The 260,108-nt window shown below is 49.5% G+C and overlaps 13 protein-coding genes and 1 long non-coding RNA gene across 27 annotated transcripts; 7 read left to right on the top strand and 7 right to left on the bottom strand.

Annotated features, from left to right (window-relative positions):
• The first annotated feature begins 532 nt into the window (after positions 1–532).
• On the top strand, positions 533–19,241 carry Srrm2 (serine/arginine repetitive matrix 2). Of its 9 annotated transcripts, none has more exons than XM_020183041.2 (15): positions 533–751; positions 3,827–4,098; positions 4,953–5,060; positions 5,260–5,424; positions 5,601–5,678; positions 6,051–6,110; positions 6,202–6,234; positions 6,630–6,680; positions 6,852–6,944; positions 7,587–7,770; positions 9,469–16,136; positions 16,858–17,145; positions 18,240–18,353; positions 18,474–18,581; positions 18,699–19,241. In XM_020183041.2, the coding sequence occupies exons 2-15, from the start codon at positions 3,857–3,859 to the stop codon at positions 18,706–18,708; spliced, it is 8,202 nt and encodes a 2,733-aa protein (XP_020038630.2). In that variant the 5' UTR covers positions 533–751; positions 3,827–3,856; the 3' UTR covers positions 18,709–19,241. The 9 variants fall into 9 exon arrangements, 4 of the variants coding, with proteins under 4 accessions (XP_020038630.2, XP_020038629.2, XP_073915551.1 ...); XM_020183040.2 differs by having other exon boundaries at positions 6,048–6,110; XR_012443174.1 differs by lacking the exon at positions 18,699–19,241 and having other exon boundaries at positions 6,048–6,110; positions 17,607–18,353; positions 18,474–18,509.
• A 397-nt stretch (positions 19,242–19,638) lies between these two features.
• On the bottom strand, positions 19,639–23,987 carry Elob (elongin B). The gene is made up of 4 exons (XM_020183046.2): positions 23,909–23,987; positions 23,670–23,804; positions 22,123–22,228; positions 19,639–19,816 (listed from the first exon to the last, which is right to left on the bottom strand). The coding sequence occupies exons 1-4, from the start codon at positions 23,909–23,911 to the stop codon at positions 19,704–19,706; spliced, it is 357 nt and encodes a 118-aa protein (XP_020038635.1). The 5' UTR covers positions 23,912–23,987; the 3' UTR covers positions 19,639–19,703.
• A 5,803-nt stretch (positions 23,988–29,790) lies between these two features.
• On the bottom strand, positions 29,791–31,418 carry LOC109698684 (serine protease 33). The gene is made up of 5 exons (XM_020183035.2): positions 31,403–31,418; positions 31,135–31,297; positions 30,679–30,950; positions 30,289–30,458; positions 29,791–30,081 (listed from the first exon to the last, which is right to left on the bottom strand). The coding sequence occupies exons 1-5, from the start codon at positions 31,416–31,418 to the stop codon at positions 29,923–29,925; spliced, it is 780 nt and encodes a 259-aa protein (XP_020038624.1). The 3' UTR covers positions 29,791–29,922.
• A 3,870-nt stretch (positions 31,419–35,288) lies between these two features.
• On the bottom strand, positions 35,289–47,268 carry LOC109698683 (serine protease 41-like). The gene is made up of 8 exons (XM_074059399.1): positions 47,169–47,268; positions 43,184–43,341; positions 43,060–43,086; positions 42,948–42,974; positions 42,576–42,744; positions 41,734–42,014; positions 35,990–36,147; positions 35,289–35,630 (listed from the first exon to the last, which is right to left on the bottom strand). The coding sequence occupies exons 2-8, from the start codon at positions 43,275–43,277 to the stop codon at positions 35,394–35,396; spliced, it is 993 nt and encodes a 330-aa protein (XP_073915500.1). The 5' UTR covers positions 43,278–43,341; positions 47,169–47,268; the 3' UTR covers positions 35,289–35,393.
• Positions 47,269–47,748: 480 nt separating this feature from the next.
• On the top strand, positions 47,749–52,415 carry LOC109698682 (serine protease 33-like). The gene is made up of 5 exons (XM_020183033.2): positions 47,749–47,936; positions 48,203–48,365; positions 48,921–49,201; positions 50,223–50,386; positions 51,714–52,415. Exons 1-5 carry the CDS (start codon positions 47,810–47,812, stop codon positions 51,972–51,974), a joined length of 996 nt encoding a protein of 331 aa, XP_020038622.2. The 5' UTR covers positions 47,749–47,809; the 3' UTR covers positions 51,975–52,415.
• A 4,115-nt stretch (positions 52,416–56,530) lies between these two features.
• On the top strand, positions 56,531–61,328 carry LOC109698681 (testisin-like). The gene is made up of 7 exons (XM_074060247.1): positions 56,531–56,715; positions 56,845–57,002; positions 57,103–57,117; positions 57,361–57,526; positions 58,180–58,463; positions 60,613–60,767; positions 61,071–61,328. The coding sequence occupies exons 1-7, from the start codon at positions 56,531–56,533 to the stop codon at positions 61,326–61,328; spliced, it is 1,221 nt and encodes a 406-aa protein (XP_073916348.1).
• A 510-nt stretch (positions 61,329–61,838) lies between these two features.
• On the top strand, positions 61,839–77,326 carry LOC109698680 (serine protease 41-like). Its single transcript, XM_074060246.1, has 4 exons — positions 61,839–61,917; positions 62,451–62,596; positions 68,592–69,030; positions 73,284–77,326. Exons 1-4 carry the CDS (start codon positions 61,839–61,841, stop codon positions 73,490–73,492), a joined length of 873 nt encoding a protein of 290 aa, XP_073916347.1. The 3' UTR covers positions 73,493–77,326.
• Positions 69,868–82,677, top strand: Zg16b (zymogen granule protein 16B). 4 transcript variants are annotated; one of them, XM_074059173.1, is made up of 6 exons: positions 69,868–70,366; positions 70,809–70,888; positions 79,687–80,725; positions 80,812–80,891; positions 81,118–81,223; positions 82,197–82,677. In XM_074059173.1, exons 4-6 carry the CDS (start codon positions 80,837–80,839, stop codon positions 82,528–82,530), a joined length of 495 nt encoding a protein of 164 aa, XP_073915274.1. In that variant the 5' UTR covers positions 69,868–70,366; positions 70,809–70,888; positions 79,687–80,725; positions 80,812–80,836; the 3' UTR covers positions 82,531–82,677. The 4 variants fall into 4 exon arrangements, with proteins under 4 accessions (XP_073915274.1, XP_073915273.1, XP_073915272.1 ...); XM_074059172.1 differs by having other exon boundaries at positions 69,868–70,370; positions 70,813–70,888; XM_074059171.1 differs by lacking the exon at positions 69,868–70,366 and having other exon boundaries at positions 70,515–70,888.
• A 1,561-nt stretch (positions 82,678–84,238) lies between these two features.
• LOC109698679 (prostatic spermine-binding protein-like) lies at positions 84,239–86,197 on the bottom strand. The gene is made up of 3 exons (XM_020183030.2): positions 86,143–86,197; positions 85,887–85,992; positions 84,239–84,833 (listed from the first exon to the last, which is right to left on the bottom strand). Exons 1-3 carry the CDS (start codon positions 86,195–86,197, stop codon positions 84,239–84,241), a joined length of 756 nt encoding a protein of 251 aa, XP_020038619.2.
• Positions 86,198–114,960: 28,763 nt separating this feature from the next.
• Positions 114,961–121,749, bottom strand: LOC109698678 (serine protease 22). Of its 2 annotated transcripts, none has more exons than XM_074058985.1 (6): positions 121,015–121,749; positions 118,531–118,557; positions 117,965–118,127; positions 117,458–117,735; positions 116,026–116,183; positions 114,961–115,411 (listed from the first exon to the last, which is right to left on the bottom strand). In XM_074058985.1, the coding sequence occupies exons 1-6, from the start codon at positions 121,088–121,090 to the stop codon at positions 115,163–115,165; spliced, it is 951 nt and encodes a 316-aa protein (XP_073915086.1). In that variant the 5' UTR covers positions 121,091–121,749; the 3' UTR covers positions 114,961–115,162. The 2 variants fall into 2 exon arrangements, with proteins under 2 accessions (XP_073915086.1, XP_073915085.1); XM_074058984.1 differs by lacking the exon at positions 121,015–121,749 and adding an exon at positions 119,168–119,307.
• On the top strand, positions 115,174–121,851 carry LOC141418455 (uncharacterized). Its single transcript, XR_012443073.1, has 3 exons — positions 115,174–115,280; positions 118,856–120,082; positions 121,727–121,851. It is a non-coding gene; the product is annotated as an uncharacterized lncRNA (long non-coding RNA).
• Positions 121,852–143,200: 21,349 nt separating this feature from the next.
• On the top strand, positions 143,201–149,938 carry Prss27 (serine protease 27). The gene is made up of 6 exons (XM_020183038.2): positions 143,201–143,357; positions 146,188–146,214; positions 146,777–146,939; positions 147,841–148,112; positions 149,028–149,197; positions 149,511–149,938. The coding sequence occupies exons 1-6, from the start codon at positions 143,303–143,305 to the stop codon at positions 149,799–149,801; spliced, it is 978 nt and encodes a 325-aa protein (XP_020038627.2). The 5' UTR covers positions 143,201–143,302; the 3' UTR covers positions 149,802–149,938.
• Positions 149,939–153,218: 3,280 nt separating this feature from the next.
• On the bottom strand, positions 153,219–177,879 carry Kctd5 (potassium channel tetramerization domain containing 5). The gene is made up of 6 exons (XM_074059170.1): positions 177,559–177,879; positions 166,110–166,218; positions 164,556–164,647; positions 162,780–162,875; positions 160,765–160,890; positions 153,219–154,974 (listed from the first exon to the last, which is right to left on the bottom strand). Exons 1-6 carry the CDS (start codon positions 177,811–177,813, stop codon positions 154,945–154,947), a joined length of 708 nt encoding a protein of 235 aa, XP_073915271.1. The 5' UTR covers positions 177,814–177,879; the 3' UTR covers positions 153,219–154,944.
• Positions 177,880–178,062: 183 nt separating this feature from the next.
• Pdpk1 (3-phosphoinositide dependent protein kinase 1) lies at positions 178,063–259,889 on the bottom strand. Of its 2 annotated transcripts, none has more exons than XM_074059168.1 (14): positions 259,751–259,889; positions 226,271–226,537; positions 221,235–221,277; positions 220,844–220,981; positions 215,353–215,497; positions 214,600–214,697; positions 210,384–210,459; positions 206,024–206,092; positions 205,678–205,774; positions 204,341–204,514; positions 200,481–200,698; positions 184,899–184,956; positions 183,975–184,127; positions 178,063–183,632 (listed from the first exon to the last, which is right to left on the bottom strand). In XM_074059168.1, exons 1-14 carry the CDS (start codon positions 259,772–259,774, stop codon positions 183,513–183,515), a joined length of 1,680 nt encoding a protein of 559 aa, XP_073915269.1. In that variant the 5' UTR covers positions 259,775–259,889; the 3' UTR covers positions 178,063–183,512. The 2 variants fall into 2 exon arrangements, with proteins under 2 accessions (XP_073915269.1, XP_073915270.1); XM_074059169.1 differs by lacking the exon at positions 259,751–259,889 and adding an exon at positions 234,040–234,988.
• Between the last annotated feature and the right edge of the window lie 219 nt (positions 259,890–260,108).

The raw sequence follows: 260,108 nt of genomic DNA, 5'->3' as shown, positions 1-260,108 counted from the left end.
TCAGTGGCTCCAACCGAGCCCAAAGGCTGGGCTCTGAGATGACGCCTCCGGAGTACCAAAGACCCGGGGCCGTGCACCTGCGGACTAGCGGCGGAAGCCCACAGCCACAGGGAAGCAGCCGAGTCCCCGGGATGGCGCCATCGCCGCCCAACATGGGGATACAAAATGGCTGCCGCGCCCGGGCCTAGGGCTACTACAGGTTCCGCGACAGAAATGAAATACAACTCCCAGAATGCTCTGGGCCTAAAGCTGGCGTCTGAGCTGGGTGGGGGGAGGGGCATCTCTCGATGTGGCGCTCGGCTCTGTGCCTAGCCGAAGGTTTTCTGCAGACGTTGCAGCCTCGGTTCACTCCCCCGCCCCTCCGCGCACTGGCCAATGGGACTAGAAGTTTTTCGGCGACGGTATCGAACCTCCCAGGCGCCTCAAAAAACTGTGCTTCCCGGTGTGGCTTCAGCGCCTGCGCAGGAGGTCACGGGGCGTACTACGGCTCCCAGCGTTCCCTGCGGCGAACGGGTGCGTGCTGACGCACTTAGTCGTGCTGACGTGCAGCGTGGCCCAGGCGGGGTGCGAGTGGCGCAGTCGGAGTCCGCTGCGGCCCCTGAGGAAGCGAGGAGGTGTCCGCGTCGGCTGAGGCGGGCAGACCGGCGAGGCGAGGCGGCGGCTCTAGACCCCGAGGGACTGGGGAACTCGAGCAGCGGTTTCGGCAGCACCTCTACCCCTCGGAAGCGACGGGCGGAGGCGGCGGCGGCGGGTGAGAGGAAGAAGGGAGCTCGAGAGCCGGGTGGGGGAGGGGCGGCGGCCGCGGCCCGAGGCCAAAGCGCGCGTAGAACAGCCCCGGCCGCTGCGAGCGCGCGCGCGCGCGTTCGCCGCCTCAGCTTGCGCGGACGCTCAGGCTTGCCTGCCTCCCCTCCCCCTTCCTGCCGTTCCCGTCGCGCGCGGACTTCGGCTCTCCCGCCCCTCCCCCCACGGCAACGGCGCGCGCCGCCGTCTGCGCTCGGGTTCGCGCGCCCTCGGCGCCAGCGGAGCGCGCGAGCCTCGGCTTCTCGCCTCCCCCGTATGTGCGGCGGAGGCGGCCCTCGCTCCTGCTGCTGTCCTTGGCGGCCTCTTAAGTGGCGGGGAGGGGGTGATGGCGGGCAGTCTGCCCCCGGATCCGTTCGCCGGCTCCCCCCCCACCCCCAAATCCCTTTTCCTCGTGACTCTCGAGCGTTGAGCCTCCCCGCCCCTCCCGGGGCCGCTGGAGTGGCCGGAGCCTCCCAGACCGCGGGGCGCCAGCCGCGCAGCCCCCTCCCCCATCCCTCAAGGCCGAAAATAGGCCTCGCCGCGCAGCCGCCCGCGAGGGCCTGGAACGGGGTGGCCCGGATTTAGGCGGTTCTCACTCGCTAGGGGCGGCCGTGCAGTTGTTAGGGGGAGAAACTGCAAATCTTGAAAGGAAAAAGAGCGAGGGTATTTAGTCTGCGTAGGTAAGGTAGACCATGTGCTCCTTACATACTTCTTCCCCAACCCTGTTAAAAGCTGGCGACTTCTGGAGCTTCTCGTTGGGAGGATTCTGCACTCTCTTAGGCGTTGTGGCGTCTTGTTTCAGGCATTTGGCACGAAACTCTTCTGGATCGTGTTTCCATTTACGGTTCTCTAAAGATGTCTCAGAATCAAACCTCAAAGAATCTGTTGCTCTCCCTCCTGAATCGTGGGCTTCGCTCTCTGGAGTTACTATTTCAGCTTTGTGGGCTACATAGTGCCTACTCAGCTACTGCAGTGTCCGGTGCTGAGCTCGCCGTGCTCATCCAGATCCATTTCCTGGCCCTCCCTTCCCCTCTTTTTGCTGCCGTTTCTTTTGTTGCGTGTATTAATAATAGTAAATACCCTTCTCTCTCCTTATTGGCGATTTTCCGGCAAATTCTCTGTGCTTTCCTTTGCAGCTTTTTCTTGTCTGCTCTGTTACCTTGGGTGACTTTTGCATACCCAGCCTGTGGATTCCTATTGTCCCGAATACTGCCTTGGCTGCTGTGGTGTCAACTTTTTTTTTATTTTTGGTTTCACCTTTAACGGTTTTCAAAACACTGTGACTTAATACCCTTTGCTTAGCAGCTGCTGGTTTTCCCTCTTTAGAAAGTGGGAGGATTTTTGCGTGAGGTGGTGTGGAAGTATGGGTGAATGGTTAGGCTGAAGAATTAATTGCAGACAAGAAGTCTTTTGCAAGGGAAGCAAAAATTAGGTGTGGTGTGGGAGGCAATAAAAGACAGGTTCAGAGTAGGGAAGGATTGGTTTGAGAAATGAGGGTTGAAAGGTAGAGAAAACGTTTTATTGAACTCTTAAGAGGATTTTCTATTTCTGAATTTCTGTTTGAGCCTTTCTTAAATTTTAACCTCATCTCTCATTCCTTTATTCTGTTATAATTATTCTTTGCTCTTAATTTTCTAAGACTTGGAAGTTGGGTAGGGATAAACTACAACTGTGCAGATCCATTCAACATCTCCTGGTATCTTCTATTCCCCCCCCCCTTTTCACTTTAGTCTTTTTCTCTAAGCATTTGTATGATGCTGCTTTATTCTGGAATTTTCTAAAGGCACCCTTCCCTAAATCCAATTCCATCTTTTTATCATCTGCTTTGACTGACTTCTTCACTTTGTCTCTTTCTTGAGGTTTTCATGGGGTGATTTTCACTCACACATTTGTGCTCTGTGAAGCTATCTTTGAGAAGGATGTATTGGAGAAGGAAATAGAGCATACATAACAGGAGAAAGGGAGAGAATGTAAGCAGCCAGTGAATTTAGCCAGAAAAAATGGGGACTCAGTCATGCTGGGGTTGGGATAAGTTGAGAGAATAGATCCTAGCAGGAAGCACAGAGTTAACATAAGGAATAAAGCAGGCTTGGGAGAGAGACGCTAATGCTTTATAGTATTAATGAAAGTGAGGGGTAGAGATTGAAGTTTTCCACAGAAGTTTAGGGCAAGGTTGTAGACAACAGTAAGAACAGTTGAAGTAGGTAGGGAAGGTTAGTTTGATGTGTTTGAATAAAGAATGGAGTTGAAAACAGGTAATAAAGCAAGAGCTAGCCAGATTTTGAGGAGCTGTAACTCACAGGTGTAAATCCAATTGGAAATGAAACTGAAGGTGTAAAATATCAGGGTGGTTGATAGGCGCTGTAAATATTTAGAGTTAGTGAAATGGCTTTTTTGGGAGGCGAAGTATAAGATTATGTATCCTTGATTCATGTGTGTTTCTCATGTGCTTGCTGGCCTGTAGTTTGGGTGTGAGTCTGTATAGGATATTATATTTATATTAACCAGCCAGTCTACCAGTTCAGATATGTGGGGACTATTTAGATCATTTTGTGTTCATACAGGATAGTCAGATATTTGTAGGCACGTTTTTGGAAGAGTGTTTGGTTGTGGGCCACAGATCTGTGTCTGGTGTTTGTGGTGTCATTTGGAGGATGCCCTCAGTTACCAGAGTTTAGGTATTAAGAGTATTTCACACAAGTGGTGAAGATACCACTTGTGTGTATTGGGGCCAAAGAAGAATAAAGAGGTAGTGTGGAGAGATTTGAGAGGAACAGGATTTTTGTCTGCCTAGGGTAGGAGAAAATAAGGAAATCTAGATGCAAGAAGGAATGATTTGGAGTTCTGTGGAAGTGCCTTGGGAGAACAGGCTGTAAGGAGGAGGGGTTTGTTCGGAGACCAGGGGATTGAGGAAGCATCATGCAGTTATTGGAGATTCAGTGTAAGTGTTGAACTCTAAGGATTAAAGGAGAGCAGGGATGTGGGAGGTGGTGAGTGGTTAGTTTGGGGCCAGGGGCCTGACCCGTGTCTCCCCGCTCCCCCCCAGGAGCGGTGGTGCCCCCCTGGGCACAGGGCCATGTACAACGGGATCGGGCTGCCGACGCCCCGGGGCAGCGGCACCAACGGCTACGTCCAGCGCAACCTGTCCCTGGTGCGGGGCCGCCGGGGTGAGCGGCCTGACTACAAGGGAGAGGAGGAACTGCGGCGCCTGGAGGCTGCCCTGGTGAAGCGGCCTAATCCTGACATCCTGGACCACGAGCGCAAGCGGCGCGTGGAGCTGCGATGCCTCGAGCTGGAGGAGATGATGGAAGAGCAGGGGTGAGGGAAGGGGTAGGGGAGAGCCAAGCACTGAGTGAGTGCACAGCTGGGTTGTTAGGGGTATATGGAGCTTAAGGCTGGTTGAAAGAGTCCTGAAGAAGAGTTGTAGGGATAAATGAGCTAGAGAATTGAACAGTTAAGGGATAGTGCAAAGTGGGAGGTGAGAAAACTGTGTTTGGAGCATAAATAGGTGCCTGAGAGGGTCTGGATTATTTAGGTGATGGACATGGGAAAGGGGGAGCATCAAGGAACAAAAATACACTTGAGGGAGAGACAGGAAAGCAGCAGTGAGGCAGGAGAAGTAGGTAACTTAATAATAGGTGTTGTCATTGGTAGGAAAAAGAAAGGTAAATGGATTTGAGGCCTTGGAAAGTATTAAAGGCAGAAAAACAGGAATTGGAAGACTACTTGAATAGAGGATATTATGAGCTGGGTTAGGGAAGTGAAGTTTTGGAAAAGGAGCATATTCATGTAGCAAACCTTTTAGAGCAGTGGTTTTCAAACTAGAGCAACGGCACCCTTTTTATGAAACACACCTTTCTTGGGAATCCCAGGAAATAAAAGATTGGTTCTTGTTGAAGTTGAAAAGGAGCACTGGGAACTCTGCCAGTTTAACTTTCATCTCTTGGCCTCTGTATTGTAGCATGTTTAAAATCCACTGTTCTAGAGGGTATAGTGAATAGGAAGATGATGGGGAAAGAGCAGAAGGACAAGAGCATTTGGGTGACAGTGAGTGAAAAATTGTATGCGTGCATGGAGAGGGAAGGGACCCTGCTGGGAATGAGGGACATGCTATTTTGGAAGTGGGGAAAGTATTCTGTCAAGCTCTAATCTTGAAGGGATTTGTCCTTCAGGTACGAGGAACAGCAAATTCAGGAGAAAGTGGCGACCTTTCGACTCATGTTGTTGGAGAAAGATGTGAACCCTGGGGGCAAGGAGGAGACCCCAGGGCAGAGGCCAGTGTGAGTGTTGTGATTTCCCTTGGTTTCCCTGGACTGTATACTGTTGGTGCTGCTGCCCTTTTCTCCTTAACTGTGACTTGCCCCTTGCTTTGTCTTCCTTACCTCTGGCTATTTGGCTACTGTGTATAATTAGGTTCTTAATGTAGCTCTGCCCTTTGCTCTCTATATCTTTTAGATATTTGCTTTTTTTTTTCTCCAGGGTAACTGAGACTCATCAGCTGGCAGAATTGAATGAGAAGAAGAATGAGCGACTCCGTGCTGCCTTTGGCATCAGTGATTCCTACGTGGATGGCAGTTCTTTTGATCCTCAGCGTCGTGCTCGAGAAGCTAAACAACCAGCTCCAGAGCCTCCCAAACCTTACAGGTACCCAAGACCTGTTTTTAACCAGTATCAGTTTCTCTGCTTTGTGGTTCTAAGCATCCTGCTTGTACATTTTTGTGTACTATTTTCCCCAAACTCTTGAGACTTTGTTTTTCTGAGGTTAAAACGTTTTAAGAAAACTTGTCATAACACCTCTCTCTTCATTTATCTTTATCCAGCCTTGTTCGGGAGACTAGCAGTTCTCGCTCACCAACCCCAAAGCAGAAGAAGAAGAAAAAGAAGAAAGATAGAGGACGGTAAGTTAGATCAAAAGTTACTTTAGTAGCCAGAGGACCAATCTTGTGTTCTTTTTTCTCTAGAAGTTGAGGATTTTAAAAGAGCAGGAGACAATTATCAGTAAAATCAGGGAGAAGGGAGTTAATCATTCAATTCAAAATTGGCCAGTAAATCATTGTGGATTTCTAGAAATTTTGTTAATTTTTAGGTTTGTTGATTTAAGGAGGTTGTACACCTAGAAGTAAAGAAGTCCAGGGCTTAGGGTTGGGCCATTGATACTGTTGGGATTGTTTGGGTATTTTAGAAACTGTTTTTGAGAATGGATTGCATAGGGGAGGGGCAGAGACAAAGTCAAATAAGTTGATTTTGCTTCTGAACCCATTTTTTAGCAGGTCAGAGAGCAGCTCTCCTCGACGGGAGAGAAAGAAGAGTTCAAAGAAGAAGAAACACAGGTATGAGGTGGAACTACTTAGAGTGATTGGAGAAGGCTTATTAGAATTCAGGCATAGATGTGGATTTATGGTTTTCCTCCTCCCCCAACAGGTCAGAATCTGAGTCCAAGAAACGGAAGCACAGGTAAGAACAATTTTGGCTGATAAAAAGACTGATAACACTTAAGAGTGGTGCACTTGATGGCCTTGCTTTGGTCTGAAGGAGGTTCTTTTTCTTGGAATAAAGCTTAATCATTGATTTTTCATGGTTTTTTTGGTTTTGGGGTTTTTGAAGGTAGGTTTTTTTTTTGTTTTTGTTTTTGTTTTTTTTGGTGGTACTAGGGGTTTGCTAGGCAGGTGCTCCAGCCCCTTTGCATTTCACTTTTGATTTTGTTACCTTTTTGGTGGTACTGGGGTTTGAACTCAAGGCCTCATGCTTGCTAGGCAGGTGCTTTACCATTTGAGCCACTTTGCCAGCCCTTTGATTTTAGTACATTTAAAAAAAGATTTGCTTTTTGACAAGCTTGCTTTATTTCCCAGGTCTCCCACTCCAAAGAGCAAACGTAAATCTAAGGACAAGAAGCGAAAGCGGTGAGTAAATTTGAGGGGAATTTACTTAGTGTTAAGTAGGTGAAGGCCTCCTTAAGGGAAAGGGAAGGACAAAATAGTTATGTTCAGAACTAGTAAAGCGTTGAAGAACGGGTGAAGAGGATCTAGTATAGATATGTCAGCCTCCTGAGGTGTGTTGTGGTCTTCCTTTAGGTCTCGAAGTACAACACCAGCCCCTAAGAGCCGCCGGGCCCACCGTTCAACCTCTGCTGACTCAGCTTCTTCCTCTGATACTTCTCGCAGTAGGTAAGGGGTGGTCCAGAAGGAAGGGAGGGAGAGGGAATGATGGGTTAATCAATTTAATATTTATTGAGCGCCCACGGTGTGCTAGGCGCTGCACAGACCATTCGGAAGACACGGTCCCTGCCCTCTAGGAGCTGACAGGCTAAAGCAACAGGATGGACAGACATATACATTTCCCCTTGTCTTTTTGTTTTTGTTTTTGTTTTTGTTATTTTTTTTTTTGTTTCGTTACAATGTATATGGACTGCCAGAATAGGGGGGGAGGGCTTGCTGGTGGTGTCTGGGGGAGGAAGGAATCCTTACCCTGGCTTCCTTAATCGGGGAAGGCTTCCTGAAGGAGGTGGGCTCAGAGGTGAGTTGTGAATAAAGTGGGTAGGGAAAGGGCTGGGTGGAGGGTTTGGGGATATTTGGGGGAGGTAAATAAAAGGGTAGAGGGGAGAATATTCTTTGGGATTGTGTTGGGAAGAAATAGAACAAAGTGGACTGAATGTGCATTTCTGGGAGTGATAGGAATCATACTGACTTAAGACTTTGTAAGAGGGTTGTACAGTTAGCAAAGATGGTTGGGACTGGGGGGAGGGGGTTTCCTATTGTCCTTTGAGCTCATTTTCTTGCTCTTCCCCATCCTCCCATTGACTCTCACAGGTCTCGAAGTGCTGCAGCTAAAACTCATACAACTTCCTTGACTGGGCAAAGTCCTTCCTCTGCTTCGGGGCGCAGAGGGGAGGGAGATGCACCTTCTAGTGAACCAGGTACCACCAACATACAACGGCCTAGTAGCCCAGAACCCTCTACAAAGCAGCCTACCAGCCCTTACGAAGACAATGAGGTATGTCCTGAGTTAGTGGATTGCTTATTGGGTTGTCAGCGTATGGGCTTTAGGACAGATGTGAAGTGAAGGGGGTGAAGATGATAGTTACATCAATTTATTCTTTTTTTGTGTGTATGCATTACTTTCAGTTACCAAGTTCTTACCCACATCTGCAAATACTTTAGAATTGTACTCATTAAATTGTGAAGCTTTTAGAATCAAACTTTTACTGAGTATCATACTACTTTTATATGCTATTAAGGTTTTGGTTACTGCTTTTTTTTTTTTTAGGTACTGGGGATTAAACCCAGGGCATAGGGTTTGCTTGATAGGCAAGTAGTCTACCACTTGACCCAGAACAAAAGGTTGCTTTTTGCTTGTTTGGTGGTACTGTGGTTCAAACTCAAGACCTCACACTTGCTAGGCAGGCACTCTGACCATTTGAGCCACTCCATCAGCCCTAGCCCTCTCTTGTATTGGGTTTTTTAGAGGTAGGGTCTGGAGAACAATTTGCCTGAATAGCTAGGATTGCCACTGGTGCCCAGCTACGGTTGTTTTTTTTTTTAAACCACATTTAGCTTAACTTATGGTGTCTATGTTTTTTTCTCTTTTGTTGTATAATGGTCATAACCAAATGAAATATTTCAACCTATTGGGTAGCACTAGGGAATGGGCTTCTAAGTTTCTGTTGGTTTATACTCTTTATTCTGAGACCCGATTATTTCTCATTTCAACTATTAATTTTTACATAACCTGTTTTCTGTGCTACCATCCTGAGGTAACTTTCCTAATTTCCAGTTGCATCTCAGAAATTTTAACCATTTTCTATTGATTTTGAGTTATATTTAAGGCTTTTATAGTTTGGTCTCCCTTTCTCAATACCCTGTACTTCAGCAATCTTGGTCAAACAGTAGAACCAACACACACACACATAACCCTCTACCTGTGTTGAGGATGGAACTAGGGGTTTCACATGTTAGGGCAGGACTCTACCACTGAGCTACATCCCCTAGCTCCTGGTGAACCAGTTGTCACAAAAGTCATGTTCTTAGAACTTTGCCTTACTCCTCAATGATAAGGTCATTTGCCACCCAGTTTAGTAAACTGTTTTCTCCTCATGTCTGTAAATCTGAGATACTTGGGAAGCAGAGATCAGGAGGATCATGGTTCGAGGCTAGCCCAAGGAAAAAGAAAAAAAAAAACCACTATCTCAAAAATACCCAACAGAAAAAGGGCTTGTGGAGTGGCTCGAGTGGTAGGCTCTCTGCCTACCAGGCATGAAGCCCTGCGTTAAAATCCTAGTACCACCACCACCAAAAAACCCCACCTTTTTGGCAGGGTGGGGTGTTAGCATATGTGAGTTTCTGTATTCTTCCCCTAACACCAACAAAACAAAAAAACCCCATAAAGCCTATTTTTTTTTCCTTTGTTCGCGTAGCCTTTTTCTAGTGGCCTTTGTTTCTAATTGTAATGTGTTATTGCATCTCAGGATTATGACTTTTGAAGTGACAAGTCATAAATTTACTTTTCTCTCATTGTATTTTATATGATGTCTTGTTGAGTGAATGTGATTACCTATGATGAGGAAAAGGACCAGTTGGTGTAATGGAGTGTATAGAAGAAAACTCTCATTGGAGAAGGTGTTGGGTTCTTACGGGAGACAAAGAAGCTTTGGTTCTTATGTATGTCTATCCCTGCTTTTTCTTCTACTCTTAGAAATCTGCAATTCGACCTAGCTCCTCTCCGGAAAGGAGCAACACAGGCCCAGAACCACCTCCCATTCCGCTCCTTGCTGAGCAACATGGCAGCTCCCCACAACCTCTTGAAACAACCCCATTATGTCAGGAGCCAGTGAATCCTTCATCTGAGGCCTCCCCAACCCGTGATCATTCACCACCTAAGTCTCCTGCAAAACCACCCCAATCATCTTCCTCAGAGAGCTGCCCACCATCCCCTCAGCCTACCAAAGTTTCTCGGCATGCCAGCTCCTCCCCTGAGAGTCCTAAGCCTGCACTGGCTCCTGGGACTCGGCGAGAGATCTCTTCTTCTCCCACATCTAAGAATCGTTCACATGGCCGAGCAAAGCGGGATAAGTCACATTCTCATACCCCTTCCCGTAGGATAGGGAGGTCTCGTAGCCCAGCCACTACTAAGAGGGGGCGATCTCGGTCTCGAACCCCTACCAAAAGAGGTCACTCTCGGTCACGGTCCCCTCAGTGGCGTAGGTCACGGTCTGCACAGAGGTGGGGAAGATCTAGAAGCCCCCAGCGACGTGGTCGCTCTCGATCTCCACAGCGACCAGGCTGGTCCAGGAGCAGAAATACCCAGAGAAGAGGCAGGTCTAGGTCAGCAAGGCGAGGCAGGTCACACTCTAGATCCCCAGCCACTAGGGGCAGATCTCGTTCTAGAACACCAGCCCGGCGGGGTAGGTCCCGTTCTAGAACACCTGCCAGGCGGAGATCACGATCCAGAACGCCTACCCGACGTAGGTCTCGGTCAAGAACCCCAGCTCGGAGGGGCAGATCTCGGTCAAGAACACCTACTAGGCGTAGATCTAGAACCCGTTCACCAGTACGACGGAGATCTCGTAGTAGATCTCTAGCCAGGAGAAGTGGCAGGTCACGATCTAGAACACCAGCAAGACGTGGTGGGCGTTCACGCTCTAGGACGCCAGCCAGGCGTAGTGGCCGCTCACGGTCCAGAACACCAGCTAGACGTGGTGGGCGTTCACGCTCTAGAACGCCAGCCCGGAGAGGGAGGTCTCGGTCTAGAACACCAGCGAGACGAGGAAGGTCTCGCAGTAGAAGTCTAGCTAGACGTGGAAGATCTCACTCTAGAACCCCACAAAGAAGAGGCAGGTCTGGTTCGTCCTCAGAGCGGAAGAACAAATCCAGAACATCTCAGAGAAGGAGCAGGTCCAACTCTAGTCCAGAAATTAAAAAATCTCATGTTTCCTCAAGGCGGAGCAGATCTCTTTCTTCACCACGATCCAAAGCAAAATCTCGCTTGTCTTTGAGGCGAAGCCTTTCAGGATCCTCTCCGTATCCTAAGCAAAAGTCACAGACGCCACCAAGGCGCAGTCGCTCTGGATCATCCCAGCCTAAAGCTAAGTCTAGAACGCCACCAAGGCGAAGACGTTCTAGTTCTTCACCACCTGACCAGAAATCTAAAACTCCATCAAGACAAAGTTGTTCCAGTTTATCTCCTCACCCTAAAGTGAAGTCAGGAACACCACCAAGGCAAGGGTCTGTAACAAATTCCCAGCCTAATGAGCAATGTGCAACACCACAAAGAAGGAGCCGTTCTGAATCGTCCCCTGACCCTGAGATGAAATCTAGGACCCCGTTAAGACATAGCTGCTCTGGGTCCTCTCCTCGAGTGAAATCTATCACACCTCCAAGCCAGAGCCCATTTAGGTCATCATCTCCACAGCCCAAAATGAAGACAATGTCACCAACACAAAGCCACTCTGGCTCCTCTTCTCCAAGTCCTGGTAGGATGTCATCTAAAACGCCTCCAAGGCAAAGCAGATCAGTGTCTCCCTGTTCCAAGGTGGAATCTAGATTGTTGCCAAGTCAGAGCCGTTCTAGATCCTCCTCACCGGATACCAAAGTGAAACCTGGAACACCACCACAACAAAGTCTCTCAGGGTCTACATCTCCATACCCCAAAATAAAGCCCCAAACTGCAGAGCAAAGTCTTTCTGGATCAAAGTCACCATGTTCTCAAGAGAAGTCTAAGGATTCACCAGTACAAAGTTGCTCCGGATCCTTCTCCCTCTCTCTAGGAGTAACATCTAGTACACCACCAGGAGAAAGCTGCTTTGGCTCCTCATCTCTGAAACAAAAGGGACAATCTCAACCTTCACCTGACCGCAGATCTGATACTTCAAGTCCTGAAGTAAGACAGAGTCACTTGGAATCTCCATCTTTGCAGAGCAAACCTCAAACATCTCCTAAGGGTGGCCGGTCCAGGTCCTCATCTCCAATCACTGAGCTGGCACCCAGATCTCCAGCTAAGCAAGATAGAAGTGAATTTTCAACAGGTCTAAAGTTGAAATCAGTAATGTCTCCTGAGCAGAGCAGATCTCAGTTTGACTCTTCCCCATATACTGCAGTGGACTCTAAATCTCTCTTGGGACCGAACAGATTGGAATCTTCTCCTGAATCAAAAGAGAAAACAGACGTACCCTTTCAGGAGAACGTTACTATGTTATCTCCCAGACCAAGAGATAAACTTAGTCCTGTGCAAGATAGAGCCGAGTCATCACCTGTACTGAAAGACACACCCAGACCCCTATCAAGGGAAAGAAGTGCTGGGTCACCTCCAGATACAAAAAATCAAAATAGTACATTACCCAACTCAAGCCAAGATGAGGAATTAATGGAGGTAGTAGAGAAATCTGAACAAACTTCAAACCAAGTCTTGCCCAGTATGTCTCCAGAAGTTAGAGAAATGGCTGGAGGTAACTTTGAATCCTCTCCTGAAGTAGAAGAAAAGCCTGCTGTGTCATTGGCTCTTGACCAAAGCCAGTCACAGGCTTCTTTGGAAGCAGTAGAAGTTCCTGCAGTGACTTCATGTTGGAGTGGGCCACATATTTCTCCAGAACATAAAGAGCTCTCTCATTCCCCACTGAGGGAGAATAGCTTTGAGTCAACTTTAGGATTTAGAAATTCGGGCCCTGTTACAGAAATGAATACTGAATTTTCTCCTGAGGTAAAAGAAGATTTAAATGGACCTTTCCTTAATCAGCTGGACACAGACCCATCTCTAGACATAAAAGAACAGTCCACCAGAACCTCCAGACGCAGCAGTTCTGAGTCATCCCCAGATGCAGTGGAAAAGGCAGGAATGTCTTCAAATCAGAGTGTGTCCTCACCTGTTCTTGATGCAGTACCCAGAACACCCTCAAGAGAGAGAAGTAGTTCTGTATCATCTCCAGAACTGAAAGATGGCTTACCCAGAACTCCATCAAGGAGAAGCCGGTCTGGGTCTTCACCAGGACTTAGAGATGGGTCTGGGACTCCCTCTAGGCACAGCCTGTCTGGATCCTCTCCTGGGATGAAAGACATACCCAGAACTCCATCAAGGGGGCAAAGTGAATGTGATTCTTCTCCTGAACCAAAAGCATTGCCTCAGACTCCTAGGCCAAGAAGTCATTCTCCATCATCCCCAGAGCTTAACAACAAGGGTCTCACTCCCCAGAGAGAAAGAAGTGGGTCAGAATCATCAGTTGAGCAGAAAACTGTGTCTAGGACCCCCCTTGGGCAGAGAAGTCGGTCTGGGTCTTCTCAAGAAATTGAAGGCAAGCCCAGTACATCCCCTCAGGAAAGAAGTGAGTCAGACTCCTCTCCAGATTCTAAAGACAAGATAAGAACTCCACTGAGGCAGAGGAGTCGCTCTGGATCATCTACAGAGGTTGATAACAAATCTCGACCTTCTCCTCGGTGCAGTAGGTCTGGCCCATCACCTGAAGTGAAAGATAAGCAGAGAGTGGCACCCAGGGCTCAGAGTGGTTCTGATTCCTCTCCTGAACCCAAAGTACCTGCCCCTCGGATTCTTCCCAGACGAAGCAGGTCAGTTTCATCCAGCAAAGACCGAGGCCCTTCTCCTGAAGGAAGCACCAGTTCTGAGTCCTCTCCAGAACACCCACCCAAATCCAGAACTGCTCGAAGAGGCTCAAGGTCCTCACCAGAGCCAAACACCAAGTCTCGCACGCCACCTCGACGACGCAGCTCTCGATCATCTCCTGAGCTTACTAGGAAGGCCAGAGTCTCCCGTAGAAGCTGTTCTGCCTCATCGTCACCAGAAACCCGATCCAGAACTCCCCCAAGACGCCGAAGAAGTCCTTCAGTGTCTTCCCCAGAGCCAGCAGAAAAGTCAAGATCTCGGCGGCGGCGCTCAGCTTCATCTCCGCGCACTAAGACAACTTCAAGGAGAGGCCGGTCTCCTTCACCAAAACCTCGTGGACTCCAGAGGTCCCGTTCCCGTTCACGCAGGGAGAAAACCAGAACAACTCGACGCCGAGATAGGTCTGGATCTTCTCAGTCAACCTCGAGGAGACGACAGAGAAGCCGGTCTAGGTCCCGGGTTACTCGTAGGCGGAGGGGAGGGTCCGGTTATCATTCAAGGTCACCTACCCGGCAGGAGAGTTCCCGAACCTCCTCTCGGCGCAGAAGAGGCCGTTCTCGGACACCCCCGACAAGTCGGAAGCGCTCACGGTCACGCACATCACCGGCCCCCTGGAAACGTTCTAGATCTCGAGCCTCGCCAGCCACTCACCGTCGTTCCAGGTCCAGAACACCCCTGATCAGCAGACGAAGGTCCAGGTCTCGAACCTCACCTGTGAGTCGGAGACGGTCAAGGTCCAGGACATCAGTGAATCGACGAAGATCTCGATCAAGAGCATCCCCAGTGAGTCGAAGGCGATCCAGGTCCAGAACACCACCAGTAACACGCCGTCGTTCAAGGTCCAGAACACCAACACGCCGTCGCTCTCGTTCTAGAACTCCACCAGTGACTCGCAGAAGGTCCAGATCTAGGACTCCACCAGTAACCAGGAGGCGATCTCGAAGCAGAACTTCGCCTATCACTCGCAGAAGATCAAGATCCAGAACATCCCCGGTGACTCGAAGAAGGTCCCGCTCTCGAACCTCTCCAGTGACCCGAAGGAGGTCCCGCTCTCGAACGTCTCCAGTGACTCGCCGCCGTTCTAGGTCCCGAACACCTCCAGCTATTCGGCGACGCTCAAGGTCTCGAACACCACTGTTGCCACGCAAACGTTCTCGAAGTCGCTCGCCACTTGCTATCCGCCGCCGTTCTAGGTCCCGTACTCCAAGAGCAACTCGGGGGAAACGGTCCCTAACAAGGTCTCCTCCAGCCATCCGCAGGCGTTCTGCATCTGGAAGTAGTTCTGATCGTTCACGTTCTGCTACTCCTCCAGCAACACGGAATCATTCTGGTTCTCGGACTCCTCCAGTAGCACTCAATAGCTCCAGAATGAGCTGCTTCAGTCGTCCTAGCATGTCACCAACTCCTCTTGACCGATGTAGATCACCTGGAATGCTTGAGCCCCTTGGAAGTGCTAGAACACCCATGTCTGTCTTGCAACAAGCTGGTGGCTCAATGATGGATGGTCCAGGTCCCCGGATTCCTGATCATCCGAGAACATCAGTGCCAGAAAATCATGCTCAATCTAGAATTGCACTTGCTCTGACGGCCATCAGTCTTGGCACTGCCCGGCCACCTCCGTCCATGTCTGCAGCTGGCCTTGCTGCAAGAATGTCCCAGGTCCCAGCTCCGGTGCCACTCATGAGCCTCAGAACGGCCCCAGCTGCTAACCTTGCTAGCAGAATACCTGCAGCATCTGCTGCAGCCATGAACCTGGCTGGTGCCAGGACACCTGCCATGCCAACAGCAGTGAACCTCGGTGATTCACGAGCACCAGCTGCAGCAGCAGCCATGAACTTGGCCAGCCCCAGAACAGCGGTGGCACCTTCAGCTGTGAACCTTGCTGACCCTCGAACCTCTACAGCAGCTGTGAACCTGGCAGGAGGCAGAACTCCAGCTGCCTTGGCAGCTTTGAGTCTCACAGGCTCTGGCACACCCCCAACTGCTGCGAATTATCCCTCTAGCTCTAGAACACCCCAGGCTTCAACCCCAGCAAACCTGGTGGGCCCTCGATCTGCACATGGCACAGCTTCTGTGAATATTGCCAGTTCCAGAACCCCTGCAGCATTGGCCCCTGCAAGTCTTGCAAGTGCTAGGATGGCTCCAGCATTGTCTGGTGCAAACCTCACCAGTCCCAGGGTGCCCCTCTCTGCTTATGAGCGTGTCAGTGGCAGAGCTTCACCCCCCTTGCTTGACCGAGCCAGATCCAGAACACCACCATCTGCCCCAAACCAGTCTAGAATGACCTGTGAGCGGGCTCCCTCCCCTGCCTCAAGAATTCAGGCTCCTTCACAGTCTCTCCTCCCTCCAGCACAGGATCGTCCTAGGTCCCCTGTGCCATCTGGTTTTTCAGATCAATCCCGTTCTTCAATTGCCCAGACTACCCCTATAGCAGGGTCTCAGTCCCTTTCCTCTGGGACTGTGGCAAAGACCACATCCTCTGCTAATGACCACAATGATACACTCTCTGGCCCTGCCCCTGGGGTGTCCCACCCTGAGGGTGGGGAGCCACCTGCCACTACTGGGGCCCAGCAGTCTTCTGCATTGGCCGGCCTGCAACCAGGAAAGGAACGGCGGAGCTCCTCCTCCTCCTCATCATCATCATCGTCGTCGTCATCATCATCGTCCTCATCATCCTCTTCCTCATCTGGCTCCAGTTCTAGTGACTCAGAGAGCTCTAGCCTTCCTGCTCAACCTGAGGTGGCACTAAAAAGGTGAGGGCATTTTAAGGATTTCTCTGGGGGAAGTGATTGGGATGGGTTGGGGGTAGGGAGGGACAAATCATATCACAGGCACTTGGCTCTTTGAAGAGGTACGGGGGGACCTTGACCCTCAAGTTGTGGGTAGAATGCTGGGACGGGGGGATATTGGGGGAGGGAAGGGACAGATAAAAGTCTCCAAAGGTTAATTCTCTAGAGGATAATGACAAGTTTTCCGTCTCTACAGAGGACAGAACTAGAGGAAATGGACTTAATTTTACAGCAGGAGGGATGGCAGTTAGACCTCAAGAGGAACTCCCTGGGCTGGAAGGATCTTCAGAGGTCATCCCATCCCTCTCCCTGCCTCCAGGCAGGACAGCCCCTCCCCAGCCAACCAGCACTCACAGGGGCCTTCCCAAGCTGCGGCTCTCCAAGGAGGGAGACCACCCAGCTTCAACTTCCACATCTGAGCCCAGGGACCTTATTCTTCCATCAGGGACATTCTTGAGGTTTAACCTTGATCCCTTGTGCTGCGGGCCCCAGCCTGTTGCTTGTGTTAGCAGAGGTTGGGTCAGCACTAGCCACTGTTCCAGAGGAAGCGCTCACTGGCCTGCCTTCATGTGCTCCCAGGGCCTTTCTCAGGCACCCCTCCCCCACTGCCATTCCTGCAGGCCAAGGAAGGTAGGGCTGGGGCTGGGGCAGGTTGTCTCCTTGTGACACTATTCTTCTCCCACAGGGTCCCTAGCCCAACCCCAGCCCCAAAAGAGGCTGTTCGAGAGGGACGTCCTCAGGAGCCAGCCCCAGCCAAACGAAAGAGGCGTTCTAGCAGCTCCAGTTCCAGCTCCTCCTCCTCTTCCTCCTCTTCCTCCTCCTCCTCTTCGTCTTCCTCCTCCTCCTCCTCCTCTTCCTCTTCCTCTTCTTCTTCCTCTTCTTCCTCTTCCTCCTCCCCTTCTCCTGCTAAGCCTGGCCCTCAGGCCTTGCCCAAACCTGCAAGCCCCAAGAAGCCACCCCCTGGCGAGCGGAGGTGAGTGCTGCCTTGCCTAGGTTGAAGGGGGGGTGATTTCTCCAGAGAAAGGACCCTGGGGTCCCTGCTGGGGTGCCTCGTGTGAACATCGGTATCTGGTTGTATGGGAGGACTCGGGCACTCTCCTGCCCACTGCTCCTGTGCTACCCTGTTCTGGTAAAGGGCTGCACCATCAAGTGGGTCCCACACCAGAATTGGGAGGTCCTAGGTTTCTTCCCCCCTTCCCTCCCCTGACATGCAGCCTGGTCCCAGGGATTCTAGCTCTAAGTCTCCCCATTGCTGCTGCAGGGCTCTGGTCTGGCCACCGTCATCTTCTCCCGACTCTGTCCACAGCCTCCTCCCTGTCTCCCTGCCTCCACGCCATTCTCTTCCACACGTAGCCAGAGGGATCTTTCTAAAACGCACATCTGGTTACTTCCCTCCACTCCACAAATCCTTCCGGGACGCCCTGTGGCCTGCAGGATAAAGCCCCACCTCTGCGGGAATGGCGTGTGAGGCTCTTCACCAGCTGCCCTTGCCTGCCCTGTGCTCCTCCTGCCCACCCCCACACATGCCCTGTGCTCCAGCCACACCCAGCGCCTTGCAGTCTAAGGAGAGCCCCATGCCTTTGGACATGCTGTTCCTTCTGCCTGGAATTTCCTTGTCCGCCTGGTGAACTCCTCGTTCTGCAAGACTCCACTCAAACAGCACCTTCGAGAAGACTGCCCTGCCCTTTCCCAGCCCTACCCAGGTCCCCTTGCCCCTGGAATCCCCAAACCCACCCATGCACGCACATCCATCTTTTCGGGACTGCTTCCCACATAACGGGGCCTGGGCCTGTGTGCCTCCCTTGTTGGCCTCCATTACCAGACTGAGCTCCTCCAAGGGCAGGGACTGTCTCTATCTTTGCATCCCCCGCTGCACCTTGTGCCCTGCCAACTGGGGGCACTCGGTGGATGGTGTGCGGGCGGATGGGTGAGTGCGGACAAAGGTGGGTCTGAGGCTGGCCCTGCGTGGTGTGAGGTTTGGTGGTCAGGACCTGGGTGGGTGGTCCTGAGTGCTAGCTGGTGGGTTTGGAAGGGTGTGGCGCTATAGGAGTCTATTCTGCTTCCTAGGTCTCGCAGTCCCCGGAAGCCAATAGACTCCCTTCGGGATTCTCGGTCCCTCAGTTACTCACCCGTGGAGCGTCGCCGTCCATCGCCCCAACCCTCGCCACGGGACCAGCAGAGGTAAAACCCACAACACAGTGCATTGCCTCATGTGGCTGCTATTGACTTGTGCAGAAAAGTTTGGAGGCTTTTTGGTGCCATCTTTGGATCTGATGTCTGTCCTGTGTTGTCTTGTTTTAGCACTGAGCGGGTTCCCCGGAAAGGCCAGCGTGGGGATAGCCGCTCTCCAGGCCACAAGCGCAGGAAGGAGACGCCTAGTCCCCGGCCCACACGACACCGCTCCTCCAGGTGTGTTCCCCTCTGGAAGGCTGATTTCCTTCTGGTTCTGTCTGGTGGGAAGTGATGGGGAAAGTATTATTTCTTCCAAAACCTTGACTTCATGTTGATCCATCTTCTCTGTTGCAGGTCTCCATAAATATCAGGGGATTCTACCACACACCCCCTGCTCTGGAGCTACAGGGAGTGTTCCCCCACAGAGCTGTGGGCAGGGGGATCCTTGCCTGATCCCCTACCCTGAAATGAACCCTGGCAGCATCTTCAGGGGAGGGTTCCTTTCCCCTCCCTTTTTTTTCTTTTTGGTTCCTGTGAAATGTTAAATCTGTGAGTTTTTTCTGGTTCCTGTGTTCTGGAGGCTTTGGGGTGGGAGGGAATGCAGATAGGAGTTGGGCGGGAAGGACAGACACCCTAGCCTGGTCTCAGAAAGGCACTGCAAGCTGTAGTCCCAGGTTTTGGGGAGTGTTGGTTTAGGTCTTGGAAAGTTAAGTGAGGTGTTCTTGAAAGGGGCAGAAGCTTGATGTTAGCAGCCCCCTGTTGCCTTCCCCCCATGAGGTTGTGGTCCCTACCCCCTAACTTTTCTTCATGTTTCTTAAAGGCATTTTGGTTTTTTAAAATCTGTACAGCAAGAGCAACTTTTTCTGTCAAATAAAAATGAGAAATGCAGGAATCTGATCTAGAGATTATTTTATTTCTCTTGGGTGTGGCAAGAGTTACTTGTACCTTTACTGTCGGGCACCCTCACAGAACACTCATCTGAGACAATAGCTCCAGGATGTAGACTTTGCCAAAAAACCCCAACCCACAAAGTCTCACACTTGTTTGTTAGGCAGATACTCTGCCACTTGAGTCACTTTGCTAGCCCCTCTGTGTGGGCTGGGGTGCTTTTGTTCCCTGCTTTTTCAGGGTGGCTGATGGTAGTAGCTTAGGCCTCAGGGCAGACCCGGCCCACATGAGGAAACTGGACCAAATTCTCTTGTCAGTCAGTAGAGCAGGCAACCTGGTAAACAAGAACCCAAACACAAGTGGAGCAATACCCATCCCAGGGTGGAGAAAGAGGCAAGCAACCAGGTAGACACCCAAATCTTTTATTGAGGGGAATGGGCATCTGGAGGTGGGCCCAGGGGGCCCTCACCCTCACTGTACAGCTTGTTCATTGGCACTGCCTCCAGAGTCCTGAGGCTTCATCACATCTGGAAGTTCTGGTGGGCTGGAGAAAGGTTCAATGCGCAGGGCCTCAAAGGCATCATCTGTGGGGAGGAGCAGAGCTGGAGAGAGTGCTCCCACCTCCTGACTGCTAATTGTACCTTTGGGGGAAACTCATCTCCCTCACAGCCCTGACCTTCCCACCCCTGGCTGCCTCATTGGTAGCACTGAAGTAGCTCACTGCCAAAGGCCCAATCTGCCCACCCTCCACCCCCACCCATCTCCGAGGTCCTTATCCTCATCTTGCACATCAATCACCAAGTCCCTCTATGCCCATACCTACCGTCTCCACACCCTTCACCCAGACCTCTACTTCCTTCACACCTCTACTGAGCAGCCATGTGACTAAAAAAAAGACTTTCCCCTGCTTAACTTTCCAAAGGCTTCCCATCACTGAACAGAACTTAACTCCTTGCCCTCCGTGCCCTATGCAAAGCTCTTTATCTGCCTCAGGGCCTTTGCACTTGTCATACTCAGGTTAGCTGCTGCAGGGCATTTAACTCAAATGTTACTTCCTCAGAGAACCCTTCTCAGCCCACCAATAGTCACTGTACCCTAACACCCTGGGCATTACCTTGGGAGCACTTAGCAATGCCCTATTTTTTTCCTTTTGACAGGCTGTTTTGTCCCACTCCCACCCTTGCTCCAGCAGAGGAAATGAAACCCATTTCACACCTTTCTTCTACCTTGGAGACTTACTACCCGCTCCTGGCTCAGTTCTCAAATGATTAGCACACAACCCCCACCCCAGGGAAAGTTGCCATGTCTGGAGACTAGATTGTCCTAAGGGAAGGGGGTGGGGTTTGCAACTTACACCCAGTAAGAAAGGATGCTGGCTACAAATGCTAACAGTGCTGAGGTTAAGAAGCCTGAGCCACCTTCCGGCTCATCTTTAAGCTACAAATGTGCAGTGACAATGCTTGCCTTCACGTTCTCTCATTCTTGTGACTACACTGTTACCTCCCTAACCGAGCAGTTTGGGAGGGGAAGATCTGCCTCATTCTTCAGCCTGACACTGAGGGGCGGAGGGTGTGGCTCACAGTCAAGGTCTAAGAACCTAAGGCTGATCGATCACCTGCACTTGCCTCTTTGTAAGGAAAGTGGTCTGAAAATGCAAAAAGGAACTAGCCCAACACTGCCCATCACAACAGCCACCACCCTGGGCTCCACGGCCACTGACGGTTGAAAGCCATGCTAGGGGATCATGAGAAGAACAAGTCAGCTCCTTTAGCCTTCATTTTCAAACATGTTAAATGGGGCTATCAACAACGCCCAAGCTACAGTCAGTGCCAGGGTGCCTTTGTTCAGATTAGAAAATGGGCTACTTCTGGGACAACGCAGCCCTGCCTCAATTTAGGAAGATCAGATGTGCTTTCAGACCTCCCTTGCTCCCTCAGAAGGGTACCCTATACCAGCCCCACACCTGCCTTGGCACCTCCTCCCAGCAGCCCAGGCCGTGTCTGCTCCCCATGTGAGACTGGTCCTAACATTCTGCTGTGCAGATGGTGGTAGAGGTGGCTGGACAGGGACACAGCTGAAAGCCGAGGTCCAGTCAGTCATCCTCACGAGAACCAAAATGTGTTGATTGGGGGCGGTGTGCTTTCCCTCCTCGGCCGTTGCTACCTTTATTCCATGGCAGAAAAATGATTGTTTATATCCTTAGCTACGTCTCCTTAGCCATGCACACAGCTCTGGCCCCACAGCTGTATTTTTCTAACTTTACAACCTGTTTAAGTTTCCAAAGGCAGTGAATAAAACCCCCAAATCACCCCTCCCCTTTTCTTAGGTGGAAGGAAATAAGCCACTCCACTCTCTATTCCTCAGATGTCTAAAGCTTAGGCAGGGCTGTAGGATAGGGAGAGCACAAGCTCTGTCTGGATCTGATCCTGGAGCTGGTGTTCTAGCAAGTGACTTGCCCAACCGAGGCTCAATTTACTCATTTCTTAAAATGGGCAGTCGAGGCCCAACAACAAAGATGCTGGAGGATGAAGTGAGGCACCGCGCAGAGCCTAGTGGCATCTGGCTCCGGCAACTGCCTTGCAGCCCCTCACGCATTGGACTGCCTTGGTGATTTGTTCAAAAACAAGAATGATGGCAGTTCTGCCTCCCGGAGATGCTGAGAAGACTAGATGAAGCACCAGAAGTAGCAAGCAGAGTGCAGGGCTAAGCACACAGTAAGTTTCCTATAAATCTGAGCCAAGATTGGGACTCTAACAAGTCATTTGTCACAGATAGTACCTGCCCTTTGTGCACCAGGAAGATATTCCCAGAAGTCTTAGAAGACCAAGAACAGCTCCTTGAAGACCCTCTTCTTTGGCTGCTAACCAGACTTAGCAGCTCAACTCCTTACCTGCACGGAAGGCCAGGCCCACTGTGGCTGGGGCCTGTGGCCGAGCTGTTTGACTGGTGAAGCCGCACTCGCCCAGTGTTTTTCCGTCATCTAGAAGCTGGTCGTCCTGAAGAGAGAAACGGGGTCTGTGGAGATGTCCTAGAGGGCAATGTCCCACAGACCTCTGGCCAGAGGAAAGAAAGATCCCCACGTATAACCCACGACAACCACGCAACGGATCAAATACCGACTCCACGACTGTGTACAAGAACTTCCACACCAAACTCAGGATTCTGTTTTCTCAAAACTCGCCAGGCAAATCTCTTAGGAGCTACTAACAAGCTAGCCTGGAGAGAGGCAGACCTGGGTCTGATTTCCTGGTCTGCCTCCTTAAACGAGGTGGCTGGGTTTTGTCTTGTCTTGGAAAAGGGTCTCACTGTGTAGCCCAGGCTGGCCTTGAGCTTGATGCGCTCTCCCTTGGCCTTCCAAGCATGCGCCCTTATACCTGATAAAGCTGAACTTTTTTTTGGTGGGTTTGGGGTTTGAACTCAAGGTTTTGAGCTTGTAAAGCAGACACTCTACAGCCCACCTCAGTCCATTTTGGTCTGATTATTTTGGAGATAAGATCTTACAACCATTTGCCAGGATTGGCCTTGATCTGTGACCCTCCTGATCTCAGCCCCCCAAGTGGCTACGATTATAGGCATGAGTCATTGGTGCCCAGCCAAAGATGAACTTTTTGATGTCAGGTCTTCTTGATCTTAAAATGAGAATTCCTTGGACTGACGGAGTGGCTCAAGTGATAGATTACCTGTCTACCCAAGTGGGAGGGCCCTAAATTCAAACCCAAGTACCAACAAAAAAGAAGAGGAATTCCCACCTCATAGGGCACCAGGTTTCGACTTGTAGGGAGGCATGGAACACTAAGTATAGTCATGGGGCACTTAAGGGTCACAAGGGAAGCCCTCGCAGGCATCAGGAAGGAAAGCCCTTCAGAGACTAGGGAAGCTGAGGCTCTGACCTGAAGCAAAGGGTCGGCTCTCCAAGTTTCCAGGCAAAATCAGATCAATGCAATGAGGCGACCGACCTCATGCTTCTGGGAACCTTGAATCAGGGACTGATACATCTGATTCCCCAAGGAGGGCCCCAACTTCCAAGCTATCCTTACTGAAAACTAGGCTTGAAAGGGAAGGGGCTTCTGTAACATCCGCTGGCAGGTAACAAACGTCTTCTGAAGCTCTGCGTGGATCTGACCTAACGAGGGACCCGCTTATCTCTGCTTTAACCGGGTCGGGTCGCACCCCATCCAGCCCCGGGCAGCGGGATCGGCGGGCCCTCGGGCAGGCGCAGCGGGCTTCCAATGCCGGCCTTGCCATGACCTCTGACGGGCTGAGACCACCGCGCTGAGCCTCAGTTTCCCCGACGGCAGAGACTCAGGAGCCAGCAGGGCGCGGCAGTCCGGCGGGGACTCGATGCCGCGGGAGCCCCCCCCCCGACGCTATGTGACACCCCCGCCGGACCTCCCATCTCGTGCCCACGCGCACAACCGACGCGCCCGCCTGCCGCACCTTGTACAGCCGCTGCTCGTCCGGTGGCCGCTTGAGGATGCCCTCAACGATGCGCTTCAGCTCGAACACGGTGCTCGACTCCTTGGCATCCGTGAAGATGGTGGTCTTGTGGCGCCGGATCATGAGGAACACGTCCTGGGGACCGCGGACCCGCGTCAGCGTCCGGCCGCTACCCCCCCCTCCGCGCGGCCCGCCGCCCCCGGCCCGGCCTGGCCACCCCTCCCCCCGCGCCCGCTCACCATCCCGGCAGCTGCTTCTCGCTCGACGCGCCGGCGCGGCCACGCTCCGCCCCTTCCCGACAGCCCGCGCGCGGCCCAATAGGCCCTGCGCGCGCAGCCCCGCCCCGCCCACTACGCCTTGCGCAGTCACGCCCACTCGGGCGGCCGCCATTTTAAGTGATACGGAAGTGGCTTGTTCTGCGGGGAGTGTGGCAGCCATCTTGTTGCCTGGGTGACTGCGGGGGTGGCGCTTTGTCGGTAGTGGCAAAGGCCGAGGTTTCCACGTTCATGTGCCTCAGCCACATTACCCCCGCCCCGGGGGTGGGGGGACCGCTCACTCCTAGGTAGAGAACCCCATCCTCGGGAGAGTAAACTGCGTGCATCAGTCACCTGGGTGTGGAAGAGACACCCATTTTAAGGAAACATGGCAAACAAAGGAATACCAAAGAACTGATGGGATGAAGGCGGGTGAATCCAGCCCCAAGGGAGTCCAGAGAAATTCAAACTATGATCCCCGGAAGAACAAACCAATCAGTAAGGGCCACAAAAATGGAGACAGCCAATCAAAAGTGGCCTGGCCTGAAATACAGAACTTACTCTAAACCCTACCCTCCTTTGTGTACCCACTATTGTCTCGCCTTTTAATGGCATTCTAATCCATGTTGGTAAATTCTTTCACCAAACTGGCTCCCAAACAACTGCCCTTCCCTTAAATCCTTCTTCTGATTCCTCAGGGCTATCTGCCCCTCCTCCTTACGGGAATAACTGAGCTTCTATCCCCTTCACATAGGTCAGGCCAAACCAAAAGAAGGAACTTCACCCTCTCTGAGAGGTTTTGAGTGGGGAACCAGGGGCAATGCATGTGAATATTCCTTTCTTATGATTGGCCTGGGTAAGATCTCACCTTTATTAAGGACTTCAAAGATCCGACGGTCTCCTTTCATCTTTCCTGGCATGACATCTGGCTTATTCTAAGCATTTGTTGCACCCATGAGGAAAGATTCCAAATTTAGGCCCGTTTTGAAACCTTCACAATCCCTCTGGGACAGGCTCTCCCAAAAGATGACCCTAGATGGAACTATCAGGAAGCATCAAGGGGCAGAGATCAAAGAGACCATATGATTACTTGTCTCTTGGAGGGTATGATTAAACCTATCAACTTTAATAATTAAGGGAAATTATTCATGGCCCCCCTGAAAAATCCAGCCCTCTTTCACTCCAGGCTAGGAGAGGCCATGATCAAATACGCTGCCCTAAAACCTGAGACATAGGAGACTATAACATTTTTTTTTTTTTTCGGTACTGGGGTTTAAACTCAGGGCCTCGTGCTTGCAAGGCAGGCCCTCTACCACTTGAGCAACTCCACCAGCCCAACAATTTTTTTTTTTTTTTGGCATCACACCTGGAAAAGGCCTAACAACTTTTGCCATACATTTTTTTTTTTAATCAGCGAATCTTCAGCAGCTATTAGACAAAATTAGCTTTTCTATTACCCACTATTCCTGTAACTTCAGGAAAAATCCAGATGTTGTTCCCTATGTGTGAACATTCATGATCTCTTAAAAAAAGCCAGTGCTTTTTTTTTTAATAGAGCAACTGTGTGCTTCTTTTTTTTTTCTTTTATTCATATGTGCATACAATGTTTGGAGCCTGTACTTTTTTTATACATCAATCCTCATTGATATATAAAAACAAATCAACTCCTCAGTGCCAGTACTTTTATAGAGCAACAGGGCTTTAGATACGCTTGTTGCTGCTCAAAGGTAAACCTGTACTATGCTAGGGGAAGACTTTTGGGTTAATGGACCAGGACAAGTTCAAACTAACATTCATATATTAACCCACCAATCCTCTCAACTTAGAGAATGGGCCACCCAAGGATGGCGCTCAAGGGAAAATACTTAGTCATGGTCATCGTGGCTTCTCCCCTTCTATCCTCTGCCATTGGTGCTTGCCTTATTAATGTTCTAACCAGATTTGTTTCTTCTTTCCTCCAGGCTATTACATTACAAAATAGCCTGGAGCCTACATGGTGGGCTACACGGGTACCAGCCTTCTGTACAATTTTATTCTGGTATTTAATTAGACCCCGCCATATTCCCACAGACTGTTCCAGAATCCTCTGCCAGAGCAACAAATACATAGGCAGGGACGTCTTTACCACTCTACCCAGCTTGAATCAATTGCAAGATGAGACCTCTGCCCCACTAAACTATTAGGATTGGTTTTGTTCTGTCGCAGCGAATGTGGAGGAGGCCCCCATTTTAAGGAAACATGGCAGACAAAGGGATACCAAGGACCATATAGAATGGGGGAGGTGTGGATCCAACCCCATGGGAGGCCCAGGTGGAACTGAGATGGTTCTGTTCAGAGAAATTCAAACCGTGATCCCAGAAAGAGACAGCTAATCAGAAGTTCCACAAAAATGGAGATAGCCAATTGAAAATGTCTTAACCTGATGTATAAAACTTACTCAAATTCTGCCTCGGCCCACCATTCTGTCCCCTTTCAATGGCATCCTAATACATCTTTGCTTTCTCTACTCTGTCTTGGTAAATTCTTTTACCAACCCATGGCATCCAAGTCTATGACACTGGTCTGCCACATTGAAGGACCCGGCTCACCCTTTCGAGGCTTCCCAGGCGCCCATTCGGGGAGGGCATACGATTCGAACCTTCTGGCCACTGTAGTGGAAGAATGGTTCCTTCTTCAAAGTTGCTGAATCCCGTTCAAGAAGGCTTTGTGGCCTGTAAGGACCTACGAAGCCTGTTGGGCTTAGGGAGTGGTCTGGGAGCGGTTCATGAGATAGAAGAGGCCGGGCAGAGGTTGGGGTGGTGCCTCCTCCACCCAGGACTCAACCGTGTCTGCCTAGGTGCAGGTGTGCCTTGGAAAGGCCTGCTGACTTGATTTCCTAGGCTGGCTGTTTCTTCCAAACAGCCCCTTGGACACTGATTTGCATCCTCCCAAATTTCAGTTACACCACAGGCATTGGGCTGGACTTGAACTTCAATCCTCCCAATCTCAGCCTCCCAAGTAGCTAGGATTACAGGCGTGAGCCACAGTCTCCCAGCTTGAGGCTGCAGTTTGACAGTAGTTAAGAGTGGCCAGAGTCTTAACTACTTGCTTAGTGGCAGAAATTCAGTTAAGCACCTGTGCTTGCAGGGAAGTAGGAAGAATAAGATGCTACATCCCTTCGAGTTGGATTTTGTTTTGTTTTGTTTTTAGATTAGGCCCTCCAGAGGGGGGAACACATGGTACCAGATTAATCTAGTAAAAATCTGGTTTAATCCAGTGAAAACTACCCAGGGATTCTGTAGTGCACTTTGCTCATTGTAATCTATCTCACTGTAATAAATTCTCTGTCCTGAGGCATTCCCATCTGACATTTCCACTTATTTTTTGGCAGTACTGGGGTTTGAACTCAGGGCCTTGCACTTGCTAGACGGGCGCTTTACCACTTGAGCCACACCCCCAACCACATAGGAATTCTTTTAAATGCAGTGTATGAAGTATGAACTCAGACTGCTCGTGCAGGAATGCACCCACCTCTACACGTGATGACAAGTCTGCAGTGGGAACGTGGATAAGTCTCCCCAGTAAAACTCCCTTTCTTCCTTTGTTCAGAGAGACACTGAGGGTAAGGGTCCCAGATGCTGTTCCTATTGCTGGAAGCAGTACACCTTCCTTCAATCTTTTACTCCTGGTTGGGTTTATTGGTTTTGCATTCACCAAAGGGGTGAACCCGTTGTGTTCTCTTAAAAAGGTGCTGCTGTCCTGGCACTGTATCAACTTGGTGACCAAACAGGCTCTGGACTCAGATTTTTTTTTTTTTAAACTGTGGTTTGAACTCAGGGCCTCATGCTTGTTAGGCAGGGGCTCTTGAGCCTCTCCACCAGGTCCCCACCAACCCCACACCCTTTCCCTCCCCATCCATGTGTGCTGGGTGTTTTTGAGATAGGTTCTCAATTTGATAAATTCTCAATTTTTTCCTGGGCTGGCCTCGAATCTCGACCTTCCTGATCTCAGCCTCCTGCCTGGCTGGTCCTGGAGTTTGAACTCAGGACTTTGCTCTGGCTAAGCAGGGGCTGTACCAATAGAACCATGCCTCCAGCCCTGGGCTCAGATTCTTGCTCTGTAACTAACCCTGCAGCTTTGGGCAGTTAACCTGGGTCAGATCTGGTTTCCTCCTCTCTAACAGTGACAGTCTATAAAGCATATAGAGCCTCACCATGCATTAGCACTCATTACCTCTTTCCTAAGTTCACGTTTCTCTAGCATCCTCTGGTTCCTTAGGAGCCCCTGAAGTCCCTTCCCTTCATGTGACTTCCCTCACTGGGCCTCAGTGCAAACCCCCCACCACAACCTCCACCACTACAGTCTCCCAGATTCTCACCTGGTAAGTCAGGTTCACAGGGAAGGGGTTAAGGCTGTGACCAGGTCAGAGGGCAGAATGTGGCTAAGGTAGTCCATGGGCACCTCCAGCTTCAGCAGGGCAGGTGACCCCTTTAAGCTGGGCCTTACTGGCAGATGGGAGAGCAGCACAGAGCTGAGAAGAGCTGACACTTTACCAGCACCATACGCTGTGGCCCCAGGAAGGGGCTGAGCGGACAGGGCCACTGCAGAGTATGAGTTTCGGTCTACTATCATGCGAGTTGTGTGTAGCCTCAGCTGTGACGTTGGACCTCATTTTTCTCAGCTGACAAATAGGGAGCCTGCCTCACAGATCCTGGGTAAGTAAAGCCCCTTCTGTCTCCCCTCCCCCAAGGTGTCCACTAAAGGTGTGACAGGAAGAGTGATTTTTTTCTCATTAACTGGGCTTCCCCCTCCCTGCCCAGCTGTGCTTCCCCTCTAGCTTCTGGGGAGCCCTCCTTGGCTGCCTGGCTACACCTCAGAAATATTGGGCCCTCTGGATGGGGACCCATTACTCCAATCACAGCAGACCCCTGACTTGCTCCTGTCTTGATGTCGTCTCATGTGCTGCCCTTTGGGGAGGCTTCCTGAAGGAAGGTCAGTTGGCTAGCCCCAGGCTGGGAGAGAGATGAAGGGTGTGGGATGAACTCACAAAATGAAGCAGTGAGCAACTGGCATCACCCAGCAGGGCCACCAGGGTCCTGCCACAGGTGTGCCAACAGCCTTCTGCAGACTAACCTACCACGGCCGTGCCCTATCAGGACACCTTACTCCCTGATGACCCCGCAAAGAGTGGACTGCTCTCAGCCCCAGGACAGGGGAAGCAGCTTTGAGTTCCACCCCTGCACAACCTGACCTGACCCAGCAGTGACCATCTGGTGCAGTCCACTGGCTTCACAGGGGAGGGAAGAAAGAAAAGGGAGTGAAAGAAGCTCCCTGGTGCTGGGATTACAGGTGTGCACTACCACCATCAGTTCTATATTAGTTTTGCAGCTGTCTGTGTAACAATAGCAGCTTAAAACAACACAACTTTATTAACTGTTGGGCCAAAAATCTTAGTGGGGGGCAGTCTCAGCTGGCTAAAGTCAAGGGATTGACCAGGCAAAGCTCTTCTCTGGAGGCTAAGGGAGAATTTGATTCCGAGTCTCCAGGGTGCTGGCAGAGCTGGGTTCCTGGTGGCTATAGGTCTGAGGCTCCTGGTCTTTGCTGGTTGTCAGCCAGCTATCAGCTGCTCATGGCTGCACACAGTGCCAGCAATGGAGACTCTCCCTGGTCTTGAATCCCTCTCATCCTGGTATGTGACTGGTTTCCTCCAGGAAGTGAGAGGCACACACATTAGATGGGCCATCCATCAGCTGATGACCCATCTTGGGGTGCCCCGTGCCCATTCCAGGCCAGAACTAAGGAGGCTAAATACAAGCCAGGAAGGGAGGGAGGAAATGCCAGCACTGGAACACACAAAAGATCCCTCAATGACAGTTGGTGGAGTCAGAGTCAACGAGCCCCATGGAGGAGAGGAGGCAAGGAGATGGACAGATGAGTAGCATCCAGCATCGGGTCAGAAGGGCAGGTTCCTAGGTAGGCCAGAAGGCTGAGGGGCCAAAGTGTCAGGGTCTAGGACAGCATTAGAAGCTGAGGCGAGCCTGGATCCAGGGGCTGTACTTGGCTACGTTGGTATAGACACCTGGACGGTTGGGCAGGGCACAGCCCTTACCCCAGCTCACCACGCCCACCAGGACCCAGCGCCCAGATCGCACGCAGGTCAGGGGTCCCCCAGAGTCACCCTGCAGGAGAAAGGTGATCTTAGGTCCCAGTCTGTTCAAAACTTCTGAGCAGCTCTCTCAGGTCCGGTTCCCTGGGGTTGTGCCACTGGGTGGAGGGCTGGGACCACAGCCTGGAGGTTTAATCCGCTGGGTCCTGGGTTCTAGGGAGGTAAGGAATTCCAAGTGTGAATTCCAGAGGACAGCAGTGGCGGGGGACAACAGACACACCTGGCAGGCATCCTTGTGGCCTTCGAGGTAGCCAGCACACAGGTTCCCTGGCTGCACTATGTGCTCAGCCTGGGGCACATCAGTGCCCACGTGGTAGAGGCGGTCACAGTCTCGTGAGTCCAGCAGTGGCACCCTTACTCCTTGCAAGGGTCGCCACTTTGGGAGTGGCACTGGAAGAAGAGGAGAGACTTCTGAGAGCAAGGCATGAAGCAAGGTGCAGTGGGAGTGGCCAGGGCATCCTCAGTGAGCCTGAGTCCAAATTGCCAGGCTGGGACTCCCTGAGTCTGACTGGGCCCTTAAAAGTGGCCCTGGGTCTTGGATTGAGGCTGTAAGGGTTGGGGTTCCCACACAGATACACAAGGGGGCTCCCGCAGTGCCTCCATGCCTTACCTCCTGGGCGAAGGCTGCCCCAGCCAGTGACCCAGCACTGTGAGCCGGGTGATGCGTAGAAGCCAGGTGCAGGCAGGCAGACAGGTTGGACGCGGGCACTCAGTGGCACAGGACGGCGAAGCTGCAGCAATGCCAGGTCACCCTGGGCCTTATCCTCAGCGTAGTCCAGGGGCAGCATCACCCGCCACACAGGTGCCAAGAGTGCATGGGGTGACATGAGGCCCAAGCGCAGTGCCCCCAGGCGCACGTGGTACTCGGATGGCAGTGACCATCTGCACAACAGGTGTGGGGGCTACTGACATCACCTGGACCTCGACCTTGGGGAGGGTGGGGGGCCCAGTCGCCCAGCCCACTGGGAGCTGGCCCCGCCTCTGCCTTCCCTCCAGGCAGCACCCCTGCACCTCTCCGGCCTTGCTTTCTCTGCGGCCCAAGTGAGCTCCTGGTGGGGAAGCTGACCTGGGGAAGCAGTGCGCTGCTGTGAGCACCCACTGGGGCGCAACAAGTGACCCTCCGCACACGTGGGCCCCACGGTGCTGGATGCTTGCCTGCCATGGCCACTCTCCATCCCTGGCATCGTGGCCCCCCACGATCCGGCTGGACACACGGGGCTGCCCGCAGGCTGTGAGAGGACAAGCGTTGGCCCAGAATCAGGAGCCTGGGAGGCAGGTGGAGGTGGGGAGACAGGGCCAGGGCCCATGAGGGGCTGGCTTTGAGACTTCCTTACCTGCCGAGGACTTCATCCTAGCAGCTGCTGCAGGAGGAAGGGGAGAAGGAACTGGATTAGGGACTTGGTGTCAGATAACGGGGCAGGGTGGGGGCGTGTGTCAGATATTAAGAAGGAGGTGGAACATATTTGTTCCACTGACCTCACTGCAGGATTCTGTGCCATTGGTCAACCTGATTTAACCCTTCCTAGAGCCCTGTGGATGGCAGGTGAGACTTAGGCTCTATACACAGCACACTGGGGCTTGGAGAGTTCAAAGTCAATGGCAAAGAGGACTCAGTTCCTTGGAATTAAGATTGAATTATTCCAGGGTGCTCTAGGGCCACAAAACCTGGAGAAGGGTGAGGTGGGCAACCTGGAGCCGGGGTCCCTAAGGCCAGCGTCCCTAACCCTTGCCCTAACTCACCTAGTACAAGCAGGAGCAGGACCCAGAGACGGAAAGTCCCCCTCATTCTAGCTCGCGGGATGAGCTGGGTAAAGGAAGCACTGCCCAGGGCTTGGACTCTGATCTGGAGCCAGTGGGGAGTAGAGAATCGTATCTTAGCTCTGGGCCATGCCCCATCCTCTCCCCAGCTCCATGGTCCTTCTCCCTGCCCTCAGTTCCTGTCCCTGCCACCCAGGCGATACATCCTTTCCTCTGCACGGGCCCTGGAATGCAGCCCTCCTTCCTCTGCCTGAGATTTGGGCCTTCTAGGCCTCAAAGGCAGCCCTAGAGTCTCATCCTTTTGCCTCCATTCTCCATTTCCTTTACCCAACAGCTGCCTCTGTCCAGCTCTGGCAGCCCCTGGACTGTGATCTCACCCTCACGGTCTGGTGCCCTCTCTACTGAGGGCCAGGGGAGGACCTGGGGGCTTAAAGGGCAGAGGAGCCTAGCCAGGCGATTTTAACAGGGCCAAGGCGGGGCTGTGGCTTCACCTGACCAACCTCAAACAAAGATGCTTTGAGCAGTACTTTAGAGGTGGCAGGAAAAGGACACCAGGTGCTGAGAAGCGGGGGCAGGGAGAGGGGGCTGTGGTCAGGCTGGGGAAGCTCAGGAGATCTCTGGCAGCTCATCTCTGAACCTGATCCTGCTTCCGGTGCTCAGTCACTGAGCTTCTGAGCGGTATTGTTCGGTCCGGTAATCCCAGCTTACCTGGACCAGCTGGCCCCAACACAGAGCCCAGACCCCAGACCTGGGCCTCAGACCCCAGCCTGCCTAGTCCCTCCTGGATCCCAGGTCAGCATGAGCTAAGAGTGGGGATGATTGGTTTAAAGTCAGCAGCACCCTCGACTTGAGCAGCAGCGGGAACGGCCATGACCCTAAGAAACAATACTTTATTTGGGGTGGCCAGAACAGAGAAAGGCTCCTGGTATGGGGTGAGGCCAGGAGATGTTGGGGACAGGGGGAGGTGACTGCTCTTTCCTTAAGGCCAGTGGAGGGCTGGGACCAGGAGCTGCCCAGGGCCTGTGAGTTCTCTTAGGTTTGCACACAGTGCTTGCTGTCTGGCAGGCTCTGCAGCCCTTCTCTGCCTGGTCAGCTCCTCCCTTTCCCTCGGCCCTTGCTGCATTGCTTCCTGCTTGGGGTGCCCACTTGCCCACACCATGTCCAGGTTCTGATTCATTCACTGGAGAGGGATTGATTTGCATCCGTTTGTCTCCTCTCTGCCCCATGAGGCAGGGTCTGTGTCTCTTGCTCCTGTATTGCTCAGTTTGGGCTGCCATGGACAAAATGCCTCAGGCTGGGCAGCTTAAACAGAAATTTACTTCTCAAGGTTCTGAGGGCTGGGAAGTTTAAGATCAAGGTGCCAGAAAGGTCGGTTTCACTCTGAGGCCTGATATGTGACCTCTACCTGACTGTACCGACCTCTGCGTGCAGAAGGAGAGGGAGAGAGAGGGACTGAGGTCTTGTCTCCTCTTTTAAGAACACTGATCCTGTGGGATCTTAGCCACACTCTTATGACTGATTTTATTTACCCTGAACGAGACAGTCACTGAATATGGTTGTCCTCCTGCCCCAAACTCATGAGAGTTTAATTGCCAGGTACCAGTGACTCATGCCTGTAATCCTAGCTACTTGAGAGGATTGTGGTTCAAAGCCAGCCCAGCCAAAAATTCACAAGACCCTATCTCAAAAATACCCAACACAAAACAGGGCTGGTGTTGTGGTCCAAGCAGTAGAGCACCTGCCTAGCAAGAGTGAGGCCCTGAGTTCAAATTCCAGTACTGAAAAAAAAAAAAAGAGTTTAATCCCTAAAGTCTGTATTAATGGTATTAAGACAGTGGAAACTTAACCCCACTGTGGTTTTAGAGGGGGGGCTTTTGGGAAGTGATGATTAGATAGGCCATTAGGGCAGAGCTCATGATTGGATCTTGGCTTTAAAAGGAGAGGGAGGGAGCCACATATATGATGCCATGTTCCGCCTCAGGACTCTGTCAGCAAGAAGGCAGAAGTGCACTGATGCCAGTGCAGGGCCTGCAAAACTGTGAGCCGAATGAACTTTTCTTTGTAAAATTAGCCCTCCTCTGGTATTTTTTGTTATAGCAATGAAAAGCTTACTAATACAGGGCTTCAGGAGGAATTTTGGAAGGAACACCTACATTCAGTTCATGATGGACTCTTACGGGCAGAAGAGTTCCCAATGCAGGGCTGGCACTGAGGACTGAGGACTGAGGGAACTCCCTGAGCAGGGCAGATTGGGGTGAGCCTGAGAGGCGTAACTGAGAGCCAGCATTTGGCTGAGGGTGGAGGGAGGGAGTTTCCGGCTTGACCTCTGTTGTCCCTAGTCCAGGACCACGCTGAAGACATGTACGTGGGCTGGGGGTGTAACTCAGTGGCAGATTGGCCTGGTGGGGGTGGGGAGACACAGGGGAGAGAAGAGAGCTGCTCTCTGGAGTTTTGTCATGTGGCTCCCTTGGCAGTTATTCGACGCCATGTCCTGACTTTTCTCAGCTGGATGTCCAGTGCCGTAGGTGGTTCTGAAGATTATTTGGGTGAACCTTGAGAGCTTGGAACATGGCTTGTGTTCTCCCTTGTCACCCAGATCTTTTGCTACCCCACAGTTGCCCTTGGAAGGCTTTGTGGAGGTAGGGCCAGTGGTGTGGGGTTGAGGGCAGCTGCAAGGCTGGAAGGACTAGTGGGAATGAGGCCGTTAAGCGACTCTCAGAACACACAGTCACCCATCCAAACCTTGGGAGGGGAGCAGGCAGGAAGGTTGAAAGGATAGGCACCCATTTGGCAGAAGAGCCCAGAGCTGCAGTTGGAGATTCAGGGGCAGGGCTGCAGGACATGGGGAAACATGAGCACGTGGACCAAGAAAACGGGTTCTTGCTAAGAAATTGGCTTGTTTTAGGGGAAACATCTGCATAAGTGTGTGAAAGTTTGAATAATGGAGATTTGAACTTCAGGAGAAGCAGAAGAGAGCTGCCAACCTACTCTCTGGCTTAGTCCCTATATTGAGGCATACACTGTGGCAAAAGTCACCTCCCCTTCAGCCTCATTCTTTAATAGTTGTGGTAAAAGAACCACCACTTCCTCACCTGTGCCTCAGCTCACCTCCCAAATGAATTACCTGTGGCCATGTCCTGGTCTTGGGTCAGCTTGTGAGATAAATGGTAAGACCAAGAGCAGGTGGCACTTGCGTGACAAGGCACACTGGGATGGGGGTTGTTGATCAGAAGGTGCTGCACCCCCAGACACCCTGGAGCTACAACTATCCTTCCATAAATTCTTTTTCAGATTGAATTAACCAGAGGATTCTGCTGTCCAAAAGCAAAACCTAGACAACGTATAGGAGTTAGGGTGGGGTCCAGGGTTGGGGGAACAGAAGGAGGTATCCAGGAAGCCACCAGGGTCCCCATAAAGTTCTGCAAAGCATCAATTTGGACACTAACGTTTTATTAGCGCAAGTGACAAAAGTGGACAGAGTCTAGGTGACAATCCTGAATGTGTCCATGGATGGGGGAGTGCAACAGCATTCTGATCTAGGCTATACCTTCATGGGCTCAGGTGGGCTCAGACTGGCCTCAGGAGCCAGAGAGCCAAGGGCAGAGTGAGCAACAGCAGCCGTGGGGAGGGGTCAGGCCTTGGAGTGCCACTGGGGATCGTCATTTGGATCCAGTTGAAGTGCTGACTGACGTTGGTGTAGATGCCAGGCCGGTTGGGTCGACCACAGCCCTCTCCCCAGCTTGTGACTCCAATCTGATACCATAGTCCATTCAGGTCACAGACCAAGGGTCCACCTGAGTCACCCTAGGAAGCAGCTGAGTGAGCTAGGCCCGGGATGGGACAGGTGGGGCTAGTAGAGAGGCAGGGGGACAGGAGCTGGCAGACTGGGTGTGAATTCTACACCTCCCCCACTCCGGGTAGCAATCTGACCCTCAGCTTCCGTATCTGCAAAGTGGGGCCACTGTCTCCACCTCCTGGGGCTGCAGGGATGGTCGAGGAGGCACCATTAATGGAAAATGAGAAGTCTGTTTTATGGACTGGATAATTAAGGACTGCAACTGACTTCTCATGAATGAGCCCTAAGGTGGGTTGCGGGGGGACATAGAGACTGCTCACAGGCCCTGAGTTGGAGGGGGGCTTCCTGGTGGGATGGGAACACTCACACTGCAGGTGTCTACGCTGCCATCCTCAGAACCAGCGCAAATCGTGTCGTTATTGATTACACTGAGTGGAGAGGGTATCCTGAACAGGTCCCTGCACCTGGTGGTGTTTAGGATGGCGACCTGCACTTCCCGGAGGAGGTAAGGTGGTGGCAAAGGTTCTGAGGGTAGGACAGAGACAGAACACATATTAGTTTTTCCTCTACCCTCTGGGCAGGAGAAGGAGGGGAGACACACCTGGCAGTGGTGGCGATGTCCCTGGTGATCATTGTGGATGAGGTGTGATATCACAGAAGGACCAAACAGTACACAGGTGTTGCAGTGCCCGAGACTTGGTTTCCCTACATGTACGATGAGGTGGAGGTCCGAGTGCACCCGTGGAGAGATGCCTTAGCCAAAGCACACTAGGGGAGACACTAAGAGGTGGTTTGGGGTTGCGGGGTCCAGGACAAAAATTCCAAACTTTGATGAAAGACAAACTAGAGATTCAGGAAGTTGAAAAAATTCCAAGGAGGACAAACACACAACACTGAGCACGTTGTAATCAACCATGGAAGGCAAAGTTAGAAAATGGCAAGCAGCAAGAGAGAGAAGCGAGTCATGAGTTCAAGGGACCTCCAGCAAGATCAACAGCCAGCTTCTCTTCAGAAACCAGGGAGGCCAGAAAGCAGGGAAACATTTGTGTAAAGCCAATGGGAAAACAAGTCACACAAGAATTCTATATCATAGCAAAGTGTCCTTCACAAATGAATGAGAAATGAGGAGCTGGGAGGGTCATCACTAGTAGATGAGTCCTGCAGAAAATGGAAAAGGGGGTCCTTCGGGCTGAGACGTAAGATGCCAGACAGTAACTCAGTCATACAAAGAAACAAGGAGCTCTGGTAAAGGTCACTGCACAGGTAAATGTAAAAGCCAGTTGTATTGGAGTTTTGGACTTTCTCTCTCTCTCTGAACAAGGTCTGGTTGTGCAGCTCAAACTGGCCTCTGGTTCTCCATACTGCTCACTGCTGGGATTACAGGCATCCATGCTTGGCTATTATAGTGTCTGTAGAGTTTTTTGGATTATTTATTCTTTTTTGGGGGGTGGGACTGGGGTTTGAACTCAGGGCTTCTCGCTTGCAAAGCAACACTCTACCACTTGAGCCACACCTCTGCTCCATTTTGCTCTGGTTATTTTTTCCTAATCAGTAATAACTTCTAAAGCAAATGGATCGAATGCTCCAAATAAATCAAGTACACCTCACAGACAAATTCAGAACCGTCCACTTAAACGATAGCCAAATATACATTCTCCTGAACGGTCTTCAGAATACGATGTATGTCAGGTCACAAAACAAGTCAGAGTAAATGAGGGACATTGATATCATATAAATGTCTTCATTGACCACAATGGAGGATGACTAGAAATCACAAAGAGAAAGAAGACTAGAAAAAAGCCTCACAAATATTTGTAAATTACGCAACAGATTCTTTTTTGTTTTTTGCAATACTGGGGTTTGAACTCAGGGCCTACCCCTTGAGCCTCCCGCCCCCAGACCTTTTTTGTGATGGGTTTTAGGGTCTCAAGAACCATTTGCCTGGGCTGGCTTCGAACCTCAATCTTCCTGCTCTCTGCCTTCTGAGTAGCTGGGATTTCAGGTGTGAGCCACCAGTGCCTGGCTGATGGATTCTTAAATGAGAAGAAATCACAAAGACAAGTAGAAAATACTTGGAGATGACTAAAAATGAACATCCCACAGACCCAAACTTAGGGGAGGCAGTGAAAGCAGTTTGAGGAAGAAACTGGTAACTGTCAATTCCTACATTAATAAAGGTGGAAATCTTCAATCAATGTCCTCATTTTACATCTTAGGAAACTAGAAAAAGAAGAACAAACTCAGCCCCAAGCCAGCAGAGAAGGAAATAATAAGAAAAAGAACAGGGAAAAGTACTCTAAAGAGAATAAGCCTAGAGAAAGCCAATAAAATTAAAAGTTGGTTTTTTGAAAGATCAGCCCGTGTGAGGATGAAAGTGGGGACGTGACTACTGACCTTTAGAGACAGAGAGGACCGGGGTGTGACTCAAGTGTAGAGAGCCTGCCTGGCAAGCTACGCCCTCAGTTCAAACCCAATACCACCAACCAAAAAACAAATGAATTAAAAAAACCAAAACAACCCAAGAAACAAAAAGGAAGACAATGAAACACTAGCACAATTGTATACCAAAAAGCAGATAACCTAGATGATATGGAAAAGTTCCAAGAGACTCACACACCACCAAATGGACTCAGAAGAAATAGAAAATTTGAAAAGACCTACACTAAATTAAGAAGACTGGAGGTGTGGTTCAAATGGTAGAGCACCCGCTTTGTGAACCGTGAAGCCCTGAGTTCAAACCCCAGTCTCAAAAACATTAAAAAAAAAAAAAAGAGATTGAATCAGTAATCAAAGATCTCGAATCAGTAATCAAAGATCTCCCAACAAAGGAAACTCAGAATCAGAGCACTTCCCTGGTGAATTCTGAGATTTGACAAAAAACTAATACCAATTCTTCTTGAGTTCTTCCTAAAAAGAGAACAGAAGAAAACATCTCGGACTCATTCTGAGGGCAGAGTGACCCTGAGTCAAAAGTCAAACAAAGACACAGCAACCAAAAAGAAAACTGGAAGCCAATGCCCCTCCCGAGGACACATGCAAAAACCTTCAGCAAAATGCCAGCAAACTGTGTCCATCCGCATATTAAAGGGACTACATTCTGCAACCAGGCATAGCTCATCCCAGGCGGGCAGGATGGTTCCACATTTGACAATCAGTGTGGCACACGCATGAACAGAATGAAGAAAATAAACACAGATCATCTCAGTTGATGCAGAAAAAGCACTGCACAGAATTCAACACACTTTGCCATCAGAAAAACAAAACTCAATACCTTTTCACGATAAAAGAAAAACGGGCCAGCAGACCAGGAACGGATAATAAAGGCCACACATGAACAGCCCAGAGCTACACTCTTGCTCAATGGTGACACGCTAAAAGCTTTCCCTTAAGATCAGGAACAAGGCAAGGCCGCCTGTGTTCACCTCTGCTGTTCAACACGGTACTGGAAGTTCCTACAGAGCAATTAGGCAAGAAAGAGAAATGATGGGTACCCAAATTGGAAAGAAAGAAATACAAATTACCTACATCCCCAGATGATATGATCATATGTGGAGAGGTAGCTAAAAAGTGCACGCTCCCGCGCGCGCACACACACACACACACACACACACACACACACACACGCCTGCTGGAATAAGCAAGGCAGCAGCTGCAGCAAGCTAAATCAACACCCAAAATTCATCTGTGGGCCAGATACAGTGACTCACGCCTGTAACCCTAACTACTCCAGAGGAATTCATCAGAACGACACTGTTCAAGACAAGACCAGGCAAAGAAGTTCTCAAGACTGAATCTTTAATAAAAGCTGGCGGTGGTGCAAACCTGTCATCCCAGCTACATAGGGGTGTAAATAGGAGGACTGCAGTCCAAGGTAAATGGGGCATGAAGTGAGACCCTATCTCAAAAATAGCCAGAGCAAAAAGTGCTCAGGGTGTGACTCAAGCAGTGGAGGGTCTGCCTGGCGCCCATGAGGGTGAATTCAACCCTTAGTTCCACCAAAAAAAAAAAAAAAAAATGGACACACACTCCCTGAAACGACCTACAGATTCTGTGGAATATCCAGGGACCCTAAGGAACTAAAATAATATTGAAAAAGTAGAACAAATCACTTCCTGGTTTTAAAACACACTGCAATCAAACCAGGTGGCCCTGGCATAAGGACAGACATGCAGATAATGGGATGGACACAGACATCTATGGACAATTGGTTTTTCACAAGGTTCCAAGACAATTTTATGGTGCAGAAACCTTCTTCAACAAAGGGTGCTTAGATAACTGGATATCCAAAGAATAAAGCTGCAATATATACAAAACTCAGCTCAAAATGGATCAGAAATATGTGTAAGAGATAAAACTCAAAAACTTTTCAGGAAAACATAGGGACAAATCTTAGGGACTCCAGAGCTGGCAAGTTTTCTTAGACATGACACCAAAAGTACAAGCAACAAGGGAAGAAATAAATAATTTGGATTTCATTAATAGCAAAAAGTTTTGCAGTTGAGACACACTATCAAGAAAGTGAAAAGAGAGCGAGCAGAGTGGTTCAAATGGTACAATGCCTGCCTAGCAAGCGTGAGGCCCTGAGTTCAAACTAAAAGAAAGTGAAAAGAGAGATGGTGTGGTGGCCTATAGCTGTAATTCCAGCACTCCAGAGGCTTAAGTAAAAGAATCATGAATTTGAGATCAGCATGGGCTACAGAGCAACCTCTTGGCTCAAAAAAAAAATGGGAAATAAAACTTACTGCTGCAATCGTGCAGGTGCGTTAGAACACTGTTGGTGTCTCACGGAAGATCAACACAGACACTCCAGATGATCCAGCAGCTGCACTCTTAAATATATACCTAAACACCTGACAAGAGGTGTCCAGAAAAACCCTCATGTACTATTATTGTTCATAGCCTCTCTATTCACAATAGCCAACAGATCGATCCACCCAGGTGTTCATCAGTGCATGAGTGGATCAGCAAACTGAGCTCCAAGTAGGAGAGTCGTCTATAAAAAGGAATGACATTGCAACATGCCCTAATGTAGATGAATCTTGAAAACACGATGTTACATGAAAGAAGCCACGTGGAGAGCCGTGTACTGTGTGATTTCATTTCTAGGAAACAGAAATGGTAAATCCAGACTGAGAAAGTGGGGCCCACAGTTCGTCGGGGTTTGAGGGAGAGTCTGTGAGGAGTGAAGTCTTGGTGGGAGTGTGGGCCTGTGGAGGCCATGCATGGCCAATGTTGTGATAGAGTAAGTAAGGATGCAGTCTTGACGTGTGTCACAATATGGATGATCCTTGAAGACAGTATATTAAGTGAAAGCAGCTAGACACAAAAGGCCACCCACTCTGTGACTCCCTCATATGGAATGTCCGGAGTAGCAAATCCACAAGACAGGAAGCAGGTCACGGTTGCCAGAGGCTGTGTCCTGGGGTGATGGGTGGATGGAGAGGGATGGTTAAAGAGTATGTGTTTCTTTTTCAGAGATGATGAGAACTTTCTGCAGTTAGACAGTGGCGATGGCCACAACTTTCTGCAAGGAAACACAGGCCTGGTCTAGCTGTCCTCTCTGACATCTCCAGTTTCTGGCCACACCTTGTGTAAAATGAAAGGCAACTGAATGTTTGACTCCTGCCCTGGCAGGTGCCAGCAAAAGAGAACAGCAAGCTGGGTGCAGTGGCTCACTATTGTAGCTAGTCCTAGCTACTCAGGAGATGTATTTCTGGAGGATGGAGATTCAAGGCCAGCCCAGACAAAAAGTTGGCGAGACCCATCTCAATTAATCAATGACTCTCGATCAATGAAACTCGGTCAATGAAAAGCTGGGCACTGTGGCGCAGGCCTGTCATCCCAGTTATGCAGGAAGCATAAATAGGATGATTGTGACCCAGGCTGGCCTGGGGAATAAAAAGTGAGATCCTATTTGGAAAATAAAGAAAAAAAAAAGAGGAGAGAAGCAGATGAGAGAATGGTGAGGAGGCCAGCAAAGGGCTCAACAGTGCCTCAGCGACCAGGGAGGAGCTGCTGGGCCAAGTGTAGCTGGGCCAGGTGTGGCCGGAACAGGGGATAAGGGTAGTGGCTGGCCCAACCTCATGCCACCCCATCGGTCCCCAGCCTCACTCTTATTCTCACTGAGCGCCCCCCAGCCGGTCACCCAGCAGTCAGGCCGGTGCTGGAACATGAAGGTGGAAGACAGGACACAGACAGGCTGGATGTTCCTGCTGTAGGTGACAGAGGAGGCCAGCTTCAGCAGGGCGATGTCACTCAGCACCCCTCTGGCTAGGGGGTTCGAGATGATGTCCTCCACCCTGTACCGGTTGTGGTAGGCCTGCAGGTTCCAGCGAGTTGGCTTGGAAGTCAGCTCCCCAAGCTGGACAGTCCACTTACGTGGATCACGGGACCTGGCAGGTGAGGAGAGAGTGGTCAGGGCCCTGGGGGGAGGGCTGGCCTCCTGAGCACACCTGTGCTCCTCCCTGAGGTGACACAGTGGGACTGTCGCTAATACTTGCTCATCCTGGACGCCATTACCACCAGACAGGCCACAACCAAAGTCCGCAACCTGGGAGGAGCAGGAGAGTGGTTGACCCAGGTGGACTTGTCAACTCCCAGAACTGTCTAAGGACACAGAAATCCAGGCCAGTCCTCTGGGACACTCCTGTGTAGGCCAAACTGGACTGAGCAGATGAGGTGTCCTGTGTGGGGTCCTGGACAGGGTGGACTGAAACAGAAGCTCTGGAGAGAGCTGTCCAGGCCGGGTGAAACAAGAATACACCAAAAACAATGACATATTCTGGAAAAGGGCCCTGGAAGAATCTGAAAAGTTTTCCCTCCAGGAGCAGCCAGGGAAAGTCTGACCAGCAGCAGAGCAGCTGGACGCTCAAAAGAACATCAATGTGCACGGTGCAACCAGTGCAGGGTGTGGAGATCAAGGTCACTGCCGGTCCCCTCTCACCCCAGCTCACTTTCGGAAGCAGTGTGCGGCTGTGAGCACCCACTGGCGGTTGAGCAGGCTCCCTCCACAGTGATGGACCTTCATCAAGAGCAGGCTGGCCTGCCAAGGCCAGCGCCCGGGCACCGACTCCGCTCCACCCACTATCAGCGGCTGAATAAGACCTCGGTAGCCACATTGTCCTAGGATGGACAGACAGACAGACAGACGGGCAAGTGACTGAGCTACTGAAGAAGCCCACGGCGACCCCAGGACCCATGGGAGGAGCTGTGGGGAGGGGACCCTTCGTGCATGGTAAGGTATTGTCCCAGAGGGCGCAGATGATGCTGGGACCCTCTCCACGTGGTCCCCAGACCCCCGGCCCTCCCCAGGGCCCGTCAGTTACTTGACAGCACCGTGGTGTTCCTGGGACCTGCAGCGGACAAGAAGAAAACATGAGGCGCCCTCCGCACCCTTACGCAGGTGCCCCGCGGATACGCGCGTCCGCGGTGCCTTACCCGATGCCAGGTTCTCTTCCTGGGGTCCTGGGGGAGAGGAGAGGAGAAGGTGAGCTCCCCCAAACCTCCATGCTCCCCATCCTCCCAGCACCCCCGCTTGGCCAGCAGCTCCCCTTGAGCTCACGCGGGTTCTCGGGTCTCACGCACGACACCAGCACCGCCACCAGCAGCAGCAGCAGCAGCAGCAGCAGCAGAAGGGTCCCGCCGCGCGCCCCCATGGCCGCCTCTCCTGCACCTGGCGCCCCCTCTGCTTCCTGCTGCTCCAGGACTCGCCGGCGCCCCCTGGAGGACAGGCAGCATGGTGACAGCCCTGGCCCACCACTTCCCCCAGCCTGGCCTCCCTGGGCCCAAGGGTGGCTGGGGATCAGTGCCCTGGCTTTCTGTCCTGCACGAACCCCCCTCGTAGACCAGTGGTCAGTGAACCCCCACACCTCTTGTCTGGAGCCTCCCTTGTTGCCCACTTTCCTCCATCCACGACCTCCTTCAGGACCAAAGTCCTGGCCCTTGGCTAGCGGCCCCCAGGAAAGGCCAGTAGCAGGTCAGCAGGCTTGGAGCCTAGCAGTGTTTCACCTGCTGCTAGGAGTGATGGGCCATTGCTGGATGCACAGATGACAGCAGGACCTGTTCTGACAATGGACAGGCTTGGGGCCTCCTACGCCGCCTGCAGTATGCCCCACATTTACTGCATGGGCACCATCCACTCCTTCCTGTGGAGATGGGGATGTAACCCTGGCTCTTCAATCCCAGCTCTCAGTGGACAGCCAGGCAGGCATCTGCACAATGCCCTTGGGTCAGTGACTCATTAGGAGGTCTCAGAACCCAGAGGAATTCAGGTGATCAAGGTCAAGGTTTGCACAGTGAAGGACACATGCCACCATCAGGCATGAGCTGCCAGATGTGCTCCCCCAGTAGAGGCAAATGGACAGTGCTGACCTCTCCTTGGGTTCATCTGTGACTACTCACGGGAAGCAGTGACATCAGGAAAGGCCACACAGCCATGGTGTCAGGGGTTTACTGGGGTTTGGTCAGGGATGCATGAGGTTTCCCCATGGCTGACCTTAGCTACCCAGACTGCAGTTCCCCGACTGTCCACTATTACGTGTGTCCCAAGAGCCCACCACAATTACACTGTGAGTGCAACCTGGAGTGGTAGGATCGTCCAGGGTACCAGAGATGATTTCATGAGGACACCTCCAGGGTTCCTGTTATTTCCCTGGAGCTGGGCAAGGACCCATGCTTTCTTGGACTGTGCTGGATGTGCATATCCTGATCCTGCTCAGTTAACCTGGTGCAGCACAACCAGAGATGAAGAGAACCCCTAGGAGAAGCCACCGTGCACCAGAAGGCGCTATTAGAATGACCCACTCTGACCCCAGAAACTGAGATGATTCACGGAGCAGCAGACAACTGGGAACTTCTATCTCAGATTTATCAGAAAGACTTGAGAGGGGTGTGCAAGCATCAAACAAGGATTATGTGGGGAAAATGCTGGGTGTGGTGGCTGACACCTGTAATCCCAGCTACTAGGGAGGCAGAGACAGGGAGGATCGTGGTTTGAGGCCAGCCCAGCCAGAAAGTTAGTGAGACTCCATTCAACCAACAAGCTGTGTGGGGGCGTACGCTTGTAATACAAGCTATGCGGAATCCACAGGTAGGAGGATCATGGAGGACACCGTCCCTGGGCAAAAATAAATAACTAAAGGGAAAAATGGCTACGGAATGACTCAAGTGGTAGAGCACCTGCCTAGCAAGTAGAAAGTCCTGAGTTCAAATCCCAGTACCACCAAGAGAATTTAAAAAAGAGAATCATGTGGGAAAAGACAACATTTAGAAATGAGAACTATTACTGCAGAAATGAAATGTTTTTAGCAGAAGGGCTGAATACTAAAATGCACATAGCTACAGAATGAATTGCTAAGCTTGAGGAGAAAGTGAGGTGAAAGCTCAGAATTTGGAGCTCAACTTTGGAAAGGTGAGTGCACCAGAGAGGATGGAGAACGCCAGCATTTGTCTACATCGACCATTGCTCAAGCCGGAGACAGGGCTGGTGCTCTTTGACTCGGCTACGCTCATCTAACCCCAGCCCCAACCCTAACCCTATTTTTCCACCATAAACAACGTTAAAATGAAGTCAAATAAGGAGTGTGAAGAGCCAAAGAGCAAGGCAGGCTCTCGGGTCCCATGAGCAGCAGTGAGGAAGTGGGGTGAGTTGTGTTGTCCCCATGGGCTCCAGGTGTCTGCCTGCAGCCTGGGAACTGTGGTGGACTGTGAGGTCTGAGGTTGAAGGAGCATTTTCTGCGCTTTGACTGTCCCTAACACAGACCGGGCGTGACTTGAGTGGTAGAGGACTTGTCCGGCAACGGAGGCCCTGACTTCAGTCCCCTGGGCTGCCATGTCTATCTGAACACTCTAAGGTGACATTGGCTGGAGTAAGCGCTGTGATGAGCGTGCCGGGAAGGAGGACTCGAGGGCCCTCGACTTTCCCAGTGAACTCCTTGCCAGGGTGGGATAGTTACCGTCCCAACAGCACACTCAGCGGGTGGCCAGCTGCCTGTGAGCACGGGAAGGGTGACTGATGGTGAGTCCTGTGGGGCAGCTCACTGGGGGGATGGTGGTGGGATGGTAAGGACTGTGGTCTTCAAAAGAGATGGACTGGGCCGGCCGGGTGCTGGCTCTGATCGTCTATGCGTGCTGCACCATGGCAGCTGGGTACAAACGAGGAAGAGTCTCTGTGGGTCAAATGTGCCTCGTGAACCTTCAGGTTCTTTTGCAACCCGTAAACTAGATAGAGAGTTAACGGGAATAGTTTACTCTCCTTCAGATGTCAGCAATATTCTAGTCTACATAGCCAGTGAGTGTAAGCCTCAGTGGGGGAAGAGGTAGTTTTGTCATTTCTTTCTAAACGTTTTCTTTTTTTAATTTATCATCGTTTTATGCGGGGGTGGGTGGCACTGGGGTGTGAGCTCAGGGCTTCACACTTGCTAAGCAGGAGCTCTTACTGCTTGAGCCACTCCACCAGGCCTTTTTTATGGTGGTGTTTTTGAGATAAGGTCTCTTGAACTATTTGCCCGTGGCTGGTTAAGAATTGCGATCCTCCTGATCTCTGCCTCCTGAATAGCTAGGATTACAGATGTTAGCAACCAATGTCCGGCTTTCCTTTTATTTTAAATTGAACATATATTGATGAAAATTTTCACAGAGGATGAACAATGTAGGCATTTTAACATCAGATAAGCCAGGATCCAGGGCTAGCGGCCTTAGGTTTGAAACACAGGGGTATTTTACGTGGTTTAAAGTTAATGATCCGTGGGCTGGTGGAGTGGCTCGAGTGGTAAAGCGCCTGCTAGCAAATCCGAAGCCACAAGTTCAAACCCCAGAAGGCCAAAAAATAAACATAATAAAATAAGGTGAAGTTATGCTCCACCAAAAGACACACCTTTTATGCCCCCTACACCAGAGTGTGGAGATACACTGAGTGCTCGACATCCTCATCAATCCACATTTCCCGCGTCAACAGGGAGGTTAAGAGGGTGAGCACAAGTCAGGGAAAAGGCAGCAAAATCAGAGTAGTCAGTGGGCGTGATTTTGGCTTCAGTGGAGCATTTTGGGGCTCAGAAGGTCAGCGTGCCCCAAGAGGCAAGCCCCGTGGGAGGGGGTTGCCTGGAGGCTGGGGGAAGGCAGCAAATAGGATGGGTACTTACGCAGACGTGGAAAGAACACAGGAATCAGGAGGGCTCCTGCATGCCTCCTGCCCCAGTGCCCAGGCTGTCTGGATGCTCCCTGAGCCTGCACAATCTCTGTGAGGCCCCTCATCCCCTCAGCCAGGCCCACAGCTGGCCCTTTGTGGGGCAGTGACTGGACATCAGGGTGCTTGGTCTGTGGTTAGACACACAACAGGGTCTTTCTTTTCCTGGTGAGATCCAGTCTCCTCCAGCTGCTTCACACCTTGTACAGTGTGTTTACCTCACCTGCCCAGGTGTTCTGGCCCACCTCATACCCCCAGAGCCCCAGGTTGGAACATGAATGGCCAGTGGACCTGTGCTTGGCCAGGATTCCTGCCAGCATGCCCTGGGGTTTGCAACCCAGCCCCATCCTTCCCCTTCCACTACCTGGGGTGCTGGTGCTTCAGCACAGGGGAGGTGGAATGTCCTGTCTTTGTCCCTGTGGGGCTCAGACAGGTCCTCCACCCCAGAGTCTCGGCTCCTCTTCTGTGAGCACGGTGAGGGTTGTGGCCCTGGTTGGTATAATGCCAGGCACACAGTACACTGGGCCAGCACCAATAAAAGGTGGGCGCTGTGGGTGGTGTGATTCCAGGGAGAAGGTGAAATTTTCTGGCTGTGCCCCAGAGTCCATCCCAGAGTCCACCCCAGAGTCTCAGCTCCTCTGCTGTGAGCTGGGATCCTAGTGGCCCCTGGGAGCCAGGTGAGGACTGTGTCCCCGCATTTGAGCAATGCCAGGCACACAGTATACTGGGCCAGCACCAATAAATGGTGAGTGTTGTGATTCCAAGGAAGCAAAATAAGGATCTGGTCAAGGACCCTGACCATGTGTGACCTGAGGAGGCCAGGACTCCTGTGTCCAGGAGTAGTATAGGGGCCTTAGGCCCTGCCCATGCCTAGAAGACAGGTGTGGAGGCTCAGCTCCACCCCAGGGCGAGCCTTAGAGCCCGCCACAACTGCAGTCACCTTCCTCTTCCTTGAGTATTTGAAACTCTGACCTAAGGCCAGCAATACTGAGGGCGTGGTGCATCATGGATTTGGCTCTCCCTGCCATCCTGCTCACTGTCCTTCCTGGAGCCCTTCTAGGGAGCGACAGTCCCCCAACTCTCCCTCCCAGCTCGGTCCCTCACAGTGACAGCAGCAAAAACCTGGATTCAGGTAGGATATCCAAGGAGGGGGAGACAGGAGCTGGAGGAGGACCCATGGACCCTGGGTTTGACGACTGATCTAGAGCACTGTCTGATCCCAGCTCCTTGTAGCCTTGTACTCGGACAGAAGCTGTGAGGACCCAGTGCTGGAGCCTCATCTACCCCCCACTGCCCTCAGGTGGACACAGCTAACAGCTGTGTAAATGAGGGCAGGTCCAAGGGGGTTAGGGGAGGGCAGAGGGCCGTGTTTAACCCCATTCTGCCTATTTTCTGCAGTGTGTGGACGTCCACGGGCATCAGCCCGCATTGTGTCAGGGCAGGATGCCCAGCTCGGCCAGTGGCCTTGGCAGGTCAGCCTGAGGGAGTATGGACAGCACGTGTGCGGGGGCTCCCTGATTGCCAAGGACTGGGTGCTGACTGCCGCCCACTGTTTCAGTCAGTGAGTGTCCCCCCGACGTTTCATGTCGCACTGGAGCCAGCAGGACCTCCCTCTGCCCCTTCTAAACACCGCTATTTCTTCATTTGAACACCCTTGCTTCAACCCACCTTGGCAGGAGATGAGGCCCTCCTGATGTCTCACTTGTCCATAGTGGCCCCTGTTCCTGTGCTGGCAGGGGGACGGAGGAGGATGGGGAAGGGGTCAGTCTAGCCCTACTCTTTTCTCCAGGAACTTTTGATTTCTTCCATATCAGAACATCCCTTGTGAATCCAAAATCTTGACTGTACTACTCACCGAACAGGAGGCCTTTGGACAGACTTTAGGACTTCCTTGGTTGTATTCCACACCTGTGGAATGAGGAAATGATTCGAGACTTTCAGGGCTGTACTGATCTTTAATAGTGACCATAAAGGGGGTGCTTGGCATTGTTGCCATCTGCTCTGTTCTCTAAAAGTCCTGGTGGTAATCTTAGGGCCCCTGCATAAACACTGCCTTTCCTCCTGCATATGGGACTGTAACACAGCTTACAGGACACCCTGTCCTCTTGTCTCCCAGGAACCAGCCCCTGTCTGCCTACATGGTGTTGCTGGGTTCCATTTCCTCCTACCCGGAAGCCAGTGATGCTGGGGAGTTTCGAGCCGTGGCCCAGTACATCAAGCACAGCAGCTACTCAGAGGGGGAGCACAGTGGTGGTGACATTGCACTAGTGCAGTTGGCCTCATCTGTCTCCTTCAGTGACCTCATCCTTCCAGTCTGCCTCCCCAAACCTGGAGACCCCTTAGTTCCTGGCACCTTGTGCTGGGTCACCGGCTGGGGGTACATCAACTCAAATACAGGTAAGGTCACTCAGAAGTAAGAGCAAGGCAGAGGAAGTGGGGCAGGGGGGAGCCTCAGCACAGAACAGTATTGTATGTTTGTTGTTGTTGTTGTTGTTTGGTGGAACTCCAGTTTGAACTCAGGGCTTCACGCTTGCAAAGCAGGCCCTCTACTGCTTAAGCCACACCTCCAGCCCATTTTGCTCTGGTTATTTTGGAGATGGAGTCTTGCAAACTATTTGCCTGGCTGACTTTGAGCCTCTGTCCTTCTGATCTCAGCCTCCCAAGTATCTAGGATTACAGGTGTGAGCCACTGGTGCCTGGCTTAGGGACAGTCTTGATATCCCTCCCTAGGGCCAGCTGCCCCAGCCCCCACCCTCATACAGGACCAATGTGGAACCCACACATGGAGGATGGCCACCACAGGGGGTTCACCTTGAAATATTGCCACATCAGCTCACCATTAGCCATGGTTGGCCCCGCACCCATCCTTCCAGAATCCACTAACCATAAGAACAGTGCCGGGCCCAACCGAGGGCTCAGGGATGCCAACCTAACCTGGGCCACATCCATTCTGCCACCCTGGCTTTCACAGTCCATGCCTGCTAGGGCTTTGTCTTGGCTTGGTGGCCTCTAAGAGCTCACTGGGTCCTAGTTTCTTCCTCTGGCAGGTGAGATTGCCCACCTGCTGGGGGTATATGGTGGGTGTGACTTGACCACAGTCCAGAGTCCTAAAACTAGAGGTAGGCTGGTGCCCACTGTGAGTCCCTCTCACTCAGCTGCCTGTACACTGGGAGGGAGGCTGAGATCCCTGGAGCCACCACACATCTGTGAGCACTCCCCTGGGAGAGGAAGGGAACATGCCTCTGTAGCTTACGAATGTTAAGATAAATCAGTGGCCTCACCCTGGGCCGACCTTGGCAGAGTTGGGGTTTCCCAGCTCCAGGAAGCAGAAAAAACAGCTCTCGTCTCTGGGTACAAGTTGGGCCTGTGGGGCTACCAGCCCGTGCTCCCTCTCAGCTCTGCTTTTCCCCCACCCCAGCTCTCCCTCCGCCCTTCACCCTGAAGGAGGTGGAGCAACCAATCCTTGATACCCAGACCTGTGAAACCTACTACCAGGAGAATTCCGTCTCCAGCCAGGACACCATCATTTTGGAGGACATGCTGTGTGCCGGCTTCGAGAACGGCCAGAAGGACTCCTGCTACGTAAGGAAGCCATGCCCAGCTCCTGCAGTGTGCAGATGTCCCCGTTCCTGTCACCCCTAGCACCCTTCCAAGAGGGAAGATATCTATTAGTTAATTAACTAGTTTTTGGTGGAACTGGGGTTTGAACTCAGGGCTTCGTGCTTGCAAAGCAGGTGTTCTATTGCTTGAGCCACACCTCTAGTCCATTTTTCTTTCATTTTTTTTTTTTTTGTGGTATTGGGGTTTGAACTCAGGGCCTCACACTTACTAGGCAGGTGCTCTATCACTTGAGCCACTCTGCCAGGCAGGGTATTTTTGTTTTGAGAGAGTGTTTTCTGAGTTATTTACCTGGGCTGGCCTTGAACCGTGATCCTCCTGATCTCAGCCTCCCAAGTAGCTAGAATTACAGATGTAAGCCACCAGCATCTGGCTTATTTGTTTGTTTATATTTTACATCTATATACAAGGGTCTATTCAAAAAGAAAACAATGTTTTCCCAGATCCTGTCTCCCTATTTTTTTGGGGGGTTACTAGGTATGGAACCGAGGGTCTCACCCTTGCTGGACGAGTGCTCTACCACTTAAGCGATGCCCTCAGCCCTTTTGTTTTTATTTTGTTTTTGAGACAGGGTCTCACCATTTCTCCAGGATAGCCTCAAACTCATGATCCCCCTGCCCCTGCCTCCTGAGTAGCTGAGGTCGTAAGCGTTCACTTCCGCCCCGCTCCCCAGAGCACAGGGGTAGACAGCTTGCCAAGGCATTAGGAAAACCGAGAGTTCCTCCATCCCCAGCATCATCAAAGGAAAAAAATCAGAATATGCAATTCTGCAACTGTGGTCTTATCTCTACCCTGAGAGCTTTTTCCTTGGGGTTAGAATTTTTTTTTTTCTTCCCCTTAAAACTAACACTCAGAGAGAGTCTTGACCGTATTTTCATGAGCAGTTCCTGTCTGAGCTTGGTTGGTTCTGTCTTTCCTCATCTGCTCTTATAAACACCCCAACTGCTGAGCACCTGCTATTGCTTTACCTCAAAGAAGAGATATTCTAGAATTAAAAAAAAATACAAACAGCAGTATTGGCCACACGGACAAGCACCTCCCTGAAATGCACAGCTGTAGCAGACGTTTACTTCTTATGTAGCCCCATCTGCCAGCGATTCCCTTCACCCATTACCAGACCACCCACCCCTGCCAACTTCCAGAAGCTTCAAGGCCTTGATCATCTACCTACTAGCTAGCTGTGGGCAGGAGAATGCTGAAGAGAGGTTGGTGGGACTGGGGTAGGGGCAGTGTAAACTGGACAGTGGGCCTGGGCAGCCACCTCACTTCTGGATCTCTTCTTTCTCCCCAGGGTGATTCCGGAGGCCCCCTGGTCTGTGATATTGGTGACGTCTGGGTCCAGGCCGGGGTGGTGAGTTGGGGGTCTGAGTGTGCCCTGCCCAGGAGACCGGGTGTTTACACCAATGTCAGCTGCTATACTTCGTGGATTGCCACCACAATAGAGAACACAGACATAGAAGAAAACAACTTCTCTCCCAGCCTTGCTGGGACCTGGCTCTCTGGCCTGTTGGTGTTCCTGGGTGGTGCCCTCTTCTCCCTGGGGATCGCCTAACTTAGTATGTGCCCTGTCTCAGCCCCTGTGTTCTGAACTCTTGACTTCTCTCTGCTCTCTGCCAGGAGCAGGGGCTCCTGGTGAGTCCCATCCCCTCTTGGGCAGACACTTTCTGCCACTCACCCCATACCCTGTCCTCCAAGCCCCACATTGCTCCCTCTTTACACTGTTGGGGCCCTCAGCCAAGCCCTGGCCTCCCACTTGCTCTCCATGGGCTCTTAGCTGCCTGTCGTCCTCGCTGCTGGCCTGTGGACTGCTGAGGGCAGAGCAGAGCCCACTGTTAGAGCCTGGTACCTCCACTCCCTTTCTCACCATCAACCCCAGGACTGAGCCACAGGGCCTGCCACCTGTCAGGGAGTCCTTTGGTGGTTTCTGGGACTCTTGGGACTGGAATGATCTATTTATCTGTGAAGCAATAAAGATGACGGTCTTCCCACTGTGCATTTCTTCCTGTGCCATGAGTCACAGTCTCCACAAGGGCCAGAAGGACGCCCCAAAACATCCAGTGTATACAGAACGTCACCAGGTGTTCACAGCAGCCCTGGGAGATGCACATTGCTCTCAACCCTTTTCAGAAAGGGAAACTGAGGACTGGGAACTCCAGGCTCCCCCAAATCCATTTCCCTTAGCAGTCCTATTTCTAGCTCAATGGACATCTGAACAGGTCATCTCAGAGTCCTGGGTCACTGGTAGGACTGGGAGCTAATGCCAGGGTCGAGTAAGGCATGGAGTAAACCCCAGGGTCTTGGGACCTGGGAGTCTTGGGTCATAAGTAGGGCTGGTGGTGAAAACCAGCATCATGGGCAGGTCTGGGGTTCCAGCTCAGAGTTGTGGGCAGAGCGAGGGTCAGTCCCAGGGTCACAGACAGATCTGAAGCCCAATCCCAGGGCAACAGGCAGGGCTGTGCCTGCCTGGACTGTTAAGGAGAAATGCCAGCTCACAGCCACAAATGCCAGTGCCTCCATGGTGACAGGCTGTGCTGCTCTTAATCTCTCTCTTTTTCCTCTCTCCTTCCCCAATCCATATCTCCTGGGAAGCCTGGGGACTGGGTGGCTATGTAAGATGACTGCTGGAGGTAGGAGCACAGGCTGGGACCCAGGTAGCAGTGGAGGTGTGAGTGGGAATCCCTGAGTCACTTCCTGGGGGCAGAAGGAGGCAGGAGGTAGGGACAGGCAGAACCCCTTTGAATGGGAACCTCAGCCTCTGTCCCAAGACACCCTTCTGGCCAAGTGGTCACACTGTCCTAGAGCTCCCATGGCCCCTGGATTCACAAATCCCCTCTACCCCAGGCCCACATGCTAAGGGACCCCAGCCCCTGAGCACTTGGCACTTGACTCAGGGCTTCCTTCACCACGTCCTGTCTCTGCTACCTTACTCACCTGGACTCAGGCTTCCCCCTAGAGCTTCCTCTGGACATGAGAGGCATATGTGTCCCTGTCACAGCTACTTGCCTGTTGTGACAGGGATGTCTGCCTCTAGGGCTGTCCCTTGCTGGTTGGTCAGCCTGGAAGGCACGTGCCAGTCCCCTGGGCAAGCTAGGGGTGGGAGTAGGGAGCAAAATGGTGGTAGGATGGGGCTGGTGAGGAGGCTGGCCAATAACCAGGGGATACAGTGCACTCCTGCACACACAGCCAGCTCTGCAGGAAGGAAACAGATCACACCTGGTCTCCAGATCAACCACCCAAGGATACAGCATGGTCCCCACGTCCCCGAGTCTCCTCTATCAGACATTTCTGATGTGTACCCCCAGGACACCATGCTTACCGGCTGGGGTATGCCAGGGAGGAGCGTGGGTCCTCATGCAGAAGACACCTTCAAGCATGGTCCCGCATGGATGTGACCTGCAGCTGCTCCTGTCCACCTCCTCCAGGCTCCTCCCTTACAGGACCCCTGTGGGGTGGCAGCCTGGCATGATGGAGCAGGGCAGGGAGGAAAGGGAAAAAGTGCCGCTCCTCACCAACCTGGAAGGACCTGGTGACCTCCAAGGGACTTTCTGAGCCTCAAAGATCCTGTCTCTGAATTCCAAAGAGCTGAGATTATCCAAGGACATCCTAGGGAGCAACTTAGTGAGGCCCACAGGCAGGGCCACTTATGGGCAGGTGGCCCCACAGACCTACTGCCTCCCTCCCCAGTCAGAGCCCTTTGACCTTAGGGACACTGCCTGCAGGAGTGCCTCATTTTCCTCCTTCCTTTCTTCCCTGCTCCACCTTTCCCTGGTGTGTGAGTGTGGGAGGAGGGTGTAGCACAGAGAGCCTTGCTAAGGAGGTGACAAATGAGGACCTGGGGCTGAGGGCATGGCTTAAGTGGTAAAGTACTGGCCTGACAAGTGTGAGGTCATAAATTCAATCCCCAGTATCATAAAAACAAAACGAATCAAACAATAAAACAACAACAACAAACACAGGAATCTGAATGCCAGGAAGAAGTCGGTCTGCACTGTGTGGGAGAGGCGTCTGTGGGGAGGGGCTACCTAGTGGCTGGAGTGAGCGCTTGGCTCACCGGGAAAGGAGGATGGTGGGTAGAGGCCATAAGCAGAGGGGGCTGGGCTGGATGGGGCTGCCGAGCAAGGGCACAGACAACCTAAGTGTCTTGGTCAGAACTTGCAGCCTGAGTGACCCCTTGTGCTACAGCTGAGAGTCTCCCTGGGCAACCCCTGCCACCCACACACACTGGGAGGAGGTGTCTGGCACGGCTCTTGGGTGGTGACTCATGCTTGGTTCTGGCAGCAGGGAATGTGCACAAGACTGGCCCGGTGCTGCCCAAGTACTGGGGTGGTAAGGGACACAAAGAGGGATAGTTTTAGGAAAACTCTTGCCCCTTACCATACGCAGGGATCTGGTTCCTTCACCTCCCAACCCTGGCCTGCCACCGGGTCCCATTGTGCCCCTGAGAGCCTTGGCCCGAGTCTGTGCCCACTGTGCCTCTGTGTGTGTGTGACTTGGGCACCAGCGTGTGGAGCGAAGGTGACATGGTCCTGGGCTGGAGTCACCGCACCAGCATCCCCCTCAATGGGCCCTGGATGATGGACACTGTCTGGAAATGCCTTCTAAGGCACCCCCAGCCAGAGTCCCTGGCTCTGTCTGCGCCTGCTCACCACCTGGCTCAAGACCCGGGAATCCCAGGGAGTGGTCACTCGTGGGACACTCCTGTGTATCCCAAGTGGCTGTCCTGCCTGGGGGGAGCCCCTGAAGGCACAGCTGGGGAACTCACTATTACACCAACCCCACTATGTCTCCAAGGGTACATAAAAGGTCAGCAAGCAGGTACAGCCCTCCACAGACCCCTTCCAAAAGCCACAGGGACACTGGTGTCTTTGTCAAGGGCAGTTTCAACCTTCATCAAGATTTAATCCAGTACTCTAGGCATGGTAGTGCGTGCCTGTAATCCCAGCATCTGGGAGGTTGAAGCAGGAGGTTTGAGAGTTCAAGGCCAGCGTAGGTTACATAGTGAGAACCTGTCTCAAACAAACCAACAAGCAAAAAAGACTTAATTCACAACATCAGCCCTTACATGCTCTTTGCAGCACTACTCCCAAGAGCCAAGATATGGAATCAATGGAAGTGTCCACGGATGGAGGAATGGATGAAGAAAATGTAGTTGGTCTAGATACAAAATGGAATAGTACTCAGCCATAAAAAGAATGAGATCCTCTCATCTGCAGCAACACGCATGAGCCTGGAGGACATTGTGGAACGTGACATAAGCCAGGCACAGAAAAACAAATACCATTTGGGATTTGTATGTTGATCTCAAAGCAGAGAATGGAATGGGGAGGGCCGGGGAGGGAGGAGGAGAGAGGACGGTGAATGGGGAGAGAGAGCAGGAAGACGGGGGAATAACTTCTAAAGTGAGGGAACTGTGCTGACAGGATTTATTGAATATTTCAGCTCAGCTAGTGGAGAGCATGTTGACTGTTTCCATACGAAGACACAGCAAATGTTTGAGATGATGGAGATGCCAGTTCCCTCAAATCTGGTCATTTCACATTAATTGCACGGAACCCCATACTGTGCAAATTATGCATCAGTTAAAATGTGATTTTTTTTCTCTTAAAAAAATGTTGAGTGTGTTTCAAACCCAAAACCATTCCGAGGCAGGACACTGGTGGCTCACGCCTGTAATCCCAGCTTTTCAGGAGGCAGAGATCTGGAGGATCGTGGTTTGAAGCCAGCCCTGGGCAAATAGCTGGTGAGACCCTATCTCAAAAAACCCTTCACAAAAAAGGGCTGGTGGAGTGGCTCAAGTGGTAGAGCACCTGCCTTACCAGTGTGAGCCCTTCCCCATCTATTTTTTTTGGCGGGTACTGGGGTTTGAACTCAGGGCCTTACACTTGCTAGGCAGGTGTTCTACCACTTGAATCATTCTACCAGTCCTCTCAAAAATTTATTTTACAAAGGCAATCCACTGACAGTCTAAATTCTTGATATTAAAAAAAAAAAGATTCAACCCCTGCGGCCAGGGGTAGATTGGGAAGGTGAGGGGCCCAAGCCTGCTGCCAGCTCTAGGACGGATAAAGCCCACGACCCTCACTTTCAAAGAAAGTCCTGTGAAGGAACATGTTCCAGGTCCAGCCCAACAGGGCTAGGCCTCCGATCAGCAAGCAACCAGCACCTGCTAACGGCCTTTCCTGGGGGCTGCTGGCCAAGAGGCAGGGCCGTGGTCCTGGAGGAAGTGGTGGGGGCCATAAACGAGCAACACAATGGGCAGCCAGCACCCCTGGGCTCCAGACTAGAAAGGAGTCGTTAGGGTTCAAGGGGAGTGGTCTGACTTGTCCTTGTAGGACCCTGATCCCCAGCCACCCTTGGGCCCAGGGAGGCCAGGCTGGGAGAAGTGGTGGGCCAGGGCTGTCACCATGCTGCCTGTCCTCCAGGGGGCGCCGGCGAGTCCTGGAGCAGCAGGAAGCAGAGGGGGCGCCAGGTGCAGGAGAGGCGGCCATGGGGGCGCGCGGCGGGACCCTTCTGCTGCTGCTGCTGCTGCTGCTGGTGGTGGTGGCGGTGCTGGTGTCGTGCGTGAGACCCGAGAACCCGCGTGAGCTCAGGGGGAGCTGCTGGCCAAGCGGGGGTGCTGGGAGGATGGGGAGCATGGAGGTTTGGGGGAGCTCACCTTCTCCTCTCCTCTCCCCCAGAAGCGGACGTGCTCTCAGGTAAGGCGCCGACGTGCAAAGTGCGCTCCATCTGTTCCTCTCGCGCCAGGATCCAGAACTCAAAGTAACGGGGGCCCTCGGGCAGGGCCTGGCACCTGGGGACCACGTGGGGAGGCCCCAGAGACACCTCCTCCTTCCACCCGCAGGGACACGCGCGGGTCCCCGGGGAGCCCTGCCCTCCCTTCCCAGGGCCACATGGGCGGGCGTGGGCCTCCCTTACGCAGCTCGGTCCCGCCATCGCAGGGCCATGTGGCCACCGCACCGTGCCGTCGCGCGTGATTGGTGGAGAGGACTCCGAGCTCGGCCGCTGGCCATGGCAGGGGAGCCTGCGCCTATGGGGCACCCATTCCTGCGGAGCGAGCCTGCTGAACCGCCGCTGGGTGCTGACGGCTGCTCACTGCTTCGAATGGTGAGTCTGGGGCGCACGCCGGGGTGCGGTGGGCCCTGACCTTGGCCTGGGGGCCTCACCTGGACGCACATTTCAGGCGGATGCCATGTGGTGGTGTACGGCGTCTTAGGCTTGGCGGCAGCTGGCTAAACCCACGTGCATTTCCGTTCACCCTGTTCTGTTCTCTCCAGAATGTTCTTTCAGGACATTCTCGTGCACTTTTGGGTGTACTTTTTGGCCTCCTTCTATCTACTTGGGGATGTGTATCACAGGAGCGGGAGGCCTAGGCTGCCCTCTCCATAGCAGCTGTTTCACTCCACCTGCCCAGTGCCCCACACTAGCCCCCACCATTTGCTTAGTCTTTTAGGGGCTGCCCAGGGATCCCCTAGAAGACTGGGCTTAATTTCTGTTATTACTTGGGACAGCTCTGGAAGGGGACACGACCATTGAGAGCAGTCACCCTTCTGCTCCTTCCTTCACAGCGCCCTGGTTGGGGGACTTTGGTTGTGGCCTGTCAGGGCTCAGGTTTCTACAGGGGGCCATTTGGCCCAAAAGAAGGACTTGGTAATGGTGTCCAGGCTGAGCAAGTAGTAGCAGTCCCACTGTGTCACCTCAGGGAGGTGTGCTTAGGTGGCCTATTTGCAGGATCCCTCCGCTCTCTCCTCCCCTGCTAGGTCTGAGGATCCCGATGAGTGGACCGTCCAGTTTGGGGAACTGAGTGCCGTGCCATCTTTGTGGAACCTGCATGCCTACTACAATCGTTACCAAGTGGAGAATATCTTTGTGAGCCCCAAGTACCCAGGGACATATCCGTACGACATTGCACTGCTGAGGCTGTCTTCCTCTGTCACCTTCACTAAGGATATCCAGCCCATCTGCCTTCTGCCCTCCACATTCAAGTTTGAGAACCGGACTGACTGCTGGGTGACTGGCTGGGGAGACATCCAAGAGGAGACGAGTGAGACTGGGGACAGGTGGGCCTGGGGGGAGGAACACTATCCTTGTCCCCTGTTTCAGCCATACTAGGTCCAGCAGCCCCTTTCTGGTCTCTGGGGCACTGCTGAGCCCCTCTGCCTACCTGCTCTCCATTCTCTCCTCGTCTGCTTCTCTCCTTGTGCTGGCACCTACCCGGGCAGGAGCCAAATGTTCAGGTCCCTTCCCTTCCGGATGCCAGATGCTGGGGAGGCCATCTTGGCCAGTCATGCAGGGGGCCCGTAGAAGGGCTTTGACATTGCTTTATTTGTGTGTCATCCCACTGCAGCCACCCCATCAGGGAGTCTCCACTCAGGCTCCTCAGTGCCTTCTGCATGCACCACTGTTCTGGCTGCCTCTCCTGGAGAGCAGAGCCCTCTCTCCCCATAATTCCCAAGCCGTCCTCCTCCAACCTCCGCTCACTGCTGCAATTCCTCTGTTGGTCCTCAGGCAGCGTGACTTAGCACCTTCCTGTGTCTCTACGAGAATCCCCCAGAAGCACTGGACATAGCCTCCCTGGCAGCATCTCGATGCCTCCGGCTTCCCAGACCGGGCATGTTCTTTGTGCCTGGAATGGCGCTCCCCGCTGCTCCCTGGCCTGGCCATTGCTGCTCCATCCACTAATAGTAGGAGTGACAGATTTGGCTCCTCGCATGCATACTGTGTGCTTGGCCCTGTTCCAGGCTTGGGGCCCTGGTGTGATCAAGGCAAGAGCTCTGTTCCTCCTGCACTTACCTTCCAATGAGCCTGGGAGCACTTTCATACCCATTTTACAGTTGGAGGACATTGAATTATGGAAGTTGCCCAAGGCCCTAGAACTAGCAAATGGAGGAGAGGAGAGGGCCGGCATTCATTGGCTCGGTGGAGTAAGGGATGTCCCTAAGGTCACACAACAGGAGGGACAGAGAACTCAAATGTTCCATGTACCTCTAAGGTACAGGTTACTTCCCTTCTTTTAGAAGGGTCCCTGCTGCAAAGGACGAGTGGGTGTCAGCCAAGGGACAGCCAGGCTCACTTTGCTGCCTTTCCCTTCCTAGCCCAGGGCTGATAAGAGGGCTCTTCAAGCCCCCTGCTTCACCCTCGTTCTCACTGCATGGAAGGCAGGTAGGAGGCACTTCTGGAGCTCCCTCCCAACCCCCCACATTGGAGAAACTTTTGTCCTGCTGGGAGTTTTGTCTAACTGTGCCTCAGTTTCCTCATCTGTACAATAGGGTAATAAAAGTTCAGCCCTCCTAGGGTAGCTGTGAGGTTTAACAGAGTTAGTACCTAAGGTCTTAGAAGAGCTCTCAGTGTATCGGAAGCCCTGTCTATTCTACAAGTTAGCTCTGTGGTTGTCTGCAGCAGGGTCAAGTGATTATTGAGACCGAACATGCATGTGTTTACATCAGACTCTGACTTCTCTGGTGCCTTTTGGGAGGGAGGTTCTTTCCCCAGACCTGTTCCTTATCTGGGAGTGGACCCTGGTACCACCATATTCCAGGGGTGATAGAAGAGTCTTAAGAATGCATCGTACAACCCAGGTGCTGGTATCACACACGCTACTCAGGAGGCAGAGATCAGCAGGATCACAGTTCAAAGCCCGCCCCGGGCAAATAGTTCATGAGACCCTATCTTGAAAATTCCCAACATGAAAAAGGGCTGGCAGAGTGGCTTAAGTGGTAGAGAGCCTGTCTAGCAAGCGTGAGGCTCTCTCTGAGTTCAAACTCCAATACCATCACCAAAAAAAAAGCTCTTGCCTCCGGCTGGAAGCACCAAGATGTTACTGAGGACAGCAGCCAGTGGCTTTCCCGATAGTCTGGCACAGGGATACTGCAGCAGGATTTGCGAATGATAAAACCATCTCAGCCACCATAGCCCCTGCCCTGTGCGTGTTTTGGCTGAGGAATCTCTACTAGCTCAGGCAGGGGCTTCATGTGCATTCTACAGGTAGGGAAACTGAGTCTTAGGGGAGTACACTACATCCTATCCACCCACTGGGTCCTTATGTGATACTGTTGGTCACCCATGATGTGTTAAGTATGGGGCTGGAGCTGTGAGCTATTAAGAGAGATGGCTCAGACACTGCGAGTGCCCCAGCCTATTCATCCCTCCCCAGAGAGGAGGGTCAAGTTTCTCTGTCCTCCGTTCCACCACAGATCTGCCCTACCCCTACACTCTCCAGGAAGTACAGGTGGCAATCATCAACAACTCCATGTGTAACCACCTGTTCGAAAAGTCAGACTTCCGCATGAACATCTGGGGAGACATGGTCTGTGCTGGCAACCCTGAAGGCGGCAAGGATGCCTGCTTTGTAAGTGTCACAACCCCACTCCCACCCCTCTCCATGGTCTTGTGGGCCCAGCATCCCACCACTCCTAGCCCCAAGCCCAACAACAACCTGTCACATGGTCCCTCATTTGACCGCAGGCCAACCCCGAGATTTAGACTATGGCCCCACTTTGCAGGTACAGAAACTGAGGCTCAGGTTACTGTTGAGTGGAAGAGTAGGATTCCTACCCAGTCTGCTAGCTGCACAGTACTCCCTGCTTCCCCTCCCTCTCCATTGGCCTCACCTTTTCCACATCAGGCCAGGCTCACCCATGCCACTCTCTAGGGCGACTCAGGAGGACCCTTGGTCTGTGACCAGGACGGACTATGGTATCAGGTTGGAGTTGTAAGCTGGGGAGTGGGCTGTGGTCGGCCCAATCGGCCTGGAGTCTACACCAACGTCAGTCAGCACTTCAGCTGGATCCGAAGGACGATGATCAACAATGGCACCCCCAGGCCTGGCCCCTCCCCACTGCTGCTAGTCCTTATTGTGTCCTGGGCTCGCTGGCTCCTGGGGCCAGCCGAGCCCACCTGGCCTGTGTAGGTCAGAGCCCTCTGCTGAGTCCGGCTCCGGTCCACTGTGCCCTGTATGCTAATAAACATGTTTGAGCTAATCTTTCCACAGCATTCCTTGAACCCAAGGTGTTTCGTGGACACCTCTGCCTCACCCATGTCCAGTCCAGCTCAACCCAAGCCTGTCTCTGACCCGTAGCATTTTGCCTGTCTACATCAGCCACGTTTTGGTTGCTAATAACAGATCTCTCTCCCGTTAGTTCAACCAGAAAGAGGATTTATGGAAGGGTGGTCAGAGCTCCCGGGTGTCTTGGGGTGGGAAGACAAGCACCAGGTGCTCCTGTCTTACCATGGTCTCCCAAAGGCCACACTAGGAACAGACTTGGCTATTGGTGATTTATGGGGAGGTGAACTCCAGAAGCACAGGTGAGGAAGTGGGAAAGTGTTTGCAGAGCATGGATGATATGATCGTGGGCACCCGAAGCACAATCCTGCTGGGGTTCAGCACTGGTCCAATGACAACAAAGACACTGTCCCCAACATGGGTACAGGTGGTCCTCCGGTCACAGGTTGCTCCAGAGTTGAGCTGACCCCAGATGAGGCTGTCAGCACCTCGAGAGGTACTGCCGGGTGGGCAGCAGGACACATGCACCCTATCTGCTTCTCATCAGGACCCCTAACCCTAGTGTGGTCTCAGTGTGGCCAAGGGGCCCAACCAGCCAGTCAGCCCTGAGGGCACTGTGAACTGTTAAAGCAGACATGTGTCTTGCAAGATTCCCCAAATGCTGTGAGCGCAGAAGGCCAGAGATAGTTGGGCCAAATTGCTCCCCTTGTGCCACCCACATTCCTGCACCCCCTGAAAGCACACACCCCCTCTTCCTTGTGAGCCTGGGAAGAAGGTGGCAGAGGGGTTCTGATTTCCCAAACCTGTGATGGAGGTAGTCACAAAGGATGCAGTCCCTACTCTGTACTGAAGCCCCCTTTCCTTCCCACACATCCCTTGCTCAGAGATTGAAAGTCCCCTGGGGATAAGTTCATGGTAATACCCACTACCATGTTCTAGAACTATGAAGCCACCCCTCTTCTTCTCCTCACTGCCTGCAGCGCAGAGTGAGGGGTATTGGGTGGTCCTGCCTGTCTCTGGCCTTTACAGAAACTGTTCCATCTGTCTGGAACGCACCCCCACTTCAGATGTGGCCTCCTGCCCAGTTTGCTGCTCTGCTGGACCCCACCCTCCTGCACCTCACACGCTTTTCCCCCTTCATCCCACACATCAGTTTGTCTTCCCGTGTGGCTTGGGTGAGGTTTTCCCACTGGACGGCCCTCAGCCTTTAGTAGTCATGGGCTCGGAGGTGGCTTTGGTACAGTCTGGCTGGGCCTGCACCTGGCTTAGTCTCGTGGGTTTTGCATCTGGCTCTAGCAGGGGTCCCTCTGCTGTCTACTCAACACGGGGGCGCTGGCGATGACTCCACACTCCATGCAATGGGCTAAGGGGATCTCACTCCTGGCCGTTGTGTCAGGTCAGCTGCTGGGAATGAATGAAGGAGAGAGGGTAGAGAGAAAGCAAACCCAAGGGAGTACCTTCGACTACATAACTCCCCTCCTCCCCTGGAACCCAGGCAGCACCAGTCAGGGACAGGGGCTGTCCTTGCTCTCTCTGTTGAAGTGTTGACAACCAGAACAAGCGAGCAGAGTCTGCCCCAGGGGGGTCTGGAAGGGAAATCCAGGGACCTACGTCTCCCTGGGGCACTGGGACAGGAGTTCAGCACTGATAGAGCCCTATTAAATAAATACTATTAAGGCATTCTTCATGTCAATGGTAAGCCTTTATTGGAAGCACCCTTTTTATTACTATTTTTGATGATACTGGGTTTGAAGTTGGGGCCTTGCACTTGCTAGGTAGGCACACTACCCCTTGAGCCACTCCACCAGCCCTTTTGTGTGATGGTTTTTTTGAGACAGGATCTTATGAACTATTTGCATCGAGCTGGCTTCAAACTGCAATCCTCCTGATCTCTGCCTCCTGAGTAGCTAAGGTTACAGACGTGAGCCACTGGCACCTAGTTATAAGCACCCCTTTTCATGCTTGTTTTTTCTATAAATAAGTTAAAATGTTGGGGTGATTTGACTCCTTAATTGACAGCTGTTAGAGCCTTCCCGGGTGCTCTGGCTGCTTTGACAGAAGGACTGTTAGCCAAGCAGCCAGGCGGACTGCTGCTTTGAGCAAAATCACTCCACAGACGCCTTGAAGCCTCGGTCAGCCATGGTTGCTTGCAGCCAAAGCACAACTCTGGCTTCTCTTCCCAGCCACCACTTGTTTCAAACAACTTGTGCCAGTCTCTGCCATCACAAGCCTTGGTCACTTCTAGATGACCCTGCAGACATTTCCACCCAAGCGAGAGACAGAGCACTTCTCCCACGGCCCAGCAAGGCCTGAAATTGGTGCAACACAGTTCCCATTTGCGTGAAGGTCTGCTGTGATTGGTGCAGACAACATTGCCCCACCCCTTTCTGGTATAGAAGCCGCCGGTCAGCGTCACCCAGGAGAAAGTATCCTGGACTGCCCCCTGGTGGTGTAGCCTTAGGCCCAAGAAGAGGCTGCTCTTGCTTTTGCTTCTTGCTTTTGCTTTTTATCATTAGCAGAGTGAGTTGAACTGGTAAAATGGAGAGAAGACAGTGGAAGCAGCAGCAGCCCTAGCAGTGAGCAAGCCTGTAATCCTAGCTACTCAGGAGACAGAGATCAGGAGCACTGCAGTTCAAAGCCAGCCCCGGCAAATAGTTCAAGAGACCCTATCTCAAAAAAACCCCTTCATGAGGACAGGTAAGACACCTAAAAAACTAGCTAGCATTTGTTGCCCTTAACGCAGAGAAACTAAAGCAGATACCTTAAAAGCAACTGAGGCCAATAGGAAAAGGGGAACAGGTACTAGAGAAAAGGTTAGATCAAAAAGAATTAACCTAGAAGGTAACACCCACGCACAGGAAATCAATGTGAGTCAACTCCCTGTATAGCTATCCTTATCTCAACCAGCAAAACCCCTTGTTCCTTCCAATTATTGCTTATACTCTCTCTTCAACAAAATTAGAGATATGGGCAAAATAGTTTCTGCTGGGTATTGAGGTGGGGGAGAGGGAGGGGGCGGAGTGGGTGGTAAGGGAGGGGGTGGGGGCAGGGGGGAGAAATGACCCAAGCCTTGTATGCACATATGAATAATAAAAGAAAAATGAAAAAAAAAAAAAACCCTTCACAAGACAGGGCTGGTAGAGTGGCTCAAGTGGTAGACCACCTGCCTAGTCGGTGTGAGGTCCTGAGTTCAAGCCCAGTACTGCAAGGAAAAAAAAAAAAAAAGGCAGTAGCAATGGGAAGACAGCTTAGGCGTTCCAGAGGGTGGCTGGGGCAGGAACACTGGGGACCATAGGCAACAGAGGCTGTACGGAATGTTTCCAGAGAGTTTTCCAAGCCTTAAGGGCCAAGGGTCTCAGATACCCAGGCCTACGGGCCCTAATACTAGCTGCTGTCAGAGGCTGATAGGCCCGAGAGCTGGTAGGTGGCACTTGTCGCTGAGGGGTGGAGGGTTCCAGGACCTGAGGTCTGTACCAGAGGACTGTATGGCACTGCCTCTTGCTGTTTACTGCTGGAAGCTGAGGATTACAAGAGCTGCCAAGGATAGGGGCATTGGTGGTTAAGGCCCAGGGCAATGAACCTCTACGCTGAGTGCTTTTTTTTTGTGGTACTGGGGTTTGAACTCAGAGCCTCGCACTTGCTATGCAAGACTTTACCACCTGAGCCACTCCAGCCGCCTCTTGCCCTGCATGCTCAGAGCCATACGTCTCTGGCTTTGAAAGCCTGGAGCAAAAGGCACCGAGCTCTCAGGTTTTGGAGTTGTGAGTCTTGGGGTCCACCAGTCCAGTCTCAAGGCCTTGGGCGCTCAAGGCACAGATTGCCAGCACTGGCAGAGCTTCTCGCCTACCCACAAATCATCTCCAGGTAGAGCAAAATAGCCACAGCCACACATTGGTAACAGTCCAGACGTTACCAATACTCTGCCAGAAAAGGGGTCCTGGCCAGCTCACCTCCTTGCCCAGCAACCCCCTCCCTTCCAGCGTCAGGGACCGTCTCCTCGCTGAGACTCTCTTCCTCTTCCCACCTGATGTGCCTCTTCCCATCTGGGGCAGGTGCCCAGATAGCCAAAGGCAGAAGGAGGCAGGTTCTGGTCTTCTTCAGAGACCAACACACGTGTACAGGGCTCCCTCACAGCCCAGTGAGAGCTCTTCCCCACTCCCATGCTTTCTGCTATTCTCACCAGCCCCAGCACAACCTCCTAGGCTGGCAAAATGAGGTGGGAGTGTGGCTCCAGGCCCTAAGCACAGCCTCCACCCAAAAGTGCTAAACTTTAGCTAAGCCTCAGGTGACAGAGAACCATGGAGGCTGTAATACACGTGAAGCACACTGCTGTCTCCTAACACACGTCCTCATTTGTCATAGCTGGGAGCTGTGTGCCAGCTTAGGCCAGTGGGGCATGGGTAAGTCCCCAGTACCTGTGTTCCTGCCAGCATCTGTCCAAGGACAAGGTGACAAGGAGTTCGAATCAAACAGCACTCTGGATTGGCTGCCAAACCTAGGCTCAATAGTCCTCCTCCAGCTCCTGTCTCTCCCATTCCCTATATCCTACCTGAATCCTGTCTTATGTCATTGTCACTCGTGGGGGACAGGCTGGGAGGGAGAGTTGGGGGGTTGTTGCTCTCTAGAAGGGCTCCAGGAAGGAGGGTGAGTAGGATGGCAGGGAGACCAGTTCCATGTAGCAGGTGATGGGGTCAGAATTCCAGATACTCCAGGAAGGAGGAAGGTGACTGCAGTTGTGGCAGTCTCCTTGCCTCGCCCTGGTTGGGGCTGAACGCCTGTCCTCCAGCCTTGGGTGGGGTCTAAGCTTCCTACACTACTCAACTACAGGGGCCCTGGCCTCTCCATGATATGAATGGTCTGGAATCCTTACCAGACCCTGGGACCACTGGCCCTAGAATCACAGAACCCACCTTTTATTGGTGCTGGCCCAGTGTACTGTGTGCTTGGCGTTGTTCAAACGAGGGGACACAGTCCTCACCTTGCTCACTGGGGTGGAGGACCTGCCTGAGCCCCACAGGGACAAAGACAGGACATTCCACCTCCCCTGTCCTGAAGCAGCAGCACCCCAGGCGGTGTATGTAAAATACCCCTGTGCTTCAAACCTGAGGCCACTAGCCTTGGATCCTAGCCCTCTGATATTAAAATGTCTGTATCTTTCATAATGAGTGCAATTTTTCACTGATGTATTTTTAATTAATTTCTTTTGGTGGTACTGGGGTTTGAACTCAGGGCTTCACACTTGTGAGGCAGGCGTTTTACCTCTTGAGACACCCTCCAGACTGATGTATTTTTAATTTAAAAAAAAAAGAAAAATTTAGAAAGAAATGGAAAAAAAATTGGCCTGGCGGGATAGCACGTGCTTGTCTTTGAAGCTAGAAGGGTAGAGATAGGAGGTCGTAGTCTGAGGTTGGTCTGAACAAAGCATGAGACCCTACCGAAGAAAAGCAAACTAGAAACAAAAAGGACTGGGCTGTGGTTTCAGTGGCAGAGCGCTTAATTTAGCTAGCCTGAGGCCCTGAGTTCAATCCCCTAGTCCTACCCCCAAAAAAATCCCCTCTTCTGGCATGTAAACTTGCACTCACTAGATATACGTGCTGCGTATTTGCAGAAGTCTGAAGGAGGATCGCAATTCTAAACCAGCCACAGGCAAGATAAGATAAGATAAGGTCTCTGGATAAGTGTTCAGATAGACATGGCAGCCCAGGGGACTGAAGTCAGGGCCTCCGTTGCCGGACAAGTCCTCTACCACTCAAGTCACGCCCGGTCTGTGTTAGGGACAGTCAAAGCGCAGAAAATGCTCCTTCAACCTCAGACCTCACAGTCCACCACAGTTCCCAGGCTGCAGGCAGACACCTGGAGCCCATGGGGACAACACAACTCACCCCACTTCCTCACTGCTGCTCATGGGACCCGAGAGCCTGCCTTGCTCTTTGGCTCTTCACACTCCTTATTTGACTTCATTTTAACGTTGTTTATGGTGGAAAAATAGGGTTAGGGTTGGGGTTGGGGTTAGACGAGCGTAGCCGAGTCAAAGAGCACCAGCCCTGTCTCCGGCTTGAGCAATGGTCGATGTAGACAAATGCTGGCGTTCTCCATCCTCTCTGGTGCACTCACCTTTCCAAAGTTGAGCTCCAAATTCTGAGCTTTCACCTCACTTTCTCCTCAAGCTTAGCAATTCATTCTGTAGCTATGTGCATTTTAGTATTCAGCCCTTCTGCTAAAAACATTTCATTTCTGCAGTAATAGTTCTCATTTCTAAATGTTGTCTTTTCCCACATGATTCTCTTTTTTAAATTCTCTTGGTGGTACTGGGATTTGAACTCAGGACTTTCTACTTGCTAGGCAGGTGCTCTACCACTTGAGTCATTCCGTAGCCATTTTTCCCTTTAGTTATTTATTTTTGCCCAGGGACGGTGTCCTCCATGATCCTCCTACCTGTGGATTCCGCATAGCTTGTATTACAAGCGTACGCCCCCACACAGCTTGTTGGTTGAATGGAGTCTCACTAACTTTCTGGCTGGGCTGGCCTCAAACCACGATCCTCCCTGTCTCTGCCTCCCTAGTAGCTGAGATTACAGGTGTCAGCCACCACACCCAGCATTTTCCCCACATAATCCTTGTTTGATGCTTGCACACCCCTCTCAAGTCTTTCCGATAAATCTGAGATAGAAGTTCCCAGTTGTCTGCTGTTCCGTGAATCATCTCAGTTTCTGGGGTCAGAGTGGGTCATTCTAATAGCGCCTTCTGGTGCACGGTGGCTTCTCCTAGGGGTTCTCTTCATCTCGGTTGTGCTGCACCAGGTTAACTGAGCAGGATCAGGATATGCACATCCAGCACAGTCCAAGAAAGCACGGGTCCTTGCCGGGCACCTTTTGGTATGTTATCCCCTTCCCCAGATGTCACCACCATATCACAGCCCTTGTTCCACCTTCCCATGGCTCCATGCCACAAGTGACAGAGGTCAGGGCTGCTCACCTGGCCTGGACAGCTCTCTCCAGAGCTTCTGTTTCAGTCACCCTGTCCAGGACCCCACACAGGACACCTCATCTGCTCAGTCCAGTTTGGCCTACACAGGAGTGTCCCAGAGGACTGGCCTGGATTTCTGTGTCCTTAGACAGTTCTGGGAGTTGACAAGTCCACCTGGGTCAACCACTCTCCTGCTCCTCCCAGGTTGCGGACTTTGGTTGTGGCCTGTCTGGTGGTAATGGCGTCCAGGATGAGCAAGTATTAGCGACAGTCCCACTGTGTCACCTCAGGGAGGAGCACAGGTGTGCTCAGGAGGCCAGCCCTCCCCCCAGGGCCCTGACCACTCTCTCCTCACCTGCCAGGTCCCGTGATCCACGTAAGTGGACTGTCCAGCTTGGGGAGCTGACTTCCAAGCCAACTCGCTGGAACCTGCAGGCCTACCACAACCGGTACAGGGTGGAGGACATCATCTCGAACCCCCTAGCCAGAGGGGTGCTGAGTGACATCGCCCTGCTGAAGCTGGCCTCCTCTGTCACCTACAGCAGGAACATCCAGCCTGTCTGTGTCCTGTCTTCCACCTTCATGTTCCAGCACCGGCCGGACTGCTGGGTGACCGGCTGGGGGGCGCTCAGTGAGAATAAGAGTGAGGCTGGGGACCGATGGGGTGGCATGAGGTTGGGCCAGCCACTACCCTTATCCCCTGTTCCGGCCACACCTGGCCCAGCTACACTTGGCCCAGCAGCTCCTCCCTGGTCGCTGAGGCACTGTTGAGCCCTTTGCCGGCCTCCTCACCATTCTGTCATCTGCTCTTGCTGATTCCTGCCAGCACGGGTGTCAACTGCTCAGTTCCCTTCCCTTTCAGACAGGGTGTGGCCAGAAGCCAAAAATGGTAGGGAGGCCCGGTGGCCTTGGCCTGGTTTCTTGGGGGTGGGGGAGGCAGGGTGCAGGGCCGCTGCCCAGGAGGGCCTCAAACACTGATATCCTTACAGTGAGATGTAATTCATAACCATAAGATTTCAAAGCAGTGTAAAATTTACCTTTCAGCGATTCCTAGCATTGTTGTGGCCCTCCCCGTATCTATTTACAGAACTCTTTTGCACACCTCTTTTCAGTTATTTTAGGTATATATTTAGGAGGGCAATTTCTGGGTATTTCTGTGTTGAACCTCCTTTGAGACACCAAACAGTGTTGCCAAGCAGCTGTTTGATTTTTTACATTTGCATCAACAATGACAGTTATGATTTTTCCCCATCATGTTTTAGTTTCCAGATTTTTTTTTTTTTTTTGAGACAGGTCTTAGCCCAGGCCCAGACTAGCCAGAACTCCCAGTACCGTGTTGACCAGCAGAGGTGAACACAGGCGGCCTTGCCTTGTTCCTGATCTTAAGGGAAAGCTTTTAGCGTGTCACCATTGAGCAAGAGTGTAGCTCTGGGCTGTTCATGTGTGGCCTTTATTATCCGTTCCTGGTCTGCTGGCCCGTTTTTCTTTTATGGTGAAAAGGTATTGAGTTTTGTTTTTCTGATGGCAAAGTGTGTTGAATTCTGTGCAGTGCTTTTTCTGCATCAACTGAGATGATCTGTGTTTATTTTCTTCATTCTGTTCATGCGTGTGCCACACTGACTGTCAAATGTGGAACCATCCTGCCCGCCTGGGATGAGCTATGCCTGGTTGCAGAATGTAGTCCCTTTAATATGCGGATGGACACAGTTTGCTGGCATTTTGCTGAAGGTTTTTGCATGTGTCCTCGGGAGGGGCATTGGCTTCCAGTTTTCTTTTTTGGTTGCTGTGTCTTTGTTTGACTTTTGTCTCAGGGTCACTCTGCCCTCAGAATGAGTCCGAGATGTTTTCTTCTGTTCTCTTTTTAGGAAGAACTCAAGAAGAATTGGTATTAGTTTTTTGTCAAATCTCAGAAATCACCAGGAAGCGCTCTGATTCTGAGTTTCCTTTGTTGGGAGATCTTTGATTACTGGCTCTTTATTGTAGGTCTTTTTGAATTTTCTTTTTCTTGTGCGTCTTTTTGGTCGTGTGTGAGTCTTGCCGGATTTCCGTAGCATTGTGGGTAGCTAATTTGCTGGCATACATCTAGGTGCTACTTCCTTGTTTTCCTTTTCACCACTTTCATCACCATTTGCCCTGACCTTTCAAAGAACCAACTTTGGTTTCATTAATTTTCTCTGTTGTTTTTTCTTTCTAGGTTGTTTTTTTTTTTTTTTCCACCAGTGTGCTTCTTATTTCCTTTTGTCTTCTAGCCTCGGGTTAAGTTTGTTCTTTTTCTAGTTCATTAGAATGTAAACTGAAGCTATTGATTTGAGATTTCCCCCTTTCTTAATGTAGACATCAGCAGCTATCAGTTTCCTCCTGGGAGCTGCTTTGGCTGCATCCCATATGTTTGGATGTGCAATGTGTTCCTTTTTGTTTCAGACAGACTCTCGCTGTGTAGTCCAGGCTGGCCTTGAACTCATGATCCCCTTGCATCAGCCTCACAAGTGCTGGAATTACAGGTATGCACCTCCATGACCGCTTAATTTTCATTCATCTCAAAGTATATTCTAATTTTCCATGTGATTTTCTTTGGCCCATTGGTCATTTAAGAGTGTGTTCCTCAGTTTTTACATATTCGTGGACTTTCCAGTCTTCCTCTGATCTCTAGTCTCATTTCCTTGTGGTCAGTAAAGGCATTTGGTATGATGTCTATGTTTTATAATGTTTTGTGACTCATTTTGAGACCTGAAATATGTTGTATTCTAGTGACTATCGTACATGTGCTTCAAAAGATCGCATATTTTGTTACTGTCCCAGTGGTCTGTTCTTTATGTGTCTTGACATATATTTCACTTACAGTGCTCTCCACAGCTTCAAATTTTTATCGATCTTCTATTTGCTTTTTCTTGTTATTAAAATGTGGAATTGAAGTCTGACATTTTATAGAACTTTCTATTATTCCCACCAATTCTGTCAATTTTGCTTTACATATTTGGAGCTATTTATTTAGCTATTTATTTATTTGGAGGTATGGGATTTGAACTCAGGGCCTCACACTTGCTAGGCAGGGGCTCTACCACTTGAGCCATGCTGCCAGCCCTGTTTTGTGTTGGGCTTTTTCACAATTTGTGAAAGGATCTCAAAATTTGCCTGGGGTTGGCTTTGAACTGTGATCCTCCTGGTCTTTGCCTCCTGAGTAGCTAGGATTACAGGTGTGAGCCACTGGTGCAACTGTGTTATATTTTTCTGAGGATTGGACTGTATTTTCCATGTAAATTGTTCTTCTTTGACTTTGCAACAAGCGCTGATTTAAAGGTTATTTGTAGGATGTTAGTTTAATAACCTTAGCTCGCTTTCGGTTACTATTTGCATGGCCAGCCTTTCCTGTCAGCCTGTGGGTGTCTTTGGACCTTAAGTGAATCTTTTATGGATGCCATGTTTGAATCCTGTGTTTTTAAGTCACTTTGCCAAGCTCTGTTTTTTATTTGGAGCATTCAATCCACTTACTTTATAAGATACTATTGATCGGACAAGAATTGCTTGTACTATTTTGTTATTTATTTTCTATATCATGTGCTATATCTTTTTAGTATCTATAGCTACCTCATAATGTTTCATGTCTCATTTGCTCATTTTGTATTTGACTGGTGTTTTTTAGGGAACCATATTGATTCCCTTCTCATTACCTTTACTGGATATTTATTTATTTTCTTGGTTTCCTTCACTTCTTTTTGGCTGTACTAGGGATTTAAGTCAGGGTCTCACTCTTAATAGCACTTTAGCTTGCCCCCTCATCCCTTATTGCTTTACTTTAATTTCAGGTAGGGTCTCTCACTTTTGCCCAGGGTAGTTTCGGACTCCAACCCTCCCACCTGGGCCTCTAGCATGGCTTAGATTGCAGGCATGTACCACCATTCCCAGTTCCACTTTCTGGTTTTTTTTTATCGACATTTACAGTGTTATTCATTTTGTAAACCTTAACACAGATTTATAATTATGGTTTTATGCATTTGGGGGGGCAATGCTCTGGATTGAACCCAGGGCCTTGTGATGCCAGGCAAACGCTCTCTGCTGAGTTACACCTCAGCCCCATGCATTTGTCTTTTACAATGGGTCAGAAATAAAGAGGAGTTAAAAGCCAAAACTCCAATACAACTGGCTTTTACATTTACCTGTGCAGTGACCTTTACCAGAGCTCCTTGTTTCTTTGTATGACTGAGTTACTGTCTGGCATCTTACGTCTCAGCCCGAAGGACCCCCTTTTCCATTTTCTGCAGGACTCATCTACTAGTGATGACCCTCCCAGCTCCTCATTTCTCATTCATTTGTCAAGGACACTTTGCTATGATATAGAATTCTTGTGTGACTTGTTTCCCCGTTGGCTTTACACAAATGTTTCCCTGCTTTCTGGCCTCCCTGGTTTCTGAAGAGAAGCTGGCTGTTGATCTTGCTGGAGGTCCCTTGAACTCATGACTCGCTTCTCTCTCTTGCTGCTTGCCATTTTCTGACTTTGCCTTCCATGGTTGATTACAACGTGCTCAGTGTGGATCTGTGTGTTTGTCCTCCTTGGAATTTTTTCAACTTCCTGAATCTCTAGTTTGTCTTTCATCAAAGTTTGGAATTTTTGTCCTGGACCCCGCAACCCCAAACCACCTCTTAGTGTCTCCCTAGTGTGCTTTGGCTAAGGCATCTCTCCACGGGTGCACTCGGACCTCCACCTCATCGTACATGTAGGGAAACCAAGTCTCGGGCACTGCAACACCTGTGTACTGTTTGGTCCTTCTGTGATATCGCACCTCATCCACAATGATCACCAGGGACATCGCCACCACCGCCAGGTGTGTCTCCCCTCCTTCTCCTGCCCAGAGGGTAGAGGAAAAACTAATATGTGTTCTGTCTCTGTCCTACCCTCAGAACCTTTGCCACCACCTTACCTCCTCCGGGAAGTGCAGGTCGCCATCCTAAACACCACCAGGTGCAGGGACCTGTTCAGGATACCCTCTCCACTCAGTGTAATCAATAACGACACGATTTGCGCTGGTTCTGAGGATGGCAGCGTAGACACCTGCAGTGTGAGTGTTCCCATCCCACCAGGAAGCCCCCCTCCAACTCAGGGCCTGTGAGCAGTCTCTATGTCCCCCCGCAACCCACCTTAGGGCTCATTCATGAGAAGTCAGTTGCAGTCCTTAATTATCCAGTCCATAAAACAGACTTCTCATTTTCCATTAATGGTGCCTCCTCGACCATCCCTGCAGCCCCAGGAGGTGGAGACAGTGGCCCCACTTTGCAGATACGGAAGCTGAGCTGGGTACCTCAAGGATTCACACCTGGTTCTCCAGTTCCACACCTCCCCCTTCTGCTGTGGACTCCCCTGTCTCCTCCTGCCCCACCCCAAGCTGAACTCATCCATACCACTCCCCAAGGTGACTCAGGAGGACCTTTGATCTATGACAGGATAGACTATACTATCAGGCTGGACTCATGAGCTGGGGAGACGGGTGGTCAGCCCAACTGTCCTGAGTTTACACTGATGTCAGTTTTTTCTTCCCCTGGATCCAGTTGCTCATGTTGCACAGTGCACTCAGGTCAGACTCTTCACTGCCTTTTCTGTTCTTCACTCTGTCCTGTGCTTTGCTACTCCTGGGACTGATCTGTGTCCCCAGAGCCTGTGTGGATGCTGGCGTACTGTCATATGTGCCTGAGATTTGGGCATCAGGGTCAGGTGGGGCCAGCCTGCTGTACCAGGCTCCTGTCCTCCTCTCTGTCCCATTTGTTAAAAAATGTTGTACATATTCAAATCGTTCCCTTGTAGAGCCTGATGGGAATACAGTGGTTTTCTGAACACCTCCCTCTGTTCATCCATGACCTGAAAAACTCCATTCGTTCAACCAGAAAGATAATTTATGGAAGGGCAGAGTTCCTGGGTGTCTGGGGGCTGGGAAGACTGGGGATGCAGGTACCAAGGAGCATCCCAGTGTGTCCCATCACACAGTGCCAGATGCTGGGACCAGGACTTGGCTGTAGGTGGTTTATTTGGGAGGTGAACCCCGGAAGCACAGGTGAGGAAGTAGAGAGAGAGGCAAGGAAGCAAACAGTTTAGCGTGGATGTTATAATTGTGGGCAGCTGTGGCACAATCCTTCTGGGGCCTCAGCACTGGCCCAGTGAGGACAAGGACATCATGGATGGGCATTGTCTCCTGGACCTCTACTCCCACCTCAACATCGATGCATGGTGGTCCTGTGGTCACGGGGTACTCCAGAGCTGAGTTGAACCCAGATGAGGCTATTAGCGCCTGGAGAGCTGCAGCAGCACCTAAAGGTGGTCACCTGGGGCAGCAGGACATATTCACTCTGCCTTCCCCTCATCGGGGCCCCTGACCTCAGCCTCAGTGTGGCCAAAGGGGCTCATCCAGCCAGGCGGCCTTGGGGTTCTGTGAACTATAAAGCAGACATGTGTCTTGCAAAATTCCCCAAATGCTGTGAGCACAGGAGGCTGGAGATGGTCTGATCGGATGTCTCCTTTGTGCCACCCACATCCTGCTTCATGGAAATTATACTCCCCAAGCTGTGAACCTGGGAGAAAGAGGTGGGCAGATTCCATCTCTCTAAAACTGGGCATGGGCTGCCACCTGTGCTGTCTTCCAGCCCTGTAGGTCATGTCAGTTGTTGAGTAGGCAATGAAGGGCAGGTGGGGTTGCAAGTCTCCCTACTTGCAGCAGAGAGGGCCTTGACCCAGTGGGTGCGTTGTCCCTCGATCTCTGGGGGTGCTGTACATGGGGACAGAGAAGGCCCTGTTTTGTGAGGAGGTCTTGCTGATCACTCAGAGGAGGACAGAGACAGAAGCCAATGGGGAGCTCTGAGCTGGGGATTGTGACTACAGTCCATGTGGCCGTTTCCAGGAAAAGGAGGTGAGCTGTAACCCTTCTTAAGTTTGTGTCTGGGGACTGCCTGATGGCAATGGGTGGATGGTGGCTAAAGAGAATGTATCAGAGACAATAGGCAGTTCACAGCCCAAGTGACCCTTGTGGGTGTGAGGAGAGACCAGTGCCGCATGGTTCAGGGACATCTGGAGGTGTGGGGACCAAGAAGAGGCCTTTCTGACTGGAGGAGCTAATGCGGCGCTTTCAGGGTGGGGGTGAGAGTGTGGGCCCCAGTATAGAGAAGCTGTGGTCTGTGATTGTGCAGGGGTCTGGAGGAGCCGTGGTAGCTATGGTCGGTGCTAAGATGGAGGTAGGAATACTTCTAGACGTTTGAGTGTCATTTCTCTTTCTCTGGGCAGTAGCGAAGGAGCTGAGTTCAGGACCTTTTTCTCAGTCTGAGGCCTGGGGCCATCGCAATGGAGTTGTACGGTGGAGTAGAGGCACAGGGTAGCCAGATCATGTCAGAGACCAAAGGCAAGTTCACAGTCCAGTGTCCCCCTCCCTCCCCACTGCAGGGCTTCCCGCCTCACAGCCACCTCACCTCCTATGACTAGTTTACCTTTTGTTGTTGTTGTTGGTATTGGGGTTTGAACTCAGCGCCTCATGCCTGCTAGGCAGGTGCTCTACCACTTGAGCCACTCCATCAGCCCTCCTATGACTAGCTTAGCTGCTGTACCCCAACTCCAAAGCACCAGGGAGGTCCCCATACACCCACAGCCAAAGGTGGAGGTACGCTAGGCCTGCATGGGGCCAGCACCCTGTCCTCCTGCTGAGATCAGCTCTGATGTGAAGGTTTGTGTCCTGCCAGACTCGTACGTTGAAGTTTTGACCCCCAATGTGACAGTATTGGGGATAGAGCCTTTGGAGATAAGTAGGTTTAGATGAAATCATGAGAGCGGGGACCCAGGGTGGAGTTCAGCCCTTACAAGAGTAAGAAGAGATGGGTGCACATTTCACTCTCCCTTCCATGTGGGGACACAGAGAGAGGCAACCATCTGACTTTAAGCCAGGAAACAACCACCACTAGGACCTGCATCTGTCTTCTTCAAAGCCCTGAGTCTTGGGCCTCTATCCTCCTAAATAAGCAGCTCTTGTTGAGCCAGGCAGCCTGCGGTGTTTTTATCAGAGCAGCCTGAACTCACTAAGCCACGAAGTAACAAATGGCTGAGCCCTGGCAGCCTGGGAGTTCAGAACCCCGGAACCCTGAGGCCCTCTATTTGAAACCTGGATATAGTTTATTTTCAACAATTGCAGTAATGGAATATTAATTACATTAATATTGATAAATGATTAGGCAAAAATGGGTGGTGTGTTTCAGTTTTCCAGTAAAGGTGTTGAGTTTTTCAAGGGAAGAGTATAGATAAAGTGGTTTGTCCAGAGCACGGCACCCAACAGAAATGGAGTAGAACTGTTTCAGGAATGCAAAGATGAATTGCCTTCCCCCTCCGCAGTTGCCCTTGGGTGCCTTTTCCTGGGTTGGGGGGGGCAGGGGAGCTCATTCCCTAGCGGCAACCACTCAGGGACAAATCCATGCATAAGGGCTAGCCCCAAGCCAGGGGCAATGGCTCATACCTGTAATCCCAGCTACACGGGAAGTATAAATAGGAAGAAAGAAGCCCAGGCCTGTCCAGGCATAAATTTGAGACCCTATCCCAAAAATAACTAAAGCAAAAAGTCCTGGGGTATGGTTCAAGTGGTGGAGCACCTATTGTCAAACACAAGGCCCTGAAATCAGTCCCCAGCATCTCTCTCACACACACACACACACACACACACACACACACACACACAGATACACACCCACGCACAGGTATGTCCCTTTGCTTCTGATCAGTTCCCTCCCCATACCAACAGTCTCTCCCCTGTGGTGAGGCTACCTTCCAGCTTCACTGGATTCAGTCTAGCCAGTATGGCCTAAGACCAGAGCCAGGAATTCAGACTCTAGCCTCCAACTGAGGCTGGAGACTTCTCATAGAGTGCAGGCTGGTTATCCAGCTGCAGCTGTGAGTGGGCTACAGATGAAGAACTGAGGGTCTTCTCAAGCCTCACACTCAGAGGGCGGGAAGAAAGAACTGAGGGTCTTCTCAAGCCTCACACTCAGAGGGCGGGAAGACCAGGGCTTTGTCTCCTGAACCAGCTCCTGACAAGGGCTGACAGCCCAAGACCTATTCTGCTGTAGGAGAAGGCCTCATTGTTCTGTTTCCTGGCAGAGTGCAGGCTGAGCTGTGGCCAAGGCAGGGAATAAGTGTTCAGTAAATCCTCCCTCTTGAGGACCTCTGATCCCAATGACAAAGGGCCTGTGTTGAGTGCTCCTGTGTGTGGGCTCAGGGCCAGCAGTTGAGTCTAGGTGGCTGGAGGGTACAGGGTGAAGCTTCTCCAAGACCAGGGCCTCCCACCCCCACACATGGCAAATGGATGTCGTTGTGCCTGCTCCTATGTATAGGGGCTTCTGGGGAAGTGTGTGTGTTTGGGGACACTTGCACGAGCACACGTGGGCATTTTGACATGACATGACTGTGTGTCTGTTGTTACCAATGAGCACCCTATGAAAATGTGCTTTGCAGGGGGAATAGCGGTGCACTCAGAAGGCTGAGAAAGGAAGATCATAAGTTTGAGACCAGCCTGGGCTACATAGCAAGACCCTGTCTCAAAAAAACCAAAATAGCCAAGTGAGGTGGTTCATGACTAGAGCTACCTGGGAGATGTGGAATAGAGAGATGGATGGTGGTTTGAGACCAGCTGGGGGCTGGTGGAGTGCTTAGCAAGCATGAGGCCCTGAGTTCAAGCCCCTAAGCCCCAGTGAGGGAGAGAGAGAGAGAGAGAGAGAGAGAGAGAAGGAAGGAAGGAAGAGAAAGAAAGAGAGAGAGAAAGAAAGAGCTTCTAACACTCAATTGGGCAAGTGCCATCATCCTCTCTGGCCAGGCTGGCAATTGTCTCTTGCTTCAATCCCATCTCCTCTCCAGGAGGTGCTTCCTAGAGTCCGGGCTCAGACAGACCCTGCTTCTGGCACCTGGACTGGCAACAAACCCGCACAAGTGCCCTCAGGCTGGGCTGGGAGAGAACACAAGCCCCCTTTGTGTGGCCTCCCTGGCCCCTGCCTCCAGGAGCAGAGACTGCCAAGAGCTTAGGCTCTTCCGCCTCCATCTCCCCAAAGGTTCCTCCTGGGCCCCGGGAGGAGTTCTCCTGCCGTGTCCCCAGCCCATCCTCCATTGCCTCTGCAGTGCAGCTGGAGCTGTGAGGGGGGTTGGGAGGATGGGTGCTGACCTCGGCAGCATTGGTCAGTTGGGGCCTGAACCCCAGTGAGCCTCCCCGAGAGAGAGCGCAAGGCCCACAACCAAGGGCATTGTGGGGGCAGAAGCGTCTCCGCCTGGCCCCAACTGAAGGCTGCTTACTGAGCAGAGCTCCTTTCCCTCGACGCTGTCCAGCCAACACCGTGGCACGAAGTCGTTTGTTCTAGGACAGGGATGGGCGTCTTCAGGACAGGCTTTGTGTGAGGAGAGTATAATTGTTGGCTCTGTGAGCAGAAAGGCCTCTGCCATGAGCTGTCTACACGGCTTGTGTGGTGTGAAAGCAGCCATGGAGGCACGTGAGCACTTTCATACATTTGACTGGGGGACAGTGGCATCTGAGTTTTATAAAATTTTCATGTGCCACGAAATCTTGTTCTCCTTTTGAATTTTTCTACTGATTTTAACGTGTGAAACGCATTCTTGGCTCACCCTCGGCACAGGACACACCTTGCTCGGGTCATGGGCGTCCCAGCTGGTCCTGCTGCCACTTCTCTACTGCCAGCACCCCTTCCAGAACCTGTCTGTACACATGCAGAGTCATTCTCTGTGACCCTTTTTCTTGGGAGCACTAGACACACTGATCTGCACCTAGCTGGGTGTGGGTCTTCACTCCTTCCCACACCTCCGCAGTGTCCCAGTGTGGTGGTCACCACTGTGTGTGTCCTCAGCCATCTCTAGATAGATGTGCCTGTTAGTTCAGGTCCTTTGTACTTTCCTGAGAAAGGCCCTTGTACAGCTGCCCACACACAGCATCGGCTTAGGCATCCTGGTCCTTATGGAGAATCTGGGTGGATTGTCACGCCACCCTATTATTACCTACATACAACAATGAAATGGTTGACCACAGAGGGACCAAAGGCCCCCTAAATGAGGTCCCCCCTAGAGAGTAGGAAGTTCTCAAGTAGAAAGCTCTCTGACTCAAGTCAGACTCTCACTTAATGGTCACAACCCTGTGGTGATTTGCAAAGGTCAGAACTCCTGGGGACAGCCTTGCCTTCAGCCTGTCACAGTGACCAGTTGTCCAAATGACACGCATGGGGCTTCCCTGGACTTGCTCTCATTCCTCCTCCCCTCCATCATTACCCTACACCCTCGCTTCTTCTCCAGACCCCGGGTCCTTTCCAATGAAGTGGTTTTGGATCCTTCCAAATCTTTGAGGTAAGCGCCTCCCTTCTCAGGTTAGTGTCTGAGCAGAACAGTGTGACCCAAACAGGAGTCTGTGTGGAATCTGTGCGCATCTTTTGTGAGGGGCCGAGTGAGACAAATGTGATGAGATAGAAAGGGCATGGGGACTGTGACACCAGCGGGCTGCCCAGGACCCAAGCTCCAGAGAAGCGTCCGTCATGGTCCGCATAAAGGTAGGTCTCTTGGCTTGACTCCCAGTTCTCATGACCCCGGGGTGGCCAGGACACTTCCTGTCCCCAGTCCTCTGCCTCCATCATGGTACCAGCCATACCTCGTGTGTCCTTCTGGCCCATGGCTCCTGAGCACCTTCACACTGTTCATCCCCAACTATGTCCAAATCCAGCACAGAGGAAAGACCACAGACACCTGAATGACAGGCCTAGGGACCAGTGTTGAGGTGCCTCTTGCCCCTGGTACAGGGCACAAAGAGCTAGACCATCTGCCTGGGCTCTCTGGGGTCAGCAGGGACCCGTGGGCTCCAGAAGTCCCCAGACCCCAGGTGCTTTCAGGTTGGATGAGGCCCTGAACCAGACTCTGTGCAAGGCAGGGCCCAGGCTGCACAGAGCTTCTGAGGACACATGCCCTGTCTCCACCACGTGGGTCAAAACCTACCTGGCGAAGGGCTCTGGGCAAATCTCTAACACCTCTGAAGTCAAGATCAGTCTAGATGCCCATTATAAAGAACTTAGAGATGACAGTGAAATAAATACCTGTCACTGTCCCCAGCCATGTTTGTGTAGGCTGCAGGGCCAAGTCAGCAAACATAGCATGTCCGGGAGCCTCCCCATGAAAGCTCTGGGGACTCCCCCAGGAAGATCGCCCACTGCCCAGCTCCTTCCTGTCCCCCTGGTGGCCCCTGGCTCCTTCCTTCTGGACAGGGGCCCAAGCCTTAGGAGCATATAAGGGGCAGATGAAGGACACCCGGCACAAGTCTCCAGGACAGACTCTCCTAGTCAGTCAGGTAAGGTGCTTGGCTCCCATGGATGGCCCAGGGAGGTTGGGCTTGGTCCCCTTCTGGGAATCAGTTCCCTCCTCTTCTCCCCCCAGAGCCTTGGACTCGAGACCAGAAGTCATGCTGCTACTGCTGACTCTTGCTCTCCTGGGGAGCACTAGCAGCCTGCCAAGGAGTGAGTCTGGTTGGGTCTGCCCCTCTCCAGTCCATCTTCCCGGTGGCCACCCTTGCCTCCCTCTATCCAGGAGACCCAGGGACTTTCCCCAGCCCTTGTCACAGACTAAGTCTAGTCCCAGGGCCACCCTATCTGCCTTTGGGATGGGGCCCACTGTTTCGGGACGAGACTGACGGTGTCCATGTGACTGTGTGGGTTTTCTCCTCCTTGCTTCTCATCCACACAGAGTTCTATGGATCTACGTGCGGCACCTACTTCTGTACCACCTCATCCAGTGGCGATGACCTGAAGGGGCTTCGGATATCCAGAAATGCTGTGGGCCGGCTTTTAAAGTGAGTGGGCATCATGGTCCCACGTGGCCTGAGTCTTCCTATGGTCTTGGTCCATTTATGGCCTCTTCTCCCAACATCCCCACCCGGCTCCTAACAGCATTTTGAGGCCACTTGATCTCTGGGGTCACAGAGCCACCAGCTGCTCCTTTTCGACTCGTCCCTCTCCCCAGCCAATTCCTCTCCTGCTCACAGTCCCACTTCTTCTTGACTCCACCTGTAAGGTCTTGCCTTTGCCTCCGGTTAATCAAAGAGGGTTGACGATGTTTCTCTTTTCAACCCAAACTCAACCAAAAATGGCTCTCAGTTCCAATGCCTGATGGGAGAATCAGGGGAAGGTCTGTCAGTTAGGGAAAAAGAGGAAAGGAGGTGAGAGTCTGAGTGGATTACTGATTGAATATTAGTGACCAGAAGTATAAGAGGCAGAGAGTCCAAGGACAGTCGCCTAGTATCGGCGTATCCCTGCTCGAGGCTTGGGGTGGATCGTTGTCCTGCCCTTAGTGAGCGCTGGGGACGTGAGAAAGAGACAGTAGCACAGGAGACACAGTGTGGGCAGCACGAGCTGGGGACCTTGGGAGGCTCTGGGACAGCATCAAGGTGAGCAGGATGGGGGTGCAGGTAAGACCAGCTGTGCAGGACACGTGGGTGTGTAGAAGGCACCTGCTCCCCAGCAGCCTTGCTCACTTAGAGGGGCTCAGGCTGAGGAAGTCCACCTTTGGCAAGGGACAGCTCCCATAACCGAGACACATGCCAGCAAGCCACCCCTCCTGAGGGGTCGCAATCACCTAACCCTGCTTGAAGACTGAGTCCCAGAGAGACAAGGCCATGAGCACAAGGTCACAGAACCTGAAGGTGGCTGAGCAAGGGACTGAGACCACTGTGTCCCAAGAAGCCACAGTGGAGCAGGGGAGGGACACTGAGGAAGCTGGGTCACCCCGGATCCGGGCGGATGTTCATAGCTTCCCTTCACTCCCAGCATCCAGGCAAAATATGGGAACTGCTGGGGTCCCATGTACGGTGTTCGAGGTGGGAACAGCCTACAGTTCGAGCTGTGGTCTGATGAATTCATCACCTCCATCCAAGGCTCAAGCCTAGTGAATGTGCGGAATGTGATTGTGACGACCGACGAGGGACGTAATTACTGGTTTGGGAAGACCGTCGGAGAGGAGTTTTCTGACTTCCCCTACAAAAGAGGCCAGGTGCTCAAGGGCATCTGTGGCTTTTATGACCTCGCCGGCATAAAGAACCTTGGCTTTGAGTGGGGTGATCCCCAAGTGAACTCAACCAATACACAATGTTACAACCAATAACCAAACTGAAGACGCTCCTCCCGGGCCCTGTGCAGATCACCTGGCCACCCAGCTGAGGCTGTCAGGTAGAGGTGTTGCCGGGACTGGGGTAACTGGGTTGGCTCTTTGCGTCTGATTCCTCCAATAAATAAACCTTCTGCAAGAACAGCATCTCCAGGCATGATCCTTGGGTCTGAGGGACCACAACCCCTGGGTGGAGCCAAGAACTAAATGAGGGGTGGGCAGAGATGGACTCTGCTGAGGAGTTGGGGCCAGTCTGCAAAGACCTGAGCCAATCCCACGATCTCTGAGGACTCAAGCCTCCAAGGCTATTCCTCCCCCATGACCCTTCCTGGTCAGGATCAGCTCCAGGCTTCTCTGAGTGTGCCGGGGACCTCGAGGAAGTCACTCACTCAGTCATTCACTCAGCAAACATTTGCCAAGGCCTTGTTCACATCATTGCTTCCCCAGGCACTGGGGGATAAAGAAGGGCCAAGTGTCCAGGTGAGGATCTGGACTCCCTGGTGGGGGACAAATACATAAGCAGATGGTGACAATTTGCTGTGGTGTCTGCATTGACAGGGACATATGCTGGTCAATGTGTGAGTGTACTTCAGGGAAGGCTTCCTGGAGGAGGTGGTATCTGAGTTAAGTCTTAAAAGGATGAGGGAGAATCAGCAAATCAGCTGAGTGGAGACCCAGGCAGAGGCAAGGGTCACAGAGCTCAGGACAGAGCTCTGCCTGCGCTCCTGCTCATGTCCATCTAAGGATGGGATTTCCATGGTCCCCATCTGCAAAGTAAGGAAACCAAGGCACAGAGGGCAAAGTAACTTGTCCTGGGTTACTTAACACTAAGTGGCAGAGTTGGGGTCCAGCAGTGAAGTCTGGGCCCCAAACCCCAGGCCAAGGTAAAGATTTCCTGAACAATCCTCATCCATCTGAACAAGATACACACTGACATTTTTTCTCTATGCTTTTATATTTATTTAATTTATAATGCTGATCGAGAGTCCCAGTAACCTGAGTTCTGGGAGACAAAATTCAGGGAATCCACAACCTCGGGTGGGGACATTTTTCTCCTCTTTATTAGTATTGCCATCTGCTGGAAATTTCGGGTTTCCTTTGGCATGACCTCAAGCATGTCACAAATGACACCTGCAGACTTGGCCACACAGTTGCCAGACTTGCTTTTGAAGGAGTTAATAATCAAAGCCCAGGATCTACAGGACCCGCTTAAGAAAATATTTTGGTAAGTGTATTGCCATTCTTTCTGGGGGAGAAAGCTTTCTTTTTTTTCCTGTGAGGGGGAAGGAAAGCCGGTGGGGTTGGCTGGGGACCTCCCATCTGACCTTGGCAGCTGCTCCACCATCCTGGGCAGTTGCTTCATTTATGTGCTGCGCCTGGCTTGCTAAAAGGGAAGATGGGAGACTCGACCTTTCTTGGGCTGACAGCTGCGGGGGGACGAGGCACCCTGTCTTCCTGTGCCTCCTGGTGTGGCACCAAGGATGGTCAGGAACGGGACAGCCCTGCTCCCTCAAGGCAGCCCATGCCTGTGAGCAAGGATGGAGAGGAGGAGGGAAGAGGCCCAGACCCAAAACCGGGTGTGTGAGTGGGTGGGAGAGAGAGCAAGGGAGAGCCCCGAATCCATCCTCCTCGGTGACAAGGACCACGCGGGCTCACATGGGTGCAGAGACTTTATTCGGCACGGGGACTCAGGGCGGCTCTTGGCCTACCAGCCCTGCAAGGCGAGCGCACTTTGCAGCCAGGAGGGCGCGCTGGGCGAGGACGCTGGACCCGCTCCGGAGCTCGCAGCCGGCGCTGCACCAACCCAGCCCTGGACAGGCCGTGGGCGGGTCGTCGGCACTACAGGGGGCGCCGGGGCGGACGGCGGGATGGACGGCGGGATGGGCTCCTGGATGGACGGCGGGATGGGCGCCGGGGTGGACGCCGGGGTGGGCGCCGGGATGGGCGCCGGGGTGGACGCCGGGGTGGGCGCCGGGATGGGCGCCGGGGTGGACTTCCTCGCTGGGGCGGACCCCCATTTGAAGCCGATCGCCGAGAGGCAGAAGAGCTGGTGCTGGCCGTTGACCGTCAGGAGCTGCTGGTCGCGGGTCGGAGCGTGGCCGCTGAACGCCAGGCCCGCCGGGTGCCCGAAGGCGGCCTCGCGCCCCCTGCTGGTGATCCAGCGCAGGTGCCACACGCAGGCGCGCGCGCTGCCGTGCACCGCGGTCACGCGCTCGCCCTCCTGCAGCAGGAACTCCTCCGCGCGGCCGCCGGGCGCGCCGTAGCGCGGGCTCCAGTGCGAGCCGAACCGCAGCTGGATGCTGGGGAGAGGCCGAGTCAGCTGCGGGCTCGTGCCCGTGTCCATTGCGTGTCCGTGTGGCTCTCCCACGGCCGTCCCTTCCGGAAGCCGAGTCCTTTGCAAGGTCTTCCCCAGCTCACGGTTTCCCCTCTATGGCGCCCCCTCCCCCATCCACCCACAAAGAGCCTGCGCGACAGCCACAGTGAGACCCCCTGCGGTCCAGGTGGACCTTGGCCCAGGTCACTCTCAGGGCCAGCAACCAGCAAAGTCAAGCTCTGCTTTGCCCAGTGTCGTCACGTGGAATGGCCATGTTCCACCAAGCAGGGTCCTACAGTGAAGAGAGGTGACCCCCAGGTTTTCCTGTTCCCAACCCTAGCTTGTTCCTGCTCCCGCGTGCTAAGACACATTCCAAGTAGGGCTGCTGCCAGGTGAAACGCAGGGCATCTCCGTCGATTTGATTTCAGATAAACAATGAACTTTTTTTAGGGTAAGTATATCCCGAACATTGCATTTTAAAATGTAACTATGTCACAAATACTGATTTTTTTCTTAAAAGATAAGCGTATTCCAAATACTGCACAGTACACACTTAAAGTAAAAGATTAGTCATTGTTCATCTGAAATTCAGATGAACTGGGTGACTTGTATTTTATTTGCTAGAGTTTGCAACCCTAACCCAACACACTCAGGGCACTTTTCAAGAAAGACAGATCCCAAGAGGCAGACAGTGGAGGAATGAGTCAAGATCTCCCCCAGTTCGAAAGACAGTGTGGGGGAGGACTGGGGTTTGAACTCAGGGCCTTGTGCTTGCTCTGCCGCTTGAGCCATTTTAAATCTCATGAAGACAAGGAGTTATTTTCAGCTCATTGAACGGTTTCTGTCACTGACTTCCAGAGCCTCAGAACCACCCTGGAAAAGGGACCCTTCGGAGTCTCAGTGACCCTTTCCACAGGCACACTCAGGACATTTCAGCCTGGCATGGACCAGGGAAGCTGAGATTGAGGGAGTGTTGGACAGTCAGGGATGTGAGGACAGTGGGTGTTGGGAGAAGCCCAGGAGCCAGAGCCCTACTCACCCTTTGATGAGGCCCAGGACCCCCACGAAGACCCGGATGCCCTGGATCTCCCCCTGCTCTTCACCTTTGATGTAGAAGTAGGAGCCACCGCCTGGCCCATTCACCTCTGGGGAAAGGGGAACAGAAAGGTGAGGCAGTGGGCAGCACTTGGCCTGCAGTGTCCTCAGACACTGGTGCAACTTCCTATTTAGCAGTCACGCATAGGACCCAACCACAGGAGGCCAGGACTGCACACTGGAGCGGGGCTGGAGCTCACCCTGGGCTCTGCAGGGGGTACTGGTGAGGACGACCACGGCTAGAAACAGCAGCATGGTGGGAGCAGCACCAAAGTGTGGGCCTTGTGGTCAGGAGCCTCTGGTGGTGGCAAGACTTCAAGGAGGCCCTGGGAAGAAGATATCAGATGTGAGGGGTTTAGAGGAGGGGTAAGGGTGAATTCTGGAAACTTCCTTTCCCACACACTTTAAGGGCTTAAGGAGAAGAGCCCAAGGCTGGTTTCTTGGGTGTACATGCGTGCATGTGACCTGCACAACGGCTTCAGGAGGACCCCGGGCGTTCTACAGAACTCCAGTGTCACCATCCTGAAGTTCTTCCTAGGTTTGATCAAGGGCCCTACATTGTCCTTCTACACTGGGTCCCCAGTGCTCCTGAAAGAGACCTGTGTGAAGACCCTCCTCATCTCCACTCCCTGATTCAGCTCCAGGTGGGTCACCCATGCCCCCTCTTGCCCTCAGCCTCTCCCCCAGTACCGTGGTGAGTCTGCCCTCCCTTACCTGCACTGTGTGGTCTGAGCCCCACAGCCTGCCCGTTTATACCCAGCTGCCACTCAGCAACATCCACCACCTGTGGGACCTCGAGGGCTTTGCCCTTGGCAGGGGTTCTTGCAGAACCCCGGAACTCTCTGTCCAGGGTGTCCTGGGATACTATTTGCGTTCCTGTCCACAGCCCCTGGACAAATGAGCCCCACAGCCCAGGCCATGCTCTGCAAGCCTGGGGGCCGCCCGTGAGCTCTCCCTGGGAACTCTTGCCAGGACACAGGAAGGTCTCAGAGCTGGAAGAGGAGGAATGTGGTCACACTTCATGATGTCAACCAATCCGGGCAAAGCACGGGTCCAGAGCCAAGGGACCAGCGTTTGTTGTGAGCACCTGAGTTGTGCAGAGGTCTGGGCATATGGGAGGGAAAAAGTGGACAGGAACTGCCTGGAGCAGGTGGCCAGCCTGGGGAACTTGCAGCACAAGCCGCCCACTCTGCCTTGCTTGGGTGGAGTTGCCTAAGGTCTTTGTAGATTGTCCACTTCAAAGGGCTGCTCCCCTCTGCCCCGCTTCAAGGACTACTTACAGTAGCGCCCACGGATGGAGCACTTCCTTGGCCAGGGCTCTTGATGCATTGCCTCGACACTGAAAGCTGCCTTGAGCCTGACATCGCTACAGGGGCCATTTTACAGCCAAAGACAATGAGGTGTGACGAGGTTTATCACTGCCTGAGTCACAGGGGGTGCCAGTGGCCCAGGCCAGACCCCAGCTCAGTGTGTCTAACCTTGAGCCTCACCCATTGCTTCTGCACCATGGAGATGCCAAACAAGGGGTGCCCACTTCCCTGCTTGGCATCCCTGCTCTCCAGCCAGCATCTCACCCCCTTTCCTCTCTCTGGCTCATGAACAGTACAGCACAGCTTAAGGTCACCTGTCAGTGCCATGGAGCGAGCCTGCCCAGGGGCCCTAAGAGGGGTGTCCAGTGGTGGGTAGCTTCATGGATGCTGCGACACTGGGGGAGGGGAGGGAGAAAGGGAGCCATGTAGCAGAACTGCCAGCCTGCTAAGTCCTCAGCAAACAGGGAAAACCATCAGGAAAGAACACCGGGACTAGGAGACAAAGGAGTGGTGACTGTCTTATCAAGTCTGAGTCAGGAAATGTTGTTTGCAAGTTTCACGACCATTCAGGGCCCTTCCTTTGCTTGGCAGAGGTGGCTTCCTGGGAGGAGAGTGGGAGAAGGTCAGGGAGCAGGTGTGGCTGTGGAACTGGAGGGTGGGGTGGGCAGGAGGCATGGTTCCGTTTTCACTGCCATGTGTAGGCAATATGGGCTCCATTTAACTAATGATCAAACTGAGTCCTTCAGAGGGGAGGCGGTGGCCCTGGTCCTCCACAAACACGTGGAGGCAAGGACAGATGAAGGAATGACTTCTCCATCCATCCTAGGCCTTCAGTCACAAATGGGGGAGCCAGAACCCCACAGCTACCTGGTCTCTACTAGCTGGAGAGGCCGGCGTCCTCAGCCTCTCCAAGAGGGATGGGGGCTGCCCAGTGTTTCCAGATCCTGCTCCATCAACGGCTGAAGAAACTTGCCCTGGGGAGCTAGCCAGTCAAAGAGATTTTTCCGAGGTCAGCAGGTGACTGGCTAAGAAAGCCCTCTCTCTTCCCATTATGGATGGGCCAGCTCCTCCATGCTGGGCAAGAAGAGGCTGTTTGGGACCCTGACCCTGGGAGACTCCATAGGAAGTAGGGGGATCTACTTTGTTTTATTGAGGGAATCACAGATTTCCCAAAGGGTGAGACCAACCCTATTAGCTTAGAGCAGCCATTCTCACCAGGGTGCATCAACTCCCATGGGGATATTTGGCCATGTCTGGAGACATTTTTGGTTGTCACACTGGATTGATGTTATTGACCTCTAGTAGGTAGAGGTCAAGAATGTGCTAAATGTCCTGTGGTTCATGGGACAGAGAGTTACCTGGCCCCACACTGGAGCAGGCTAAGGGTGAGAACCCCTGACCTAGGGGATGCGGTTGGGCTAGCAGGCAAGTGCAGAGCCAAAAAGGACAGGCCTTAGCAGAAGACCATGGTCTAGAGTAGCCTGGGCAAGGTGATTTTGCCTGCCTGGCCCCCCTTCTCTTTGCTCACGCCAGGGAGTCTGGTGGGATTGAGGCAGGATGGATTAGGGACAGCGAGGCGTGGGAATCAGAAGCCAGGAATGCAGAAATAAACCCTGTATTAAAACCCTCTATTAATACTCAACTTGATTAAGAACTCACAGGCATTCTTTTCCTTTTTTTCTTTGGTCTTACACTCCTCCCAAATCCCCCACTAACCTGTAAGCAGAAAAGCAACACCACTCACCTTCCCAATGATTATTATGCCCTGGGAACTGAGCCATCATCGTTCAGAAACACTTATTTTATTTATTATTTTTTGGAGATACTGGGGTTTGAACTCATGGCTTCTTGCCAGCGAGGCAAGCATTCCACCACTTGAGCCATGCCACACCCCCAGCCCTTCGGAAGCATTTATCTTGAGAGAAACAGTTGGAAAAATGACTTCTTTGATTGCAGAAATGCTTGCAAATGAAAAATGAGACGTCTGAGTCACAGCAACCCAGATTTAATGAAACCAACCCAAGCTGACAATGTCAAAACTCTGTTGAGAGAATGATTGAGTGCAACCAGTGCTCAGAGCAAGGGAGCAATTATCTAAAGGAATGCTTAAGCTAAACTCCTTACCGTTCTTTTCTCTGGTGTGTAAATCCTGATAATCAGAGGCTAATTGTGCTCCTCTTAAGGCCTGCTCCTCACCTGTGCAGTGCATCTTTGCTTTCTGTACTGCTTGTGGAATAAAACTCTCTTAACTTGCCATGCCTCTTGATCTGAAATGCTTTTCTGTGCTAAAGACAAGAATCTGTGGGGCCCAAGTTTTGGAGTCCCCCATTCAGGGTCCTCCTCAGACAGACCTCCACCAACACGGGGTAACGGGGTGTCAGAGCAGGGTCTGTTTCCTAGGGCTTCAAACATCAGGGGCAATGAGTCTGTGCTCCCCAAGGCTTGAGGCATTGATCATCTTACCTGGGCTTCCTCCCGCTCTGATCCTGACTCCCAACCACGCCAGGGTTCTCCATGTCAATATATACATTCTGAAAGATTAGCAAATATGTTTTATTGTGGCAAAATACAAATGCACCATTTAAACCATTTTTAAGTATACAGTTCAGTGATTGAATACACAGTGTCATGCAGCCATCACCTCCAACTGCTTCTAGAACTTTTTCATCACCCCACATGAAGACCTATACCTGGCCTAGCTCAGATTTTCTTTAACCTTATGCACTAAGGAAAAGGAAGTTTTCAATTTTGTTGCTCATAGCAGACTATATTCTCCTGACAGTGTGGCTAACTCTCTAGGGTTTGATATTCAGCGGTGTTCTCTCCTAGTTTTCCTGTTTAGGGTTCTAATCAGTTTTATCGAGGTGTGGTTTCTGTACAGTAAAGTCGGTCTGTGTGGAGTGTACAGTTGGACGAGCGCACCAGTGTGCACACCCCCGTATTTACTGCCACCATTAAGCTATAGAAGCTTCCCATCACCCCATGAAGTTTCCCCTGACATTCAGTGCCCCCCACCTGCCAATTTGTTTTCGTCACTGCTGACTAGTTTTGCCTTCTTTCACTCCACATTTTGTTTTTGAGATTCATCTGTGTTATTTCTCGTTTGATGGTTTGCTCTCATGCATAATTCATTTTATTTATTCATCAGCAGGTGAGAAACCCTTGGGCTGTTTGTTTGGGGCTGTTACAATTAAAGCGTCTATGAGCATCTGCATGAGTTTTTAGGCTGACGTAGGTTTTCACTCCTCTTGGACAAATGTCCCGTAAGGGAGCTGATGACTCACTCGCTAAATGTGCACTTGAGTTCATAGAAGCCAGCCGGCTTTCCAAAGTGGCTGTACACCAGCAGTGCGACACGCTCACTGTACTCACGACCTCGGCAGCACTTGTACATTAATCTCTTCATTTGCACTTTATTCGTTACCTTTGTGTAGCTGTGAGCAAAATATCTAAGGGAACAACTTAAAGGGTGAAAGATTTATTTTGGCTCATGGTTCAGAGGGTTTGGTCTTGAACAGCGTGATGGAGGGAGCTACTTAACTCATGGAGGCCAGGAAGCAGAATGAGGAGGAAGGGGCCAGGGAAAGAGAGACAGAGAGAGAGGGGAAGGAAGGAAAGAGAGAGAGGGAGGGAGGGAAGGAAGAAGAAAGAAAAAGAAAGAACCCCCACGCCCCCCTGAAATGTCATTTTTATTTATTTTTATTTTTTGGCAGTACTGCAGGTGTTCTACCACTTGAACCCTCGACATAGGGTCTTGCATTTTCCCAGAGGCTGGTCTTGCCTCTTCGTACTTATGCCTCCTGAGTAGCTGGTAGCACAGGCATGTAATCCCAGCACACCTGGCCTTAAACACAATTTTTAAACATTCGCTCTCTCTCTCCATTTTTTTTTTTTTTTGGTATTGGAGTTTGAACTCAGGGCCTCATACTTGCTAGACAGGCACTCTTGAGCTGCTCCACCAGCCCTTTTCTGTGATGGGTTTTTCTTTTCTTTTTTTTTTTTACTCATATGTGCATACAATATTTGGGTCATTTCTCCCCCCCTCCCCCCTGCCCCCTTTTCCTCTGCCTCCTCCCTCTCCCCCCCAATCCCCTTGCTACCAGGCAGAAACTATTTTGCCTTATCTCTAATTTTGTTGAAGAGAGAGTATAGGCAATAATAGGAAGGAACAAGTGTTCCTGGTTGAGATAAGGATAGCTATACAGGGCATTGACTCACATTGATTTCCTGTGCGTGTGTGTTACCTTCTAGGTTAATTCTTTTTGATCTAACCTTTTCTCTAGTTCCTGTTCCCCTTCTCCTATTGGCCTCAGTTGCTTTTAAGGTATCTGCTTTAGTTTCTCTGCGTTAAGGGCAACAAATGCTAGCTAGTTTTTTAGGTGTCTTACCTATCCTCACCCCTCCCTTGTGTGCTCTCACTTTTATCATGTGCTCAAAGTCCAATCCCCTTGTTGTGTTTGCCCTTGATCTAATGTCCACATATGAGGTAGAACATATGATTTTTGGTCTTTTGGGCCAGGCTAACCTCACTCAGAATGATGTTCTCCAGTTCCATCCATTTTTTTCGAGATAGGGTCTCACAAACTATTTACCCCAGCTGGCTTTGAACCACAATCCTCCTGATCTCTGCCTCCTGAGTAGTGAGGATTACAGGTGTGAGCCTCTGGCACTTAGCTAAACATTTTTTTTCATATTACAAAAGTCATGAACACACACCACAGAAACTTTGGAAAAGACGACTAAGTTTCAAAAGAAGTTCCCTTCTTGAAAGATACTCACTGGTGACATTCTGGCTTGCCTGCCTCCAGATGCTTGCTAGACCTGTGAAAGGGCTTCAAGTTGACAAATGGACATCCAGACACGGACGGTGTCTTCAAACAGAAGCCATCTCTCTGAAGACAAGAGGAGGCCACAAAGAAAACATGTCCAGAGCAATTTGAAAGATGCAAGAAAAGGTGAGGAACTCAGACCCATATCTCCAGAGGACCGTGTGAAGTCAGAACCCTGATAGGGCTGGGGATGAGACGGAATCAGAAAGGCCAACCATCTTTTCTGTTGTTAATGAGAAGGGCTTTTTGGTTTTTTTTTTTTTTTTTTTTTTGCAAGATATGCCTCCTAAAATAGCCCTATTTACACCAGCTGCTTCCTTCGATGCCTGCAGAAGGACTTTCCTGCAGCCTCCATGCGCAAAGCCTGTGCCTCTGACACAGGCTCCTTCCTGGAGCGCCTCCGTGAGCAGAGCGCAACAGGCCCAGTGTGCACGAGCAGACCTCTGTGCTTTGCACTGTCCTGGTGCCAAGAGCAAAAGAAAACGCGTTCGGAAGTCTTGGGCCATGCACGCAGGACACCTGCGTGAGCCACCCAGCTCACGAAAAGGCTTTCCTGCTTGTGTCCTCACGGGCCCGGGACCTATCCTGAATGCCGTCTCCCTGGTGCTGAGTCCCAACACAGCCTCATTTGAATGGTATTGCTTGCCTCTGTGTGATTTCTATCTCAAATTGAGCAAAAAGCCCTGAGGCTGAGCTGGCAATACTAAGAGCTGGTGACAGGGAAGGAGGGAGGGTTTGGGCAAGAGTGAGAAATTCTGTGATCAAAGCAATTGCTTCCCAAGCGCTGCTCCAGGACACTGGTTTCTGCTTCAGTATTCTGGGCATTTGTGTGAGGAAGTCTTTGTCCTGGAATGAGGGGATGGATGGATGGGTGGGTGGGTGAGTGGGTGAGTAGATGGGTGGATGGATGGGTGGGTGGGTGGATGGATGGGTGGATGGATGGGTGGGTGAGTAGATGATGGATGGGTGGATGGATGGATGGATAGGTAGGTGAGTAGATGGATGGATGGATGGACAAATGGATGAATAGCAGGAAGGGTGAATGGAAGAACACACTAGCATTCATCCTGCACCAATGTTGTCTCTATCCTTGCACAATCATTACTAATTCAATCATAATAAACACCCTTGCGTGGGTGTTCGTTTTTACAGGTGAGGGAGCCCTGGCCGAGAGAGTTGAGGTCATTTTCTTGGTGAGTCATGGGATTTACACCAAATCCTACCGACTTTCTGCCCCCCCCAACTCCAGGTGACAGCCGAGCCCCACCATCGTAGGAGGAATGGCCTTTGCTGAGTCTTCCTGAACCCCACGTGTTCAACCACTTCACCATCCACACGGCTGGGGTTTCCTTGCTCTGGGAACCCAGACCCGGGCACAGATGTGCCATTGGCAGAGCCGCGTGTCCTCGTGACCCTTCTCGCCACTCACGGCAAGTTCAGAGACAAGGTCTGGCAGCCTGAGCCCCATGCTGCTGGTGGGAAGGGAATTGTTATTCTGCCCTTGGGCTCTGGCTTCTGCTCCTCATCTTGGGTAGATGTCCAGTAATCCAGACGACGCCAGCCTTTGGACAGAAACCAGCCTGTCGGTTTTCCGGAGCAACCAAGTCAACTGTAACCACTTCCTTCTCCGCGCTCTGGCTTGACCCTGGAGGGATCGTCTGCATGTGACCATGAACCCTCGCCTCCTGCACAGCACCCAACCGGCCAGCCCTGCCTCTATATGTACTGGAGCAAACCTGTCACTAGTCCCAGGTCCATGGAGGCCACTAGGATGCCCAGTGTAGCCACCGGGGCGGGAGTAGAGGGAGCCTTGAGAGAGGCCCCTGTACAGACAGGATGGCCCGGCAGATGGGCACCAGAACTACTGGATTCGGTACTTCACCTGCTTCACCCACTCCCACCCCAGCGCCTGGAGACCCCCCCTGTGTGCGGCAGTAAGCTGGCGAAAGGGCGTTATAAGAACAGCTGGTAATCTTCTAAACCCTCTGCCAACACCCCCCCTGGAGAGAAGCCAGCAAAAGAGGAGACAAAGGGGACTCCTGTTAGAGGAAGTTAAGGTCAGGCGGGGACAACCTTGTGGATTTTGCTGTGGCCTCAGGCTCCTTCCTGTAGCCTCCTGTTAGCAGAAGAGGACAGAAGGGAGGGCTGGAGGGGTCAGCCCCTGGAGGGTGGACTTGAGTGTTTGTGCTGCCTTCTTCAGGGAAATGGAGGTCAGGCCTGAGATGCACACAGGAGAACCCCACAGCAAGAGTTACACACGCACGCAGCCTGGGAGGGAGTGGATGCTGGGACAGGGCTAAGTGGGGAAGAAGCCTGGTCAGTTGGTCATTTGAAGAGACTGGGGTCTAAGGAGGTCGGCTCATGGTCAAGGGACCTCCTGCGTGACCTGGGCTCTTACAAGGGAGGTTTGCCAGCTATAACATGGCTAGCAGAAATACAGAAGAACTGGGGAAATTTGCTTTTGTTCTAATCCACCATGTTCTCCCCACTGACTTCTGGAAGGAGGTTATCATAAGAAGTACAGAATTCATTAGCATATAGCTTCCCAGCCTTGGGGGAGAGCAAGTGAAGAATTCATAAGCAAAACAACCCTTACTTGAAAGTTATTAGCAAGCTGAGCATGGTGCCTCACATCTATAATCCCAGCTACTCAGAGGCAGAGATTAGGAAGGTCATGGTTGGAGACCAGCAAAAAAAGTTCATGAGACCCCCATCTCAACCAATAAAAGCTGGGCATTGGGCTGGTAGAGTGGCTCAGTAATTGAGCACCTGCCTAGCAAGCTCAAGGTCCTGAGTTCAACTCCAAATACACCAAAATAAGAAAATTATTTGCAAGAGAAAGTAGCTAGATAAGACAGGGAGTCTGAAAGGCCAGAAACCTCTATTGGAACTCTGAGTTCCAGAAGGTTGGCTGAGGCCCCTTGGGTGCTAGGGAGGGCAGGGAAAGGGGCAGGGTGAGGGGAGGAGAGGGTGAGGGGTGCAGAGGGGGTTCTGTAAAGGACGGTGCACAGGAAAGGCAGGAGATTCCACAGCGGCCCTTCTTCTCAGGCAGCAGCTTGGAGTTTCCTCCCAGGTATGACTACAGGGTGTCTGCCCCATGGAAGAGCAGAGGTTCCAGGGATGAAGGTCCAATGCCCACCCACGGCCCCTGGGTGGACAACCCCACACTCAGCTTTGATCCTAACCCAGCCTCCCAGTCCTCACTGTGTGGCATTCTAGACAGCCATCCCAATGTGGGCAGTTATGGAGACAGCCCAGGGGCTCAGATGGTCCCCTCCCCAAAGGCTTGTGGAATGGCTCAAGTGATAGAGTGCCTGCCTAGCCAGTGTGAGACACTGAGTTCAAACCCCACTGCCACCAAAAAAAAAAAAAAAAAAATGTGCACTTACAAATGCATGTAGCCAGAGCTAGTGGCTCATGCCTGTAATCCTAGCTCCTGAGAGGCAGAGATCAGGAGGAGCACGGGATCCTGAGGACAGCAGCAGATGCAGGTCAGACGCGGAGCTGGACGAGTGTGACTCGGCCAGGGTTCTCTGTAGGTTGCTGCTCACGTGTAGACGAGCTCCCTACCACCTAGTGTCAAAGGCGCAGGTGCACTGTATGATCTCATGTTGGCTTTTGTGCTCAGAATGGAAGAATCCAAGCAGAGCACGTGGATGGGGTGAGGTAGGATAGCTTTATTGCGGGGAGGGAGTCGTCTGTTCTGCCAGGTGAGGAAAGGGAAGAAGAGGATGGGAAAGAAGGGCCGGGGCCTCCTGGTAGGTCGTTTTTATACCACCTTGAACTGGCAGGTGGGGAGGCCTTCCATCTTCACCTGGCTCCTCTCATCTGTGGGCTGGGGGAGCAGCCCCAGACTGTCCCTCACCTAGCCTGCCTCACCAGCACAACCAAATCTCCAGCTCACAACTCTGACTTAGATCCAGGAATTGTTGATGTCACAACTGGGCAACTCAAACTTTATAGGGGAAAGGCTATTTTATTTTTCAATCTACTGTGGTCCAATTTTTTTCCCAAAATACAATGAAAATGAATTACTAGAAAAATAGGAGTTATCCACATGTAAAATACACACCTGTAATGATCAGTTTCTGACAAATACCAAATTTCTCTGCCAAAAGATTTATCTCCCCCAGGGGAGAGGGAGGCAGGGCCCATGGGCCTGCACTGAGGACTCCTGGGAGCAGCCTCTGCCAAGGCGCTCAGAGGAACCAGAGGGGAGCAGGACATGGGGATAGAGTCTAGAACAAGGTAAGCCTGCAGAGTCTCTGAGTCTGGAGGGAGTGCTGCAGCTGCTGTTACCTGGCAGGAATCTTTCTTGCCCTCAAAAAAGCTGGTGCATGCTGGAAAACTGGATATCTATGTGTAGAAGACTGAAACTAGTTCCCCGTATAAATATATATTCCAGTGGATCAAAGACCACTGGAATACACTGGAACTTCCTAAATAGAACAGCTCAGCAATTAAGAGACAGGATTGACAAGTGGGACTACATGAAGCTAAAAATTTCTGTACAACAAAGGAAACAACCACTCAACTGAAAAGGCAACCTACAGAGTGGGAGAAAATCTTTGCCAGCTATTCATCTGACAAGGGATTAATAACCAGAATATACAGGAAGATCAAAACACTAAACTCTCCAAAAGTCAATGACCCAATGAAGAAATGGACAAATGAGCTTTTTCAAAGAAAGAAGTCCAAATGACCAAAAAAAAAACCAAACCAAACCAAACCAAACAAAAAACACGAAGAAATGCTCACCATCCCTGGCCATAAAGAAAATGCAAATCAAAACCATGTTAAGATTCCACCTCAATCCTGTTAGAATGGTTTCCATCAAGAACACCACCACCAACAAATGTTGGTAAGGATGTGGAGAAAAAGGAACCCTCATACACTGCTGGTGGGAATGCAAGCTGGTGCAACCACTCTGGAAAACAGTACAGAGGCTCCTCAAAAAAAAAACTAAAAATAGAATTGTCATATGATCCACAACCCACTCCTAGGGATGTAAGTCAGGCTAAATAAAGCACCTACCTGCCCAGCCATGTTTACTGCAGCATCGTTCACAATTCCAAGCCATGGAAATGGCCCAGAGGCCCCACGACTGACGAGTGGATTAAGAATGTAGTAGGTAGACACAATGGAATATTATTCAGTATAAAGAAGAATGAAATTTTGTCGTGTGCAGGAACTGGAGAACATCATCTTAAGTGAGGTAACCCAGGTTAAGAAAAACAAAGGTCTCTCATAAGTGGAAGAGAGAGATCCAAATGCAAATACGAGCATTATCATGTATACATATAAACAGAACTGCTTGGCGGGTAGAGGAGATTAGGGGAAGAGGGAAAGAAGAGAAAGAGGAGTGAATAATACTGACACACATCGCATCTGTGTAGGAACAAGACACAGTGAATGCACTGAAAACTGTTGGATAATACAGGGTAGACAGAAAGGATAAGAAAGAGTCATGGTTATGAATACAAATTCCTGCTGCCTTAAATAGGTCCTGAGATGATATGAGACCCCACAGCTTCAGTTTTCTTGCCTTTGCAGAAAATTCAAATCTGACTAAATGCAATTATCACACCTTACTTGGATCATAATTAAAATAAACCTGCATTTTTTTCTACAAAAAAAAAAAAGAGTCATGGGGGAGTGTTGACTGACTAAAGTACAGCGTATTTACAGGTAAAATGCCAAGATAAAACCCCCACTGAACAAAACAGACACTTAAACAATGAAGGATGGGAACATGGAACAGGTCATGGAGGGCACTAGTGGGAGAAGGGAGGGTAAATGAAGAGGGTAAAAGAAAGAAAATGGCAGAAGTTTTTTCTATACACGTATGAATATGGAACATTGAAACCTGTCGATGTCATGTTAAGAAGAGGGAGGAGTCTTTGCTCCCATTTCCTGCGTAGGGTACAGGAAATATTTCTCTCTCTTTTCCTCTCAACCCCCCTGTCTATGCTTTATCCTGTTACACTAAAATAAAATCTTTTAAAAAAAAAGAAGTGGGGGAGGAAGAAGGAGAACAATAGAGGGGATAAACCAAACTGGGGTACATCATATTCATATATGGAAATGTCACAAAAAATCCCCTGTACAACTATTATAAACTAACAAAAATGTTTTTTTTTAAAAGCCAGTGCAGATCATGTCATTCTGGAGGAGGTGCTGCCCTGCCAGGCTGGGCTCCCCCTGATGAGCACCCCTTTGCATGTCTCTGAATCTAGGGGCACAGCTACCTGAAGACACTCACCAGACTAGACCAGATGGAGGCCTGGCCAGAGTCCACCTTGAGCCTCGTCCTCACCCAGTGAGCTCCTCCCTGTCACCTATGAGGAAGACAGGCTGAGCCTCCCGACCCTTCTCTGCCCCCAGTCCCTCCCATGCTCCAAAGCCAGGAGGCAGGGGTTTAGGGAGCAGGGTTCAAGCCCAGTCCTCCACTATCCAGAATCTCTTGATCTCTTAGCTTTGGCTTACTCGTCCCAACAATGGCCTCCTGGACATTGGTCAAGGTCCCCTAAATCCAACATGGTAGTCATCCTGACCAAGGGAGCCCTACAATTTAAAGAGCACATACCCTTTGGCAGGTTCTCCTTGGACAGGGGTGGGGTTGAGTGAGTACACACCCCCATTTCCTCCCTCCTGGGTGGACTCCCAGCTCGTTACCCAGCAGAGGGTCCCTGCTGAGGGAGCTGGGTGCTGACGGCAGACAGGGGTGAATCAGGAGGGCTCTGTGTGTGCCCGTTGGCACCAGGCAATACCTCCACAGGACTTGTCCTCCCCAACAGGGAACCTCCTCCCAGCCACAAAGGCTGAGCAAGTGTCCAGAAGGGACAGTGTTAGCCCTCTGACCTTCGTATGGGATTACTCTCCTAAGAGGGGAGAGACCCAGCCTGCTGAGGCAGCTGCTGCAGGAGGGGAGAAGGCCAGCTCACCTGAGGAAGCACAGGCGGCTGTGAGCATGCAAAGTGGGTGGACAAGGGAGTCCCCACATATGTGGCCCTCTGAGGTCATCCACAGGCTGATGTGTCAAGCCCACTGTCTCTCCTGGGCATCTTGGCTGCCAGCATCCCTGGAGTGGTCACACACTGCTGGGGACCCTCTTGAAATCTTGAAAACCACTTCCTCCCAGGTCCCTCCTCTCAGTCTCCACACTTCTGTGCATCCCCTGCGCTGGACCCCTTACCTGAAAGGACCACATCCCATGGACCCCTAGAAATCAAGAGAATGGGGTCTGGGGTTACCATTCTATCCAGTAAGACCTGACGGGGACATCCCTTAGACCAGATGGGCCTCCCAGCCGCCTCCTTGACTTTCCTCCTTCCTCTCTCCTGTTCAGCAGACACAGGGCTGGGCCTCTCCTAGCCATCCAGGAAGATCTACTGAGGATAAGACAGACACAGGACTGAAAAGGGGGAGTGTAGGGCCTGCAGTAGAGGAAGATCGCGGGAACAGAGGACTGTTCCTGACCAGGCAGCAGCAGCAGCAGGGCAGGTGGACCCTGTCCAGGGCCCATGGCTCCTCTTCCTTCAGACACTGCTATGAGGTCAGAGAACTTGGATGGCACCAATAGAGGGTTGGCAAGTCGTTACGCAAACGCCGGAGCCCATTTGCCCTGCAGACCGGCCCTGCTCCTCAGACACAGCTCACTCAGGCTCCTGTCCTGCGGTCCCAGGCAGAGGGTTTGGAGGCCAGGGGATGTCACAGCCCACGTCAGGCAGGTCCTTCTAGGGAGCGGGAGATCAGAGGAGCTGGTCGTCTGCCCGTGAAACTAAGGTAAGGAAGTCTCTCCCATCCTGCAGGAAGGTGGAAGACTCCATTGCTTCCCACACTTTGTCTGGGAGACCAGGGGGCTCTCCACTCACTGCTAGTCGGGAACCCAAACCCTCTTCTTCTTTCCCACACTGTAACAGGTACTTAGAAACTGTTTTTGCTTACTTGGCCCATAAGAGTTAAAAATCTGGCATTCCTACCTCCATGTTGTATGTATCCTTTGCTCTGAGTCTCTCTCTACCTACCCTGGGCTCCAGGAAAGACAGGACGGGTGGCTAACATCTTTATGAGAGGGACACACCACCCCCCATATGAGGACGGCTACCTACAATGATGAGATGACACCTTGGAGCAGAAGTCATCGTCTTGTGGAGCCAGATTGCTCCCCTCGAGTGATGACAGCAATGACAACTCCTCCAGAATCCCTCACAGACCCAGAATTGAGATCACGGTCAACCAGGCCACACGTTGCCTGGCCCTGCTTAACCATGCATACTCCCTGCCCTGTTTCACCTGGTCTGGTATGAGCTCCCCTGATGTTAGGGCACGTGGTATGTCCCCCATGTCTGGGTGCACACTGTCCTTCCCATCAGCCCCATGCCATGTCTGTGAGGCACATCCGGCCTGCTTTACTTGCCAAATAAATCTCTGTTCCTCACCTTGTGCCTCTACCTGAAATTCTTTTTTCTTTCTTTTTTGGCGGCACTGGGGTTTGAACTCGTGGCTTCATGCTTGCTAGGCAGGAGCTCTTACCACTTGAGCCACTCTGACAGCACCCCCCCCTTTTTTTTGTGATGGATTTTTTTTTCAAGACAGCATCTTGTGAGCTACTTGCCTGGATCTGGCTTCTTATTGAGATCCTCCTGATTTTTGCCTCCTGAGTAGCTAGGATTATAGGCGTGAGCACCGGCACCCAGCTCCCTGCTTCCCACCTCCCTTACCAGAAAGCACTGCAGCTCATTGCTCTCCCTTGGCCAACCTTAGTTAAGGAGCAAGAGCCTGTGGAAGTCTTGTTGGTTACTATGGAAACAAATGCAGCCAGGGCTCAGCCTCCAGACCAGGTAGTATCAATTCAGAAATACCCAGTATTACATGAGTGCTGGTGGCTTAGGCCTGTAATCCCAGCTACTCAGGAAGCAGAGATCAGGAGGATCGAGGTTTGAAGCCAGCCCTGGGCAAATAGTTCACCAGATGCTATCTTGGTTAAAAAAAAAAAAAAAATCACAAAAAAAAAAAAAGGGCTGGTGAAGTGGCTTGAGGTGTAGGCTGAGTTCAAACCCCAGTACTGCAAAGTCAAAAAAACAAAAAACAGTATTTTCCAGGCATTTTTCCTTGAGGCCCGGGGTATCTGTGCTTTGGACCAATCCCCAATGCTGGGTCATGCAATAAGTGCTTTGCAGGAACTGAACTGTACTCCAAGGTCGGGCTGCTCCAATGAACCACTGTCCATCTGCATTGGTGGACAGATGTCCGCTTGGCCACCTGCAGACCTGGAGTGGGTGCCGCCGCTGGGCTCTGCCAGCAGGGGGCGCACGGGAAGAAGGGAATTGCTCCTCCCTGTCGGTTTCCAGCAGTTTGCAAGTTTCCTGTGCTGTTTCTCATGGGTTTCCACTGAACTCCTAGTGGGCTTCCCGCGGGGTTCCCGCCAGCATCCTCCCAGCCATGCATCTTCGCTCTGACAGCCACATTTCCCTCCCCTAGTACAGGATGAATCCAGTTTGCAGTTTTTCCAACACTGGCAGAACAAACTCGGTCCTGCCTCATCTCAGACACCAGGACACGCGGCCAGGGTCCAAGCCCATGTACCCCCTCCGTCTGGAGCGCCGTCTCCGACCTCGGAATTTCTGCTCCTCAGGGTCCTTTGGCATTTCTAAAAGTTCACTCCCTTTCTGTCCCTTAGCTTAGGAGGTGACAACTTCCCCATGAAGTCGCTAATGCCCTAATAATTTTAAACATTTTTTTTATCGTTTTGTGTACCTGGTTAACTGTAGATGCAGCTGACAATTCGTACAAAATTCTTTGTTCAAATAACGTGACTTCTGTGACCTGACTGGACCCTGCAGGACACAGCTAGTTTTGGAGCCCAACACTATCCTGCTAACTGATCTGTTTGGGGGGATTTTTTGATGGTGGTACTGGGGTTTGAACTCAGGGGCTCCATTTGCTAGGCAGGAGTTCTACCAGTCACACTACAGTCCAGCTGATCCATTTTGTTACCACCTCATAACCCTGGCCCCCGTCCCCCCCCAAAAACCAATAGTTTCTACCAATCCCAGCAGTTGAGAGGCTAAAGCCGGAGGTCTTGAGCTTGAAGCTAACCTAGGATACATGGCAAGACCTTGACCTCCACCCCTCAAAAAAAAAAAAAGTGATGATGAGGAACAGAAGATTTTTCTGGAAAAAACAAAACTGAATTTGCGTAAGACTCTAGATCTTACTACCAACTTATCAGAAACAGAGATGGAGCAACATTTTAGAGACAGTACAAAGATATAATCAGTAAATCCAGATGATAAGAATAAAGCATAGCAGGTTGCTTGCATCTGTAATCCCAGCAAGCAGGGAGAGAGAACAGGAGGATCGGGATGGAAGCCAGCCTCAGGCAAATAGTTCATGAGACCTTATCTAGAAAAAAACCCATCACAAAAATCTGCTGGCAGGTGGATCACGCGGTAGAGCACCTGCCTAGCAAGCATGAGACCCTGAGTTCGAACCCCAGTGCCCTGGGGGCGGGGGAGAATAAAGTACAAATGAGCAGATTATTTGAACAAAAAGGATTCATGAGAGAAACCTATAAATAAGAGAAACTTGAGATGTTGTTACTCAAGTTTTAGGGTTAAAGCCCCAGCTCTGAGAGCTCAGCCACCATCCCAACGTGATAAAGAGACAAGTCGTGGTGAAGGGCAGTGAAAAGAGATTTCGCCAACATGGCCACATCAGGAAGAAGACATGAGTGAGATTCATTGGTCCCAAGTCCATCTTTGGGGTCCTGCATAAACTTCCAGATTATATAGGGAAGGAGCAAGAAGCATGCATACTTAATGCCTTTGTCAAACTGCCTTATGGTTGATCGTTACCTCAGGAATGATCTGGAGGGGCCTTGTTGCAATAACAAAATCATTGCTAGGAGGAACTTGAAATTCTAGCTACTTGGGAGGCAGAGATCAGGAGGAACAAATTTCTAGGCCAACCTGGGCAGAAAGTTCGAGAGACTCTACCTCCAAAATAACCAGAGTGAAGATGGACTGGAGGCGTGCCTCAAGCAATAGAGCACCGGCTTTGCAGGCATGAGGCTCTGAGTTCAAACCCCAGTCCCACCAAAAAAAAAAAAAAAAAAAGATTATGAGGTGTCTTCAGTGAGGTTATTTAGCACACCTACTGTCAGGGTTTTCTGGTTCTACTTGGGCAGGGGGGCCTTTGTCTTTAATTTTTTTTAATATCTGTAAATTATAGATAACCAACAGGAATACAAATTATTCTCATTCACAGAGGTACAAATGAATTTCTCCTTTAGAGGTTCAGTGGGTTTTCCTCTCTCACAGGGGAAGAAGCTAGGTAATTTTACTATTGCTGATGACCTCTGTATGTAACTACTCTAAATTCTCCTTAGAACCAGCTGTAATTCCTTACTGGGTCCCTCATTAACTGAGTTCAGTAAAAACATTAACAAATTTATTTTATAGTGTATGTATATTTTATCTTTTTTGGTGGGCCTGGGGTTTGCACTCAGGGCCTTGTGTTTCTAGGCACATAGTCTACCACTTGAGCTATGCCCCCAGTCCTTTTTTACTTTAGTTATTTTTTTGAATAAGGCAAGTATTTGCTTGGAGTCTCCTCCCTATGCCTCCTGAGCAGCTGGGTCACCACCATCCCCAGCTTTTATTGGTTGAAATGGGGGCCTCTCTAGATTTTTTGCCAGGCTGACCTCGAACTGCAATCCTCCTAGTATCTGCCTCCCATAATTTTAATCTTTTAAAAATTTGTCTTCTAACAATTACATTTTGATTCACATACACACACACACAGAGAGAGAGAGAGAGAGAGAGAGAGAAAAGCATTACAAAATGATTTTGGATTGGGGAGTGTGAACACTAATTATATTCAATTTTGTTAATGAATCGTTAGTTTTGTTTAGTGTTATAACGGCATCAAGACTTTTAAATGGCACACTCTTAGAGATAAATACAGAACAGCTAACATGAAAAATGTGATTAATTGGTCTCAAAAATCCAGAGTGGAAATAACCATTGTCTGAGTCCCCCAGTCACAGTGAGGTAAAAATTCATGTACAAGCAGCTGCCAGGCGTCCAGTCTGTAGCTGGACGGGAGGAGCAAGGATGACAGTGGCTTCCACCAGGTTTGAAGTGAAGACATTTGTCATTGGCACTGACAGAATCATGCTCAGCCCCTTAACTGGGTTTCCATGATAGACTAATGAGCACTGCTGACCTGGGGAACATGGTAAGGGACCTTTTCTTTTCTTTCTTTTTTTTTTTTTTTTTAATTCCTTGCTATTATTCTTAGTTTTATTTTGTAATTTTTTTAACATATCCTTTGTTTGTGTGTGTGTGTGTGTGTGTATGGTACTGGGGTTTGAACTCAGGCCTCATGCACGTGGGGTGGGTGTTCTACCACTTGAGCCACACCTCCAGCCATGGGGACCTTTTCTTTATGAACTTTTAAACCCAAAGATGACATTATGACCCCTTGATATGCAAATCTGAGTGATGGCTTGAGTAAATTTGCATCTAGTCAAGGAGCAAGGAATGTGTCAAGCTGGACACTGGTGACTCACGCCTATAATCCCAGCTACTTGGGAGGCTGAGATCAGGAAGATCAGGGTCAAGGCCAGCCCAGACAAATAGTTTTTGAGACCCCCATCTCCAAAAATAACCAGAGAAAAATGGGCTGGAAGTGTGGTTCAAGCAGTAGATCACCTGCTTTGCAAGCACAAAACCCTGAGTTCAAATCCCAGTCTCACAAAAAATAAATAAATAAAGGGAATGTGTCATCGAGTCCTTACCTGATCCCCAGTGAAACGGCCACAATTTCCTGGTCTGTGGGTTTTGTCTGGTATATCTTGGCCATGACACACAGGCTCCAGAGAAACAATGGCAGCACAAGGAAACAGCAATAGCATTTTCTAGAACCCAAATCATCAGGAAATTGGAATGATGAAACTCACATATAGGAAATGTAAAGCAACTAAAAAGATTGAGTGCAAAATCCACCAATAAGGAAAAAAAAAAAGAGAAAGAAATGGGACTAAAACCACGTAGAAAATTAAGCATTAAATAGCCGAATTACACATGGTTAGGAGACCCGTCATGGCAGTAGGGTTTAGTGAGGTTTGAAATGACTTCACTTGCTGGGATGAATCGGATCGTCCCAGCTGATCCATGACGGCCACTCCGCCTCGAGTGACCCAGGCTCAGCGTGAGCATCTAAAAACTCCAGGACAACACGTGGCTGCACAGGCGCTGTGCTGTGGGAAATGATCACTGGACCTGTGACTATGACCTTGAAGACCTGCAGTCCATGAAAACAGAAGGAAAATTCCAATGACGGCAACGTTGAAAGAGCGTCTGAAAATGGGGTGTGAGGCCCTTGCGGAAGCAGGACGTAGGCACAATTCTAGCTGCTGCCTGGGACGTGAGCTCTGGGCCCCTCCGCCCTTTGGCTGCAGGCATCTGGACTGACCTAAGCAACAGCCAGTGACGCTGCTCAGGTCACTGGGAGGGTACTTGGGAAGAGACCTCCCCCAGTTGATGGGGGGCTCTCAACACAATGTTTCAAGCCCACTGAGACCCAGGAGCTTGAATCAAGGAAGAAATGAAGTTTGAAGCAATCCAAGAAACCCGCACACGAGGTCACAGGCCCGCAGAGGCGTGCTAGCGTGGAAAGACAAAGCAGGGAGGAAGGAAAGGAAGAATGTGCTAGCTTCTTCTGACAAGCCCAGAGAGCAGTCCTTGACCCACAGGTACCTATGTCCCTTAACTGGGTTGGGGTTTCCAGTTCAGCTGGTCACCTGGATGTATGGTCACCTAGCAACTTCCCAGTTGCACTATTGTGATACCATCATCCAAGCATGGAAACACCGTTGTCTCCATGAGCTGGCCTAACATGCAAAGCATCTTGGGAAATGGGTGTCTTTTCTTTGTGGTCTTTTTAAGGTATATTTCCTGATCACAGATTTACAAAAGCCAGGCACTTTCTATTCTGAGACTCGATTATTCCTCTAAGGGCACCATATCTCCTTAATGTCTGAGAGGAGGGAGGGGATGGAAGGAATGCACGGCTTGTTGGTTCTTGAGGAGGTGATTAAATCCCTTGCTGTTCTGGTGAGCTTTCAGCCTTAGTTCCTGGTTCCGTCTCAGCTTCTACACCCAGCTTCTTCTTATTATTTTGATATCTTTTCTAATTTCTGTCGCCTTGCCCTAGCCACCCTGCCTCACTGAGAGGCTCAAGACACACATCAAGAGGTTATCAGATTCCTATCCAGGTGCCAGTGGCTCACACCTGTAATCCTAGCTACTTAGGAGGAAAAGATCAGGAGGATTGAGGTTCAAAGCCAGCCTGGGAAAATAATTTGAGAGACCCTCTCTTGAAAATATCCAACACAAGACAGGGCTGACGGAGTTGCTCAAGCAGTGGAGCACTGAGTTCAAGCCCCAGCACAACCAAAGGTGGGGGAGCATCATTCCTGCTTTATAGACACTCCATTCTGTTCACACAGTCCTTCCTTCATCTTCTATGGGCATATTCACATATATATTCTGTTCTCAAAAATCCATAGTGAAAATAACCATTCTCTGAGTCCCCCAGTCTCAGTGAGGTACAAATTCATGTACAAGCAGCTGCCAGGCATTGTTTTGTAACTGGACGGGAGGAGCGAGGTCCACTTTATGATGGAGCCAGCTTCCGCCAGGTGTTTTTGTTTTTTTGAGGGGGGTGTTGTTTGTTTTTTGGTGGGACTGGGATTTGAACTCAGGGCTTTGCTTGCAAAGCAGGTACTCAACCACTTGAACCACACGTCCAGTCCATTTTGCTCTGGTTATTTTGGAGATGGAGTTTCTAGAACCATTTGCCCAGGCTGGCCTCAAACCACGAGTCTCCCAATCTCAGTCTCCCAAGTAGCCACCACCACATACAGCTTCTGCTAGCTTTGGGGTATAAACATTTGTCACTGGGGAGGGATGACCCCTGTTTCTTTCTACATATCCAGCAGCCTATATGAGATCCCACTTTCCCAGAATTTCAGAGAACGCTGATCTGAGCTATCTGAATCCGTGTCTCCAGAATTGCAATTTCTAAAACTCCAAATAAAGTCCTTTTTCTCTTGCAGTTTCCGAGTTTGGACCAATCGACTAGTAATCGAGCCCACATGAAAGGCACCGAGGCAAGGAGGGCCATAAGCAAGGCATCGCCAGGTCACTGGGCAGTCTGTCACACTGTTACTGGAGACTGGCGTGGAAACAAGAAGTGAGACTGAGCCAATGTTTGACATACAGAAAAGGGACTCCTGCTGGAGCTGGCTGACTTCAGCTAGAGCTGAAGGGAATCAGCCCAGACTCTGAGAGAGAAAAAGATAGAGAGAGAGAGAGAGAGAGAGAGAGAGAGAGAGAGAGTGTCCAGGCTGCTCTGCTGTCTGAAGAGAGAGGCAGGTTTTATTGATTTACTGGGGCGGGCTAAAGCCTTGTAATTTTCCTCTGGCCATTGGCACAGTTTCAAAAACCGTTTTCCTTCTTGTGCGAGACACAGGCCTATGCACAGGTTTACTCTTGCTGCCTGCACACATGTCCTCGCCTTGTGGCTCAGTGTGGGCTTTATGACAGGCTAAAGGACTTGAGCTGCTTCAGCCGCTGAGAAAGCACAAGGATGGGTTTGCAGAGACTCGTGTCTGCCCCGATGGCAGCAGGCCGATTTAACCCTGCATTATCACCTTGGACCAAGTATTTCTCAAATGACCGACATGTCTACACGCCCAACTTAGTACAGTCTGACCCGAAGCTCAAGGCATCACACACACAGGCACAATAGGAAGCCAGCAAGACAAGCTTTTCCATCCTGTTCCAGTCAGACATGTGCAGGCCAAAGTGAAGAGTCAGTTTTCAGCTAAAGTGGCCTTCTGGTTCCTGAAACGTAACCTGGGCAGCTGTTGCCATAACCCACACGTCAGCAAAGCCAGTGGGAAAGTAACAATGTGTTTCCCAGCTTTGGGACCTCCAAAATTAGTGATTTTTAAGTCAACTGAGAGCAAATGAAGCCACAGGGTTTATTGGTTATTGTTCCCTTGGAGGCTGACACCTGAGTTGCTTCTGGGAGCTTCCCAAGGCATTTTCCTTAGTCCCCTATGGGGCCAGGGCTCATGCAACCTCCTCTTGATGTTCCTCCTGCCCAGGCAGGGGAACTGAATGGAAGGGATGTCGGGATTTCCCAGTTCTCATAAGGCTCGTGTCTTTGGGCCGAGTAAACTCCTAGAACAGCTCGTGAATGGGGCGGGGAAGTCTCGCTGATGAGCGGATGTGAGCTCGAGTGACTAGAAGAACAAGCGATGTGTCCGTACTGTGCACCGGGCTGACAACGCGGCACTGTCCAATATCCACTACTGTGCTAAGTGTAAGATAAAGTTTTAATCCCCAAGAAACTCCGACTATTTCTTGGAAAGATAGTTAAGTAAACAGAGAGTGACAACAGCATATGACAAATGCAGGGACACCGTGCGTGCTTGGGAGAGGGCAAGGAACAAAGGAACAAGTAGCGTACAGAGTGTGCCAGGCAGTAATAAAAGTCCTGAGAAAAGAGAAAGCAAGGAAGAAGTGGGGGAAGGGATCTGGAGAACCACACTGTTGTAAACATGTGGGTGACATGGTGACATCTGAGCAGTATCTGCAGGAAGAGAGGGCGTGAGCCATGCAGTCACTCAGGGAAGAGGAAACTGCAAGTGCAAAGCCCCTGAGGCAGCCATGTGCCCTACGTGTTCCAGAAAAGAGCTGGGAAGCCAGCATGGCTGGACTACAGTAAGCCGGGAAGAGAGATGAGCAGGGAGGTGACAAGTAACATCGTTTCCTGTGAGCAAAATGAGCTATCGGAAGGTTTGGGGTAGAACAGTGACATGGCTTGTCTGAGTTTTAAGGGAGCCACTCTGGCTTCTGTGCTAGGTTAGACGATAGAAGGTCCCTGGCTTAACAATGGGTGACATCCCTGCTGCCTCTGCCCATCCCAGCCCCAGGTCGCCACTGCTCTGCACCGGGTCCCTGTAGCTGTGCCTTTTCCAGAATGCCATGTACCTGGAGTCCCCCTGCACAATCACGCACCGGGGATTCATCGCGGCGTCGCACGAAGCTTGGAATTCCGGGGGCTGTACCGCAGCAGTGGGGCGCACTTGGGTTGTTCCCACGTTCTGCTGGTTATAAATAAAGCTGCCAAAGGCCTTTGTACATGGGGCTTTGTCCCAGCCCGTTTTCTTTTCTCAGGGGTAAATAAATGCTAGGCGTGGGTTGCTGAGCGTGAGGTAGGCTTTGCGTGAAATGCAGGCGTTTCACCCCACCAGCAGCTGTGCAGGAGTTTCAGTCACTCATCAGTTGCCCCAGCTTTTTCTGGCACTTGCCTCCTGCTGAGAAGGGAGGTGGTGCCCGGTGTGGGGGCAGGCTTTGGGGGCAGTGTTTAGGGTCACGCTGGGTCGTGTAAGGCTGAAATTCTTGACCATCTACGGGGAGAGACTGGGTGGTCAGTGGACACCCAGGGAGAGGAGAGAGGGCTTCCGCTCGAGTCCCCTGCCCACGGATGGTACATGAAGCCGTAAAACCGGAGGGTCCCACCCGGGGAGTGAGTGTAAGTCAGTGGAGCAGAAGAGCCCAAGGGTGACCTGGGGCATCCATCAGCAGAGGCTGGAAGAGGAAGAAGAAACAAATATAATTTTGCTCTGAGTCACTGAGACCAGCTTGGTTTCCACTCACGATGCTCTGTGGTTGCTCACAAGACATCAGCCCTGAGGTCACCTGGAGGGACATCTCCATGAAGACTTTACAGTGCCTTGCACACAGGTGACAAAGAGTGACTTGGAGCTGGGAAAAGCCACTCTCTTCACCACCATGTGGAACCAGCAGCAGTTCAGGGACCTGGGGACACAGCGCCCTGAGCAAGGACGCTGTTGGACTTTGAAGGGGCAGCAGTGGGACTCCTTCTGGAGCTGGACGTCGCAGCCACGTTGCCGGGCCGCGCCTGCAGCAGAAAATGGAGAGAAAGCGAAGACTTGTTCTGGAATGAGCATGAGCTCAAAACTGGGGACACCTGGAACTAACTGGGGGACACTTAGAGGGCCCAATATTCTTGTGAGCCAATGTTTTCTTCATTGAGTGACTTCTATCTGATTTGATCATGCTGACGAAACCTGACTTACGGAGTCCATGATAACAAGAAAGCGTTTTGTTAAAGAAAAGAAAAGAAAAAAAAGCTATCTGCACACTGAAACTATTACAAAATATCGAGTTCTCAGTTAGGAGTGCATTTGGCTACAAGTGAAGGAAACTCCAAAGCAAACAAAAACCTACTGCCTAGTTCAGGTGCAGCACCCAACCATATCATCACAGCGGTGGCTTCGACTCGTCACTTCTGGTAGCCTCGTGGGCCTAAGATGGCTACTGAAGTTTAGGCATTGCATCTGCAGCCAATACTGAAAGCCTTCTTTCAGGTAAGGTAAGAAAGGATGATACCAGGAAAAAAGAAAACCTCCGGAAGAAGCCATCCATCTCAATGGCCAGTACTTAGTTCCATCGCACATGTGACATTGTGACCACGGGAGAGACTGGGGAAATGAACATTTAGCTCTTGGTGTCTGAGGTGGAGGAAGCAGAAGAGAGGGACTAGAAGAGGTGTTGGCTTACCGACACCAAGGGAAGTCTCGAGGTTATACAGGTGCTTTGTTTGCAGAAGTGGCTTTGAACTCAGGCCACTTGAGCCACGCCTCCAGTCTTTCTGTTTTAGCTATTTTCTCACATGTGTCTGCGCTGGACCTCAATTTCCTATTTATGATTTCACTGCGCCTAGTTTGCATTTTGTTGCGGTGGCTTTTGTTTGTTTTGTTTTTGTTTTGAGACCAAATTCACAATCCTCCTGCCTCAGCCTCCCGAGTGCTGGGATTACAGATGTGCAGTACCACACCCTGCTAAACAAGCATCTTCAAACCCTTATCCTGGTTCAGAGAGGAGCATGGCTGGGAGGTCCTGGGCAGAGGGAAGGTCCCCTCAAGGGTTAATGATTGAAGGAAGGATTGAGGAAGGAGTGGGTGAGGGAGGAGCAGCTCAGCCTCACAGCCTACAGCCATCAGTTCATCTGTAAGACATTTGTCACCAAGGCCAGATGGTTCCCACCCGCCCCTAGGGAGGTGAGCTGAGCTCCACAAGGGCTGCAGTAGTTCGAAGGTGAGTCAGTTGAAGATGCTCAGGAGTCCTGGATGGGCAGGTTGAGCCCAGGGGCCCAATTCCCATGGGTTACCTCTTGAGACAGCCCAGCAGAGTCAGGGTCTTGATCTGCAGCTCTCATAAGGGAAGGGACAGTCCCTCTTGGGGGTCAGGCACCAGCTCTCAGTTTCATATCTCAGGCCGTGGGCTTCCAAGAGCCCCTCAGGCTCAGGGGCCACCCGGAGGCTGATATCCCAACCAAGAGCTAGTCCCTCCTTCCCCAAGTGTCCTGCCATGATGAATAATTTCTCTGCCTGGCACAGTTCTGGGCATTGATTTCTCAGGGGCTTCTGTAAAGACCTCCGCCCCCATTAGAGGGAGTGACAGGGGTGAGGAGACAGACAGACCTGAGGACACTGAGGCTTAGATGGAGGTGAGAAGGAAGAGAAACAGGACAGAAGGAGGGAAACAAAAGAGAAGAAAATGAGCGTGCGATTTGGGGCAGACTGGAGGCAAGGCTGGGGTGATTTTCTGGCAGAAGCTCCTGGGCAGAGGAGGGGGATGGAGAGGAGTAGGGGAATAAGAGGAGGGGTTCTGGGAATAGAAAGAGCAGGGCAGGAAGGGGTAAAGGGGACCAGCAAGCTAGGGCTGAGGGGTGAAGGCAAGACAGGAGGGTAAGAGGACAGTCACAGATAAGGAGGGCACTAGATCACAAGGTGAGGAGCCATGAGGATACGGCCAGGGCTGTGCCAGGACCTGCTGTGTGGCCTGGACACCTGAGTCACTCATCACTCCCAGCTGCTTCCCTAATGAGCAGGAGGCCAGGTTTTGTTGTTTGTTTTTAAACGAAAATAACCCCTGAAGCGTTTATTGTTTTCTGATAGTAATATAAAGATAATCAAAACAGTGGGGATGGAGCCAGGGCTATGACTCAGGGGCAGATTGCTTGGCCAGCATGCAAGGACCTGGGTTTCATCCCCAGTGCAGAAAAAACAAACAGGCCGGGTGTGATGGCTCATGTCTGTAATTCCAGTTACTCAGGAGGCAGCGATCAGGAGGATTTCAGTTGGAAGCCAGCCTGGGCAAATACTTAGCAAGTCCCCATTTCCACAAAACTTAGCAAGACCCCATGTCCTAGCCTGGACATGTCCGGGGTGTATAACCTCAGTTGTGCAGGAGCCACAGATAAGAAGGTGTCACCCTACGAGGCCGGGCTGGAGATAAACATAAGGCCCTACCTGAAAAATAACTAAAGGAAAAAAGGGCTGGGGCGTAGGCTTATGTGGTAAAGTACCTGCCTAGCAAGCCAGAGGCCTTGAGTTCAAACCCCAGGATTGCCAAAACCAAACAAAACAATGCAAATATTTTTGAACTGTCCTCCTAACAAAGGACACCTCATGAACACACACAATCTGCATTATTTTTATCATTCCTAGTTGGGGACATTGAGTAGCAGAGTAAGAACATCTCTCTTTTCTTTTTTTTCTTTTTCGGGAATTTTTTTTTTTCATGTAGCTCTTTTTTTTTTTTCATTTTTCTTTTATTATTCATATGTGCATACAAGGCTTGGGTCATTTCTCCCCCCTGCCCCCACCCCCTCCCTTACCACCCACTCCACCCCCTCCCGCTCCCCCCCTCAATACCCAGCAGAAACTATTTTGCCCTTATTTCTAATTTTGTTGTAGAGAGAGTATAAGCAATAATAGGAAGGAACAAGGGTTTTTGCTGGTTGAGATAAGGATAGCTATACAGGGCATTGACTCACATTGATTTCCTGTGCGTGGGTGTTACCTTCTAGGTTAATTCTTCTTGATCTAACCTTTTCTCTAGTTCCTGGTCCCCTTCTCCTATTGGCCTCAGTTGCTTTTAAGGTATCTGCTTTAGTTTCTCTGCGTTAAGGGCAACAAATGCTAGCTAGTTTTTTAGGTGTCTTACCTATCCTCACCCCTCCCTTGTGTGCTCTCGCTTTTATCATGTGCTCAAAGTCCAAGGCCATTGTTGTGTTTGCCCTTGATCTAATGTCCACATATGAGGGAGAACATACGATTTTTGGTCTTTTGGGCCAGGCTAACCTCACTCAGAATGATGTTCTCCAATTCCATCCATTTACCAGCAAATGATAATATTTTGTTCTTCTTCATGGCTGCATAAAATTCCATTGTGTATAGATACCACATTTTCTTAATCCATTCGTCAGTGCTGGGGCATCTTGGCTGTTTCCATAACTTGGCTATTGTGAATAGTGCCGCAATAAACATGGATGTGCAGGTGCCTCTGGAGTAACAGTCTTTTGGGTATATCCCCAAGAGTGGTATTGCTGGATCAAATGGTAGATCGATGTCCAGCTTTTTAAGTAGCCTCCAAATTTTTTTCCAGAGTGGTTGTACTAGTCTACATTCCCACCAACAGTGTAAGAGGGTTCCTTTTTCCCCGCATCCTCGCCAACACCTGTTGCTGATGATGGCTATTCTAACAGGGGTGAGGTGGAATCTTAGTGTGGTTTTAATTTACATTTCCTTTATTGCTAGAGATGGTGAGCATTTTTTCATGTGTTTTCTGGCCATTTGAATTTCTTCTTTTGAGAAAGTTCTGTTTAGTTCACGTGCCCATTTCTTTATTGGTTCATTAGTTTTGGGAGAATTTAGTTTTTTAAGTTCCCTGTATATTCTGGTTATCAGTCCTTTGTCTGATGTGTAGCTGGCAAATATTTTCTCCCACTCTGTGGGTGTTCTCTTCAGTTTAGAGACCATTTCTTTTGATGAACAGAAGCTTTTTAGTTTTATGAGGAACATCTCTCTTTTCAATGTGTTGGACCTGGTTGTTTTCTGAACTTTGTTTTGAGTGAATCCCTGTTGTATCAACTCCAAGCTTTACACACCCACCCAAACCACCACACAGCCCCAGGCAACAGCTGGCAGGCAGTCACCATCCCCATCCCCGGTCCTGCACAGGGACAGGGACTCAGCTGGGTTCCAGAGGTAGTGGCCTGACTGCAGAGCTTGAGAGGAGCTGGAGCACTAGCCTGGGTCCCTGAGCAGGCAGGAAGCCAGAGATCCCCTCAAAGCTGGGAACGTGATGTCACCCCGCATCTCCTTGGGAGCAGGTGAGGTGACTGAGTGGTGGTGCTGCAGAGCCTAGAGCCATGCTCACTGCCTCATTGCTTTGCTCCTTCCTCGAGAGGGAGGGATTCATAGAATCAGCGGTGAGTCACTGCGTGAGTCAGCTCCTGGCAGGGAGCAGCTGTGGTTGCAGATCCAAGCATGGAGGCTTTGATGGGACACCACCTGGTTGACCTCCCAAGTCCCATCCCAGGTTGGCAGAGGGGTGACGGAGCCTGGAGGAGAGGTAACGCCCCCTTCTCGTAGGGGTGAGCTTCTCTTGCCCAGCCCTGCTTTGAAAATCCCCAGGCTGGCGGGGGTCCCAGCCCTGCATGTCTGTGCTTGGAACCTGGACCTCCAGGCCACAACCTCCTGCCTCCTCTCCACCAGACCATCGCCTAAGAGAGGATTTGGGGAGGGAGGGCGAGCCCGAGCGTGCAAAGGCCAGAGGGTCAGGATGTCGAACCCTAGGCGGAAAGCATGCATCGGCTTGAACCTCAGGCCAAGAGGCAACCTGACACCTGCCTCTCCCCATTTTAGGCCCAGCTGGCCCTTTGTTTCAATGTCCCAATACAATGGAGAAAATGGGAACTGGAGAATAAATAATTTATTGAAATTGGAAGAATAAATATATGGGCAGGATTACAAATTACTGTAAAAACCATTAACACACATGTACATGAAGGTGCCCTGGCCCAGGGGGCGGAGCCTGCTGTCGTGGGCGTGGAGTGGGCGTGGAGTGGGCGTGGCATCTCATCCCACACTGGCCGCCGACGCCCCCTAGAGGCGGAAGACGTATTTACAACCGAGGAAGCCACGAGCGGTCGCTGCTCTCTGCACCCCTTCCGCGCACTGCGACCCCACTGCCCCGCGAGCGTCCACGGAGCTGCACCTCTTGCACGATCCTCTGAACCCAGGTGCGGTGGGAGAGGAGGCTGGTGTAGACACCCGGCCGGTTGCGCTGCGCGCAGCCCTCGCCCCAGCTGATGATGCCCGCTAGGACCCAGGAGCTTTCGACCTTGCACATCAGGGGGCCCCCGGAGTCGCCCTTTAGAAAAGAGAGAACATTAGGGATCCACAGAGGCAGGCGGTGGGCAGAGCCCAGGACCACAAATCATGGTGGGAAGGGGGCACCCCGGGCTCGGATGTCTTTGCCCGAGGCAGCAGCACCCCTGGAAGGACCCACCTTCTGGGCACTGTAGGCAGAAGTAGTTTGCACATCCTAACACAGCCCCGTGGAGCAGGGGATGTGGTCATTTGTTTTACACAAATGAAAAAAAAAAAAAGTGATGTTCAGAAGAAAGAAATGACTTTTCCCAGCTGGCATCTTCTGCAGCAGGTAAGCACTGCAGCCAGGCCTTATGCTGGCCAAACCTGGGGGCTTGGCATTACATGCAATCACCGGTGAGACTGGAGTTGGCCCTGGCGACAGGGTTCCTGGACCATGGGGATCCCCCTCAGAATGCCAGCTCCCAGAGTGAGGTGCTTGGTGCACAGCTGATGTGTGAACAAGGAAATGAATAGCTGAGCCAGGCCCAGGGGAGCTGTTTAGGGACTGGGAGAATGGATGGTGGTCACCAGCAATTCTGGGGAGGAGGCTTAAGAAGAGATGATGGATATTTCAGGCCTAACAGTCAAGGTGGGTAGAGGGTGGATGCTCACCAGACAGGCGTCTCGCTCCCCTTCCAGGTAGCCAGCACACAGCATGTCCTCTGTGATGGCTTGCTGACCCACTGCCCGCCAGTACAGGTGGCTGCAGGTTTCTGAGTCGATGATGGGTACCTTCAACTTCTGCAAGGTCTGAGGGTGGTGCAGGGGCACTGGGAAAGGATAAGAGAGGAGAGGGTCAGATCCAGGCTCTTCTACTCACCTCCTCAAGGGGCAGGTTTTCTCCGTTCCCATAGCAGCGTTTCTCAAAGCCCAATGAATCAGCTCTACTGAGTTCTTGCAAAATGCTTTTGGAAAACCCGAATTCTATGTTTTCACCTCTGGAGCCACTGAATTGGGACGTGGATGTGCAACCTGAGATCCTGTGTCTCCCATAAGCTGCCTGGCCTGGGTGTAGTGGTCCATACTTGTAACCACAGCACTTGAGAGGCACAGGCAAGAGGACTGCAAGTTTAATGCCAGGCTTGGCTACATGAGGAGACCCTAATTAATTAATTTAAAAATAAGCAACCTGATGGTTTATTAGCCCCCTTACAGAGGGCTAAACAAACAGTCTGGCGTTTCCTGTCTCTGCCACTACTTTGTGCAGCATGAGGACTGCAGAGTGCATTCAGTAAATGTCCTCTCAGTGCTAACATCAGGGCCTGAGGGAACCCCTCGCCCTGTCTAGGGTTGGTCTGCAGATCCCAGGGGGAGGCTGTCACCTCAGAGTCTGGGTGTGCCCCCCATGCCTGAGCAATTCTTCTAGACTCTGGTTAGGGTTCCGTTTTCCTTCCCGTTTGTCCGTATTTAGTCTCTGTCTCTCCCTCAGACTCTGCCTTCCAGGTCTTCCTTTTGTCCCTTTCATAGATTATTTCTGCCTGTGTTTCTTTTGTTTGGCTCAGTCTCTATTTGTCCATCCACCTGCCATTTGTCTTTCTCTTATTTCTCCTCTGTCTCTTACTTTATTTCATCCAGTTTGTGTTTCTAGATGGTGTTTTCTGAACCTCCAAACTTGGTTTGATAATTGTGTTTTTCAGGGAGAAGATAGCTTTCCTCCTCAGAATTTTGCCTGCAATTGTGGCATGCCGCCACTAGGGGGTGCCTGTTCTCATCTGGGAATTTCAGGGCTGATTTCACTTCATCCTGTCTGCATCCAGCTTGGCCTCACACATGCCTCCTCCCAGCCATTCATACGTCAATGAGTAGCTTTGCTGATCTAAACCTCGTCCAAAAACCCTCCTCCCTTTCAACTAGAAACTACCTAAAATTGCCTACCTAGGCTTCTGTGCCTTCACATCTCAGGACATGTCTGTCTGTCCTTGTCTCTGTCATGCTGCTTCTGGCTTTCTACCCTCTGTGGTTTGTGGTGTCTGTATCTCTCAGTGGCTACTACCATCTGTCCCCAGCCATCCCTAACCCGGCAGGGGATGGGAGGTTGCCTCACCTCCATCATGGATGCTTCCCCATCCTGCAATCCAGCATTCGGTGTTTGGAGGGAGGCGGACAGAAGAATCAGGAAGGCAGATGGGCAGGATCCTCTCAGAGAACAGGATGGGGGTTTTGAGGCGCACCAGGGCGATGTCTGCACTGGCCGCCTCCTTCCAGGAGTATGTGGGATGGGGTAGCACCCAGGCAACACCCACCTGCTTGGCCCCAGGGCCAGGGTTCTCCAGCTGCCAGGCCCCCAGCAGCACAGAGAACAGGGATAGCTTGTTCAGGTTGCTGGAAGGGAAGGGAAGAGAAGTGAGGGGGTCAACGAGGATGTGTCAGGGAGATGACACCTAGGGCCACAGAAAGGGTTCAAAGCCCCCCAAAAGACAAGACAGGCTTCCAGGCAGAATGAGGGTCTCTCCTGAGGGGCACCACAGTCAGACAGAGGCTGAGGTCATGGGGAGCCCAGAATCTGAGGGAGGAAGCCTGGAGAGCCAAGGACAGGCCTGGCCACACGTACCCCTTGAAGCAGTGCGCGGCAGTGACCACCCAGTGGCTGGTGAGCAGGGAGCCTGCGCAGTGGTGGGTGCCGTTCTTGCGAATGCTCACGACCCAAGGCCACTCGCCATCTGTGCTGTCCTGGCCGCCCACGACCCGGTTCAGCTGCTGGGGCACCCCACACTCTGGGGAGGAGGGTCAAGTTTTCCGTCATCTCCGCAGGCACAATTGTCTGCATACGTACCTACCACTGCCTCCAGGTCCTCAGCCTTCTCCTCGTGGCTGAGCCCTTGCTCTGCACCTGCCCCCTTTAGCTGTTTCTTCTGCTGGCCTGCCCTCTGCCCTGTCTTTAACCATGATCCCCCCACCCTTGGTTCCATTCTGGCTCCTCTCCCCTTCTGGCCCTTTCTTCTCCAGGTCCCGCTATCTTTTCTGCCCTCTGGCAAATGTCCCTTCCTCTCCACCTCCATCTCTCTCTGACCCCAGGCCCTGTTCTGACCTGCCCCACACAGACAGACACATAGACAGAGAAAACTCCTGCCCTTGGGGCTTCCCACCCTCCTCCTTCAGGGACTGGCTCACACTCACCAGGGGTCTTGGCAGCATTGAGGGTAACTGAGGGAAAGAGAGGCAGAAAGTCAGGACAGTGGCCAGGAGAGCCCTGTGCCTAGTGGCAAAGGGGAGCCCCCCACTCTTTCAACCAGGCTTGTTCCCGGGGCTCCCTCCAGGCCCCAGGCAGACATTTCCTGAAGCCCCAGTGGGTCAGACAAAACCTCCAGCCCTCATTATACAAAGGTGGCCTCAACCTCCCACCTGCTCTCCATCCTGTCCTTCAGACTCCCTCAGCTCCTCTCAAACACACCTCCTTTAGAGTCCTGGTTGACACTGCCCTGCCCTGTGACATCCTGCCCAGGAACAAGGAGCTGATCAAGATGCAAGCCATGGCAAGACGGGAGGAAAGATACAAGGAGGGGATAAGACAGGAGGAGATACGACGACGGTGAAGATGAATATCCGAGACACACCCCCTGAGCCCCTGCTGCATGCCGAGCTCTCATCTACATAGCTGCAGAGGAAACTGAGGCACCGAGTAACTAAACATGAGAGAGAGGGAAGAGAGAGATTTTCATGAGGTGCTGAGCTGGGGCAGGCAGCAGGGAGGGAGGTGACCCTGGGGTGGAAGAGGAGGGAGGACAGCAGGAGGAGCACAGGTCTCAGGACTCACCTGTAGAAGCCAGAAGCAGCAGGGATGTTAGGATCCCAAGACGGCCCCCACCCTGGGCTGAGGGAGGTCTGGAAACCACCATGGCCTATGGGTGTGGAGACCCAGCTAGGCGGCAGTCTCAAGGGACCCAAGGGCTGTACAGGTTGGGACAGGCAAGGCAGGTGGCTCCCTGCAGGTTGGCCCAGGTTTTATCCTGGGAGGCGGAATGCTGTTGGACCAGTCCCCCAGGGTGGCTGAGGTTGGGCCACCCAGGCTTTGGGTCAAGAAGGAGGTGGGGCTGTGGGGAGGAAGCAGCGGTTGCTGGGGCTGGGGGTGACTCTGAGTCCATGCTTCAGATGTGAGCCCAGGGCGTTGCCTCTGGAGGGGCAGGTGAACCCAGGCTGCTGGGCTGGGCTGTGGCCTTGACATCTGCTATCCAGGGGGCAGAGAAAGGCCTCCACAGCATTGAAGGGAGTCGAGGGTGGGGAGGGGCCTGGTTCTGGAGGACGTAAAGCTGAGGTCCAGGATCTTGGGGGGCCAGGGCCTTGTGATTGGGGGCTGGCCAGGGGGACTGAGGATCTGTAACGGCTCCTGCCTCTAGGGCCCTGGCTGCTGTGACTCAGCCCAGAGACCTGGCCCAGCCTGGGCCCTGGAATCCCGTTAACCCACTTCCCGGAAAGCTGTGACTCAGGCCCCAAGTGACAAGCCTGGTGGCCTGTTGGCTGTTTGGCCCAGCTGTCCCTGGGCCTTCCTTCTTGTTGTCTCTATTGGCAGGGCTCAGCCCTGCACTGGGAAGCCCAGACGACTCACTTCTCACCTGGACTTCCAGGAAGGGGAGGAGCCAGTGGCACCTGGGCTGGACCAACCCTGCTGCACAAGCCTGGAGATGTCTTCAACGGCCACCTGGCCACCCCCTCTTCCTGGGCCTCTAGCAAGGTACAAAGGGCCAGGTTGCTGGGCTGTGGGTCCCTCCGCCCATGGTGGCCACCTGGGGCTGGATGGGTCCTTGTGAATGTTCCCTGACTCAGTGTCACCCCCACCCCCAGCAAGAGCAGGCATCTCTCCATGACTTCATTTAAAGGTCTCAGTCCAAAAGAAAAATAAATAAATAAAAGTAAAGGTTTCAGTCCTTGCTCTGGGAAGAAAGAGGTTAACAAAAACGAACACAGCAGCTCAGAAGTGTTCAGAGTGCCATGCATCTCACACTGTTCTCAAACTTCCTCACCACCCATTCTGAAGGTGGGGAAACTGAGGTGGCACTGGGAGGGAGCTGAGGAGGTGAGTGGTAGATTTCAGCCAGATCCTGGAAACAGACTCTTGGTGTGACTACAGTCCTGTGCCAGAGGTCCGACTCTGGGAGTCCCAGCCACTCGCCCCATATACTGGTTAAAGAGATAAGTAGTAGCTGGGCACAGTGGCTCCTAACTGTAATCCCAGCTACACAGAAGGTGAAGGTTGGAAGAACTGCAGATCAAAGCCAACCCAGATCCCCATCCCAATCAACAGCTGCACCTACTGTCCCAACTATGCAGGAAGCATAAACAGGAGGATTTCAGTTCAGGCTGACCTGGGCAAAAACTCAGGACCCTATCCCAAAAATGGCTGAAGGTATGACTCAAGCAGTAGAGCACCTGCCCAGCAAGCACAAGGTCCTGAGTTCAAACCCCAGTACCATCAAAAAACTAAAGAGAGAGACAAGTAGTGGTGAGGGTAAGAAAGGAGACATATGAACACATGGGACCAGTGCATTTCAGCCATCTTCAGGTACAGGCATGAGTTTTAGGTTTAAATAGAGGAAGAACTGGGTCAGGGTGAGAGATAGACATAGTAAGCAGTCCTGGGAAATCTGTGGCCTAGCTGGTCATTACCTCGGTTCTGGTTCTGTGATGATTCTGGAGAAGTTGTGATCGCTGTCATCACTTGAAGGGACAACCTGGCCCACATGAGATGATCTCTCCTGCTCCGAGGCACAGCCTCCTCATCATAGGTAAGGGTCCTCACTTGGGGATTCTCTGCCCCGCAAGGCTCTGCTGTTCCTTGGAGGTAGTTTTAGTCCCTTATTGCAAAGGATCAGTCCTATCCTTCCTGGAACCCAAGGTGACTGCAGAAGAGAGACTCAGAGCAAGAGAGACAGAAGAAAATGGAGGCAGGGATGCCAGACTTTTCTCCTGCTTTTAGTCACCCTGGGCCAGAGTGAGGAGTCAGCGCTTCTCAGCAAAAGCAGTTACTGTTCTACTGGAGAAAGACATAGGGGCTCAGCCCTGTGGCCGGCTGTGATCGTTACTGCACAGAATCATAAGTGCTGGGGCAGGGGGCGGGGGGTCCTGACACCACTAGGGGTCAGCAAGTTCTGCCCAGAAGAGACCAAAGAACAAGTGTGGGGACAGGCATGGGCACATCACCGAGGGCAAAGGGGAGATGGAGACAGAGTCTCAGGAGAGAGAGCGTGGTGGCTGGTGGACGAGACCTGGAATCCCACCAAGGCCCCTCTGGACTGGCCACAGTTCCCCTGGGAGCTCCCTGCTCTTTGCCTCTGGGATGTCTAGAGACCCTGAGCTGCCCACTTTCTCTGTCCATTAGGGGTGAGGTGGCAGAAGGCCTGGCTGGCACATGAAGTCCCCTTTGTAGCTGGGTAAGACCTGCAACAGACCTATCCAGATACTACGGGCAGCAAATGAACTGCTGTTGTGCGCTTTGGTCGGGGGTAAGTTGCAAGCAAGATGTGGCAGAGCCCCTCTCCCACCCCACCCCACCTTACCCAGGGACATGCCAGGGTGGGGCCTCAGGATTGCCCATGGTGCATTCTCCCCCCTATGATTCTGGGTGTCACCCAGAATACCCACGTGAGCAGCCAAGATGAATCCAGCTTCTCTGGGCCCCTATAGCAGCAGAGAGATGCATGGGGAGCTCACCTGCCTGCCTCCCATCCCATCCCGTGACCACCTCTGCACCACTGCTCCTCTAACCCTCCCACCCGAAATTGAGGGGCTTGGCCTTTCCAGCTCACTCCACAAACACCTATCAGGCACCGGCTGTGTGCCAGGCCCTGTGCCGAGCACCAGGACACAGGGTGATGAATAAGACACAGGTCCTGTGCCCTAGAAGCCCACGTCTCCCTGAGTGTGGGAGGCACGGAGTAGTAATGACAGTGAAGTGTCTTGGGGTGGGCACTGACACACAGTGAGGCAATGGCATGGATCCTGGAGGGCCACTCTTGACACTTGGAGCCATGCTGTGACTCCTGGAGGGAAGGGACAGTGTGAGGAGAAGAGGTGTGAAGAGGGGCACCTCCCCCATTGGATTCCCAGGACCAAGTTTGATGCCAGCTACACACTGGGTCTCAATGGATGCTTGTTGAATGAATAAATGAGTGTGGAAGATGTAAATCCGGAGGTGTCTGAAAGCCAACAGCTCTAGCCTCTTTCCTACCTCCTGCCTATCCATCTCTTCTCCCAGTGCCAGCTTTTTTTTTTTTTTTGGGTGGTACTGGAGTTTGAACTTAGGGCTTCACTATGCCATCTTCTTATGCCTTTCCAAAGACCTGGCTCACTGTCCTGGGGACCCAAGGGGCAAGCATGTTCCCTAACATGTTGCACCTTTGAGATGCATGTCCAGGAAGAAACTGCAAGCAGAAGAGCCCTGTAAGAGCCAGAGGAAGTCCTGAGAAGCTGGATGAAGGCTTCCTGGCACAAGTCCTGGGGAAGAGCCCAGGGCTGGTTCCCCAATTCCCAGGGCGTGAACAGTTACAGTCCCTGCCAGACGGGGGTGGAGACCCCAGCATGATTCAACATCCAGTCAGCAAAATATTTACCAAGTGCCTACCTGTGCCAGACCCACACCAGGTATCCTGGCTGGGCATCACCTCACCTGTACAAAGGCTAGATGAGCTGCCCACATGGTGTCAGGGCCACTGACCAATTCACACTGAGGTGTTGATGACTGATAGGACTGTAGGGACAAATTGCATTCTGGCAGCAGCTGGAGTTATAATACCAAAGCCCAAGATGTGACTCATCAGCGGCGCCTTTCAGATGTGGGCCTAGGAGACAGAGGACATTTTTTTTTTTTTTGAGACACTGTCTTGCTACATCACCCAGGCTGGCGAACTTCTTATCCTCCTTCCTCATCTTCCCAAGTGCTGGGATTACAGGTTTGCACCACCACATCTGGCTGGGTACACATATATATATATATATATATATATATATATTTTTTTTTTTTTAGGTACTGGGGCTTGAACTCAGGGCCTACACCTTGAGCCACTCCACCAGCTCTTTTTGAGAAGGGGTTTTAAAAATAAGGTCTCGTAAACTATTTGCCTGGGCTGGCTTCAAACTGCAATCCTCCTGATCTCTGCCTCCTGAGTAGCTAGGATTACAGGTGTGAGCCACTGGCGCCCAGCTTGGGTACGTATTTTAACCAGGCATATCCATTCCTCATCCATTCCTCATCCAACCAAAGGCTACCACACACCACCTGCTAGAGACTGTGCTAAGCCTAGCAGTAGTGAAAGAAAATAAGGCACTAATGCACTCTCATTAAGTCAGTCTACAAGCAGTACTGGGCACCTACTATGTGCTGGGCACTGTCCTTCCTACCAGAGACAGTACAGTAGACAAACCAAAGCCAATTCCTGCCCTTGTGGCATGGACACAGGAGGGAAATAGAGGATTCAGAATACAACCTAACAGACAACAAAACCTATGGGGAAAACCAAAGCAAGGAAGGGGACTGGGTCCCAGGGGAGCAGGGAGACCGGAGCTGGCTGACAGTTGAAGGTCTTCGGCCTTCCTGAGAGGCCTGCTGCCCGACATGGCTCTGAGCTGTGAGCAGGATGGGATATGCTGTCGCCAATAGGATGGCCCTGGCTGCTGCATTAAGAGCTGGCGCAGGGGCAAAGGAAGCAGGGCGTTAACTGGTACTTAAAAGCTGCTTTTACTGATTGCTTACTTGGCCCTCTAATTAACTGACACATAAAGCTGTGGCATCCACACCTCCATTTTGTATTTGTGTCCTTTGCTCTGAGCCATTCTCTCCTGCAGTCACTTTGCAGCCATCTTGGAATCCAGAAGGGGCAGGACTAACGGACAAACACCCTAGGCCAGAAGACAAAGCCACCCCCTGCCAGGCAGCAATGACTCTTATAGTAACATGACCAATTCTAGGAGCTACTGGACCGCCTTGACCACCAGAACACACCTGTGGCTAGGACAGTTTAATAATTGTGCATGGCTCTCTGCCCCTAGTGCCCCCCAGTTCTTCCTGCTCTATTTGAAGCTAAAGCAAATGTCTGCATAGAGAAGATGGGTCGAAATGCGATCTTGCCTCTTCCTGGTGTGTGCCCGGGCCTTGTCAGTTAAATCTCCTTTCTCTGACCTCCACTTGTCTGTTTATTAGGCGTGTTGGGGCGAATGGCCAACCCTGCAGTTTGGGCCTGGACCTAAAATTCCTGTAACAGGAAGACCTGTGGGGGTGGGGAGAGGAGTCAATTCTAGATCTTTTCACTAAGATGAGTGACAGGACTCCCATATCTGTGCAGGGGTGAGCATGGCCGTGCTGAGTGACTGCAAGGGTTTCGAGGGCTGCACATAGGCACGACATGAGCTGAGCAGCTGTGGGTGGGCAGGTGGGGTTAGGATCCAAAGCGACTGACCTGGTGGGCTGGGGTGAGGCCACAAGCTAGGGAGTTCCAGGGGGAGGTCAGAGCTTGTGGAGGGCAAAGGCTGCTGAGGTGGCCAATAAGGGGGCTTGGGAGGTGTGTGTGCTGATCACAAAGAGGCCACATGGACAATGAGCGTGAAGCTTCATGGTCCTCACCCCACATCCAGGCCTCAACATAAACGGATCAGAGCCGAGACAAAGGAGAGGCACAGGCAACCGGGGTCCTCACCAGCCTGTGGGGGAGGCAAGTCCTGGAGGAACTGACCACAAGGCTCTGGGCAGAGGGACAGGTGTGCAGCCAAAGCCACCAAGCTGGGAGGTCCTGCCCAGCCTCTGCTCGAGCTGAGGAGTGCTGGGGTCTAATCTGGGTCAGAGGCACGGGAGGGACAGGGACATTTAGGCAGCATTGTGTCCAGGGAGAGACTGGAGCAGGGACTCCTCTTGAACCATTGAGATGGATGGAGAAGGATGGCAGGCAGCAGTGAGCAAGGCAGGTAATAAGGTGACCAACTGTTCCACAGAGAAACCCAGCCAAGAAGAGATGGCAACGTGGCCTGGCACTGCCCCTCTGTGGTTTCGAGACTTTCAGGACACTCTGAGCGTGGTCGCTGGACTGGGTGAAGGCAGAAGGCGGAGGACCCCGAGGTTCAGCAGCCAAGGCAAGTTGCCTGGTCTCAGTTTCCTTGTCGGGGTCAGGGGTTTGTTCTGACGCTGGAGAGGCAAATCAGGTTATTCCAGGATGTTTTAGGCTCCAGGAGTAATGGTTAAGAGCAAAGAAAGGAGATTTACTTCACAGCACAGGCTGTGCGGGAAAGAGGAGAGGGGGCGTTTCAACCCGTCTCTCCTGAGCAGACATTAGATTTAGGTTTAAATACAGGAAGGATTGGGGCAGGAGTAGAGGTGTTCGTAATTATTCAACAGTCCCAGTCACAGGTGTGTTCCGGTGGTTAGAGGTGGCAGCAGGTGGTCACACAGCTCATTGTGTCAGGATTGTTTAGGCGAGAGGCCTTGTCCCGGTAAGAGTTGCTGCCTGGAAGGTGGTTTGGCTTTCAGAGACTCTGCTATTATTCCTTCTCTTGGGTGCAGTTCCCCCCATCTTCTTCTTTTCTTTTCTTTTTTTCCTTTTTGGTGGTACTGGGGTTTGAACTCAGGGCCTTACACTTGTTAGGCAGGTGCTGTGAACTTCAATCTTCCTGGTCTCTGCCTACTGAGTAGCTAGGATTACAGATGTGAGCCACCAGCATCCAGCATCTTTTTTTTGTTTTTTTTTTTTGAACTTGGGACTTTAGGTAGGTAGACACACTAATGCTTAAGGTACACCTCCAGCCCTTTTTGTTGTGGTTATTTTGGAGATGGGGGTCTCACTTTTTGCCCAGACCCTTCCAGATCACAATCTTCCTATTTATACTTCTCCTGTTGCTGGGATGACAGGCACAGGCCACTATGTCCGGCCCTTTTCCATTGAGATGGAGGCCTTGCAAACTCTTCCTTTCTCCTAGGCTGGCCTGGGACTTTAATTCTCCTGAGGTCAGCCTCCCGCTTAGCTTGGGGTGACAGCTGTGCACCACTGCACCCAGCCATTGGTTGAGATTGGGTCTTGCAAAGGTTTTTCCGGGCAGCCCTTCAACCACGATCCTCCCAATCTTAGTCTCCCAAGTAGCTAGGATTATAGGCATGAGCCACAGGCACCTGGCTAGACAATGGATCTTGAAGAAGCCAGACACAAAAGGACAAATCCTGTGTGACTCACATATATGCAGAACCTAGTGTAGTCAAATTCACAGAGACAGAAAGTAGGATGTGGAGGGAGGGACCTGGGGACAGAGACTCAGTTGGGGATTGCAAAAAAGCTCTGGAAATGGTGGTGATGGTCACACAACAATGTGAGGTACATAACTATATACTTAAAAGGGGTTAAAACAGTGTCCAGTATGGTAGCTCACACCTACAATCCCAGCTACTCCAGAGGCAGAAGTAGGAATATTGAGGTCAGAGGCCAACCTGGGAAAAAACTGAAGTAGACCTTATCTGAAAAATAACTAAAAGTGCCAGGTGCCAGGGGCTCATGCCTGTAACCCTAGCTACTCAGGAGGCAGAGATCAGGAGGATTACAGTTCCAAACCTGGGCAAATAGTTCAAGAGACCCTATCTCAAAAAAAACCCTTCACAAAAAAAGAGCTGGTGGAAAGGCTCAAGGTGTAGGCCCTGAGTTCAAACCCCAGAACTGCAAAAAAAAAAAAAACCCAAAAGCAAGAAAGGGCTGGGGGTGTGAGTCAGCTGCTTGCAGTGCTTATAAATTGGCTGCTCTGGCCCCCCGGGGTTTTTTGTCCCCACCCCTATCCCACTCCATGATCCCTGTACCCAGCCCTGGGTCCAAACCTGAGTCCAGGGGCACCTGGGGCTTTGGTCCTGCTCTTGGCAGGGTAGAGCCTGGGATGGAGGAGGTGCTTGATCCCTTCCTTAAACTCCTTCCTCCAGCCTGGACCTCAGTCTGTCCATCTGAGAAAAGGATGTTATTACCACCCTGCCCGTCATGGGCATGTGTGAAGCTGAGCTGACAAGGTCAGGTCTGGTCTCATAGGCTGAGTGGGGACCGAGCCACAGGCTGTGCCTATCTGCAGGCAGCTGTCCTGGGCATGAATGGCTTGGAGAAGCCTGGCCTGGTTTGTCCTGGGAACTCTGGGTCACCTGCTGAGGTGACAAGAGCTCTTCAGCTGACTTTTTGCCACCTTCCTGTGGGGATGCCCCTCCTCCTGTGCAATTACATTCTGAGCTGCCCTGGGAACCTGCACATCACTTGTGCTTCCTTACCTCTTGGGGACTTGGATCTGGCTGACTTCAACCTGGCCCTAGGCCTGGATATCACTCAGAGCCCTCCATGGCTCCCACACCCCTTGGCCTTGAATTGTCCTCTGCCTCCACTGGGGCCCCTCAAGGCTTTCCAAGTTCTGCCCCAAAGCTCTGCCCCTGGCCATGTCTGGACCCCATGTTGCTCCGTGGTTCTCCTGAGTGCAGAGAGCTAGGATGGACGCCAAACACTGCAGAGCCCTCCCTTTCATTCTCCACTCTCCAGTCCTGCACTGTGCACCCCAGCACTTCCCACCCCACCCCACACTTCTGATAGGGAGCAGCCCACCCATCCTTGAAATTCTGGGGAATAAACTTTTCTTCGTCTTCCTCTGACATGGCCTTTCTTCTTGGCATTTCTGCAAAGGAGGTTCAGCATCTCCCTCCCTGCCCAGCCTTCCTTGCTCTCACCTCGGGGGCCCTTCTTCAACTTCAACACCTACTACACCATACTTTCTAAACACGGACCTTTGGCTGTCTGAATGCTGGAGCCAGGTGGTAATCAGGTGACTCCATGGATCTTCATGCTGCTAATGTCTTCCTGCAATCTAGAGCCCTGGTTATTTCCTGTGGCCCACTAAGACCTTAAGGCATTTTCTCAGCTGCACTTTTGCCTGTTCACCATCCCTTACTGGTCTTTCTCTTTAATTTTTTTGGCGGTACTAGAGCTTGAACTTAGAACCCCCTGTTTGCTAGGCAGGCCCTTTACCACTTAGGCTGCTCTTCTAGCCCTTTTTTTGTGTTGGTTGTTTTCAAGATGGGATTTTTGAGAACTACTTCCAGATTGGCTTCAAACCTTGATCTTCCTGATCTCTGCCTCCTGAGTAGCTAGGATTACAGGTGTGAGCCACCGGCACCTGGCACCTCTCTTTTCTATGGTATTTCCCCAAGTTCTCCTTCCTTCCCTAGAGTGCTCTCCTAGGATTTGTTTACAACCTTTCCTTCTTTCAGAAAAGTTGACTAGCTGGCAGGATGGCTCAAGGAATAGAGTGCCTGCCTAGCAAGTGTGAGGCCCTGAATTCAAAACCCAGTGTTGCTAAAAAAAAAAAAAAACAGTTGGCTGATACTGGGCATGGTGGCATACACTTGTAATCTCAGCACTCAAGAGGCTAAGACAGAATCTCTCAAGTTTGAGGTCACCCTGAACTACACAGTGAGACCCTGTCTTTAAATAATAAGAAAAAAAATTTAAAAAGCTTTATAAAAGAAAACTTGAGTGCAGCCTGGACATGTGTAAAGCTAATCCCATTTTCCACACTGACTCTGCTGTTCTCGGGGAGCAACACTCACTTGCCTGAACTGGGGATGTGGAGAGGAAGGAGGTCAGTCCTCCATCAGATGTGTGATTGTCTGTCACTTGGGGTGCACAACCCTCACCCGCACTCCCAGCTCTCCCTTTGGTTGAGAGAACAACTTCTTGTATGGCCACTAGCACAGAATTTCCCTCTCATTCAATGGATCCCAAGTGAACCTGGAACCCCCTTTGCTTTCTCTGGTTATCTTTAAAATAACACATTTAGAGCTGAGAAGGGGCTTAGGTGCCTCAAATGGTAGAGTGCCTGCCTAGCAAGGTCCTGAGTTCAACCCTCAGTAATGCTTTAAAAAAAAATTAAAATTAAAAAAACAATGAGTAAGGGTGGTGGAGTGGTTCAAGTGGTAGTGTGCCTGCCTAGCGAGCACGAGGCCCTGAGTTCAAACCACAAAATAACAAAATAATAATAAGTAAATAAATAAAACAACACATTTAAGCCAGGCCTGGTGCACTTGTAATTTCAGCTACTTGGGAAGCAGAGAGAGCAGAATTGAGAGCTTGAGGCCAGCCCAGGCAGGCAAATGTTACTGGAGATCCTATCTGCAGCAAAAGGACTGGGAGTGTGGCACAAGTGGTAGAGAATTTGCCTGGCATGTCCAAGGCCCTGGGTTCAAGTCCAAGTGTTGGAAAAAATTTATTAAAGGGATGTGTTGGGCTGGGGATGTGGCTGGGTTGCTGAGTGGTAGAGGGCTTGCTTCACACGCACAAGGCCCTAGGTTTCATCCCCGGTGCTGCGAAATAAATATATAAATAACAAAGGGCTGTGTTACCATTGGCTCTGCTGGCTGGCAAGCTGATAACTGAACCTTCAAAAATGTTGCAAACTGCAGCTGGTGGACATCACATTGGCATCTTGAGATTAGGACAGAAATCAGCAAATGCTGCAAAACTCCTCAGCTCCCTCCCTGCCCCACAGTCCGCTGATAAATATGCATAGGTCTCACCCACCACAGGACCCACAGGACCAGGGATCCTGGCCTAGACTTGCACTGTTCTCTCCTGGGCACCCAGGGCCTACTAGAACCTGTTCTGAGCATCCTCGGCCACTGGGAAGCAGAGCTAGGGGGTGGAGATGGCTTTAGGTTGGGAAGGACAGGAACAGAGCAGTGTGGCCCAAAGGAGCAGGGGGCAGAGTCCAGCTGGAAAAGTGTGCAGAGGCAAAAGGCCACAGGTTGTAATGCCTCCTGGGTGCCCTTGGCCAGGCTAGGCCACTCCTTGCTCCTGATGACTCATTGTGATTCAGAGGAGAAGCAGGACCTCAGAGGTCATGGCCTGCCGCTGACTCCTCACTCAGTGTCTGAGACTCAGGGGTGAGGAAGTGGCTGACCGCTGGAGTTTAACCCTTCTGGGATGTGGGTGCAGAGTGAGGGGCCCCAGTTCAGTTTCATGGTGAACTGTGCGCAGAGCTGGGATCTGTAGGTCCCTGCCTTTGAGGGCACCTCTCAGTATGGCCTAGCCCCCCCAGAGTGACCTGAGCTGCCACGTCACACTTGCTGCCTGCTTGCCAGGAGAGGAAGCATGGAGAAAGCAGCTCAGGCCACCCCCGCTGGGTGGGGAGCCACCTCCTCCCCCTCTTCCCTCCAGGGAAATGAGTGCCTCTGATAATTGCTGCTAATGAGACACTTAGGCCAGTCAGTGTGGCTCATTTCTCCAGCAGGAGGTGGACCAGACCCTGTTGGGGTGGAGAGCTGCAGGTGTGGGGAGAATCACTCAGCAGCTGTGATTGGGACACCCTGGGCCAGGTGGGTCACAACCCCCCCCCCACACACACTGCCCCTCACACACCTCCTTCAAGACACAATCTGGGCACTGGGGACCTTGACTTTCATCAGGCCTGTCAGAGTAGGAATCTAGAAAGTCCCTTACCTGGGCACTCAGGATTCTTTGGTTCAGAAATGGCCCCACCATATCCCCAGTTGCTCAAGCCTCAGGCCTGGAAGTCATCCTTGATTCATCCTCTTCCTCCCGCCCACATCCACGACTCAGGGCGTTGCAGGCCTAGACTGTGCCAGCAGATCCAGGGATTTCTCTTCACGTGCGCAGGCCCCATCAACAATCCAGACATTGCAACAGATATCCAATGGTCTCCTTTGTCCCCACAGCCCTTAGAGATGCTCAGAAAAATGTACCTTAGATCTCAGCACTTCCCAACTGAAAACCATCTGATCGTGCCATCTTGGAAGAAGCCCCAAAGCCTCATCTCCACCTCCTTCCTCAAAGCTCTACTGACCACTCCACCCTCATAGTACCACTGCTTCTGGCTCATTCTTTTGTAGCCACACCTATCCCCTCTTTGCACATGCTGTGCCATCTATCTGGAAGGCTTTGGCCCATGTCCAGAGGTGGCACCTCCTCTTCAGGCCTAAGTGGCATCCTCTCTCTCATTCTTTTACTCACCCCTGCAGGCAAAAGCATGGAAGTCTTGAAATGGGAAAATGAAATGGCTGGCTAGCCTCTCGATGGGATGTCAGAGCCTCCAGGGAACCTGTAGGACGGTGCAGCCTGGTGTGTCTGATTACGTGTCTGATTACACACAAACAAGGTGCATAGGCAGAAGTTAATTGACAGAAAACTGATAGTAATGTAAGTAATTCCTGTCCATAGAAACGCAAACTGTCCCACAGAGGGCATCTATTGACAAGTTCACCCGTCTTCCATGTCTGACGATAAAGTGGCATGATTTGAGCCCTGCTTTGGACATGTTGCAGTATCTTAACTGGTTCCCTCATTTGTTGACAACATCTCAGAGATGATCTTAGGAAAGTCACAGTGTTGCCTTTTGGGAGACAATTGTTCTTTAAGAGCAACCTGTTCATTTCTCTCCTTAAAGTTTTAAAATGTTTATTTGTTCATACGCTGGCTTAGTCGACTTTAGGCTCCGTGGGAATAGGAACTGTCTTTGCCTGTTAGATGTTGTAATTTTTGATATGAGGAAGGAGGTGCAAGGTGTCCTGGCAAAGGAACACTGAACAACCCATTGTAGATCCTGTGGGGTTTTTCATGCCTTGTTTTTGAATGAACTCTGTCCCCTCTGTCTTCCAATAAGGGTGACTCCAAACATTATGTGTCATTGCTCTGAAGGATGTTAACTGGTTTTGCATCCATTAACAAAATGCCTTCAGCATTTCTGATTCCCATATAGATAGTATTTCTGCAGATTCTCTTTTTATACCAGCCTTAACATCTTCCTGCTTTCTTCATTCATTAATGAATTAAAACCCAGTTACGTGCTCATTTTGTGTTTATTTGAAAGTCAGGCTTTTACTTTTCTGAAAATACACTTTTTTTTTTTTTTTGGTGGTACTGGATGTTGAACTCAGGGCCTTGGGCTTGCTAGGCAGAACCCAGACCCAAAATTATACTTTTAACAGCTTATTTTTACATCCTCAATGCCTGGCATGAAATGGTTTCCCAATTTTTTCGAAACATTTGATTAACTGAATGAAACGCAGTCTATAGACTATATATTTTTCTATTCTTAGATTCATTCTATTATTTTAATTTGCTTTTAAAATTTAACAGATTCTGGCATCTTTCCAAATCAGGAAGCCATTCATAACGTGATCATTAATGTTTACCTAATATTCCATTGTATAATTTATAGTAATTTACTCGAGCCTGTGTCCTCCGCAACTGGACACTCGTCAACAAAGCAACCTTATTCAAAAGTCTTTGAAGGCATCTGATTAGTTCCTCAAGTTAGATTCCTAGAAGGGGAGCAGCTAGGTCGAATGTTATCAACTTATTTGCAGCTTTCAATGATGTGTATTATCAAGCTATGTTCAGGAAAAGATGTTTTCTTTTTTTAGGTACTGAGGTGTTTGAACTCAGGGCTTCAAGTCTGCTATGCAGGTGTTCTAACATTTGAATCGTACCCCCAACCCTTTTATACTTTATTTTTCAGATAGGGTCTCAAGTTTTTGCCGTGTAAGCCTCAGACTGCTATTCTTCCACTTCCATTTCCTGAGTAACTGGGATCACAAGCATGAACCACCAAGCCAAGACTGTGTTGAGATGGGGTCTTGCTAACTTTTGTTGGGCTGGCTTTAAACTTTGATCCTCCCAACCTCTGCCTCAGGAATAGCTGGGTAAGTGTGGCCCACCAGACCCTGCCCCTCCTTCACTTCATTTTATTTATCTCATGGTTTGGAGACAACATCTCACTATGAGGCCCATGCTATCCTTCAACTCAAGATCCTCCTGACTCTGCCTCTTGAGTGGGATTTACAAGCCAGTGCCACCAAGTCAAGCTTTTCCTTCCCTTTCTTTACCACAGAAAGCCAGAATGCAAATATTTCCCCTCATATCCTGGTGGGGTTTGAAGATTCAGTCTTTCTTGCCCCTGAGGCAACAAGTAGTTTTTTGTTAATGATTTGGTCTCAAGTCTGTTGTGAAAGAGAAGAGCAGTGGTTTGAAGAGGAAGGCAGGAAGTGCCTCAGTCTGAAAAGGATGGGGAAGGATTTCCCCAAATCCAAAAGGTGGGAGGACCTGAAAAACCTCACAAAGTCCCAGGAGAGAGCGCTGTTTCATTGTTCAGGAGCCTCTGGGAGTTGAGGTTCTATTGCTGGACTCTAATCCTGTGTGCCTGGGTCTGGGAATGCCCAGAGAGGCCTCCTCTGATCAGGTCAGCCCCTCCCCATGCCTACTGGACTGCACCACCAACCTGCACTTGCCCCATTCCTGGTAGACCCAGGTTCCCTAAGATTGGCAGATTTTCAGTCATTGCTCTTTGATAGGACCAAAATCTCACCTATGGGTTGGTCAAGAGCCACTTCCATCAGGCACTGGTGACTCACAGCTGTAATCCTAGCTACTCAGAAGGCAGAGATCAGTAGGATCAAGGTTCAAGTCCCAAAGAGTTCACAAGACCCTATCTCAGAAATACCCGGCACAAAACAGGGCTGAGGCTCAAGTGATAGTATGCCTGCTAGCAAGTGCAAGGCTCTGAGTTCAAACCTTAGAACTTAAAAAAAAAAAAAAGGGGTTACTACCTGGGCTGGGACAGTAGTTAATGCTGGCCTCAGTTCTCTGGCCTCCTCCCAACCTGATTAACTCTGAATCCTTCCAAGGCTGCCTCCTATGGACCCATTGACTCTTGTCCAAAATCCTCCGGTTTGCAGCACTGAAGGTGCCCCCCAAATCTTCTGGGACTCTGTTCAAAACAACTGCTGGCTACCATGCTCAACATACAACCTCACTTCACCCTTCTACTCTGCCCACGGCGCCATCCTCCCCACTCTACAAATGAGGAAATAAGCTCAGGAGAGGTGTGGGAAGGAGGAACTCATCATTAGGCCATTCTAAGACCTTGGTAAGCCTGGAGCATTCTTGGCATTGCCATCCCCACCATGAGGTATCAAACACATGACACTGATGGGAACTGTCTCTTCTGCAGCCTAAGCTGCAGCTGGTTTCACTCCTTACAAACAAAACCCACCATTCCTTATCTCTCATCCCCCTTCCTTTACCTGCCCCTAGACCTTGCTCCTGCAGCTGGTCTCATCCCTTACAGATCAAAGCCCGCTGTTCCTTATCCCCCACCCCCTCTCTTTGTCCGTCCCTTGCCCTTGCTTTCTCCCAAAGAAAGCTACTTAAGGCCAGACCCGCCGAGAAAAGCAGCTGTGCCATTTTCCTCTTCCTTTTCTTGGCCAGTCACCCTGCTTATTAAACTTTTGGACATGAGATAACTCTCGTGAGCCTCCTTTGTGTGCAATGTGCAGCGTTTTCCTAACAGACATGCCCTTCCTCTGCAGAGGAAATGCAATGGGCCTATCACTATATGCTTTGAGTTGCAGTTGACAAGCAGCCACAGTTATGTTTGGAGCATATTTAATTTGACAGCTCCCTTTTCCTATTTGAGAGTAAGTTTTCAAGAACCAGACCTTTTTGTAAAACCCTACGATGCTAAAATACCAAACAGCTACAACATGTTAAACTCTTGGCCTTCTCACTGCATGCCTAGCACCTCCTCTCTCCTTGTAATAATCCCCATTCTACACAAGAGGAAACCGTAACAGGATGCCTCTGGGTGCAATTATCAGAGAACTCCAGCTCACGCTGGGTGAAGCAAAATTATATGACTGCATTGCTGTAACTTTACTATTCCAGGAAAACACCTGCCCTGGAAGACCAAAGTTGCAAATCACCTTACTACTTGAGTTCAGGAAACTTCACTTAAAACCACAAGACTTTTCAGCAGGTAGCATCAAACAAAGCTCCAAGTCTCTGAGGCCCTCTTCTCACCACAGCCAGTACAAAAGTCCGTGACCAAGGATCCTAAACTAACACGAACCTGACGGAGCCCTAACGAGGTCTGGCAGCAAAGGACCCACCTTAACGCACTTTGGTCCTCCCCACCTCCATTCTAACTCTTCCAAGACGGAGCTGTCCCTTAGCCTGGTATGCAAGAAACTTTTCTTTTTTTTTTTTTTTTTTTTTCATTTTTCTTTTATTATTCATATGTGCATACAAGGCTTGGTTCATTTCTCCCCCCTGCCCCCACCCCCTCCCTTACCACCCACTCCGCCCCCTCCCGCTCCCCCCCCAATACCCAGCAGAAACTATTTTGCCCTTATCTCTAATTTTGTTGTAGAGAGAGTATAAGCAATAACAGGAAGGAACAAGGGTTTTTGCTGGTTGAGATAAGGATAGCTATACAGGGCATTGACTCACATTGATTTCCTATGCGTGGGTGTTACCTTCTAGGTTAATTCTTTTTGATCTAGCCTTTTCTCTAGTTCCTGGTCCCCTTTGCAAGAAACTTTTCTTATCGAATGGTTCTTCTGATCATGTTTTCCAGGGGGATGGGACCAACGAGAAGGCAACGGATGTCAGAAGACAGCGGCGTCTGCCTAGGCAACCAAGGCTCAGCCGAATTAACTGCTCTGCCCACAGCCACGCAAGAGTTAATGGGGGAGCCAGGAGGTCGCGGGCTTCCCTGCTGAGAAAGCCTGGAGTTCGGACCCTGCGTCTCCCCAGCCGCTGCTGCCCCACAGTGACGCAGGGGAAGCTGTCCTCCCCACTCCCTCCTCACTAATCCAGCTGGGTTTATTTAGCACGAGGGACAAAATAAACTAACCGCCAAGTGAGTAATTAACGCCAGTCAACCGAGGTCCAGACTCGCCCGGCGGAGGAAGGGCAACCGCTACGCGAGGAATGCCGGGAAGGCCGGCCGGATGACTTCCGGCCGCACGGGCTGCCGGATGACTTCCGGCCGCACGGGCTGCCGGGTAGGGGCTCTGGCAGCGGTCCGAGTGCGCCTGCGCGGGCTGTGGGCCGTCCTGGCGAAAGGTACGCAGAGAGCCCGGGTGTTTCTGACAAGGGTCTGGGTAGCGGCCTTTTAGCGACCTCGCGCCCTGCCACGGCTCCCGCTCTGCGACTTGCCCAGAACAGAGGACAAAGCGTCTGCATTGTCCTTGCGGGAGCTGAAGAGGCCCAGCGTCCCCGCTGGGGTTGCCAGCTGCGAAACTCCCCGTGTCTGTCGCCCCCTGGTGACCAGGTGAGGCGCTGCGGCCAGGCGAGCTGAGTCCCCGCGCCTCCCGGGCCTCTCCAGACTGAGCGAAAGAGCGCCATCAAAAAACGGATCTGAGCCGGTCGTCGGTGGCTCACGTCTGTAATCCCAGCTACTCAGGAGGATCTCAGTACGAGGTCAGCCCGGGAAAATAGCTCGACGCCCCATCTCCAAAATAACCAGAGCAAAATGGACTGGAGGTGCAGCTCAAGCAGTAGAGCGCCTGCTTTGCAATCTCCAAGCCCTGAGTTCAAGCCTCAGTCCCACCAAGTAAAAGACAGTAGCAGATACTCAAAATTCATCATTGACTAATTATTTCTGCTACATTTTACTAAGTTCTAGGAATTGTTTGTCTATTTTATCTACAGGGTGGGGATACTGAATAATGATGTGCCAGAGGAAGACCATAGTGGTTTCCTTCTTATTGAGGAACAGCATAGGACTGACACCTAGTGCTCAGTGAGTGTTTAAGGAGGAGGGAGAAATACACCTGTTAAGCTGGGCTCTCTCAATTTACTTAGGAGCAGCTTCCCTGGAATGGAGGTGTGGTTCAAGCAGTAGAGCCCTTGTTTAGGCCTAGGGCTCCAGCTGTCTTTTTTGGCAGTGCTGGGGATTGTACCTAGGACCTAGCACGTGCTACACAAGTGCTTTATCCCTGAGCTACAACCCCAGCCCTGGCCTCCCTTTTGCAACCAATGCATTTATCACACTCATAGTGTAAGGGGTTTTTTTTTTTTTTTCAGAAAAGCACTGATTCCTTACTTGGTCTCACAAATTAAAAACAGGAGAAGCTTGGCATCTCTGCCTCCATTTTGTATGCCTTTGCTTTAAGCCATTCTCTTTACAGTCATTTTGCAATTACCTTGGATTCCAAAAAGAACTGATAACATCTTTATGACAAGGAACCAGAGCCACCTGGAGCTGCCACCCTCCTAGTGAGAACAATTCATAGCCCAAGCCAGAGTAATCCTCCCAAACGAGTCACGACCACACCTGTGACTGGGACTTTTAACTATGCATACCTTTGTCCCCTGCCCCCAGTTCTTTTGTTTATTTAAACCTGTAGTTCATGTCTGTACCCCAGCGATGGCTGAACATGAGCTGAGTGCTCACTCTGCCTCTTCCCACAGCATGTCCTGAGCTGTGGAATAAACCTCCTTTCCCTGCCTTCACCATGCCTCTTTATGTGGCATTTAGTAGCCAGGTGCCGGTGGCTCACACCTGTAACCCTAATACTCAGGAGGCAGCAATCAAGAGGATCGAAGCTTGAAGCCAGCCTGGGCAAATAGTTCATGAAACCCTATCTCAAAAAAACTCATCACAAGGGCTGGGAATATAGCTCAGTGGTTTAGTGTTTGCCTCGCATGCATGAGGCCCTGCGTTCAATCCCCAGTACCAAAAAAAAAAAAAAAAAACCCATCACAAAAAAGGGCTGGGTGGAATGGCTCACGGTGCAGGCCCTGAGTTCAGGCACCAGGACCCGAAAAAAGAAAATAGTAAAACAATAGAAAAAGACATTCCAGGCCAATGCTCAAATGGGTGCAAGCTGGGACGTAACAGAATGCAAAGCAGCTAAGGAACATCTGATTCCCTTTTCTCTCCTGTGCTGCGCTCCTCTCAGGGATCTCTTACTCCTTCTCTCTGGGCTTGCTGCTCGCTGGGCACGATGGACTGTCACCTTAGGGTACCACTCGCCTTTCCCTGATTTGGAGTCCCTCATCCCGTGTCTCTTCCAGCTTACGTCTTGTCTTGATGGGGCTCGTCCTTCAGTAGTTCATAAAGTTATAAAAGGACTGCAGTGGTAGAGGACAGGGTGATGACGGTCTCAGTCTGCCAGCCTCCTGAGTCACAGTGTTCCAAGGATAACCAGTTGCTCTCTAGCCTCAGAGCACATCAAGCTTCTGGACTCTCCCTCCGCCATCATGGGCCAGGCCTTCCTCTCTGCTCTTCTGTATGTAGTTTGTTTTCTTCAGTGAATCTCCTTTGCTTTCTTGGTTTACTCCTTTGCTTGGAGACTTTCTCCCAGGGACTTCCCAAGGGTACTGTGTGGGATGGAGGTGACGTTTTGGGGATGCTCCAGGCATGAAGATATCTTTGCTTCGCCCTCACACTTGCCTGACAGGTGTAGTGTTACTGTTTCTCACTCCCACCCCCCCCTCCTCCATTTTGTTAGCAAACCCTGTCCTGTGGCCTCGTGGGTCAATCACAGGCAGGGGTCCCGCTGGGCCCTGAGACGTCCACGCTGCGCAGGATGTGGAGAAGCCCTGCTCCTCTAAGTCCCACAGGAAACGACTCCAGCCAGCAGGGCAGTGATGAGGGCACTAGTCACCGGCCTAACTCCATTTTGTCTCTCTCTGCCTCTTTAATATTTTTTTTTTCTCCTAAGTCCTCTCCCCTCACCCCCATCACAGTCACCTTGGGACTCCAGGCAGGGTTAATGACTAAACATCTTGTGACAAGAGCCGAAACTGCTCTCAGACAATAATGCCCTTTTTCTTATCATGGACCCTACCACCCTGGGATAAGGGACTGGACTACATCTTTGACTGGGGCTGCCTAATTTGGCATATCTCTACCCCCACCCCAACTCCCAGTTCTCCTCTACTTAAACCTAAAGTTCGTGTCAGTTCCCCAGACACGATCTCGGGGCCATTTAGCTGTCTTCCTGACACAGTTGTGTTTAATTAAATCTCTTTTCTCTGCTTGCTCTCTGCTCTCTCTCTAGGGTTTGAACTCAGAGTTTTGCATTGCTAGGCAGGCGTTCTACATTTTTGGAGCTAGGGTCTCACTCTTTGCCCAGGCTGGCTGTACTGTGACCCTCCGTTTTAAGCTTTCTTCTGTTGCTGGAAAGACAAGCATGTACCACCAACTACTGGTTGAGATGGAGCCTTTGAACTTTTTTTACCCTGACTGGCCTTGAGCTGCAATCCTTCTGATCTCAGCCTCCCAAGTAGTTAGGAGACATTGGTGCCCGGCTCATTAATCACCTCTTTGTCATATCGGAGATGGGGCCTTTAGCTTGAGAAACTCCTGTCACAGAGTCATCTCAGAGCCAGGCAGTGGGCTCTGGGGCAAGGAGAGCTCGTCAGCACCCCTCTGGGTCCTACAGCTCCTCTGCAACTGGAGCATCACAGGAAGGTCTCAGGAGCCCCCACTGTAAACACCTGTCATGTCCCTCAGTCTAGGTTGGCTTCGGGTCACCTGCTCTTGGAAGAAATCCACATGACTTCAGAACCACTGGGCATGCCTGAACCTTGGGCAGCCTTTTCTTTTGGATGCTGCTGCTGTTATGAAATTTAAAACTTGTATGTTTTGTGGTGCTGCGGATGAAACCCAGGGCTGTGTGCATGCTAAGCAAACACTCTGCCACTGAGCCCCATCCCCAGCCCTGAACCTTTTTCTCGTTATATTTTCTTCAGATCTATATTCTCCTTTTTATTTCTCCTTCTGTTATAAGCATTTTCCATAGCTACCCAATCTCTATGAAAATGTCATTTTTATTTTTATTTTTTTTTTCATTTTTCTTTTATTATTCATATGTGCATACAAGGCTTGGTTCATTTCTCCCCCCTGCCCCCACCCCCTCCCTTACCACCCACTCCACCCCCTCCCGCTCCCCCCCCTCAATACCCAGCAGAAACTATTTTGCCCTTATTTCTAATTTTGTTGTAGAGAGAGTATAAGCAATAATAGGAAGGAACAAGGGGTTTTGCTGGTTGAGATAAGGATAGCTATACAGGGCATTGACTCACATTGATTTCCTGTGCGTGGGTGTTACCTTCTAGGTTAATTCTTTTTGATCTAACCTTTTCTCTAGTTCCTGGTCCCCTTTTCCTATTGGCCTCAGTTGCTTTAAGGTATCTGCTTTAGTTTCTCTGCGTTGAGGGCAACAAATGCTAGCTAGTTTTTTAGGTGTCTTACCTATCCTCACCCCTCCCTTGTGTGCTCTCGCTTTTATCATGTGCTCAAAGTCCAATCCCCTTGTTGTGTTTGCCCTTGATCTAATGTCTGAAAATGTCATTTTTATAAATTCTATTCAGAAGAGACAGTTGCCATTGTTTTGTTTTGCTTGCGACAGGGAAGATCTCACGGCGTAGCCCAGGCTGGCCTTTAACTCGAAATCCTCCTGCCTGGGCCTCCTAAGTAGTTATGCAACACCTCGCCCAGCTGGTTTATTTTTGCAAATATAAATAAACTGGTCACTAATGTCTTTGGTCAAATTGCCTTTTCTGTATTTAGGATTAGACAGACTTCCAGCGACAGAATCACTGCATTAAAGGGAATGACCACCTTGAAACAAAAGTGGAAAAAACCACTTTTAAAAAAGGGAAGGACTACTTTTAAAAATGCACACCAAACCGGGTGGGGTGGCTGGCATCTGTAATCCCAGCTCTCCAGAGGCTGAGGCAGGAGGATGGCCAGTGTGGGCCACATAGCAAGACCTTGACTAACCAAAGGGCCAGTTCCATACCCACCAGCTGACCCATTTCCCCATGGCCTTGGCTGACTGCATTCATCCTGCTCTGGTAACCCCATATGGGACAGCTGGCATCTCCCAGTGGCAGCTTTGATTTGCATTTATTTAATTACTGAGGCTGAACATTTCTCGGCAAGTCTATTAACCAAATTAGTTTCCTCTCTGATGATTTGTCCGTGTCCTTCACACATTTCTTTAGCATTCAGTGCTTTTCTGACCGATTCCTTGAAAACTTTGGGCAATAATAGTATCGTTATTTGGCCATACTTCCTGCAAATGTTTTTCCTGTTGTTTGCTTTTTTATTTGTAAGCCATGTTGCATGCAAGTGTGTTTAGCTTAATGGAAAAGTTCCTTCGTTCCTTCCTTTTCTTTTTCTTTTTTTAGGCAGGGCTCACTATGTAGCCCAGGCTGGTCTGGAACTCAGGATCCTCCTGCCTCAGCCTTACCCCCATCCCACGGCTGGGATTACAGGCACATACCACCATGCAGAGCTTCTCAGCTTTTTCCTTTTGTGATGTCTGCGGTGACTTCTTTTTTTTAAGTCCCTTGTATAAAATGACATAGTGTTTGCATATAACTCACCCACATTTTGCTGTGACCTCTCACGTTAACACTGCCCCTTCCAGAGTCCACTTCTAATTGTTAGGAGAGGTTTGTTTGGTGGATGGTGTGTGGAAGACACCTAGCTCTCTGCTCTTGCCCAGCCTCACCCTGCAGGTTCCAGCCAAAGGCTCCAGCCTGGTGAGGCCCAGGGTGTCTGGCTCTCTGATCACTGAGGGACCCTGCCTGTTGCTCAGGAGTGCAGCTTTTCCTGGCATCCGCCTGTCTGTGATCCTGACTTACGTTGTTCACCTAACTTGAAGGCAGAGTGGCCCTTAGAAGAACTGGCCGTTAGTGTCAAAGGGAACGAAACTGCCTCCCAGAAGGCAGATGGGGCAGGCTGATCCTTGGGTGCCTGGGGCAGTGTGGTTACAGGGTCACTTAGAAACACTTTCCATCGTTTATAATTAGACCATTTCCTCCCTTAAATGACGCCTGGCCATCTCCTCTTCACTGCAGGGGAACTGCAGTCTTTTGTTCGCTTGTTTCCCATTCCTAAAACTATTGGCCACCCATGTGCCCCAAAGTGTTTGAATGAACGAATGAATGGACGAGCGCATTCCTAAAGCCACCAGGGGCGCCCTGTGCCTGCACAGCCCCGGGGACCCCGGGGTCCCCAGGGACAGGAGAGACGGCGGCCAGCACCCGGGGAAGCCCGGCCTGGGGGCGACGCCACGGGTCGCAGGAGGCTGGGAAGGGAAAGGAAGGGAGGCTCTGGAGATGCGGGGCCTTGCGGGATCCGGGAAGGAGGCGAGGCGGCCACCAGGGGGCAGCACCCGCTCCACCGCGCCGGCAGGGAAACTGAGGCAGGGCTCGGCCTGCTGTCCAGCGCCCACCCGGGTCCCGCCGAGCTCAGCGGAACCGAGACTAGCGCCCAGTCCCGCGCCCTGACTCCGCAGCTCGGCGGCAGTGCCCGGAGGCCAAATCACTTCCTCCCCGCGCCGCTTCCGCCGCGGCCGCACGCCCGAGAGCCCGGCGGACGCGCCCAAGGCAGGGACGGGACGGCCACCCTGCCGGTCCCCCCGCCGCCTTCCCGGAACCAGCTTCCGCCCCGCCCGCCGGCTGGCGAGCAAGTGCAGCGCGGGACCGGGTCCTGCCGCCCTGGGCGGTCCAGGGATGGCGCCAGGTGGGCGCTTCTGGGCACCGGTTCCTGGGAGGCGCTCTGGGGGACGCTGGGTCCAGGTGGGTCCCCTCCCAGCCCATCCCTCCACCTGCTCTTTGTTTCACAAGCACGTCTGACCTTGGCTCTTCAGTGTCCGTCCTCTCATTAGACTACAAGGCCCAATCCAAGGGTGGTGAAGCCAGGCACACCGGTGCTTAATTAAGCATTAAATGACCAAATAAATGAAAGAAACGGAGGTCTACGAGTGGCCAGCTCATGTGGGGTCAGGCTCTGTTGAGGGGGGTCAGCCTTCTGGGGGGCATCTGTGGTCAGCTCACGGTAGGGAGATTCCAGGCTACAGGCGCCCCCTCCCGCAGGTGCATTGGAGCATCAGCACCCTGGGATTTGCCGGGTGAGGGGGTCTGACTTTAGGGTTCAGGGGGTTCAGGGCCAGGTCACAGAGAAGTCGGGGTTCTGGGGCACCTCCTTCCTGTTAGAGAGGAGCTGGGCAGGCCGGGCTGACAGGTTGGGCGGCATAGCCGAGTCCACACTCAGCTCCAGCATAAAACCCCACTTCATGGAGCCTGCACCTCGCTAGCGAGGAGCTCCCAGCCACCTCTGACCCCGGCTTGCCAGGCCTGAGAACATGCGGCACCAGCCCCTGACCCCCACTCTGCTGCTGCTACTGCTGCTGAGGTTCGGTGAGTCTGGGAATGGGCCGGGAGGGAAGTCCGCCATCTCCCTCGTGGGGGGAGGGGGCTCTGCCCTGCTTGGAGCGCCGATGGAGCCCCCACCAGCCTGGAAGGGCTTGGGGCTGCAGGACAGGCCTCCCCTTCCTGCCACAATGGTGAGGACTCCGTGGCAGGTGGGAAGGTTCCACACATTCCACCTGAGGGGCCTAAAATGGGAAGGCAAGATGGGGGCATGGGTACAGGGCTGAGAGGCTCTCTAGGCAGTACCCTGGCAGTGGCCTCTCCCGACCTTTCTCAGGACTCTGTACTATGCTGGGGCTCCTTGCCTCCTCTCCTGGTGGCCTCTCTCCCTGTTTCCCAGATGAGGACATAGAGCCTCCGTGTGTGCAGGATTTGAACTCTGGCCTGCTGGGTTTCAAATACTAGGCCACGCGATGATCAGCTGAGCTAGGGAAGGGAACAGTGCTTGTTCTGCCACCTGAACCTGAAAGCCCCAGAGGCTCCAGAGAGATGGGGGCAAGGGGTGCAGGTTGCAGAGGATCCCATCTCCTGACAACAGAGGATCAAGTTATCTGCCAATCCTGGACCTGGGTCAGCAGGTTCCAGCCAGGGGCCCCACCTGCCAAGCCTCTCCCTCTCTATGAGGCGGGCCCTTCTTTGCCAGGGAAACTCTCCTACATTCCTGGGCGAGCGGGGCCAGCCCAGCAGCCACCACACTTCCCTGTCCTCAAGTCACCTCCCAGGGCCAGACTGGGTCACTCCGGACCATGGGCCAGCCAGGGCTCCAGGCTTCCTCATTCTCATTGTCGGAGGGCACCAGGGGACACCTCTGTGGGGAGACCCCAACTTCTCCCAGCTGGCCTCCCCTTTCTGGCCTCCTGTGACTGGAAAGGATAACAGCGTTCTTTGAGAGTTCATTTCCATAGAGGTGGAACACTGTGATTGCTCCAGTGGGTGGAGCAATTGAGGTCATTGCCAAAGTGGAAACAGCAGCTAGCATTTGGCTCAGAAACACCTGTAAGGCTGGATCTCTGGAAGACAAGCTCACACCAGCCTGGGGTGGCCAGCACCCTACCAGGCCTCTGGCTGGCCCCACCTAGTACTTTAGGGCTCATCCACCATCAGTGGCAGCATCAGGGTGGGGGGCCTGACACTCCTGGCTGTCAGTGGTCATCCAGCCCCTGACAAGACACTCATCCTGAAGAGCCCAGCTCTCCTGGGCAGCATCCACAAACAATTCTGCCCTTCCACACATTCCCTGAGCTCAGGTCCCCAGAGGCAGACTCGACTTTCATGGAGCTCCTGGGCCTATAGGTAAGAAGAGATGACCAGCAGAAGGACAGAGCTTCAGAGTGTGAAAGAGGCTCCTTCTTTCTTTTTCTTTTTTTTTTTTTTTTTTTGCAGTACTGGGGTTTGAACTCAGGGCCTACACCTTTAGCCACTCCACCAGCCCTTTTTTGTAATGGCTTTTTTTGAGATAGGGGGGTTTGAACTCAGGGCCTACACCTTTAGCCACTCCACCAGCCCTTTTTTGTAATGGCTTTTTTTGAGATAGGGTCTTGCTAACCATTTGCCTGGCTGGTTTTGAACCATTATCCTCCTGATCTTGGTCTCCTGAGTAGCTAGGATTACATGCTTGAGCCATAGGTGCCCGGCTGTGGAGGAGGCTAATAGGAAGGGCAAGGACTGAGAGGGTTAGAAATCTATCAAATGGAAAGATACCAAGATGAGGGAGGACCCTTCCAGGGACATCTATGCTACTCTGCTCCCCACCCTCCCATATACTGGGGATTGAATCCAGGGCCTCTCTCAATCGTGCTAGGGATTACTACTTAAGCCCCGCCCCAGTCTTTTGTTTGTGTCTTATTTCTGAGATAGGGTTTTGTTAATTTTACCCAGGCTAGCCAGCCTCCGCCTCCAGAGTAGCTGGGATTATAGGCCTTCAGCCAGCACACCCAGCTACACATTTGCATTGTAGCAGAGAACCTGGTGAACACAAGTTAGTGAGCAGGAAGTTCTTGGCACACTTCCTGTTTTGCACTGTGCACCTGGGCTGACATCACACTTGCTTTGGACTTTTGCTTGGCACTCCCACTTTGAGAAGCCATCAGTCCTACCCTCAGCCTCAGCCCCATCTGGTGCTCTATCCACAGCTGCTCCTCTGTCATTGTCCACTCCCATGCTGGGAATCCTGTCCCCCAGTGGCACTGAGGACTGTACAGACTGGGACCCTGACAGGAACACACTGTGAGAAAGCCCCAGACTGCTGACATGGGGAGACAGCTCCTGGGGCCTCTGTCACCCAGCACTCAGCTGCTGGGCAGTGGGCAGACCCCACAGCTCCAAGGCTAGATGCCTCCCCCCACCTCCCCCGCAAAGCATCCAAACAAGGACAGGGGTGTGGTGTGGAAGGTGAGACCACTGTGAGGACTAAAAGGGAGCTATCCTACTCCAAGCGGGGGAACTCAAGTTATGGGGCACCACACTTGTGATCTCTAAGGCAGGCAGGAGGCGGGGGAAGGGGTGCTCTGGTCTGGCAGGTAGGTGAGGGAAGGAACAGATCTTGGCTTTAGCAGTTGCCTGATGACCTCTGTTTTTTGGGGGTTTTTTTTGTTTTTTGTTTTTGCGGTGCTGGGATTTGAACTCAGGGCCTACACCTTGAGGCACTCCACCAGCCTTTTTGTGTATGTGATGGGTTTTTTCAAGGTAGGGTCTTGTGAACTATTTGCCCAGCTGGCTTTGAACCATGATCCTCCTGATCTCTGTCTCCTGAGTAGCTGGGATTACAGGTATGCACAATCATGTCCAGCCTCTGATAACTCCTTTTTCTTACTTCTAGGGGCTCGAGGGGCCAAAGCACCAAGAGGTAAGCAGGCTTGACTGTGCTGGGGACAGGCTGGGGACACCCCCCCCCATACACACATGCACACATATGCAACAAGACCAGAAGGAATGCACAGAGCACCAGGGAATCCCAAAGTTGGGATGAGTGTGGCTTAGTGGAACCGGAGCCCAGAAAGAAGTGGAAGAGTCTACCACACCGCCAGCAAGATAGGCAAAGTGGAAGCATCAAAGCATGAAGCATGGGAACACCCTGTTAGAGAACTGCCAGGACACAGCTGAAACTCCCCATTCTGGGTTACCTACAGCTGTCCTGCCAGGAGCCCTGTGGTCAGGCTTTTCCCATGAGTTACCATGACCCCCCCCCCATGACCCAGAGAGGCAGGTTTTGTCCCCCTGTTCCAGTGAGGGGACTGAGGCTCATAGGGCCAGGCCAATCTATGCCTGGGCCTCTGATTTCTATGCCTGAGTGAGTCAGGGGCCAGGAAGGGCAGGGATGAGCAGAAAGTAGAAGCTGCCGTGTGAGATTGGGGTTGGAGTCGGAGCCACGCAACTGACCCGCAGTGAGCCTCTCTGTGCTTCCCCAGCCTGTGGGCGCCCAAGGATGCTCAACCGGATGGTAGGCGGGCAGAATGCTCTGGAGGGTGAGTGGCCCTGGCAGGTCAGCATCCAGCGTAATGGAAGCCACTTCTGTGGAGGCAGCCTCATCACGGAGCAGTGGGTTCTCACTGCAGCGCACTGCTTCACCAAGTGAGTGGGCCTGGGCTCCCGTGCCCCCACCCTGGGGGGGGCGGTGACAAGACTGAGTTGCTTCAGCACCACGGACAGCGAACACAGCAGCTCCTGGGCCTCTACACAGATGCCTACTTCCTGGCAACTTTGTTGTGGCCAGACGCTTCCTTTAGTTCCTTCCCCAGGCTTAACTTCTAGGTCCCACCAGCTGACCTGCCACTGAAGCACTGTCACCCAGCCAGAGTCCTGTCCCTCCAAATGCTAGCGATCACCCCTCCACACACACCATGCGCTATCCCGTCTCCCCACCCTCCCCACCTCAAATCCGGAGTAGAGAAGGTCTCCCTCTTCCTCACCCCATCTAAGGTCACCTATATGATCCCCAAGCAAGGGGCTGGCCCCCCTGTACACACACTGTTATGAACCACATGGCCTCAGACCTCCAGGGTCCCCAAGCATCTCACCTCTTTCCTCACTGCAGCCCTGCAGTTCTTTTAGAAGCTCTGAGTGTAGGTGGCCTGCCCAACAGAGCTGGCTCCCACGGTACCCTGTGGGTGGTCATCTCCTCAGCACTCACAGTAGGCCTTTCAGGTAGGACTGTTACTGTCCCGGAGAACAGCAGCTCTGTCTTCACCCTCTACATCCTTAACCTTGCTGGACATCTTCTGGAGATTTTTTTTTTTTTCCTTCCAGTACTGGGGTTTGAAATTAGGGCCTCACGTTTGCTAGGCAGGTGCTCTACCAATTGAGCCACACCTCAATCACCTAGATTGAAGTCACCTAGAGATGACTTTTTTTGAAGATACGGTACAAAGAGAGGTGTCAGACACTAGTGGGCCAAAGGAACAATCCAACTGCTGGGAGTCCCCTGCTCCATGGGAGTGGGCTGTCCATACCAGCTCTCTCTCTCTTCCATCAGCCTCTCAGAAACATCCCTGTATCGAGTCCTGCTGGGGGCACGGCAGCTGCTACAGCCGGGCCCACACGCCATCTATGTCCGCGTGAAGCGGGTGGAGAGCAATCCCCTATACCAGGGCATGGCCTCCAGTGCTGATGTGGCCTTGGTGGAGCTAGAGGCACCAGTGACCTTCACCAACTACATCCTCCCCGTGTGTGTGCCTGACCCCTCCGTCATCTTTGAGACAGGCATGAATTGCTGGGTTACTGGCTGGGGTAGCCCCAGTGAGCAAGGTAAGGGGACAGAGCCAGGGGAGAAAGAGGGACACGCCTCAAGAATGTCCAGGGCGTATTTGGCACCCCAGAGACTGAGGCAGGAGAACTGAGTATGAGGTTAGCTTGGGCTACAAAGCAAAACCCTATCTTTTTTTTTTTTTTTTTAATGTGACTGGGGTTTGAACTCAGGATTTCACATTTGCAGAGCAGGCACTCTACCACTTGAGCCACACCTCCAGTCCATTTTGCTCTAGTTATTTTGGAGATGGGGTCTGGAGGACTAGTTGCCTGAGTGGGCTGGCCTGGAATGGAGATCCTCCTGATCTTGGCCTCCTAAGTAGCTATGATTTTACAGGCCACCTGCACCCAGAGCAAAACACTATCTTAGAAAAACAAAAACAGGTCAAAACCCTGAGTGCTCTGGGTTCAATCCCTATATTGCAGCAAAATAAATAAATAAATAAAAATTGCTCAAGGTGGTGGTGCATGCCTGTAATTCCAGCTACTTGGGAGGTGGTGGCAGGAGAAGCTCAAGTTCCAGGCCAATCCAGGCAAAGTTAGCAAAACCCTATCTCAAAAACAAAATTAAAATATCCCCAAAGATCTGGAAGGTGTAGCTCAAGAGGTACAGCACATAAGCATGAAGTCCTGGGTTCTAGTCTCAGTACCACAAAAACAAAGACAAATAAATAACACATGATTTTTATTCAAAACGGGAAGGGTGGAAAGGAGCAGCTGCCCTAGAAGGAAGAGGTATAGAGTTGTGGAGAGAGAGCAAGACAGAAAACCCAGTCTTGTAGTCAAAGAAGGAATGCAGGAGAGGAAGTCTAAACACAGAAGAAATCCGGGGAGGGACAAACAGAAGAACCCAGGGCCACAGGGTCCTGCTTAAGCCTGTCCACTAAGCTGCAGGCTGCCTCCCCCGCCCCCCAGACCGGCTGCCCAACCCGCGGATCCTCCAGAAACTCGCTGTGCCCATCATTGACACGCCCAAGTGCAACCTGCTCTACAGCAAAGATGCTGAGTCTGACTTCCAGCTCAAAACCATAAAGGACGACATGCTCTGTGCGGGCTTTGCCGAGGGCAAGAAGGATGCTTGCAAGGTAAAGTGGTGCAGCAGCCGAGGGGGCTCCGTCCTGACCTCTAGGCCCAGCGAACGTGGGCTGTGTCCCGACGGCTGGAGGCTTGATTCGAAAACGCCCCTTCGTGCACCCTACCCTAGGAATCTGCCCTTGGGTCTGGGGTAGGGCCCAGGAAGCTGCACTTTTTATTACCCCACTGGGTGAACAGGCAGGCGACCTGGGAACCCTAGTCAGAGCCACGGAAAGGGGCGAGGAGCCGGAGTGCCAAGCATAACTGGTCTTGGGCCTCAGGGTCCAGTACTGGGCTCTAATCGGATCTTTGCTTCCCCTACAGGGAGACTCAGGGGGACCCCTAGTGTGCCTCGTGGACCAGTCGTGGGTGCAGGCAGGGGTGATCAGCTGGGGCGAAGGCTGTGCCCGCCGCAACCGCCCGGGTGTCTACATCCGGGTCACTTCCCACCACAACTGGATTCACCAGATCATCCCCGAACTACAGTTCCAGGGAAGGACGGGCAGCCAGCAGCGAGACCCCAAGGGCCAGCTGCGCCTTGGTGGGAACTCGGCCCCCTGCCTGGCCGCCCATGCGCTCCTGCTGGTCCTCGTAGCCATGCTCACCACCCTCTAAGCCTGCCCAGGCTGGGCCAGGTGGAGCCCCTTCCACACTATACATTTGTAAATAGTTCCCCATTTCCCCCTGAAATGCCCATTATTTTTATTTATGTTCATCTTCAATAAAAAGTGCAGGATGCCCAAGTGGGAATCCTTGGGGTGGGGGTGGGGGTGAGGGCACGTGGCTCTAGAGGTGGAGGAACTGAAAGATTTGGAAGGTTTGGTCCCTGACCAGATGGGACTATGGCCGGCACACCCAAGCTAGGATATCACTGTGTCCCAGGGCTGCAGTGTCCCCTGTGATGGACCTCCTCACAGGAGGCTGTCCTAGTGCCACCTGGTGCCTCTCTCACCTGACCTTGAGTGCTAAAGGCTGCCCAGGGCTGGCATTGTGGACAGCTACAGTCACAGATAAAAAGTCAGTCATAGGACACCAGTGCCCCCAGCAGGAGCTATACACAAGGTGTGAGAGAAGAGGGTCCCCAAGAAAGGAGGAGGGGCACGCTGGGGGGACCACAGCCTCCTTTCCCAAGCCCTCTGTCCGGCACCACCCTGATTCTGTAACATTGTGACAACTTGGAAAGCACCCAGGCCCTGTGCTTTCCTACAACTTTAGAGGACCACTCTGCTGCTTCTGGTGTCATTAGATCACTCAGGGACAACCTGTGCCACATGCTCTCCCCTTGACACCTGTGGCTTCTTTTCCACCATCTTGACCTTAGCCTCGATCTCCCCACCCAGGGTCTGGACATGCACATAGGTTTGTATACCTACATCCACACATATCCAGCCCCCACCCACGTGCTCACAGACACTGAAGGCCCAACCTATTTAGGGAATCGAGCACACACCTACTGTGGACCAGCCTGGACACGGCAGGGAACAAAACACAGGGAATCCCTTCTGGGCTCCACTCCCCACTGGCCACTTGGCTGCCTTCTCTAGACCAAGGCTGAGTGGTCCAGGAGGGGCTACTCATCTTGTCCTATGGAGGGTACACTGGAGTCCAGGCAAGGAGGTGGATTGAGCTGTGTGTAGGGGGGGTCCCAAGGACAGCCCCAAGGACAAGGTCTGAGCCATCATGGCTGACAGGTGCTGGTGTGGGATCCACAGCCTTGGAGAAGCCTCGGTGACCCCATGCCTCCGGTGGGTTGTGTAGAGTCTGCCCAGCATAGGGCAGGGAAGACTGGGGGGAAGGGATGCAGTGTGCCCCATCTGTGCTCCTGGGACTTGATGTCCCAACTTTCCTCAAGGAACACAGCCCAGCCAACCCAGAGAAGACACTTCTCAGGCAGACGTCCACAGGAGATAAGGAAAAGCTCTTCATAGATCAGAGGTAGAAAAAGGAAGGTTTCCTTCATGCAACTCACAGCTCACCTTAAGCTTGGTGCTTTGATGATGTAGGAAGAGGAACGCCCCAGGTTGTTGAAGGCTCCCCCATCACCCAGATGGGGGTGTGACTCAGGCATAACTGCACGTGCCACCAGGCAGTCAGTCTTCAGACATCTGCCAGGTGGGTGGTGGCAATCACTAGCTGCAGCAAGAGTGCTGGAGTGAGACTCATAGACCAGGGCAGTCAAGGAGAGGTCCACAGTGAAAGGTCACCTGACCAGCCAGAGTGGCTGGTAATGCCAAAGCAAGACACGAGACAGACAGACAGACAGACAGACAGACACACACACACACACACCCCCACCCACCCACCTTGCATGCATTGTGTGGTCTGTGAAAGCCTGGGCTGGGACCCTTCTCAGTGAGGGGCAGCCTCACACTCAATAGACTGTTTGAGGGCAAAGTGACACTCCTGGATGCCACCATCTAACACTCAAATGCTCAGGTGGGGGTAAGTAGTGGGTATGTTGGAAAGGAAGGCAAGCGGGGCGGGGGGGGGGAGAGACAAGATTCCCACCTGTCCCTGACAGGTTTGTCTGTTTCTGTCCAAAGGTGTGGAGTGGCCCCGTTCCTGCTCACAGATGCAGACGGATGCTGCAGGGGCTGGCCAGGTCTTGGTCCCCGAAGTGGTACCCTGGAGGGTTGACCCTTTATCCCCTTGGATGGGTTCAGGGCCACCAGCACCCTGGAAAGTTCCAGGTATGGGTTCCACAAAATGCCCAGCAGCTGAGAACCCTCTTGGGGAACCACATACTCCAAACATCTGCCTCTCTACTGTCCCACCTGCTGACTTCCTGGAGCTACCAGGGCTGAAGACCCTGACACTGCCCCAAGAGTTCTTTACCCTCTCTAGACACCTCCATGGTAGAAAGACTGTGTCTGAGGGGTAGGGTTCCCTTCCAGTCAGGAGATCAGCAGTCCTGAGGGCCTGGAATGGATGCCCTGTATCCTTTCTAGCTGTCTGCTCAGAGGAGACATGCTCCAGGATGTAACCAGGGATATTGGCCATACTGAGGCTTCTCCCAAATGCCCCTGTCTCTGCCTGGCTGTGGGTTGCAAGTGCATCTGGGTTCTGTTCACAATCAGGGGGCCTCTCCAAACAGTCTGGATGCCTCCCCCATATACCCCAGGTCAAATGTGGAGCATGAAAAGCTTGGCTTCCTGGCCCCCAAGGCATCCCCACCCCACATCTCAACCTAGGCAGCAGAACAGCCCTTGCCAGGGCCCTGTGGCCACTAGCGTGGCTGGGCTGGCCCTACACCTGGACACAAGACAGGCTGGGGCTTGGGGCAGCAGAGACATTCTGGAACTATCCTGGTTGACTGAAAGGAGCCAGGCCTCTGGGCTGATGGGAATGGGGTTTGTTTCCCTGTCCTGCAGAACCAGGACTTCTCCATGATTTTAAGCCACTAACAGGGAGGTCTCACAAGAAACTAAAAACATAGCTACCATACGACCCTGCTGTATCATTCCTGGGCACGTATCCAAAGTCAACATACAGTAAGACGCCTGTACACCCATGTTTATAGCAGCACTACTCACAATAGCCAAGTTATGAAAACAACAATGAATGGATAAAGAAAATGTGGTACATATACACAATGGAGTACTATTCAGCAATAAAGAATGAAATTAGGTTGCTTGCAGGGAAATGGACAGAAACGGAAATCATCGTGTTACAGGAGATAAGCCAAGCTTCAAAAGGCAAGGATTACATTTTCACTCCTATGTGGACTGTAGTCCTAACAATGATATGTCATGACTATAAAGGGACTGTCTGAGGGGGGAACCTGTGGGGAGGGGGAAGGGAGATGATGGGGGTGTGTATGATCGAACAGCATTGTATATAGGTATGAAAATAGCATAATGAAACCACTAAAACTGTTAAAAAGGGGGAAGGGGGGAAGTTAAGAAAGAGCAATATAGACAGAGTGAATTTAACCACAGTACATTATAGCCATGTTGTAAATATTACAATGAAACACCTTTGTACAATTAATGTTAATAAAAAAAATTTAAAAAAGACTAATAGTTGCTGGGCTCATTCATAAATACACAATTTTATTTGCTATTTTCAGGGGAAACTTAGGCATTAAACAGTAAGCTGATAAAATACGGATACCTAAAAAAGTATAAAAGTATAAATATCCCCTCAGAATAAATTTTAGTGATTTAAGTCTTAATATCTTTAAATTAAAAAAAAACACAAGCCTATCTATTTGTCAAGGTCATAAATCAAACAATGCTAAGCATCCAGCAGTCTCCAGAGAGCTTGTTCCCCACTGCCAACAGCAGGGCCACCCACTCCTGGGACTGTGCTGGGGAGGACAGAGGCTAAATCTGCCCCACAGGCTTTATAAACTGTTTAAGCCAGACATTCATCCACATACAAGAGATCGATCTTACGAAAGGAGGAGGTAAGTCTTAGATGCTGGAGAACTTGGTTAATCAGGTTACTGGCAAAGGAGAAGGAAGAGGGCCTAGGCAAGAAGTTTCCGGAAGCATTTGAAACGGACAGTGTCAGAGCCTCTGACCTGCATATGGGCAGCCCTGGTGGTCAGTTTGCACAGCTCCCTTGGGAAGCACAGAGCCTGCTGGCTCCAGTCAGGTCTGCAGACTGTCGTCTCCACAGCTGGCTGAGAAAGGCCTTTTGAAAGCCCAAGGGCACAGTCTGAAGGAGTCCCAGCAGCTTCACATCATGTCAGGTGGGTGAAGCCGGGGCAGGCTGTGCAAAGTCTCAAACGCCCCAGAAATATTAGAGAAGAACTGCATAGTTATACAAGGAAATGAGAGCCGGCGAGAAAGAGACGTGATGCGCTGTAAACATCCTGAATTTTCAACATGACCCAGAGTGTCAGCTCCAGAAGCCAGGTGGACAGGCTTCCCATTCCAGCCTCCAACCCAGGCGCGACAAAGGCACTGGTGGGCGCCAGCTCCCCCATGAGCCCTCGGGTAGGACGAGTGAGGCAAAACCTCTATCTCCCATTAAATGATTGAACAGATCAATCCAAAACGCAGCAACACTTTTAGGCATTTCTAAAGAGTATAAACATTGGGTGGTCTATCCACACTTAAAAAAAAAAAAAGGGATACAAAGTTCTCTCGCCTGGAAAATACAAATAGAGAAGCCTTGACTGTCCTGGCCTACGAGGGCAGAATGAAAGCCTGGCTCTGAAGGAGGCCAGGCCGTGGGTCAGGCCCTAGGAAAGTAGTGATGATGCAGAGGGCTCTTTTCTCAGAAGCCTCTGTTGAGGGCGAGAGAGACCACAAGCCAATCACACCTGGAGCCAAAGAGCCCCTGATCCAAGGACCAGGGCCTGGTGCTCAAAGGTGGCCAGCAGCATTCAGCCCCGAGCCACGGTGCACTGATAGTAGGCACAGCTGCTGCCCCTTCCTCTTGCCGAGGCCCAGACTGTGTATCGCAGACTATGTATGTAGCACCAAGAACCCTGTCCTTCAAATGTTCTTCAGGATTGCACCGGCTGGTCAGGAGCATCCCGCCTCAGTCCCACGTGGCACTCAGAAAGAACAGAGTGAGGCCCCCAGAGACAGCCCACCTGGCCCTGGCCTCCTCCCCGCGGGGACACTGGGCCTCAGACAGCTGGGCCGTCTCTCACCACCCACTTACGAGGCAAAAAAGGATCCACACCCAGATCTCTAGAGAAATGATCAAAAGCAGGTTTCTTCTCACAGCCAAGCTTCCTGAATATGGCGGTTCAATGTATCTTGGGAAAAAGTAAATCATTTCTTCAGCTGTCAGTACTGTCTCACATTCTTGAACCTCGTTCTTGCAAAATCTGAAAAATATCAGATGCAGAGTTAGGACTCAGGCTCTGACCACGTGTCCTGTTCTGGATAGCAGAACCCACAGACCTGCTCTCAGCTCAAAGCCTGAAGGAACCTGGCCCCACAGCCCCACACACTGCGCCTCACTCTCTCTATGTCCAAGTGATCAGCATTTCTACCAATGCAGCACCAGACCTGTTCACCTCTGGGCCTCCTCAGAGATACCTGCCTGACCTTAGAAAGCCTTCCTGAGCATGGGTCATGCTAGGAGGACACCTTTCATGATTAGACCCTGCCAGACCTGCAGAGCTGGCCTCTCCTTGTTCCCACTCACAGCTTGTCCAGGAACCCTCTTGGTCTCCCCCAATGACATGCTGCAACCAGATGTGCATCCATCTAGTTTGTTTAGGAGCTCTTGGAGGCCCAAGGAGAAGCTGGGCCCTGGCAAATGCTGCTGAGCTAACCCCCAAAATGAGCTTGCAGCAGCCGAGGGCAGAGGAGGGAAGATGACTCTTAACTACAGGCAGGCAGCTTGGGCACCCTCATCATAAGCCACTCAGCAGCAAACAGTCACTGCTGTGAGCAACAATTCCCAAGCTCAGTGTCAGTAGAGAGAGCTGGTCCCTGAGAAGCTGCTACAAAGAGCTCAAGAGAAGGCCAAGTTCTTTCAAGTTGCTCCTATCTGTCCACTGACACCCTAAACACCCCTCCTGTCTCCAGTGCTTTTAGGGGCACCTCCCACAGGGCAGGGGAGCAGTGTGACCTCCTTAGACCCAACAATGGAATGCTCTGCAAGGTCAGTGATTCCTGAACTTGCCAGGACATATGGAGGTGACTCCAGGGGAATGGTGCCACCCCCTTCCTGAGGTGCCAAGTCCCCAGTCACAGCTGAGCTCCCCAGAGCAGAGGGAGGGTCTGTATGGGCAGGACTAGTGGTGGGAATGACTATCCCAGAACAACATGACACCCTGGAGGGGAAGGTGACAGTAAAACAATGTTGTTCACCACCCCAGCGGACACAATTTAGTACGAGACCTTTCTATGGCCTGCTCCCACCATGATCACCTCCACAAGAAGGCCCAAGTGGCTGGTGTGGCTCCAACCTGTGATGTCTGGGAGTGAGTGCCTGGCTCTGCCCTCACACAAACCCAGACACTGGTCGTTCCTCCCTACAGGAAACCCTCTTCTCCAGCTGACCTGGTAAGCAGATCTGGCTCAACTGAGTTCCTGTGGACTGCACACTCTGAACTGGGTACCTATTACAGCTCACCGCCCCCCACCCCCACCGTCACACATGTCACAGCTGAGAGCCTGCAGCCACATGGCTGCTGAGCCCCTCCAATGGGATGTTCACAACTTAGGGGCTGTAGCACAAACCCCACGCCTGGTTTCAGAGACTGAAAAGGGAAAAGGGGGCTGGAACAGTGGCTCACACCTGTAATCCTAGCTACCTGTGAGGCTGAGATTGGGAGGATTGTGGTTCAAGGCCAGCCCCGGCAAATACTTCACAAGCTGTTATCTCCAAAATAACCAGACCAAAATGGACTGGAGGTGTGGCCTAAGCAGAAGAGTGCCTGCTTTGCAAGTGTGAAGCCCTAAGTTCAAATCCCAGTCCCACAGAAAAATGGACGGTGGCAGGGAAAGAAAATTATCTCAGTCTCCTATGTTAAATGGTAGTATTTTTAAGCAAGGTTGGATGGTGCATGCCTGTAATCTCAGTTACGCAGAAGGCTGAGGCAGGAGGATCCCTTAAGCTCAGGAGTTCAGAGCCAGTCTGGGCAACATAGAGTAACCCCATCTCTAGCATAAATTTCACGTTTCTTTTTACTTTTTGGGGGGAAGAGAGTTAAAACAGGGTTTTGCTACATAGCCTAGCACTGGTGTCCCCAGTGCTGGGATTCCAGGTTCACTCCATCACACCAAGCTCCTTTTACTTTTTTTTAACATGACTACTAGAAAAACTTAAGAGACAAATGAACCTCATGGCAAACTCTCTTAAAGAGTCAGATGATAAATATTTTAGGTTTTAAGCATCAACAGACAAAACTGTCCCTAGCTACTCTACTTGAGAGGCAGAGATCAGGAGGATCACAGTTCAAAGCCAGCCTGGGCAGTTTACAAGACCCTATGTTGAAAATACCCAACATAAAAAAGGGCTGACAGAGTGGCTCACGTGGCAGAGCACTTGCCTAACCGAGAGTGAAACCCTGAGTCAAACCCAGCACTGAAAAGGAAAAAAAGAAAAAGACAAAACTGAACCCATTACATAGACACAGCCACCTACAAGTACAACTGCTCACATGAAAAAGCCATTTTTACTTCAAGGGCTGGACACAGACCACTGGCCCTTGGGTCAGTTTATGATCCCTGCTCAAGGCCATTCCTTGCTGGGCACTGACCAGTTGGTCAGTGCTGCCCCACATCCCCTGTACACCGGGCTACTCATAGGGCAGTGGTGAAGACTCACAGCCTGTGGGGCTGGTCTCACTTACACCCACTCCCTGTCCTCCCCTTGGTTCCCCTTGGGTGTGTCCACAAGCCACCAGATGCTGAGGTGACAAAGCAGTCAGGTCTGCATAGACCTGGCCTATAAGATATGAATGGTGAGACTGGGCTGAAGAAGGAGCTGGATTAGCAACAGGGCTGTGAGGCTGTACAACCTCAGGGCAGATGGATGAAAGGAGGGTCCAGATGTGATCACCATCCTGGGAGGTAACAGCAGCACCACTGTCCCTCGTTCAGGAGTCTCGAGTGCAAACGGGCTCCTGCATGGCTCATGACTAAAAAGGAGGCCACCCTCTACGGAATGGTGGGCTAGAGTGACCCCAAGGGTACTCCTCCCACAGCTGTACACTCATGTCTATGGCCTTGTCTAATACAAAGGGTTCTCCCAGCAACTACCCCAATCCTCCTGCCCGTGGCACCCATGGAGGGCCACTATGTAGCAGCACTGGGCATACAAGTGACACCCACCGCCCGATCCCCAGCAGACAGTTCTACTGCAGATCTATAGATACAACAATTGGAGGGTCTGTTAACTACAGGCATGGACAAGGCACAGAAGAGGAGTCAGGTGCAAGGAACGACTGGGGTCATGGGTCAAGGAGACTAAGATGATGGGTTAATCTGAAGGGCTGCAGAGCTCACCATGACATTTACACTTAATCTGAGTCACTGCCTTGACACCCCGTCTCCTCGTCGTCACTCTGGTGTGGTAGGCAGCAAGCAGCAAGGGAGAAGAAGACATGGCCATCAGCCAAGTTCCAGCGGCAGCAGGCAGGAGGGCCACCCAGCAGACCACCCACCCACAAAGGAAACCAAGGGTTTGGTCACTTCCCAGAGGCCACTCACCCACAGCACATGCCTGCCTTACACAGCTGCCATATGCCAAAGAGCTGAGGCCTACCCAAGGAGGGCCTGGCTGTGATCGCAGTTCCTAGGAGGTGACCTACAGGCCCATGGAGCACCCTGCCTGACAGCAGGATTTTGTTCTGATAGGGCCAGGGATCACACTGCTCATGATGGAGGTTGGGCGTTGGGTCAGAGGAGCTGGGACTGTCCACCCTGTGGGCAGCTGGTTGATCAACCCATCAATCAGTCATGCCTGTGCAAAAGAGCCCCAGAAACATACTGGACCCCGAACCTCAGGAGTTTCCCTAGAGGGCAATGCTCTAGGTATGTCACACAGGGAAGGGACGTGACTCCACAGAGGGCTCTCCTGGCCTTCTCCCCAAGGATCTCCTCCCACAGCTGCGTTCCTTTGTAACAAGGGAGGGCCAGAGACTAACCACTCTCAGTGAGTCCTAAGTCCTTCTAGTGAGTTCTTGAGCCTGAGTGGTTTGAGAAGCCCCTGCACTTCCAACTGGTGTTGGAAGCAGTTTTCTCACACATGGACTGTCCCTGTCACAGATGGCCTAACACCTAGCACTGGCCATAGCTTTGGGATTTTGACATTTCTCGCTCCCACCATTCCCAGCTTGAAACAGAGAAGAGGCTGCCTGGTAAAATGCTAGGAAGCTACTACATGTTCAGGGCACACCTATGGACAGGGCTCAGTGTGTGCAGTGGCTGCCGACCATGGTCAGTGGACACATGTCTGAAGGGGAGTTGCTGCCCTCAGAAATGTGGCTCTACTGCATCCAGGATGTATACAAGGTGTTTTCAAATCACTGTCCTCCAGACCTGGCCCCACCTCCTAAGGAGCCAGCCACCATTCAGAAGCAGTCATGCCTGCCCTACTTCAAGCCAGGGATTTATGGAGAGAAATAAGGCCACCTTTCAACAGCAATGGGACTTGGGGTCATGCCTAGAGCCTCCTCACAGCACAGAATGTGCCCTGCTGCTGCTGAAAAGCCAGAGAGAGAGATGGTCTCTGGTGAGCTTCATTATGAAAACTGTAAGTTCAGAAATAGAAAGCTTCTAAAAATAAAATAATATATAAAAGGGCTCTCCCATTGCTCAAAGACAGAAAGAAGTGTCCCTTATATCTGGGCTTAGAGGCTCCCAGGAAGGTGGGGGATGCCTTCTAGACCTCGGACCCAAAGGGAAGCTTGTCCTAAGACTGGCAACTCCCCCCACATGCTGCCAAGCATGGGGCTTGGCCTCCCCCCAACTCACAGTGAGCTCAGGGAACACCAGTGGCAGGGAAACAAGGGTCTCTAAGGCTGGAAGATCAGTCAATGGCAAACACATGTCACTTCAGAGTGCTGGGAGTATGAGAATGCTGTTGTGAGCCTGACCAACACTGTCTCCCAGAGACCTGCTGGGTGACTTGGCCACCTCAGTGCTGAAATCCTAAAGACCAGGAAAGGCTCACTGGCCACACTGACAAATGCTGCTGGCAGCCACCCAGAGGCCACCAGCCAAGGATTAGCCTGCCACAGGATCACTGGTTCAATGTCCTAGGTTAAAACCCTCCTAATCTGATCTCTTCTTGAACTCACTCACAATGCTCTCTGGCAATGTCCTGGGTCACTGTGGGCCTGGACTCAACCCAAGCCAGCTCTGCCAAGACCTTCTGAGGTCCTGGCTCTCCTCAGAAATGAGAGTGTAGTGCTCTCCAGCTACCACCTGGCTCTAAGTTCTGAGAGCCAATGCTGGATGCTGCTTGGAGCTCCAACCAGAAGAATGCGCCCAGGACAAATGCCAAAACATTGGTCTCCTGTGGAAGGACCGTAGGGACACCTCTGTGCTCACTGCTAGCTGCTACCACCCCCCACAAGAGACAGAAGAACCTGACCCCTGCAGGGCACAAGTACGGGACATTCTCCTTTACACACTAACCCCAATTCTGGAGACCAGCTGGATGCAGCCCTCCAGCTGCTGATGCTGAGAACTGACCCCTACTCAGGGCCCCCTAGTTCTGTTTGCTTGGGAACAGAGGATCCCTGGGGCCCTGAGGAAAAAAGCCCACAGGAGCAGTCCTAAAATGCGGTCCCTGGAGCCACAGCCCTGAGAATCCCTGTCCTTGCAATTAGATTTCAGCAGCTGCAGCACAAACTGTCCCCACACTGTAGAGCCCTGGGCAGCAGGTTCAGAGGATATTTTTCAGGAGCAGCTCTGCCACGTGGGCTGGAAAGACCATGGACTTGCATCCTGCATTGCAGGAGCCTCTGCTCTGACAAGTCAGGAGCTCTCACATGAGGACCTCAAGTCATTAAAGAAACGGACAGACGGGAGGTTAACAAACAGGCCCTGAGAAGGAAAAAGCCTTTCAAAACACAGCCAGCAAAAAGTGTCTTCTTCTGGGGCACCAGGACCACCCCCTCTCCACCCCCCTCCCACCCCTCCCCCATGCTCACCTTGGCTTTCTCGCTAGGCTCACTGGTTGTGCCATAAGGGGTGTTGTGCAGCTCCTTGGAAACCACACAGAGGAACTCAGCCTGGTCTTCATTTCCATAGTTGTAAGAAGAGCCAATGCTGACCAGCTAGAAGGAAGACACAGCCTGTGATACATGCATTGGTTCAGGCGCACTCACCACCAGGAGGAAAACCATGCTTGGCACAGACTGCTGAAGCTCAGGGATAAGGTTTCAGCCAGGAGGATTTTGTGAACTGGCAGAAAGCAAACTCCCAAGCGCCCCAATCACAGATCTGCACCTGCCCCACCATGTAATCACACAGCATGCCAAGACAGGTACCCCTGTGGGGTAGGCCGAGCTTCTCTCAGTGCTCCTGGCTGGGCCTCAGAGGACAAAGACTGGCCACTCCAGGGGGAGTACACAGAGCGAAGCAGGCAAGTCCACACACGAGCGCTGCTTGAGGACCTGCTGCCAGACACCCTGTTTAATCCTTGCCAGGGAAGGCAGAACCTCCACAGGGTTCACCCTATTTGCCAGCTCAGGGTAAAGGACCCAGAACTGTGCTGGGGAGGTAGAAGGAAAGAGGCTGAGCCTAACTCTCAAAGTTGGACATTAAAGAAGCTGTGGTTTCCTGGACCTCAGTCTGTGAAGTCTGATGGTTACTGTGACTGTGAGCTACTGGGCACACCCTCGGCTATTCCAAATTGCCCACAAGCCTCCAGGTCACCAGGCATACCACATGGGGCTAGGGGCCAAGCTGACTGCTCCAGCCACATATCTGGGGAAAAGCAACCTAACGCCATCATCAAGTGCTTTTGTTGTCTTAATTACAAGACTAATAAAAAGATACCAGTTCCTGGCCTCCCTACCTACAAATCTGCTCACCAAGAGCAGACGTAAGGAGAGTAATTCACACTGCAAACTGCAGCCCCCTTCTGCAATGGGGGACAAGGCAGTGGGCAGGGGAGGATCCCACCAGAGGAGGTGGAGACAGGGGTGCTAGCACTGGACCAGGCACTTGGGGTCCCCCACTGATGAGAGCACATGCACCCACATCTGCCAGAGGCTCCATGTCCCCAACAGGCAGTCCTACTCTAGCCTTATCACCAAACCACTGGGTGACTCTGAGCTGGGTTCCACCCCACTTCCCTGACAGCTTGTCAACCCACAGACCTGCTTTGTGGAGTACAGAGCCTCTTGTGAGCCAACATGACTCAGGCTCATGGTGTTTCACCTGCATGCACCGGAGGCATGGAGGTTCTCCAGGATGACTGCACACAGGTCAGAGTCAAGGGGATAAAGTGTATCTGCGCAATGGGTCCAGATCACCCAGAATAGCTGAGGACAAAGTCCTGAAGCCGATCATGGAAGGAGACTGTGTCCCTTCCAGCCAGAAGTTACAAGATACTCAACTCCAAATGAGGACAACCCAGTTTGCAGAACTGGGAACCAGTGACAACAGCTTTCTAGCACCTAGCCCTTCTTGGGTCACATGCCAGGTACAACATGAGGGCTCTGCCATCACCCAGAGACACCTGCTCCTGCCAGAGTCTCTGGCATGATTCTGATGGAGGTCTGGGTATGAGAGTCAGGCACTCAGACTTCAGGACTGTGCCAAACCCCAGGAAGGCATAGATCAGTAAGTGCCTGCTACCTGGCCAGGATGTACTCTGGAGGTCAGCTCTACCCAGGAGGTACCAAACACAGCCCAGAGCAGCTCCCAGGAGAAGCACTGGGACTGAGAACCCACCATGGAGAGGAAGGTCTAGGAGGTGGCAGAGATCTCTTAATAGCTGCACCCTCCCACCCAAACTCCCACAGCTATGTATCTGCATATGCCAGGATTGGGTCTGGTTTCTCAGGACTAGAGGACACCAGGTGCACCTGTCTCTGTGAGCCTTCCTAATCAGAGGCCAACTCCCTGGTCCTTGGGGCTACAGTCCTGAGAATCCTAGCCCTTGCAATTAGATTTCAACTGCAGCACAAACTGTCCCAGTGAGTCACTGGTCCCTCACCTGCTCAAACTTCCAGCCGTCAGACATGGTGGACACCATCTGTGTCAGCTCCTCTTCCTGACACTGCAGCACACGGTATACATGTTTCACAGGCATCTGCAAGGACAAGGGCCACCATGAAGCCAGTCCACACCCCAACCCAAATAACCCTGCCCTTATGCCACCACCACCAAGGGAAGAGCTCTCCAGGGACCCACAGGTCACAGTGCCCAGAGCAACCTTGAACAAATCCACACAGACAACCCACAGCCTGAACAGCTGCTGTGTGTCGCTTCCTCAATCGCCTCCAAAAATATTTCTACTTCAAAATTCCAAAATAAAGTGAGTCATGCTTCTGAAATCCCAAGAGCACCTGTGGCTCGACATGAACACATGAGAATGTCTGATTCTGTTCTGTGAGGGGCCACACGCAGTCTCTGAATTAACCAGCTGGGGAAGGACTTGACAGGGAGGCCCAAGAGGGGAAGATAACATTGCTCCCACTTCTAGAAAAAACTTTTCAACATGGGCAGTGGCCCAGACCCAGGTTCTTCCCCACCTCACCCCCTGCCAGAGTGAACTGGGAATGAGATGGGCTGGCTCCCCAAACTGAATCTCCCTCCTGATGCCTCCCTGCCCAATAGCAAGCACAGGAAGGATGAGGGCCCCAGGTCATTGGTGCTCATGCCAGGGGCATGTGGGTGAGTAAGTCACACACTGGCCTTCCTGTAGCCCAAGTGCTTCTTCTGCGTGTTTTTACAAGGCCAGGCTCTGCAAGGAGGTTTCTCCTCCACCTCCATCACATGGATGGGGAGACTGAGGCAGCCCAGGTCACAGGGTTGGGGAAAGAAGAGGCAAACTGTACTAACGAAGGGACTGTGAGGTGTCCAGGACCTGTCTACTGCCCTGCAGTTGAGGAGTCTTTCCCCAAACCCCACTCTGCCATTTAGCAGGCTCCAGCAGTGGTCACAGGGCTGGAGCAGGTCATGTGCATGTCTGGCCCAGTCTGGCCATTGACCAGGCCATTAGTGAGCCTCTTCATAGGGCCCAGAGCATCGGCTTAAGGTCTGCTAGGTATATGATGGGAGAGTGAACAGGAGCAATGATGCGGTGGGAAAGCATCATTATTGTGGGGGTGGGGTGAGTGTTTTAAGCAGAGCAGGTAGAATGCTGCTAGCATCAACTTTACAGTGTCCCCCTGGAGCAGAACCAGCTGGGAGAAGGCTCAGCTGCTCGAGTGCAAAGTTGGCAGGGTGACAAGATCAATGCTAAGCTTCCTTCAGAGAAGGTGCTGGACACTGTCCACCTCAGATAGCACTAACCTAATGGGCAGCAGAAGGGCTGCTAACTGTGGCTACATGTGATGGTTTCCAGAAGGCTCTACAGCAGGTGTGTAGCGCCTCCCATAGCACAACCGGGCCCCCCTTCCCAGAAAGGGCACCTGTCTGTATAGATCCTAGCTCATCAATGCTTTCCCTCCAGCCACACTGGAGGCCCCTGCCTTAGATGCCTGTTCCATTGGAGGCCTCCCTGCACCCCCAGCATCGGCATTCCTCTCACTTGGATTTCTTCTCCTTTATGGTATCCACACCAACCCTCACATAGTTGCCTGTCTCTTCCCACTGGAGTGGGGAACCCTGGCGTGGGGCTAAGCAGACTTGGCAGAGGGGTGGAGCTGGATTGTGACAGTGCAGGGCACCAGTATCAGGATGGGACAGCTCTATTCCAAAGGCCTTCCAGGGCTGTGCCTATACTCAATGCCTCAGAAACTGCCAGGACATTAATCAGTTGCCTCACCTGTGACGTTTTACTGTCTCGTTCTCTAATTTTGTCCTTTACAAGTTTTATTAATGAGGTGATATTGTAAAATTCTGCTTCCTCCAACACTCCTGCAACAGAGGAAAATAACTGATTTCATCAGATCAAACCAAACTAAAGAGTACATATTCTGCCCCTTCCCATGCCCATGCCCAATCTGTCCTAACATCCTGTAGCTTCCAGCACTCAATGGAGGCAGAGGGATGTGATATTTACTAGACATGCATGCTCATGGCATATCACTCCAGGTGATGTGTAGGACCAGAATAACTGCTCTGAGCCCACAGACACTGGGGAATAACTGGCATGTGCCCTCTAAAGACCATCTTGTGCCACCGGCTTATGCTGCTGGGAACCTGCAGGTGACGGGTCACAGGCTGGGAAGCCACAGCCTCGTGCAGTTTCCCTACTCAAACAAAGACTGGCTGGCTGAGGGTTACTCCCAGCTCTGGTGCTCTTCCCTAAGCCTGTCATCCATAACAACCCACACTTGGGGTCTTGAACCCTTGAAACTTAAGGAGGGTCCCTTTCCTCATTTTTCCAGCATCCCCACCCTTGCCAGCCCAAGTCAAGCCATATCCAGGCCATGACAGCTGAGGACAGGAAGTAAGTTGAAGTGTAGCCTGGATCCACACTGCTCCAAACAGAACTGGGGGTGGGGAGGGAGAGGGGAGAAGGCTGTCTCAGTCAACAAGCATGTCCTCAGAGTCACATCTTTCATGACTAAGCCGAGAACAACCCAGGTGAGAGTACAGATAGTAACGTGGGGCTGCTCAGCAAGACAGACACCCAGGAAAAGAAACGGAGATGTGAGTGCATGGCCACAACACCCTGGATGCATCTGATCTCATCTGATTTGGAAGCTAAGCAGGGCTGGGCCTGGTTAGTACTTGGGAAGGGAGAAATGGAGATGTGGCAGGAGCTCCAGGGAGAAGCCCAGCCCAGAACATTCACTGCAGGGAAGGTGCCAGAATCTTCTAGGGCTTTCTTGAAACATCCCTGACTTTTCTGAGCCAACACTGGTACATGTAGATAGGCCAGCTTGGTGTCGAGCATCCTGTGCTCTGTGACCAGGCAGAATGCAGTACGGTGGCCAGTAAGGACAGGAAGTGCTCAAGTGATGGTGCAGAATGTCCAGCACCTTCCAGCTATCCTTCAAGAATAGCAGGCAAAGACCTCTTGAGACTCACAACTACACACAGCTTCACACCACAACAGTCAAAGTAGCTGTGAGGACAAGGGAAGTCCACCCCCTACTCCTGGTACTAACAGACATTTGGAACAGTGTGAAAAGTGGCCCTCAGCCACTTAGTCCTGACTGACCAACAGGCAGCCTTTTGTCCCCAAGAGGCCCAAAGGCTAAGACCACATCTGTGATAAAAGTACCCAGGTCTCCAGTCTGGCCACAAGTGTGGGCCTGTTCCTCAGCAGGCAGCTATGGCTCAAGGCTCCTTCCTCCTCAATGGACCAACCAGCACCTCTATCAGGGGCTGGCCCAAAAGCTCAGGATTCTGTGCAAAAACAACAACATACCTTCCTCTGCAAGGTCTTTGTTAATAACCAGCTTTCCGTGTCTCAAGTAGTTCAGCACAGGTCCAAAGTAGGTGGGGTCTCTGTCGATTAAGTAAGCACCTGTTTCATCCTGCGAAGAACAAAATGCTGTCAGTCCTGGATGAAAAACCAGTAGTTTCAATGTCAGACTAAGGCCAGACTACACACAATAGTGCTAGCAGCTTATAGGTTACACACCTTTTAATCTAAACCATCCAAGCTCTTGGCACCTTCAAGTAGCTCCAAGCATTCACTAACCCCGATTTGTCGCCACCAAAGTCTATAATGAGTTTCAGCTGTTCTTGTCAACATCCCCCCCTCCCCTCCTTGCATTTACTTGAGCTGAGGTGATCAGGTGTTGGGGCCCTTTCCTCCCAGCTCCAAAATGTTCTGAAAAACTGTGCATCACTGATGGTGACCTAACACACAGGACCTCCACTAAGCTGCTCTCAAGAGAAGGGCTGACACCATGGCTCAACTTCCTTTTTTTTTTTTTTTCATTTTTTGGCACTACTGGGGTTTGAACTCAGGGCCTCACACTTGCTAAGCAGGCACCTACCACTTGAGCCACTCACTACTCCAGTCCCTTTTGCTTTTAGGTTATTTTTTAAACAGGGTCTCGCTCTTTGACTGGAGCCAACCTCAGACCACGATCCTCCTACCTACTCAGCCCAGCTTGTTTTGTTGAGATGGGGTCCCACTTTTTTGCTTGGGCTGGCCTCAAACTGAGATCTTCCTGAGAAGCTGGGGTTACACAGGACCAGGCTCTGAGGCTCAGCTTCTAAAGGACACTAGAGACTCACCCACCCTCCTCCTTCTCAGGGTCTCCCTGACCAGAAGTTCAGGACTGGGGGTCTGGGTGGCAGTGAAGTGGAGAAGGTACTTTCCAGCTGCTGAGTCCTGAAGTCCACAGTCAAGAGCCTCCTTAACAATGAGAAAGCCTGGATCAGCAGCACATCAAACCGACCACACTAGAAGCCTCATTTTCCACTAAACCATGGCACCAGGGCTTTCCCATGACTGTAACCACAAAGGGACCTCACTTCATGGTTAGTGGTTCATGGAACCTGAGCCATTTATAGGACAGCTTGGACAGCAGGTGCTCCTGTGGATGGCCAGCAAAGTTCCCTTGAGGATGATAACCCTATCTGCCCACCACAGCCATCTCCATGGAGGTGGACAAACCCTCCCAAGGCACAGGCAGGCACAGCTCACAGGCAGGCAGTGACACATAACAACACACAGCCCTGGGCTTGTTTCTGCCCAGGATAACCCCAGGATAAACAGGTGAGCTGCCACTAGGAAACCATTGAGAAGGGAGAGATGAGCCTCAGCCAGCAGCATTTGGAACACTCAAGGAGCCTGGCCTTTTGATTAAGCACACTCTATAGGAGGCAACTGGGTGGCAGATGCTTTGAAGGAACTCCTGCCCTAGGTCTGGCCACGGCTGGGGTAGGACATACCTAAACACTGCATGCAGGGCTTTTCATGGGAAGTTTACCAGCTGGGATGATGGCCCATTTTCAGTGTGCCAGAAGCGAGACCCTTGCCACAAGGTAGAAACTTTTTTTCTTTTGGCAGTACTGGGGTTTGAACTAATAACCTCAAGCTTGCTAGACAGGCACTCTTACCACGTGAGCCACTCCACCAGTCCAAGGTAGAACTTCTTAACCACAGAGGGCTGAAAGCTCCTCACAACACCCAGAGCTACCAACATCAGAAGTGACAGGGCTGGGGGCAGCAAACTCTGATGATCCCTCCTATGGTTTCAGCCATAGCCACTGTTTCTAGCTGGTTTACTGTACTTGGAGACCAGCGCCTGTGTGCCTAACACCCAGCCACCAAGAAAGGGCAAATCAGGTACTCATGGGGTTAACCCCAACTGCATCCAGTTGAAGTGATTTTAAAGGAATCTCCTGGAGACTTCCAGAAAAACAAGAACAAAGGAGTCCAAGATGTATGCTATAACCTTCCTGGAGCCAAGACTGGAGGGTAGGAAGAGTGAGAAGCCTCTGAACACATCTACCAACAAAGGTCTACATGACACGTATGGGCCCAGTGCCAGGGCTCCCAGGCACAGCCTGCAAAGAGGTCTGTAGCATGCCATGAAAGCAGTAGGACAGAGCAGCCTCAAGAGGCACCATGGGGTATAGTGAGGAATAAGACTCAGCAAGGAAACCCCCAAAGAAACTGGGCACATGCCACTGACCTGGGCTAGTAAGTGGGGCTGCTCCATGGTAGGGGACCAGAGCTGGGTTCATGTTTGGCCATGCACAGGAGAGTTACTCCTTCTCACCAGGCCTGTTTCCCCATCTGTCAAATGAGACATTTAGCCAAGATGACCCTGGAGCTCCTTCCAGCTGCAGCAGTCTGTCATCTAGTCTGATGCCCCTTCCTCAAGGAGACAAGAGGTGAGTGCTTGGCCCTGACTCGAGGAGTGACAAATTCCAAAGGAAAGGAAGCCACATATCTGGCCACTGAGATGGGTAAATAGAAGTCAGGGAATGAGAAGCAAGGTGCACCTGGCCAGGCTGATCCTCCTGAAGTCATGTAGCACCATGCTTCTGTCCAGACAGGACCAGTTAAAGCAGGGCCTCAAGTGCCTAGGGCTAAGCTGGCCTCAGATGATCCTCCAATAGTTTGGGCTTACCTTAAAACCCATATGAATTTTACACTTGAATCCTTGGGCAACTTCTTTATCTTCTTATTTGGTTTTTTTTTTTTTATTAGAGATAGGGTCTCACTACATAGCTCAGGCTGGTCTTGAACTCAATCCTCCTGCCTCAGCCTCCCAAGTGCTGAGATTACAAGTGTGCACACCACACTGACTTTTCTGTTCTTTTTGAATATAAAAATGTTTTCCCAAAAGCTGTGATGTGGAAGGTAACAACACTCAGCCAAGTACAACATCAGGTTTGGCTAAGAGCACATCTGGAAACCATGCTCTGGGGGCTTGGCCTTCAGATGTGGGATACAATCCTGGCCATACAGAATCAACCTCCACTCCCCCCTGCTAACCTTGGAAACAACAGTCCAGCTTGGTGGGGTATTTCAGAACCTGCTGATATACCTGCTATCTAGGCCAGCCTCAATGAGGTGGGCTTCAGATGGGGACCCTGGTAACACAGCATTCCTCTCACATGGCATGAGCCTGAGCCCTAAGACCTCTGGATCTGCTTAGGGCACAGAGCACAAACACAGGTCTGCCTCTCACAAAGCTGCCAGGACCAAGGACCCCAGCAGAGCAAAGGCCATGAAGCTGAAGAGTAAGTACCGGCTTGCAGGAATTTAGAGAACATTTCCCAGGGCTCTCTGGGCTGTTTCTTCTAGGGACTACTTTCAGTTGGGTGGGTGTCCTTAAAAAAGCAGGCCAGCAGGGCGCCAATTGCTCATGCCCGTAATCCTAGCTACTCAGGAGGCAGAGATCAGGAGGATCACAGTCTAAAGCCAGCCCAGGCAAATAGTTCCACAAGACCCTATCTCAAAAAACCCTTCACAAAAAAGGACTCGTGGAGTGGCTCAAGGTATAGGTTCTGAGTTCAAACCCCAGTACCACAAAAACAAACAAACCAAAAACCTAAACAACAAACAAACAAAAAACCCAGGCCAGCTGCCTAGGCAGAGAAGATGGCCAAGGCATGGTGTAGGTTTTTTAAAACCTATAAATGGGAGATCTCAGCCTCTACAGGAAGGCCCTAAGCAAAGAGCTCACATCCCACTGCCTTCCACTCTGCTGCATGCAAGCAGGGCTGCTTAGGGCTCCACTGCAGGGTGGCTCCAGTGTGCACTCACATCTGTAAGTTGTACTAAGCAGCCTGGCCCAGCCCAAGTGGGGACTAACAGGAGACCTGGCACTCCCGGTCCCAAGTGTGGGTAATGGAGGCCTCTACCCTAATGCTGAAATAAAGAAAACAAGAGAAAAACAGGAAAAATTCAGAATATGAGTCTTTGGCCCACTCCTGAAAGCACTGACAGCAGTGATGTTTTAAATACCTTGGCACAATCTCCAGTGTCACCCACTCTAACAGGACAGGAGACACAGAAGCCCTCATAACGCACACTCAGGAAGTCACAATTCTCAAACCCAACAGACTGAGGAGCATAGCTGGGAAACAGGCCAAGATATGGCACTGGGCTGGATGGCCAGACATGTGGGGTCTCTGTCCTTCCCTCCTCTTTTCTGTCCTTTCTACAATAACAAGCAGGTGCTACACTGATATGGTGAGAAGGTTTTTTTTTTTTTGTGAAACAATCAGAATTAAGACTGCTTTCCTGACAATTTCCCTCTCCTGATCTTCCTTCCCTACTTCTCACTGAATTTGTGTCTGACCTACTTATGGCACTGTTGGCTTGAAAAATATACATCTCCCTTCAAAGGCATAAAAAAGGGACCACTGGAGTTAATTTTGAACTTTTTAAAAAAGTGATATTGGAGCTTGAATTTGGGACCTTGAGCTTGCTAAGCAGGAACTCCACCATTTGAGCCACACCTCCAGCCCTTAGCTTTGAACATTCAAGGAGAGCCAACCCCCCCAACACCTCCACATGCTATCAGTCCACATACTACCAAGGTGACCTACTGAAGCCCAAGTTAGCAAGCACTGAGTGGGCCCAACATGGAGGGTGAGCCCCCTAGTTTCCCCTAAGCCTAAGTCACTGGCCACTGGGCCAGGCAGGGCAGCTTCCAGACCTCAGAGGTGGTGCCTTGGACCATGTTGGGGCAGGTGCCCCCCAGACATTTCTCCGAGAGGAGTGAGTGAGCAAAGGTCAGGCCAGGTCACATTACATGCATTTCTACTCCAGCAGCTCCAAAGCAAGGGGGTGGGAGACAGGACCTCCACAGACCAAAAAAAAAAAAAAAGTGGTGTTCAGGGAAGCTCACTGAGGGGCAGACCCTTCTTTATCCAGTCAGACCTCCTTCCCGATGTTGCTGCTATCTGTCCAGAACACACCCCTTCTAGAGAACAAGCAAGGGCCTAAATTGAAGATGCTACTGACACATGCACACTTCACAGAATGCTTATAGACAGATCCTCAATCACTTCCACAGCTCAGATACACAAGCTCTCACCAGTATGCAGGGACACAATATGTGGTCACTGGAGAATTAAAATTAGGAGGGTAAAATGCTGGGAACCAAATATGAGAAATGAATGCTGAGCCAGCTCTCCTCACTGAAATCTAAATGCACAGAATTTTGTGTGCATCAATATCTGCAAACAACCTAATCTGAAATTATTCACTTCAAGTGACTATTTCACATTCACATACAAACCTTCACCTCTACTCTTCCATCTTATTTTATACAGATTTGTCATATCCATGACCAAAAAAGAGGCCTTCGACATCACCAATTACCAATAAGGAAACTGAGGCTAGAAAGGCTTATAACAGGCAGCCTGGATTTGCAGAATGGGGCTGAGACCCCAGTCCTGTCCCCTCCCCACCAGCACCCATTTCAGTGTACCTCTGCTCTACCTACAAAGTGCACTAGAGTTCAAGAGATCCTTGTGCTCAATTTGCTTCTCTGTGAGATCCCACGCTGTTCTGTATGTACCTGGAGACCAGACATGCCCAGGCACATGGGGGATGAAGAGGAAGCAAGAGCTTCAGGTGAGATGGGATAGTGGTGGTGATGGGGTCAGTGCTCTGGGTCACCGTGATCCTCAGTGTGGTCCTGGTCAACAGCTCCCTCAAACCTGAAGGCCCTGACCCGACATACAGAGGGCACAAATACCCCCGCCCACAGCTGTAAACTGGAATTTAGGATGTTGGCATTCACACGTGACTCACATGAAGCCTGGAAGGAGCTAATGTGAGTGGATTCATGAATGGGACCCTGCATGAGGAGCTCCTAGGGCTCTGAATTTCCCAAGGGCAGGTCCTCTGAGCTATGTGAAGAAGCCCAAGGTCTGCCTCACAGAATGCCACTGGCTTGGTGCTCAGGAGCTCTCCTGGAGCAGAGCTCTCCCAACTGTGCCACTGCCTGCTGCTGCGGGGTGGTCATGGGCAGGTGCAGCATGTCCCCTGCATAGACTCAGATGCTGTGAGCATCTGTGTCACCAGGGAAACACTGTCCATCCGTCAAGTTTCTCAGGTGGTTTCCTATCTAGGGACACTCCAGCTACAGAAAGCCTGAAAGCATGTATCAGAAACTGCCTTCTTACTGCTGGGTTTGACATCCCACTGTGGGCATTAGACAGACAGGAGACAACAACAGGTGAGAAACGCGATCACAGCGAGGGACCCAGACTCCCAGCTGCAAATACCATGTCTGGTGACTCTCTGGCCTGGGGTTGAGGCCTCCTCCACCCTGAGTCTCTAAAACTGTGGCTCTAGTCCCCTGTGTGCTGGCTGGCAGGTCAGTATCCAAGGACACTTTGACCAGGACAGCCCACTCAGAGGCTCACACCCAGGCTGTAAGGCACCCAAACCATCCCCATGGCCTCCACCCTACCAGCTTCAAGGTGGCCTCTGTTCTCCCCAGACATAGCCATGTGGGTGGACTGAGTGCAGAGTTCTCCCTTCCTTCTTGCTGGGGCCAAAGGGCAGGCTCTTGGCTCCTCCTCCTCCTCACTGAGGACGGCCTGGCATCCAGTGGCCCCTGCTTCTCCTTATCTATTTGGAAAAACATACCTCTGCCCACAGGTAGTGAGGAACTGACTACCCAGGCCTGACTTGAAAAACTGGGCCAAAGAGCACAGAGGCTGGGTGGTGGTAGCTCACGCCTGTAATCCTTACTATTCAGGAAGTAGAGATCAGGAGGATCACAGTTTGAGGCCAGCCTGGGCAAATAGTTTGAAAGAACTTATCTCAAAAATACCCAACACAAAAAAGGGCTGGCGAAGTAGCTCAAGTGGTAGAGTGCCTGTCTAGCAAGCATGAGGCCCTGAATTCAAGCCCCAGCACCATTAAAAAAAAAAAAAAAAAAAAAGCGTGGAGGCCCAATTGCCAAGGAAGCAAAAACCCACCAGAACAAGGAGAACAGAGAGATGCCAGAGGCACATCCCATACTCAGATGCTTAAAGGCCATTTCCACATGCACTATATACCTGGCAAACTGCGCTGGAGCCCTGGACGTGCATTTCAAAGGCTTGAAGGCATCAAGTCTTACAAGAAAACTCAATGGCTGGTCACTCAGTCCTGCCCTTCCCCCACAGCAAGGGTCAGGTACTTAGGGCTGGGGAAGCAAGGAGACTGGTAGGTTGGCTACTCCTAGCCACAAAGGAGCCTTGGAGGTGCTGGCCTGGCTCATGGGGAGCTGCTCAGCCTGGCTAGGGGATATTTACACTAATGAGTATATGTCAGAGACAAACATTAACAAGAAAACTTGGAGGAAGAAAAAAGCATTCTTGACATATTCTTTTAAAAGATGAAGTACAAAAACAAAGACTGCTATGTGCATTCTACCACTGCACTGTCCCAAGGTCAGGTAGGCAGCTTGCTCCATTTCTTCCCTAATTCTCATACCCAATCCATGTGGGGCAATGCTGCTACAACATTCGCATATCCCAAGACACATGGCAGAGTCAAACAAGGCTCCTAGAGTCCCAAGTCTAATTTGGTACCAGGGAAAATGCCTATCATGTCATCCCTAGCCTGTGAGAGCCAGTATGCACCTGGGTAGGGGCAGCCTGCTGGTTCCTTAGTCACAGAGACCCTCCGACTGTGTCAGGCAGAGCCAGCTCCTTCTCTGAAGTTCAAAGCTGTGGCTGTAGCCTGGTGACCTGGAGTGGGCAAAGGAGGAACCCACTGAAAGAGCGAAGCACTGGGGCACCTGCAGCAAGGACACCCAGGAGGCAGCAGAAGTTCCTCATCTGTGGGTCTCCTCTCCTCTGGACCCAGGAGGCATGTTGAAAAGGGATTGTGCTTCACCCAGCCCAGCCCTTTCAGAGCCAGAGCAACCACACCCACCTGGAGTTGAATGAGCATCTTGGGTTCCCAGAGCACTTTGGGTGGAAAACCTGGCAGGAAGCCAGAGTTTTCTGACCCTTGGGTTAAACCAAGCCCAAGCACTGCCCTGATATAAAAGATACCTCAAACTGCACCAGCACGGGGAGAAAGAGGGACCCTTTTGTGGCTGATGAGGACTGTCATACTCTCCTAGGAAATGACAAGTTCTGTTTGGCACTGAGTCTTGGCCAGCTTAGGGTCAAGGAGCTTTTAAATGAGGTGCCTTATACAGAGGTGACCACGGACTCAGTGAGGACAAGTACCCACTGCATAGGGTGTGGGAGCCTCAGTACGAGAACTCGTGGCCAAGGCTAAGAATCCCTCAAAGCCACATCCTCAGCGCACCATGGAAATGAAACACACCCTTGCCTCAAATGCCCAATCCTGGCCTCCGAGTCCAATGCAACTCTGCCCAGAACACTCGTGGGGATTCTGCCAGTTAGTTTCCCACTTCTGATTTAGTTATACAGAACATAATCTGCTATTTCCACTCTAAGTAATACCCACTTCTCTTGCCAAGCAGTTGTTTCAAAGATGGTACTCCCTCCCACATTCCATCCCCTAACCCTGTCTGTAAAATTCCTTTCAGATCTTTCTAACCCTAACCAAATGCATCCAGAGTGGGTGCAGAAAAGGACTGCAGGGGACTGGTTATGAAAGCACCATGACTGCCCCCAAAGACCCAGCTGATGCCACTAAATCTGCAGCCTTAAAGTGGAGCAGAGGCCCCATTCCAAGGACTGACATTCATGTGCAACTAGCAGCTTTCACCAGGCCTGGCTCAGCTACAGAGACAGGGAACCCTCAATCGGACAGCTTCCAACCACTTTACCTCCTAAAGTATCTCCACAGTAAAACGGGCTGGTTTAGCTGCAAACAACCAAGGCTACAGTATTTTAATGATGCCTCTAGTATACAATACCAGGGAATAGGAAGAGACTTAACCAAAATGAATCAAGCACCAGGCCTTTACAAAGCACTTCTGATGGGCAGCTCAGGGAGTATTGTACCTGGCCTGCCCCCAAGCACAACATGGGAGAAAAAAATGACACAGGAGAGCAGATGAGATGCTCAAATGCACAACACAACCACAGTCCCAATGGAGGAAGTCCCAGGAGGAAGTGAGAATTCACTCAGGCTGTCTAGAAAGAGAACTTCATGATAGCAGTGGGCCTCAAGTTGGCTCCTGATTGAAGAGGGAAATGGCCTGAGGAATAGGGTATGATGGGGAGTGGGTCCCAACACAGGTTGAGGATTTGGGCAAGTCATAGCTCAGAGGACTGGATGGGGACTGGGAAAGCAGTCAAGCGAGCCCCTGGATGTGCCTGCATTTCCCACTCTCCCTAACAACCTATCTGCCAATGTCATTTGAAAGCATTCTCCAAAAACTTCCCACAAGTAATTCACTGATTAGGTGCTCCAGACTACCAAAGTCTGGGTTTAGTGCAGACTTGAAACCCAGAAGGTTCCTGAAAGGTTTCTTGGGAGCTTTTTCCCTTTAAATCTTCCTACCCAACTCCTATCCCAGCACTACACCTGCAAGCCCAGGTGCTCAATAAACACTAGTCAGGCGCCAGGCAGGGAATCTTGCACCCAGTCCCTGCTCTAGGAACATCTGTCAGGTATCCTTTCATTAATTTTAACTATGAATCAACATCCTGTTTGTCTTCCATCATGTAATTAATGGCCTCCCACTGCTAACACCCTTCCCCTCCTCAGAGGAATCTCCTGGAACAATCTTTCATTAGAACCTGGAAAGGACTGAGAACACAGAGCATTTTATATATTTTCTCATTTGAAGTGGAACACTCTAATAACATGACTAATGTGAATCAGCATTACTCTTTCTAATAACTTGTCTGTGACTAAAACGCACGCTTTATTTACTATCGGCAGTGTTGAGACAGAGATTGTGTCTGCTATTATTATCTTTATGTGCTGAACTTTGGTGTTACATTTTGGAAATCCAATCTGACTAAATAAATGATAATAAAAAAAACTACAATAGATATATTGATAAGATTGATTCTCTCCCCTATCACCAATGCATAATTTAAAAAATAGTCTTAAGAAACAGTAAAATGAAGGAATGTGCTAAAGTCAATTGACAGAGTCCATTGTTCTAATGCTAAATAGGCAGCCATTGCCTTGAAAGAAACCAATGGACAAGAACGATTTAAAATGTGATTTAATATACAAAACAAGGACACTTGAGTAGAAAGGCAAGTGGATGATTACTAAGATTCACTGTTTAGAAGAAAAAACAACAGTAAAACATACACCCACACTATAAAAGGAAAATTGCAGCTGACAAAAGCCTATTTCTATCCTGGAGATGACAGTCATTTTCTAGGAGGTCAATTCTCTTAAGAGTAGAGAGCTTGGTCAAATGAGAAATGGGAACAGCTGAGGTGGGGGGGGAGCATGCAGGGGACCAGCATGGTGGCATTTCAAAGCCTGATTTCTGCCCACCAGATCTCAAGAGTTCACACTTCCTGATTGTAAGGTCAGGCCACAATGAGAACGGCTCAGTCAGGCTTCTAGAAAGACAGGATTCCCAATCTTCCTGGAAATCCTCCTGCATAGCAAATGTCAGGCTGGCAAGGCACAAAACCAAGTAAAATCATGTAGATTTACCTAGAAGACCCTCAAAGTTAGTATATTGCTTGTGAACTGCCTAGGTTTAAAAAAAAAATTCTTCAAACAGACCTTTTTCTGAGTTTCAATCCTGCAAGATCCTGAGATAATTTTCCTCAGCCACATGACTCTTGTAAAGGTAACAGTGAGAAATAGTTTCTCTGCCACCTGCACAATATGAGCATTTAATTTTGATGAAAGACAAACGGCAAACCTGGAAATTCCTATCCTTTTGCAAGGGCGGTAGAAAAAACTAAGCTTAGAAAGCAGATTTAAAAAGATTCTCTACCTGGCCCCCCTCTGAAAGCCCTGAACTACCTTTTTTCAAAGGGAAAAAAAAATCTTACTAAGGAGGGTATCGTCTAAGAGCGCCGGAGCCTGCGCGTGTTGTGGATAACAAGGATGGAGCGCCAACTCTAAATGCAAGTCACTGGGAAAATAAGGCTACCGTGTCAATCCCAATGCCTATGTTAATCAAAACGTCTGGAACGTGAAAAGACGAGATGAATGCAAAGGTTTCTCAAGTACGCTGAGGCAGAGAAGAGCTGTTCACGCATCCTGGGCAAAAGAATCTAGGGACAAAAAGAAAGTAGGTCCGCAGCAAAGTCCAGGGTCTGGGGAACATCCCCCTCCTCCACCGTAGAGAGGGGAAGGCGAGGGAGAGAGGCGCCTATGGCGAAGCGACCGAGGCTTCTTGAGGAAGGCGGGCACCAGGGCGCCCTCCTCTCCTTCCGCCCAGTACGCGAAGACGGGGGGCGCGGGGCCCGGAGCCGGCGGCTAGTCGCCCGCCCGGCCGAGTGCCCTCGGCGCGGGGAGGGGTGTGCGCCAGCGCGGCCCTCACCTTGTCAGAGTCCAGGTCGGGGTCGGCCTGGCACAAGCGATACAGGAAGGATTTCGGATCCCGGCACAGCGTCTGCCGGGTGGTGAGGAAGTAGGTGCCACCGACGTTGAGCCGGACCCACTTGGAAACGCCGCCGGCACGCTGGGCCAGGGCACCAAGCCCCACGCTGCAGTAGCAGCGGCACAGACCGCCACCCAGCCCCGCCCCAAGGCCGCTCGGGGCCGGAGGCAGCAGCTCACAGTGATTCTCCGCCATGATCCCGGCAAACCCCGCCACAGCGCCCCTCAACCGGAAGCTTCCGGCCTTTAATAGTGTCCTCCGCGTTCTGTCCCTCCCACAGGTCCGCCCAAATAAAGTGCCCGCCCTGGCGTCATGCGGGAGGCGGAAATTCCGGTCCGGAAAACCGGCCCGTCGCGCCCCTCTTCCGGCCGGAACGAGTCTCGGGTTCGCGCGAGGCTCGCCGCCCCCGCCCCCATCAAAGGAGGAACCAGGCCCGCGAACGAATACACTCTACATGCTTTTATTAACAAGACTACCGAGCATACGAGGGAAATTCATCATTCGGTAACTACATCTAAAGCACAGATACTTGAAAAAATGAGAAAAAAAATTCATTAAATTATGATATGATTAAACCATGACCAAATAGAAAATTTATATAATAAAGCCAGAAAAAAAGTTGTAAAATAGTTTACAATAATTATTCACATTCAAGGCTGTACATCAATACATACAACAACGTGGCCCCGAACATGAATTCAATCCAAATAATTCATATATTAGAATTTAAATAACAGACTGAACTAGAGGCCAACAATAGCCATCAAATAACCTTATATAAGAATAAAAATACAAAAGTGTATATCCTAGTATCATTGCATTATGTTTTCATAATTTTTTTTAAAATTTTTGCTTTGCCTGTACATCACAGTTACAGCTACAGACCAGGTAGAGAATATTACGCGTTCTAACTGACTGCCACCAACCTGAACAGCAACACACTATTGATTCGTCCTGTTGTATGTGGTTATGAGACAGCTGCAGCAGCTCTAAATACTGTTAAAAGCTGAATTTGCCAATGTCCAATTAAACTACGATGATACAAGCAGAGGCTCTCACCAGCACAATGACAAACTCGAGGTCATTATGCTGCCAGACGGTTGGACTAGGAAGGGCTACACAGGTAAAAAAAATTCTCTGTACAGTTTGGTTTCTTCATATTGAAGAAATGAGTAACAGGGAAATTTCAGGTTCTTATATTGGCTAATTCATTTGCCCACCATCATCATCTCAGTCACAGAAAAACCCCTGCTCTTTTTTTTTTTTTGGCCAGAAACCAGCTTCTTCCCCAGACCACTTCTCCACAGGCAGCCTGATATACAACCCTGCAGCCTTGGGCCAGAAACCAGTGACCCTCAGAGGCTCTGGAAGTGGCTCCAGTCCTGACTCAAGGATATTTGCCATATATTCTGCCTAAGATGATCCGCACCCACCTGAGTCACCATCAGTTTATGTTGGGTTTACAATGGAACAAAATGCAAAAAGCCTATGGCAACATTTCCCAGAACACGGTACCTTTGCCACGCTCTCACAGCAGCTGCAACCTCTCAAGTCTCAACAGTGAGCACCCTGGGTCAAAAACTCTCTGTTTCCCCTTCAAATCAATGGACCCCACCCAATGTGGAGAAACAAGACGACAACCAAATTTGGTGGTCTAAAGACTATTAGTTAACTGTGGCATTGTGGGCAGGGAGGAATGAGAAGGCCCATCGCTGTGTGTCCTGACAGCTAAGACCTTCTGAGGGAGGGGTCACACAAATGTACTTCTGTAAAACCCAATCATTTACCACCCCCCTCCCCCGCCCAAGTAAAGTCTTTGCTCTGCTATTGATCCCAAATGGCCCAATGTACTTTCTGAGTCTGTAAACTTAATTACGAATCACCCACTAAGCAGGTGGCAAGGTCAGTTCAACAGTTCTTATTTCTGCTGTGCAGAAGCAGATTCAGTACCATTGTGGACACAAACTACAAGATTCTGAAAGCATCACCAAGCACTTAGAAGTCATAGCAGCAAGAATGGAAGAGAACTAACATGCAAGCATGACCAGATTCTTGCAATGAAAAGGAGTAAACTGGCTCTTGAAAAAACCTGTCACAAATGAATCTGCAGTAATGACATCATTTTAGCATTAAGAAAAAAAAAAAAGGAGCAGTCACATTCTTTGGAACACACAGCTTAGCAGAAACTGATTTGTTCAGAATCTGTAGGTCACCAGGAAGGAGGTTTTGTTACTGGAACTTTTAGAATCTAAACATCAGATCAGAGGGAGCAATCTGTGAAATGAAATTCTTTGACCCCAAAATACCACTCGCAGGCATCTGAGGGTGAAAAATGAGTCAAAAATCAAAGATTTATAAAGCTATTCATCACAGCATTATCTAAATAGTGAAAACCCAGAAATCATCTAAATGTACAAAGGGGAAATGGTCAGATAATTTATGATAAAATTTACAACCATTGGACTCTACATATTATTTTTAAAAACATGCTTCTGAAGCATAGCATGGGGAAAATGCTTAAGAAAAAATATCAAATGAAAAAGCTGGAAGCTAAATGGCATATGTTGTGTGTTCCCTGTTTAATTAAAAGAGGCAAACAATGGGTGGGGATGCAGCACAGTGGTAGAGTGCTTGCCTAGTATTTGTGAGTCCCTGGGTTCAATTCCCAGCAGTGCAAAAAAAAAAAAAAGAAAGAAAACGTTGTGGGAGTTGTAGGATCTGGATCAAAATGCTCACAGTGGTCTCTAGATGGTGAGCCTAGAGTTAATTTTTTTTTTCTTCTGAAAACAGATGTTACTTTTAAGAAAGTACAGAATCACCTGGAGTCCCTTTGCCAGCATCTGGGAGTCTGTGCCACAGGGCTGTCTTCCAGGTTCCTTCAAACATGGACCACAAATACCAGAGTGGACCCCGAAGGCTAGAGTGGGTGAAGTTCTGCGAGCTTTGGCCTGCTGACTACACAAGCCATCTTTCTTGAAGCAAACTTTCAACAATCCTCCCGCAAGTTAAGGTTCAGAATTGTAGCTGTACCATGGTGCCAGTCCCTGGGGTGGAGGGGCTCAGAGCTCCACACAAGGGACACCCACAGCCCTGGCTGGGGGCCACAAAAAGGGATGGCAACAACCCACCCAAATCCAGCTTCCTCTGCATCCCTAGGGAAAGGCAGGGCACAGTGGGCTGTCTGAGCCTCAGTGACCACAGCCTCCTGTGCCTCCATGCTAGGAGAGGCCACAGAAGGTGGTCTGACTTCACACTTATCCTTGCCCACTCTTTTAAGACACATGGCTCTTGGAGCTACTAAGCAATAGGGCACTAATTTCTTAACTTAGATAGATCCCCACTTATATTTCCATGTATGTATGCCAACGTATAGATTAACACCACATCCCCATCCTACATCATAAGGCACCTGCATGCTGGATGATGGTACTAAGGATACTTGGAAAAACTGAAGGTGATATTAAGTCAGGATAAGAACAGAATGTGTAGGACCTTTAAAAAAAAGAAAAAGAAAGGAAAAAAAGCAAGGAAAAAGGGGCTCTGAGGACAAAAATGACCCAGGAAGGGTTTGGCTGTCACCAACACAGGGCAGTCATGTTGGCTTCCCCTGCCAGCTCAGCTGAGCCCGCATATGTGGTTTCAAAGTCAGGATGGCTCGTGGTGAAGCCCAGGAGGTAGTGGTGCTCTCCAAGGGGAGGGGACAAGAAATTCTCTCACCCAAGGCTGGCCAGGCACTCTTATTCAAACCTCAGCCTCACTTGTTCCTCTGTGGCCAGGTGTCCCGAGTGATGTCTTCTGCATCTGTGTGCAGGAAAGCCAGGGAGTCACCCCTCCATAAACAGGTGCAGGAATGCTCTGAGGAGGGCAAAATAGCTACAAGGACCGTGAGCTGAACAGGAACTCCAAAGAAGAAATGGCCAAGTTAGATTCACCTAATACAGGCAATCCTCTTCAAAAGCTATGAGAGGGGACCCAGACTTTGCCCACAGGCCTAGGTCCCAAAGACCTAGGCTCGCTTGCTGGGCAGTGTCCCACTCCCTGGGATCCCAAGGGCAGGCAAGGCCTTGTCACAGCCTGCTCACCCACAGCTTTCACAGCATGAACTGGCAAAGCTTGAGCAACACCTCTGCTCCCATTCAGCACCTCGCCCTAGAACACCAGCAGGCCCCACATCTGCCTCAGCCTACATCACCCCAGTTTAAAAAGAGCCACTCTTATCTTTACAACAGTTTGAGAAAGAAATCTTTCCTCTTAGTGTGGCCTAACCAGGCACACAGTTGGCTACTCGAACAAGAGGTGGGAGAATCTTTTTCTGTGTGGGCCTTTTGCTGGTACCTTTGTAAAAGTCTATAGAAATGGCAAAGTAGTTCCTGCTTTGAGGATGTGGGAGTCAGAGGTGTATCTGTAAAGCACACTGCAAAGGCAGATACCTGCTCCTCTCCCCCCAGGACCAAGAGTCCCCTCCAGGGTCAACCTAGGTGGATAAAGAGGCACAACTGAGCCCTTCAAGAGCACTATGCCTGGAAACAGCAAAGCAAGACAGGGACTGCTATGTCCCAGGCCATCTGTGTTACAGAGCTGTGGCAATACTACCAGAGCATAAGAGAGAAGTAGCCTTAAAACTTGCAGGGGACACCAAATCAGGCAGGCTCAGGTTTAAGTGGACTGTTCTCGTATCCTGGGCAATGGTGGCTAATATTTTTTCTAAGTGAAGTCCACTCTTTATGGGACCAGGTGACCAAATAATGTGAGAAGGCTTTTAGATTTTCAACACAGAGACGTAAAAAACTGAGCTAGCTGAGAAATGTTTATCCACAACACAAATGGGGGCGTGTGAGGCTGGATGGAAGCTGGCACACCCTGGAGCTGCTGGCACCAGGACAGGCCCTACTTCAGCAGACAGGCAGTCTGCACATTTAAACCTTTCCATAGACTCTCAGGAATGCCTGTGGCTCCAACTCCTCCACACGGCCAGTGGCCCAGGCTGCTCTGGCTGGAGCCTCCGTGGCACCTCCTGGCCTTGCCCAGATGCATGGCAGGACTCTGCGTATCAAGCAAGATCCAGCTGGGTGCTGTCTCCGGTATGACAGTCCCCTAGTGCTCCTCCTGGACATGTGGTTGGTCTGGTGTCCAACTCCATCCATGGACACTGCTAGGAGGTGGACATGGGAGTGGAGCACAATGAGGGCACCCTGCAGCTGGAGCAGCTGGTCCTGAATGTCACTCCTGCAGCCTGCCTGCCAGAAAGCAGGGACCACAGAAATCCTGTCATGGACCCACACCAGGAGGCACACGTGGGGCCTGACCACATCTTCAGGGCTATACATGAAAGATTCAAGAAAGGTAGCACACATACAAAGCTAAGAACCCTGTGCCCATAGCCAACCGTTGGCTGCCACAGCAAAGGTGTTTACAGGGCTCCCTGGCAAAGGGTTCCATGACAATGGGGGTGGGTATAAAGAGTCAAGACACACCCAGTCCCTTAGCCACAGCAGGAACAGTGTGGCAAGTGGCGGGGGGGCGGGGGGGAGGGTGGCAAGTGCACAGTTCCCACAGATGCTAAGAGGGGCTGGTGATGTCAAGTCTGGCCACTGGTCTAGGCAGGAGCTAGGCTGCCGTGCATGGTCTCCACGGCCACAACAGCACGTGGAAGCCTCCACAGAGCACAGAGAGCAAGCAAAGCGACCCTGGATTCCTGTTTGTTATTGGTTTTGTTCTTTGTGTGGTTTAGTATTTTTTTCTTCTTTTCTTTTAAATAAAAAAGCTGCAAGGTTTCCGCCATCTGAGTTCTCCTTGAGACGGCTGGCAGGTGGTGTGGAAGCGTCCTGGGTGGCGGCCGAGCCGCGCTGGGGCAGGTATCCTGGCAGCAAAGGACAGCCCGGCCGCAGGCCATGTCACTGCACAGCAGAAGCATCCGGGTGGCTCTGGTATCGCTGCCTCCAAACTTCCTGAATCTTTCTGCACCACTTGTGAGCGTTCCCACTTGGATCCATCAGGTAATACGTCCTGTTAGGCTGCAAAGACAGAGCACCTAATGTCCCCCAGCGAGTCCCCCAGTCCCACCCAGCCTGTCGTGATTCCAGCGCTGCAAGCACCTTCGCCAAGTCTGTGTGCATGGTGGGATTCTTCATGCCACACATGCACAAACTAAACATGCAGGAGAGCGACCCACCCCAAACTGAAAACCAGCACAAAGTGCTTCCTGGTTCCCTTTAGGCCAGAGCTGCTCATTAATCAGGGCCTCTGAGACATGAGAAACTACCCTGGCCCCAGACACCCACTTGCCAAAGCAAGAGATAATTCTAACAAAGGCCTCCAAAGACACTGCCAATGAGAGTCCTTAGGGACAGACTCACCGTGTGGACAAAGAAAGTTTTAAAATTTTTGGCCTCTGGTCGGAGTTCTTGTGACCATGGAATTTCACCTTTCAGGACTTTGTTGACAGGATCAACGTAATATAAATGTGGCCCTTCTGTAAGCAATAACTGCCTTCGTCGTGCAAATAAACCCTGAGCCAAAAAAACAGAAACAGAAAAACCTTGTTATCATAGCCCAAAGGGAATCAACCTGTACAAAAGCTCATTACACAGTGACTATACCTGCTACCTGTCCATTCACATGGACACTTGTCCCTCATCTGGTCAGTGAAATATCAGTACAGGCCTCTTTTGCTGAGCTCCTAAAGATGTGTCATTGACGGCCAACCCACTGGCCCCAGGCCCATGAGCTCCTCTAAACCACAGAGACTCACCCTCAAAGACCAGGCCTCAGCCTGCCTTTGTGGAGAGTCTCACTCACAGAGGATGTATAGCCAGTAAATATGGCCAGGAGCCCATGCTTAGAAGGGGACTTGTGTGAGTAGTCTGCATGTGTTGTACAGTCCATTTAGTCCATAAACATGTAATAAACAGTAACTCTTAACTGTTTTACAACCCTCTAATGAAAAGTTAGATTATGTGCTAAGACGACAAGCATGGCCTCTTCAATGTGACAGGAGCCCTGGCATGGTGAGTTCAGCCTTATGCGACAATGGACGCCAGGCTCCACAGCCAGACCATGAGGCTGGTTGTCCACTTGCCTCCTGCAGGGCTCCAACTGCTTCCCAAGAGCCTAAGTATTCTTGGGACATGAAATCTAGAAATGATCTTCAAAGAGTATGCCAGGACAAAGGATGGTACATCCAACAAATCATGACAGGAGCCCGAGGAAGGAGAGCTGACATACTCTAGAAATAGGAGGAAGTCATAGATAGGGTGAAGAGCAGCAGGGTCCTGACTCACCTTTCGCTTATCCACTGGACCCATTTTTAGTATTAGATTATTTTCTACAAACTGGTGCCTATAAAAAAAAAACAAGAATGAAATGCAAGAATAGCCATCATTAGAAACACCACCACCAACAGGTGTTGGCAAGGATGTGGGGAAAAAGGAACCCTTATACACTGCTGGTGGGAATGCAAACTAGTACAACCACTCTGGAAAAAAATCTTTGGAGGCTACTTAAAAATCTAAACATAGATCTGCCATATGATCCAGCAATACCACTCTTGGGGATATATCCAAAAGACTGTGACACAGGTTACTCCAGAGGCACCTGCACACCCATGTTTATTGCGGCACTATTCACAATAGCCGAGTTATGGAAACAGCCAAGATGCCCCACCACTGACGAATGGATTAAGAAAATGTAAAATTTATACACAATGGAATACTACTCAGCCATGAAGAAGAACGAACTCTTAGCATTTGCAGGTAAATGGATGGAACTGGAGAACATCATCTTGAGCAAGGTTAGCCAGGCCCAGAAGACCAAAAATCGTATGTTCTCCCTCATATGTGGACATTAGATCAAGGGCAAACACAACAAGGGGATTGGACTTTGATCACATCATGAGGCGAGAGCACACAAGGGAGGTATGAGGATAGGCAAGAAACCCCCTCAAAAAAAAAACCCAAAAAACAAGATAGCATTTGATGTCCTCAGTGCAAAGGAACTAATTCAGAAACTTTAAAGTGACAGAGGCCAATAGGAGAAGGGGACCAGGAACTAGAGAAAAGGTTAGTTCAGGAAGAATTAACTTAGAATGTAACACATATGTACAGGAAAGCAATGCAAGTAAACTCCCTGTATAGCTACCCTTATCTCAACTAGCAAAAACCTTCCTATTATTGCTTATACTCTCTCTTCAACAAAGTTAGAGATAAGGGCAAAATGGTTTCTGCCTGGTAGCAAGGTGGGGGAGCAGGGAAAAGGGAGGGAACGGGGGAAGGGGGGAGAAATGACCCAAACATTGTATGCACATATGAATAAAAGAAAAAAAAAAAGAATGAGATGCAGTAGTTCTTCAAATTCTTCCCTCAAACAAATTCCCCAGTGCCTCCACGGACCCTCTCCATGTTAACCAAGCCTGCACCTCACAGAATCCAGCCTCTCTTCAAGACCAGGAGATGGCTTCCATGATGCAAGGTACAGAAGGGTCCGTCTGCATCTGGACCGAAATCTAAATCCTGTGGCTGCCTCTCACCCACGACTAGCTATACAGCAAGGGAAAGGTGGAAGGAATTAGTGCCACAGAACCAAGAAGCAGCACACATATCATCAAGTCAAAAAAGCCACAGCAAATGAATAGGCCCTGGGTTCAATCCCCAGCACCAAAACAAAACAACTGTGGTGATAATCAAAGAATTTCACTAAAGGGTGGCTCTTTCTGGAAGTCAACTTTAGGACAACTCTGTCACTCTTAAAGTTACTTAACCATGCCAGGACTCTCAGTTGAGTGCCTAGAATTCAGAGTACTATAGAATCACAAACCTTTGAAGGACCCAAGTTAGACCTGGCTTAAGAACATCGTTTCTGGATTAGCAGTATAACTTAGTGGCAGAGTGTGCACTTAGCATGTACCAGGCCCTAGGTCCCTGGGTTCAATACCCAAGATGGTGATTATGAGGGAGATCTTTTCTGGCATTTGTACCATAGTCAAAAAACATTCAAGTACGTCAGGAATTTGGAAGAACATGTTTCAAATACTGATTTTGACCTTAAATACATATTAGCAGCACATAAACCTCACTTTGCCTCCAAGGAGCTTAAAAAACTGTCTTAATATCTACAGGTTACTTCACTGGGTTAAAGCTAACAGCTACTGCTTTATATTCTGCCTTTTTTGAAGTGTTGGGAATAGAACCCAGGGCCTTGCACATACCAGGCAAGTGCTCTACCACTGAGTTACACCCTCAGCTCTATGTAATAAAATCCCTAATTTGAGATTCCATTCTAGAAATACTATATCTATATTGAATCAGGGTCATTGCCCCTCCTCTCCAAGGGACCAGCTCTGCTGGCAGAACCAAATCCCACCAAGCTCCATGAACCATACTGCCTGACCTGCCCTAATCTGACCAAAATGCCTTTCCCATGGATGCCATATCACTAAAGGTCTGGCCTCAAGTTATAACATCATGTTCAACATAATTGAAAACAATCCAATTTTGAACAAGAACAGGACTGTGACCCATGAGGGAGAGTATAATATGCCCATTCTTAAAGATATTTAACAACCAACCAAACAACCTATCAAACACAGAACTTGAAGCATAAGAGAAGAGAGCTGGAAATTTCTGAAAAGGACATGTAGTAAGGAGGTGCTACTGCTGCAAAGAAAATAAGAAACACAAAACAAATGTGGTAAACACCATGGAGCCCAACAGAAAACCCATCTAACAAATAGACTCTGTGACATTTTAATATCAAGTAAAGATTCACAGGTGATAATAAAGGAAAGACTTATCAACTAAACTACTATAGGGAAAGTCAACATGGGAAGCAAAGGATCGGCATCCAAGCAGTAATTAGCAGGCACCCTGGGCCAAGGAGATAAAGGAGAAACAAGAAATTCCTTGAGGGTCACCTTCCAAGCTGAAAGCAAAAGGAGTCACCAAATGCCAACAGACAGGACTAGGTGAGAACAAAACAGCTCTAACTGCAAAGGTTTCTAGCAAGGGCACTTAGGAAGGGCCACCCCCTCCATTCCACAGAGCCACCACTAAGTGCAGCCTGAGGCCACAAGCATCAACAGAAAAGCAAACCAAGTACCCAAATTGGAAACTGCCAAGAGGACTTGGGTAACAGGCAAACCTCACTGGTCTTAAATAAAGAAATTGAATCAAATCCCCCTTCCACTGTTTCCCTGGGGTGCACTGGGGCTGTGGGCAGATGCGGTTGTTATTACTCAGCACTTAGGATCAGAAATGAGGCCTTGCTGGAAAAGCAATTTGGAAACATGTACTGAGAAGGAACCCCACTTTAGAAACTTATCCTAACAGGGAAAAAAAGATGAGGAGGAAGAGATGTTCACAGTAGTATTATTCAGAGGAAATGAAGCTATAAGATGGTTTGGCACCACAGGGAAAGGGGGAAACCCCTTTCTTGCCCCAGCCGAGTGACATGTACTAGCCCTGCCCCTCGCTCACTCTGCACACACACGTGTGCACATGCAGCCCAACCTCTCCCAGCCCTTCCAGGGGGGAAGAAGGGTCACCCAGCTGTGGCCCTCACATCAGAGGCACAGGGACAGATAGAGGCCAGTGACGTTCCATTATGAGCATTAACATCACAGCCCACTCACTCAGTAAGCTTACAACAAGCCACTGCACTTATCTCCTCTGAAAAGTACATTTCATGGAATCATTTTGACTTTTTACTTCACATTCAATTCCTGCCCTCACTGTTATGTGCCTTCTTCTCCTTGACAGGGAGAGCTGTCATTTAAAGAGTCTGTGCCAAAACCAAGTTTGAGTCAGAGACATAAGAATCTAAGTACTCAAGTTCACACATAGTACCCAGCTCCCTCCCAAAACAGGCTTTGAGCTAAGGGTCTCATGACTCACCATAGTCAACTCACAAGGGGTGGCAATGTAAAAATCCCATTTTTCCCCCTCCAATTCCAAAGTCAGGGTTCTCTCCTCTTCCCTTGTTCCACCACACACAGACCCCAAAAAGACCATTTCCAAGGACCTGAGCCAAAAGCTCCAGCCCTGAGAGCGCAGCGTGGCTGCAGGTGTAGGAGTGTATCCCGAACACCCCTGCCCAACCAAGCAAGGCCCTCCAGCCCTTGCTTCACTTGGGTCTAGGGACCAGTGGTGGCACCTGACAGGCCTCTGGTTTGCTCTGAAAGGCCAGCTTTCCAACCTTTAGACCTCAGGATCTTCACACTCTCAAACTTGAAGAAAGCTCCCAAGGGCTTTCCCCTCTCTGGATTATATACAGTGATATCACTCTATGGGAAACTGAAACAGACATTTTCAAATACCTGTGTATTTTGAAATACAAAAATCCACTGCATGTTAATATAAATAAAATTTTTTTTTTAAATAATTCTTTTCTTTTCTTTTTTTTTTTTGGTTTCTGGGGTTTGAACTCAGGGCCTTGCACTTGTTAGGCAAGTGCTTTACCTCTTAAGTCAGGCTCCCAGCCCTTTTTGCTTTAGTTATGATTCAGACTGGGTCTTGAGCTTATGCCTGGAGCTAGCCTTGGACTCTGATCCTCCTACCTATGTGTCCTATGTAGCTGAAATCACAGACACGTGTCATCACACCCACATGCCCAGCTTACTGGTTAAGATAGGGGTCTTGCTAACTTTTTGCCCAGAACTGGTCTCAGACTATGATCCTTCCAATTGCTTCCAGAGAAGCTGGAATTACAGGTGTGAGCCACTGGGCTTGGTCAAAAATTTACTATTTTTTGCTGGAGGTGTGGTTCAAGTGTTAGGCAAGTACAAGGCTAAGTTCAAACCCCAGTACTGCAAACAAAAACCCTTAGTACCACAAAAAACAAAACAAAACAAAACTAATTTCTGAGACAAAAATAATTAATGAAGAATGTCTCTGCTATGCATTTATGAATTCACTGCCTGACTTAGGAAAAGGGGTTGAACTCTGTGTCCCCTGCGCTTCGCTCTGCTGTGTGGCCTGCCATTTAGGTTCCAGTGCTTGAAAGCACAGCCTCATTCAGATAAACTGCTGGAAAAAAGGGAGTATTTCAATAGCCTTGTTAGATAACTGTGAATTCTCTTTGCTTTTTTTTGGGAGGTAGGGCAAGACAGTCTCACTACATTGTTCAGATTGGTCTTGAACTCCTGAATGAAAGATATCCTTTCACTTCAACCACCTGAGAACCTGGGACTATAGTTGTGTGCCACTATACTCACCCTCTTCTTTGATATATCAAGACCCAACAAGTGGTAGTTTCTAAGTGTTAATTACAGAAAGGAATCTGCATCTGTAATAATGAATTCTTCACAGATGTGACATTAAAAGCCAGCAATCTACTTACCACTCTGAATGGATCTTATACTTTTACATGGTTTTATAGCACAATACATCAGGTATCTAGAAAATGTTGGTTTGCAGTTATGGAGAGCTTCTAAGTAGTGACATATATCATTCTACAGTATCAATGAGAATCTGTTCGCTAAGAACACTACCAATCTCTTCAAAAGTCATCAAGTATTAGAAAGGTGTCAAGCTTCCCAAACGCCTTTCACTTGAAGATTTCAATTTGGTCAGTACAAACACTGGCAATTGCTTTCCTTAAAGTGACAATAAATCCTTATTTTTGAGAAAAATATCAGCCAAATAGCTGCATCTGTACAACGTCAGACTCTGGTGGAGATGGTGTTCCTTGGCATTCTTGAGCAGCCACACAAATGCTGGAGGTAGCTGTCACACTGAGGTTTGTGGCAGACGAGCTCTATGCATACTCCCATGTCCTCATACATAACAGCAATAAAACTCATCATTTCTAACAAATGCTTGGGGGAGATGGGCTTTTCTTTTCTTCCTGTAAGGGTTGGCTGTGAAGAACTGAGGTCACCCACCACTGCTTATTGCCTGGGCCTCCAACTGTGCTCTTATACCCACAGTTCTGTCCATTATGGCTTCTGTACATCAGTGTAAAGGAGAACAGATCAGTCCAGAACAAAAGCATAAGATCCCATTAGGTACTCCAAGCACTTAGGTCTAAGAACATCTTTGGAGAAAAGCTAGGGTGATAGAACACAAACAAAAGCAAAGCAACAAGTCCTGTCCCATCTTTAGGTTCATGCATTCATTTTCCACAACTTTTGGCTTATAGAAAAAAGCAGCAATATTTTATTTTCAGGAAGCACTGGGGTTTGAACCCAGGGTTCTGTGCTTGCTGGGCAGGTACTCTACCACTTGAGCCACGCCCTCACCCTTTTGCTTTATTTTTCAAATAGGGTATTCAGTTTTTGCCTGGGGCTGGCCTGGATGGTGATCCTATTTATGCTGCCCAAGGAACTGGGATGACAGGTGTGTACCACCACACCCAGCTTATTGGTTGAGATGGGGATCTTTCTCCTGGGCTGGCCTCCCAATCTCTTCCAGGCAGCTGGGATTACAGATGTGAGCCACCCATGCCCAGCTTAACTTCCTTTTAACCCAGTGAGTTTTCACCATACTACTATAGGTGGTGGCAGCAACAGCTTCTCCAGGCAGGAAGGGCTATGGCAGCCAGAAACCCCTGCAGTCTCTACAGCCTCAATGCAGCTTTGTTAAAAAAAAAAAAAAAAAAAAAAAAAAAAAAAATTCAGTAGCTTTTTTTTAAAAGAAAAGTTGTAGTAATGCCTGGTTTTTAAAGACCTCAGCATGCACACATTTAAAAATGTTCATTTTAAATGCACATTCCCTTTAAAAATTCCTTTATCTTTCAAACTGAATAATGTGTCTTAAAATGATGTTGCAACTTACTGGAATTGTAATCCTATAAAAATATTCTGTTCATAAACAGAAACAGACAAAGTCCTAACATCTATTAAGCCAAGAGATATTTTTATTTTGCATTTACGATTTTGCTCAGTTTCTCAGGAGTACATCTTCCCTTCTATGCATCAGAGAACTCTCTCTGATACATCCATTTTTTTCTTCTTCTTTTCTGCATGCTGAAACATGACAAAGTACTAACATCTATTAAGCCAAGAGATGTTTTTATTTTGCATTTACGATTTTGCTCAGTTTCTCAGGAGTACATCTTCCCTTCTATGCATCAGAGAACTCTCTCTGATACATCCATTTTTTTCTTCTTCTTTTCTGCATGCTGGGCAGGTACTCTACACCTTCTGTCTCTTCACCCCCCACCCTCCCCAGCTCACACCTGTAATGCTAGCTACTGAGGAGGCAGACATCAAGAGGATTGCGATATAAAGCAAGCCCAGGCAAATAGTTCATGAAACCCTATCTCAAAAAAAACCCACCACAAAAAAGGGCTGGTGGGGTGCCTCAAGTGTAAGCCCTCTTCGACAAAAATAAACAAACAAACTCATAATCAACTGATTAAAATAGTTGATGTAGGCATCTGCATGGTGACTTCAGCCTCAGCTCCTCGTTCAATATCGATGGAAGGAACCTACTTAACATTCTCAGGATTGTGTGAGTTAGTGCATTGCATGTAACTCCTCATCTGGAAAGAGCCCATGTCTGATAACCTACACTACAAGGCCTTTTCCTGTGGTGATTCTCAAAACTTCTCCACTGTGAGATCCTTTTCCTTTGGACCTCTCATGTAGGGATTTGCCACTATGGCTGCTTAGGGTAAGTCAGGACTTGCCACCTGAGTTCTATAGGTATCCTTCTGATATCATTAGAAGCCATGACTATGGCATGGCTTCCTGACTGACTTGTTCCTTGTTAAGTAGGAGTAGACCAAACACAGCACTGCAGCACCCCCGACAATGTATTCCTCCAAAAGCTCAGTTTTCTTAAGTCTTAAATGGTGCTATTATAGCTAAAAAAGCACATTTTCTCCTTTTTAAAGTCAATGACCCATGCTTTCACATGAAAAATATATCATAAATTTTCTTTTATTTTAGAAAAAGTATTAATACCTAAAGTCACAATTTTGGATGAAATTCACAAAAGTTTTTTCTATTTTTTTTTTTTCCAGTACTGGGGCTTGAACTCAGGTGCTCTATCACTTTAGCCACTCTGCCAGCAGAGTGGGTTGGGTGTTATCAAGATAGGGTCTCACAAACTATCCACTTGGGCTGGTTTTGAACCACAATCCTCCTGATCTCTGTCTCCTGAATAGCCAGGATTACAGGTGTGAGCCACCAGTGCCTGGCTCCGATAAAATTTTTAATAGCATTGCAAAACAAGTCCAGAAACTATTTATTTCTTGTACTTCCATGTAGGCACGCACATGAAAACTTCAAGATTTCAAAGTGATGACTTATTGGATGATAATTACAAAGACTGTAGAAGGTATAACTGAAGATCGCTACTAAGAATTCAGTAGAAATATTGAGAGCTTATTAATCCCTAAATGCATGTAGGTTAAGCCATACCTACTACTGTAGAAAACGTTTGAGAAAGATCAGATCACACATGTTCCAATAACTGTCAAAATAATGCCCACCCTATAGCATTGAGCCACCGAAAAACTCCACTGTATAATAAATATCAGAGTAAGAGCAAAAAAAGTATCATCTTAGCATTGTCACACACAAAAATTTTTTTTGTTTCTTGACCTCAAGGACTCTGGCCATACCTCAAGAACCACTGTTCTTATTGTTGAATTTTATTTAATTTTTTTAGGTTGTACTAGGATTTGAACTCAGGGCTTCACACTAGCTAGGCAAGCACTCTCACAACTTGAGCTATTCCACCAGTCCGAGAACCACTGTTCCAAAGAACAAAGTGCCTGAAGGATCAACTGCTGAGCAAACAGGAGATCCCTCAAGCTCTCTGTAGCCATCACCTTCCATGATGGGCCTGAAGATTGTAGGAAAGGGAACAAAGTCCTAAACCTGAAGGATGCAGGCAGGGAACTACACTGGGCCACCTGGGCTATCCGCAGCCCCAGGCAGGACGCAGGCCTCACAGGGCCATCAGAGCAGCTGAGGTACACGCATACCTGGAGCCTGCACTTCCACTGGGCTCTCAAGGAAGGGCTCCTGGATGAGCCCATAGGCAAGTCTGCTGGGAGGCCCAGCACACATGAGCCCAGCCTGCACAGCCTGGAGTACCAGAATTGCTCACACTGTTTTGATCAAAAATCCTTTTTTCTATTTCTACTAATATCATGTTAGGAAATAGTTACAGGACAAATTAAACTCCCTAGAATTGTAGATTATTTCTGGGAACCAACATCTATACTCAGTTTTTCTAGAGAATAAGTGTGTGGCTTTTCCCTCTGTTCCCCACTGAAGAAGCCACTGAGGACTTCCTTCCTTCCTTTCTCTCCTTCCCACAAGTCCTCTCTCGTGCCTCACCAAGACCTCAATTCCCATTCCCTACCTGCTCCTTCCACCCCACCCTAACACATCTTCCTGCAAGACCCCCATTACCTTGAGCTCCTCTTTACCCACACATAGGGTAAAAAGCATAAAAACACTTCAAGAAAATGCAGGTAAAAATATTTAAGCCCTTTCAGCAGACTAAAATGGAAAACAAAATAAAAATAGAGACAAGGTTAGACTTCATGAGAATTTGCAACTTCCATATAAAACACAGTCATCAACAGACTAAAGAGATAAACTGAAGAAAAATGTTGGCAAAATATAAAACAGAGAGTATCTTTCATATATATATGACTTAAAAATCAATTTTAGCTAGGTCCCAGTGACTCATGCCTGTAATCTTAGCTGCTCAGGAGGTAGAGATCAGGAGAATCATGGTTTGAAGCCAGCCTGGGCAAATAGTTCATGAGACCCTATCTCAAAAAAACAATAAAAATAGAGAATTTGAAAAAGCAAAAGAAGAAATAAAGGAAACCATAGAAGCACTGTATAAACACCAAAGTGAAAGAGAGAACACAATGAATAAATGGATAAATGAACTCAGGACAAAAATAGACAACAATAAAGAAGAAAACAGCCAGGATATGGAAAACCTCAGAAAAAAGAACGAAACAGAACTGCAAAACAAAACGGAAGGCCAATCCAGCAGAATAGAACAAACAGAAGACAGAATCTCAGAACTTGAAGATGAAATGGTAATTAAAGGAAAAACTGAAGAACTATTAATTAAACAACTCAAGACCTGTGAAAAGAAAATGCAAGAACTCACTGACTCCATCAAAAGACCAAACTTGAGAATCATGGGCATCAAAGAAGGAGAAGAGGTGCAAGCGAAGGGAGTGCGTAATATATTCAACAAAATAATAACGGAAAATTTCCCAAATCTAGAGAAAGATATTCCCATACAAATGCAAGAGGCCTCCAGGACACCAAACAGACCAGATCAAAATAGAACTACTCCACGACATATCATCATTAAAACAACAAGTTCAGAAACTAAGGAAAGAATATTGAAGGCTGTAAGAGAGAAAAAACAAGTAACATACAAAGGTAAACCCATCAAAATCACAGCAGACTTCTCAACAGAAACATTAAAAGCAAGAAGAGCGTGGGGTGAGATCTTCCGGGCACTGAATGAAAATAACTTCAACTCCAGGATACTCTACCCAGCAAAGCTATCATTCAAAATAGATGGAGCAATAAAAGTCTTCCATGATAAGCAGAAACTAAAACAATATGTGACCACAAAGCCACCATTACAAAAGATTCTGCAAGGGATCCTGCACACAGAAAGTGACACCCAACTTAACCATGAAAAGGCAGGCAGCACCAAACCACAGGATAAGAAAAAGCAAGACAGTAGAGAGTAACATCAAGTTAGGTACACACAATCAAACCTTCAAACAACTAAGATAACTAAATGGCAGGAATCACCACATACCTATCAGTACTAACACTTAATGTTAATGGACTTAATTCACCCATCAAAAGACACCGTTTGACAAAATGGATTAAAAAAGAAGATCCAACAATTTGTTGCTTACAGGAGACTCATCTCACCGACAGAAATAAGCATATGCTTAGGATGAAAGGCTGCAAGAAGATTTACCAAGCCAATGGCCCCCGAAAACAGGCAGGAGTAGCAATACTTATCTCTGACAAAGTAGACTTCAAACCTACATTGATCAAACGAGATAAAGAAGGACATTCCATACTAATAAAAGGGGAAATAGACCAAAAGGAAATAATAATCATCAATCTGTACGCACCCAATGTCAACGCACCCAATTTCATCAAACATACCCTGAAAGACCTAAAAGCATATATAAACGCCAACACAGTGGTTGTGGGAGACTTTAACACTCCATTATCATCAATAGATAGGTCATCCAAACAAAAACTCAATAAAGAAATCCAAGATCTAAAATATGCAATAGATCAAGTGGACCTAGTAGATGTCTACAGAACATTTCATCCAACCTCTACACAATATACATTCTTCTCATGTATGCCCATGTAAGCCCATGGAACCTTCTCCAAAATAGATCATATCCTAGGGCACAAAGCAAGCCTCAGCAAATATAAGAAAATAGAAATAATACCATGCATACTATCTGACCACAATGCAGTAAAAGTAGAACTCAACAACAAAAGTAAAGACAAAAAACATGCAAACAGCTGGAAACTAAATAACTCATTACTTAATGAAGAATGGATCATCGATGCAATAAAAGAGGAAATTAAAAAGTTCCTAGAAGTCAATGAAAATGAAAACACAACCTACCGGAACCTATGGGACACAGCTAAGGCAGTCCTGAGAGGAAAGTTTATAGCCATGAGTGCATATATTAAAAAGATTGAAAGATCCCAAATCAATGACCTAATGATACATCTCAAACTCCTAGAAAAACAAGAACAAGCAAATCCCAAAACAAATAGAAGGAGAGAAATAATAAAAATAAGAGCTGAAATCAACGAAATAGAAACCAAAAAAACCATACAAAGAATTAATGAAACAAAAAGTTGGTTCTTTGAAAAAATAAACAAGATCGATAGACCCCTGGCAAACCTGACTAAAATGAGGAGAGAAAAAACCCAAATTAGTAGAATTAGGAATGCAAAAGGGGAGATAACAACAAACACCATGGAAGTCCAGGAAATCATCAGAGACTACTTTGAGAACCTATATTCAAATAAATTTGAAAATCTAAAAGAAATGGACAGATTTCTAGATACATATGATCATCCAAAACTGAACCAAGAGGAAATTAATCACCTGAATAGACCTATAACACAAAATGAAATTGAAGCAGCAATCAAGAGTCTCCCCAAAAAGAAAAGTCCAGGACCTGATGGATTCTCTGCTGAATTCTATCAGACCTTTAAAGAAGAACTGATACCAACCCTCCTTAAACTGTTCCATGAAATAGAAAGGGAAGGAAAACTGCCAAACACATTTTATGAAGCCAGTATTACACTTATCCCAAAACCAGGCAAAGACACCTCCAAAAAGGAGAACTATAGGCCAATCTCCTTAATGAACATTGATGCAAAAATCCTCAACAAAATAATGGCAAATCGAATTCAGCAACACATCAAAAAGATTATTCACCACGACCAGGTAGGCTTCATCCCAGGGATGCAGGGGTGGTTCAACATACGAAAATCAATAAATGTAATAAACCACATTAACAGAAGCAAAGACAAAAACCACTTGATCATCTCAATAGATGCAGAAAAAGCCTTTGATAAGATCCAACATCATTTCATGATAAAAGCTCTAAGAAAACTAGGAATAGAAGGAAAGTTCCTCAACATTATAAAAGCTATATATGACAAACCTACAGCCAGCATTATACTTAACGGAGAAAAATTAAAACCATTCCCTCTAAAATCAGGAACCAGACAAGGATGCCCACTATCTCCACTCCTATTCAACATAGTACTGGAATTCCTAGCCAGAGCAATTAGGCAAGAAGAAGGAATAAAAGGAATACAAATAGGTAAAGAAACTGTCAAAATATCCCTGTTTGCAGACGACATGATCCTATACCTTAAAGACCCAAAAAACTCTACTCAGAAGCTTCTAGACATCATCAATAGCTATAGCAAGGTAGCAGGATATAAAATCAACATAGAAAAATCTTAGCATTTCTATACACTAACAATGAGCAAACGGAAAAAGAATATATGAAAACAATTCCATTTACAATAGCCTCAAAAAAAATCAAATACCTAGGTGTAAACCTAACAAAAGATGTGAAAGACCTCTACAAGGAAAACTATACACTTCTGAAGAAAGAGATTGAGGAAGACTATAGAAAGTGGAGAGATCTCCCATGCTCATGGATTGGTAGAATCAACATAGTAAAAATGTCGATACTCCCCAAAGTAATCTACATGTTTAATGCAATTCCCATCAAAATTCCAATGACATTCACTAAAGAGATTGAAAAATCTACTCTTAAATTTATATGGAAACACAAGAGGCCACGAATAGCCAAGGCAATATTCAGTCAAAAGAACAATGCAGGAGGTATCACAATACCTGACTTCAAACTATATTACAAAGCAGTAACAGTAAAAACAGCATGGTACTGGCACAAAAACAGACATGAAGACCAGTGGAACAGAATAGAGGATCCAGATATGAAGCCACACAACTATGAGCAACTTATCTTTGACAAAGGAGCTAAAAATATACGATGGAGAAATAGCAGCCTCTTCAACAAAAACTGCTGGGAAAACTGGTTAGCAGTCTGCAAAAAACTGAAACTAGATCCATGTATATCACCCTATACCAAGATTAACTCAAAATGGATCAAGGATCTTAATATCAGACCCCAAACTCTTAAGTTGATACAAGAAAGAGTAGGAAATACTCTGGAGTTAGTAGGTATAGGTAAGAACTTTCTCAATGAAACCCCAGCAGCACAGCAACTAAGAGATAGCATAGATAAATGGGACCTCATAAAACTAAAAAGCTTCTGTTCATCAAAAGAAATGGTCTCTAAACTGAAGAGAACACCCACAGAGTGGGAGAAAATTTGCCAATTATACATCAGACAAAGGACTGATAACCAGAATATACAGGGAACTTAAAAAACTAAATTCTCCCAAAACTAATGAACCAATAAAGAAATGGGCATGTGAACTAAACAGAACTTTCTCAAAGGAAGAAATTCAAATGGCCAGAAAACACATGAAAAAATGCTCACCATCTCTAGCAATAAAGGAAATGCAAATTAAAACCACACTAAGATTCCACCTCACCCCTGTTAGAATAGCCATCATCAGCAACACCACCAACAACAGGTGTTGGCGAGGATGCGGGGAAAATGGAACCCTCTTACACTGTTGGTGGGAATGTAGACTAGTACAATCACTCTGGAAAAAAATTTGGAGGCTACTTAAAAAGCTGGACATCGATCTCCCATTTGATCCAGCAATACCACTCTTGGGGATATACCCAAAAGACTGTTACTCCAGAGGCACCTGCACATCCATGTTTATTGCGGCACTATTCACAATAGCCAAGTTATGGAAACAGCCAAGATGCCCCAGCACTGACAAATGGATTAAGAAAATGTGGTATCTATACACAATGGAATTTTATGCAGCCATGAAGAAGAACGAAATGTTATCATTCGCTGGTAAATGGATGGAATTGGAGAACATCATTCTGAGTGAGGTTAGCCTGGCCCAAAAGACCAAAAATCGTATGTTCTCCCTCATATGTGAACATTAGATCAAGGGCAAACACAACAAGGAGATTGGACTATGAGCACATGATAAAAGCGAGAGCACATAAGGGAGGGGTGAGGATAGGTAAGACACCTAAAAAACTAGCTAGCATTTGTTGCCCTTAATGCAGAGAAACTAAAGCAGATACCTTAAAGCAACTGAGGCCAATAGGAAAAGGGGACCAGGAACTAGAGAAAAGGTTAGATCAAGAAGAATTAACCTAGAAGGTAACACCCACGCACAGGAAATCAATGTGAGTCAACGCCCTGTATAGCTATCCTTATCTCAACCAGCAAAACCCCTTGTTCCTTCCTATTATTGCTTATACTCTCTCTACAACAAAATTAGAGATAAGGGCAAAATAGTTTCTGCTGGGTATTGAGGGGGGGGGAGCGGGAGGGGGTGGAGTGGGTGGTAAGGGAGGGGGTGGGGGCAGGGGGGAGAAATGACCCAAGCCTTGTATGCACATATGAATAATAAAAGAAAAATGAAAAAAAAAAAAAACCCATCACAAAAAAGGGCAGTACAGTGACTCAAGGTGTAGGCCCTGAGTTCAAGCCCCTGTAACACACACCCCCTCCCCACACACAAAATTCAATTTTAAGCTGGGTATGGTAGTACAGACCGTAATCCCAGCATCTGGAAGATCTAAGCAGGAAGACTGCAGAGTTCAAGGCCAGCCTGGGCTATATAGTAAGAGCCTGTCTCAAAAAATAAAACAAAACAATACAAAACAAAAAAACCCAAAAGGACAATGGGGTATGGCTCAAGTGATAGAATGCTTGCCTAATAAGTTTAAGGCCCTGAGTTCAATCCCTGGTACCATCAAAAGGAAGGAAGGGAGGGAGGAAGGAAAGAAGGAAGGTAAAATATGCAAGGAAAAAAAAAAACAGTCCGCTAAAGCATATGAAATATCTTGAAAAATAAACATAAATGACCAATGAACATGGAAAATGTCCACCTTGACACAAATAAAAATCAAAGCACCAGAAATGCCCAGTAGTTTCCACAGCAGGCTCACAGGGACTCCAATCTTGCACCCAGAATGTCCAGATGCCGGGCAGAGGAGGGAACTATGTTAACCCTTGCCCGCTGGAACTAGGGAACCTGAGGGTCCCAAACCCACTCAACCCCTAGCTCTGCAGCCTCCTGAACACCCAGTTCCAACACTTTTTGAAGGGTCTTCCTCCATAAACTACGTGAGGCACTAAGGAGGCATCGTCCCAAGGCTGAATGGCCCAACCCAGTCTGCTGCCCACGTTCATTCATCTTTAGACAGAATGTTGCTTAAGCCTGTAATTCTTACCAAGGATTTCCACCAGCCTGCTTCTCCAATAATAACCTCTTCTCATCTTCGGAAAACTGTAAGTCCAGTTCAAAAGAGTTAGTGTCCAAATCGTGAATGTACTGCTCTATGTTGCTGCCTGACCTGTGGGGCAGGCCAGTGTCCACCGCAGACAGGGAGTGGGAAGAGGAGGAGGATGACACCTGCATGCAGCCAAACTGGCTTAGGAGATTGTCATACTGCAGGGAAGAAGGAGAAAGGAGAAAGGCACCTTAATTTGCCTCCAGGATCAAAGATCCACATATACTGCCCACCCAATAGCCCTCTCACACTTGGTGAGTTCACACACTACCAAGGCAGGCAGCCTGTCTGTCCCTTCTGATAAGTGTAGACAGATCTAATTCATCTCTCCTAGCCATCTGGCCGCTGAGCCAACTCAAGGCTGGATCTTTCTGCATGGGTCCCTCATCTGTTAGGAACAGGAGTTAGAGAGGAGCTACAAGTCAGCCTTCATCTCCTGAGAGAAAAGACTGAGACCCTCACCCAGCATGGCACTGATAGGATAGCAGGAACTGCAGGCTTGCTGGCCCCAAGAGAAGGGACCACAGGATCTACCCTTTTGGCACAGAACTCAAGGCTCAGGCTCACTCCTCTTTTGGTTCTGGTAATCTTAATCTTCAGAGTCTAAGGGAGGCACTACATATTTTGATTTGACTCACCACATTCATTTTTTTTTAAACATTTCAAGCTCAGCAATGATTAATCAAACTTGATAGAAACAAAGTTGCCTATTATTCTGGAGAAAAGACTACACACAAACTTGCCACATGGGCAAAACCAGGCATTCGAACACTACTAGGTACTAACAAAGAACTCTGGCAAAAGATCTCGGCAAGCATGGCTATCCTGGGAAACTGGCTGCAAACCCTACAACCGAGCCCTGCCTTCCATACATACCCCAAGCCTCCAGAAAGAGAGCCCTGGTTGCAACTCCACAGAGGCCAGCTGCCATCCTTTGTAGCCCCCACAGGCCCTTACCAGATGCATGTGCATACAGTTCTACAGAGGCTACGGCCCCAGGACTACTCCCAGTGCAACCTCCATATCCTCTCCAAAGGCTCCCACAGCAAGGATGTGTGAAGTTCACAGAGGCGACCACAGGACCCCCATGCAGGGATCACTAGCACCTTCAGAGATAGCAAGGTGGCAGCTACCATTGTCCTCACTTCTGACAAGGAAACTGAAGCTCAGAAAATGACCTAAAGTCATACTCTACTGGCCAACATTGAATTCCTAACAACGAAGTGCTGCCTCCCCTACATCACAGAGCTGCCATGACCATGCAAAATGGGCCATTCCTGCCCCCACTCACTGTTTCACAGCCATTACAGAGGCTCCAAACCATTCCTCCATTACCCTTCAGCAGCCCAGTACAGGGGCAGGCCAGGCCAGGCAAGATGGGTAGAGAAAGGCAGCCCTGGGAAGGCATGAGGTGCTGCCATGAGCAGCAGGAAACATCCAACTCCACTGGTCCCAAGTAGACAGACCCTGCCTTTAAGGAGCCCAGCTTTGGCCTACTCTGATGCCACAGAGGCCAGAAAAAAAATGTCACCATCAGCAGGCTGCAGGGAATCAGGAAACAAGGCACCTGTTCTCCTCATGCCCTGACTTCAGAGTAGGAAGAGCTGTCATCTCCTCCCTTAGGAGAAGCCCCTTCCTGCTGAAGAGAAGATCAGACCTGTAGATGAAGGCATTCCACCTGAGGGGAGGGAGTGCCTAGCTTCTGCAGCAGGCTTCCCCTGTGCTGGCTCTCTTTCAAGACTCATGTCTGAAGGTGAACTTTGGCACAGGGAGCTCTCTACTCAGATACTTTCCAAGACCCTCATGTCAAACTGGCAGGAAGAGCTGAGGAATGGCCACCTAACCAAAACAAGCTGCTTATACTCAGAGCAGCCAAAGCTTGCGATCCAGTGCAGATGGGCTATCCCAGTGCTTAGGGGCCAGTGCACATTCGCACACGCAGGCACTTGCACACCCAGCATGAAGACAAGCTCCTCGGTGCTGAGACTGGAGATACTGGAGCCTACAGGGCTTCTTCAGAGCTCAGTTGCCCCATGGGAGTGATGGAAACAGGCCCAAAACCCACAAGCTGAATGGCCACCTGCCACCCCAGGATATGCCTTCTGCAGGAATGACAGGCCCAACAGGGAAGGCACCAAAGCCCCCACCAGCTCCCACTGATGTGACCCAAGAGGGTGTTATCCAACAGCATACAGGCAGCATTTGGGATGGAGTGGGGGTTATGTGTATGAGGGATTCCGGGTTCCAGAGCAGAGTTCTCTGCAGTGTGTACAACCATCAAGGAACAGGCAGAGGTGAACACAGATGCTCTTTAGTGTGGCTCCCTTCAAGTCTTGGCAAAAGGGGCACTTTAGGACAAAAAGGGGACTATGACATTCTTTAAGTAAGAGATTTAAGGAACCCTTTATCTCTAAGAGGTAAAACCAGTAATTTCAATTTAGTTTTATAATGCTTTTAGATAAAAGCTAAAGTTCCACAACCAATTGAAGTAGAACTCCATGCATGGTAACTGGTTAAAATAAGCCACAAAGAATTCAAACCAGAAAAATGGACTACCAATAAACAAACTTTCAAAATCATATTTAAGCCAGGTGCTGGTGGCTCACACCTGTAATCCTAGCTACTCAGGAGGCAGAGATCAGGAGGATCATGGTTTGAAGCCATCCCCAGGCAAATAGCTCAGGAGACCCTATCTCAGAAAAAAAAAAAAAGACCTTCACAAAAAATGACTGGTGGAGTGGCTCAAGGTGAAGATGAAGGTGAAGACCCTGAGTTCAAGCCCAGTACTGTAATCAATCAAGCAAGCAAGCAAGCAATAAATATGGGGGTCACAATGGAGAATGATAAAGAGGAGCCTGAGTAAGAATGAAGATTGGAGGTGCTGGCAGGCACACAGTAGCTCTGATACCTTTCTGTCCTTTTGTACATATTTCCCATTTTCTAGCATAAAAAGTTTTGTTTCTTTTTTTGGTGGGACTGAGGTTTGAACTCAAAGCTTTGCGTTTGTAAAGCAGGTACTCTATGATTTGAGCCACACCTCCAGTCCATTTTGCTGTGGTTATTTTGGAGACTGAGTCTTGCAAATTGTTTGTCTGGGCTGGCCTTGAACCATGATTCTCCTGACCTCAGCCTCTGAAGTTACTAGGATTACAGATGTGAGCCACCAATGCCCGCTTCTAGGATAAGAAGTTTTCAGAATAAAGTATACTTAAGGTCCTGTGTATATAGTCACAAGAAGCCTCAAAGCCAGCGACAGAAGTTGCCCACAGACATGGGCTGTACCTCACAGGACTGGGCTGGGCCTCTCCCGCTGAGCACAGAACTGCAGAGATCAGGGTCCACCCTCAAATGCCACATCACTGGAAGTTCAAGCAGCAGCACTCCAGGTTTCTCTTAGAAGGATAAACAGAATTGCTTCCAGAACATCTTAGAAGCAATTATAAAATCACCAAGCCAAAAGCCACCAAAATGAGACACCAAAAGACCCAGTGACAGGAGTCCAAATGAGGGCAGGTTGCTCCTCCCTCATCCAGCAGTTCAGCCTTCCCAACCCCCTGACAGGTGAAAACTCTCCAGAGGAATGAGTTCACCCAAAGCCTGTTGATCAATACCTCATGGTGGCAAAGTGTTCAACCACCAACAGGTCTACAATATTGGCTCACACATTTTAGCCACTCAACATACAAATCAGGGCCTTGTGGCACCTGGGCATGAAGCCCCTGTAAACAGAGGAGCTATATTCACACAGCATGGAAAGCAGTCCTCCCCACCCAAGCTACCCTCAACAGGTGCTGGCTTACATTGCCATAGCAGTCCTCATCGTCTTCTGACATGGCTGGCAAGTAAGCTGTGAGCTTTGGAGGCGTCTGCTGGTGCAGATTCTCCCACATGATGGACTCAAAGAACGGATGAGCTTTGAGAGGTTCGTACCCTTCCATCTCTTCACAGCCTAACCGCTTTGTGGCATCTAAAACCTTAAATGATAGTCAAGACAAGCCGCTGTCAGTGTTAAAATGTAGTTCAGACAAAAAAGATCTTTATGAACAACTGTTTTTGATTCTCAGTACTCCTGGGAAGAGTAGAGATGCTGTAGCCCACTCCCAGGCCTGACCACGCCCACAGCAGGAAGAGAGGAGGCCACTCAGGGTTCCTGCCTCACCCGGAGGCTCTGCCCCTTTCTTCCCACAGGTGAAAAGCAATCTTACCCTCAAAATATAGACAGCAGCACAAAAATTTTTTTAAAGCATGCAGTTAAAAATCATAAAACAAGGGAAAAATGAACTGACTGGCTCTAAGCACAGAGAAGAACAATCAGTCTGGGAAGCAAGCTCTCACAGAGGCAGAGTGGAAGGCTGTAGCATTGTCTCCCCCAGGGAAGGGGCTGTGCCCTCAGGCCCACAAGGGGATCAAGCCCACTCCCTACTGACGAGAGTAGAGTAGAAGGAGGCCAGGAGATGGCTGGGAAGAGCTAACCCTTGGCCTGTCCACAGAGGCAGTACTAACTCTATTTACAAAGAATCAGAAAGAAGTGAAGTCTAGGGTCCAAAGTAGCCAGAACTGGGACACTTCAGTCTCTGAAATATAAACTGGCACACCTTTCCCAGATTAACCTGTTTCTCTGTCTGCCTCATTACTTTGGTTGATCTTTAAAGCCTTCCTGCAACTTACTCTAAAGTTGACACCAGCAGATGTCACTGATGTGGAATTTACAGCCATCTGCCACTGTAAAACACCCACTCACTCCAGCAGCCATAACTTAAAATTCTACGTGTGACTGAAGGTGTGGCTCAAGCAGTAGAATACCTGCTCTGCAGACATGAGCCCTGAGTTCAAACCCTAATCCAACCAAACAAACAAAAAAAAAGTGTAAAAAAAAAAAAAATGCTATGCAATGTTGATAAGCACATGCAAAACAATACAGCAATTTCCTATCCTACTAAACTCAAGAAGCAGGCATTTGGAAAGTGAAAGGTTTATAATGAGAGGAGATGAAAAAAAAAGACATTAAGTCTATTTACAATAACTGTCAATCTTAAACGAACCTTTCCTTCAATACAGAAACCCCCAGGGATGTCATTCTTAGTGTAGGGTCAGAGTATGCACGAGATGCCTGCATGGTCCTTCCACCAATACTTACCAAGAGTTTTTCCACAAGGTCCCTTGCCTTAGGGAAGAATTTTTCTGGGAAGTCATATTCCAACTTAATGATCTTCTGAAATATAAGATATTCGTTTCTGTGAATTTAGGAGAAAAAAAAAAAAGGGGGGGAGTCATTTGGGCAGGGCCCTTCAAACCTTCAGTGCCAGAGTACTTTCCCGGCACAACCCTCATCTCACAGGTCACCCACAAGTCATCATGCCCTGTGCATTTGTGACTCGTGGTGAAAGTCTCTCCCCAGCTGGGTATGTCCCCTGGCACTCCCCTCCCACTTGCTATCAGCTGTGATGGTCTCAGAAGCTTGAGAGATGAGGGCTCCATCTTACCCGGCTCTGAATGGTGGGAGTCCTGCTACAAGCTGGTAGATTATGCATCCAAGAGCCCAAAGGTCTGAACTTTAAGGTAGGGAAAAGATAAAGAAAAATGGCATTGGTACAAGTTAAATGACAAAGTTCATTTTTCCACTCTGTCTACACCACCCCCGTTTCATCCTCCAGTGTACTCCTGTCCCTTAAGACCAGGTACGTGTGAGGTTTGAACCTGCTCTCTGGGGAGCCTCTCCAGGACCCAGACCAGAGGGTCCTACACATGGCAGGCATCACCAACCCTCATAGCTCTGCCACCTCCACTGGGGGGCTAGCAACTTTCACATATAACTTGTCTCATCCTAAAGGGAAAGCAGAGTTCACTCCTAACGTTGTGACAGTCCTGGCTGCTGCAGAGGAGTAGGGTAGGTGCTGAAGAGTGCTAACCAGCGCAACTCTCGAGAGGAGGCCAGCGCAATACAGCTGTGGCTAATTCAGATGCCCTTCTAATCCACTCATGCTCACCCCAGGACAAGCATAAATGCACACAGCATGCAGGGGCCAAGGGCCAGCACAGGATGTACACAAAGTAAGCTCTGTCCTTCCCTTCTTGGATTCTGCTGTGAAAAGCTCTGTCTCTCCTTTAAAAACATCTGGACTATCTTTTCTTTGGAAACCAGGTCTCACTATGTTGCCCAGGCTGGTCCTGGACTCCAGGCTCAATATATCCTCCTGCTTCAGTCCATAATCATGTCTGACTGGGACTACCTATTTTAAAAGAAAACAGTGCTAGATATCCCCAGTTCTCACCCATCAGGGACCCTGAGGCTTCCCTCTTGCCTGTCATTATGGTACTCTCCCAGCACGTCCAGCATTCCTGGCCATTTTCAGTGCACTGAAATGACCTTACAGGTCTTATCTTCTCTGAGCCCTGCCCTCCATACTCAGCTGCACTGGGTGCATGTAAGGTTCACAGGCTGATGGCACAGCATCATGACATTCTGGAAGATGATGCTATAGAGTGTGGGTGATAACCACCACTTGGAACAGGTCAGACACAGTGCCTGAGCCTTAGGATAAGACTATCTTAGCCCCTTTGTACTTGCAAGCTGGGGCACAGGTGAAGGCACTGAGGTTGGGTTAAAAACCAAAAAAACACTGGGTGCTGGTGGCTCATACCTGCAATCATAGCTACTCAGGAGGCAGAGATCAGGAGGATTGCAGTTCAAAGCCAGTCTGGGCAAATAGTTCCTGAGACCCTATCTTGAAAAAACCCGTCACATAAAAAGGTTGGGCTGAGTGGCTCAGGTGGTAGAGCACCTGCCTAGCAAGTGTGAGGCCTTGACAGTGCTGCCAAAATAAATACATAAATAAGTAAAAATAAAAAATGCAAAAAAATTAAAAATCTGAGCCATAGGAGACAGAAGGAAGGACATTTTAAAAATGAAATTTACATTCAACTCAGTAAGTAGTTTTTATAACTTGGTTTTCTTTAGTGTTTGTCTAGTTAAAATAGAGAGTGACACAAGAAAAACCAGGTTGCAAAGCATCCACCCCTCTGGGAATACAGCAGGGTGGAGCCACCTGCTGCTTCTCAGGTTCCCACCAGAGCGCAGGAACTCAAGCAGTAAGGACACTGGGATAGCTTTCACCTCTGTGAATTATCTCAGTGTTTTAACATGAGCTATGTTCTAGAACTTTAAGTGTCTTTTTAATACAATAATAAAGGGGAAGCCAGTATAAAGTTCTGGAAGACAGTATGTACTAAGGATTTTTTAAGTGTTCAATTAGCCCAAATCATGCCACTTCTTGAAACCCTGATAGAGGTACTTGGGGCAGCCCTAGCCCTGTCTCTCCCACCAGTTATATTACAGGGCACTCCTGATGCAGAACACCTATGCCCTCCTGCCCTGTACAAACTGGCCAGCACACAGGAGGCACAGTAGCACTACTTCCATCCATGTCCAGCACAAAGGGTCAGTTTAATGACCTATGATAAACTCAAGCAACAGAGAATTCTCCAGTTGGTAAAGATGTCACCAGATAATTTTAATTGTCACAGAACAACAAGGAGCAGAATCCACACTGGCTATCCAATATGAAAACTATACAAGCATACATAAAATGCACAGAAAAATAACTAGAAAGATAAACACCAAATTATCATCTGTGACCACAAGTGGGTTTGGAGGCCTCTTTACAAGTTATAGGAATCCCTCTTTTTTTTTTTCTCTCTTTAACGGAACTGGAGCTTGAACTCAAGGCATACACCTTGAGCCACTCCACCAGCCTTTTTCTGTGATGGGTTTTTTCAAAATAGGATCTCACAAACTATTTGTCCAGGCTGGCTTCAAACCTCCTAGTCTTTGCCTCCTGAGAAGCTAGGATTACAGGCGTGAGCCACCAGCACCCAGCAAGGAATCCCTTCTAAAAATCAGAAAAAATTAGTATTTGCACAGTGATGCCTCCCTCACTAGGAGCACTGTTCCTACCCCACAGAACCCATTTTCTTCTTATTTCATCTATCTTCCTAGAGAACATGAGCCGCACACCCTGCGTGCACAATGTGGTCCATGTGACTGGAGCACTTTCCCATCTATGCAGATGAGCTCACTGCCCTGGGAGGAACCAATAGCAAGGAGAGGCTTGTTGTAGGGCAGCAGCAATACACACCAGAAAACTGGGGGTACAGTACCCCTACCTGGCACCTCAGATGTCGGCCAGAGCATCTTCTGCTCCACCAAAGGATGGGAAGCAGCATCCTTGCCTCCAGCCACTGTAGACCAATAGCCCCCCACCCAACCGTGACAACCAAAATTGACTCCCGATACGCCAAGTATCCCAAGGAGCAGAAATGTTCCCATTGGGCAGCTTGGAACAGACAGAGCTGTTCAGGCAATTCCAGAACAATGTCTGGCCTGTGCTAAGAAACCAAAATCTGCTGGGTGCTGATGGCTCATGCCTGTAATCCTACTCAGAAGACAGAGATAAGGAGGATCACAGTTTGAACCCAGTCCTGGTGGATAGTTTGAGAGACCCTATTTTGAAAACACCCAACACAAAACAGGACTGGTGGAGTGGCTCAAGTGGTAGCATGCCTGCCTAACAATGTGAGGACTGAATTCAAACTCCAATATTGCCTGCTCCCCCCGAAAAAAACCCAAGAATCCAAAATCTGAATAAGGTTAAAAAACACAAAAGCCTGATACCAGTGAGATCCCCAAGCTTAATTTTCAGAGCATCCTTCTGTCAGGTCATCATGTTTGTACCTGTGGCTCCACTGTAGTTTCTAAAACTGTCAAGTTCAGAAACAGAGGTGTTAAGCTCATTCTTACAGGGGCAGTCATTTATAACCTGACAGAGCAGGACACTGACAGTGTGGTCTTCAAGGGAGGGTACCAACAGGTGGAGCAGTAGGACCCAAACCAGGCGTCACACAGAGTTTGACTGGACAGGATGGGAAGAGCCCAGCCACACTTCATTCCACAGACCCTGTTGCCTGGACTTGTTTTCCCTAAACCTTAAACCCAGATTCTAATGCCACCTCTGACTGTCTTGGCCCTGGGATGTTGGTCCTCCTGCCCTCTGCTGCCCAGCCAAGCCCTGCAGAATGACCCTTCTCCACTTTTTAACCTCTGATCTTGCAAACAGAAACCACCCTTGTTCCAGTGCCAGCCCCATGTTCCCTCCACCATCTCATGCTTATAATATTCACAACTGAGGCCACCAAGGCCCAGCTGCATCTCTCAAAGACCCTCAACGCTTCTGACCACTGCCAGGCCTGATCCACTACTGGCTGCCCCAGGCTGGAAGCCTCCTCCACCTGTCCCTCTAGGATCTCCACCCACCTCAGTAGAGCTGTGACATTGAATAGCAGGTGTGAGGCTGCTGCAACCCTGCAGCATGGCAGCCACACTTCCCCACTGAGCAGCTCTTCTAAAGGAACAAGAAAAAAGAAAAAAGCACCAACCAATCCAGAAGTATAAAATATGAAGCAGCATGTATGTGTATCAAAGAAAAAGTACAGATTAAAAAGCAATAGACTAGGCTGGCACAGTGGCTCAAGCAGTAAGAATGCCTACCTAGCAAGTATGAGGCCCTGAGTAACCCCAGAATCGCCCCCCGCTCTCCCCCGCCCTTCAAAGTGTGGTTGGCCCCTTTTGTTTGTTCCTTTTGAGACAGGTCTCACTATGTAGCCCAGTCTGGCATCAAACTCATGATCTTCTTGCCTCCTTCTCCTGAATACTGGGATTATAGGCATGCACCACCACATTGAGCCTATGCTTGACCATTTACAAGTCACTAAAATCCCTCTCTCAATTATTACCAAAAACTTGGTAGCTACTATAGAGAGAAATGCAGTTTGATAAAAGTAGGTTACCTCTTACAGGCTGACTTCTCTGTGAGTAGCTCTGGAGAAACATACTGTGCTGTTCCTACGAACGAGTTGGCCCTGGCTGAGAACAGGAAAAAGAGAAAAGGTCACACTTTGAGGCACAGTCCCTTGTCTTCAACCACAGTGGCCCCATGCTGGTGTGTTCCTCAGGATGTCGTCATCTACACACAACAGACAGAAACTCATGATCAGCTCAGTGCTGATGAATGGAACACTCCCAGGAGCACGACTATCCAGACCCAACAACACTTGTGGGCCCCAGAACACTGCACTCTCCTCTCTGGCACCTCCCACTTGACACTGGACTGCAGAAAGCACTTGTCACATTCACCCATCACCCTGTCATTATAATGGGGCAGCATGAGGACAGGGGTCCTGTTTGTTGAGCTCAATGCTGGATACATGGCACCTGCAACAAACAGCTGCAGGCCAGGGACCACCCTCTTTTCAGTCACCAATAGTGCAGGGGTTCAGGAGCTACAAGGGCCTCTAGCCCAGGGACACTCCACATTCTGGCACCTTCAATCCTGCCCTATGCAATGCTCACCTGCAGGCAACAGGGCTGGCACCCAGGTGCTTTGGACCCATTCATCACTGGAGACCCCTAGTCATCCCACAGCCCCGAAGACTGCTGCACAGCAAAGCAGCACTATAGCTGGCCTAACTCCTTCTGCTCTAGTGACTAGGAAAGCTAGGGTTCCTCACAGTGGCTGCTATCACCTGTCTTGCCTGCAAGCTGGTTCTAAGCTGCCCTCTCCCACCTGGACCCTCCAGGTGTTGAGGGAAGCTCCCAGTCCCACTGCAGGGACCCAGCCTGGATGGTCCCTCAGCCCTATAAACGGTCCCTTCAATACATGGTCTTCTGTGAAGGCTTCAAGGCTACACAAGTATCCCAAAAGATACTGCCAAGAACACTGAAGAGACTCAAGAGGAAAGAAAACCAAAGAGCCAAACCCAAATGAAGATATTCAACCAAGCAGTGAACCAAAGAGAGTCCAATTAAAACATGATAACCTATTAAACTGGCCATGTGAGAATGGTGTCAAGGCCAAGGTGGCTGTGAGAGGGTTTTCTGAGTCCACAGCTCAGCAGGAAGGGAAGCAGTGACTGATCTGAGGCTCTGGACAATGGCCGTCTGTCCAAAGTGGGGTTGCAGAGCACAGCAATGACAGAAGCCTTCCTATCTGTGCTCTCTGGCCATGGACCCACACCTGCTGCCCTAATCTCCTTCCTGTTGCTGAGTGGAGCCTCCATATCTGAATGAATACCAGAAAGGTTAGAACGTAAGTTTCCAGGAAACAATCCCAAATCTAAACTTCCAGGATACCCTGGTGTTTCCCCAAGCCTCCTGGAGACAGGGCAAAGGCCAGGAGAGACGTAAGGCTCACTTCAAGTGATTAAATTGCCTTCACTAGGTAGGACACATCCACAGGACCCTTGGTGAGGTCAATGTCAGAAGTCCTCACTGGCCCACAGGCCCTGAACAGCTGCGCTGCTCCATTGGCTATCACCTTCCCTTGTGACCACAGGCCACACAGAACCATTGGGATAGCAGTCTGTGACAAAGCGACAGACCCCTAGGAGGAGGGGTGCAACCACTACACAAATAAGGAACTTGGAGCCTTGTCCCACAAGCACTCTATTCTACAAACTTTCAAGATGTTCTTGGGAAACTATCTTCCCACAAAAGTAAAAAGAAGCCAACACAACTAACAAGTGTGAGGACCTGAGTTCAAACCTCAATATTGCCAAAAAAAAAAAAAAAAGCCAACACAGGAATAAATTCTAAGTTTCTGAACAATATCAAACAGAAGTGAGAATGAGTTACTAAAAAGAAAAAGAATCACACCATTCTCTTTTTCTCTAGGAAGGGAGAAAACCTTCCCACCTCCTCTATATACACAAGCACTTGACCCTCGGTTACAACAATTTAAGGACTTACAGCCTCCTTCTTCCAAATAGGAAAGAAAAGAGTTATTCTGAGTTCACTGAGAAATTCAAAATTTTATATATTTTAAGTGGCTATAAGGCTAAATTATCCAATTCTGAAGAAAATCTGCATAAAGGAAGAAATGCCCAGAGTACAACCCAGCTGCCCTCTAGGACACAGTGGGCTTGTCTCAGGTGGGAAAAGTCAGCACAGGCATAATGAGGAACTGATAGACTTCTCATAAGAAAGCTTTGGTTCTACCATGTCATGGACAATGCTTATCACTAGAAGTTACACTGAGTCCATGAAAAATAGGATTACCAGCTAATCCTATTATTAGGAATGAGTCAAACATATTCAGGTTTTGAGTCATCTCAGAAGTGCCAGGAGGGAAGCGAGGGTACCAGGTTATGCTACCTGAGGAAACAACAGCCTCTTCCTAGCAGGGTGCCGATGGCTCACGCCTATAATCCTAGCTACTCAGGAGGCAGAGATCAGGAGGATCACAGTTCAAAGTCAGTCTGGGCAAGTAGTTTGTGAGATCCTATCTCACAAAAGCCCTTCACAAAAAAGGGCTGGTAGAGTGGCTCAAGGTGTAGGCCCAGTACCGCAAAAGGAAAAGACAAAAAAAAAAAAAAAAAACAGCTTCTTCCTTAACACCAAGGCTTCCTTCATTCCCAAGGATAGTGTGTTAGGACTCGCAAAGGAGACCTGGTGCCTCAAGGACTGCACAGTGGTAAAGCATAGCTAGAATCTGTACTTTTGCTGCTGTCGGTCATGTGTCTGTCTGTAATTGCTAACCTTCCAAGTTCTGTCCCCTAGGGTAGCATCTAGCTTTGAATCACACTATGACACCTGCAGACATGCTATGAAGAGTCTCCTGGGGCTGGGAAAGCAGCAAAAGAATCGCATGGATCCTCCATGTGAATAGCACTGAGGAAACACAAGAAATACAAGGTTCCATGCGGGGGAAGCCAGCTGGCTGACTCTCAGCAGCACTGTGTGGTTAGAACCCACATCTGTAAATTGGACTCTCTTTCTCCTCCTGGCTGTAATCCTCTCAGGCTCCAAAGAACCAGACTGCCATTGGTGGAGAGGCCAGAAGTTCCACTGCACTGTGCTCCTGCATCCCTTTTCTAGAGCGCAGTCGTGGAACCATAACCAAAGATTCTGTCAGAATTTTTTTTTTCTTTTTTTGGGGGCAGTATTGGGGTTTGAACTCAGCGCCTACGCCTTGAGCTACTCCACCAGCCCTTTTTTGTGATGGGTTTTTTGAGATCAGGTCTCATGGAACTATTTGTCCAGGCTGACTTCCAACCTTGATCCTCCTGATCTCTGCCTCCTGAGTAGCTAAGATGACAGGTGTGAGCCACTGGCACCCAGCAAGGTCAATTTTTTTTTTTTTTTGATGGGACTGGGATTTGAACTAAGGGCTTCCTGCTTGCAAAGCAAGCACTCTACTGCTTAAGCCACACCTCCAGTCTTCTGTCATAATCTTTCAACCACCAACATACCTACACTCCAAGCCTGTGGCCAGCACATGTTCCCCAGTACTTTCCTTCAAGGTCTTTGTCTCACAGGAACCCTAGGTGCAGTGAAGAGGCCAGGCAGCTCTATCACGCATGTCTCAGTACCCAGGTTCCTTTGCAAGGTCACTTATTAACCATAATACAGCTTCCCTTCCTCCACACTGCATCCTTAGTGCTATAGTGTAGTCCCGGAGTTCAATTGCACTTTTTTTATACCTCCTGAGTATGAAGTTTCTATCCAGTGAGCACTAGAAAAGCAGTGAGTCGTCCCCTGGCTATTAAGATGGCCCTAGCCACTTTCTCAGCCACAGTAGACTCTTCATAGCACTTCTGCAGGTGTCATAGTGTGATTCAAAGCTAGATGCTACCCCAAGGGACAGAACTTGGAGGGTCAGCAATTACACTAGCAGCAAAATCAACCGCCAACTGTTGTAATTTTCTAGAACCTCCCTAAAATCAGGGATCCAAAAACGTGCTCCCTGAGACACTACCCGCAGCATCTAGAGAAGCCAATGCCATGTCTGGTGTGCAGATGAGAAGGCATGATGTGACACCAGCACTGTGGAAGATCCTGAGTCTCTCCCTTCCTTCCTCCACCACATGCTGCCTGAGGCCCCACAGTGGGGACCCAGCACAGGCACCACAAACCCTACATTAACAATGAAGATGACACAATGCAACACATTTCTTGACTTCAGCTTAAGTACAAAGCAAAGCTCTAATGGAAGTCAAGCTCACACACCTTGCTTGCTCTCTGGGGATAGCACTTTTGCTGTTCCAAAGTCTGTGATCTGGATGTGCATGTCTTCATTTAATAAAATGTTTTCTGGTTTCAGGTCCCTGAAAAGATTTTTACATTTGAGATGAAGTACTTCAAAGAGCAGCATTATTACATACTTAACATTTTAACAAAAACATAATGAACTGATGAATACTTATCATCTTTACAGACTAACATCCAAGAATGCAAGTCCAAAGTTCACACTGAATAAATATCAAATGCATACAATAAGGACATTTGAATTACATCACTTTATAACTATACTCATCACTTCTAATAAACTTTTTGTGGAGAAATAATCTATCATTTTTAATTCATAAAGAGCTTATGAATACTTTTGATTTGATTCTATCAGAATAAAGTCATGGGAAATGAGACCAGAAATAAGTAGACAAAAAAGCTACAAGTAACAAAATAAAACCACCAGTCAAGACAATATGAACTGCTGGCTTGGCAGAAGCCACCTAGCCACATTGACCTGATGATTAATGGTGAGACTCTCCAAGTACAGATTCTTTTCACTTCCGGCCTTTTCTTAGCTCTCACATTGAGCTACCACTTGGCACCTATGTCAAACCATCCATAAAAGTAAGCCAGTACTGACCCAGAGGACTAGTAGTTTGGGCATCAGATGTAGCTGTGGGTCACATGGCCACTGGCCCTAATCATTACAGTGACTGTCCTATAAGCACTGCCCTGGGTGACCTCTGTTACCTGTGAATGATGCCCTTGCCATGCAGGTACTCTAGAGCAGACACGATCTCAGCTGTGTAAAACCGGGTACAGGTCTCATCAAATGAACCAATTTTGCGGATATATTTAAGTAGTTCTCCATTTTTGGCATAACTAAGGCCAAAATCTGAATATTGTACAGTTAAGGAAGAATGGGAAAATTATTTTTAAAAACTAACCTTAAGAGCCCAGTAAGAAATTTTTATTAAATGCAAACTGAAGGTACCTGTGCTCCAAGACAGTCACGATTTTTTTGAGTCAGATGCAAGCCTGGCTCCAAGACCAGGAACCAGTGCAGGTTTCCCTCTAAGAACACAATAATACAGTCTCTGGAAAAACATGGACAGCATCTCTCAACCCGGACTGCCCTTCTGGACATATGGTCCCAAAAGGTGTCTATGGCCTGTGAGAAGGAACTACTAGATGGCTGTCAGGCTGTTGGCCCCTGGCCAAGGCACAAATAACATACGGGCAGTTTCAAGTGCAGAGAACACAGCTCTGGAAGACAGGATCCTAACAGAACCTTGAGGTTAGGGCTGTAGCTGTGAGCTGTGCCTAAACCTGCTGTGCCCCACGTTGCACTAACAGTTCACACATGCAGCTACTCCTTCCATGCATGAAAGTGACATGCTTTGTAAGTGAAGACTCATTTTCTTAATATCATGATTCACTTGCTCTATTTGTCAGATTCATGTGCTCTATTTGCTGGAGAGAGGCACAAGGGACAGCCAGCCTCTTCTCAGCACGATGTGTTCCATTTGTAGTCCCCTCCTTCCAAGGGGACTGAGGCTGACAAGAAATAGCTCCATGTAACTGTTTTCCTTGGAAGCACTGAACACTTGCGCCTCTTAGTGGAAACCTCCAGGTACTACTCCCTGACAGGCTGGGACACCATCCTGAGCAGAGGCTCTGGAGGTCACATTCTAAGACTGGCTCATGCTCAGGGTGGGTTTCTTAATTCTATTGTGATTCTGTCAGCCAAGGCCCTTCCATGTTCCACCAAGAAAGGATCCTGAGGCTCCAGAGCAGTGAGGACAAACCTAAGAGGGAAGAGACCACAGCCAAAGCTGTCCCTTTTCCAGGCCCATCTCTGAATCATTCATGCCTCCCAACTAGGACAATGTTTAAAAAAAAAAACAGAAAGTAAGCCCTTCTTTATTACTCTGGGGGAATGCAGAGGGTCTTGGCCAGGCCCTCTCACCTCATCCCTCACCCTGCCTGCTCCCTCACAAGGGAGGCTGCTGCCACGGAGCCACCAGATCTGGCCCCACCTGGGCTGCCCAGGGCCTCACTAATTAGGAGCCCAGATGTGAGACTCAACCTTGTCACAGCCAGGGCTGAGGACAGCTTCTTGCCTCTTTCAGCTTCATGATTTTGCCCTTTATCTGACCCCTTACTGGTTCATGTTTTCTGAGTGAGGAATACCTCTGGTTCTCTATTCAGCAGCAGAACCCAGGATTACTGCTCAGGTTGCCAGTACTCTGCAATCAATGCCTTCCTCATCCTAGGGCACTCTTTTAGACCTCATCAGTCCACCACACATCCCCCTCAGTCATATTTAGTGCTCCAGGGCAGCAGCTGTCCTCTCTGGCACAGACTGGGCAAGCTCCTGGGAAGACAAGTACAGACCAAGCCTGTGAATAGCACTACGGAGCCTGGAAGCCTAATGCCTGAAATGTGCAGAGGAAGAAGCTGGCCCAGAGATTAAGCAACTGATTCAAGGTCACAAAGCAAAGGAGGACAGGGCAATGTTCGTGACTCCATCCTGCAATCAAGATTCATGCTGTGAACTTGCAGGTGCACACCAGCATAGTAGGAGCTAGAGGAAGGTGGCCAGGCAGCAAGCAACAGCATCTGACACCCCTTCAGTCTTTATCTGTGCACGAAGAAGAAAGTCCTCACTGCTCAGGCTCTGATCAAGCCAGAGTCACACCAAACTAGGAGAGGACCTTTGCTCAGCTGGATTTCTGTGCTTACTCTAACCTTCTGGCAATACATCTGGTGAAGAACTTCACGATCCATCTGCCTATTGTCAGCCCGTGGCAGGGGTGTCCCCAGGCTCTGCCTCACCTCACCAGTCCTCAGGGTAGGTGAGTTCATCATCCAGTCACATGAGTGCAGTGAGATAGCTAAGTGCACATGAGCAACCACTCCCCTCTCCCTCTCACTGAAAATCATGGCTAAAGGGAGGATGGTGTCACTTCTGGGCATTTCTCCATGCTAAGTTTCATTTTCTTTTCTTTCTCAACACAATATACACCAAAGATTCCAAGTGGGGCAGAAGTCACTTGTCTCATTCTTGTGGGACGTAAGTAAACTTTCATGACCTCCCAGTACTCTGGCATTTGTCTTAATGATCAAGAACAGTATGTGCCACTAGACAAAAAACCTAGAGACCTCTCCACCTGTAGTACTCTGGCCAGTCCCATATGGAAATTAGACAGCAAGAGCATCCATGTCTGGGCTTTGACCCCAGGAGAAGAAGACATCAAGTGTGTGTGATTCTGTCCCACCTGGATATTGTTTGGGTGGCCTCCAAGGGTACATGTGATTAGAGGCTTGGTCCACAGGGTAGCAGTACTGGGAGATGGTGGGACCTTTAAGAGGGTGGGCCTAGTGAGAGATCCTTGGGTCACTAGATAGGAGGCAGTTCCCCTTTGCTTGGTAATTCTCAAGAGAGGGTTGTAAGGAAAGAAGCAAGCCCCACCCTGCCCACTCTCTCAGCTCCCTGGCTTGAGATGTGACCCTTCCTCCGCACATGTTCCACCATCCATTATCTGCCACAGGGCCACAGCCTGTACCATGCCATTTAGATTTGCAGCCTCTAAACTGTGAGCTAAATAAGTCTCTCTTCATAAAGCTGCCACAGGCATTTTGTGGAGGCAATATAAAGCTGACTAGTAACAGACCTTCAAGACCAAAAAGAAGCATTGTCTGAAGGCTCCCAGGAAGCCCAGGCCAGGATCTCTGAATGCCTGGTAATAAGAGATCCCATAGACTCAAAAAGAGGTGTGGTCACGAGGCCCCAGGAGGTACAAGGAAGGGATGGAGGCAGTCACAGAGGTGAAAGAGATAGGGTCACTGATGGCTGCTGTATGAGCAGTACCAATGGAGGTGGGGCTAGAGGTGGAGACCAGAGATAATAATATTGGGAAACAGCAGGCCCCATCCAGACACCAACATTCTATCAGAACCAAAACAAACGATCAACATGCCCACCACATACTGGACCACTCCACTGCTCCTCTCTAAGTGAGATTTCCAGGAAGAACTCATTCAGTATGTCTCCACTACCTCTCCTGCTACTGTCTTGAACCCTGCCCCTGAGAAAACTGCCTGTCCAACTGTGAACAACTTGCATGAAGTAAATCCCCTGGCCAGGCACAGGTCTATGTACTTGACTACATCTCGCCAGGCAACTGTAACCCCCTTATCAGAATAAATTTGATCCTGTGGCCTCTGGGCTCCATATCCCATTGCCATCATCCACGAGGTGGCCAGGCAGTCCGTTAACTTTGGATCTGCATGTCCCTGAACCTTCAGGGTTCTGCCGGCAGCCACCCAGAGGCCCATTTGGCCCTCAAACAGCAAGTACCAGCAGATATATCAAATGCCAACCCAGTATCCATCCTCAGTTCAGCTACTGCCCAGTCTCTCTAGGCTCAGTAACAGATAATACTCTATACCAGGTTCTGAGGGCAAACACCAGGAGCCACCCAACTCTTTGTTTTCTCCCAGCATGGACCATGAGGGGCTAGAATCAGAGCAAATTCTGTGCTCACCACCACAACTAGGAGAAAATCCAAAATTGGTGCCAAGTCATCATGGCTCAAAGAGATGGCCCATTCCCATCTCAGGGCTATCCCTCAAGGCCCACATGCTTCTCATTGGTCCACTGAGCTCAAACAGCCTCACACTGGAGACATCCTGGCTTGCTCTTGCCAGCTGGTCCTGCTCTCTAGAGACTATGACATGCCTCTCGATATTCTATGTACATGTAACTCCTACCTGAAGAAGGAGGGCAAGCCTTCCCCTTGCTTACCAGCACCTCCCTACACACAACAAGCACTTTTAAAGAAACAAAAGAACAAACAAATCCAGCCAACAGAGGGCTGGTGATGTGGCTCAGTGGTAAAGCGTATGCTTAGAATGATGAGGCCCTGGACTAGAAAAAAAAAAATTTTTTTTTTTTTAAATGGGAGGTGTTGGCCGAGTGGCCCAAGTGGTAGAACATTTGCCTAGCAAATGTGAAGCCCTAGTTCAAACCCCAATATCACCACCACCACACACACAAAAAAAGGATGGGAGCAGGATAGAACAAAGTTTTAACATAGAAGAACTGGTGTGGAATAGGAATGGCACAGAGAGGCAGAATGGAGAGGAACTGGGCCCTTCGTCAAGATGGAATGGCAGGAAGGGGGGCAGGGTGGAGAAGTGACCCAAACATTGTATGCACGTGTGAATAAATGAATATAAATAAATAAATAAAATAAAATGAAGGAAAAAAAAAAAGGTGGAACGGCAAAGCCAAGCCCTTGGAAGCTTGAACCACCTTTGAAGATGGCCAGGAGAAGACAGGGAAGGGGAACGAGCTCCACTTAAGGGAAGAGCACCTGCTGGGAGCAAGGACAGCCCACCTGCCTGGTCCAGCAGTGAGCTGGAGGCCAAGAAGTGTGGCCTGCCCTAACATCCATGGACCTGTCTCCCTGACTCCTAAGCAAAAGGAAAAAGACAGTATTCCCAGATGTCAGAGGAATAAGGAATGTGGACAAAATGAAGAATGCAAAGGAGGGTGAATCTGCTGGAGAGGCAGTCAGGATAGTCACAGAGAACAAGAGCTGCTGAGGAAGCTTACATACTGATAGGCAGAGCACCCATGGGAGGACGACAGTGCCCTGGATTTTGGCCACTCCCCAGACTTTTCAAATGCCCAGTAAAGTTGTCCCTTCCAACCAAATCCCATACTCCAAGGCTGAAGGCAGAGAGGAGCCAATGCCCACTCCAGGATACTGAGGATGCCTGAGCTCACTCTTCCTCTCTGGCCTCATTTGAAAGCAAGGTCTATGTACTTGACTGCAGCTACCCAGGCAACTGGCACTCCCTCATCAGAACAAATCTGATCCTGTGGCAGGATCAAATTGATACCATTTGTATGAATGTCTAGCAACCAGGGTTAAAATAATAAATAACAATCCATCAGCTATGATGTTTATCAGTAAAAACCTCAAGACTGTGTCCCCTTCAGAGAATGACACACACCTCAGCCATGCTGCAGCAAATGTTCACAGCCTCCAAGAATGTTGACCTCCCCCCACCCCTTGCCGGGGTCCAAGAGGAACAGGGGTAAGATCCACATCGACCCCTTTACTTTCAGGGGAAGGGGTTACTACTGAGAACAAACAATGGAGCCATGATTTCAAAATGAGAGGGCAGTTGGTATGATTTCAGACTGTGTTGACCATGCAAAGGATACACAACTTTTCATCATCCTGAAATGTGAAGTAAAGCTTAACGAAGAAGGGGTGGTCCAGGCGCGACATCACATCTCGCTCTCTGGTTACATATGGGACCTTGTTCTCTTTTATAATATGACGTTTCTCCAGAATTTTAACTTAAGGTAAGAGAGAAATGAGTTATTATAATTGGAAAAGAAGAAAAATAGTAAAGATGCAATTTATAAAGGTAACTGACATACACTGTAGTTTTTCCAAAATCACCCACATCAGCTTCATGGTCACTAAGATCAACTCTGTCTTAGACCCTTAATTCACACAGAAACCTCCAGGCCCTGCCACCCAGGCTGTGCACAGAGGCTGCGCTGTCCCTGAATCCCAGACAGACAGCACACAGGGGTTAGTACTTACTAGCATATTCTCTAGAGGTGGCCAGTTCTCGAGCCAGGACAACCTGATTTGAGAAGAAAAGAGAAAAAACATATTATAATACCAGGAAATGGAATCTGACAGGTTCCTGCACTGCACAGGCTTCCCCATCCCCATACAAGTCTTGAAATTACACTTAAATACTTTGAGTCCAGTTCTAACAAATAGAGAAGAAAGCCATGGCTCATGCTAATCTGTTCTAATAGTTAACAATAAACATATAAGTCTCTCCATTGCTTTCAGAAGGTCTGTAGTCCTCAAAGTGCAGTGAAAGTATAAATTCAACAACCTCATAAACTATCATGCCCAAATACCACTACAAGTGGCCCATACCATTCTCGGGAGGCTGAGATAGGAAGGACGAATCACAGTTCAGGCCAGCCCAGGCATAAAGTTTACAAGACCCTATCTCAACCAATAACTGGGTGTAGTACTGCTCATCTGTCATCCTAGCTACATGGAGGCTGGGATGGAAGAATCATGGTTCCAAGCCAGCCCAGGCAAAAAGTTCCAGTTCTAACACCCCATCTCAACAGAAAAAGTTGGGCATGGTGGCATGCACCTGTCATTCTAATGATGGCAGGAAGCACAGAAAGGAGGATCATGGTCCACATCAGTCTGGGCAAACAGTGAGACCTTATCTCAAAAATAACCAGAAGCTGAGTACTGCTGGCTCATACCTGTAATCCTAGCTACTTGAGAGACTGAGATGGTGAGGAGCACGGTTCAAGGCCAGCCTGGGCAAATAGTTCACAAGATCCCATATCCAAAATAACCAGAGCAAAATGGACTGGAGGTGTGGCTCAAGCAGTAGACTGCCTGCTTTGTGAGTGTGAGGTCCTGAGTTCAAATCCCAAGCCCACAAACAAACAAAAAAAAACAGCAAAAAGGACTGGTGGAGTGGCTCAAGTGATAGTAACTTCAAAGATATGTCCTTTCAGTATATGTCCACTGCAAAACTCAGGCTTTTCCAAATAATTGTAAGCACATATTTCATTTGATGACAAGAACTCGATCATAGCTACAAAACACACAGGGAACTAAACCAGCACAGAACCAAGCTGCCTTTCCAGGATGCCCCCATGTTGCCTTCTATGACCTCTCAGAGCACACCTGAGCCTGTACTCAGACTCAGGGAAAGAGTCTCCACATGAAAAAGATCATTCTGCACTAGCAAACCCTGGGCACATCAAGGCACCAAAGTAGAAATAGTGGATGGGTCCAAGGTTTGGTCAGAGCATGCAGAGGACAACTCTGCCATGAAAGCTTTACCCTACCATGGCCAGTATGTACCAATGTGTCTCCTAAGATACCTGCAGAGGTTGGCTTAAGGACCAAAAGAAGATGAAGCCTGTCCCCATAAAATCTCTGGGCCTGGTGGGAAGATCTTGGAAGGCCACATGTGAACCTGCCCCTGGTGGTAAGTCACAGCCTTTGACAGAGCTCCTCAAACTTGATCCTGGAAAATCACTGTGAGATGTCTGCATTATCAGGAACAAGGCTGGGTTAAATGCACTCAGGTAGAAAGATCTTAAAGGTCTTTCTGAATGAACAATCTGTGTAAGGACGGCTCCCTGTCACCTGAGTGAGGACAGTGAGTGAGGGTAGACCATCCCTCTCTGGTTTTGTATTTATGTAATGTTGTACCCTTCATAAGCATGAATGCTAGCTTTGTATGAAGGGAAGGAGCTGTTAGAGAGCACTACCATTTAGGGGAATCCTTTCTGAAAATATATTTATATAATCTTTCTGTTGTCTAAATTTAGCATTTCATAAGCAGGTTTCCCACGGGAACAGAGAGGTCCTCTTCCAGAAAATCACATGTGATGCTTGATTCCCTCCATGTCACCACGATAGCAGGACTACCTTGGGTCATCATGGAGTCCTCAGGAGCCTGCCTGTTCTCCAGGACCAGGGTCTGCTAAGTTAAGATTCTGCTCAACCTGATAACTGCACCCACCTTTACCCCTCCCCTAGAAATCTTAATTCTAAGTGCTTACTATTTCAGGAATGGTGAGAAAGATCAGAGGGAGGGTAATACCTAACTTGAGATCCAGGGCTGCAGGTTCCAAACAGCCAGGGAAGGACTTTTTCTGGCTGGCAGTGCTTTCCCAGATACCTCATGGCACATGTTCAAAACAGCACAGAGTAAGAACAGTGACCACATCACCCAGAAAGGATGGTGCCTCATTTGTATCCCTACAGAAACCCAGGGACAAGGGCAATACCACATGTAAATCCTCATTTTTAGTAAAATAAATGTAAAGGGGTAAAACAGAGACCAGGAGAGAACTTTCATTGAACTGTCCTAAGTGGCCATGTACAAACCCCAGGAAACTATATGGTTGAAGGCTTTTTTTTTAAATCAGGGTACAATCCTTCTAAAAACAAAATTATTTCACAGAAGTTGCTATTTTAAAAATCTAGCCTGGTACCAGTACTCACACCTATAATCTTAGCTACTTGGGAGGCTGAGATAGATCATGATTCTAGACCATCCCAGGCAAGAGGTTTATGAGACCCCCCCCATCTGTACCAATAGCTGGACACACTGGAATGTGCCTGTCATCCCAAGCTATTTGGGAGGCTGATATGGCAAGGATCGCAGTTCCAGGCCAGTATGGACAAAAAAGTTTGCAAGTCCCCATCTCAAGAGAAAAATGCTGGGCGTGGTGGCATGAGCCTGTCATCTCGGTCCAGGCTGGCTTGAACATTAAGTGAGACTCTACCTTCAACCACAGCAAAAAAGGCTAGAGGCATAGCTCAAGCAAAGCCCTAGTTCAAAATCCCAGTCTCACCAATTAATTAATTTTTTTTTCAAATTGAAATTGAAAGCATAAAGGCTGAAAAAGTTAACATCCATTTAAACAAAATATTGGGAACATAGATGAGCTGCAGATCATGTTCTTTGTATTTTAGAATCTTTCAAAAATGTAAAAGAAAAAGAAAACAATTTTCACATAAAGATTCTTCACAGGGCCAGATAAGACAGACTGGTTATCCAGAATGGACTACCCTGAACAGAGGCCATCTTAGAACAGAGACCATGCAAGGAGGCCATCCTGAAGAGGAATCTGCTTTTACAGAGGCTCTTTGGATTCAGAATGTGAACCCTGATGCCTTACTAACCTGCCAAAGGCCCTGGGTTTGATCCCCAGTGCTACAAGAAAAACAAAAATTTCTCTTTCTTCTTTTTTTTTTTTTGTGGTATTGGGTATTGAACCCACGGCCTCACATATGCTAGACAAGTGCTCTACTACTTGAGCTATACCTCCTAAACCTTTTTTATTTTTTTGGCAATACTAAGGTTTGAGATCAGGGCCTCAGGTTTGCTTAGCAGGTAATCTACCACTTCCAGGATGCTCCAGCTCTTTTTTTGCTTCTGTTGTTTTTTGGATAAGGTCTTACATTTTTACCAACAGCCATCTTAGACCTTGATCCTCCTACCTACAACCTCTTAGGTAACTTGGATCACAGGTATGCACCTCCATGCTCAGCTTGAGATGGAGTCTTGCTAATTTTTCCCAGTCTGGCCTTGAACCACAATCGTCCTGATCTCTGACCCCCAAATAGCTGGAATTACAGGTGTGAGCCACCACACCCAGGCTTCATTTTGTTTTTAAGACAAGATCTCAGTACCTTTTTGTCTAGACTGGCCTCAAACTCACAATCCTCCTGCCTCCACCTCTTGAGAAGCTGAGATTACAGGTATACAGCATCATACCCACCAAACACTTCTTATCTGAAATGTGCATCCTGAGACTTCTGTGAACCATGTAAACCCAGCTACTCAGCCTCATCAGCACCCCCTCAAGAAAGGGGCTGTTGGCTTCAAACTTTCTTTGATTTCAGAGAAAAAAAAAAACACCAGAAATAGGTATATCTCATAAATGTGATTTGTCAGCATGGAGACAATGTTTCTGTTTATAGAACTGAAAACCAAGAATGTGGGGGCCTAATCTCTAAGCAAATGTACTACTTTATGCATTAAAGTAAGCAAGAAAAAAAAATGAAAATCACAAACCAGAGATGCAAAAAAGGTTATTTAATGTTACCGAAAAAATTTCTGAAGATACTAAAACTGACATTAACTTTCAATCTAAGGAACTGAGAAGTTTCTCATGGCCTCTCCAGAGGGGACAGTAGGACACAGAATGTAACTTGCTGCTGTCAGGTTAGAATGAAATTTAACTGTGGTTTTTTTGGTTTGTTTCCTTGTTTGATAAGACTGGCATTTGGCGTATCTATCAATTCAAACTTTTTTTTTTTTGGCAGCACTGGGGTTTGAACTCAGTGCCTCATGCTTGCTAGGCAGGTGCTGTTACCATTTGAGCCAGTTCTCGAGCCCTCAAGACTGGCATTTGAACTCAGGGCTTGACACTTGCAAAGATAGCACTTACAAAGAAGTCACTCTACCACTTGAGCCATACCTCCAGTCCATTTTGCTCTATTTTTTTGTTTGTTTGTTTTTTGTATTTTTGTTGCTCTGGTTATTTTAGACACTGGGTCTTGCAAAGTATTTGCCTGGGCTGGCCTCAAATCATGATCCTTCTGCTCTCAGCCTCCCAAGTAGCTAGGACCATGAGCCACTGGCACCCAGCTTACCTGTGTGTTTTTGTTTTGTTTTGTTTTATTTTAAAACATAAATAAAGAGATGCTTTTTCTTCTTTGAGACATGGTCTTACTATGTTTGTCCAGGCTGGCCTCAAACTCCTGGGGCTCAAGTGATTCTCCTGCTTTAGCCTCCTGAGTAGTGGGACTACAGGTGGGTAACACTACACACAAGAGATGCCGTCTACGCCTTTCATCTACAGAATTAGGTTTAAATGTTTTAGTTGCACTCCTCACGCAGTCTGCACATAATCCCCTCCCCAAGACTCCAGTGACCTTCATAGCAGGAGAAAGCTGATAAGGGCCTAGAGTTAAGTGTCATAGTTCCAAGCCCCATGATGGTCAGCCATCCCAAGGGAAACACACTTGTTTAACCAGCAGCTGCGCCAGCAGAAGGACATACTCACTGTTGAAAAAGAGCCCTCGCCAAGAATTTTGCCAAACTTGAAGTCTTCAGGCCGTTTCTTTCGAGGCTGTGGTGGTGGCTGGGCAGCATGCTGCAGGGGGTTAGTACTTGGCCTGGACTCAGCTGTGGTGCTGTCCATGGTGTGTCCCTGCCTGCTGACACTGCCAGGAATGCCAGAGGCCGTGCCGGACTCAGTCTGGGTCCTCACCATTGATGGAGATGGGCAGGCACATAACACCACGCTGGACTGAATTGGAACAGCGTCATACTGCAGACACAGAGGAGAGAGGTAAGACTCAAGTGGCCTACCTGTCCTAAGTGGACAAACCGCAGCATAAGCTCTGTGCCTTTTCCCAACACTGCTGAGGGCAGGACAGCCCATCTGACTTTTAGCTGTCCCTTTTGGGCTACAGCCCTTCCCCTTCTGTCTCTCCTGATCACATTCAGATGTGGCATGTCCTCACATCTACCTCAGCACTGCAGTTTTCAACCAGCGCCTCATGGCCAACCTAAGGCAACAAGAGATGGCACTGTGCATTTTAATTATGGGGGATGAGTAGATAAGAGCAATGATTAAATACGTTTACAATACACAGAGACAGCCAATACTGGCAAGCATACTCATACAACTGTGGCTGACACCCAAAACCGGTGTTGCTGTTAAAATGTTTTTGGAAAGCAATATGGCAATTATCAACAACGTGACTTTGGAACAGTTGTCAATAACAGAGAAATATGAAAGATGAGGGGAAACACAAAGTTAAAATGGAAGTGGAAGTCAGGCGGTACACACCTATAATCCTAGCACTCAGGAGGCTTAGACAGGAAGATTCAGACCAGCCTGGACTATAAAGGAAGACCCTCTCTCCAAAAATAAAAAAGAAAAATAAAAAAAAGAAAGGGAGAGAGGGAGGAGGAGGAAAGGATGGAGGGAAAAATGGAAAGGCAATGAGAAAGAATCAGGTAGTTATTCAAAGCTAGATTGGCAGTACATAAAAGTTGTTCCTATACCCATAAAAATCCCTCTCCAGTTCTGCCCAAAGTGTGTCCTTAAAATTGTGACACTGGCCCAATATAAAAGAAAACACAAAATGAAACCAGAGCATCCAGGTAGTGGTCTCTAATAGTCCTCCCCACTAAAGAACCTAGGAGGGCACTACACTCATCTCAATGTGGTCCTAGAAACCACACTGCATCTGAAAACCAGGGGCTTCCCCACAGCCCCTGCAGGATGGAAGGGTAGGGTAATGACCTGCTAAGGCTGTCACTGGCCAAGATAGGGCCATTCAAACACTAAAAACAGACTGATTAGAATAAGCTGAATCTGAGAAAAACCAGGAGTCTATGATACACAAAAGTGGTAACAAAAGAAAAAAAAAGTCTATCCAATAAAAAAAGAAAAAGTCTTATCAATATAAAAATGCTGAATAGACTGGTTAATATTATTAATTCAAGCAAACTAGGGAGTGTGGAAAAACAGCTGTTTCTTGAGTTGTCTGCATGTTTGTTTATAAGGATAAACAAGGATTTTTCTCTCGCCATATAAAAGGAGAAGAATACACAGAGAGAACTATAAAGAAGCAAGAGCTCTGGAAAAGCAGTAGCTGTGCCAAGCACAGGAAAGACAGGTGGCACACAGGAGCCAAGATTGAGCATGGTTGACAGCTCAGCCAGTCAGCAAAGAGAAGAACTAATGGAGATGCTCATCTTGAGATCACAAAATGCATCAATAAGGACAAAACCAAATATAGATGGAACATCCTGTGACCCAAACACGAACATGGAGGTAGAGAAGGCAGGCAGCACAGAGAACAGGCGTGTGCCTGGGCAGTCCAGCAATGCAGTGCATGAGCTTTGGCTCCTTACAGGATGTTGGCCTTAAGGTTGGGCTGACTGGAAACACACCCCAGGGCTATAGCAAAACAGACATTATTGGTAATTCTGCACCTGCTCCATGGCCCAGGGGAGACAGGCTTCCTCTTGTGGGTCTGCTAAGGTCATAATCGATCCAGGCAAGGTGTAAGAATTTATATAAAAATATGAAGCTGGTGGCATGGCTCAAGTGGTAGAGTGCTTGCTTAGCAAGCAATAGGCCCTGAGTTCAATCCACAATACCACCACAAAAAAGATCTCAATCTGTGGATGGCCACCAACCTTCCATATCAGGACATTACCACTCCTTTGCGGTGGACTGGCTCAAATAGTACAGCACCACCTGCCTAGCAAGCACGAGGCTATGAGTTCAAACCCCAGTGCCGCAAAAATAAATAAATAAACAGATAAATTTTTAAGATGTAGTGTTCTTAACAAGGTTCAGTCATTAGCCAGGTGCCAGTGGCTCACACCTGTAATCCTAGCTACTCAGGAGGCAGAGATCGGGAGGATCACAGTTTGAAGCCAACCCAAGCAAATAGTTCACGAGACTCTATCTGGGAAAAAAAAAAAAAAAAAATTACAAAAAAAGGAATGGTGGAGTGGCTCACAGTATAGGCCCTGAGTTCAAACCCCAGTACCACAAAAAAAAAAAGAAGGAACTAAGCAAACTTTATCGGTGAAATAGGACCAACTGACTTTGTAGTGAGTATCTTAGAATCTGACCAGTGGGATAAGTTTCCATTTTATAGTGTGCTGAGAGGTGTTTAAAGGCTCAGTGAAACCTTCAGCAGATGTAAAAGGTTAATAACATGAATATGAAACAAAGTTCAAATACTAGCAAGTATTTCCCATACACAAAACCCCTTGGACATTCAAAAATTACCCTCTGATTCCTTCCTAGAAATTCAGCCTAAGAAAATTAATAGGACTTTAAAGTTAGATTTATAAAACATTGCAAAAGAAAAAAAGAATATATATATATGTGTGTGTGTACACACACACACATACACACACATACATATACACTTCAGTGGCAGAGCACTTGTCTAGCATGCAGAAGGTCAAGAGTTCATTCCCAGGACTCGGGGGGAAAGTCCACTGTAGCTTTGAGTATTACAGCAAAAGCTAAGAACTTGCCTAGCTGCTCACAAGGGAGAAGTGATTAGGTAAAACAAGGTATATACATACTTAGTGGAATACTATGCAGCCCCTAGAAATAGACATTAAGGCTGTTGCAGCCTGGTTACACAACGGGTGAATCTGGGTTAAGAGTATACTGGAATCTTCTATACTCTTCTGGTAACTTTTCTATAAGTTTGAAATTATTTCTAATTAAAAGTGAAATATGCCTGGTGCCGGTGGCTCACACCTGTAATCTTAGCTACTCAAGAGGCAGAGATCAGGAAGATCATGGTTCAACGCTGCTCAGGGGCTGGTGAACTGGCTCAAGCAGTAGAGCACCTGCCTAGCAAGCATGAGGTCCCAACTTCAAACCCCAGAGCTGCAAAAAAAAAAAAGCCAGCCCAGGCAAACAGTTCATAAGACCCTATCTTGAAAGTAACCAACACAAAAAAAGGACTGACAGACTGGCTGAAGTGGTAGAGTACCTGCCTACTAGCGTGAGGCCCTGAGTTTAAACCCCAGTACTGCCAAAAAAAAAAAAAAGTGAAATATATGTACATATAAATAGATATATAAGAATATGCAAAATTAGATGAATACAACATTGCAAAAGTGTTAGTATTCTCTATAGAAGATATGGACAAAAGAATGACAAAAATAGAAAGTGGCTATTATGTGGGTGCTGGTGGCTCATATCTGTAATCCTAGCTACTCAGGAGGCAGAGATCAGGAGGATCAAGGTTCAAAGCCAGCCTGGGCAAATAGTTCATGAAACCCTATCCCAAAAATACTCAACACAAAAAAAGGCAAGTGGAATGGCTCAAGCAGTAGAGCACCTGCAAGCATGAGGTCCTGAGTTCAAATTCCAGTACCACCCGCCCCCCCAAAAAAGTGGCTGTTAAAGTAACGGGAATATATATGTGTCACACTTTCAACAGTACAACAACCAAAACCAAGTTAAACATAAGTTGAAGCCAATGCTTCTAAGCTCTGTGCTGGTGAAAAGGCAGGAGGTTGGTCTCTTGGTGGAGAAATTCCACATGCTGGAGAAGTCAGCCCAGCTGCCAGGGCAAGCAGCAGTTTTGTCATCCCTGGAAACAGAGTCCTCTAGACTGCTGGACTCACTGAAAATGCCTATGACCTCTTTCATCAGCATTCCAAAACTCAATGACTAGAACCTTACCTAAGTACAAGGCTGCTGTGAGCTCTGAGAATGACTGACCCCTGGCCCGTCCATGGTCAACGACTCAGGACCTCTAGGTGGCCTGAGCATGCAAAGAACACCACTTATTTGTGAAAAGCTGCTGTCTGCTTGAAAGCTCCCCTGGCTTGGTAATAAGTAAAGCATGCCTTAAAGATTCCAGGGGAATTTGGGTTCCATTAGTACCTTAATGATTTGTCCCTATCACCAAAGCCTATCACAAAAGTTCTAATCAGTCTCTCACAACTCTTCCTTTGGAGATGAGCAAGAACTGTCCAACTTCAGAAGCAAAAGTATCTGGGAAAAGGTGATCACCAGGCTCAAGGCCAGGATTGTCTCACAAGACAGCACAGCCACATTACAAATGGACTGTGCACAGTGGCACTCTAAGTGTGTCTTACAAGGCTCCTGGACACAGCAATGGGCTTCCACAGCCACCCTGTGAGCAAACCCTCAGGCCACACAAAGACAGAGGCAAAAGGAGCTAGCACTTCACACTGCAGTCCCAGGCACTACAGCATCATTTGAAACTGACCTACCCATGCCTTGGTCAGCTATCATTGTCCCATTAAATGTGTAAGTCAGATCCACCTGGGGATGTTTACAGGCCTCACCTAAGTTCCTGTGTGCCCAGCCTCCTGCCAAGCCAGGAGACAATGGAAGGGATGCCAGAGACCATGGCAAACACTTTCTTCCTGCAAGTTGCGTCCAGCTGCTTCTCTACCAGGTCAGGGGGTCAGGCTGAGCCTTGGTTTCCACCCAGGAACAAGCACAGTCCCTGACAGGGTATGTAGGGCTAGCAGTCAATCAAGGCACAACTAGAGAAAGAAGCGTCAATTTAGAGTCAAGGGAATTTGCTGTTTCTTTAAAAAACTGACAAGTGCACTACTGAGTGAAACCTCGAACATAAATTCAGATTGTGACAAGCTGACTCAGAACCTGGAAGACCCAATTTATGCATTAACCTGCTTCTTAACTCAATGACAAGTCCAGCAAAGGCACTGACAGAGCTGCTGGGGACCAAACCCAGGACCTCCCAATACCCTAGGCAAGTGCTCCACCACTGAGCTATACCCCAGCCCAAGTTCTTGACCAAGGTGGAAGGCAACAGTGTTTCTTCCTGATAGTCAGGACCTCAGTACCATATAAACAACATCTAAGAGCAAAGAAGAGTTTCCAAATAGCCAGCCACAGAGGCTTAAGAGATGGCACCACAGTTGACTGCATGGATGGAAGGCCAGGGAGCACTGAAGAACTGGGCCTGACACATTCTCCCTACCCCATCAAACTGGCTATTCTTGGACAGATGACCCTGATATCAAACATCCTTCGAGGGACACAAAACAACAAAGAATGTTTATGCTGCCCTCAGAAGCACTTACCAAGAAGAGCTATCTTCAGCTCAAACTTCCTGACTGCTAATTTTAACAAGAGTCTGGCCCTTGGATAATCCCCTGGAAGACACAGACCACTGGAAGTAGATCTGTGGGCCTGTGGCTTATAGGCACATATCTAAGGAACCTTCTTTTCTTTCCATCTGAGTGGTTTCCATAGTTACGGTAAAGCCGACAAAGCAGATCCTCACAGGAGAGGACAGCTCTCAGAAGGGCAAGTCTGCACCCAACCTGAGTTCTACCAATACCTTGTCCAGGCACCAACCAAGCCATGTGGCTGGAGGCTCCTGGGACCCATGGCGGCTATTGGCCAGACCATAGGGCTCTGTGGAAACCCACAATGCTGTAAGTTTTGTTTGTTTGGGGGGGGGGGGCGGGGAGCAGTACTGGGGTTTGAACTCAGCATCTCAGCTCACCAGGCAGATGTATACCACTTCAGCCTCTCCACCAGTCCTTATAGGGCTGTTTTAACAGAGCTCAACCTACTGTCAGACCCCAAGACAATAGGCATCACTGACTCAGGAGGAGGCAGAGCATTACTGGGCACAAACTGCCCACTTTCTCTTTGATATCCATCCACACACAGGACAGTAAGTGCCACATATCATCCAGGCCACCTGAGCAGGTATATGAGAAGACAGGAGGTGCCATGACAGCTGAGACTTAAAGGACAGAAAGTATGTGTTTTGTTGTTACAGGGGGGTAGGGACACACAAAGTGAGACCCACTTCAATCACAAAGACAGTCAAAGGTGATGGCATTTCAGAGCAGTCATTTTTACTGCAGAACTATGTTGAATAGTTTCAATGTAAGGGACTCCAAGTCCTATCTCCCAAAACACCGGTCAGCCCATATGTGACATCAAAGTTCCTTCCCCCAGGGGAGTGCACATGTCCAGTCCACAAGCAGTGAGAAAAGGTAACTGGCTGGCCAGTCACACGCATAGTCCTGACACTCTCTCAAGGCTCATTCTGGAGCTACTGGGCTCAGGACTACACTAAAAGCCCAATAAAGAGGCATATAGCCGTTATTAACGCCCTAACCTCCAACCTAAGTGCCCTGATGTATACACAGATGTTCTTCATAGCCGGGGCTCTCAAGCAGGGTGGGTTTGTGCTGTAAGTGAGCCTTGCCAATGACTAAAGACATTTTGGGTAATCATAAATGTTGGAGGAGAAACTGTTATTGGCATCTAGTCAATAAAGGCAGGGATGCTGCTAAACATCCTAGAATAAAAGGACACTACCACAGCAAAGAATGAGCAGGCCCATGGCCAAAAGTTTCTGCTGAGAATCTGCTCTGACCTCACAGACTCTGCCGCTCCCCCATCAGGTTTTCAGTGGCTCCTCCCATCTTGGCACTATGCAGCCACTCCTCAAACCAGAAGGAAGAACAAGCACAGGTTGCTGGGACCCTTAAAGTGGGCAAGGTGCTGTCCAGTCTGAGAAGCACATTAAAAATGCTAATGCATTGTTTGCGAAATGATTTTAAAAAAAAAAACAAAACTTAGTTCTGCAGTACAGACAGTATAAAATGTCAATGCGATTCCTCAGAAGGGGTGTGAGTAAACTCAGAGATACTGAACTGCAGCAAACTGGAAAAGAACAAGCACACCAGGCACACTTCAGGTGCCAAGAGTCAGCCTACCAGAAGGCCAGGAATGGGAGAGGGGAGCAGCCAAAGAAGCTGTAGAAGTAGTGGGAAGAAAGCTGCAGGGACGAGGCCACACAGAGGCTGAAATGAGGGAAGCAGACACAACACTTTGAAGTGATATCATCACTTCCTCTGTAGCAGAGGGCGAGACATGCCAACCCAGCAAAGATGCCACAAACCCAAATGTCTGAGTGGAAGCTGTCCTAACCTAGCAGTGCCTCTCCAAAAGCAAATGTGGAAAGGTACCCAGGGTCCATGTCGGAGGAAATGCCACCCAGGCACCAGCCCTTGTTTTCTGGTCCAATTTCTCTTAGACTCCTGGCTCAGCTGGTCACAACACAAGTTTTGGCTGAAACTCTGCTTGACAATGCTATTTCCAAATGCCAGCCTCTGACATTTTACTTGCTGTAAGATTATACCCAATAATTTCTCTGATTTAAGTTTTGGTTTTTTGTTTTGTTTTGTTTTGTTTTTTAACTAACAAAGCAAGCTCTCAGCACAAACAGAGACAAAAGAAAGACACACCTAGGACCCGGGTCTGTTGCCATGAAGAACAGTTTCTTCCATGGTCCAAGAAGCCACCACAGAATAGGAACACAGAAACCTGCACGGAAAGAAGACCTGGCTGAGCCCATCCAACCCACAGATGTAGGAGCCTGTCTTGAGCAGCTATTTTCTGAAGGGTGAATCACCTTTCACTCAGTAGCCCACTAATTCAGCTGCAGGTAAAGGAGCACTAAACATCCTTCCCCCTCTGGGAGTATATGCTTAGCACTGTATACTGTGGGTAACCAATAAGCTGGGACAGAGACAGTAATTAGAAACACTGTATTTTGTATACTTCCCAGAGCCTGTTTTCTGCCCAGGTCTTTCCCGTGTGTAAACATTAAGGCACCTAATGCTAACACTTTCCTTTAAGATGCCTAGCAGCATCACTCAGCCCAAAGTAAAATTTCATTGAAAGGTTCAAAGGCAACAGAAAGTCTCTCCTTGAAGGTACACTTGGCACCTTAGTATAAATCAACATAAACAAATTGTCTTTCTTTGCTGTTGACACCTGTCTGAAACTATCAGCACGTTGTGGGCAGGTGCAGGAAGCTCTGGAGCCTGAGCTAAGCCGAACTTTGCTTCAGTTTGGTGGGCATCAAGTAGAAGACTCAGCCACAGTGAGGGGTCAGAGAGGCAACAAGATGCAGGGTTGCAGACTAGGGGCAGGGAGTGGCGCCAAACACACAGCAGGGCAGTACCTCCAGTGCACAGCCACCATGTCCCCCTACCTAAGATGCCATGACTCTGCTGCTCTCACCCTTGGGAACCTCTCCAGGCCTATCACCCACCCGGTTAAGTGGGCACACTGCACTGTTTGCACAGCTCACACATGTTCACAATTCCTGGAAGGCTTAAGGGAAGGATCCAGAACCTTAAACATACCTGCTCAGCTGCAAACAGCCCAGGGCACGGAGTGACTTCTGCAAGTATATCACATTTTCCAAATGCTTTTCTGTTATTTCATAAGCAAACTCATTTTGTTTGTCAAAGTTTCTTTTTTTTAAGGGCTTTTTTTGAAAATTACATAATATTTTTTAATTCAAAATTTCTTAAAGGAGGTAAATTAACTGTATTATTCATCCTGTTATTCAGCAAACAACACTGCCATGCTAACAAGGCTCTGAAAACATGACCAGAAGACATACTTCCTGCCCTCCTATTCCAGAACCATCCAGTTACAGTAGTGGGGTGGCTATGCAGACATGAATGAGTGATAGGAGAGCCCAGGGTAAACCCTGGCTGCTGTGGAGCTGGAGCACGGTCTGGCCAGGGGTTTACGTAGAGTGGACGAAAGGCCCAAGGAGGGTAAAGTCCCTTAGTTGGCAATGCAATGGCAGAGACACAGTCACATTCAGAATACGAAATGCAATAACAACTAAACATGCATCACACATTTTAAAGTTTCACCTCCCCTGAAGTTTCAAATCTAAAATATATCAGTCTTCAAACAAAAAAACATTTATTCTGAAATCCACATCCAAGCAACATATAGAAAGAACTCTTAGGTTTTTGAAGTAGCAACAATAGATGATATAATATAGATTCACACTCCTGTTTGTCCCTCATATGCTCTATGTGAAAGCAGAGTTTCCAGTACCTCGAAACACCTTCTACCATGTAGAGCCAATACAAACCCTCAAGTCCACAATGCCCACTAAGCACTTGCCTTGTGCCCTGTACTGCCCCAGCACTGAAAATACAGCAAAGAACAAAACCAAGCCCAGGTCCTCAAGAAGCCACAAAGGAGAAGAGGGATGGAACTATCTGGATGGAAGAGATGTGCTTTCAAAACTGATAATCAGAGAAGCAGAAGGTGACATCTGAGCAAACACTCAGAAGGAAAGAAAAGCCCCAAAGACATCAACAGAGAGTCCTTCAACAGAGGACCAGACAGTGCAAAGGTCCAGAAGCAGAAGCAGTTCAACTCACAGCAGTTTAGCCTGGCCACAGCACAGCCACCTCCAGATAGCTCCTGGATGTCAGACAGGGGTATCAGCACCCCAGAACACCTCTTTTGTGGTTGTTTTTGATACCCTCTGGACACCTGAAGCCGCAAGGGGAGAGCATGAGACATGGGGCCACTATAAGGGCCCAGGTACCTCCTAATACCAGCCTAACCATGGGCTCAAGCCACCCTCACAGTCATGCATCACCCCTGGGCTTAAGGACACTAGCCACCAGACTAGCCACTGTCACTCTTACGGGCATAATGATACAGGACCTGTCTACTGGCAGCCTTCTGTCTTGATGGAATTCTGCAATTTCCTTCCAGAGCATACCAGAAAAGCACCTCTCAGGGACCCTCCCCAGCGGAACCACATTTACAAGGTCAACATTGTGGTGCTTTTGCCTTTCCTTAAGTAAGTCCTATCTTGCTACCATGGCTGTTTTAATGAATAATTTCACTTCTGCAGTAAAATAAAATGACAGTTGCAATATTACCTCTCAAAGCATCAGCTATGAAGTGAAATGCCTAAGAAGAAAGCTATCTTCGAATATAAAGTCTAAACACTTGTTATTTTAAAGAGCAAATTTTGTAGCATTTGAAGGCAGGGATTAAGCTATATTCACAGCTGAGACTGTCAAGACGGTTGGCAGGACACATGCTGCCAAAGGCCCAGCTGCAGGGGAGGGAGTACCCTTTCTAGTCCTTGCCCTGCAGAGGCCCCACAGCTGGAGAACTCAGCTGATTCAGGTCCGGGGGTGAGTCACTCCCTCCAGACATATCCCCATCAGTTTGCCACCCACTTGGTGACCCGAAATTATGGTAAGTAAAGCTTTGTGGTTACTCAATAGCTTCTGAAATTTAAATCTCTCAAGAAATTAAAGCAACAAAACCCTAGGCATGCTAGCCTACAGTCCCCGTTCTTCCTGATAAATCAGAACACCTTACAAGAACTCACCAAGAACATGGTCTTCTGCCCATCCTGCAGGCACCTTGTTCTCATGAAAGCCAAGCCTCTAGTTACAAGCTAATCTCTGGCCTTTTCTACACACATGTGCACACCCCCAAATTCAAGCCAATGACACTGAACTAAGATTAGGAGCTTCAGCCTGCCTCACCAATATACTCACACCAGTAGCTGCCCTTGACTGTCCAAAGCCAAGGACTGTCCAGGCCAGTGTGGATCCTCCCCAATCCAGAGTCTCCTACCCACAATGCCCTAGCACCCACCCTTCCACAGCCACTCCCTAGTCCTGGTAGCTAGCCAATGTTCCCATCTGCAAGAGACCCCTCCTGTCCTCTCCTCTAGCTCCTGCATGGTTATCAGGTTGAGCTTTTGCGATGGCATCATTGCTGGGAAATATGAGACATGTCCAGGTACAGATCCACGGAGAGCAAGGAAGGATGAATGTCCTAAACTGAATTTAGCTAGTACAATCAGTGTCACTGACAACAAAATCCTTAAGGCTACCAGTACCACCTGTGGAGAAGTGGGTCTGGCTTGCCCCCACTGCATTCAACAGTAGCAGCAATGCTGCCACTGACTCCCTGAGCAGGACTCTCAGGCTGTTCCTGCTGCTCCTTTCCAGAGCAGACACTCAGGGTTCAGGAAGGAACATCACCTCTCTGCCAGTGTCTCTAATGGGAAAACAGGTGAGTTTTAAACAACTAACTTCTAACTGAACTTGTACAATAATAAACTGGGTATTTTCTGAGGACTTCAATTTGCCTCACAATTTATACATAAGAGTTTGAGATCTAATTACATTTTCATATTCACCAAAAACAAGCTCAAAAGTATACCTAGCATACTGCTCAGTTACTAATGAGTGTTTAAGAAAATGTCAATATATCAAAATACCCAGTGACCCACATTCAAAACTAATAAATGTTACAGACATCTGATTAACAAATAGATTAAAATGCAAACACATATGGAGGCAAAGGAAAACAAATAACCCAAGGATTTCTTCTCCATCTCCTTTCAAGTCTCACACACCAGATACCATCAGTCTTCCAAAGCTGCAGACAGCGCTTCACTAGCCCTTAGGAGACTAATTGTCAGGTACACAGAGGCTCATTTTGTTAAATGCAGAGCTGTATCTTTCTAAAGCACATCTCACAGTCCCTAATTACCTGGTGGCAAGGCAGCCTTGCACAGGGTTGATGACAAGTGGAGAAATGATATGATTCACCCAGGTTTCAGGGGTGGGGGAGTTAAGACTGAGGCCAGGGCAGCCTGGCCCATCCCAGGATATAGGCCCATTTAAAAGGTGCTTTCTTGTCCACGATGGCTTTCAGGTATTATGTTAGGGTAAGAGACTCATGGGTGGTTTTTCCACCTCTACTACGAAATGTAATTTAAACATTAAATAGATAATCACTGAGTACCCCCTAGGGGCCACACCACTACCTGAACCTAGGACTAAATAGAAAAGATAAGACCCATGGGTCTGTTAGCAGGTGAGAGGGGTTGAAATGAGGCAAGATGACTGACTGATGGTCTCCAGATTCCTCTGTATCTTTATCTTTTTAAGAAAGATAAAATGCAGCTGGAAGTAATAGAGCATGCTATAATCCCAGCACTAGGCAGGCTGAAACAGGATCCCAGATTAGAAATCAACCTGGAAGACACATAGCAAGTTTGAGGCCAGTGTGAGCTACTTACAACACCCTGTCTCAAAAAATAAGACAAACAAACAAACAAAAATCAGGCAAGAACTTTATAATGAATGAGCTTGGGGACTAGAGGAGTGGCTCAAGTGGTAAGAGTACCTGCCTAGCAAGTGTGAAGTTCTGAGTTCAAACCCCAGTACAGCCAAATTAAAAAAACTATCTTTGCAAACTGGTGCCACAAGAAACAGTCTCAGTCTCAGGGGGAGGCAACTGCTCTCTACACATCTGATACTTGAGCAATCCCAAGTAGATTACTGAGACATCTGGGCCCTAGGGTTTTGTGTCTTTCCTTCCTCTCCCCATACAAACCCGCTGAGGAAGAATCTAAGTCCTCCACAGCATCAGAATAAAGACATTCCATAGCTTAATCAATCATTGTAAAACTGCCTAAACCTTTTGCCTATGAGCCAACCCTAGGCTTGGAATGGACAACTCCACTAATTATAGCCTTAGGGCACTTGCTCTGCATAGCCTAGGATGCCACCTCTGCCACTCACTAGACACCAGTCACCTCTCTGTGACTCAAATTCTTCATTTGGAAGTCAGAGGGACAGTCGACCTCCCAAGCTTACTCTGAGAATTTGGTAAATTAATCTACGAGGAGCAACTGAGTAAGCCAACTTCAGGGGGAGCAGGCTATAAACACTTTTATGATTAAAAGTGACATCAAAGACAAATACATAAAATTTTTCCCACCACAAAGTAAGCCTCTCAAGGTCAAATGAAAGCCATCCCTTTTCCAAATCCTATTAATTTATCTGAAAGTAAAACTGCATTAAATACCAAATACCTACTGTATTAGGAGACCCAACTCTTTGAGAAAAAAAATCTTATTTTAAAAAAAGGCTGAGCCTCTTAACACACAGAAAAGAATCAAGACTGAAATAAGGACCTTCTATGGTCAAGATGCTGTCACGCAGTGTAACACTTCAGCCAGCAAAAGAAAGGATCCCAAACTCAAAATGCCAAGCTGCCTTTAAATGCCAACATGTGCTCTGGAGCCTGGAGCCCTGAAACTCTGGAATGCACTGCAACAGGTGCAGCTGGGGTGCATGCATGTATGCACACACACACAAGCAAGGCAAGTGGGAACATCTCTCTCTAAGCCCCTAGTTGTGGGAGGGCTAGGGATGTAAATCAGTGGCAGAACACTTCCCAGCATTGGGTTCAATCCCCAGCATGGAGGCAGAAAGCTATGAGAGATTGCCACAAAGTCCAACTAGCTCACCCCAAAAAAGATACCACTCCCAAGTAGGCTATGCTCATTGGAAAAGAACAAATTCTGGGAAAATCTTAATCTCACCCCAGGAAATTCCAAGCTACACCCAGCAAAGAAGACCAGAATGAGGCAGGGGTACTAGAAGAGTGACCACTGCTGCCTTCCCCTAACCCACAGGCTTCCACAATGAAAGATAACTGTGGTAGAATAACAAAATAGAAAACTGGGCCCAAGTTCTGAGTTTGTAACTTACTCCTAGGCAAGCTACTTTCTCTCTGAGCCATAATAATTACCCTTCTATAAAATAAGGTTGATGGCATGGACCCACCCCAAGGGGGCTGATGGGTGCTACACCAGTCAGCAGCAGAAGCATTTTATAGAGTCAGGTATGTCATTCACATAACAAACCCCATGGCAGTAGGAAACTGGTAATCTTCCTGTGCTCATACCACTGACCAGTGACTAAATGATCTTCCCCCTGACCACAGGCCTATGAGGAGCTAACCCACAAAAGGCAAGCCAGCTATCAAAGGTCTTATACAGTGCAACACACAGCACAATGTAGTTTGTCCCAACCAGTGTGGAACCATATGCAAATGAGTGAAGACCAGAAAGTAAGACTGCTTCTATTGCTGGGTGGAAGATCGCAGTACTACCAAAAAACAAACAAACAAACAAACAAAGGACTGCTTCTATTGCCCATGAAAGGAGGGAAAAACACTGGGTGAGCGACCTCCAGGGACCCATTGGCTTCCACCAGAGCCAGAATAGGTGTAGAAAATAAGGTGGGGACTGCCAGCTGCCTATGGTGTAGTTCTACAGGCTCAACTTTGTATTTCACTGACTTATATCTCTTCAACATTAGCTTTGTAAACCTATCAGCACAAACAGCAGAAAACACTAAAATGCAAGATTTTTTTGCATGAATGTGATGCTTTATTTCCTGTACTTTGGAACTGCCTAAAAACTTAAATACCATTAGGTTCATTAACATAAAGATCAGGATGGGCACATGTGAATCTGTTTCATTTTCATTCTTTAAACCCTGTATCATATATACCCCTTTTAGATACAACTTTACTATTGGTTAAAACAAAATTAATAAAATGCCATTTTTCTCTACTTCTCAAAATAACATTTTAGTACATGCTTATTGTTTCCAATGTACTCTTCAAAGCATTTTACACATATTATCACAGTCTTCAAAACCACTCGGAGCTGAGCATGGAGGTGCAGCCCTATAATCCCAGCACTGGAGAGGCTGAGGTAGGCCTGGGCTACTACAGAGTGAGTTCAGAGTCACCTAGGACTATATAGCAAGACCTTGCCTGCCTCAAAAAAAAAAAAAAAAAAAACCTCACTGTGATGAGTGGGTAACCATTCTCATCCTTTTTACAAATGGAGACTCAAGGCATAGAGCAGGTCCTTATTCACAATCATACACCCAGACCATATTCAATTCTGAAGCAGAATTCAACTGCAGAGTGGAGTGGAGCTCTCAACCCTCCCAGTTACCAGAGAGCCCATCCATCTACCTGAGGCTGACCCTGAGTGAACCAGGAGGTGGAGAAACTGGCAGCATGTAGTTATTAACACCTGGTTAAACCTCAGGCCTACCCTTATGACCTGGCCAATTCCTTCACAGAATCTAAGCCAAAGTAGTCAGAAATTGAAATGGAGATTTATATCATTAAAATACTCACTAAGCTGGGTGCAGTGGTGCACATATGTAGTGGCAGCTACAAGGGAGAAAGCAGGATAGGATTGCTTGAGTCCAGGATTTTGAGGACAGTCTGGGCTACCATAACAAGACCCTGTTTTGAAAAACAAAAGCCAGGCGCTGGTGGCTCATGCCTACCATCCTAGTTACTTAGGAGGTAGAGATCAGGAGGATCTTGTTTCCCAATCCAGACAACTAGTTCTTGAGACCCTATCTTGAAAATACCGAATGCAAAAAAGGGCTGGCAGTAGTGGCCTACCAATGCTTGGCAGGGTAGCAAGCATTGAGGCCCTGACTTCAAACCCAGTACCATCAAAACAAACAAAACAACAGAGTGTTTTGCAGCCACTGCAAGGGCAGTTTTAAAGAAAAATGCATGTTAAAAAAAAAAATTAAGAGAAGCCAGGCAGTGGTGGTTTAAGCCTGTAATCCTAGCTACTTTGGAAGTTGAGAAAGAGAAGGTCATACTTCAGGGCCAACGTGGGCAAAACATTCACAAGACCCCATCTCAACTAAGCTACATGAGAGGCTAAGATCAGAAGTTCCAGGCCAACCTGAGCAAAAAAGTTCTCAATACCCCATCCCAACAGAAAAAACTAGGTATGGTGTGCATGCCTGTCATCCCAACTATGGCAGAAAGCATAAGATAGGAAGATTGTAGTCCCAGTCAGCCCTGGTAAAAAGTGTGATCATCGAGCTTCAAAGCCAGCCCAGGCTTTGTGAGACCCTATCTCAAAAAAAAAATTCACAAAAAAAGGGCTGGTGGAGTGGTTCAAGGTGTAGGCCCTGAGTTCAAACTCCAGTATCTCGGAAAAAAAAAAAGACAGAAAGGAAATATATCAATGAGTTAACCATGATGATCTCTAAGGGAGGGAAGGCCAGCTCTCCCAGGTTCCAGGCAACTATTAACCTTGAGAGATGCAAAGGACAAAGAGTGGCTCATCAGGCACAGGTGGCTCATGCCTGCATCCTAGCTACTTAGGAGGCTGAAATGGGGAGGATCAGGTTAGAGGCCAGGCCATTCAAGTAGTTGAGACTCCCTCTCCAAAATAACCAGAGCAATATGGGGACTGGAGGTGCGGCACAAGTGGTGCACCTGTTTTGCAAGTGTGAAGCCCTAAATTCAAATCCCAGTCCCACCAAAAAGAAAAAGAGTAGCCAAGGCAAGGTCAGCAGGAACAGTACCCAGAACAGTCTCTGGAGAGCAGAGGATACAGCAGGAGGGAGTTCCTGGTGAGCAAGAGTCTCTAAAGGACTTTATCAATGACCCACCCATGAGAGCCACTAAATCCTGCCTGGACACTGGTAAGACCCTGTGGGCCTATAACCATTTTGAACTTCCAGGTTTATTTGTTCATTCATTCCAAAAGGGCTCCTTTGGAATAAATGAATGAACAGTAAGGAATGTTTGCTAAAGAATAGATGAATGAACTAGTATCTTTAGGATGCAGCTCCACATGGCAAAGAAATCATTAACTACTAAGCTGTATCAAAAACACAGCAGCACTTCAAAGATAATTAATCCAATCTATAGACTTAAGATTGCATTTCACAGCCAAATAACCTTGAATAAAATTTAGAATGAATGTGCATTTACACACTTTACTTAGCCAGATATCTATTCTTAGCCAGAAAATAATTATCAATTGGCGCTTAGGTTCTGCTTCGCTAAAATTAATAATTTAACATGTTAAAGGTGACAACAACAAAAAATTGAGTTTCTAATCTGAAATCATATTAGTTACACACCACTTAAATACAAATCTTTCCTTGAGAATGAAATTAATTTAGCAAATGTTTTTCCCCACAATCTAGCCTAGGAATCAGATGCTATCTCAGGGCCCACAGGTGCCAAGCACATCCTCTCTGCCTTGGTGCCTTGCCTTATTCCCCATCCCTGCCCCAGCATTTATAAGAACCTCCTCAGCCCCCATGACTCACGTCACACACTGAGATGAAATCTGGCACACACGGGAGCACCTGTTGTGCAGCAAGAACATTCCTCTTTGGGGTCCCAGACCACCTAACCCACCCTGTGCCCACTGTCTGGCCTACAACTCCCCTTCAAAGACTGTGTTCTGCTGTACTGAGATCCCTCAGCACCTCCAGCCCTGTCCTGCTACAGCTATCCTGGTCACATGCCTCTCATTCACACTGCTCACACTGACTAGCTCTGCCTTCCTTCCTCAACTCTGTCCTGCAGGCCAACAGGTTGTGCATCACCCATGTAAGCAACATCTCCCTGAGCAACGTGCAAGATCTCTGGGAGCAGCAAATGGAACGAACTGTAAGAAAGTTCCAGAGTCCTGAAGCTATTCTCTGCTTGAAATAGGAGAAAAACAAAAACTGCCCTCCAGAATACTACTGGCCATGTGAGTAAAGGAACCCCTTCCAGTAAGCTCACCATCACAAAGGAGAGACTGGGTGCATCTACCTGGTCCCTGAAAAGGTACCAGAAACACATGCTCTTCTTTCTGCGCTCCTTACCTGCAAATTCTGAATGAAAAGCTTCTGACTGGGGTCAATAATGGCCAAGTGAGCCAAGTGTAGTGGTGCACAACTGTAATCCCAACACTCAGGAAGCTGAGGCAGGAGGATCTGGTGTTCAGGGGCAGCCTGGGCTACATAGTTAAGACCCTGTCTCAAAAAAAAAAAAGAAAAAAAGACACAGAGACTTTATCCCAACGTTTATTATGTTCATGGCTAGGTACAGAGGAGAACTTCAAAACATCCTCAGCATGTGCAGAAACATCTATTTGGAGCCAGAAGCTGTAGCTTACACCTGTAGTCCTACTCAGGAGGCAGAGATCAGGTAGATCACAGTTAGTCCTGCCCAGGCAAAAAGTTCATGAAACTCCATTTCAACAAATAAAAAAAAAACTGGGTGTGGTGGCATGCACTTGTCATCCCAGCTACGTGGGAGGCATAAATAAGATCACTGTCCAGACTAGCCTGGGCAAAAACTAAGACCCTATTTGAAAAATAACTAAAGCAAAAGGGCTGGAGGCATGGCTCAAGTGGTAGAGTGCATTCCCATCAACTGAAAGGCCCTAGGTTCAAACCCCAGTACGAACAAACAATGACATTCATTAACACCTCCACCAAACAGCACTTTAAGAGTTTAGTTATGAGAAACTAGGAAGAAAGGGAGGGCAGTAGGTCAACCTGGGATTCCACCTTCTAGCAACCAACTTAGAGCACCTAACCACAGTCCAAAGGCCCACCCTTTGAGGACTATTAAGCCCACTGCCAGCCCAGCAGCCACTATTTTCCCCAAAGTACTGTCCCGTTATATTCATGCCCTTGTCTATCTTCCTACCTAATTCCTACCTTCCTACCATCCTGTCTCTGCTGTGGCTGTGTGGAAAGAAGTCTGGAGGGGAGACTCTGTAGCTGGGAGTAAACAAACTAAAGTCCTGGCTTTCCTGAAATGCCTGTCTTCCAAGTTTTGCACTTGGAAGAAGAAATGCCTGTCTTCCAAGTTTTGCACTTGGAAGAACAAAGTCCACCCTTGGTTCACTCTAAGTCTCAAACAAGGCTAGGCGTGGTAGACATACCTGTAATTCCAGCTATTCAGGAGGCTGAGGCAGAAGGACCAAGCATTCAAGGCTAGCCTGAGCAACATAGTGAGACCAGGTTCTTTAAAAAAAAGGAACCTAAAAGGCTCAAAGTAACAGCCCCCAGATTCATCTGCGACTCAAGGCAAAGGTCTCTGGAAAATAAACATTTCAGCTTTACCTGAAAGAAAACAAGCTTGAGAATACGACCACAAAGATCACAAAGGCCAGAGGATGTAGACTCACTTCCCAGCACCCAGAGAGAGCAACAGACTGAGCATGTAGAAGTAGAGCAGATGTAACCCAAACAGCCACCTCCAAATGCTCCAGGAGACACAAACTTGGCCCCAATCAGAAACCAGTTGTCAGCTGGGTGCTGGTGGCTCACACCTATAATCCTAGCTACTCAGGAGGCAGAGGATCAGAAGGATCGCCATTTGAAGCCAGCCTGGGCTGATAGCGACCCTATCTCTGGGGAGAAAAAAAAAAAATCACATAAAAGAGCTGGTGGAGTAACTCAAGGTGTAGGCCCTGGTACAAACCCCAGTACTAGTAAAAAATAAAAGTTACATTACTTGGGGCTGGCAGAGTGGCTCAAGTGGTAGAGTACTTGCCTCGAAAGTGTGAGGCCCTGAGTTCAAATCTCAGTACCACAAAAAAGAAAAAAGAAACCAGTTACGCTGCTGGGATGTCTCTGTTCTGTACAGTGCCCTGGAAGCATCCAGCCTGAAGATGGTGGTCATCAGGAAAAAGCCTGGACCCATGCCAGCTCTGATCCTATCCTAGATCAGAACTAGTGTCAGGATATAGAAGATGCATAAGCAGGAGGGTCCCTTTCAAAATTACAACATTTACAATGAAGTACACTGCAAGTATCAGAGAACTAACACAGGCTTACTTTTAGTAAAGTAAAATGAATTTTGTTTAACATCATCAGTGATAATATCACGTACAGTATGTAGAGGGCACCTCACCTCCATAAGATTCTTCCTAACCCCATAAGCTGTCTAATCACAATAAAACATCAAACAAAGCCAAACTGTGGCTACAAAATGCCTGACCAGTATTTAAAAGTATCGAATAAGGAAAAATAAGGAAGGTCATACATCATGGGAGGCTGGGGAAATATGATCACTAAATGCAATGTGCTAACCCTAACCTAAATGAGATCTGGAACAGAAAGAGAACACTAGTGAAGACTGCTGAAATCTCAAACCAGTCTGTAGTTCCATCAATATGGAACTACATATTGATATTGTAGTGTGGTCCTGTGTAAATGTCATGGTTTTGTAAGGCATTAACATTAGGGAAAGTTGAGCTACGATGTTATGGAAACTAAATATTCCAAAATAAAGTTTACTTTTAAGATGATTTTGTTTAGAAGCTTCACCCAAATTTAAAGGATCTGAAAACACCCAGGGCCAATGTTCAATGTTAATTTGAAGAATGTAGAGCTACTGAAGAAAAATAAGATTAGGAAGAAAAAAAAAGTAATATAGAAAAAGTAGCCAGGTGTTGATGGCTCACACCTATAATCCTAGCGACTCAAGAGGCAGAGATCAGGAGGATCACAGTTCACAGCCAGCCGGAGCAAATGGTTTGTGAGACCCTAACGCAAAAACACCCTTCACAAAAAAAAGGGCTGGTGGAGTAGCTCAAAGTGTAGGCCTTGAGCTCCAGCTCCAGTACCAGGGGAAAAAAAAAAAAAGTTTAGCATGAATTATGAATTTCTGTTCTTTTTTTCATTGAGACAGTTTTGCTTTGTTGAGCAGGCTGGCCTCCAACTCAGGATTCTCCTGCCTCAGTCTCAGCCTCTGGAATGCTGGTATTACAGGCATGAACTATGCCAGATTTGTCATGAATTCCTTAATACCACCAACTTCTTGGACTTGTAGTGTCCAAAAGTCTCAGAGTTTGAAAACAAACCCAGTTTCCAAGCAAAAAAAAAAAAAAAAAACCAACTGTAGCAAACAAAGAGGGCATCCTAGCCTGGGAACTTTCTTCACTCTTGGCCATGTCCCAGCTCAGGTAACTCAGGCCTCTCTCTCCCCTCTCTTCTTGGTTGTTCCTCTCCACCTAATGGGTCTACCCTGTGGCCCAGGGCCTTCCTGTGCATCCCTCTGGAAAAGCCCCATGAAGGCTGGCCTTGTCTTTTGGCAGGGTATTATCCTTGCCCCTGTAATGACCATACTGTTAACTGTTTCCCTTCAGGCCCTGGAGCAGAGCTGTGGTTGGCAGGGCTCACAGGACAGAAATGCCATGCAGACTGTCCCATTAAGTAGTCATGGTCTTTTTCATCCAATAATTTCTTCGGGTCAGGAACACAGAGCCCATTTTTTTTCATAACCACTTATCCTAAGTCACCCACCAGCCTTCCTTGCCCCTGTGCCCCAGACACACTGTGCTCAGTGCCAGGAGCATCTGCACAGGAAAGTCTGCTGAACCTTAAAACAGAAAACAGCACCATTCAGATGAGTTGTTTTGTTTTTTGGAATGATAATAAAATCCATTCACAAATAAAATCTATATTTAGATGCACATTTTAAAAATTGTATATCTGATAATAACCAGCTATGTACATACAATCAGAAGACTGTAATTTTGACCAATGAAAAAACACCATGAAAGAAAAATATCAAACTGCAGAAAGAAAAAAATGAGTTAACAATGGAAAGAGCACACAGTAAATGCTAGGACTTCTGAGACAGTGCATAGAAGGAGCACCACATTCTTCTCAGCCTGGGTCCAGAGTAAATCACAGCCCACTGGCAGGAGACACAGGACAGCTAAGTGCCCACTCTCAAGGAAGGAAGTCAGGTATCAGCAGCTAGCCCAGGAATAAGCAGCTATCATGCTTCTCAGCTTCTAACATGCCTGCTTCTCCAGTCTGACTGCTATGACTCTGTAGAGCAAGCCTTCCTAAGAAAAGGCTAAGCAAAGCTAGTGCTCAGGCAATCCCCCCAAGGCCAACCTATCCACATCACTGCCCAAAGAAGAAATCCACAGGTGCTACTCACCAGCTAGTGTTGGCATACTGGCTCTGACATTTGATGTAGCCTGCTCTTTCCCTAGAATGATGGGGCTCTCAGCACCCACTCACTGAACATTGTGCATAGATATATGGCAGAAAACCCTGAGCTGAGGTGGGCTGCTCTGACCCTGAATGCTGGGATCCCCCAGGACCACTAGCTGCACAACCATCCTGGGGTGGGTGTAGGTGTTGCTCCACAGGTAGCTGACTACACCTACCCACAGTCACGTGCTCCTCTTTTCACCACAGAACACCTTAGAAATTAAAATCAAGGCCAGGGAAAAACCATCTTGGATCTTGCCCAAAGTGACAGAGACTACCAGAGTCAGCCCCTATGCCAGGAAAGAAAAGCAACTTCAGGTCAGAAGGGCTGCTGGATGATTAAATCCTCAGGATCTTTAGAGAAACGGCTCTCTTCTGAGGAGTGAGATGTGGCTTGGGGATGCATTTCTAGGACAAGGCTCTTTTACAGGTTAGAAGCTAGAGGTACAGCCAGGTAAAAACAGTCATCCACGTAGTCCTCACCTGCAAGGCAGCAGGTTCAGTTCACAACACTAAATTCTGCTAATCTAGGCTGAATCCAACATTTGATGGTCAAAACTTTCTGGGAAGGGTTCTAGTATACAAAAGAACCAATGGCTTTGAAATATAACCTTTCAAGGGCCAGGTAGGTCCTGGTGAATGAAAATCTAGAAGACAACGAGGTGCTAGGTTGTCCGTGTCATCTAGTGAGCTCAAAATTCAATTATCAGACAAGTACCCCATGTCACAGCTCAAAAACGATAAGCCCAGGCTACCAAGTCGCTCTTTACTTCTTGGGGAGAATCACAAAGACTTGTGTGGACATGCCTCAGGGTGAAGGTCATATGGGGACAAAGTACGTGCTAATATTTGGGGCAGAAGATACAACCCTCTCAATCCAGATGCTGGGCTGTAAAGCACTGATCACCAAGGGCACACACCCTAATGTCAGAGCAGCCATACTCTGGACAGCAAAGGCTCACAGGAAATGGGTTAGGGCAGACAGCCCAACCTCCTCTACATTAGAGATTCTCCCAGTCAGGGAACTGAGAACTAGACCCCTCTTCCGCAAAAAGATGCAAGGAAGTATCATTCTGACATTAAGATTATTTTTAATTTTAAATTTCAATATAGCCAAATGTTCTGTCACTCAGTTATACAAACAACAACCAGTCATCTCCCTTTTCAAAGGTAAAAATTTAAAACACTTTAAGAATACCAACCATGACCTTCTTTTCCTCATTTTTGATCTTCAATAATACCCTAAACCTACGAAGAATCTATGCACTAATTGACCTTTGTACAGAGACTAAGCTATTTGTGATTAGTAAACATGTTCATAGTATAAAAATTAGTAAACTCTGACAAAATACAAAAGAAAGAACAGCATAACTCCTCACTCATTAATGTAGGCTGCACATGGTGAACGTATTCCAAAGAGTACAGTACAGAGGGGGAAGACATTTCATAGTGGAGAAAACTGACAAAGGCTGACTAAGCCAGGTGATCAAGGTCAACATCAGTAGTGACACAAGACTTCAACAGCATGTACCCTTGATGACATACGATGAAAATGATACCTTACCTCCCCAAACTTTCTCTCAAAAACCTATAACCCCAGTCTAATCAGGAGCAAAACATCTGTCAACAAAGGGGCATCCTTTGTTTCTGACTAGTACTCCTTAAAACTGTCAAGGTCATCAAGAAGCAACAAACAGCCAGGGTACCAGTGGCTCACAGTTGTAATCCTAGCTACATGGGAGGCTGAGAATGGAAGGACTGAAATTCTAGGTCAGCCAAAATAGTTTGTGAAATCCTGTATCCAAAATTACCAGAGAAAATGGACTGGAGGTATGGCTCAAGCTGTAGAGTGCCTGCTTTGCAAGTATGAACCCCTGAGTTCACATCCCAGTTCTACCAAAAAAAAAAAAAAAAAGAGATGGACTCCTAGAAAAGAAAACTAGGCGATTCTCCCAGCACTCAGGAAGGCTAAGGCCAGAGGATTTTGAGTTCAAGGTCAGCCTGGGCTACATTAAAAAGAAAAGAGGAAGGAAGAAAGATCAGGCAGGGAAGGAGAGAGGGAAAGATAAGAAAAAAAAAAAAAAGAAAACTTTAAATAGGATGTGGTGGCTCGATACTATAATCCCAATACTCAGGAGGCTGATGTTGGAGGTTCCCAAGTTCTAGGCAGCATAAGAATACCCTATCCGGACAAAAAAAGAAAAGACTACTTAGAGGATTCTGAATAAATTATGGACTTCGGTTTATCATGTTTTGTTTGGTTTGGTTTGGTGGGACTGGGGCCTGAATTTAGGGCTTCACACTTACAAAGCAGGCAATCTAAGCTTGAGCTAGTTTGAGGCCAGCCTGCGGGGGAAAAGTTAGTGAGACACCCCCATCTCAATAAAACAAGTCAGGTGTGGTGACACCCACCTGTCATCTAAGCTAGTGGGGAGGTGTAGGTAGGAAGATAAGGGTCCAAGGCCCCTGGGCAAAAAAAGCAAGCCCTAACCTGAAAAACAACTAAAGCTGAAGGTATGGCTCAAGTAGAGTGCCTACCAGGCACTGAATTCAAACCCAGTGCCACCAAAAGAAAAAAGTAGTAGGGCCTAGGCATGCAGCTCAGTGGTAGGGCACTTGTTTAGCAAGCTTAAGACCCTGGGTATGATCCCCAGGATCCCTCCCCCCAAAAAAAGTTTCATCTGAGCTGGTGTAGTGGTACATACTTGTAGTCCCAGCTACTCAAGAGGCTGAAGCAAAAGGATCTTGAGTTTATAGCCACCCTAGGCAAAATAATGAGACTACATATCTTACAAACTAGAAAAAAATAAGGTGTTAGTAACAGAACTGAGAGTATGTCTCAGTGGCAGAATGTACAGGCACTGGATTTAATCCCCAGCACCACAAAAAAAAAATATATAAATAAAATAAAAGTTAAAAATAGAGGAAAACAGCCAGGCACTGGTGGTTCATGCCTGTAATCTTAACTATGTCGGAGGCTGAGATCAGGAGGATTGCAGTTTGAGTCAGCCTAGGCAAACAGTTCAAGAGATTCCATCTCCAAAATAACCAGAGTAAAATGGGCAGGTGTGGCTCAAGCGGTGAGTCCCTACTTTGCAAGCATGAAGACATGAGTTCAAAACCCCAGTAGCACAAAAAAAAAAAAAAAAGGAAGAAAGAAATAGAGGAAACTAGGTGCAGGGTACTTGGCCACTCTCTGTATTGTCTTTCAATGTTTTCATAAATCTAAAACTGCTAAATTGAGTATATGGAGTCTCTATTCCCATTTCCTTCTTGGAGAGCAGGAAATGTTTCTCCCTTTCCCCCCATTTCCCCCCAACTCTTATCCCGTTATACTAAATCTCTTTCCTAATAAACTTTACTACTACTTTTACTACAAAAAAAATGAATTTTTCTAAAAAGGAATAAAGACTCATCCTCTATACATTATCTCCTAAGTAGTAGTCTTGCTATAAACACTTATCCTGAATCTAATCTAATGAGGACACAAGGAGACAAATCCAGACTGTGGAGCATTCTAAAAACAACTAGCCTGGAATTGTTAAAAAATACCAAGGTGCAAAGAGTGATGCATGCTTGTAATTTCAGTACTCAGAAGGCTGAGGCAAGAGGATGGAGAGTTTGATCCTAGGCTACAGTGAGACTCTCTTTTAAAAAAAAAAAAAAAAAGGTAAAATTTTAGATTAAAGGAAAAAATAATTCTTGTGGAGTTTTTAGGTTGGTTTTTTTTTTTTCCCCCTGATGGGCCTCTCACTTCATTTGACTCAAACTCAAAGCTTTAGTTATTTTTCCAATAGAGTCTCATGTTTTTGCTGGAGGCTGGTCTGGACCTCAGTCTTATTTATGCCTTCCACATAGCTGGGAATGACAGGCACACACCACCACTCCCAGCTTTTGTTTTGTTTTGGCGGTACTGGGGTTTGAACTCAGAGCCTCACGATTGCTAAGCAGGAGCTCTACCACTTGAGCCACTCCACCAGCTCCCAGCTTTTTGGTTGAGGTGGAGCCCCGCTAACTTTTTGCCCAGGCTAGCCTCGAACCAAGAACTTACTAATCTATGCCTCCCCCACATAGCTGGGATTACAGGTATGAGCCACCACACCAGGCCTTCTTGTTATTTTCTCTAAAAGACAGCTATAATGAAGTTTTGGGGCACCACAGGGGAAAAGGTACAGATGGCCCAAGTATTAAATAATGCTGTGTTGGGCTGACTGCCTTAGGTGTGACTATGAGACAAGGTTGCAAAGGAGATACTTCTATACTCAGCACATGCAGAAGCCAGGATGCTAGAGTGAAATACTATCGTGTCTGCCACTCATTTTCAAATGGTTCAGTAAAATAGGAATAGAATGCAAATTATAGAGGTCAGAGGGCATATACAAGCAAATATGGGAAAGTTAACAACTGGCAGAATCTACCTGAAGGGAATATAGATATTTGTTGTACTAGTGTTTCAGATCTTTATTTTTTTTTTTAACTTTTGAGGTTAAAAATTAGAGGGAGAACATCTCTCTCTGGGCTGGATAAACTTCCATAGAGGAGGGGCCAGGACTAACTGATTCAGCTTCCCCACTGCTAGTGGGAACACCTGGTCATGATGCTACTAGCCCAGCCACCCGCTACTCATGTCCTGTGCAACCCTCCTTCAGGCCTTAGCAAAATTCTACTAGGCGTAGTGCTTTGCAATCAGGTCTCTTCACCTAGAACCTGTAGCCATCTCTCGGGATACACTGGGACTCGCCACGGTGTCCACCCCACCTCTGGCTGAGATAGACTCAGGGTATTTCCAATTCTTCCCTATTTCAAAGCTGTGATAAATATTCTAGTAGCAAAATCTCTCACACACCTCAATTATTTCCTCAGCTTATGTCCCCAGAAACTAAACAGGTGAATCAAACAGTCTACCTACCTGAATACATACTGGGGACTTAACACACACACCCCTTGGCAAAAATGGAAATTTAATTTCCAGCCTCGTCCTCAAACAATAGGTAACACATTTTCACTTATTAATCTGGCAAAGTGGTATTTCTTAACTGTGGTAATATAGATAAATATAACATTAAATTTACCAGCTAACCATTTCTAAGTGTACAGTTCAGTGGAATTAGCAACACAGTTTTGTACAATATGGTAAAGTGTTTTAAAATTATCTACTTTGGGCGGGAGGAGTAGCTCAAGTGGTAGCGTGCTTGCTTAGCAAGCATAAGGTTTGAACCCCAGTACCACAAAAAAAAATCCCCACAAACCATCTACTTTATAAAAATGTTTTGTTATAGTATAATACACACAGTAAAAAGAGGGCTTTAGCCAGGCACTTGTAGTTCCCACCTATAATCACAGCTACTTGGGAGGCCGAGATTGAGAGGATCAAGGTTAGAGGCCAGAGTGGGTAAATAGTTTGTGAGACACCCCCCCACCTCCAAAATAATCAGAGCAAAATGGACTACAGGTGTGGCTCAAACAGTCGCGTGCCTGATTGGCAAGTGCAAAGCCCTGAGTTGAGTTCAAACCCCAGTCCTACCAACACCACCCCCAAAAAAGGGGTTTTTTTTGGGAGATATTATTAGGGTTTAAACTGAGTGCCTTTGTGTTTCGAACCACACCTCAGCCCTAGAACCACCAATCTTCCATGAAAGATGAAGAAGCAGGACGTGGTCTGGGCATCTATCTACGTATTTCTGTGCTGGGGATGGAAGCCAGGCCTCGTGCACGCTAGGGAAGCGCTCTACCACTGTGCTCCTCCGCCAGCCCTGGGGGTCAGTGTTTTCAACCATCTGACTCATCACTGGTAGAATGCCTTCAAATTGAGCATTAAATAACAACAGTTTATGGTGAGACCCTCTACCTCACATACATTTATAGCTCTGAACTAGGGAAAGTTAGACATGATTTTGTTAATTAAAAGCAAAACTGTAAGACAAGCAGGCCTGTGAGCAATATACCACAGGATGCCCAGTCATGAGAGCCATGAGCAGAAAGTGAGAAAAGAGCAAGAGGAGCCACTTAGAGGTCTGGGCTTTGAAAACCAAGGCCACAAGAGTGCAGAGCTCATCCTAGAGAAGCAGACATAACACAGAACAGAATCTAGTACAGCCCCAAGACCTGGGCAAGGGGCGGCTACCACAAAGCAGGCTGGTCAGACAAGGCTGTACACCCACAGGGGGTTTCCACAGAGGGGGATTTCTTCAGGCAAAAAGGAGAGCCTGGAAATGACAAGAACCACTGAGAACAGGGCAGCCATCAATATCCTGGGCACATGGGCTGGATGTCTGAGACACTGGGAGAAGGAACAGTGACAAACCAGGAGGGGAATAGATGGGGCATAAACACTGGCACCTGGGGATCTAGCCAGCAAGTCCTTGGAGAATGCTCCCTTACCAGGGAAGGGGGAAGAAGGAAGGAAGGGTCAAGAGCCAGAGCATGGAGGGATAGCACAGAAGGTCAAATGCACTGCACCTCCCTCTGATCCAGTGAGGGTGACCAGGCACCATACCTAGGACTCAGGCTCCAGAGTAACATTGGGAGGTACAATGATCATGGTAATTTCTGTTCCCTGCACTCCCACACTCTCTCCCATTCCAGGTCTTCCAAACTGAAAAGATAGCTCAAGCCCCTGCCTCATACATTTCCACTGCATGTCAAAGACTTGGTTAAGAATTTCAGGAAGCTTCAAAATTTCTCTGCAAATCTAACCGGCCGTCTCTGACAGCATCCAATACCCAGCTGTCACTTGGAGCTACAACTTTCTACTGCAGTAAAGTCAGTTCCAAAAGAGAAAAAAATGCCTAAAGACAAGAACTTTAACAATTAATTCACTGTAAAAACTATGCTTTTAGCTGGCTGAATTCTGTCTTAAATCCTGCTGAGACAACCAGCCCTCCCTGAGGTGAGCAGACCTGCCACAGTCTCCTGGGCACATGGAAGATGTACACCTCCAGAACCAACATCCTTGGTATCTAAACAGAACTGCAAACCACATCTTTATATATTTTGATTCCCTTCAGGCTGCAAGCTGATTTGAAACAGACTAGGCCAAGTCCTTAGCACAGAGGCTGGCACAGAGGGCACTGATCCAGTCTGAGGAATGAAGGAAGTCACCAAGCCACCCAAGAACCACACACCCACCTTTATCAAGCCCCTTGGCAAAACTCCAGGTGGAAAACACACACTCATGCTCACTAGTGCCCTGCGAAAGTCAGGCTTGTCCTTTTTTTAATATATAGAATCTGTAGGACTGGCAGCTCTAGCTTTTGTGGGTCTCTGTATAATCCAACTATCTAAACACAGTCCTGATTCAGGATTGAATCCAGTGTTCTGATAAGGGATTTGAAACCCATAAAAGAGTCAATCCCACTCGAGAGGCAGACATCAGGAGGATCAAGGTTCAAAGCCAGCCAGAGCAAACAGTTTGAGAGACCCTATCTCAAAAATACTCAGTACAAAAAAGGGCTGCTGGAGTGGCTCAAGCAGTAAAGCACCTGCCTAGCAAGCATGATGACCTGAGTTCAAACCCCAGTATCAACAAAAAAAAAAAAAAAAATCAATCCCTTCACAAGTTCAAGGCCAGCCTGGACTACAAAGCAAGAAAAAAAGAACTGCTCCCTTGTAATGAATTTAGTGTCTATGCTTTTTTATGCGTGTTGTGTGTAGGAGAGGGTATCACTATGCTGCCCAAACTGGTCTTGAACTTATGAGCTCAAGTTATTCTCTTGCCTTAGACTTCTGAGTAGCTTCGATTACAGGCATGAACCACCATGCCCCACCCAGTTTTAAGTATCTCTCTTAACACACTCAAAACAACTTGACATTTCTTCAAATAAAATTTTCAGTTTAAACATTAGGAAATCTTTCTGGACTAACACAAATGAAAACAGATTATGTACAACTATATAAATGCAACCAAGGTCAAGTACAGAAGCCGACCACAACAGTAATCATGAACCCAAACAGGCCTTTCTCCTCTCAGCGAACACATTCCCCATGACTCTGAGAGAATGCATTCTGCCTATGACCTAGCTGTTGGGGACTGAATGCACAACCTGTTCACAACATTCAAATAACTTTTTTTTTTAAAAGGTCCTGGGGTCACACCAAACAAGTGAAGAATGTGATCCAGTCACAGAAGAATGCACGACTGAGAAGACCTGAGCAATACATGTCCAAAACTTACAGTTTCCACACCAGCACTTCCTCCCCCATGCACTGCCCTTTGAACCTCCCTTCAAAACAGCTGCACTGTGCACCCCACTGCCACCTGTCATCCTGCAGAAAAGCCTGCAACACGCTCGCACAGCATTGGCCTCACACCTGTCTGCACCCAATGTTCCTCAGCATCAACTTGCTCTCCTCAGAGAACTAAAAACCATGTGGGATTCTGTCCAAGTCCCTCCACAGAAGGCACTCCTTGGGAAGGGGAAAGCACATGCTAGGTACCACTATCCTCCAAACACAACATCTCAGTACAGCGCCTGCCTACCAACTGCAACGACTTGGGTTCAAACTCCAGTACCACAGGAAAACATATACACACACTCATCATCATCGTCATCTGAGATGGAACTGGCTACTTCTAGCCCTCGATTCTGCAGCACTTCCCAGCTAATCAGAGACTTGCCCAACCCCACCCCTTACCAGGGTAAATCAGCTACCCAGGAGCACCTCAAACCTGCCTCAGGTGGCTCAGAAGATTAGGACACAGATTGAAAAGGGGAACACATGTGTCCAGAAGCCACCAGTCCCTCCTCTCCAAAACTATGAAGGCAGCCTAGAGGTCAAGATCAGCCTTGAGGACCCAAGGCTTCTTTCACTCTGCAGGCTGCTACTATGATCCTTCTCTTAAACCAACATCAGAAGTGGAAAACAAGTTCTCACTTCCACTTCTTACTAGTATTGGGACCCTCACCTTGCCAGCTTGGTAGCTACTACTGGGGCATCACTACTGCCAAAAATGCATCATGCTCCATGGCAGACAGGCAACATGAGGAACAGCTCAAGGAATGTGACAATCAGAAGCCACTTCTTTCCATATTTTCTGCCTTTCCTTTGCCTTTCCCCATAGATGCAGCACCTTGCAAAACACAGAGTACCCAAGGGTGTTCTGGGAGCTGCCCCACCCAATACCCCATTTCTCCCTCTAGCAAAACTGAAGCACATTCCTTTTTTCCAATGGGAGGGTTCCAAGCCTAAGCCCATAGAGCATCAGCTCTCAATGAGGATGAACCACAACTTCTTTCCAAACAGCTGCTCTCTGACAGCATGCAGCTGAAACAGGCAGCAGAGGTCAAAGACTGCAGCCATCTGCCCAAAGAAATGTATTATGTCTGTACTTGCACATGGAGGTGACCCCCTATCCCAGCATGGCACAGGTAAAACACAACTCAACCAATGCAAAGACACTCTAAGCAGTAACACTGAGGACTTCCTCACACCAAGTGCTGCGCTGCATGGCAGACCCTCCCTTGGAGGGTCCTCACATGATGGACATTGTGACACCGGGGTCTCTACCAAATCACAGTCTGCTATTTTCAAGGCAGTTATCGGTCCCTCTCACCTCACTTTAAAATGGGAATGGTATCTCCCTCACAACGTGGTCTAAATGAAGTACATAGAAAAGTGCCTGCCTTAAATGGGACTTACAGCCTCTGGCCCCCTTAGTGGCAGATTGAGCTAGAAATTTTCCACCTTCTCAGCTCATATTACTCCCCCTTTTGCTTGTACAAGTACAGACTCGTGGGACAGTTCATTGGGACGGGGCTTCTCAGTGCCAGCATGCCAGATTAAAGTCAAAGTGCAAGGCTACTTGAACTGTGCACATCTACCTTTCTTCAGGTGAAAACCCAACATTGGGACTGTCTCTGCCATTACTGACAGGACATATGGCATATTCTCACACATGAGCACGTCTAGATGACAAAGATGAAAAGCCTAGTTCCTCTCACTTCCTTATGGGTAAGTCTATCCTCTGGTCTGTGCCTTCTGACCACCGGAGCCCAGTGTTTTTCCCCTAAAAAAAGCTGTGTGATGTGAAGTAAACTCCAAATGTCCATAATACGGAAGTACCAAAGCCATGAGAAACTATGCTCTTTTCCTCTTCCCACAGACACCATCAAATACACACCTTGCATTGCAACAGCATCACCGTGTGAAAGTTCACTTTACAAACGTTAGTGATGACGGTCACCCCGGTCTCCACAGAGGTTACGCTGGAGCCTAATTCTGCATGCTAACCCAGGTATCCTGGGGTACAGCCACACATGTTGCATTTGAAAAGTCAAAGACGTTTCGCCTTTCACCATTTTTCTCAACTGGACAGGTCCTCCTTCAAAACTTTGGATTAATTATCACCCATTTCTGCACTGCAAGGCTGTAAACTATAGTACATGAGCTGCAGAAAGCTCAAAAGCCACCTGAAGTAGTAAGAATTCGGTGTAATTGCATTCTTCTCAGAAAAAGAGCCCATATCTTCCCTCAGATTCTCAACAGGGCTCATGAGCCTCCAAAAACCTTAAGAACTGCTACCACAAGCCGCTTCCTGAAAGATAAGAGGCTAACTGAGCTTCATGGGTCTTCCTCAATGAAGGAATCCCTGCGGTGGTAGGAACTGAAGCCAGGGACTTGTGCATGCTAGGCAAGCACTCCACCACCGAGCTACACCCCCAGTCCTTTTGAAGCAAATCTTACTAGCTGTCTGACGTTTTCCCATCACCCACTTCACATCGCACACCACACGGTGTACGTGCTCATACCACCCACCAAAGGCTCCAGGACTTAACAGAGAAATTATAAAAACGCTGATACTTTTGGCAACACAAGGAGAACATAGAAACATTTCACCCAACAAGTGGTTGGTTTTTTGTTTTGTTTTGTTTTGTTTTGTTTCCCCCTTAAAACCCCTCCTCCCTGTCAAACTCACGTTCCCCTCAGCAGGGCCTCCGAGCCCGGCTTCCCGGGGCTTCCCAGCTCACTGAGCAAAGCCACGGGCAGGAGGAGCGCCCAAATCTCCGCCTGAGAGAAGCGCGTCCCAGACCACCCTAATCAAGAATCTGGAAACTGGGCCGCCAGCATCAGGTGCTCAAAGCAGGAACCCGCACCTTCTGCTTCCCGGGATGCAGCTCCAAAGTGAAGGCCGGGGGCTGCTCCTCCGCAGGCAGGACCGCAAGGTGAGCCCAGAGGCTCTACTCCAGGCTGCGCTGAGCCGAAAACAAACTTTCCAGGCACTTCCACCCCGACCGACCGGGTGACAACTCCCGGCCTCCCCCGCCCTCCGCGTCTGTCAGCGCCCCCGGCCGCCCGGCGTCCGCCCCAGCCGGGGCCAGCGCTCCCCGCGGCAGCAGAGCGGCGCCCCCGGCCGGCGCCAACGGTCCTACTCGCCGCCCGGCCGCAGGTGAGGCGCCGCTCGGCCCGCAGCACCGGGCCGCCCCGCCTCGCCGGACCCGGACGACCGCCACGCTCTCGGATAACGGGCCGGCGCGTCCCGCCACCGCCGCGCGCTCACCAGCTGGCTGGTGGTCCTGGCCATGGACCCCGCTTCGGCGCGGGCGCCTCCCCCGCAGCGCTGCGCGGCTCGGCGCCTCCTCAGCGTTCTCCTCCCCGCGGCGGAGCCCCAGCAATGGCCGCCCTCATCCTGCGCCCGCCCCGCCGCCCGCCGCCCGCCACCCCCGGCGTCGCCCCGCCCCCGCGCAACGCCAGGCGGGACTTCCGCCGTGTCGTCGACGCTGCCGGCACCCACTGGCCACTTCCGACGTCGCTCGCCGCGGCTCGTGCGGGCCCCGCCCCCGCCCCGAGCCGCATTTCCGGGTTGGGGCCCGACCCGCCTGAGGAGGGGGGCCCCGGCGCGAGCCAATCCGGGGCCG

This window comes from Castor canadensis, chromosome 17 (genome assembly GCF_047511655.1).
Source record: "Castor canadensis chromosome 17, mCasCan1.hap1v2, whole genome shotgun sequence".
In the NCBI taxonomy this organism is placed as follows: domain Eukaryota; kingdom Metazoa; phylum Chordata; class Mammalia; order Rodentia; family Castoridae; genus Castor; species Castor canadensis.
The sequence above is the reverse complement of the archived record's forward strand: the minus strand, read 5'-3'. Positions and strand labels throughout refer to the sequence as shown.

Excerpts from the sequence above, each read along its gene's own strand:
- LOC109698679 (XM_020183030.2), bottom strand. The coding sequence starts at position 86,197 with ATGCTGCTGTTTCTAGCCGTGGTCGTCCTCACCAGTACCCCCTGCAGA. Across the intron at positions 85,993-86,142 it reads TACCCCCTGCAGAGCCCAGG|AGGTGAATGGGCCAGGCGGT; the intron begins GTGAGCTCCAGC and ends CCCTTTCCCCAG. Across the intron at positions 84,834-85,886 it reads GTCCTGGGCCTCATCAAAGG|CATCCAGCTGCGGTTCGGCT; the intron begins GTGAGTAGGGCT and ends GCCTCTCCCCAG.
- Elob (XM_020183046.2), bottom strand. Across the intron at positions 22,229-23,669 it reads ACGAGCAGCGGCTGTACAAG|GACGACCAGCTTCTAGATGA; the intron begins GTGCGGCAGGCG and ends TTCTCTCTTCAG. Across the intron at positions 19,817-22,122 it reads GGGCCTGGCCTTCCGTGCAG|ATGATGCCTTTGAGGCCCTG; the intron begins GTAAGGAGTTGA and ends TCCTCCCCACAG.
- Zg16b (XM_074059173.1), top strand. The coding sequence starts at position 80,837 with ATGCTGCTACTGCTGACTCTTGCTCTCCTGGGGAGCACTAGCAGCCTG. Across the intron at positions 80,892-81,117 it reads CACTAGCAGCCTGCCAAGGA|AGTTCTATGGATCTACGTGC; the intron begins GTGAGTCTGGTT and ends TCATCCACACAG. Across the intron at positions 81,224-82,196 it reads GCTGTGGGCCGGCTTTTAAA|CATCCAGGCAAAATATGGGA; the intron begins GTGAGTGGGCAT and ends CTTCACTCCCAG.
- LOC109698678 (XM_074058984.1), bottom strand. The coding sequence starts at position 119,249 with ATGGTGGTTTCCAGACCTCCCTCAGCCCAGGGTGGGGGCCGTCTTGGG. Across the intron at positions 118,128-118,530 it reads CAATGCTGCCAAGACCCCTG|AGTGTGGGGTGCCCCAGCAG; the intron begins GTGAGTGTGAGC and ends CCTCCTCCCCAG. Across the intron at positions 115,412-116,025 it reads GGGAGCGAGACGCCTGTCTG|GGCGACTCCGGGGGCCCCCT; the intron begins GTGAGCATCCAC and ends TCTTTTCTAAAG.
- LOC109698681 (XM_074060247.1), top strand. The coding sequence starts at position 56,531 with ATGTTCCAGGTCCAGCCCAACAGGGCTAGGCCTCCGATCAGCAAGCAA. Across the intron at positions 58,464-60,612 it reads AGACATCCAAGAGGAGACGA|ATCTGCCCTACCCCTACACT; the intron begins GTGAGACTGGGG and ends GTTCCACCACAG. Across the intron at positions 60,768-61,070 it reads GCGGCAAGGATGCCTGCTTT|GGCGACTCAGGAGGACCCTT; the intron begins GTAAGTGTCACA and ends GCCACTCTCTAG.
- LOC109698683 (XM_074059399.1), bottom strand. The coding sequence starts at position 43,277 with ATGGGGGCGCGCGGCGGGACCCTTCTGCTGCTGCTGCTGCTGCTGCTG. Across the intron at positions 42,975-43,059 it reads GGAAGAGAACCTGGCATCGG|GTCCCAGGAACACCACGGTG; the intron begins GTAAGGCACCGC and ends TGTCCGCTGCAG. Across the intron at positions 42,015-42,575 it reads GCCGCACACTGCTTCCGAAA|GTCCCGTGATCCACGTAAGT; the intron begins GTGAGCTGGGGT and ends CTCACCTGCCAG.
- LOC109698684 (XM_020183035.2), bottom strand. Across the intron at positions 30,951-31,134 it reads GCAGCGCACTGCTTCCCCAG|ATGGTCACTGCCATCCGAGT; the intron begins GTCAGCTTCCCC and ends CCTGTTGTGCAG. Across the intron at positions 30,459-30,678 it reads GGGCAGCCTTCGCCCAGGAG|TGCCACTCCCAAAGTGGCGA; the intron begins GTAAGGCATGGA and ends CTCTTCTTCCAG.
- Prss27 (XM_020183038.2), top strand. The coding sequence starts at position 143,303 with ATGCGGCACCAGCCCCTGACCCCCACTCTGCTGCTGCTACTGCTGCTG. Across the intron at positions 143,358-146,187 it reads GCTACTGCTGCTGAGGTTCG|GGGCTCGAGGGGCCAAAGCA; the intron begins GTGAGTCTGGGA and ends TCTTACTTCTAG. Across the intron at positions 146,940-147,840 it reads GCAGCGCACTGCTTCACCAA|CCTCTCAGAAACATCCCTGT; the intron begins GTGAGTGGGCCT and ends CTCTTCCATCAG.
- LOC109698682 (XM_020183033.2), top strand. The coding sequence starts at position 47,810 with ATGGATTTGGCTCTCCCTGCCATCCTGCTCACTGTCCTTCCTGGAGCC. Across the intron at positions 47,937-48,202 it reads CAGCAAAAACCTGGATTCAG|TGTGTGGACGTCCACGGGCA; the intron begins GTAGGATATCCA and ends TATTTTCTGCAG. Across the intron at positions 48,366-48,920 it reads GCCGCCCACTGTTTCAGTCA|GAACCAGCCCCTGTCTGCCT; the intron begins GTGAGTGTCCCC and ends CTTGTCTCCCAG.
- Srrm2 (XM_020183040.2), top strand. The coding sequence starts at position 3,857 with ATGTACAACGGGATCGGGCTGCCGACGCCCCGGGGCAGCGGCACCAAC. Across the intron at positions 6,111-6,201 it reads TCAAAGAAGAAGAAACACAG|GTCAGAATCTGAGTCCAAGA; the intron begins GTATGAGGTGGA and ends CTCCCCCAACAG. Across the intron at positions 6,681-6,851 it reads AAGGACAAGAAGCGAAAGCG|GTCTCGAAGTACAACACCAG; the intron begins GTGAGTAAATTT and ends GTCTTCCTTTAG.
- Pdpk1 (XM_074059168.1), bottom strand. The coding sequence starts at position 259,774 with ATGGCCAGGACCACCAGCCAGCTG. Across the intron at positions 226,538-259,750 it reads CCAGGACCACCAGCCAGCTG|TATGACGCTGTTCCAATTCA; the intron begins GTGAGCGCGCGG and ends CTGTGTCTGCAG. Across the intron at positions 183,633-183,974 it reads AAACTTTCTTTGTCCACACG|CCTAACAGGACGTATTACCT; the intron begins GTGAGTCTGTCC and ends CTGTCTTTGCAG.
- Kctd5 (XM_074059170.1), bottom strand. The coding sequence starts at position 177,813 with ATGGCGGAGAATCACTGTGAGCTGCTGCCTCCGGCCCCGAGCGGCCTT. Across the intron at positions 164,648-166,109 it reads CAAAGACCTTGCAGAGGAAG|GAGTGTTGGAGGAAGCAGAA; the intron begins GTATGTTGTTGT and ends CCTCTGTTGCAG. Across the intron at positions 154,975-160,764 it reads AGCCTAGCGAGAAAGCCAAG|ATTTTGCAAGAACGAGGTTC; the intron begins GTGAGCATGGGG and ends GATATTTTTCAG.
- LOC109698680 (XM_074060246.1), top strand. The coding sequence starts at position 61,839 with ATGGGTACAGGTGGTCCTCCGGTCACAGGTTGCTCCAGAGTTGAGCTG. Across the intron at positions 62,597-68,591 it reads TGTCTTCCCGTGTGGCTTGG|GTTGCGGACTTTGGTTGTGG; the intron begins GTGAGGTTTTCC and ends TGCTCCTCCCAG. Across the intron at positions 69,031-73,283 it reads GGCGCTCAGTGAGAATAAGA|AACCTTTGCCACCACCTTAC; the intron begins GTGAGGCTGGGG and ends TCCTACCCTCAG.